The 240,165-nt window shown below is 40.5% G+C and overlaps 5 protein-coding genes, 2 long non-coding RNA genes and 1 pseudogene across 17 annotated transcripts; 5 read left to right on the forward strand and 3 right to left on the reverse strand.

The window, feature by feature from the left end:
* Window positions 1-28,410: 28,410 nt before the first annotated feature.
* On the reverse strand, window positions 28,411-68,934 carry LOC134633485 (kinesin-like protein KIF19; annotated as a pseudogene).
* Window positions 68,935-84,981: 16,047 nt separating this feature from the next.
* Window positions 84,982-87,223, forward strand: LOC134633751 (uncharacterized). Of its 2 annotated transcripts, none has more exons than XR_010573776.1 (6): window positions 84,982-85,232; window positions 85,544-85,646; window positions 85,777-85,911; window positions 86,025-86,057; window positions 86,362-86,545; window positions 87,017-87,223. It is a non-coding gene; the product is annotated as an uncharacterized LOC134633751 (long non-coding RNA). The 2 variants fall into 2 exon arrangements; XR_010094784.2 differs by having other exon boundaries at window positions 84,989-85,232; window positions 85,760-85,911.
* Window positions 87,224-92,534: 5,311 nt separating this feature from the next.
* On the forward strand, window positions 92,535-97,969 carry LOC134633750 (NACHT, LRR and PYD domains-containing protein 3-like). The gene is made up of 9 exons (XM_063482768.1): window positions 92,535-92,580; window positions 92,687-92,821; window positions 92,896-92,955; window positions 93,035-94,817; window positions 95,545-95,706; window positions 95,788-95,961; window positions 96,076-96,243; window positions 96,432-96,478; window positions 96,569-97,969. The coding sequence occupies exons 1-9, from the start codon at window positions 92,535-92,537 to the stop codon at window positions 97,087-97,089; spliced, it is 3,096 nt and encodes a 1,031-aa protein (XP_063338838.1). The 3' UTR covers window positions 97,090-97,969.
* Window positions 97,970-101,134: 3,165 nt separating this feature from the next.
* On the reverse strand, window positions 101,135-123,562 carry sec24c (SEC24 homolog C, COPII coat complex component). 4 transcript variants are annotated; one of them, XM_063482769.1, is made up of 25 exons: window positions 123,417-123,562; window positions 121,338-121,516; window positions 120,991-121,071; window positions 119,097-119,223; window positions 117,644-117,810; window positions 116,807-117,547; window positions 116,592-116,722; window positions 115,182-115,250; window positions 113,082-113,190; window positions 112,792-112,919; window positions 111,950-112,088; window positions 111,729-111,844; window positions 110,373-110,497; window positions 110,059-110,250; window positions 109,862-109,955; window positions 107,901-108,017; window positions 107,642-107,812; window positions 107,394-107,490; window positions 107,166-107,311; window positions 106,420-106,558; window positions 105,937-106,055; window positions 105,390-105,569; window positions 104,606-104,791; window positions 104,345-104,434; window positions 101,135-103,038 (listed from the first exon to the last, which is right to left on the reverse strand). In XM_063482769.1, the coding sequence occupies exons 2-25, from the start codon at window positions 121,495-121,497 to the stop codon at window positions 102,898-102,900; spliced, it is 3,765 nt and encodes a 1,254-aa protein (XP_063338839.1). In that variant the 5' UTR covers window positions 121,498-121,516; window positions 123,417-123,562; the 3' UTR covers window positions 101,135-102,897. The 4 variants fall into 4 exon arrangements, with proteins under 4 accessions (XP_063338839.1, XP_063338841.1, XP_063338840.1 ...); XM_063482771.1 differs by lacking the exon at window positions 120,991-121,071; XM_063482770.1 differs by lacking the exon at window positions 115,182-115,250.
* Window positions 123,563-125,784: 2,222 nt separating this feature from the next.
* LOC134633325 (synaptopodin 2-like protein) lies at window positions 125,785-138,006 on the forward strand. The gene is made up of 5 exons (XM_063482201.1): window positions 125,785-125,944; window positions 129,504-129,655; window positions 129,750-130,043; window positions 130,376-130,764; window positions 135,246-138,006. Exons 1-5 carry the CDS (start codon window positions 125,843-125,845, stop codon window positions 137,903-137,905), a joined length of 3,597 nt encoding a protein of 1,198 aa, XP_063338271.1. The 5' UTR covers window positions 125,785-125,842; the 3' UTR covers window positions 137,906-138,006.
* Window positions 138,007-141,896: 3,890 nt separating this feature from the next.
* On the forward strand, window positions 141,897-154,191 carry myoz1b (myozenin 1b). Of its 3 annotated transcripts, none has more exons than XM_063482169.1 (6): window positions 141,897-142,007; window positions 144,680-144,766; window positions 151,241-151,407; window positions 151,503-151,572; window positions 151,686-151,872; window positions 153,722-154,191. In XM_063482169.1, exons 2-6 carry the CDS (start codon window positions 144,682-144,684, stop codon window positions 153,951-153,953), a joined length of 741 nt encoding a protein of 246 aa, XP_063338239.1. In that variant the 5' UTR covers window positions 141,897-142,007; window positions 144,680-144,681; the 3' UTR covers window positions 153,954-154,191. The 3 variants fall into 3 exon arrangements, with proteins under 3 accessions (XP_063338239.1, XP_063338240.1, XP_063338241.1); XM_063482170.1 differs by having other exon boundaries at window positions 151,689-151,872; XM_063482171.1 differs by having other exon boundaries at window positions 151,506-151,572.
* Window positions 154,192-157,102: 2,911 nt separating this feature from the next.
* On the forward strand, window positions 157,103-215,785 carry usp54b (ubiquitin specific peptidase 54b). 5 transcript variants are annotated; one of them, XR_010094785.2, is made up of 21 exons: window positions 157,103-157,239; window positions 167,920-168,517; window positions 178,414-178,506; window positions 187,036-187,170; window positions 188,433-188,546; window positions 188,683-188,765; window positions 190,469-190,574; window positions 193,990-194,136; window positions 196,367-196,516; window positions 197,076-197,268; window positions 197,494-197,676; window positions 197,997-198,216; window positions 200,165-200,545; window positions 200,628-200,755; window positions 200,848-201,006; window positions 205,487-205,634; window positions 207,847-208,679; window positions 210,857-210,984; window positions 211,077-211,202; window positions 211,425-211,564; window positions 213,502-215,785. XR_010094785.2 is itself a non-coding variant. In XM_063482773.1 (20 exons), exons 2-20 carry the CDS (start codon window positions 168,362-168,364, stop codon window positions 213,586-213,588), a joined length of 3,570 nt encoding a protein of 1,189 aa, XP_063338843.1. In that variant the 5' UTR covers window positions 157,104-157,239; window positions 167,920-168,361; the 3' UTR covers window positions 213,589-215,785. The 5 variants fall into 5 exon arrangements, 4 of the variants coding, with proteins under 4 accessions (XP_063338843.1, XP_063338845.1, XP_063338844.1 ...); XM_063482773.1 differs by lacking the exon at window positions 211,425-211,564 and having other exon boundaries at window positions 157,104-157,239; XM_063482775.1 differs by lacking the exons at window positions 157,103-157,239; window positions 211,425-211,564 and adding an exon at window positions 157,244-157,328.
* On the reverse strand, window positions 163,047-165,834 carry LOC134632944 (uncharacterized). Its single transcript, XR_010094640.1, has 4 exons — window positions 165,597-165,834; window positions 165,129-165,262; window positions 164,547-164,642; window positions 163,047-163,230 (listed from the first exon to the last, which is right to left on the reverse strand). It is a non-coding gene; the product is annotated as an uncharacterized LOC134632944 (long non-coding RNA).
* Window positions 215,786-240,165: the final 24,380 nt, after the last annotated feature.

Here is a 240,165-nt window from a genome sequence, read left to right on the forward strand (position 1 = left end):
AACAGTGTGACTGCTGTATCAGGTTTCCACTGACGAGCATCCACAGTGTGAGGGCTGTTGGCTTGGCGGCGCTAAAAGACGGTGTCACAAAGATCCAGAGTGCCTCTCTAAATGTTTAATGTGGCATGAGTGGGAGGCCATCAGAGGACAGGCAAGGTGGGGCTGGAGAGTTACAGTTAGAGGGCCTCTGCATGTGAGCAGTTCAGCTCGGAGAAGGGACAGCAAACAGCACACAGACACAGTCCTAAGAAAAAGAGAGCGAAATGGTGATTTCACTTGAAAGTCTTTATGCGTGGTTGTCAGCGTGGGAACGCAAAAGCTGAAAACGCTGAAAAGTTCAAATATTACGAGTGGAGCCAGCTGAATCGGCGATGGAGAGCATGAAAAGGAGGCCGGCATTTATGTGCGAGCGTGTGCATGTTTGTGTGTTATGTGGAAGACAAACGAGCACTGCATTGTAGGCTACTGGCCCTATGCTGCCCTCCTTTTCCTACGTGCTAACCCCGTTGCCTCTCCTCCTCTTCCTCCACCTCCTCAGCCTCCACAAAAGTTATATAATGGTGAACTCCTCAGCCTTTGTTATCTCACACCAACCACACACTACGCCTTGCCCGCTTCATGAGAGACAGAGGAGTGAGGAGAGAGAGAGCGAGGAGAAAGTGGGATGATTTCTCATGAAGAAAAGAAACATAATCTGTGATTTTTCATATTTTATTTTCAGATTGTAACAGTCACGCATATGCACACACTGTGCACTTTATGTGCGTGTGTTACCTACAGTGACGCTGACACCGGCTGACTGTGACTTCTCTCTTGGTTTTGCAATGAAAATGGTGCATGAAGGTGGCAGCTATTTATGCTGACATCTCTTATTACTCCCATGCCGCCCTGCAGGGAAAAACAAAGCACTCAATGTCTATGAAATTGCACTCAATCTCAAAGGAAATGCTGAATTATCATCATATTATAACATGTTTCACTATACACATTAAAGGCACTTCAAAGGTTTCCCTTAGTTAATGTATAGCTGCAGAAATGTATTTAGTAGTTCTTTGTTAAAAGCCCCAGTTGAGGTTCTGCGGTAGTCAGAGCCAAAATATCATATTTCTGTTTGTAGCAGACTCTCATTGCTAACTGAAGCTGTGTTTATACCCAGAAAAGACTAACTGTGTAATCAAAGCTTGAGTAGCTGCGATACATTTAGGAATGAATTTTCCTCTGTTGTGACTAATGAGGGTGAATATGCCATCTGTTACATCATCACAACTGAGAGGGTGGATGTGGCCAGAAGCTGAGTCATGACACTCCCATTCTCCACTGCTTTTGGAGAAATAATCCGACTGGGGGAAGTGAATGAGTAACACTCTTCCTTCCTTCAGCAGATACTGTCGTGATGCCCGCGAGCAATAAGCTACCGACCCCCAACCGCTCAGCAAATCTGTCGTTGATGGTCGTGGCTGGGCTGTGCAGCGCCTGGGTGTCAGTGTGAGAAGCTGCATGGGCGAAAAGCAGGGTGTTGCTGATGAAACGCCAGTGTGCTCTGTCAGCTCGGACAGGATAAATAAATAATGGTAAGTTTGTGAAGATCACAGCAAAAATCAGGGGCGACATGTACTCGGCTCCTGTTCTTGATGATTACAGAGTTTAGTCATTCTGTGTTTCCTCCATTTCAGGGAGCGCTGCTAGAAATTCAAGCTCTGCTGACTCAGCCTGGGATTACTTCATGTGGACTATTTCACTACCTATTGAAAAGTTGAGCCATGAGCTGCAGTATCGGTCGGATGTTTACACACACTCATCACAGGCATGAATGTCATGGTAATTTGGGGCTTTTAATGGTTTCTTGGAACTGCTCTTTTTACAGAGTGGAATGATTGTACAACATACATCTGTAGTGCAAAAGGTTGAATTTATTTTGCATTTTCTCCACACAGTACCAAAAGTATACATACAGGTTCAGATTTATACATACACTCACATAAGCCTAAGTGGTGCTGACAGTTTTACAGTGTCTTCTAACTTAACAAGGCCAAGGCCTCTTAATTCCTACCACAACTGGTAGTTTCTCTTTGCCAGTATAAAAAGTATTTGTTTGACAGCTCTCTTTGGATTGACCAATACTCAGAATGATGGGGAAGTCCAAGGAACTCAGAATAACTATAGATTTACACAAGCTGGGAAGGTCTGTTCTAAACAACTGCGGATTCCAACATCAGTTCAGTTATGTACAATTGCAGCTGTACATACAATTGGGGTGGCTGTAGCTCAGGAGGTACAGAAGGTCATCTACTGATCTGCATTTTGGTGGTTGGATCTTGCTGCTCCAGTCTGCATGCCAAATATCCTTGGGCAAGACACTAACCTCAAACTGCTCTCAGATGCATTCATTGGAGTATGAGTGTGTGCAAATGTTAGATAGAACGCACTTACGTAGAAAAAAAGCATAGAAAAACCATAGCTTGTACAAATGGGTGAATAAGGCAAGCTGACCTTTTCAGCTTGGAGTGCTCAGGTAGAGTAGAAAAGCGCTATACAAGAAATTTACAGTTATGTAAGTAGAAGTGATTTGGATGTACCACCACTTTGCCAGAGATCTGGAAGAAGACTCAAACTGTTACCCTCAGATAAAAGGAAATTGGCTAGGATGTTCAGGAACCGCCAAGGCTTAAGCCTGCCATGAACTGAAAACTGCTTGAAGAACAGCATCACTGTCCACAGTGAAACAAGTCTCATCACCGGGGACTGAGAGGTGCCGACCAAGAAAGAAGCCCCTGGTCCAGAATTGACATCTTCAAGCTGGTCTGATAAGACAAAGATTGAGCTATTTGGCCGCAATGACAAGACATATGTTTGGAGGAGTAACGGGGAAGCCTTTAAACCTAAGAACACTGCACAAACTGTCAAGCATGGCATGCTCTGGGGCTGTTTTGCTGCTAGTGCTACTGGTATGTTGCACAAAATGGATGGAATAATAAAGAAGGAGGACTACCTCTAAATTCTTTAACTTCACCTCAAATCAACAGCTAGACAGTTGAAACAAGGGAACAGTTTTGTGTTCCAACAGGACAATGATCCCAAACACACATGAGACCTGGCTTTTGAATGGATAAAGGAGGCTAACAATGAGCTTCTGAAGTGGACTTCCCAAAACCCTATTGAAAATTTGTGGACTACACTTAAAATTGGTTTTCATTCCAGGAAACCAATACATTTAAAGAACTACACCAATTCTGCTGAGACGAGTGGTTGAATTCTAATTAGAATTATTCCACAAGCTTGTTTATGGCTACCTCTGCTCTGGTTGAGGTGCAACTTGCTAAGGGACATTAACCCAAATATTAGAGTAATGATAGAAAATCCAAAATAGCCATATTATACAGTATTTATACTCCATTTTTTTAAATAATTTTATTTTCTGCATGGTCAGTATTTTCATTGTTACCTCCCTCACACTTTTATTTAAACATAAATCTGGATTGGTTACAAAAGTTATTCATTTGTAAATGTCGACAAAGTTGATAAGATTAAAGGTGATAAAACAGAAGAAGATACTGGATGTAACCCCATTGTGCAGCCCAAAGATAAATAGACATTGTGACATCACCTGCTGGTTTTGGACTTTGTATTTTGAAGCCTCGATTTTGTGGAGCCAGAAGTGATGAAATCTGGATGAGAGGCAGGAATGCTAAGTTATTGGGTAATGCCTGCAAGCTTTTACATATGTACATATCTGCTAATTAGTCCCAAGTAACATGCAAGTATACTCACCAGCTTTGTAGATGTTAAGCACCCCACAGCATTCTGTATTACTTGCCAGATAACTCCATTAAAAATGCTCCAAAAATACGCAAATACCACAAACACTGTGGAACGGTCCAGTTCACTGACTCTAATTAACTAAGCTTTTCAAGTGTAACTCAAGGATAAGTTATACAAACATTACCCGCTGTGCAGTTATTATGAAAAGGGAACACTAACCATACAGGCTCAAACCATTTTTTTATTCCACTCTGTTAACAGGCTTTTTAAATGCAGTGTATCTGGACATCTTAACATGGGAATCTATGGGAATTAACTCACATTTAGAGCCCTCAAGTGGCCATCGGTGGAAGTGCTGTTTGTGTGTTCGGCATAGCTCCTTAACAGCTCCTTAACAGACCATTAGGTTGTTTTCCACTTCAGGGAAAAGGATCTAATGGTCATTTTGTGTGGCCTGCAACTTCATGTGTGTTCCCACGATGGTACACTGTCCTTTAGGACTGTGTGTGTGTGTACGTGTGTACAGATCATCATAGAGTAGTACCTTTAATATTGAGAGAGAAGAGAAAATGGAGACAGCTGAGATAAGCCTGGAGTCTATGTTTTTAGACTAGATTCCCATGTTAAGATGTCCAGGGGAGCACAAAAGAGAAATGTTTTTAAATCTCTCCTGTGTGTTAAAGCAGCTGCCGCTACATTAGCAGGCTAATTTGAATAACCTTTGCGTGTCTTCATCGTAGCGGAAACACAGACAAACAATGATCTGAAGGGATATTTAAGTGCTGCGAAAAGGGTTCCTGAGGGAAAAGGTTCCAGGTACTTTAGATGGAAAAATAACTACTGGTTGTCCTAGAAAGTTTATTCTCGTCTTCTGGATGTTGAATTTTTTAGTGCAATGTTTTCAGATGATAGAGAATGCATAAAGACTGTAGGTTGTGAGAGGTGGGCACATTTTATTTTATGGTAGCCAAGCCCATTATTTGGTTCTGCTCCTGTACATTTAAGCAGAGAGCCAAAAATTTTCAAGTCAACTGCTTTGAGATACAGGGCACTGAAACAGTGTCCTTCTCACACTGTACTTCCAGTGTAAATTATAGGGGAAGGAAAAGAATAATGCAAAAACACATTGAAAACTTTGATTTTTAATTCCTGCTTTAGGTGGTCTTCCTCAAGCTCTGCTTAGAAACACTGTGGACAAACAAAGAGGGACAGTATTTGAAGATTGAGATATCAACTCAGATAAACATTGCACATGTATTTTATATATATATATATATACACACAGCAGCTCCTGACAGCAAAATACTTGCGAGTAGATGAGTAGCCTACAGTTTTTGCATTTTAAGATCATCAAAAAAAATGTAAACTTAGACAAAGTTAGCATGAGTAAACACAAAATGCATTTTTTTAAAAATATGATGTCATTTGTGATCAGAAACAAGCAATCCAAACCATCCTGGCTGAACAAAGGAGAGACGGTTGCTGACCAAAAAAGAAAACCAAAATAATACTAGCTTAAAACTCCTAATCAGTAATTGTGATTTCAAGTGTTTCTGGGCAGTTGGCTGTCCTATTAGATAAGCTGAAAGTAAAAAAAAAAGAAAGAAAAAAAAAGACATGGTCAAAAAGTCAGTTTTGCTTAGGATAGTTGTTAATGGAGTGACCTGGAAGTATCTGTCAAGTGGCCATAACAAGAGTTGTTTAAACTCTCTAAATACTGAGGAAAGGTACTCCAGTACTTTATTTATCACCTACTTTAGCAGGGCATAGTCTGCACACAAAGAGGAAGAAAACAGTTACAATGGATCCTCTTCTAGCAAAAAGAAGACAGAAAATAAGATTAGTTTCATTATATAGGCTATATATATTCCTTGTTCTTTAAAAAACAGCTTTTGATAATGATAATGATAAGGAGAAAATTATAATTTTTCTCTGGGGGTTCTTGTTTCTTTGGCCTGCATGAAACAACACGGTAAGAACACTTTAGAGTGAGGCAAGATGCACATTTTGTAGTCTACCTTCAGAACATTGTATGTAAACGCAGCAAACACCTACCATCACATTGTTAAAGTGTCAAATGTAAGTGTAAATATGTCTTTATCAGTTCTCCTTCACACCTTTCTTTGACCACATGACGTCTTCCATCGAGGGCTGGGAAATGTGGTTATGAAAAGAATGTAGGAGGTACATTTTTGACAAGTCAACTGCACCCCGGATTTTTTGTAAATTAGCAGAAGTTGGCCCCAAAAGAGGTTCTGTAGGGTCTTGACCTCACTATATATAAAATGATCTAAGATGAAAACTGAATCAGTTTAAGCTTGTGTTCTACATGCTTTTAAACCAACAGTACACAACTTGGCCTTTACTTCCATCTTGTGTTTAACAGAGAAAACTGCAGCATGAAGGAGGGGAATAAAAAGATCTGAGAAATGCAGCTTTTCACAGCACTGGTGACTTACTGTACACCACACTAGTTAAACACACACGCACAAGCATGCCTGAGAGAAAGACAATCCAAAATAAATTCAAGCTTGTGTCCCCAGCTCTTGTTTTTTTCTTTTTACTTTTTTTAAGTCATTAAAGATGAATGCTGGACAATCAGTTCAGGCATCAATGACGAGTGTTTGTAAACGTGACCACAACTTTATATTGTTCTAAACTTTCAAGAACTGCCTTGAAAATAAGCAAACAACAAAACAGTACATTTGCAGCCATAGATCTTATACAGTCGATGTCATTTATCTACTTATTTTCTGCACTGTCAGTGCATTCTTTGTTCATATGTAAATGTCAACAAAGCTGATAAGATTAAAGTTGAAAAAAACAGAAGAAGATACTGGATGTAAACCCATTGCAACCCCTCTGTGACATCACCTGCTGGTTTTGGACTTTGTATTTTAAAGCCTCAGAAGTGACGGGATTTAGACTACAGGGTGATATGATATTAGCTACTGCCTTTTTGTTTGTTTAGTTGCAACTAGTTGTAACTAATTGTCTCGCCAAGCGACACTAGTTACAAATAAACTGTATCATTCAAAACACTTATGCCATTTAGTTCATTTTCAGCAAAACTAGACCAACCTCAGTTTCAACAAAGACATAAATGAAGAGTCACACATCAACACTCATGAAGAGTCGTGTGATGAAGACACAGAGTGGTAAAAACATCAACTTGCTTATGTATTTTTACTGCACATGTGATGCTGCAGTGTGGCCATAGCATCTGTAAAGACAGTGCACGGGGTAAAGTGTAGAGAATGCCCGCCTCTGGGATGTCAATCAGTCCCAAGCCTCTGATTAATTTTGTTCCGAACGTCTTGAATAAATGCTACAGAAAGAGGTGCTCCATCCATCAGAGTCATAATAGGTCAAGAAACTTTATTTGCTTAATGCCAAATGCTGAATGTTAAACTATGTTACATTTACTCTAGCAGATAAAAATACTTGGAGTTTGTTTTTCATACTGTTGCTTATAAAGCTAAAAAGGATCCTCTGAGTTTTCATTTAGATCCGTGAAGGTTTTAGGTTCATTGACTTTAATGCAAACCATTGCGCTCGTTTGCGGGTTCATATATTTTTTAAAAGAAAGAAAACAGAAAAAAAACACCCCCCAAAAATCTTTTACTGGGTTTTAGTGCAGACTTTAGTTCATCCCCCGTTTGGAACAAGCTATTTTAGCATCTCTTTTCAGTCAGTTTCCTTTTTATATTTCTGTGTTCACACCCAGACCTGTGTGTTTGTGGTGACTGTATTAGGGATATCTGGTCTTAGTGAAGTCACTGAATAGAAAAGATGTAGGGAACAGAGCTTTTAGAGCAGTATTAAGCATGAACCTTTGCTGCATGCACGCATACACACATACACACATACACACTGTCAACGTTCCCTCCAATTGCGCACTGCTGGCACTGTCTCTGCGCACAGAAAATTTGTGTTGCGCACAAAAAAAAAATCTAACCTGAATTGAAATGAAAATAAATACGTTAACAATTCTGTTTTGCAGTGTTAGTCAGTAAGTGACTGGCTGCTCCCGTATGGGATTAGAAGATGACACCTTATCCCATAGTCCAGCCAATGATGGATTCACATTCATATATACGCAGCTAATCAACGTCGTTAACAGGCTATGACAGCGTCCTTATGTGCCGACACCGGTGTTTTGGCTAGCAAAGAGGCGTGGCTGATGTGGAGTGAAGCCACGTTAATGACAACGTGTACAACCTTTGGAGATGTGAGCAGGACAGACGGAACAATTGACGAGCCTTTCCTATTGGTGGAAAAATGTACCATGTCGACCAATCAAAAAATGATATGGCAACATGGGATTTAGTTGTTTAGGAAGGGGGAAGTTTTAGGAGTGACGGTGGTGTTTTGAGATGTAAGAGATTTGCGACGTTTAGCGCAAATCTTGTGTAGTTAGTGTGTAGTGTAGTCAATAGTTTTGTTGTGTGTGTCAGAACAATGAGGCGACTGCTGAATGTTACAGGTGTTACAGGAGTGATACATCTCCTGTTGTCAGGCCTGCAGGTATCAGGCTGTTGTTCTCCTTTATCTCATAGTGGACAGAAATTATGTTTTGGAGTGGCACAAATAATTTGTGTGGCATCAAATTTGATGCAGAACAGCTGATTGTTCTGTAAATAGTTTGAAATGTTAATTTAAAAAAACGCTTTGGCTGCATTTTTAGGTAAACAGCTGCAAAAACCTTTGTTTGCAAAACTCAGTTACTTTTTTGAAGAAGTAACTATATAATTAAATTGCCCAACATTATATACTGTATTTTGCAGACAGAGAGTTACAGGACTTTCTCCCAGACCACAGACTCATACTCATAATACAAGTCAGAGCTTTATAAAAAAAGAAGAAGAAGAAGAAGAAGAAGAAGAAGAAAGTCGTGTTTTCAAAACTGGAGTTTAAGTTATTTTTACTTCCAATAGTGTTAACATACTACACAGGTCATGAACAAGATTTTTTTTTAAATTTTCATTGTAAGTGGGTTAAAGCAGTTAATTAAAAGTAATCTAACATAAATGTAAATGCTGTAATTTTATTATTTTAATAAACCATGTAACTTGGATGGATTCGATGCTGGCGTGACCACAGTGCACACGTCTAATGTTGCTCACAGTGGTCCAAGGGACCGCTCAGGGAGTTTGTGTGTTCGCTCAGACACATGAAAAATTAGAGGGAACATTGGACATTGTGTGTGTGAGTTTGTGTGTTCATCTGGATCACCTTCCTTCTCTTTACCACACTTAGAAATAACATCCAGATGTCTTCACTGTAGATCTGGTGAGGTTTAGATGAACTGAGGGAACACAGAAGGGAACTAACAAACCTAAAGTAAACTAAAACTAAAGTAAAAACAAAAGGCACAAATAAAAGGACAAGAAGCAATAGAAATCATCTTAGGATAACTCATACACACAAGAAAATACAAAGTAACACTGCTAACAGAAAACTATAAATAATACAGAACTCCAACATGAATTGCTTCTCAACACCAGAAAGAATCACAATGTGCAGAAAAATTCAAACCCAAGGGTCAAAGACGCAAACACACACAGTACACTGTGCAGTCCAGAAGCCCCACTTTCTGTTTCCACCCAGGGAGGAAATAAACGTATAAAAAAATACCATCTTGCAGACAGCTGCTGGCATTTGTGGCTCAGTAGGCAGACAGTAGGCAAGTATTGCTTCTGTGGGTGTGTACGTGTGTGTGTAAATAGGTCATTACAAAGACCTGCAGCTCTGATACTTAAAGAATGTGAACAAGACAGAGACAGTGAAAATGTAACCTGTTCGCTATGTATTGTCAAACAGAGAGCACAAAAGAGATATTTTTATAAAGACCTGTGTGAAAACATCTGTCTGAATAATCTTTGAAGGTTTGCACTGCAGTGGAAACACAGACAAACACAGATGTGCAGAAAACTTGAAGAAACACGGAAGTATTTGTTCAGGAGGGTGGACGATCAGATCTGCAGAGCAAAAAACTAGAAGCTACTTGGAACAAGGACAGAGAACAAAGGTGAGCGGAAAATTATGAATGATTATAACAGTGTTTTATGTTTTTACATGGATTCAACTTAGTCTGTTCTTTTCACTGTAAGTCATCTGTTGGGGTGCGTTTTGTTCAGCAGGAGTAGACGAGATCTAAATGATGCCAAATACAGCTGTGGCCAAGAAATGTCGCTCCCTAATGATTAAAAACTATAAACCAGTGCAAAAATTACAATTATAGATAATAAATAACTAAATATAATCCCAAATCACACATTACAAATACTTAGCGTTGGTTTGTGAATTTTTGTCGCTCCCTAAATTGGCGCACAAATCATCAAAGCTCTCTGAACGTGGTCTTTAGTCTAAAGTTACTGAAAACCATCAAGTTTTCACATTTCAGGCCACTTTGTGAAACTCTGTGGGAGAACAAGTTTATTTCCTTCTATCAAAATATTTATCAGATAGCGTGAAGGTGATATAACCTTTTTTATTTTGATCCGAAAGGGAATATTGCACACTTTTTTTCACGATTTCAAAGACCAGTCTTATTATTAAGACCGGGGTTATTATTCTAATGGTCACTTAGCCTTTAAACAGTATAAATTTGCCATAGGTAGTAGAAATAAAAGTAAAGAGGATGAATAAAATGTTTGTGCTCCGAACTAGCGTGTTAGCAAATGAGGAAGTGTTCCAGTTGTTGGGAAGTTTTTCAGTTTTAAAAAAACTGAGACTTGTTCTGTTTGATTTTTTTTTTTTTTTGCTTGAGGTTAAATTTTACTGCAGGCATGTTCAGGCAGCTCCTCCACACACAAAGACAGGGAAGCACGAGAGGCAAAGATGAGGTATAACTCAAAGCAAATGGATGTTTTACCTGCAGAGAGAGAAAATGGGTCCCAATGGATTTTGTTTTCAGTGCTTCACAGCTCTGCTGTCCACAGGTTGCTGACAGAACCAACTAAAGTTGGAATCACATCTAACTGACAATTTAATTTTTGTTTAGCTTTAGAGTGGCCTCTGTTTTTATTAGGGTGAGGGTGTTTTTTCTTTTTTCTTTTTTTTTTTGCTTGTTTACTTTGTTCTATTCATTTCTGACATAAGAATAAGCTCCAGAAGTTAATAATTTCAAAGTTGCACCAAATTGATAATATTTAACACAAACATGTCCATAACGTTTAAAGTAATCCTTCTTACAAATGACCTAAACTAATCGCAGAATTCTAACTTAAATCTCAGAATTCTGAGAAAAAATAATTCTGAGAAAAAATAATTCTGAGAAAAACGTCAGAATTCTGAATTTAATCTCAAAATTCTGAGAAAAAAAGTCAAAATTCTGGAAAACAAGAAGAAAAAAGAAGAAGAAGAAAAAAGAAGAAGAAAAAAAGTGGCCCTGATCCTCTTCCGTAGGAAATAGCTTCCATGTCTGAAAAATAAAGCAGGCACTGAAATGCATTAAATCTGCTTGGCCAGCAGAGGGTGACTCCTCTGGCTGCAAGACCTTCCAGTTGTATATTTGGCTCCATTCCTTGGCAAACTAGCTCAGCAAAAACTTTGATGACAACTTCATGGGCTGTCAGTATCAGACAAAACAGTTTTTTATCTGTTACATGGTTTTAATGTTTAGATTTGTTATTTTGTTCCACAAATTACTTCTAACATCTTCTTTCTCATCTTTCATCATCAATCCACAGGCCTGAAGACCCTTATCAGCTGATTGTGAAGTTCCACATAAGTCTTGCTGACAGTTAACAATGACTACTCTAGCACAAGTTAAAAAACTGCTGAAGGATTACCTGGATGAGCTAAATGAAACCGAGCTAAAATCCTTTCAGTGGTACTTGGCTTTGAATGAGACAAAGGGATGCCATACTATCAAGACATCTCATCTGGAGAATGCTACCAGAGAGAAAACTGTGGACAAGCTGGTCCAGGTTTATGGGGAAGATGATGCTGTGAAGGTGGCAATTGACAATTTCAGTAGCATTAAGCGCAACGACCTGGCAAAAAAGTTAACTAAAGGTAAAATGCCATGGTGGTGTTGTCACATCATGCAAACATTGAATATCTGTTCATTTGTATCTTCTTGTCTTGTTCATTATCTCTCCCAACGCGTAACATACCCTCGATTTGTCACATCAATAGGCATCTCATAGTAACACAAAAGGTAACTTTCCACGTTCTTATGAAATGCTCAGTCAATCGAATAGAACGCTGCAAAGCGGCTTTCTATTCCAGCCCTAACCCTAATCTTAACCCTACCCTTAACCATAACCTTAATCATAATTTTAACCATGCCTAACCCTATCCCTAATCTTGACCCTATCCCTCCTAACCATAATGTTGTTAGGTTGATTTTCATGTCACACGTAAAAGATTTTTTAAAGATTCATTCCAACCCACTCTCATGTGTCCGAAGGCGTAACTGTGATGGGTTACGCCGTCACAGACCACTGACAACCAACATGAGTGCAGGCACGCACAACCACAATTAGATTCCACACTCTTCACGCTGTGTTATTGTGGCTACGTGTCATTAAGCCAACAGGTCAGATAAACTGGAAGGGGTAACATCTAATTCAGATATCCTGAACACAAAGGAACCACAGAGACTATGTTGACCTCACAGTCATTTTATTATTTACAGACCTGGGGCATGCACAACAAACACTCAAACAGCTCTCCACATCTTTTGCCCTCTGGTGGACAAATCCCTGCCCACCCCCCGTTACATCATAACATTCCTCCCCCCTTAAACCAGTCTGTGGTGGCAGCTGATGTAGCTGATGCCATTGGGTACACATCTAACCATTTGGAGTGGGCATCCACTATTACTAGGAAGATTTTACCCAAAAATGGGCCAGCATAATCTATATGTATTCTTCTTCATGGCTTCTCTGGCCACTCCCAGAGGTGTAGCAGTGCCTCTTGAGGCCTGTGTCTATGTTCTTGACATGTACTGCAGGACCTCACCTTGTCTTCAATGTCAGTCTCCATATGCGGCCACCACATGTAGCTTCTGGCCAGGCCCTTCATGCAGCTCATTACCGGGTGTGACTGATGTAGCTGTTCCAACAGGGGGCGTCGACCTCATTCTGATATCACCACCCTAGCCCCCCACAGCACACACCCATCCTGCACACTTAGCTCCTGTTGTCTCTTTCTGTAGGGCATAAAATCAGGATGCTGCGTAGTGGGCCATCCACCTAGAACATACTCACACACTCGGGAGAGTACGGGATCTTTGGTTGTCCACCTTTGTAGCTGCTCAGATGTCATAACGCCCTGGTCCTGATCCACCATTAACACCTGTTCCTCTGCTGCCAGGGCTTTAGGGGGGTTTGTCTGGAAGAGGAAGACGACTCAGTCCAGCATCATTACTGTTGTTCTTGTCCTCTCTGTATTTAATGACATACTTAACATACGCTTAACAATACTGCCTATCGCATGATCCTCCGTGACGCCATCAGAGGGACGCCCTTCATCTCATGAAAAAAACTTATCAATGGCTTGTGATCCATGATAATCATATACATCCTGCCACACAAGTACTTATGAAAATACTGTACACCTGTCACGGTTAACGTTGGCCAACTGTGCGGATGTGGGGAAACGAGGACCCAAATGCTGGACTCTTTGATTTGTCTCCGCTCCTCAGTGTTTGAGCACCCCGTGCTCGCTGCCCTCTCATCTCCACACTCTCTTAGGGAATAACAAAGAGGCAGCCATCAGACACACCACAATGCAGCAGACTAAACGTGCTAACTGGCCAAGAGACTAACGTGAAGTCACGCAACGATCCAGTGGATCATTGCGTGACTTCACAGAAGCTTGTGCAGTGGGGCCAACAGCATGGACAAGTTTGGCAAGAACTTATCATAGAACTTCAACTACCCCAAATAAGCTTTGAGCTCTGTCGCTGATTTTAGGGGTGGCACCTCCTGCACTGCTTTCACTTTTGCCGGCACTAGACATAATGTGGTCTTATCCACCCAATGTCCTAAAAATGTCACTTCCTTCTCCATGAACTGACATTTGCTCCTTTTTAAATGCAGACCCGCCTCCTCTAAGTGCTGCAGTACTCCATCCAGTGTCTGAAGATGTTTTTGGTCATTTTTTCCCATCAGAATGACGTCATCCAGATACACTGCGACATTAGTCAGACCTTGGAACACACTCTCCATGGTGCACTGAAAAATGGCAGGACTTGAACTCAAGTTAACCTGTTGTATGTAAATAATCTCTTGTGTGTGTTCACCTTGAAATTCTAGATTCCTCATCAAATACAACCTGTTGATGGGCATGACTCATATCTAACTTGGTGTATTTTTCCCCTCCTGCTAGCCCTGCTATCATGTCCTCCATTCTTGGAATGGGGTATTGTTTTACAAGTGACACCTTGTTAACAGTCAGTTTGTAGTCACCACAAATCCTGTCACTGGAGTCTGGCTTTAGTATTGGTACAATGGGTGCTGCCCAATCAGAGAATTTCACTGGCTGGATAAATTTCTCCTCCAACAGTGTCTCCACTTCTTGCTACACTTTCTTTTTCATAGCAAACGGAACTGATTGTGGCTTATATAAGCAAGGTTTAGAATCACTGGCTACATGTATCTTTGCTGCGAACCCCTTTAGCGTTCCTAGCTCATCCTTAAACACTGTTGCATGTCTGGCCAGTATCTGCTGCAGCATCTTCTCTGCCTTCTATCTTATGTACAGGATGCCACTCTAGTTGGAGGACCTTAATCCATCCACGACCCATCAAAGTAGTTCTAGCCCCTTTAACCACCACCATCCAGTGTTTTTTCTTACTGTCTCTGAATTCCACCTTCACTTTGGCTGCTCGTGGCCTTTGGCTACCTTGTGGCCTCCACACGTTCTCAGTTTGATTCCACACTTGCTTACTTTGGGTGCATTACTGCCTTTAAAAGGTTTTTTAAATGTCTCCTTTGACATGATAGTGAAGCCACAGCCCGTGTCTGCTTCAAAAATCACATTCTGTCCATTTACTTTTAGTTCCTTTCTGATGGGTTCCTCCCTCGGAATACTAATCTCCTCATGCATATTGTACATAGTCACACTACTTGCCTTTATGTGCATTTCAGCTTCTTTCTCCTAACTCTCCCCATTCTCCTCTTCTAAGATATATGCTTGTTGCGACAGAGAAGTAATCCAAAATCTCACAATATTCTTCCCAGGATTGCAACTCGCTGTCAAACAGCACCACCAGGCCCACGGTGGTAGCCATCATTCCTCACCCAGAGTTATACTTTTGTTGGGGGTTTTCTGTTATTACAAGACACTGTAGGTTTCCGGAAAGTAGTCATAAATACATTTGTGATTATCATAGAAAATATGGCTGGAAATGAGCAGAGAAAAGTATTGTTTTGTGAAGAAAATTGCCTTGATTGATAATTATTATGCCAACTGGGATGGGCAGTGGAGTATAAAGGAAGGCTATCAGGGCCTACTGGAGAGTGTTAGATGGTTACGGTGAGGGTAACATATAGGGTGGTTCAGCCACTTGAGCTTTGCAAATAGACTACTTTTTTTGTTTTTCATTGAGTTACTTTTATTTATTTTTTAAATTCTTTCTGTAATTAGTTCTTTGTGCACTAGGGATAATAAAGTACACACTCCGAACCCTTCCTGACTATGCCTATATTTGTTCGGGACAAGTTTCTGAGAGGACCCCTGCGACAGTAACATGCTGACGATTTGTCACAGTCGTCGGTATGTTACGCGTTGGGATGAGAACCTGTTCATAGACATCATCAAAGATGGATGTAGCTTCTGGGGCAGAAAAATTAAGCCAATGGTTAAATGCCTTAATCCTGCATTTCATGTAAAGGCCACCAGATGGCGGCAAAAAACCTCCAGATCTGCACAAGTCTCTCTGTAAACCCTTTGCTCCTGAGTTCAAGGTCTCTGTCACTTATATTCGGTCATACTGAATAAAAATGGTCTGTTTTGTAAATTTTGGTTATTTTGTGCTATTAAAAATGTGAAATTTCTTTGGTATTCTCACTCGTTGGCTAAGAACTCATCAATACTGCATCCATCTTTTATAGTGTCTACAGCTTTGGTTTAAATAGCAGTAACAGAGATGCCACACCCTTTTCACTGAATTAAATAAACAATAACATTTGTATATATTTCATTTTAAGCAACTTCCAGAAAGGACAAGCCAAATGATGAAGAGGCAAGTGGTGAATATTCAATTGATGAGGAATCACAAGATGAAGAGTGGAATGATGAAGAGGAAGAGGATGAAGAGTGGAATGAAGAAGAAGACGAGGATGAAGAGCGGAATGAAGAAGAGGACGAGGATGAAGAGTGGAATGATGAAGAGACAAGAGATGAAGAGGGGAATGAAGAAGAGGACGAAGATGAAGAATGGAATGATGAAGAGGACGAGGATAAGGAATTGAATGATGAAGAGTCAAGAGATGAAGAGTGGAGTGATGAAGAGCCAGTGGTCAAAAAGAAAAGAAGAGTCGATTGATTGAAACCTGAATGATGCGCTAGAGGTGGGAAAAAATCTAGGAAATGTCGAGTCATTAGCAAGTCGTCTACAACCCTGAACCTCCAATTATTTTTGAAACTGTCTTTTCATAGTGGATCAACTGACCACCCGAAAATACAGTTTTCTTATTTCTGTCTGTTTGTAATTTTTTTGTAATTTGCAGATGTTACTTGGTTTAACATGCTTGAGTCACTTGTAAGAATTGCCACTGCCACAATTGTAACAAATTCAGATTTCTTTGTTTTAAAATGTTACACGGTACAAAAACTCAAAAAGTGTGAAGTCTGCCAAAGAGTAATTTAATTATAGAAAAAATAAAGTAAAATATGTTGTAGACGTTTCTGTTAAGCTTACTTTTAACACACACATAATGATCGCACAAGTAGAGGACAAGAAATCCCACTTCCTGTTTTCACACAGGAAGGATAGACGCTGCTGATGTATGGTAAGACTATTCTGCTTATGCACAAAGATCACAGTTTATTGAATCAAATACCATCAAGATCATGGTTGCAAATATTAGTGTTATGAATAGTTTGTTTAACAGATTTTAACTTTTGTTTTTAGCCTGTCTTGTTTGGCAGCTTTAGCTTTTAAGCTAAACATATTATCTTTTCCAAGACAAGCTCTATAAACTCTCCACGGACTCTTCTTTTTCATGTTTTTCTTTCTTTCTTTTTTTTTTTTTTTTTTAAATGTATTTATTTATTCATTTCACACTACATAAGGTAAGAATAAGACGAAAGTGCACTGCTTCACTGGGTGAATGGGTTAAATGCAGAGGAGTAATTTCCCTACGAGGACTAACGCATACACATTACATTACATTACATTACACTAGTAGAAAAACACAATGGGTTGCCACCTGTTCCACCTGTAGCAAAAAACGCACAACCACGCCTGCTACAAACACTTTTGTAGTCTCTCCTCGGGACATTGAGTCTAATTCAAGTGCAACTGGACGTTCTGCACTGTGTGTCTCTTTTGTGAGGTCCTTCTTAATTGTTCTTCATACCTTTCCTTGACCTTGATGGAAAATGTGGAAAATATGGTCAAGGAAAGGTGGTTTAAAAAAGAAGACAGGAGGTTACCTTTAGGCAACTCAACTGCACCCTGGTAATATAGATTCTGATGTCCAGATTCTGATGTCTAACTTGTTCATCAAGGTCTAACTTGTAGTTCTTGTTAAAAGGAACTCCGCCTCGCATTCATGTGCGTGCTACGCCTTGGCAAGAGTGTAAGCCAATGAGAAACCCGAGGCACAAAACATTAGACCACAAAACACACAATCTTGACTTTGTTCACAGACCATAACTGTGTTTACGTTCAGCATAGAAATTATGCTGTGTGTGATGTATGTGGAAAGACAGTTAAAAACTGTGGCAAAACAACAAACCTCGTTAAAAAAGTGGGGAGCCGGCTCTCACTCGATGGGAGTTTGCTCTTCTGATTTACTACAAAGCATGACACATTACTAGAAGACAGTGTCAACAGTTTGTTAAAAAATAGTAACACGTCTGCACCGCATTTAGTAACTGTAACTGCGTTGTAACGATAGAAATAGTAATTAGTTAGATTACTAGTTACTGAAAAAGTAACGGTGTTACTAGTAACAGCTAGCACACCTTGGCTGGTTCTGTGGAGAACAGCTGGTTTGTTCTTCTGCCTTCAATCTCTCTGGTGTACCTTTTCAAACAGCTGGCCAAGGCTGTGAGTCTTACTTGGTAGTTTCCGAGGCCTCAGGTATGGACAGCTTACTATACTTCTTAGACACCTTTCTGCAGCTCCGATGGCAATATGAATAAAAATTATGACGTGACATGTAACCTTTAAATTTGCAGTTTATCAAATGCCTCTGCTTTACGTTTACTGTTGATTATTTTAGCTATTATATTAATATACAAGATATCAATTATTAGAAATGTGAGTAAGAAGCTCAGGTCAATAAAGGACCACTTTCTGTCTGCACCTTATACCCACAAAAATAGCCAACTTCCAGTGAATGGAGAGAATAGTTTCTGCTTATATAGTAACTGGTGTGTCTAGTTTACTGGCCTTAAATGGTGGTGACAGATGTTCAACAGGCAGAATTTGCATACAAAGCCATGACATCAAGGTCTAACTCATTTATATAAATTGTTCAAATTTAAAAGACAATGATCTAAAAGGACTGCAATGTTGTAAACCACAGTTATTCATGTTTCCTTTATGATTTTAAGGGAATATCTAAGTTAGTAAATTTTAGTAGCAACTATCACACCTTGTGCTACCTGATGCAAATGTAGCACATTTAACGGCCATCTCATGGTTAGAATAACAGTTTTTCCAATTATAGTGACACAGAATAACATTTCTGATTATTCAAGAAGCGACACATTGTCTGAATTATTATCCTCTCTGGGCTCTCTGGGTTCCAAATACTCTTGAAAGTCCTCTAATATTAATCAGAATTATTTCTCCACAAAAATGAACTAACATCACAGGAGGTTGCAGACAAGAAGAAATAAACAGCATCAGTGTCTGAAGATACCCTCATGATTTGTCTCAGCTCAGGTTGGTCATATTAACGTCAGTTCAATATTTTTTCCACAGACTGTCCTCATCTGTTTCCCTGTCCTGTGTGTGTGGGAGGTGTTTCCTGAGAATCACCAACAGTGATGTTCCAGATAAGAAGCAGCAAGACCAGAAAAGAAGCAAAACGAGCCTCTTTTTGTTTTTACTGTGCAGGCATGAGAGGAGCGTGTTTGCACAGATCTGTTTACTGTTTATGGAAAGAGTCCGTTTCTGGCAGAAATCCCATTCAGGAGAAATTGCACCACAGTGGAACACTTCTGCCCCCCTTGCTGACTTAAGGAACAAGGAAACATTTATTTGAGAGCGCAGCAGAACAGCTCTACACAAGAAAACAGGAAAATTATGTTAATAAGCAATTGGAAATTTTTAAGATGTATTTTAAGTGAAATTTACATTTTTTTCTTGTGTTTGCTTTGAATTCTGGTCACTTGATGTGTTTTCACCCCATTCAGTGTGTGAATGTGTGTGTGAATGTGTGGATGACTGAATGTAGTGTAAAGCGCTTTGGGGTCCTTAGGGACTAAGTAAAGCGCTATACAAATACAGGCCATTTACCATTTACCATTCAATTTTTTTAGTCAAGTAAAAGTGAAAAAGTAGAGGCTCTGAAAAGTACTAATTTGTACCACTGATTTTTAAGCTAACTGAACCTAGCTATATTAATTTAATAATAAAATAATTATTGTTAGGTGGGTTAGGTTAATTGGGGATTCTTAATGCCCATACGTGTGAATATGAGCGTGAATGGTTGTGTGTCTCTATGTTTAGCCCTGTGAAAGGGTGTACCCTGCCTCTCGCCCTATGACAGCTGGAATAGGCTCCAGCCCCCTTTCCCCCCAACCCTGATAAGGATAATTGGAAGAGAATGGATGGATGGATAAAATATTATTAGTAGATGGAAACACAAACTTTATTTTGGTCTGAATTGTAATTCTAATTAATTAATATGGTCAGGTAATAAATCAGGTAAGTGGAACACGAGCAGAGAAAAAGAAAGAACTTAAAATAACTCTGTTTTCTGTTGCCTCATTGCAGTGGGTGACTTTGTGTTTAAACAGGAAAATGTGTACAGTCAGGGGTTCAAGTGGGTTTCAGCAGGTGGGGGAACCCTAAAATTGACTGTAAAGCTCAGTGTGAGGAAAAGAATCACAACCCACAAAAATTTCTATTGAGAGCTCCAGTAGATTTTCTTAATGTACAGGCTGTGATCAGCTGATCTAAATCCATCACAGTACAGCAAACTAACCGGTTTAGCCTGCACTAACCTGCAGAGTATTTGCATGTAGCAGTTCTTCTCTGAGGAATTTGAGAGGGATAGTCTGCCTGGACTGGTGATGGCACCGGAAGGTACAAAACTTTAAGGCTGACTCTGCAAGAGAAAAAATCAGGGCCATAAATTCTGGTGTTAGGGAATGCTCTCTTTCCCCCTTCTCTCTCTCTCTGCATTCCGGACACCAACCTAGGATGGTTGCCGTGGTGATGTGAGAAGCAACATCTCCCTACAGGGAGATGTCCGAAAGGTCCAGAAGATAAAACATGAGTGGACATGGGGTCTAAAGGCTTTCCTCCAACTTTGACCAATCATGTTAACATTCTGTTTTTACCAAGTGTTCACTGCCTGGGGATGGCAGCCTTTGTCTCTTGGAGCGGTGCGGAGAGACGGATGTCCATGGCACCATGTAAAACTAATTTGAAATTCTAACCGTTCGATAAAAATTTTTGAAAACTTATAACTGACCATGTTTGCCTTTGTAACACCTGTAGCACCTGTGATACTGTTTAGGCTCAATCTGGATTAAAGGTCCACAGTGACGTGAAATAATAACTCCCCTGAAATGAGTCAAACCAAAACTAACGAGCCTGTTTTGAAAATGTAAGGAGTAGAAAGTACAGGTAATTGTTTAAAAATGAAGGGAGTAAAAGTAAAAAAGTTGCCAGAAAAATACATACTCAAGTAAAGCACAGATAATGAAGTACAATAGCAAAGATTTGTACTTTGTTACTTCCCACCCTATTTAAGTTGTATTACACTTCATTACTGTTCAAAGGGTTTTTATGTTAGAGGTTTAGTTGTGGATTCTTATTAGTTATCATATTAATACAAAAATGTCCCATGATTAGAACTGTCAGTGAGAAGCTTATGTCAGTCCGCACTTCATACACAGAAAAACACTCCACTTCTAGTGAACAGACAGTTATTTTCTGATTTGCATAGAAACTGGTATGCCTTGTTCACTGGAATGCACGGGCCTTTACGGTGATGACAGATGTTGAACAGGAAGAATCTTTACACTGAAAGTTGTGCTCTTATATCATATATACATATGTTCTTCAGCTCTGCAAAATAAATACTTTCTTGTTGCCCAGAACTTGCTGACAGTCCTTTGTTTCACGCAGGTATACATGTGAAAAGTTAAAGTATATTTCCCTGACTCCACAGACATAGTGATGTTATTACATGGCATGAAATATATAGCCACTAACTGTCCAAATACCCTCATATGTACTGTTATAGAAATCATTTTGTGTGGCTGCAAGAGGTATCACAACAGATATCTGACGCAAACCCGAAGTAAGAAAAAAATGGCAAAATCTGGAAATAATAATAAATTTGACATTATTAGTTTCTTAAATTCACAGATGACTCTGTGCCATGAGATTTGCTTTGCTGAATATTAATACTCATAGTTTTCATATTAATATAAATTATGTCACATAATTAGAATCATGAATGAACAAGCGTATAGTCAATATAACATCACCTTCAATCTGCCCCCTGCAAAAACAGGGGCAAGTCGAGAGGTTAGTTTGTCCGCCTACTTTGACCAATCACATTAAAGAGACACCACATTAACAAACAGGAGCCCTGCCCCCTTCTGTTCCTAATAACTTGAGCAAGGTGTGCAAGTTGTTGGTTATTTGAAGAGTGAAAGAGCAGCTCTACACAGGAAAATACCAGGAAGTACTTGGAGTTAGCCTGAAAGACAAAGGTGAGGATCAAATTAATAAGTTTGTTCCATTTTAAAATGTATTTTAAGTTAAAATTTGACTTCTGGTCACTTTCTGCAGCGTGCTGGGGTATGCTCTCACAGATGCAGACAGATGATGAGCTATAAATTCCTCATTATGCAAAGTACACACACCTCAGTAATGTTTAGACAACTATAAATCCTATGTTGGCTCCTTTATTGGCACTTAGAGCTGAAACTTTAAGAACCTTTTCAAAGAGTAAAACAAACCAGGCATAAATTTTCTGCTTCCTGGCTTTTTTCTTTTTCTTGCTTTCAATAGAAAATGTATTTGCTGAATTAAGTGACTTTATCCTTACTGTAACCTGTCACTGTAATTATATGCAGCCAGAAACTGCTGGTAAAAAAAAACAATTTCTAAGCCTAAGTAAAAATTAAATTCTTCTATATATTAATTCTAATGTCTTGTTTCTGGACTTTCACCATCAGCCCACAGCTCTACATTTCATTGGTGCTTTGCACTGCATACGAGAGAGAGAATCCAACAATGTGCGACCTGGAGAACACTTTCAGAGAGAAAACTGTGGACAAGCCGGTACAGATTAATGAGGAAGATGCTGTGGATGTTACAATGGAAAAACTGAGGAGCATTAAACACCACAACCTCACAGTAAACTTCACTGAAGGTAAAATGTTGTTGTACCGCGGGTTTGTCTGACTGTGTGAGAGGCACAATCTGTAGCTGTACATCATGCAAACATAAATCTTCATTGATCTGCAACGATTTGTTTGTTACTAAGCAGTTAATGTGATTAAATGAACCATACCATTTCTATTTCTTTATCCTTTATTAACGTACTTTTTAAATTTGCACCAGATTGGCCTCGAGTGCTGAGTCACAAAGATCCAAAAGTTCTAGATTTTAAAGTTCGAGAACGTGAAGATTCAGGCTTTGAAGATCAAGTCGATGAAGAGCCTTTTGAAGTCACAAAGAGAGATGAAGAGTCCAACAGTGGTTTAAGCTGGAGTGATGAAGCGTTCATTGAGGATTGCTGTCCACTTTGTTCACATGTTTGCACTGAGCCTGCGGTGCTGCAATGTGGCCACAGCTTCTGTAACGGCTGTGTGCAAGAATGTGAGAAGTGGAAAAAGTCTTTTAAATGTTCCCTCTGTAACAAAGTCAGCAACAACCCAGAGCCTCCAGTTAATGTTTCCATGATGAGTTTGAGTGAAAGCGACAGAGTTGATCCATCAGGAGGACAAAGAAATGAGCAGGTGAGTGTGCTTCATTCTTTATACACTTTATACACCCATATAAAACCATATAGCTTCATCTTAATAAGGTTATTAGACACTTTGACTCAATCATGGATGATCTGCGATAACTAGTCAACATCATCTTTATTCAGCTACTTATACATCTGCACAGAGTGCTCAGAAAGTTAGCAGTTGATTCTATGGAGCTCATTTTCAGCTCTAAAGTTTTACTCTGGGATCCCAGTGAAAAGCTTGTTTTCCACCATTCACTGACTTTCCTTGCGCTTCTGAGTGTTTGGTTTCTTTAAAGTTATCCATTATCCATTAGGGACATGATGGATGATTATAGTAACCATGAACTTTTTCCACACAGTAACTGTGTTAAGAATAAAAAGTGAGAACCCCAGAACACAAGGATAAATGTGTAACACCTCCAGTCCAGGATTAGAGAAAATGATTAGCAACATAAAACACAATAATCTTTAATCCAGAGAAGATTTCCTGTTTCTTACTCACCATCAGTGTTTTTCTGTTCTGCTTTTTAATCTGCAGCCCCTGAAGTTGTCGACTGCTTCATCTCCAGAGCTTCCACTGTCTGAAGATCTGACTGAGGAGACTTCAGTGTTTGGCAAACATTACAAACCCCATGTGCTGATCATTAAATATATTGACACGGAAGATGTCACAACTGTTATTACAGTTGAGGAAGCTGATGAAGACTAAAACCTTTTCAGTTAACTACAACATAATAACCTTGATGAGATATGAGGGTTAAATGAGAGTGTGCTCCTTCATGACCCTCTCAAACATTCCTCCTTATTTTTTTGTATTTGTAACTCCTCATATGGTTTCTCTTCATGTAGTGCATTAACAGGCTGGTGTTAACTCATCACGAGCTGGTCTTTTTATGAAATGGTTTATTCTGTTGCCTGTAACAGTATATTTTGAGTTTTTCTTTATCCCTCTTTCTTTCAGATGAAAAGTAGCACAGTTTATGTTAAATATTCTCTTGTGTCTTTCCTGTTAGTCTTATTTATTTGTAGATCTTACATCATTTAAAGTTCTTTTGGCAGTATCGTGTGTATTGTATGCCGTAAAAGTGACAGAGGACAACTTGGACTTTGCTTCCATCTTGTTTTCAACAAGCACAGCTACAGTGTGCAGGTCTGAGAGTGTGAAACCAAACTGTGAATAAATCGGTTTTTTAACGTCTTTTCAGTGACTTATCCCACACTAAAGCTTTTATATGTAATATTCAATTTTGGTAGAATCAATTTCTGTCTTCTATCGAGAAGGTTCATTTGATTATTTTTTATGTTTTTGTCTGAAGTTGCATTAAATAAAATGTAAAAGCAAAAATTAAGACTGGATATTTTTAAGAAAGCAGAACCATTCTGATCTAAACCCAGACGTTCACTCAGAAGTTTTACTCTTATTTCACTTTTTTGAGATAAATGATGCTGATGATGACTAATAATATTATGGTGATGATATAGACTAGGAAAATGATGTTAGTCAGGTCTAATACAAATCTATAAATCACAGGTTTCAGTAAAAGTGATATAATTTGATGCTAGTGTGATAACAGAATATCACACTAACTGTTCATGCTGTTGGTAAACTGATGTACGTAATCACACTAAAAAAATGTTTTCAAATCTAAATAAATAGATGGATATAGAAATGCTGGTAAACCCACAGCTGTAACAGAATCTGTTTCTTATCACAGTTTCAAGAACAGATTTATACAGGCTCTCTACATGACATCATGATATTAATTTATCAAAGTGCATTTGAGATCACAATAGCTCAGTTTCCATTATCTACTATATATTATATATATTCCATTTCCTTGAACAATTGAAAAATCCAAACATGAAATCATACTTTTTCTTTCAGGGTTCCAGTATGTGTCCTGCATGAAACACCATGATAAGAACACATCTACAGTCTATCTTCTGGACATTGTCACACTGTTAAAGAGTCTAATTTAATTGCATTTTTACACTCTGCATTGTGCATCTCTTTTCTGAAGTCCTTATTCATTTTTCTTCCTTCCTTTCCTTGACCATATGACATTTCCATCAAGGAGATGTGTTGCAAAAAGAAGACAGGAGGTAACTTTTTGGATAACTCAGCGGCAACCTGGAAATTTTCTAAATGACCAGAAAGGTCTAAAAAACAGATGCTATTAAATCTCCATCTCACTGTATATAAAATGATCTAACATAAAAAGTGTTTATTTTTCATATATATATAGTACAGAACTGAATCTGTTTGATCAAAGCTGATCTTGTACACATTTTAAGACCAGTAGTACACAACTTGGACTTTGCCTCCATCTTGTGCTCAACAGAGAAAGCTGCAGCGTGAAGGAGGAGTGTAAAAACTACTGTGATGAAATGCAGCTAGTTACTTCACAGCATCAGTGATTATACCACACTAATGAAACACACAAAATTTTAGAGTTATTTGGGCAGTCCGAGGTGCTGCCAATATGATTTTCACACTTTGAAATCTTAGGCCATGTCTGAACATGAATATCTCAGCAACTATTAAAGATGAAACATTCATGTTCCTTTCTTACGATAAAAATTGAATTTGAATCTCTAATTTGAAAAGACACAAGAAAAAAAATCTCCACGACTTGTCTATTTAAAAGTATGAAAAGAAATTCAGGCAGTATTGTAAAGTCACATATTTGAGCATATACTAATAGAAATCTTGACATTGGAAAAGACTAGTGAGAATTTCTGAACCTCACATAGCAAAATAACAACAACAACAAAAAAAAAAAAACCTTTCATAAAACTTTCATAGTAGTTTGATCAAATATGATAAGTTGTACTACAAACACAAACATATCAATAGATAGTCTTCATAATTCAGTGCATGAATCTAAGCATCATCAGCCATGATGACCTTTAGCTACTAACACACGCTGAGACAAATGGCACTCAGATAGATTGTGTGTTTGCTGATGTTTGTTGAGCTGATAGAAATATTGCATTTCACAGTTCAACACTTTTTGGCACAACACTGAAAGTATGGATACCTGAAAATTCTTCATAAAGACTTTACTTCCCATGTCTGGCTATCATCTATTAACTAATATGTTATTTGGTTATGTAGTTTTGTAAATTATTCAGTGTTGGGGAGTGTTGAGCTCGAAGAGTTTTCTTCTTCTTCGGCCATGTTCTCTTAATAATGCACACACTTGGTTGATTGATTACTTTTCCCGTTTCTTTTATTGTCCGCAACACAGGACGGGAAAACATACATTCAGTTTAGCAGTTCGCGCTTCACAACAACAAGGAACAGGAAGTGAAGTCATCTATGATCACCAAAATAAAATCATTTCCAAAATAAAATGACAATCAGAAAACATCTTTTACAACACAAGATAAACTAATATATTTACTCATGAGAACACAAATCTAACAGGGAGTAACGGAATACATGTACCGGTGTTATGTATTTAAAATACAAAATATGAGTAACTGTATTCGGTTACAGTTACCGTTTAAAAAGGTGGTATTCAGAATACAGTTACTTTGTTGAAATGAATGGATTACACGGCGGCCTTTTCCTGTTTCATATGTTCGGCTATGCCTTCTCTATTTTTGGTAATTCCACGCCAGAGGAAACCCAAACAAAACACGCATTAAGAGGCTCTAATGTCTGTGTCTCAGTCTCGCGGCCCATGTCACTCTTGAGTGTGACTCTTGAGGGTAGCAGAGGGGATAGTGATAGCAAACAGACCACAACTGATTCTAGTGAAACAACAGCAATATCAGACAAATTGATCATACTGTGAGTTGGTTTTGGGACAATGTGTTAAAATAGTATTATAAACTCTTTATTAAGTGTCATTCCAGAAACCTAGAGACATATTATGCCCCAGTTTTTAAGCGTCTATAACTAGGCTTCTGGTAAAAAGCCATATGTCCCATATCCCTCTCCACTGACCTGCTGGTAGTTCTCATCTTCAGGCTGGAAGGTCTTATCAATGGGCTGAAACCTCAGATTGATATGAGGAAAATTGTGTAGCCAGTAAGTCCACCACGGCGCAATGTAATCCACACGATCCGAAGACATCACTGCCCGGAGAAAAAGTTAGGCTTCAGCCTAAATTAGCCTCTCAGTAGTAAAGCAGGCAGTTTCTTCCGCTGCCGGATATTTTAATCAAGTCGCACATTAAACAAAGGCAACGATAAAAGCATGCTCGGTTGTGGAAACACACTCGACCACACATGAGAGGTGGGGAAAGTCCTGCAAAGGTAAAAGTGTGATTGCAAAGTGAGATCCGGTTAGGATTTTTCCCGAGAAAGACCAATAATCACTCTGCGTCCATGTTTCCGTTCCTGTGGACCCACAGATACTATCCGACCGACAGCTGCTCCACACAAACAGCAGACAACACAGTCAGCAGCGTGAACGCGCACTTATAGTAGGCGCAGGACACCAGGGGGTGAGGGGGCGCGCACATTCGCTTTCGTAAATGGTTTCGGAACATTAGTCTGGTAGCACATAAGTACAACTAATTAATTAAATACACAATGTCAGTGTATTGTAACATCAGCTACATCGATTTTTCTTTTTTTTAATTAACGGCCCCTTTATTCTCTGGTAAATAAGCAACAGCGGTGCCACCTAGTGTTCAATTAAGCCAATTACACAACATGCAGCCCGTGAGAGCAGCTGGTGGGTTATTTTTAAAGTGGCTTATATTAACATTTTGTATATTTGTATTTTCTGGCGTACTTCAGCTACAGATGCAGCAAATTTAGATGCTAAAATAATATTTGCTGTATTCATGAGCAGGTTACTTATATTTACTTATAAAACTTTGCTGTAATTAAACTAAGTGAAACTGAGCCAGATTCAGCCCAGCTGTCAAATAGCTGACTGTGCTGGTTATATGACTTTATCACTTTAAATGTTTCCAAAATTAATTTTATAGCCATTAAAATTTAGAAGTTTACATTTTCTGGGAAAACACTTATTAGTTCCCACCCCCTCAAATTTTACCTCTCATTGATTTAATTTTCTTTTAGCCTTAAATTAAACAAAAATAAAATAAAATAAATTTAAAAAGTGTGGCTATATGTTGATGCAGACATTGTAACCAAGCAGTCAGTGAAAACCTCTACAAAGATGAAGCTGAAGAAAACAATCAACATCTACAAAGGATGCATTTTATTATTTCCCCCCAAATTGTGCTATAAAGTCATTGCTCCTCATTTCAGATCAAATGCTCCAATGTCCATGTCACACTTGTGGATTATGGTATAACAACACAACAAAACACAGAAGTCAAAGTGATTTTTCCCCCCAGTTTTTTATTACAATTATCTGTACATCACGGATTTACTTCAGCTCCTTCACAGCCAGACCTGTAGAGAACGAAAGACAAAAGATTAGAAATATTCAGATACACACTTGTTAAACAATCTTTAAAAACACAAAGTGGGAAAATACATTTGAGGCATCACACAAAGTAGTAAGGAGTATTTATATTTTCATCAAAATTCCTCCACTTACACCAGGTGTCACACGTGACCTTTACAGGGTAAGTTATTAACAATTATCATACCAGCAGTATTAAGAAGACTGCAGACTGCCACCAACACGAGTGAGAGCAAACTGCAAAGAACCAGTTAATGTGGATCTGCTCTTTGAAGAGCATGAAAGTTTCTGTGGCGATTAGAATGTAATTCAGGTTTGGTTTTTTTGTTTTTTTAAGAGCTTGCGTTTCAATACCAGTTTGTCCTAACAGCTAAAGCATGACGTGTTACAGAAAAGCAGAGCAGAGGATAAAATGCTAGCTTAATCAAAGTATTACAGTTTTTAAAGAAATAATTCTTCAAAAAAACTAACCTAAACCCTGATATGCAGCAGAAAATAGATGATATTATTAATTTTAAAATGAATTCATTTGTCTAAAAATGGCTCCTCTGCCATTATTAGGCAAACGTCTTAGCTACAGGTTTTATGGTGCAATTCCACCATACACAGACTATTAGGCACTAACTGCAATGTCTAGACAGGCTGCAATCAAATATGAAAACATCTGAACACCAACCAGACAGAGCAAAGGAACACAACATAAGTTGGGAAAGCTCTGCTGTAGCAATCAATTTCTTTCGTTCTCTTTGTTATCAGACTATTTCTTTGCAGTATTGCACTATTAACCCTGCTCACAATTTGGGGCACTTAAGTATCAGAACCTTCTGTTCTACACATTGTAAACAGAGAATCTGCAGCTGTGCTTTACACACTGAAAAGTTCAGGTCATTTTCCACGATAACCAGATATCATTAATACATGTGCACACAGATATTTTAAATGCTAAAGATTCCAGACATTTGTTAATGCAATTAACTACATTTTATACGGTTGCTTCCAAATATGATGAAGCAGACAATTACTGTGGGCCAATAAAAGCACTAAAGTCCCAGAATATCAAAAAGCTTAACTGTATTTTTATGAATGTTCTTAAAAAATGGTTTATTCTTTAACACTGCATACTTTTAAAAGGGCACACTGTGACTGCAGCCAAAAGAAACAAACCATTAACAATAACTGAACCATAATGTCTCAATAAGTAAGTTAACTTAAAGGGATCCAGCAGCATTAAAAATCTTCAACCCAAAGGTTGTCCAAAACTGTACAGAGTAGTATATGTGCACATATCTTTAAATCAGTGCAATAAAAGATTTAGTCTGTTTGAGTCATTTTAATTCAAAGCCCTTAAATCTACTTGATAAAAATCCAGAGTACATTTGCCAGACAGCTGTGTTCACTTTACATGCCACCTCTCTTATTACTCACCTGGGGGCAGGGACTGTTTGAGCTTCTCAGCCTACTCCTTGTCTGTGATGACCAGGGTGTACAGGTACCTGCTGCAGCGCACCTTGAACTTAACATTGTCCTTGTTCTTCTTGATCTTTACGGCTAAAGGAGTGAGACCTGTGTGAAATTATCCAGCTCAATGTTGTTACAAATTTTGCGTAGTGACAGTCACTGAAGGATTAATTCTTTTTTTTTTATTTACTCTCAGATCTCTGATAACAAGATGGCTCCGCTTCCAGGCTCAGCTGGGTTTGGTGTTAATGCTGGTGTTGGGAGTCGCGGCCAGTGTAAGCTCAGTGTCTGCGTATACGCTGGGCGCCCGCGCCTGTGTTTGTTATGTAGAGGAGGGGCTGGGGCTGCCGTAGTTGGGATGCTCGCTTCAGGTTATTCATATTGGTTGTAGAGGACTCAGCATTTGAGCCTATGGAAAGAGAGGGAATAACAGAATGAATGCTCAGTACAGTGATGACGAAAGGTGAAAGAGGAATGATACTTGAAGATTGGAGACACATGAACATGAGTTATTTAAAGGCTATCTGTATGTATAATGTCATGTATATACCTGAGGGGTGTAATCATGTGAAGCTGAGCAGTAGAAAATACACTTTACATGTTTTGCATATTATAAAATGTACATAAGGAGGTTTCTCAGATCGTGCTCGGCAGTGTTACAACTTTAAGGAAGACGATCTCCTCACAGGCAGTGAAATTGGTCTACCTGTTTGCCGGCTGCTGTGGGGAGGCCTGACTTTGGCGAGAGGAGGGACCCCTCGGTACTGGGGGCGTAGCATAGGGGCCTGGGGTTGACCATTAATGTGGAGATGAGGGTCTGATGTGCTGTCCAGAGGGCGAAACCTCTGAGCTGTGCTCGTCTTGGTTTGAGGTACCTGGAAGTTAGATGAAGAACACTAATTAACTCATCTTCCAAGACACATGGCATACGCCCATACCAGTGACATATATGTAGTGACATAGTACACAAAGGGAATAACTCTAATATACAACCTGCTGGCTTAAATCCTTATAAGAAAAATGATTACCACAAAAGAAGCCACCCCAGACCAGTCATATTAGTCCAGGGCTCGCAAAATCGCTAGCCCGACATCCCGGGGCTAGCGATTTTTCCAGTCGGGCTACCAAAATCCATCTCAGCCCTGCCCGTCGGGCTATCATAGGAATGAAAGATATGTCAATGCTTTTGCATTCTTTCACAAATGTAGCTGAGTAATTATGTCATCGGCATCGATGAGCCACTGTCAATATGTGACACATTGAAATCGCGTTTGAATTTGCGCTTGTTTTTTGCTTTCACTTTGCGATTGCGCGAACTGTGTGTAGAGAGCGGCAGCACTAATTGGTAAGTCACAGATTAATTGCGCACCAATTCCTCTGACATAGTCTTATCAATCGTTAGCTTACTATCAAACATGACAAGTGAAATCTCCTGCAGCAAGCTTAAACATGTGATAAAGGTTGATCGCGCAGAGAATTGCTGATCGTTATGTAAGTATGTGTGTAAGAGCAGATGGCTTTAGGCAGGTATTTTAGTTCTGCAGAGCCAAACAAGAGAGGTCAGGCTGAAGAGGCAGTCAAAGAAAAGCCGACCACAAAACGGAAAAGTTATGACAAATCAGACAATGAGGGAAAAAGAAAGCGCAGCTTTTTTGGTTTCATGGACAAAAGAATTTCTGTGGCTGGAATATGACAAGCTAAATAACAATGTTCTGCCGGGTGTGTTGTGAGTTTCCCTCGATTTCTGAGTCGACAAGCGCCTTTGTTACTGGGACCAGTCATTTTAAGAAAGACCCCATCAGAACCCATGAGAAATGCAAGAAATACATTATTGCTCAGTCTGCAGTATCTTTCCCAGAACAAACACCAATTGCAAAAAACATACTAAAAGTAAACCAAGCATAACAAGAAGTCCTGAAAAATCTGTTTAGAATAGCCTACTATGTTGCAAAGAGTGAACTACCACTGGCAAAATTTAGCAGTCTTTGCAAACTTCAAAAAGCAAATGTCCTAGATCTTGGTTCCACTTGCCTCTTACCCGTGATTTCAGTGGAATTTTCAAATTCAGGATCTGACACAGACTGATTCATGTTGTACACAGTTCTTGCAAGTTCATAGAAATTTCTGTTCAATTAGAACCAAATATTTGAGTTGATGTTTGAAATTGTTGTTGTAATTTGTGTTTTAAATATTTTTAGATTGATGTTTTGTTTCCTTTACAAGTATAATATTGTAAAGGAAACAAACGCTGCCTCCACATGAAAAACTCCTGCTGTCAGACCTGCAGGGTTTAGGCCTTTGGTGTTCTCCTCTGTCTTATACTGAACACAAACTACATTTTTTGGACTAACACAAATAATTTGTGTGCCTTCTTATTTGATGCAGAACACCTGATTGTTCTGTAAATAGATTTAAATAGTTATATAAAAAAAACGCTTGAGGCCTTGGCTGCATTTTTAGGTAAATAGTACCATATAATTTTGTTGTTTACAAAACTTGTGCATAATTCTTAGAAATGTACAATTTCTATTTGCATTTCAAGTTATGAAAATGATTGTTAAACATGTTTGTGGGTTTTACAGTAAAAAGCATAACTCTTTATACTCGGATTTTGAATTTTTTGTCTGAATTTAGATCAACTGTGCTAATACAGTATACCAAAATGAAAAAAATAACTCAAATTTCAGATATTTGAGGTTGTGCTGAAAATAATGGTACCAAATAAGGCAAGAAAAACATACTTTAACCTCCTAAGACCCGAACTCTTCCACGACATGCATTTTTAATTTCTCTTTGATATTTGGGCATATTGGGGCCCGATGAATGTAAAAACAAAGAATTTCCAGATTTTTTTTTTTTACCTTATTTTTGTTTTTAAGAAAAATGAGAGCCACAAATGAGGATATTCATTTAAAATTTTGATAGAACAGTAGCAGCATAATGTCCTCGTAAGTGGTTATCAGGCCCATGTAGAGCAAAATTGTGTATTTTGGTCAAAATGACCAAAAATGTGATGTCCCACATATGTGGACGGCAGGTCCTAGGAGGTTAAAGGTGAAATATAGAGGTAAAATCAAAAATAGTCAAGAACGGCCAATTATACCCTGGACCACAGAGGGTTAAATTTGAAAACAGTTAAAAAAAAACATCCCCATTCTAAAATGTCATGTGACAATCTGATTCATAAAGAGTGATGATGTCACAAGGACATCATGCCTTTGATCCTTTGAAGTTTTTTCCTTAAATAGGGGTCAGGAGCAGCAAGTTTTAGTCAGTTTGTTCGCAGCCTTCAAACGTTCGACCAGAGATATATTTGAAAGTATTTGTAAACCTCTTCAGAGTCACTGTGCACAGCATTCAAAATGCCTTCACGAAAACGCCAACAAAAAATGAACAATCTTGCTGCCTCTCCTTCAAGGTCTGGCCGGCCACTCACTTCAAGAGTGATGACTGATATGACACGATCCATTAGTGCCTCATCAGTCCAAAGGACATTACAGGAAAACTCTGACCTACATGCAAAAATTAAACAAATTGAAGAAGAGAAGCTTCAACTGGAGGAGAAGTGCAGACAATTGGAAGCACGAAATCAAGAGCTGGAAAAACAACAGCAATGCCAGCCTTGCACAGAAATTATTAGTGAGTTCTGGGAAGGAAAGTTTGATAAAGCACGACAGAAGATGTTGTTCCTGATGAAGGAAAACAAGACAAAGAGTGCTGAATTAAAAGAAACGTCTGCCCAGCTTCAACGCACGAACGCTACTATTGGGAAGATGCAAGGGGATCGCCAATACATGGAGCAAAAGAATCAGATGCTCAAAGGAAAGCTTGATAAAGCTTTGGAACAAACTGCACAAATCCTCTGTCTGAAAAAGGAAGAGGACACAGAAATGCAGGACCAACTCAAACGCATAAAGGAAAAATACAAAGTGTTGAAAGTCAGGCTGGATGAAACAGAGTGCAAAAATAAAGAGCTTCTTCAAGAGAAAGAGCAACAGGAAGAAGAAAAACGTATTCTCCAGGACTTGGAGAGAAGAAATCTACAACTGAACGAATTTTGTAATACAATGAAGGACAGAACACCTGAACTGGAAGGAGAAGTATTGGAAATACTACAGCGTAGGATCAATGGAAAGGCGAAAAAACTCTCAGAGGTCATTAATGAGATGTTGTTGAACTCAGACAACTTGAAGCGCGAAAACGCTGAAATGCTTGCGCAAAAGCAGCAACAAGAGAAAATAAATGAAGACCTGCAGCGTAAGCTTCAAGAAATCACAAGAAGAAATGAGCAGTTAGAAAAGATCCAGAAGGAAAAAGCTTTGGAACAAACTGCACAAATCTTCTGTCTGAAAAAGGAAAAGGACACAGAAATGCAGGACCAACTCAAAGGCATAAAGAAAAAATACAAAGTGCTGAAAGTCAGGCTGGATGAAACAGAGTGCAAAAATAAAGAGCTTCTTCAAGAGAAAGAGCAACAGGAAGAAGAAAAACGTATTCTCCAGGACTTGGAGAGAAGAAATCTACAACTGAACGAATTTTGTAATACAATGAAGGACAGAACACCTGAACTGGAAGGAGAAGTATTGGAAATACTACAGCGTAGGATCAATGAAATGGCGAAAAAACTCTCAGAGGTCATTAATGAGATGTTGTTGAACTCAGACAACTTGAAGCGCGAAAACGCTGAAATGCTTGTGCAAAAGCAGCAACAAGAGAAAATAAATGAAGACCTGCAGCGTAAGCTTCAAGAAATCACAAGAAGAAATGAGCAGTTAGAAAAGATCCACAAGGAAAAACAACAGCAAAATACAGACAAGCGCAATCTATTAAAAGAAATGGAGCAAAGATGCCAGAAACTTGAGAAGGAAGTTGAAGAAACAACCGATCAGTTGAGAACCCTCATCCTAGAGAAAAAAGTTCTCGTGGAAAAGCTCATGGAAAAGAAGAAAAAACGTTTCCGCTTCTTCTGGAGGAGGGACACTCCTGCTTTTTCTACTTTTTCTATTTTTTCTACTGCTGATGTCACCTCGTCTCTCTCCACCTCTGTTCCATTTTAATTTTCACCTCTCCTCTCACCTTCTCCCTTTCTCTCCTAACACTTGTTCCCTCTCTCCTTCATCTTTTTTCTTTTTTCACCCTAACCCCCAACCAGTCCCGGCAGTTGACTGCCCCTCGTGAGCCTGGTTCTGCCGGAAGTTTCTGTCCGTTTAAAGGCAGTTTTTCTTCCCCACTGTCGCCAAAGTGCTTGCTCATAGGGGGTCATATGATTGTTGGGTTTTTCTCTGTATCTAATATTGTGCGATCTACTGTACAATATAAAGCGCCTTGAGGCGACTTTTGTTGTGATTTGGCACTATATAAATAAAATTGAATTGAATTGATTGTCATTTATGCTTAGAAATATCTACTCATATATGCTTAGAGTTTTATAATTCGTTGTAGATTAATAGAGGTTTGATCCTTAGTAGTCTGCAGACACACGTTGTGTGCATTCCAGAGCACTCTGGCTTTCACACCCACATCTTGGGAGCATGGGAGAGGCCGTACCTTGTCTTATTGTTTTATGGTAGGATAAACGTATCTATATCTGTTTTAGTCTAAGTGCCTTTTGTTTAGATGAACTGCTGGACTTCCAGGCCAGCAGGTTTAGGGGAGTCTTCATGGGGTCACATCTTGACCCCACACACACACACACACACGGTATTCTTTGTTCACATGTATACCTATGTAAGATGTCATATGTTAATGAACCTATGCATATTCATGTAACCACAATAAAAGAGCAGTGTTACGGTGGAGCGGACGAGAGCAACTGGGGTCAAGCGACGGAACGGCGTTTGTCCGGTTCTCTCCCGTGCACGAGAAACATGAAGAACTTTGCCTACTCGTGTCTTGCTTGCTGTGTAATTAAATTGTCTTCAACGTTCCAGCGAATAGGTTCAAGCTACGAACCTATCAGGGATTGTTGGGGTTTTCTCTTCTTTTTTTTCCCCTCTCTTATTACCGTTTTCCTTTATTTACCGATTTGTTTTATTTACTTTTCTTTTACGTTGTTTCTTTATTTACTTGTTTAACTTTTTTTCAACTTATGTAATAAACTAATAAACCAATTGAATTTATCCTCTGAGTATTTTACATCTAATCTTTAAAGAATATTTCCAAAACATTTTTAAACATCACGATCTGTCTTTTGTTTGCTTGTTAAAACCCCGTAAATGGTGAAGTAAAAACCCTGTGATATGGTTTAAAACATCAAAATAGACTAAACAACTAGTCTAAAACTAAGAGACACAGGATAAAGTTGGTGTGAAGGTTTCAGTCTGTGAATGAATCTAAGCATCATCACCTTAGCTTTAAATTCATCTCTGTTACCCTTTTTGTAACTGAACTCTGACTGTGAGCACCACAGCCACTGCGCACCAGTCACACGCACTTTAAATCCATCACAGTAAACCAGTTAGTTTACCTCAGTTTGTTTTGCAGCACATTTCACAACATGCAAAAGCATAATGTGCCATGTACAGACTCAAAATCTGATTTAAAAACATGAGGACTGACCTGTAAGCTTTACATTTACAGTTTATCACATACCACTGAGCAGTTCTTACCTGTAATTCTAACCCCTCTTCTTCCTTTTCTGGTTCCTTTTCTGGTTTAAAACATCAAATTAGACTAAACAACTAGTCTAAAACCAAGAGACACTTAAATATTAAGTTAAAAATCTGGGGTCGCCGGACGCGCCGGCGCGTCACAATCACATGACCAATTTAAGACGACACAGCTACAAGATGCAGCGATTCAGAGGCTGTATCCACCTGAGTGAAGTTGGCCCCCCCACCTTCTTCAAATCCAACAAAAGTGGTATCAAACGTTTGTGCTACGTTTGTGCTGGTTTGTGCTGCAAAAATTTTTGTTTGTGCTGCTATCATTTCAAAAATATTAATAAAATAATGTCCTGATGCGTGCTCAATCATCTAGGGAAGTAAATTCCAAAAGGTTGATTTTGTTCATCCGGACATTTTCAGTGGAAGAAACGTTTTGTTACTCATCCAGGTGACTTCTTCAGTCTCAGCTGACTGCAGGTTTCCCCAACCTTATAAACAGTACATTTGCACAGTGAAGGAAACTAGCACCACTGAATGAACAATGGGCTGGGGGGTTAATTCCATGATGTTTGTTATGCAAATTCTTATGACCATTGATCAATGACTACTAATCAAAGACACAGATTCTCGAATGGCCATGAGTACCATTCACAGAGAGTTAGGGAATGGCTGCAATCACAGCATTGTAAGATGGCGAAAGATGTACCCTTGGGCCCCCCTTCTCGATTCAGAGATGGTCAGCATCCTGACAGCCTGATGGACGAAGCTGTTTCTCAGTCTGCGGGTTCTGGCCCGGAGGCTCAGCAAACTGAAGAAGCTGTTGAAGGGATGAGTGGAGTCACCTGTAATGGAGAGGACCTTCCGGATGAGGCAGGCGCAGTAGATCTCCTGGGGAGGGAGGCAAGAGAGGTCCCCACAATCCTCTCCGCTGCTCTCACTACCCGTTGTCATTTTTTTCCTGCAGGACCCAGTGCAGGAGTCATACCACACAGTGATGCAGTTGGTGAGGATACTCTCAATGGTGCCTCTGTAGAAGGTGCTAATAATGGGGGTTGAATCTCTTGTCATGGATCAGCAGAGTGAAGAGAATTATTATGTGCGTAATTATTCAGCCCCCTTTGGTCTGAGTGCAGTCAGTTGCCCATAGACATTGCCTGATGAGTGCTAATGACTAAATAGAGTGCACCTGTGTGTAATCTAATGTCAGTACTAATACAGCTGCTCTGTGAGGGCCTCAGAGGTTGTCTAAGAGAATACTGGGAGCAACAACACCATGATGTCCAAAGAACACACCAGAAAGGTCAGGGATAAAGTTACTGAGAAATTTAAAGCAGGCTTAGTCTACAAAAAGATTTCCCAAGCCTTGAAAATCCCACGGAGCACTGTTTAGCCATCTTTCAGAAATGGAAGGAGTATGGCACAACTGTAAACCTACCAAGACAAGGCTGTCCACCTAAACTCACAGGCCGAACAAGGAGAGCGCTGATCAGAAATGCAGCCAAGAGGCCCATGGTGACTCTGGACGAGCTGCAGAGATCTACAGCTCAGGTGGGGGAATCTGTCCATAGGACAACTATTAGTCGTGCACTGCACAAAGTTGGCCTTTATGGAAGAGTGGCAAGAAGAAAGCCATTGTTAACAGAAAACCATAAGAAGTCCCATTTGCAGTTTGCCACAAGCCATGTGGGGGACACAGCAAACATGTGGAAGAAGGTGCTCTGGTCAGATGAGACCAAAATGGAACTTTTTGGCCAAAATGCAAAACGCTATGTGTGGCGGAAAACTAACACTGCACATCACTCTGAACACACCATCCCCACTGTCAAATATGGTGGTGGCAGCATCATGCTCTGGGGGTGCTTCTCTTCAGCAGGGACAGGGAAGCTGGTCAGAGTTGATGGGAAGATGGATGGAGCCAAATACAGGGCAATCTTGGAAGAAAACCTCTTGGAGTCTGCAAAAGACTTGAGACTGGGGTGGAGGTTCACCTTCCAGCAGGACAACGACCCTAAACATAAATCCAGGGCAACAATGGAATGGTTTAAAACAAAACATATCCATGTGTTAGAATGGCCCAGTCAAAGTCCAGATCTAAATCCAATCGAGAATATGTGGCAAGATCTGAAAACTGCTGTTCACAAACGCCGTCCATCTAATCTGACTGAGCTGGAGCTGTTTTGCAAAGAAGAATGGGCAAGAATTTCAGTCTGTAGATGTGCAAAGCTGGTAGAGACATACCCTAAAAGACCGGTAGCTGTAATTGCAGCAAAAGGTGGTTCTACAAAGTATTGACTCAGGGGGCTGAATAATTACGCACACCCCACTTTTCAGTTATTTATTTGTAAAAAATGTTTGGAATCATGTATGATTTTCGTTCCACTTCTCACGTGTACACCACTTTGTATTGGTCTTTCACGTGGAATTCCAATAAAATTGATTCATATTTGTGGCTGTAATGTGACAAAATGTGGAAAAGTTCAAGGGGGCCAAATAGCCACTGTAACTGGCTGCTAGATTTCTTGACATGAAGACAGCAGACAGTACGGGTCGGCAGCAACACCTCGAGCCCAATAACACGGGGGCTCCTCAAGGATGTGTGTTGATTGATACCAGTTTTGTTTGATTCCATTAATGTGGGGGGGCTGGTTGACCTCTGATGACCTCTAGAAATTTTCTTGAATATCTTTAAAATGATAGCAGCACAAACGAAAATTTTTGCAGCACAAACCAGCACAAACGTAGCACAAACGTTTGATACCACTTTTGTTGGATTTGAAGAATGTGGGGGGGCTGGTTGACCTTTTGACCTTTACATTTTCATTAATATCTTTAAAACAGAAGCAGCACAAACGACAATTTTAGCAGCACAAACCAGCACAAACGTAGCACAGTTGATTGACACCAGTTTTGTTTGATTCCATTAATGTGGGGGGGCTGGTTGACCTCTGATGACCTCTAGAAATTTTTATTAATATCTTTAAAATGATAGCAGCACAAACGAAAATTTTTGCAGCACAAACCAGCACAAACGTTTGATACCACTTTTGTTGGATTTGAAGAAGGTGGGGGGGGCCAACTTCACTCAGGTGCTGTACCTAAATTCAGGGTCTGCAGCCTTAAAGGCCGCATTTTAAGGCCGATTACGTCACAGCGACGCGACGAAGGCCTAAAAATAAATTTTTGTTTCAGTTCTATGAAGCTTTGAGTATTTTGGATTAGTAGGACTGCTGTGTTTGTTGTATCATATTGGTGTAATTGTTTATATGCTTTATATATTCTGAGGTAAGTTGATCTATAGTGTTACATCATATTCTATAAGGATGATGAGTCCAGGTGGCTGCTGACACTGTGGCTGAGATGGCTGTAACTCAGAAAGCTCTCAGGAGCCAGAGGCTGCAGCTGCAGACGTGAGATGCAGAGTGCCACATTACAATATGACATTCACTGTGGTACTTTGCTTTCAGTCGGTCTGTCTGAGTGTCAGTGAGGATTAATCAATTCTATGGCTCTCCAAAATGAAATTTTAATTCTGAATGGGGCTCTGGTGGACTCTGGTGAACATAACTTTGTCTTGCCAATGACTCACATCTCTCAGATGCATTTACACAGGAAAAAATAATGAGCTGGAGGTGATGAAACAAAGATGTAATTCTGATAGTTTGGGAATTTCATCATGGAAAGCTTAGCAAAAAAAGCCTGAACATAGGAGTCAAAAGTGAACATTTTATTATGGACAGGCGAATGTTGAAAAACAAAGGGATTAATAGAGTGAAGTGTCTCTGAGAGTCAAATTCAAATACGAAGCCATGTGAAGAGAAGCTCTTCTGCGTTTTCTCACAGCTGATAAAGTAAAATGAACAAAACCAGATGGTATTATAGTTGTGCTTACCTCTCTGTTGCCCTTCCCATTAATGTGGATGGGAGGTGGAGTCATTACTGCTGAATTTTTCATTTGCCTGGCATGAGGGCTGCTCTTGAAAACTCTGTTATTGTCCCTAAAGCGGGGAATAAGAAAACAAAACTGAGAACCTACAGTATGTATGCAGACAGTGTATCGAGTTAAAAAGCTTTAAGGCACATATGAAAAAGATGTCCTCTTACAGATCAGGTTCAGGCAGAATGGGAGGCAGGGTATGTCTGCGTATTTTGGCTTGACCTCGCCTGTTATCTGAGCACATGTTACGTATGCTCTCCTGGTCTGAATCTATGTCCTGCATGTTGTCACGACCGTGAGAAGGCAAGGCGATTTTAGGTAGCGAGACCTCCTGGAAGTAAGCACATAGGAGTTAGTTGTACCTTGTGTTCTTCTATGCTTAAAACTACTATAGTATCACTTAGTTTAGACTTTACGTGTCAGCTGTGGTTACCTTGATGGTCTGCCTGATTGTCACCTTTTCTAGGGCAATTGCTTTCTCCAGTTTCCTATCATCTAGTTCCCTCATGTACATATCATACAGCTCCTGAAGGTGTGGCGGTACGGGCAGACTGTGGTCTGTAACACGGAGGATAATTAGTGTCTTTAAAGCAGGAAATAATTTAATAAAAAAACCAAATCAAAAACAACTGATGAGCTCCTTCATGATTATTCAACTGTCTAATTGTCTGGTGCAAAGTAACTTCATTTCATTTATATTCAACTGTAAAGGGCCTAATAACCCAGTTAGCAGTGCTATATGTATTTAGATGATGTTTGTTTTTAACAAACTTTGGAGTCATAATGCTCACATACTCACCATCAATGAACTGCCTCTGCTGCTGAATAATTTCGTCACACAGGTGTCTGTGCTGTTCAAAACGCTGCACCACAAAGTTTTTCTGTCGGATCACGTTGTCTTTAAGCAGAGCGTGGGACTGCATCTCTGCGTTCTCAATCTCCAGCTCATGGACCTTACAGAGAAGTCCTAGGACCTCGCGTTGCTCCTCTGAGCTAACCCGCCGCGGCAGCAGCTCCTCCAAGCGCCGGGCCTGATCCCGAAGCTCCAGAAACCTACGCTCAAGCAACACCTTTAAACAAAAGGTATAAAGGCACATTTTAAAAAGCAGACTGTATTTCAGACACTAAAAATATTATGTATGCACTACAGTCAAAGGTTTTATAAGAAAGATTCTGGTTTTTTCTAGTTTTAGACAGACATGCCCACCTTGTGAATCTTATTCTGTTCAGCCATGAGTGCAACCAGATTTTCTCGAGCTATTGCCACCTCCTGAGTCTCCGTGGTGTCTGGAGGAGACTGAGTAGGGCTGGGTATCGTCACTGATTTCTAGAATCGATTCGTTTCCGATTCACAAGGTCCCGAATCGATTCAATCCACAGTTCGATTCGATTTGATTCAATTCGATTTGATTCGATTCAATTCGATTTGAATCTGGGAAATTTTGATAGTCAGAAATATTATAATTCAGATCAGTACATTTACATATTTTTGTATCTATAAAAAAGAAGCTGACACACGCAAGACTTTATCAAAGGTGTAAGCGTCACAGCAGATGCCTTTGTGTCAAAGTAGCTGTTGGGTCTGTTCCCACAAACCCCGCTAGTTCTAGAGACTTATTTATCATGAAAGAAAAACAAGGCAACAGCGTTCGATCGATTACTTGCGCAAGGGAGGCCTTTGGTCAAGAACCAGCTCTTGGAGCTCACGCTCCTAACCTGTCTCCAGCCCAAAGTCCTTCAAAGAGCAGCTTCCCTCGCAGCTATTTATTGAGAGACAGTTCACACAATAGTTTACAACACGTACCTCCCCTCTTAACCCCCCTTGGTTACAAAGACGAGGCACTGTGTGTGTGTGTGTGTGTGTGTGTGTGTGTGTGTGTGTGTGTGTGTGTGTGTGTGTGTGTGAGACCTCCTGCTGGGCAGGAAGCTTACATCAAACAGACCTTCCAGATAGGATGTGTCTTTAAGCAAACCTACAGCCCCCTACCCAGAACCCCGAGAATCTGGGGGGAAGGACAGTGGAATCCCTTTCATCAAAGTTGGCAAGCATAAAAATGACAAACATTTAACAATCCACTCTAACATTCCCTCCTGTTTTGTGATTTTTATGCTCCAAATTATTCCTATGTAGTATATTCTTATCCATGCACCTCTTGCTTGACAATTTCAGCGCAGGTGTCATTTATACACAGGCTTCTGTCATGACATTCATTTCAGTCAATTCATATTGTTGTAAAAGTACATAATTAACAAATGTATTAGGAATCATCTTAGTTCGCATTGATCTTATACACGGTAAAATTCATCCTATACATAAGCAAATCAAATGTCAACAGTCCAAAAACAGGAATTAATATTTTCAAAAGAAGATGTCACCAAGGACCAGACATTAACCAAGCTCTCCAGCCTCGTGGTGCATCTACTCCTGTCGTGCGATTCATTATGTATTTCTGCAAGTAAACAACTGAATGTAACAGTCAAACAAGAATAATCAACATTCTCAAAAAATCATATGTCACTACAATCCAACTGTATACAGACATAGACATTCAAACACATCAGTTGACTTTATCGTTTGTCCATGTGGCTCTCAGCTAACTTCAAAGCTGTAGCCTGGTCAACACCCTTCTTTATGACTCCTATCAACCCCCCAAATCTTCTCACTGTAGGCATCCTGTGGGGGTTAGAGTCAACTAGTAAATTATCCGCATTTACAACTCTTCTCCTGTCCTGTTGTCACCACAGGAAAAGCTTTGTAAAGGAAATTGGATCAAGGTGTTTTGATCTTCTTGGCTCAAAGCCTTAACCAGCTTAGCGAAGTGTTCATGATGTAAATGTAGACAAAAGGCTTCTCTGTTTGCATCCTTCTTGCAGAGGACACAAAGAATAGGTGATGTTGTACAAATTCCATGATAAATCTCCAACTTGGACTAATCCATTGCCCTTCATTCACATAGGCAACTGGCCTATTTCCAGTTCGTTTAGCTGTTCAATGTCCTGCAGCAAGTCAGATTCTTGGAGTCAGACTAGCAGGTCTGTCTTACCAGAGCAGTTCACCCTCCCAGCTACTGGTGAATCAACCGTCCATTCAGGTTCAGAAGTTGAAAAGTTGGCAGTGTCCCAAGTATGTTTACTCCTGGATGTGTTGCCAAGGCAACCAAACAAACTGTCTCACTCTTAGTGATGCTATATGGCCACAGTCCAGAAGAATGTGTAGCCAGTGGCATCACAAGCATAACCATTGGTCTCGTTCTTTATGTGAGTGGTTGTGTTCACAAACTGCCACCAGTAGTTGTTGAAGACCCAATGCGGGTACTGGGTGTAGTTTGCTCTGTCCCAGTGCGCTCCTGTCATCCCACTCAGGGTCCACAGGCACAAGAAGGCGAACAGCACATTCCCAGCCATTCTAAGTTGGGTTCAGGATCCGTTGGTTTCTTCACCAGGATTGAGATGAGAGGTCCTAGAGATATACTCCCCCCTTTGTACCGCTGGCCTTTTCACCATCACCCAGAGTCGGCCAGGAAGTGTGTTACCTTCTTGCAGTGCGCTTGATGTATCCAAGTATTCCTTTCAGCAATCTTCACTGCTGTGGTCGTCGTCAGCAGCATCCGATAAGAACCTTTCCACCGTGAACTGGACCAGCACTTCCTCTCCATGGCCTTGTCAACATCCAATCTCCAGACTTCAGATTCTGCTCCTGCGGAGAAACAGAATCATCTGGCAGATCATTTGTTCTCAAGACTTCTTTATTTTAAAACATTTTAAGCATCTAATCTGCTAATATGCTCTCTCTTCTGCTCTTCTTAAAAACAGAAAGTACATTACAGCTGTTTCAGGCTGAGAAACACCAAACACTCTCCGTGCTATCATTCACCACACAACTATTTTATTTCTTTGTCCACTGGGCAGGTGACCTGCAGAATCACGTCTGCCCCAGCTGGATACCGTTTCACACACACCGTGACGTCAGACACACTCACACTCACTTCTGCTTAGCGCACAGTTTCACTTCATTCTTCAACGATCCACACACCACGTTCTGCCCAATAAAAACTTTGCACTGTATTTCATCCTCTTTCAAGGCAGACTTCTTTTAAGTTTGCAACTGGCAACGCGACTTACACCAAAACCCAGGCTACGTGTACACAACAGGTCACCGAATTCCATTAACACCGCTTAGGTTAACTTCTGTGCTGCTGCGTTCACTTACTGGCACTCACACACATATACGCTCATTCACACTCTTTTTAGGCCCATAATCCCCCTTACCGCGGCGAGCTCTTTCCTCCTTACCATTGGTGGAGAAACCATACACTCAACGCCCTTAACTGCGGAGAACCTTTTTTTATCTTTATAGAGCTCTATCCTCCTTTCGGTGGAGAAACCGTCCTTACCCTCCTTCTATTCGGTGGAGAAACCTCTTTAAACCTCCTTAAATAAATCAAAAAGATAAAACAAAAACAAAAACACTGGCGGAGAAGCCAGGTAGCTTGCGTCTACACGCACAGCTTGCGCACTCACGTACCTGCTTTAACGCACGGGCACGTAGCCGCTCTCTAAGGCCTTCGGTACTCACTGTTCGTTTTGTTTCCGTTCATGGGAAGAGTCTCTGGTTCCCGTCAATCGCCATCCATCCCGTGGGGAGTTCAGGCGCAAACTGTCCGGCCTGGAACAAAGCAAAGTACCAGGGCTTTCGTCAATCGTCCCAGACGATGGCTGCTAGCAGACTGCGGTGGCGTCCTCTCCCTCCCCTCGCGGTGGAGGCGATGTGTTGGGATCCGGCTCGGAGGACCAAATAAATGTTGGGTCTGTTCCCACAAACCCCGCTAGTTCTAGAGACTTATTTATCATGAAAGAAAAACAAGGCAACAGCGTTCGATCGATTACTTGCGCAAGGGAGGCCTTTGGTCAAGAACCAGCTCTTGGAGCTCACGCTCCTAACCTGTCTCCAGCCCAAAGTCCTTCAAAGAGCAGCTTCCCTCGCAGCTATTTATTGAGAGACAGTTCACACAATAGTTTACAACACGTACCTCCCCTCTTAACCCCCCTTGGTTACAAAGACGAGGCACTGTGTGTGTGTGTGTGTGTGTGTGTGTGTGTGTGTGAGACCTCCTGCTGGGCAGGAAGCTTACATCAAACAGACCTTCCAGATAGGATGTGTCTTTAAGCAAACCTACAGCCCCCTACCCAGAACCCCGAGAATCTGGGGGGAAGGACAGTGGAATCCCTTTCATCAAAGTTGGCAAGCATAAAAATGACAAACATTTAACAATCCACTCTAACAGTAGCTGAAGATAAAACACAGAAAAACATGAAGGTGGTTTTCCTGGCCTGGGATTTTATAAAAATATTCTGCAGTACATCAAAAACAAAAGAAAACCATTAATCAACATATGAACATTACCTCTGAAGTTGCAGTGGTTTTATTAGAGACACGGCTAAGCGTTTTGCATTTTGCATAATTTTAAAAAGTTTAAATTTGTTCAGTATTGAACGGCAGAAATTAGGTTCTCTTTTCGGAAGTATAACGAAAAAAAAAAAAAAAAACAGCGGCCGACAGCGCTTTAAACAACGGTAGACTTGAGAGAGAGAGAGAGAGAGAGAGAGAGAGAGAGAGAGAGAGAGAGAGAGAGAGAGAGAGAGAGAGAGAGAGAGAGAGAGAGAGAGAGAGAGAGAGAGAGAGAGAGAGAGAGAGAGAGAGAGAGAGAGAGAGAGAGAGAGAGCTGTGCATGAAGTGTGATTTTTATCGTGGGAGAAGCATAATAGTAAAAGTCAGAGTGAATTCATGACGATGTTGATGTGAAGCGTAGTTTGGATCTTCTTTTGCTGCTGGTTCGGTCAATATTGTTTGGAGAGAGATAAAACTAACAGCTTTAGAATCAGCGCAAAAAGGGCGTAAACACAAAGCGCAGACCCGCCGAAACATCAGAATCAGCGAGCTGTCGCCTTTCAGCGTGTCCGTGCCGTCAGGTGAGAAAGGCGACATCTCACTGATTCTGATCCGCGGGTCCGCGCTGTGTATTTACGTCTTTGTGCAGAATGCGTGTACCTGCTCTCATTTACTGTCTTAGCTGTTTGGTGGTTGTTGAAATTTTGTGAGGTTTCACCTGAGATTCTGGCATTTCGGGCAAAATAAATTTATATTAAAAAATCGATTCAGGATTTTAATGAATCGATTTCAAGTTATCCAAGCCAGAATCGATTTTAATCGATAAATCGATTATAAAAACCCACCTCTAACTCTGAGGAATCAGAGTCTTTCTCGCTTTCATCCTTATTGACACTTTCCTTCCTCCTCTCCACACACCACTTTCTCCTGCTGCGCTCCTGTTCCCAGCTAAGAGAAGAAAATTACACATTGTAACTGACAGAGACAAAAATATCTGGTTAATTAAGGCATATTTGAAAGTACATAGTTGAAAAAAAAAGAAAAGAAAAAAAAATGTGGCCAATAAAATTCATTATTACGTTTGATTTATGTTGTTTTTTTGATCAGACTTACAATAATTTATATTTATATAATCCACAAACACTGACACTTTCAGGGAACTTTAAGCACGACAAGCACATGCTGTGAGTTTTCAACATATTATCAAATGGCTGGATTAAATAATGTTACAAAGAAAAATACTGGATAAATACTGTTGGATAAAGAAGGGAGAAACATGACAAAAATGCTTGACACTGACTCTGTAATAGTTAAAAGATTATTAGAGGTGGCAATCTGGAGCTCCATGTTGTCGTTTTCCAGCTCCATCAGGCTCTTCCTGATCTCCATCTGTTGGCGGAAAGCATCCAGAAGCTGCTCCCTCAACAGATCCATCTCCTCTCGACTCTGCTGGCTGGAGGGAAGGGAAGGGATGGAGATTAGACTCAAAGAGCTCAAAAAGCAGGTATTTTTCAAATATTAAAGTCAGCGGTGAGTGCGAGACCTTACCCTGAACATTGCAGATGTCAGCTCGGTCAGAATTAAGCTGGCGACTCGCCTGTTCGGCAATCTTCTTTTTCTTTTTCAGCCGCTCGATCTCGCAGCGCAGGTCTGAGATGATATTGGTGTACTGAGCAATGTGGTATGACACATTTATCATGTTCTTCTTCACCTAAAGCACAAAGATGAAAAAGAATACTTGAACTATACTTTGGATCTATGAATTATACAATAGAAGTTGGATTTCTAACTGCAGAAAGTTGAGTTGAAGCTACAATCATTTATTTTTTACTGCTAAATGAACTTCTGCTAGAGTGAAGCAATACTGAGACATATAAAATATTACTCAGCTCACCCGTGTTCGAATACTTTTGGCACGGCCTGCATATGTCAGTGTGTTACGAGACTCCTCAAAAGCTACAGAGGCAGGGCTAATATGGGCTATCATGAGCGTTCGGCTGTTTCCACCCAAGGAGTCCTTTTGTTTAAAAAAAAGATTGATAGGCTATCAATCTTTTTTTTTTTTTTAGCCTGCTGGAGTCACCCATAACATTGATAGAGGTGGATAAAGCGATATCTGCACTCCAGTCAGGGAAATGTCCTGGGGCAGATGGCTTTCCAGTAGAATTTTTTAAGGTAATGAAAGTGAAGTTAAATAGTTTATTACTAAGGGTTTTTAATAAAGCATTTGAAGAATCGAAACTCCCAGAATCTATGTACCAGGCTAATATAACATTGATAGCTAAAAAAGATAAAAATCCGGAATCATGCTCATCTTACAGGCCTATTAGCCTTCTTGGTGTTGATAATAAGATACTTTCAAAGATACTGGCTCTTAGGCTAGAAAAAGTAATGTGCTCTATTGTGCATGCTGACCAGACAGGCTTTATTAAGGGGAGGAATTCTTACAATAACACCCGACGTCTATTTAATATTATTCACTTTTTAAATTTTCATCAGATCTCTGGGGTTGTCGTTTCTATGGATGCCGAAAAGGCATTTGATAGAATTGAATGGGAATATATGTTTGAAATATTGAGAAGATTTGGGTTTGGAAAAAACTTTCTGGGGTGGATCAAAATTATGTACAAATCACCAATAGCATCAGTGTTAACTAACGGCCTGTTATCCTCCCCAATTACATTGAGCAGAGGTACAGCACAAGGTAGTCCACTGTCACCATTACTATTTGCTTTGGCCATTGAGCCTTTGGCCATTAGACAAAATTCGAGTGTTCCTGGAGTTAAAATTGGGGAAAGACAACATAAAATTCTGCTTTATGCAGACGATATTCTTCTGACACTGACTGACCCTGCTAACTCTCTACCTGTTCTTACTAGGTGTATCAAGGACTTTGGTCTTATATCTGGATACATGGTAAATTTTGATAAATCTGTTATAATGACTTTGTGTAGTGGAAGGGACACTGAACCTTCATATGTTAAACCCTTTCACTGGGCACCATCAGGTTTTGTATATTTGGGAGTTAAAGTTACACCAAATGTTGGTCACTTATATAGAGAAAATATTAATGGAATGGTTCAAGATCTTCGAGAGATGCTGACAAGATGGAGGGCACTTCCAATATCATTTTTGGGAAGAATAAATCTCATTAAGATGGTAATCCTACCGAAAATACTATATCCCACAGGCATGTTGTTTGCAATTTTGAAATCAGAAGATATTAAAGCAATTAACAAGGCTATGGTGAATTTCATTTGGGCAGGAAGAAAACCCAAAATTAAATTGGAGACATTACAGTTACCGAAAGATCTGGGCGGGTGGGGAGTGCCAAACATAGAAAATTACGTTCTCTCAATACAAGCGAGGATTCTTTCTTCCTGGATACATGAACATTCTGACCTGCCATGGTTAAATATTGAGGAAGTATTATGTAAACCATCCTCACCTGTTAATTTTTTAGGGAAACGTCTAAATGACTTACCTCACGTAATAAAGTATAACCCAGTAATATATAATGCTTTGTGGACGTGGGGAAAACTGAGAAAACTTTTTAACAGTAGTCTTCCGTTTAATATTTTGTCAACATTTAGAAATAATCCAGACCTTCTGCCGCAAAACATAGGGTCGAGCTTTGTGGGATGGCATAAAGTAGGTGTAAAGAGGTTTTATGACCTCTTTAAACATGGTGAGTTTAAATCATTTGAATCCTTAAAGTCCCAGTATTCTATGTCAAAGACTGAGTTTTATAAGTATTTGCAATTGAGAAATTATGTGTTAAAAAATGCCAAATCATTACAAATCTCAACAGCCTCTTTTCGGTTGGAGAAATTCTTTCTGGATAATAGGGAGCATAAACATTTTGTATCAAAGTTTTATTCAGAGATTTATGCCCTAATTGTGGATAAACTGGCATGGTTGAGAAAATCTTGGGGGACGTTGCTTAAATGTGAAATAGATATACAGGCATGGGACAAAATCCTGCTCCTTCCATCTAAAATCTCTGTGTGTAACCGATTTAAAGAACTGCAGTACAAAATTTTGCACAATGTATATATTTCTCCGTATATTTATAGTAAGTATAATATGGGAACATCTCCAAATTGTCTCAAGTGTAAGGTCAGAGTGGGCACTAGATTCCATTGTTTGTGGGATTGTGCTATTATTCAATCATTTTGGAAGGAGGTCTGCGCCAATATTAGTACAGCCATTGGTCATCAGGTGACAGAAAACCCATTAATGTGCTTATTGGGATATATCCCTGTCCCACTGGTACAACATGAGCATGTAATTCAGTCACTGTTGGCCAAGAAAAGTATTATGTTGAGATGGGTGGGAGCTGAGCCTCCCTCCATTTTTCTCTGGAAGTCGCTCATCATTGATGTTATGACTTTGATCAGGTTGGGACATTATATTGATGGGAGCTCCCGAATTTTTGTGGACAAATGGAAGAAACCACTGGAAGCACTGGGAGTAACTTGTAAACTGGACCCTAATGGACAATAATTTATGGACATAATGTTGTAATATTTTAGGGCTGTGCAGTGTTATTATTTTGGATGTGGACCAGTCCTGTATTTGTTGGAGAAAAAATGTTAAATAAAAGTTAAAAAAAAAAAAAAAAAAAAAAAAAGACTGATAAATATAAATACACACAAAAAAAACATCTAAATCATCAACACAGTTGGTCCCATATAAACCTTTAGAGGACTGTACCTTCAGGAGACGAGTCAACCTGCTGTCTCGATAGTTGACATACTTGTTACCATTTTTGTCACTCAGGGCGTTAATGCAGTTGCCCAAAGCCAGGAGGGAACGGTTGATGTGGGCCCCTTCTTTCAAACGCTGACCTCTATTTTGAGTCTGATAAAATAAAATAAAAATGGATGAGTAATGAGAAAACTTTAAATATGCTTTTAAAAAAAGGAAAATATTCCCCCTTTTCTTTTATTGCTCTGAAGGTGATTTAAGTAATATAATAATAATAATGATAATAATAATAATAATATAACAGTAATATTATGATTAGAGATGGACCGATCCGATATTACGTATCGGTCCGATACTGACTTAAATTACTGGATCGGACATCGGAGAGAAATAAAAAAAATGTAATCCGATCCATTAAATATCAAAAAAGCACCTCACAAAACTTGTGACATGGCGTAACTCGGCTCATAACTGTGGCACGTCGCTCCAGTATGCGTCACGTGATAGAGCGGCTGTGTGTATTTGTAGCTTCGCTACCACCCGGCATTTCATCTCCGAGGAAGTGATCCCAGAGAGAAGTAAAGCAAGTGTGTAAGTTCATCTCTGAATGTTTGTAAAGCATTCCCGCGTTAAGCTTAACAACCGATATATGGAGCGACTGCCTCTTCTCTCTCCCTTCCTCTCCTGTTGCTACTTCAGTCATGAAACGGATTAATGATCCGCTGATCGGCTTTTCTGTCGCGAGTCCGTCTCTCTTGTTTGTTTATTGCCCACTTCGCGCCAGAAAGAGGAAACCAGCGGCTGAACAACAGCAGCACGTTTAAGCTTGATAAGTTGTTGTTAGAATTTATTTACGTTCTACACCAGGATCCTTTTCTACGTAGCTGACGGCTGGTAACTGTGCAGGGGCGGATCTAGCAAAGTTTAGCCAGGGGGACCAATAGGGCATTAACAGGGAAAAGGGGGCACAAATACATACTTTTCTTTCTTATTCTCATTTAAAATGTCTAGTTTTTAATAAATAATTATCTGAATCTTACACCCAAAGTTTTAATCTGACGTAAAATGTATATTAGTCCATTACTGTATATAGTAACTCTTAAGTCTAATATACCCTGGTAAGCTAGTACTTTTTCCTTTGGGAAGGTACCATCTGTGCAGTCTGCAATTCTGTTGAAGAAAGATGTTGAATCTATTTAATTATTCTTGAAAAATAATTGATTTCTGTGCATTTTTTTCACACTGCATCAAATTAAAGTTGATTATGTCAATTAAGCATCATGAGGTGGAGGGTGGTTCCCTAATTTATTTATTTTTTTGCTGGGAGTTTTAGAACCCTATTAGTTAGGTTGCTTACTCTTTAAAATACCAGAATAGGGAGGACATTCATTTTGATCGGCCGTTAGTTTTTCTGCAGGAGCTCATGTAAAAAAAGACTCCCTTTCGACACCCTAGAGCCAAAAATCGACCACGCCATAAAAAGTGCTATAAAAAGATTATATATTAATATTTTTTTCCACTTTAAATTAGCCAATCTTTTAAAACTACTTCTCCTTGAAATATTCATATAAAGTTTTCATTATATTTCGCGGATTTTAACCCTTTATATCCCAGTTTCGTCACATGAGCGCACTGCTTTTTTAGCGGAAAAAAACAAAAAACTTGAATATTTTCCATAAAATACATTTGAAGTAATATTTGATTGTAATTATAATTAGGCCTTTGGATGGTCCAAAGATTACCACTGACATTCATTTTGATACGTTACTATTTTTTCGCAGAAGCACACTAAATGTCATATAGTGCCATATCAGGTTTATCATGTTTTGCTTACACTAAATGCTTATTACCTTGTTTTGTTCTAAAATAAAAATAAAAAAAATGTCTAAATAACAATACAAGATCACTTTGAACCAGTGATCTTGACTAGGAGTTTTTTTTAATAATCTACTTTCTTTTAATCTGGACGATTAAATGCAAACCAGGTCCCTCCCCGGTGCTGCTGGACAGGTTATCGTCTGAAGTGTCTCAGCTCGGGGCTGGGCTGCCTGACGTGCCTCATTGGCAAACCTCTAGAGGGAGCTTTGCTTAAAGAAAGGTTGCTCTTCTGCTTCTTGGGGTCCAGGGGAGATGGTGCAGGAGGTAACTGCAAGACATCCACCTCGAGCGCTTTGGAGCGCCGACGTGCTGCTTTTACTGCAATGTTCTGGACCCCCTTTAAAATCTGCTGCCGCTCTGTGGAGACACAGCTAATTTCTTTTCACTGTTATTTTTAATCTCCATTCACACAACAGAAAGAAAGCTAGTTAACAGAGAAACACTACTTTTCCCCATTAGCACTGATTTAATTGTTCCTCGTGAAAAAAGGGACCATTTTGGGTAACTTTGGATTTTTGATTCTCAATATATCAGTCATTTTAAAGACTAGTTGCATGAAACTTGGCCAGGATGTGTGTTTTAGGATTATTTTTAAAATTCAATGATCCCCTCTACTGTGTGGTGTATAGTAAAGGAGATTCACATATGTGTTACCTCCTATATCCCTCGTACCATTTTGGGCCCCACTGACTCCCATTATAATCACATATTTTCAACATACTGTAATCCTGACATGTGATAATGCTTTTCTTGTGAATACCTAATGGATCTAAGCGTCTGCCTTCAAAATAAAGGAAAAATAGGTTTTGGATCAAATGAGCACAATATTAGGCACAGCACCCCCATAGACATTTTCAGTGGTTTTGAATGCAGGACATGGTTATCTTACTATGCAAAATGCATGACAATAAAACAGCTAACCACCATAAAATTGTCTTTTGTGTGTGTGTGTGTGTGTGTGTGTGTGTGAGTGTGAGTGTGTGAGAGAGAGAGGGAGGGAGGGAGAGAGATCAAAGGCCAAAGATGGTGTGTTTATGTTTTTTTTTTTTGAGCCTCCTCTCTCTTATTGGATGCATGGTATAGCATGTTGATTCAGGTGCCCCTTTGAATTTTATGAGAATACTTTGCAGCCTGGTCTTAGTGGTCATTTCTGCACAGACACAATGAAGCGTGTACTCAGTTTAGAGGAGGCTGTTGCTGCAGTTTTGGACTCTTCTGGAAGTGAAAAAGATACCACAAGCAGTGGAGATACTTCTGAGAGCGAAGAAGAATTTTTGCCAGGCACCGAGGAGCTTTGCAGCTAGTCTGAGGAGGAGGAGGAGGAGGAGGAGGAGGAGGAGGAAGAAGAGCAGGAGGAAGAGACAAGACAGGAGGATGACCAGTGGAGATCTAAATGAACTTCTGCTAGAGTGAAGCAATACTGAGACATATAAAATATTACTCAGCTCACCCGTGTTCGAATACTTTTGGCACGGCCTGCATATGTCAGTGTGTTACGAGACTCCTCAAAAGCTACAGAGGCAGGGCTAATATGGGCTATCATGACCGTTCGGCTGTTTCCGCCCAAGGAGTCCTTTTGTTTAAAACAAAGATTGATAAATATAAATACACACACAAAAAACATCTAAATCATCAACACAGTTGGTCCCTGTGGTGTGAATGAGACACGGCGGGTCCATGGGTCAGTGTTTTGAGCCATTTTATTGATTTCACATCACACCACGACCCACCAACCCCTGATTCCCCGTGTTTTTAACTCGGCGGGCGTGATTAAGGATGCCGTGCAGGTGCGTCCGCCCTCCCTGCACGGCACCGCAGACCACGCCCCACCACATACCCCCATCGCCCGATTGAGGCCGGGGAGCCATCCGGCCGAACCTACCTACTCCCCACCGTGAGTGGGAGAGGGAATCAGCCCGGACCGTCTGCGCCCCCGGGCCCCGGCCAAGCGACGGGGAGGTGCGAGTTCAGGTGGCCGCCCGCGAATCCAGCGGTGCCGGCGGAGCTGGTTCGGAGGTCGGCCGCGTGGCAGGTGGACGCGGTGCGGCCGGTACCTGCACAGTCGTGAGCCCAAGCTCACAGGCGGCTGGGCAGATGTCCGGCGTGCACCGGCCTCTGGTGACGGTGAGGCCGGTCTGGCGAGCACACCGACCTCAAGCATGGCGCACGCCTCGCTGGCCGGCTCCAACCGAGTAACTTCCCCTGGCACGGGGACCTCTGTCTCCTCCGTCACCGCGGCCCCGGGCTGGAGCAGCCCATCGCACGGCTCCTCCGTCACCACCGCCGCCGCTCCCGGCTGGAGCAGCCCCTCGCACGGCTCCTCCGTCACCACCGCCACTCCCGGCTCAAGCAGCCACTCGCGCGGCACCTCTTCCTCCGGCCGGCGCAGACCCTCGCCCGCCTCGTCTTCCGCCTCCGGTTGGAGCGGCTCCTCCACCGCCCTTCACCCGGCTGTTCCTCCTCCTCCGGCAGGCTCGGACCCCCGCGTGCCTCGTCCACCACCTCCGGCTGCCGAGGTGCCCCACACAGCTCCTCCACCGCTTTCCCACCGTCAGGATACCCCGGTGGGGGTGGCGGCGTCGAGGTCGCCCAGGCCTGGAGCAGCGCTGCCAGCTCCGCCATCCTCCCCAGGTGGCGTTCGCTCTCCTTCCGCAGCTCTTCCTGTTGGCGGCGCACCTCCGCCGCCTGCTCCTGCTGGGTGGCCGCTATTTCGGCCACCATCTGGGCCAGCTCCTCCCTTCCCTGGCTCCGATAAGGACCCGCCGTGCCATCTCCTGGGTTTCGGCACCAGTGTGGTGTGAATGAGACACGGCGGGTCCATGGGTCAGAGCCATTTTATTGATTTCACATCACACCACGACCCACCAACCCCTGATTCCCCGTGTTTTTAACTCGGCGGGCGTGATTAAGGATGCCGTGCAGGTGCGTCCGCCCTCCCTGCACGGCACCGCAGACCACGCCCCACCACAGTCCCATATAAACCTTTAGAGGACTGTACCTTCAGGAGACGAGTCAACTTGCTGTCTCGATAGTTGACATACTTGTTCCCATTTTTGTCACTCAGGGCGTTAATGCAGTTGCCCAAAGCCAGGAGGGAACGGTTGATGTGGGCCCCTTCTTTCAAACGCTGACCTCTATTTTGAGTCTGATAAAATAAAATAAAAATGGATGAGTAATGAGAAAACTTTAAATATGCTTTTAAAAAAAAGGAAAATATTCCCCCTTTTCTTTTACTGCTCTGAAGGTGATTTAAGTAATATAATAATAATGATAATAATAATAATAATAATAATAATAATAATAATAATAATAATAATATAACAGTAATATTATTATTAGAGATGGACCGATCCGATATTACGTATCGGTCCGATACTGACTTAAATTACTGGATCGGACATCGGAGAGAAATAAAAAAATGTAATCCGATCCATTAAATATCAAAAAAGCACCTCACAAAACTTGTGACATGGCGTAACTCGGCTCATAACTGTGGCACGTCGCTCCAGTATGCGTCACGTGATAGAGCGGCTGTGTGTATTTGTAGCTTCGCTTCCACCCGGCATTTCATCTCCGAGGAAGTGATCCCAGAGAGAAGTAAAGCAAGTGTGTAAGTTCATCTCTGAATGTTTGTAAAGCATTCCCGCGTTAAGCTTAACAACCGATATATGGAGCGACTGCCTCTTCTCTCTCCCTCCCTCTCCTGTTGCTACTTCAGTCATGAAACGGATTAATGATCCGCTGATCGGCTTTTCTGTCGCGAGTCCGTCTCTCTTGTTTGTTTATTGCCCACTTCGCGCCAGAAAGAGGAAACCAGCGGCTGAACAACAGCAGCACGTTTAAGCTTGATAAGTTGTTGTTAGAATTTATTTACGTTCTACACCAGGATCCTTTTCTACGTAGCTGACGGCTGGTAACTGTGCAGGGGCGGATCTAGCAAAGTTTAGCCAGGGGGGCCAATAGGGCATTAACAGGGAAAAGGGGGCACAAATACACACTTTTCTTTCTTATTCTCATTTAAAATGTCTAGTTTTTAATAAATAATTATCTGAATCTTACACCCAAAGTTTTAATCTGATGTAAAATGTATATTAGTCCATTACTGTATATAGTAACTATTAAGTCTAATATACCCTGGTAAGCTAGTACTTTTTCCTTTGGGAAGGTACCATCTGTGCAGTCTGCAATTCTGTTGAAGAAAGATGTTGAATCTATTTAATTATTCTTGAAAAATAATTGATTTCTGTGCATTTTTTTCACACTGCATCAAATTAAAGTTGATGTCAATTAAGCATCATGAGGTGGAGGGTGGTTCCCTAATTTATTTATTTTTTTGCTGGGAGTTTTAGAACCCTATTAGTTAGGTTGCTTACTCTTTAAAATACCAGAATAGGGAGGATGGAGTAGGTTTATGTTTATTAGATTGATCAGTATTGCTGAACTATGAAATATTTTGGGTGCAGAGGATTTTTTGCATACAGGTATAACAGAATAGCTTTAGTGTTTTGTTTTTTTTTAACTTTAGTATGAACTTATACAAAAAACAGCAAGATATTAAAAAAACTGTTCAGTATCGGCAGATATCCAAATTTATGGTATCAGTATTATGTATTATGATAACACTTTTGGGTGGCACTGACAAAAAAACTGAATAAGTATCAACAGATTAACACAGTTTAAACATTTTAAATTAATAAGTTATACTAAATAGAGGATTCATTAATGATGGTGATATTTAAACTATGTTTTCACAGGCTTTACAACCCCAGACACCGGGGGAGTGTCAACATTAGTAAGCTATTGTTGGCCGTTTCTTTCGGTGTGTAGTTGACATGTTTCCACTCCTGTCCAATAGATGGCATTAGGTCCTTGGTCCACCTAGTACTAAAATAACACAACCTCACCTTTTGCTAACTACATGGATGCCTCTTGTTTACAGGGAGAAAAAATGTTCTTTGCAGCTTCATGTGACTAACACCTGTGAGGTATGCTCAACCTTGTAATGCACAACTCATCAATATTATGCCTTTCAATCATTCAAATAGTCTCCATGGCAAATAAGTGCTCTCACAGCCTGACCGCATGATTATCTCATGGTGAAGAAGAACAAGCCTGTGGTAAAATGAGCATCAGTGACAAGCTATTCAAATGAAGGAATAAAGCAGTCTCAACCTGAACAGCTGCCAAAAAGAAAAAAAACAACAACTGAACAAGTACTTGAGTTTTTCTCACTTAACCGCTTGCAAAGAGAAGGTCAAGGCGATAATACATCCCAGAAAATGAATTGGCTCGCAGATTCTCTTCATCGCTGTATTGACAAATACCAGTGTGACAATACAAAAAAAAATTCCATGGACTGTTCTTCGCTTTTATATCTGTCATTCTTATTTTCTTTATAAAGAATGTGCTTTAATATGTTATCTTCCAATTCTTTATTTTGTGTTAGTTTGCTGTAGAAATATCTAGAACATTTTTCATAAATTCCTGGAAAACAAAACAGTGTTGTCTAAAAAAAGAAAAAAAGTGCAGACATCAGATTTCATTTATGAAAAGAAATGAGTTGTGATACCATTAACACAGTTACGGGATTCATGTTTCTGACCACCTGTCAAATTTAAGTCCACTATGAACTGTTTTTGACTCTACTTAGGTAGAGGTTGTAGGTATGTCGCTGCAACTGAATCAAAACATGTATCAAAAAGTTGACTGCTGTTGTAGCTGTTTAAGTCAGAGATAAACTTTAATGTATTTCACCATTCACTACGGGGTAGTTGCCTATAACAGTGTGCTGTGATAAAATCTGTATTAAGTTTCTCTCTTTGTTCCTCTGTTTGATTATTAGCAGGGACGATCAAAATGTTTAAGATTAATGTGTGTGCCAACACTAGAGCTGTGCCTTTGAACAATGTTGAAACAGTTTACTTTTAGAATCAAATTGGAATTATTTAAGGATTCTTAGCTATCATAAGACAGAGCAAAATGGGGGAACTTGTGTCACAAATATATGTTAAAATGAAAAAACAAAAACTGGTGGCCACTGGTGGACATATCCTACTGGATCAAGGGACTCAGATTATATTATATTTTTTATAAGTCTCCTAAGATTTATGGTAACCTCCATCCTCTGAAGAAATCATTCATTGTTCCCCATGGAGACACGACTCATGGAGCAAACCCTTGTACTGTATACAGACACATCACATTAGCCACAGCCTTGAAACTTGACTTCGGAAGCACTTGATGAAAGTAGCTTCACTCACACTGATACATACGATTAGACAATTAGATTAGACAACAACACACACACACACACACACACACACACACCTGTGCTGCTCGTTCGGAGCCGGCGAGGTCAATCATGAAGAGGCGTGCAAAGCGGACCTCCTGCAGAACGTCACGACAGCGGCTCTGCTGTTTGACAGCTACTTGCAGCACAGCGTGGGAGCGAGATGACCTCTGATTGGCGGCTGTTGGCTCCTGGGTGCGCTGTTTGTTGCCCTTCATGAGGAGCTCAATGATCTAGAAAAACACAGGTGTGAGATATTTCTGCTCTTTGTAATTTCTGAGTGTTTTGATTGAAATAAATGGGTCATGTAGTGCTTGGAAAGGTAAACTGACTCACCTCTTGAGCATTGATGGTGGACACCTCTGTGATTCCAGCAACCTGAATAACTCCCTTAGAATCTTCTCTTAGGTCTAAGAAGCCTGAGGATGGATTCAGCAGGTCACGGATCATCTCATTGCAGATCTAATAACAAACAGAATATATATCAATGGATCTGCAATAAAGATCAAAAAGCTAGGTTACAGACACAAATTAACTGTGAACATCCATGGAAAAGGCTTCATTCAGCCTTTCAGGCCTCCTGCATAGACTGAAACCAAAACAGATGTGTGCACTTCGCTCAGTAAGGCTATAAAATGGCATTTAAACTCTTTGTGGTGAGGCAGCAGCGGTAACAGATTGCTCCCTGGAAACAGCAAACACACATGTCACGCACACACTTGTTTCAGGATTCATCCCGATGAGTTCAATACAGGTCAGAGAGCATCCAGACTCAGCGACTAGGCTTCCTAATAGGAACATTTTAACTTCCACCCACCGAGAGCGCTACTAAAAGCTAGGCTTCAATAACATTGTCAGCCACTGAACATAATGATAGAGTCTGGCACTGAAAACACAAAATGTCATTTTGATGTCAGATGCAAAGCCCACTCTGAGAGGTTAAATTTGTATCCAACAAGTACGTCTATTGTGCCATTTTCATTTTGTGCTCTTTTCATATTTCATATTCATTTTTCATCTCTCTGTTTGTATTCCTCATTTTGTTTTCTTTTGCCTGGAGCTTTTCCTTTTTGTTTTCTTCTCAAAATTTCTTTTCTTTCCTGACAGCCTGAACATTTCTGAATAAATCTGACACATTTATTTGTATTTTTGTGCTGCCATCTTTTGCAGATCTTGTTGCAAAACTATAACAGATAAATTGTTCACTTAAAATCATAGAAATAACCTCAATGACAAAGTTACTTTCAAAGATTCTTTTCATGTTTACTTAAAACAGAAAAAACCCAAACCAACAAAAACATTCAAATATCTTGCTAAATGACGTGGTGAAAATTGTAATTAGATCTCTTGAATGCTTACTGTAAGGCTAAGCATTCAAGAGAGTTTTTGTATTTTCAAAGTGAGGAAAAGCCTAAATGACCTCTTGAAGCCTGTAGCTGTACTAATTCACACCAGCCAGGATAAGTTTCTTCTGTCAGAGTCAAGTGAACCAGCTCTATTGTACCCAGGGCTATTAAGGCTTTTGTTGCTGAACACACAGAGTGAGCTGTACCTGCTTGTCAATAATGAGGTGTGGAACCACAGCCAACAGTGAAACCGCCATCCTCAGCCTGTGGTTTTATCTGTGGTTCATCATCCACTGACAAAGGCAAAGGTAACAAACACCTAAAAGTACTGAACCTTTCTATATAAAGGCACATGTAAATCCAGTACCCAAGAATAGTTTCCAGTTACTGTTGTCAATTTATAGCAATGTGCTGAAGTAATGATGACAAGAGACAAGAATGACATGGACTGAGCAATGGTCTCTACAATCGACCCCCGCCTATTCACGTTCAGTATTCGCAGATTTTTTCGTAGGGCATATCTAAAATATTTCCTAATCATTTTAATTTTATTTTCATGACTAAATAAATTTTTATGGTAGAAATTTTTTTTCAAATATTCATATTAATGTAAACACAGCAAAATATCTATAAAATGTCGAAATTCCAAACACAAAGCTCCCGGGAAAGAAAATGCAGCTTGGGAAGCTGAAATATATCAACATTTTAAGAGAGGGTCTCAAGTATTTGAGGATTTCAGCTATTCACGCGAGCTTGTGGTCCTTACCCCCTGTAAATACCGGGGGTCGACTGTACTATTATTCCCTTGTAATGTATTCAAATCACAATATAATTGCTCAGTAACTTTCATCTACTGAGAAGCAAACGCATATTTGTTTTTAATAACATTTAATTGATAATCTGAATTTTAATAGAATATCTACATAGGCATACCCAAGCCCATTTTCAGGAAACCATCAAACCTGTGCTCTAGTGCAAAACTGTTCAAAACTAATGCGAGTTTATTAGGTTAAAAAATATTTTTTTATGAATCAAATAAGTTAGCACAGCTGGAAACTAAACAACCTCTAAACATTGTACTAGTTGAGCGACTCAGGCTTCAGCATTTGTATGTTATTACAGTCTAAAATTGTCCCCCAAAAAACAGTAAAACTCAAACTTTTAAGAAATAGAGACAAATTTATGTGGAAAAACTGCCACAAAAACTAAATGCAATGGTGTGTATTACTCCAGTGAGATAACAACACAGACTAAATCTAACCAACACAGAAAGAGAGCTGGGAGTTTCCAGTACTCGACTGAGAAAGACATGTATGTACATAAAAGTTTCTAGTTTGACAAACAGGCGCCTCGCAGGTCCTCAATCAGCAGATTCATTAAAAGATGCCCGCAAAACATGCCAACAGTGAAGAGGCGACTCCTGGAAGAAATATCTGAGTCTTAAAAATGATGCTGCGTATCTGAGACTAGGCAATATGAAAATAAAATAAAATGAAAAATAAAACCTAGACACTGAGCATAAGAAGATTAAAAAACCCTGCAGAGACAGGCTGATCAAAATGAGATCTCTTTGGGTGAAAAAACAAACAAACCCCAAAACAATTTGTGAACAGAAGAATAAATAAAAAGACCCAAACTACAACTTCCTCTGCAAAAACTATTTAGAAAAGAAACAGTTTGCTTTTATTTTCTCCGCACGTTCGGTGAACAGAACAGCTACCACATCCCTTTTTAAGTGCCCATCAACCAATTCAGTTCATGGGAGCTGTTTCAGGAAGGAATGAAATGTGTCCAGATGACCTAAACTGCATTTGATGTTGTTACAAAAAGCCACATTTCCAACAATAAGAATCATTCAAAGATACAAAACATACAGGCCAGTAACATACACTTATTAATGCTTCAACATATACTAGTCAACATATACTAGTCAAAACTAGGGTTGCAAAATTCCCGGAATTTTCAAAGATGGAAACTTTCCATGGGAATAAACGGGAATTAACGGGAATTTATGGGAATAAACTGGGAATTTTCAAAATTGAAGGTTGGCTCTTCTTCTCTTCTCTGAGTACAAGATCCATAGAGGCTGGGGTCTATCACACCAGGCAAGACCCCAGGTGCAGGCTGTGTAAAGATGCCCCTGAGACAATCCAGCACATACCAGCAGGGTGCAAGATGCTAGCAGGCAGGGCATACATGGAACGCCATAACCAAGTGGCCGGCATAGTATACAGAAACATCTGTGCCGAATATGGCCTGGAAGTTCCGAGGTCAAAATGGGAGACGCCCCCAAGGGTGGTGGAGAATGACCGAGCTAAGATCCTGTGGGACTTCCAGATACAGACGGACAAAATGGTGGTGGCTAACCAACCGGACATAGTGGTGGTAGACAAACAGAAGAAGACGGCTGTAGTGATCGATGTAGCGGTCCCGAATGACAGCAATATCAGGAAGAAGGAACACGAGAAGCTGGAGAAATACCAAGGGCTCAGAGAAGAGCTCGAGAGGATGTGGAGGGTGAAGGTAACGGTGGTCCCCGTGGTAATCGGAGCACTAGGTGCGGTGACTCCCAAGCTAGGCGAGTGGCTCCAGCAGATCCCGGGAACAACATCGGAGATCTCTGTCCAGAAGAGCGCAGTCCTGGGAACAGCTAAGATACTGCGCAGGACCCTCAAGGTCCCAGGCCTCTGGTAGAGGACCCGAGCTTGAAGGATAAACCGCCCGCAGGGGCAAGCTGGGTGTTTTGTTTTCTTTTATATATATATATATTTATTTCTCTACTGGGCTGCAGATAAGGATGCTCAGCTCACTTCAAATGTGACATGGATGCCAGAAAAAAATAAAGTGATAGCTGTATCTGCCTACTACGGGCATTAATTAACAACATCAAATGTTACAAGAACAGTGTGAAGGTGGAAACCCCCCCCCCCAAAACAAAAAGGAGACAAAACCAAAAAACAAAATCCCATTTGAACAGTAGACAGAACCAGCGATGGATATCTAATGTTCATACCTCAAGAAATTAGTGGTAATTACTGAGTGAGCAATCAGAGTAATGGATCTAACATTTTGGGTCTCACTGCAGAGCAATTAGATGTGTCATTACTTGAGAGTTCGTGATAAGAATACAGGTCTAGAGACAAATTCTTTTAAAAATGAAAAGCCTTACTTCCAGATAGGACATAGACACACTGTACAGCATGTCATCACTGGTCTCCTCAATGGCACGGAACAGGTCATTCGGAGTTCGAACATAGATGCCTGGCTCCTTGTCAGTCCCTAACATGGTGTACGTCTTTCAACAACCTGAAAACAAAATATAATACCTCTCATAGACTCAGTCTTAACCACGGAGTGAGCATCCAGTGATGGACAAAATTAGCTAGGTGAATTCGTGAAAAAACATTTTAAAGTATAAATAAATGCCAATCATTTGCTCCTAACGTGTTAACTTTGTAGTTTCAAGGAAGAAACAACATGCATACACATGAGTGGCTACAACCTCTGTGCTTACTTTCCATAAGAGGAGGCCAAGAGTAGAGCTTGTGTGGGAGAAATGGCCAGGCAGAAGGCAAAAAATGAAAGCAAGAGAAAGGTGGGAAACTTGATGGAGCAATGGCTCTGTACTAGTCTTTGACAGGCTGTGACTACCCACTGGAAATGTGGGATGCAGAGCATGACTCATTTTCTAATCAGGCCTTTGCTAAAATCAAAAGTGAAACAGGTGTTAATAAGATGTCTACCTTTTCCCAAAAGCTTGCTGAATAACTCTCTGGCTCAGGCTGACAACAGGTCAGGAGGGTTGCACATGTAATTAGTATATGATACACCTATGAGCACTGAGACTGAGTACTAAGAAATATACTTGGTTCTTGTTCAATGCACATACACTCGCACAAAACAAACCTGTGGGTCCATAGGCAAACACAGTGGCATTGTAGCCTGATATAAGGCCCTCAATTAGGCCTTTTGTTGTTGCCCGGTACACTTCCTCCTGTATAGGGAGGAGAAAATAAAGGGTTCAGGCCATACATAAACAGCTACACATCGATATGAATACAGTGCAAGATTTGCTTAAATTTAGTTTTTTGTTTTTTTTCTTTAACTCCTGACAAACCTGACTAGCGGAGAAGTCAAATGCTACATCAAACATGTAAGTCTTCTCCCTCGAGCGATTGGCACGCAAGATGTCGTCTGGGTCTTCCATGGGGTCCATCAGAACCACCATCTAATGATGAAGAAAATGGTTAAGATACAGGAAAAGAAGACAGGCTTTTGCAGGAAAGGGGCTAAACAGTATTGACATCAGCGAGGCCATTGAACTTAGTAATGTGTTTGTTGTGTAGACAGTATGGTTTACTTTTAATAACAGTGGAAAGATGTGCTAATGAGCAAATGGGCTCTCTATTCAGTGACATTAGGTCCAGCTTGAAAGTGTGGCAAAGATAAATGACCAGAAGGTCAGCTGAAAGGCTACTGAAGCATAATTCTGCTGGGATTAGATGGATGACTGTTCACTAATCATTACAGTATCTCATAAGTGCAGGAAAAAAATATAAACGACCGCTCAGTTTCCAGGACTAGCTAACACAAAATAAAGATATGTCTCTTTGTGACAGATCACTGCAGATGCAAGTTTCTGTTGAGCCCCTTACTGTGCTGTACATCTGGAAAAACGAGATAACCATTTGCTCGATGTCTCCCTTCAGGCCAATGAGATGAGCTCCAGTACCTACTTAATGATCATAAAACACCATGCTCCAAGTGTGTCCATTTGGATTTATTTTACTACATTTATGTCTTCTTTTAAAGTAGGTTTTAGCATTCAATTACCTTTTGTGACTATTTTAAAGGGTCTAGTTCACCTTCTCTCCAACCTTTATAGTTTCCACATTTGCTAAAACACCACTGTTGGTGTTAAATGACTAAACTGACTGTTTGTGACAGTGAAGAGGGATGTTCTGTGTAGTAGTATCAACTTACACCAATTTGTAACAGCATTTCTGTATTTTCTTGAATTAAAGGTGCATGTAATTAGCACTAAATTATATGCGCATAGACATATACACACACTAATTACTTGAGACTCTCCATAATCTGTTAATGTGGTCACAGGGGCAAACATACTACGGTTTTACCACAGATGGTATTTTAATATATTCAGATCCAAATTAAAGAGGCATGTACAAAAAAAAAAAAAAAAAAAAAAAAAAAAAAACCACACAAGAAAATACGTCTAACAGGGAAAAGCAGTGTCACATGAAGGCAAAGAAAGGAAGGGAAAAGCAATTGTGCTACTTCACTTTTGTGCACCTTTGAGCCTAAATGTTAAAAGTAAAAACTTTAGTTAGTATAACTTCTTCCACCTATATATTATTAAAGTTAATGGTAAGAAATTGCATCTGAAAGATGAAAATGCCGGCGGAAGCTATTTCCTCCAGGAAATGAAAGCCACTTCTTGTGACAAATACAGTCCCCTCTACACTCATTTCACAGCTTGTATATATATATGAAGCACATAGTCTAAGACCTTTAAGGAGCTTTTTATTACTCGAGTCTGAGTCTTGCAGCATTCATATACATATGCATTATGATGCATGCTTTATAAATTAGGTTGTTTTGGGTTTTTTTTTTTTAAAGAGATGCTGACGTTGCAAAGGTCCCTGTAGGCACCTTATTTGTGCAGTCTTATGACAAGCAGGAAGGAAGACAGTATCCCTCTTTCACACAAAGCCACCCCATCACTCACTCACATGCAGAATGAAAAATTAAAAGACCAATGTCTCACCTGGTCGTCCACTCTGTGGGCCACGATTGTAGCCCCCTCCTCCTGCTCAGCATCACTGAAGGGTCGGATTCTCAAGGCAACCTGCAGCAAACAGAGCAAACTCTGAATGTAATCAGCTTGGAGATGTTCGGTTTCATGACATCATATCTAAGAAAATGACACTGACCACACACAAGACGACATGTCTAAGGTTTTATTGACGTGGTTTTATCTGTAGTTTAAACTGAATTTTTGCAAATGCTTTAATGTCACTTGTTAGAGTGCTTCAACTCTGCTTCAACAGAAAAGCATTTTATAAGAAAAAAAAACTGGCTCATATATCAGATGCAGTGCACGCTGTGCTGATTTTGAACATTACAATGGTTTTGGGAATGAAGAAAGCAGGTGAGTAATATTCAATACGGCTCAGGATTGGCTTTGTGCAGGATAAAAAAAGAATCCCTGAAGATGAAATGTGATTTAGAATAATAAAGATGTGCGAATATAAGTAGGAAGGGGAACTATGATACACTGCTATATTGCATTAAGGGAGTTGTAAAAGATGTCTCCTAGTAATAACCCAAATTCATGGAAATGAAACACATAAATTGCATGAGTAATCTTTCAAATGTCAAAAACATTTTTTTTTTCACCATTTAACTTAATAATAAGGTATAATCACACTTAGCGGAAAAATGCAGGATCTTCTTACTTTTAAAAGTCTTTTCTCTCTCACAACCCCAATTCAACCAGGGTAGGTAAACTGGAAACTCAAAATATCACTTTAAATGCAGAACTGTAGTTTTAGAGTCTAAATTATGAATACTGGATGGCACTTGGCAGACACATAACAACTTAATGAGTGGAGCATTGTAATACGACAGCATTATGCGCATTCAGACTCCTGCTGTTAGTCTAAATCTGTCTGCATGATTTAGAGGTCAACAGAAAAGCTCTGACTGAATTAAAACAGGATGAAAACAGAGTGTAGCAATACCAGCAGTGTGTTAGACCCATAGGGGTGGCACATGAGCTGCATTCATATGCATTCAAACAAATGTGCTATGACGTTCGTGTATATAAGGGCTTTTATAGTGATGTGGATCCACCTTAGATTCACCTAGGCAACAAACAGAAATAATAAGGTCCTCTCTCTATCAGCACCATGTAGAAGGTGTATTACATGGGGGACAAGAGAGGCCAGGCAACTGAAACAGCCACTTCAATAATTCAGGTAAGGGCTGCAATGCAGGTGGTATAAAAGAAAATTGAACATTCACTATAAACGCCAGCAGCTTAAATGGTTAGGAATTCAAGAAGAAACCACTAGAAAGAAGAACAAGAACCTAAAAATAAACTATGCTTAGCAGGGCTCGCAAAATTTCAAAATCCCTGGTAGCCCTTCGGGCAGGGACTCTTCAGTTTTTGGTAGCCCAAAATAAATTTAAGTAGCCCGAATAAAAAAGGGAGCAATTTTTTTTATGTTTTGTTTCCTGTTTTGTTTCCGTTACAAGTATAATATTGTAACGGAAACAAAACATTAATCAAAAAATTGTTGAAACACAAATTACAATATTGTATAAAAATTACAATCATCAACTCAAATACTTGGTTGTAATTGAACAGAAATTTCTATGAACTTGTAAGAACTGTACAACAGGAATCAGTCTGTGTCAGATCCTGAATTTGAAATTTCCACTGAAATCACAGGTAAGAGGCAAGTGGAACCAAGATCTAGGCCATTTGCTTTTTGAAGTTTGCAAAGACTGCTAAATTTTGCCAGTGGTAGTTCACTCTTTGCAACATAGTAGGCTGTTCTAAACAGATTTTTCAGGTTGATTTTTAGTATGTTATTTGCAGACTGAGCAATAATCCATTTCTTGCATTTCTCATGGGTTCTAATGGGGGCCTTTCTTAAAATTACTGGTCCCAGTAACAAAGGCACTTGTCGACTCAGAAATCGAGGGAAACCAACAACACACCCGGCAGAACATTGTTATTTACAGGGGTGCACATAAGTGGTCCGCATGTGCGCATTCGCTGTCAAAATAAAAGACGCGCACCAGATAAGAAGTTGCAACGCGCGTTTGCGTCCATATAAAAGGCACTGTTTTTGTCCGCTAGAGTGGGATTTTCATGGCACATTCTGCACCAAATCTCTGTGCATTCATCATTTGTTTAAAGCCAGCTCACCTCCTGCAACCACTTTTCCTAGAATACGCGCTTCTTTTGTGGTTCGGACTCCATCTGACATTTCTTTGGAGGTGGAGGAACACCAAAGCAATTGCTTAAAGGAGCTTCTTCGACATCTTTAAGAGTTCTAAACAAATGTCTGTCCTCCTCCAGAAAATCTTATGGACGCAAACACGCGTTGCAACGGTCGGTAGCCCCGGGACGTCGGGCTAGCGATTTTGCGAGCCCTGCTTAGGCTAACTCCATGATGCCTCTAATGTATTTTAGTTTAATTAAATTATATGTTTAATGCCGAGGTCACTTAGGCGTGAGTAGGATGGGTTTTTTTGTTTGTTTGCTTATTGTTGTTTTTTTAAATAAAGGGTGGTATTTGGCATCCAGTGCCACCTTTTTGTGCATGTCATTCAACAAAAAATACAGGCAATTTTTAGGCAAACTTCACAGGACTGCAGCCTACAGGTGTACTCTAATGAAGTGATCACCGAGTGTTCAGTTAACTGGCAGCAAATTTATGAGCTTGTTTGTATTAAATGGTGATGGTTTTCTACTACTCAACAACAGAGCGAACTCATTTGACAAAGTTAATGAAGGTGTTAGAGCTCAATAAAAAAAATACCATTAAAAAAAAAGCATAGGTTGAAACTCACAGTTAGCTGGTGGTCCTTTGACTCTCCGGTGTCCTTCATGTTCACTTTCGGTCAGCCTGAAGGATAGCGAGCATCAACAGAAAACGGGGCACTGGACCATCCCGCTCCCCGTGTTCCAGATCAACTGGCGTTGGTCGAACGTGATGTCACGGGAGCTGGGCCATGACAGTAGGCCAAGGAAAGCACACGGAAGCGTCAGCTATGGTTCGTACGTGCTGTGTTGCAACGTTAGATCACACGATAAGGAAGGCAAGAAGCTGGAAAATTGGTTGCATAAAAAGAGGATGACAGAATGACGGAGGAATTGTTGTATTAATGAAAAGAGTGAGGGTGCAGATGAGAAAAAGAACAAAATAGAGACAAAGAGAGGTGGTGCAGGCAAAGGCTGCCTGACAAAGTGTGTGTTTCCATGTGCGTGAATTCATAACAGGGGAGACAGCCGACAGAGATACCTCATCCTCACGGCTACCTCAAACACACTCTGTTACTCACTGCTCGGCCCAGTTTCTCTCCCATTACAATCCCATTGTAGATGGCCTTGCCTTGAGGCAGGAATGTTGCATAATAATGTGATTTTCCCAAAATCCAGTACAAGATATCATTGTTGAATGCCAAAAAAAGAATCTGCCCCAAAGAACGACGACTATACAAACTGCAGGGTAATACACTTAACACACAGTTAATATGGGCAGATTATTTTTAATTGAACTTTTGAACTATTTGTTACTCAGATATTCCGATGTGGCCCCTGTATGAACTTTAAACTGCCTGTAGCATATCCAATGCAAATTAGACGGCAAGTAAAGCCTATTAGATCTGTCTTTGAACATCTATATACTGAATTTGTAAGCAGTAATTCATTTGTTAATCAGACTCTAAAAAAAATGTGGAGTTCATCATTATTCTTTTATAAAAACCCACTAAAAAAAAAAACTAGAACATGGCCGAACAGCATATTGAGAACAACTTTAGAAAGAATGGTTTGCAATTTAACCGCACTACAATTACAATCAACAAAATGGCCCATAACAGAGAATAAATAATAAACAAAGGCTTAGACACACGTTCTTGTTCAAATGGAGGACAAAGGGAGAAGTATAATGAAGCAGTAATAACCCGGGGGTAGAAATGACCCAAAGGGCACTGGCTGAGTCATTTATTCTCCCCCGAGCACCATCAAAGGTATGATGAAAGCCAGCACAGATGGGACAGTGAGATAAACGGACAGTGATGCTCTAATGACCTATCACAAAGCCATGTGAGAAATATAACAAACAGACTTAAAGACAGCTGGCCAAGACAGAATGGTGTTATTGCTTTCTAACGTCAGATAATATGAAATACTGAAAATAACCCTCTGAATGCACTTACGACTCGAAGGATGCATAAATCAATACTGAGTGGATTCTATGCCGCTCCGGAGCATGTTCACGGTGCTTCGGTCTCAATCCAAGAGAGGGACTGTGGGAGGTTTAATGCAGGGATGTGGAAGTCTGCATTTACAGCTTCACAGTCAGCTCAACTTAATTTCACTGGAAGGACTCTGATTTACTAGAGAACATCTTTCTAAATATTCAGTGTCCTTGATGAGCACTCTCTGCCTGTGATGGACCGAGCAGTGAAGGAAACTTAGGCACAGGTTAAAGTCCAAAAAAAGGATTTTTTATTTAACCCAAAAAACATAATTGGTTAAATCATGCAAAAAGAATCAAAATCTTGGGCCCATAAAAGAGGTCAAAATAACAGAACTCTACTCAAAGTTGACAACAGTACTGATAACTCAAACAAACTGACCTGACTTAACGAGACAAAGGGGAAACTTAAATAGTGGCTGATCAGCCCACAAAAATACAAAGGGGTAAAACACACAAAGCCTAACTAAACCTAACGTAATGAACTCCAATTCCCCCCCATGGTCCCGAGTTATGGCATGAACCAATTTGCAGTTTTCCTTTAAAGCTTGTTCCGCCCCTTTTCCACCTCTTGGCTCCTTAATCAAGGGACTGGAACAGCTGCAACTAAGGTAACTCAGAAAACAAAAGATTAATCATACATAACAGTGTAAACTAAAATGTGCGCACTTATTTTAGAATGCAGTGTTATGGATATGTGAATTAGTTCTAAACCAAAACCAGTTATTTATTGTCCTGTAAATTAATTCCTATATTTAAAGAAAGACAAATGTGAATGCAATGTTACTTATAAGCCTCTACACTAACATGGTGGATATTACCACTGTGTGGCTGTAAGTGCAGCCATCACACTGCCGCTTTGCTGGAGCATAACAAAGACAGACAAGAAACAGAGCACATAGAGGTCGTGCTATGTCAACACAGATGTAAACTCACAACTCCCTAAGTGTTATATGTGCCTTTTACTGAGCTCCCATTAAAAATCAATTTTTAATACACATAATTAATACATAGAAATGGAAAGCACCTCCATCTGTTAAAGTGCATCTGCTAAGCAGCCCTAAGTCATTTAACAGAGGAATTCCACAAACTTAGAGGAGCTCTAAATGCAACGCTAAGCGATGTGAAGTGTCTTCTGCAAGCACTGGAGCTCCACAGCAGGTGGCAGACAGCTGTGCGTAGGTTGGGAAGGCCTCCAGGCGCTGTGCACATCGCTTTGCAATACACTGAATTCGACAGTGGCCTGAATGGGCAGTGACATTACTTCAGCGTGATAGGGGTTAAATAGGTGTCAGGTCAGTTAGTGAAAAAAGAAGACATTTAAAAAGAAAAAGCTTCACTTTGAAATTCAAAGCTTGGTGGGCAACAGTAGCTGCTGTTGAATGTCACCAGAAAAGAGCTTTCTCTTTCACTTATTCTTTTAATGTTTCACTACCTTTCCCTTCTACACCCCAAAACTCCACAAGGGCTGGATCCTTCTCTCCTACAAAACAACACAACAGCAACTTTGTAAAAAGCTTAAATCCCACATCTTTAGATTCATGTCATCAAGTTTTTTTTTATTGAACTTAAACTTAACAAACGTACTTTTAGTACTCCTCACAATTAGTAAAATTTACCTTTTATAATGACAGCCCTATGGCAAATTTTTCCCCATCATTTCTTTCTTTACTGCATTTACCATTCTGCATGACATAGCACCTCACTTTTTCTATGACTCAAGACCACCATACCAGATTGAACTGAGGCAGCCAAGTGCCTTAAGAAATGCAAGCTGATATGGCAAAGAAGCAAAGTCCCCCACCCAAAGATCAATGAATGGTCCAACTCACTGTCTTCATCCTTGCTTCTGCCTGTTCCACTCCGATACGTACTTGGATGCCCCGGGGACAAGGGCCCTTTCCAGCTCAGTGCATTCAGCTGAGCCTGCCCATGTTCACAGCCGGGATGCTATTAAGTCCCAGCAAGGTGACCCATGGGATAAGTATGAGAAGGGGGGGGGGGGGTTCTGTTGTTAAACCATTGTTTCAAATCTATTACACTATGTTAGGGAAGTATTGACACTAGTATGGCTAACACAAACAATTAAAACCAAAGACCCACTGCAGTTCTACATTCAACCAGTTTTCTAATGCCTGCAGTGAGAGGAAGCAACTTTGAAGCAAATACTGGAGAAGCAAGAAAAAATGACAGAGGTTTTTATCCACTCCACGGCTCTTGATAACTTGATTATTAGCTGTCGCTACTTAGGTGGTATTTTGCACCATTGTTATGGTGAAACTAATATCAATGGTAGGTCTACTATATTGCAATAAAGTACCCCACAGAAACGTATTATTATAAAAAAAAAAAGCTGTATTGATGTATATCTATATTGTGCTGTCTTACTACCATAAACTGATGGTGTCTAAAGTTTTTTCCAATCCGTTTAATTTCACCCTTTCTGTTTTCTCTTTAAAAAGAAACCGTTGTGAATATTTTTCTATTAAATGCTTCTTTAATAAACACTGCCATCCTGACCGGGACATCTTTGGAGTGAAGCAAAGCGTGTTATGTTTATTTCCTCTCTGAACCCAAAGCCAAACTGTTTCCTCGGGGAAGTCAGGGGTCATAATTGATTGATTGATTGAACACCGCCTTCAGTCTTCCCCAGAAAAAACTGCACATTACCTGCAGGTCGACAGGTTATTTTCTCAGTCTACTTTAACCAATCACATTCAAGAGAAAATGCATTACCATACTGGAGCCCCGCCCCCATTCCCTTGCTGTTTTGATACTAACCCAACCCTTTAAATAACAAACAACAGGTGAAGTTGTTGGTTATTTGAAGAGTGAAAGAGCAGCTCTACACAGGAAAATACCAGGAGCTACTTGGAGTTACTTGGAGTTAGCCTGAAAGACAAAGGTGAGCATCAAATTAATAAGTTTGTTCAATTAACATTAAATCTATTTTTAAATTAAAATGTAAATTTGTTACTGTGTTTATTAATGTTCTTTCATAAATTAATTCTAAAGTCTTGTTTCTGGACTTTCACCATCAGCCCACAGCTCTACGTTTTCATTGGCACTTTGCACTGTATACGAGAGAGAATCCAACAATGAACACTTTGGATAGGCCGGTACAGATTAATGAGAAAGATGCTGTGGAAGCTACAGAACAAGATTGGGCTCAAGTCCTGAGTCACAAAGATCCAAATGATGAAGTTCCAGATTGTGAAGATTCAGACTTTGAAGATCAAGCCGATGAAGAGTCCAACAGTGGTTTAAGCTGGAGTGATGAAGCGTTCATTGAGGATTGCTGTCCACTTTGTTCACATGTTTGCACTGAGCCTGCGGTGCTGCAATGTGGCCACAGCTTCTGTAACGGCTGTGTGCAAGAATGTGAGAAGTGGAAAAAGTCTTTTAAATGTTCCCTCTGTAACAAAGTCAGCAACAACCCAGAGCCTCCAGTTAATGTTTCCATGATGAGTTCGAGTGAAAGCGACAGAGTTGATCCATTAGGAGGACAAAGAAATGAGCAGGTGAGCGTGCTTCATTCTTTATACGCTTTATACACCCATATAAAACCATATAGCTTCATCTTAATAGGGTTATTAACCACTTTGACTCAATCATGAATGATCTGTGATAAATAGTCAACATCATCTTTATTCAGCCACTTATACATCTGCACAGAGTGCTCAGAAAGTTAGCAGTTAGTCTTAAGTTAGCACAGCACATTTAAGTGCCTGAATGATCAGGACCCATCAGTCCTAAGAGAGGAGATGAAGGACAAACAGCCCAGCAGGTTTGATTACAGGAAATAACCCAACTTTCCAAAACTCACCCCAACAAACTGACCTAACCCAAACAACTCACTAGTCAGACTGACGTAACTAAACCTCCAGTGAAGGAAATGATTCTATGGAGCTCATTTTCAGCTCTCAAGTTTCACTCTGGGATTCCAGAGAACAGCTTTTTTATCATTCACTGACTTTCCTTGCGCTTCTGAGTGTTTGCTTTCTTGAAGTTATCCATTATCCATTACGGACATGATGGATGATTATAGTAACTATGAACTTTTTCCACACAGTAACTGTGTTAAGAATAGAAACTGAGAACCCCAGAACACAAGGATAAATGTGTAACACCTCCAGTCCAGGATTAGAGAAAATGATTAGCAACATAAAGCACAATAATCTTTAATCCAGAGAAGATTTCCTGTTTCTTACTCACCATCAGTGTTTTTCTGTTCTGCTTTTTTAATCTGCAGCCCCTGAAGTTGTCGACTCCTTCATCTCCAGAGCTTCCACTGTCTGAAGATCTGACTGAGGAGACTTCAGTGTTTGGCGAACATAAAGAAAATGTTCCCCGTGTGCTCATTATTAAATGTGTTGAAACGTTAGTTGTAACGACTGTTGTCACATTTGGTGAAGCTGATGAAGACTAAAACCTTTTCAAGTTCAGTTAACTACAATATAATAACCTTGATGAGATATGAGGGTTAAATGAGCCTGTGCTCCTTCATGACCCTCTCAAACATTTATTCATTCGCTATCTTCATGTAGTGCATACTCAGCCATCAGAGAGGAACACTTTTCAGTGCTTTGGTAGGTCTTTTCTTTTCTGTCTATTTTTGTTTGGACAGATTTTGCTAAGCCAAAAGTGCCACAGGTTAACTCATCAAAATACGGTTATTAGTTTTTTCTTTTGTTTTTTCTAAAATGTGTTCTTTGGTATATCCTGTTATACAAAGGAGTTTGCAAAGAAAAGCGTTTTTACTTCTTAAAGTTGCTTGAAGACGTTTCACCTCTCATCCGAGAAGCTTCTTCAGTTCTAAGGTCAAATGGCCGAGAGTCCCAGATTTAAACCCAGTGGGAGTATCCCCCCAAAGAGAGACAAAGGACCCCCTGGTGATCCTCTAATCACATGAGCCAAGGTGTGAAAGCGGGTGTGGGACCTAATCAGCCAGGGTTTCGGGTGAGCTCATTGTGAAACCTGGCCCCACCTTGTCGTGTGAATTCCTGAGGTCAGATGGCCCAGGATGTGAGTGGGCATTAAGGCGTCTGGGGAGGGAACTCAAAACTGGATTATAGATGGCAGACAGTTGGTGTCGTAAACCACCGCCTCTGTTCAAAGATGGCCACTCACAGTGGACATAGATGGCCTCTTTCACTCCTCTTTCAAACCATCTGTCCTCTCTGTCCAAAATGTGAACATTGGCATCCTCGAAAGAGTGACCTTTATCCTTAAGATGCAGATGGACTGCTGAGTCTTGTCCTGTGGAGGTGGCTCTTCTATGTTGTGCCATGCGCTTGTGAAGTGGCTGTTTGGTCTCTCCAATGTAGAGGTCTGGGCATCCCTCGCTGCACTGTACAGCATACACCACGTTGTTGAGTCTGTGTTTTGGAGTTTTGTCTTTCGGGTGAACCAGTTTCTGTCTGAGTGTGTTGCTGGGTCTGAAGTACACTGGGATGTCGTGCTTGGAGAAAACTCTCCTGAGTTTCTCTGATACACCGGCTACATAGGGGATGACAACGTTGTTCCGATCAGATCTGCACACTGTTAGACCTCTGCCTCACCACTACATACTTCAAATACAACGAAGGCTTCTACAGACAAAAACATGGCTGTGCCATGGGCTCCCCCGTGTCACCTATTGTAGCCAACCTTTACATGGAGGAAGTGGAAAGGAAGGCTCTTGGCTCTTTCAAAGGAAGAGTACCCAGCCACTGGTACAGATATGTAGACGACACCTGGGTCAAAATCAAGACACAAGAAGTGAAATCCTTCACTGCGCACATTAACACCGTGGATAAAAACATCAAGTTCACCAGTGAAGACACAAAGGATAACTGTTTGCCTTTCCTGGACTGCGCTGTGCACATTGAAGAGAATGGCAACCTCAACATCGAAGTTTACCGGAAGCCCACTCACACGGTCCAGTACCTCCTCTTTGACTCCCATCACCCTCTGGAACACAAACTTGGAGTAATCAGGACCCTACACCACCGGGCAGAACATGTTCCCTCTAAGCCTGAGGGAAAAAAGAAGGAACACACACACGTAAAGGAAGCATTCAAAACATGCGGTTATCCCAACTGGGCGTTCATAAAGTCAGCAAAGAGGCACAGAAAAGAAGATCAGACACCAGCGAGGGAGGATAAGAAAGACATACGCAACAACGTTGAAGTATGTAGTGGTGAGGCAGAGGTCTAACAGTGTGCAGATCTGATCGGAACAACGTTGTCATCCCCTATGTAGCCGGTGTATCAGAGAAACTCAGGAGAGTTTTCTCCAAGCACGACATCCCAGTGTACTTCAGACCCAGCAACACACTCAGACAGAAACTGGTTCACCCGAAAGACAAAACTCCAAAACACAGACTTAACAACGTGGTGTATGCTGTACAGTGCAGCGAGGAATGCCCAGACCTCTACATTGGAGAGACCAAACAGCCACTTCACAAGCGCATGGCACAACATAGAAGAGCCACCTCCACAGGACAAGACTCAGCAGTCCATCTGCATCTTAAGGATAAAGGTCACTCTTTCGAGGATGCCAATGTTCACATTTTGGACAGAGAGGACAGATGGTTTGAAAGAGGAGTGAAAGAGGCCATCTATGTCCACTGTGAGCGACCATCTTTGAACAGAGGCGGTGGTTTACGACACCAACTGTCTGCCATCTATAATCCAGTTTTGAGTTCCCTCCCCAGACGCCTTAATGCCCACTCACATCCTGGGCCATCTGACCTCAGGAATTCACACGACAAGGTGGGGCCAGGTTTCACAATGAGCTCACCCGAAACCCTGGCTGATTAGGTCCCACACCCGCTTTCACACCTTGGCTCATGTGATTAGAGGATCACCAGGGGGTCCTTTGTCCCTCTTTGGGGGGATACTCCCACTGGGTTTAAATCTGGGACTCTCGGCCGTTTGACCTTAGAACTGAAGAAGCTTCTCGGATGAGAGGTGAAACGTCTTCAAGCAACTTTAAGAAGTCCAGACGCTTTTCTTTGCAAACTCCTTTGACTACGATGACCTGAATGACTGAGAACCTTCACAGACATATATCCTGTTATGTGTAACTGTTTGACTGTTGACTTAACGATGAGTTGTATTAACTTTTTTTTCATCCATCATTAGTCCTTAAGAAAAAAAAGGAACACTGTGTCTGTTAAATATTCTCTCATGTTAGAAATGAGGTGATTAATTTATGATTTTTTATGGCCTGTTTTTCAATATGGCATTCCGTGATTCATGGCACAGTTCCTGCCTGTCTGAAAGCCTCAACCATCATTCCCATCCACAAAAAGACTGGAATTGACAACCTCAGTGACTACAGACCTACAGCCCTCAGGCCTGTAGTCATGAAGTGTTTTGAGCAGAAAGTGTCTCAGAACATCAGAGACTGTCTATCCCCCTCACTCGACCCCCACCTGTTTGCTACAGATCAAATTGGTCCACGGAGGACACTATCACCATGACCCTTCACAAAGCGCTGAGCCATCTGGAGAACAGAAAGAGCTACGTGAGGATGCTCTTCATGGACTACAGCTCAGCGTTCAACACGATAATCCCAAACATCCTCACCACCAAACTGGACCGTCTCCACATTCCCCCACCACCTGTATCTGGATCAAAGAATTCCTCACAAACTGGCTGAGGAAGAATAACCTCCTGCGGAAATTCTATTGCTCCTCAGTGGAGAGCGTGCTCTCCTAGTGCCTCATTGTTTGGTACACAGGGGCCACTACAGAGAACTGGAAGGCTGGGCAGAGGGTAATTAACACCAACCAAAAAAAAAAAAAAAAATTATTGGCTGGCATTGCCAGATCCTCCTGTCTCAGAAAAAACAACGCCTTCACAGGTGACCCCGCCCACCACCTGTTTGACCCGCTGCCCTCTGGTCAGCGCCTCAGGTCAATCAGGTCCAATCTGAGCCATGGTCTAAGTAACCTCCATCACTCAGGCCACTCACATAACGACTCTTTTCGGACCAAGTCCATTGCACTACTTCCAAACACTTTGTTCTCCAGTGTGTGCCTTTCTCTTATTTTTGCATATATTTCTCTCTTGTACATATTTCTCCTGTTTGTTTTAATTATTCCTGTTGTCTACTATTTATATTTTATTCTGACGTAGTTGGTGTGGAGCACCCACAATTAATTATATATGTATGATGACAATAAAGGGCTATTCTATTCTATTCTATTCTATTCTATGTATTAATAGATTTTATTAAATTTAAAATTATTTTGACAATGTAGTAGTTTTTGTTACATGCAATACAGTTGACAAAGCACAACTTGGACTTTGCTTCCATCTTGTGTTCAACAAGCACAGCTGCAGTTTGCAAGTCTGAGAGTGTGAAACCAAACTGTGAACAAATATGTTTTTGTAAACGTCTAATGCCACACTAATGCTTTTATATGTAATATTTTATGTTGGTTGATTTAATTTCTGTCTTTCTATTGGGAAGAATGAGTTGATTGTTTTTATGTTTTTGTCTGAAGTTACATTAAATAAAATGTAAAAGCAAAAATTAAGACTGGATATTTGTAGGAAATTAGAGCAATTCTGATCTAACAATGATACAAGTGATGATTGTTTGAAAGCAGCAGATGTGCCTGTATGATCGAAATCCTAAAAAAAATGCTTTTTTAAATCCAACAAATTTGCACCTTAGCCTCCCCCAACATGGCTGCACCTGGTGAACAACAGTGGAGACAATACTTACAAAAGCAGGCAGAGGTTCACTTCTGTCCTGCTGTTGATCACACGCGTTGTCTCCTACTGTCGCCATTCCCACTGTCAGAACTGGGTCAGCTGTCCCGTCCTTTGCACATGCTGGCTCGCAAACTGATCATGTGGAGCAGCATCAATCTCTTGTCACTGACAACTTACTCATATTCCAGGAGCTCTGAACTTGGGAGCAGACTTACTGTCCAGGGGGAACCAGCAGTACGGGGACTGGCCTGCACCCACAGGTGGTGAGAGAGAGAGAGAGGGCTAACAATGATATTGATTGCCCCAAGGTGGACAAGGTCCCATTGGTTAACGGAGATTATGCCCCTTTTGTGGAGCGAATCTTGGCCTCTCTCTCTCTGACGAGACCTAGCCTCACAAGCCAGGGGGGAGATTTAACACCCTCACTCCGCACGCCTCGCACTGTGGCCTTGGCCTGTGAGCGGTTGGATCTGAGTATGGCGGTACTCCCCCAGGGGGTTATAGCGTGGGTGCATGTGTTGCCAGAGTAAATGACAAAAGGTAACACTTCCTCGTAAACATTAACTCTACACAATAACAACATCACCTTATTAATAGAAGTACAGCCAGTGAAGCAATGCTATGAGTTGCTTTACTGTAACAATGTAGCTACTCTCGCACTGGCAGTAGTAACAAAGTATCAGCATGCAGGCAACAAGTTTCATGAACGCACACAAAGCAGCATCAGTCCAATTCTGCCTGAAAGTCCAACAAACTTGTGTGCAGCTGCGCCCCTGTCCGACTACGCTCTCAATCGCCACGGAAAGAGGGCGGGTGAGCTCCTCCCATACAGCTAAGGCATGGGCTGAGAGGAGGGCTCTTTAACAACACCTAAACAGAAAAATTTCTACAAACAGGGGTTAAAGTGGGATTTGTCAAGTGGGGGAACCTGAAGATCATTTGTAGGGGAAAAGAATCACAACTCACAATAATTTCTTCAGAGTCAGTAGGTTTTCTTTGTGTCCTGCCTGACCTGCACAACTGAAGTGGGTGTGACCTGCTACTGAATTCAACAAGACATCAACATATGTTTCACAGCTATCTTGACTGATTTCCATTTCCAACACCAACAGTACACTGTGTAGACTATATATACTTTAGTTTACTAGACCTATACTGTTGTTATAAAGGTGAAATTCAGTGACTCAATTTAAGCATCATCAGCTTGAATGCAAAATAATCTCTGCTGTAACCGAACACTGAGCACCACAGCTACTGTACACCAGTCCAACACAGACCTTTACTCTAAATCCATCACAGTACAGCAAACTACCTGTTTGTGCTGCACAAAATTATGGAGTATTTTCATGCACCATTTGAACAACATAAAATTAGTATAGTTTGCTTTGCAGGATATTTTCACATAAAATACATAATTCATCATATACAGATACAAGATGTGATTAAAATGATGGATGTGTAAGCTTAATGTTGCCATGAGCAGTTCTTCCCTTTAAATATATCTTCCTTTCCTGTCCTGTTTTTCTTAAATCTTTCTCGAGCTTTGAGTGAAGTTTGCTCTCATACTATCTCTCTCCCTGGAAAGTACAGCAGCTGGACCTTTAGCTAGCAACACACTGTGTGACAAACTGCACACAAACAGTTTGCATGTTTGCTGATGTCTGTTGACCTGATATAAACGTTGCATTTGAAATGACCTGCCACATATAAAAATGTTACTCCCTGTATGATTGCTTCTCTTCAGAAGCACTAGCTAGATGCTCTAGTATCAGGACACCTGCACTCGTTCTATCAAGCTATCAAGCATGAACTAACATGCTGTAGTTTTGTAAATTTACAACTATTAGTGTTAAAAATCATTTATATCACACAGATTTTTGTGTTTTATGTGTGCTTTGTTATCATATAAATGTAAAAGATTTCAAGGATTAGAACTGTGAGTAAGAAGCTCAGGTGAATTAAGAAACACTTTCTGTCTGCATCTTATACCCAGAGAAATAGTCCACTTCCACTGAACAGAGAGACTAGTTCCTGCTTATAGTAACTGGTGTGTGTAGTTCATTAGACTGTACCGGCCTTAGATGGTGACAACAAATGTCATGACAAAGTTGGAATTTTTTGTATTGTTCATGTTTCATTTATGATTTTAAGGAAATATCTAAGACAGTCTATTGCACCTTGTTCTACGTAATGCAAGTCTAGAACATTTACAGACTATTTAATACTTAAATTACCTGTTTTCTAATTACAGCGCCACAAATTAACATTTCTAATTGATTGATTGATAGATTGATTGATATACCTTTATTAGTCCCACAAGGGGAAATTTCATGTTGATTAATCAAGAAGAAACACATCATTATCCTCTCTGGTTTCCAAATACTCTAATATGAATCTGATTATTCTTTCTGCACAAAAACGAAATCAAATCACAGGAAACTGTGGAAAAGAAAAAATAACCAGCATCAGTGTCCGAAGATACCCTCATAATTTTGTCTCAGCTCAGACTGGTCATATGAACTTCAGATAAATATTCTGAATGGTCAATATTTATGGTCAATATTTTGTCCTCAACTGGTTCCCTGTCCTGTGTGTGTGGGAGGTGTTTCCTGAGAATCACCCACAGTGATGCTCCAGATAAGAAGCAGCGAGACCACAAATGAAGCAAAACGAGCCTATTTTTGTTTTAAAACTTTGAAACAGCAGACGTGGGTCTTCTGCTGGTCACAAGTTATTTTGGGGAATATCTGCTCTCTTTTATTTGTCCTCCATCAGTATTTAATGCAGGACACATCCCCTTCAGCTGTTAACACATAGTTTGGCCATTAAGCATTAACTAACATGACCATGTAGTTTTGTGAATTTGTTTGACAGCTTATTGCGTGCCATGATGTGCGCTTTGCTGAAGATAGCCAGTTGTGGATTATTATTAGTTATCGGATTAATATAAAAAACTGTCAGTATGAAGCTCAGGTCAATAATGGTCGCTTTTAGTCAGCAACATATACCCAGAAAAATATCCCATTTCAACTGAATAGACATGTAAGTTTGTGCTTCATATAGTAACTGGTATGATCGGTTCATTGGAATAGACTGTGACAATGATAACTGCAACAGGAAATTTTTTACAAAGAAAACATTTCATTTGAAGGTTTGAAACAGTGGTGTGTGTGATATGTGATGTTGCAAAATTTGGATCCAATCCCAAGTAAATACACGGCCATTGTTGCTGATAGCAAGTACTGATAAAGATGCTTTTAACTTACAAAGGCAGCTTATGTAGGATTAGCAGGGAATGTCTGAATATAGTCTACAGGTAATCAATTATGATGACAATTAACAATATTTTCACCACTATGTGAGCTAGCTGGATATTTCTTGCCTCTGTGGAAGGACTCTGTGGGGTCTGGGTCTATCTGAAGGTTTTCTTTCCTCCTCCGTCAATATCTTTTAGCAAAAAACTTTTCTTTTTCACAGCTTTTCAAGTTATTATACAAGTTGCTTTTGTTGCCAAAGTATCAAATTTCCTTCCTACATGCCTACATCTTAACAAGGTTATTACTTGCAGCCATGAAATACCTCCCCTCCGGCTTTTTCTCATTCACTATATGCAGCCACAGCTGAGTCATGTGACAACACCAAAAACCACAGGAGAGCAGGGAGGAGGAAGAGGAGCAAAGAGTGCACTGATCTGTTTACTGTTTGCGGAAACAGTCCATTACTGGCACTGCAGACTTTGACAATCACATTCAAGAGATATTTGATCGCAGTGCAACACTTCTGTCCCTTTGCTGACCCACTTATCGTAATGTGAGCAAGTTTTAAGGAACAAGGAACAAGGTTTGCTTGGTAGGGCTTTGATACGCACAATCATAGTTATGTTTCTAATCTGACCATATTAGCGATGTTCACTGTTGCTGTTAACATTCAGCCGAATCCACACAAGCAAAGCATTTAACAGAATGAAGCCTACAGTTCTGCTTTTTGTATTTTAGGCTTTTACCATGTGTAATATAGGTTTCCACTTTTGTAACAGTACATATATGTGGTACTGTGCAAAACTTTTGAATCATCCCTCATTTATTTATATTTTGCTTCCAAGGAGCCAGAGTTTCTTGTTATTTTTCTCCTGTACCTCTCCTGAAGGGCTTTCAAAGATTTTTGAATCTGACCCTTTTCTGGGGAATCTTTGGTTTGTTTGCTTGTTGTACCATGTAACACTGACCTATAAATGATTTAATCATAAAAAGGCACCTAACTAGTGATTAGCCAATGTTGTGTCAACACATAACAGATAACTTAGCAAAGAATCAATTTATATTTAGCAGCCTGTTGCAAAAATGACTAATTTGTTCCAATTTTTCAGCCAAATGGATGAAACATGGCAAAAACAACAGTTTGAGAGACATAAAATGGTTTTTATTAATCCAGTGTCTACATCAATCTGTAAAACATCTGGAGACTGACATGATTTGGGGCTGAATTTCAGGAGGTGGTGTCATGATGGAATTATGAACAGAGAAAAGATTTTGATGTGAAAATCCTCTATATGTAAATAGAGTCAAGGACATAAAAGTTGGGGGTGGGGGCAAGGCTCTACACCAGGATGGCAGTTGTCCCCCCTTGCCCACCTGTAGACCCGCCCCTGGCTTTGACTTCTTGTCACTTTATGTCCATTGCTGGGGTGGTCTTCTCTTCTTTTAGCTGCAGACAAATGACGAGCTATAAATTTCCCATTATTTCAAACAAAGCTGCTGTGAATAAATGCACCTCAGTGATGGTTCAAAAATGAAAGGCATAATCTGAATGCTCGATCCCCCCACTGTGGGGCCATGTTTTATGGCATTCACAGGATTTCTCATTTGAACACCCATGGGAAGTTTTGAGCCCAACTCTGCTTTTTTTTTTGAGAGTTTGTTGTGGATTATTATTAGCTGTTATATTAATTAAAAGAAAATATATCACATGTTCAGAGCTGTCAGTAAGAAGCTTACCCAGATAGCAAGACGACATTGAATCTATGTTGATTTTTCATCCGAACCGTCGTATATGGTCGGGGTTGAAATGCCAATGTTGTAACAACATTGAAATACTGTGGTAAACCGACGGTCTTACTATAGAGACGTTGTAACAATGTTGATTCACCGTTGTTTTTTTGTCATTGATATTTGATCTATTTATAGTCGACCAGGTGACAACAACAACGTCGAGAAAGCGTCTATTTATAGTTGACGATCATTCGGCTCCGGTCACCATCAAAAACCATCGATTTGTAGTTGAGCATTAAATTGCTTTGCAACTGATCGGGTATAAAGTACCAGAGAAAGTAGATTTATTGTTCATTTGTTATCAATGACTTGGTCTAGTTCACCAGCTTTAAAAAATCGTGTCTACGTGCAATTTATGTATAGTTGACCGGGAAATTAAAGCAGCGATCACTTGGACTATTCCGCAGCACCCCTCTCACATTGGTACATCCCCCCAGGTATTCATTGTCTTCTACAGTAGAGCGGGACATTTGATTTACTCTCAGCGGAATTGACCGGAGAAGGCATCAGTTCATGCACTGCACTGGCCTGCACCACGATTAGTATAAGGTAAGAATGAATGATTTTTTTTCCCCTACTCATTATTTCCATGTTTGCATTTGAATAACAGTAAAAAACTCGTTAATGTTGTACATTAACGAGTTTTTTACTGTTATTTACGTTGCTCCCACAAAATGTGGGAGCCCGAAATTGTGTCTACTTCTTACAATCCGGCAACAAATAAATTGCACTGCGAACAAAGTATATCAACAAAGAAAACATTTTCGTTTCATAATTTCTTTGTTATATTCCCTTACAAAGCTAGCTTTAACGCTTCGAGGTTTCCTTTCTTCTTGCCGTCGCTTCGGCGCTTGACCCAGACTTTCGCTCTGTAGTTGCTTAGTACTACAAAAAATTCTAAATCTGTGATATATGATTGATAAACGTAAAGTTAACTGTATAAACGTGTTCAATGACTTTGTTACTTTTGATGACTGGAGAGCACTCGCTTCAATTCGCACACGAAAACTTTAGACTCAGTTTGAAAGCTCACGCAGCATGCCCATGTGACTGTACGTTGTACGCGCACCTAACTTTACGTTGCACGCGTACATGACTTTCCGTTTGTGCCTTAAATAATGAATAAGGCTACGTCCACACGTACCAGCGTATTTTTGAAACCGCTGATTTTTCTATGCGTTTGCACCTTTTGTCCACACGTAATGTATGTCTGGCCGTACATTGTGTTTGTATTTCCAGGCGCATTTCACGAAGCAGAACGCAGTCTTCAGAGATATCCACGTGAACGCTGTGATATGTCTGACCTTCAGTCCGAAGCTGGAACTCAGACCAGTCTTAAAAGAAAGCACAAGTAAAACTTTTTTATTCACAAACATATCTTTGATTGTTAAGAATTTATGATCTTGTCTTTTATACATATCTGTGGTGCTTGCATACTGCAATATCGCCACATAATATAGTCCAAAAAGTGGAAGTTTGTAAACTTTTTAAAAATGCAAAGCCGTGTACACTTGTGCACTTGAAAAATTCATTGTATACTGCACCTTCTTGCACATCTCTGTTTCCTGTGTGTGTTGTTAGAAATCAAACTAACTTTAGGAAACAATATGCCAAAAGCATATTTACAATTACTTAAGACCGTTTTTAATTTCTCTTCTTTAGACCAAATCCCCTGTACACATATACGGACTCAGAGGATGAGTTTTTTTGTGGGGAAAGCCTACAAAAAAACGGTTTCCCCAGGCCCCTCGAGTGAAAATACCAGGTAATAAAATACTGTCTAGTGTCTGTGTACATATCTGTGTCTGACACGAGGAAACTTTTTTGACAAGTTGTCTGTATTCTTAAATACTTAAAAAATTATCTTTTTCTAAACAGCCCTCACCACTCCGCAGTCTGCCCCCCAGCCCACTGATAGCAACCATCATAATGCCCCACCCAGCTCCCGGCACCTTTCGCCACTCCGGCACAAACCGACACAGCTTTGCGATCTCGCCAGCATGCAGAGTCTGATGTCTTCCCTATAGATGGTATGCTTTTTAAAAAGCTTTAAAGCTGCATCACAATGTCATTGTACTCTTATCTTCAAAACACCAGTTTATACTCCTGAATGTCATCTTGTTGTGATTTTTTTTTTCTGTAGATTCCAGAGACTCTGTGAGGCCACTATTACAAGGCAAGTTTGAAAATCTTGGAATTTCACAGTTTACATGGTATAACAAATATATGTAACAGGCAAAAACTAGTAAACACTTTTAGCAGTTACAAGAACTAACAAATGAATATCCAACAAAAGGGAATAGAAATACATTGCACTGCCAATACTTTGGTTTATTCTTTGTATGACTTGAAAATCAGGCTTTAGGGAAAACTAAATGACATGTTTCTATCATCAATTACATGAAGTAAACACACAGGCACTTGCATACACATTTAAGACATGAGACACGCTAATTCCATCTCATAAAATGTGTCTATAGGTGAGACGCTTTGCGTTGATTGGTGCTGCTGAACCACACTGGAGGTGCGAGTCCGCCGTGTAATGGTTTATGCCATTACAAAGGAGCTGGCCTCTGTACTCAACTGGGCAGGGGAAAAAAACAAAGGACCAGACAAAGCAAAAAAGGGCATTTAAAGAGACAGCGCTGTGCAGATGCATATTTGGTAAGTTTTAACATTTATTGTAGTTTTATGAGCCTAAAGTGAACAATAAAGGGATCAATTGATGTGCTGGGTGCGTTTCACATTTCCTATGTCTGTTTTTTGCTATATTACTTTGTCTTTCTTAATAACAAGACTTTCATGTCCGGTTAATCTGGAGATGGAGTCTTTGGTCTTCGGCTTGTTTTGTCCTCGGGTTGTACACTTTGTACAGCCTGAGGGCCCATGTTTTCTTTTTTTTTTTTAAAGGATACACGGCACGCCATGCTAAGACATATCACATTTTCAGCTTATAGCTCTTTGGGAATCAAATGCGGCAGTTTGCTGATTTCCGCCTGGTGACTTTCATGTTTATCAGCCTAGGAGTTTACATACTTTCTCCCTGCTGAAGACAATTAACAAGAGCTTATTCATGTGCTCTAATTCCCTTTTTTTGTCTTTGTTTTTTTGTGTGTGTGTCTATTTTTGTCCTAGATGGCCTGGCGCAGCAGGTAGGGGCGAACTCTATGTCTGAGTTGGTCTTTGCTCAAGCAGTCCAGAAATGGCTCAGATATGATCCAGATCGTACGGGTGGCACGCAGGACGCACATCATCCATCCCCATCCCGGAGTAAATAATAAAAAGTGACGTGAAACATAGAAATGTAAATAGGAAACTTTGTCTTTTAATAAAGTATTTTGCAAATGATACATGTCTATTGACCTTTTTTGGTTTTTTGTTTTTTTCAATAAAAAGCAACTGTGCGAAAGAGGTGGAAAAGCAATACCATATCTCAACAGTGTTTCAATATCAGAATCTGACATTGTTTCAATGTCAACAGTGTTAGAAAATATAACGTTGAATCAATGTCAGGTTTCAACATTGATTCAACATCAAAACCTGACGTTGTTTCAACGTTAAAAATGGGTGCAAGAGTGACGTTGGGTCAATGTCACACTTCAACGTTGATTCAATGACGTCGCCTGATATTGACTCAACATTGTTTCAATGTTTCCTTGCTATCTGGGTAGGTCAGTCCGCACCGGATACACAGAAAAACAGTCCACTTCTAGTGAACAGACAGTTATTTTCTGTCTTGTATAGGAACTGGTATGTCTTGTTCACGGGAATCCCCGAGCCTAGATGGTGATGACAAATGTTGACCAGGAAGAACTTTTACACAGAAACATGTGTTCTTAAATCATTTGTACAGATGTTTTTCAGCCATGGAAAATAAATACTTCCTTGTTCCCCAGAACTTGCTGACATTTCTTTGTTTTCACGCAGGTGTACTTGTGAGGATTGAAATGATATTTCTCTGACTCCACAGACATAGTGATGTCAGTACATGGCATGAATTGTATAACCAATACTTGACCAAATACCCTTGACTGGACTGTAAATCTGGAAATAATATTATATTTGCCTCTGTTATTTTCAGAAATAGCTTGTTTGACAGATTGCTGCGTGCCACGATGTTTGCTTTGTTGAAGACAGTTAGATGTTTATTATTATTAGTTGTCATATTAATATAAATGATGTCAAATAATTCATATTCAATACAACACCGCCTTCAGTCTTCCCCAGAAAAAAAACTGCACATTTCCTGCAAGTCGACAGGTTATTTTCTCAGTCTACTTTTTTTGACCTATCACATTCAAGAGAAAATGCATTACCATACTGGAGCCCCGCCCCCATTCCCTTGCTGTTTTGATACTAACCCAACCCTTTAAATATCAAACAACAGGTGAAGTTGTTGATTATTGGAAGAGTGAAAGAGCAGCTCTACACAGGAAAATACCAGGAGCTACTTGGAGTTAACCTGAAAAACAAAGGTGAGCATCAAATTAATGAGTTTGTTCAATTTTTAAATCTATTTTAAATTAAAATGTAAATTTGTTACTGTGTTTATTAATGTTCTTTCATGAATTAATTCTAAAGTCTTGTTTCTGGTCTTTCACCATCAGCCCACAGCTCTACGTTTTCATTGGCATACGAGAGAGAATCCAACAATGTGCGACCAGGAGAATACTTTCAGAGACAAAACTATGGATAAGCCGGTACAGATTAATGAGAAAGATGCTGTGGAAGCTACAGAACAAGATTGGGCTCAAGTCCTGAGTCACAAAGATCCAAATGATGAATTGGAAGATTCAGACTTTGAAGATCAAGCCGATGAAGAGTCCAACAGTGGTTTAAGCTGGAGTGATGAAGCGTTCATTGAGGATTGCTGTCCACTTTGTTCACATGTTCGCACTGAGCCTGCGGTGCTGCAGTGTGGCCACAGCTTCTGTAACGGCTGTGTGCAAGAATGTGAGAAGTGGACAAAGTCTTTTAAATGTTCCCTCTGTAACAAAGTCAGCAACAACCCAGAGCCTCCAGTTAATGTTTCCATGATGAGTTTGAGTGAAAGCGACAGAGTTGATCCATTAGGAGGACAAAGAAATGAGCAGGTGAGCGTGCTTCATTCTTTATACGCTTTATACACCCATATAAAACCATATAGCTTCATCTTAATAGGGTTATTAACCACTTTGACTCAATCATGAATGATCTGTGATAAATAGTCAACATCATCTTTATTCAGCCACTTATACAACCACACAGAGTGCTCAGAAAATTAGCAGTTAGTCTTAAGTTAGCACAGCACATTTAAGTGCCTGAATGATCAGGACCCATCAGTCCTAAGAGAGGAGATGAAGGACAAACAGCCCAGCAGGTTTGATTACAGGAAATAACCCAACTTTCCAAAACTCACCCCAACAAACTGACCTAACCCAAACAACTCACTAGTCAGACTGACGTAACTAAACCTCCAGTGAAGGAAATGATTCTATGGAGCTCATTTTCAGCTTTCATTTCATTTCAAGTTTTACTCTGGGATTCCAGAGAACAGCTTTTTAATCATTCACTGACTTTCCTTTTGCTTCTGAGTGTTTGCTTTCTTTAAAGTTATCCATTATCCATTAGGGAAATGATGAATGATTATAGTAACCATGAACTTTTTCCACACAGTAACTGTGTTAAGAATAGAAATTGAGAACCCCAGAACACAAGGATAAATGTGTAACACCTCCAGTCCAGGATTAGAGAAAATGATTAGCAACATAAAACACAATAATCTTTAATCCAGAGAAGATTTCCTGTTTCTTACTCACCATCAGTGTTTTTCTGTTCTGCTTTTTAATCTGCAGCCCCTGAAGTTGTCGACTGCTTCATCTCCAGAGCTTCCACTGTCTGAAGATCTGACTGAGGAGACTTCAGTGTTTGGCAAACATAAAGAAAATGTTCCCCATGTGCTCATTATTAAATGTGTTGAAACGTTAGTTGTAACAACTGTTGTCACATTAGGTGAAGCTGATGAAGACTAAAACCTTTTCAAGTTCAGTTAACTACAACATAATAACCTTGATGAGATATGAGGGTTAAATGAGTCTGTGCTCCTTCATGACCCTCTCAAACATTCCTCCTCCTTATTTTTTTGTATTTGTAACTCCTCATATGGTTATGGTTTCACTGTTCACTTAAAGATGACTTGTATTAATTGTATATTATGGGTTTTTTTTATTCCTCCTTCTTTCAGATGAAAAGTAGCACAGTTTATGTTAAATATTCTCTTGTGTCTTTCCTGTTAGTCTTATTTATTTGTAGATCTTACATCATTTCAAGTTCTTTTGGCAGTATCGTGTGTATTGTATGCCGTAAAAGTGACAAAGCACAACTTGGACTTTGCTTCCTTCTTGTGTTCAACAAGCACAGCTACAGTGTGTAGGTCTGAGAGTGTGAAACCAAACTGTGAACAAATAGGTTTTTTTAACGTCTTTTCAGTGACTGAAAACATATAACAAAAAACATATATTACATATAAAAGCTAATGCTTTTATATGTAATATTTTATTTTGGTAGAACCAATTTCTGTGTTTTTATAGGGAAGGATGACTTCATTATTTTTATGTTTTTGTCTGTAGTTACATAAAATAAAATGTAAAAGCAAAAATTAAGACTGGATATTTTTAAGAAAGCAGAACCATTCTGATCTAAACCCAGACGTTCACTCAGAAGCTTTACTCTTATTTCACTTTTTTGAGATAAATGATGCTGATGATGACTAATGATATTATGATGATCCTGTAGACTAGGAAAATGATGTTAGTCAGGTCTAATACAAATCTATGAATCACAGGTTTCAGTAAAAGTAAATCACACTAAAAAAAACGTTTTCTAATCTAAATAAATAGATAAATATTGAGGACAAGTTGTGTTCGTATACAGAAAAAAGTATTTACATCAATGCATGATTAAAAAACAACGTCAGCTATTTCATGTCTAAGAAATGAGGCTACTACTACACACATCTTCCAGACACTATCCACCTGCATAAAGTGTATAAGTTTCATTATGGTTGCATATTTACGTGTATTATGATGATTTTGTAGGCTGGGGTAATTCACATGGCAAAAATGAGTGTATTCCCTATTCTCTAAATGAGGTGTTGTTATTGCAAAATGAAAGCAATGCAATACTTTTATAAGGTACTGTAGGTGTACAAACCCCACAAATGGGTAATGGGTTTGTAGGTGGTTGCTAGACAACGTGATGACATCATATCTACTCTAGATAAGAACCTCCAGTGGAGTAAGATGTAACGTGTATGAGGAATTTGAGGGCAAATAAAGAGACTATCCCTGTTTATGGCTGAGGTGTTACCTTTTGGTGTTTTGTTTTTATATTTCTGTTTTTAGTCAACTTTGGTTTCTTAGTTTCCAGAGTGGGTTTGCTGTCTTCACCGTTTTAGTGCTTAGAAATGGTTGGTTTCACTTTAATCTCCTAGGACCTGGCATCCACATATGCGGACATCACATTTTGGGTTGTCTAGACAAAAATGCCAAATTTTGCTCTACAAGGGCCTGATTTCCACTTACGAGGACATTATACTGCCACTCTTCTATCAAAATTTAAAACGAATGTCATCATATGTGGATCTCATTTTTCTCAGAAACAAAAATCAGGTATAAAAAAACAAAATCAGGTAATTTTTATGAATTTTAAGACAATTATAAAACAATAAATGGCCTGTATTTGTAGAATAAAACAAGCTTGACTCATAGCGTTCCCAGTTTCAATAAAGATAAACCAAAGGCTCCTCATCCTGGTCGTGTTAAGAATTTGGTCAAACTGACCAAAAAATACAAGTAAAACCTTTCCAATATATTGGGATATAGAAGATGATTTTGTTTGACTTCATTGCATTTATAAAGTACACTTTTTATTTGTTTAGTTTCAGATGGAATACCCTACCCTACCCTTTTTTGTTTAACAGCTCAAAAAGTTCCATTGTGTTGTTGAAATATTCTGTCATATTTAAATGAGGTAAATTAATTCATTTGATTTATTTTCTCTTTGATTTGGGACTTTCCTGGCCTTTCGTGGAAATTGTGTTTGGGTATACTGATTTTGCATAATTTACATGTCTTCTGCCACTGTATTTACTATGCCTTTGTGTGAATCTGTGTCTGATGTTTTGGTTGTTACATTTACCCTAAAAAACTGTTTTTTTTTTGTTGGATACCAAGTCAGTTTGTCCAAAATCAATCAATCAATAAAACAAAGCAAAATATCTTGCAGCTGTTTGACATTTACATTTTTTAGTAAACGAAACTTTTGTGGTTTGTTTAAGAAGGCAGACTGTCTGTGCAGGCAAGAAACCATACTTCCTGAGAAAAACAGGAAGTAACTAACCTTCTCCTTTAATACCATCTGCCAGTGTGTTATTTAAGTGGCAGTTTCACTTTAGTAAGCAGCCATGCGTTCGTCTTTTGGTCTGTGAGATTTAATGGAGATTTAGCAGATTTGTAACAGTAAAAAATAGGGTTTGTTTAATGTATTTATTGACCATGTAGTTGACTGTTTGGAAGCAAATATCTTCAGTGAACAGTCAGAGATGATAAAGACTGAGGATAAGGAGTATTCCCTGACAGAAACTACATAAGGATTAAAGTACTGTAAAAAGAAAATGGACCAATCAATCGTTAGTGATAAAACAGATGATTTCTCTGAAGGTAAGTGTAATTTTTTTGAATATAAGGCAACAAAAAGATAATCTGAAAAGCACCAGCAACCATTTTTCTTCAGTGATCTCTTATTCTTGCTTTCTCTCCGAGCCAGTTCCCTTTATTCAGGCTGCGGTACATCACTTCCAGCCAAACTACACTGCTCAGAGTGGTGGCAATGTGGTTGCTCCTTCCATAATTGGTTCAAATGTTGGCAACATAAACATCAATATCTTCTCAGCAACGCAAGGTAGATACATGTAGATACACGCAGTTAAGTGAATGCGGCGTTTGGTCTCTTCTGATCTTTGTGTTGTTTTGCAGAGTGTAAAGAGGACCTCAACAATGACCATACAGACAGCTGTGGTGCTCTGCCGCCTGAAAGTGAGTGCTTCTCAATTATTTAATTAAAAAATTTTACATTAAAAAAGTAAACGATTTAAATAAATGTTTTCTCCTTCAGTTGACAAGGTTGCAGAATGTCAACAAAACCTGAAAGCCACTCTGAGGAGGAAGTTCAGCCACATTCTCGAGGGGCTGGCGACAGAAACAAACAAAATCTCTCTCAATAACATCTACACAGAGCTCTACGTCACCGAGGGAGGAAGCGGCGAAGTCAACAAGGAGCATGAGGTGAGACAAATCGAGACGACACCCAGGATCCATGTGGGCCAGGAAAAATCAATCCACTACGATCACCTGTTCGCTCCTCTGCCTGAACGTGGCTGTGACATAAGGACTGTGGTCACACGGGGAGTTGCTGGCATTGGAAAAACTGTTTTGACCAATAAATTCACTCTGGACTGGGCAGAGGAGAGAGCAAATAAAAACCTAGAATTTGTATTTCCACTTTCGTTCCGAGAGCTGAACTTGATGAAGAAGAAAAACTTCAGTCTAGTGGAGCTTCTTGTTGTGCTTTTCCCTGAAATTAAAGACGTAGAAATTTTCACTAATGTGAAAAAAAACATGCTGTTCATCCTCGATGGCCTGGATGAGAGTCGCCTCTCTCTGGACTTCAACAAATGTGAAATACTGTCAGATGTGACTCAAACCACCTCAATTGCCGTGTTAATGACCAACCTCATTAGGGGCAGATTGCTCCCTATGGCTCTCGTGTGGATCACGTCACGTCCCGTAGCTTCCAGTCAGATCCCAGCGAACTGCGTTGATCTAGTGACTGAAGTTCGAGGTTTCAACAACCTGCAAAAAGATGAATACTTCAGGAGGAAAATTAGTGATGTGAACTTAGCAAACCGGGTGATAGCACATGTGAAAACCTGCAGGAGCCTTCACATCATGTGCCACATACCAATTTTCTGCTGGATGGCAGCGACTGTTTTCGAGAAAAATATGGCTACAAAAGAGAGCAAAGACACACCAAAGACTCTCACTCAAATGTACATACACTTCTTGTCCTTGTGTGAGGAGGCAATGAAGAAAAGGCTGACAGGAAGAAGAGAGTCAAATGCTGACTGTGTGAGAGCTAATCTCCTGGCTTTAGGAAAGCTGGCTTTCCAAGAACTCGAGAAAGGCCACCTGATCTTCAATGAAAGTGACCTCAAGCTGAATGGTATCGATACTGAGCAGGCATCCATGTTCTCAGGAGTCTACACACAGATCTTCCATGAGGAGATGACAGTGTGCAAGGAGAAGATGTTTTGCTTCGTGCATCTGAGTGTTCAGGAATTCTTTGCAGCGTTGTACGTCTTCCTCACGTTCCACAACGACAACGTTAACATCCTGGTGAAGTTGTCCGCGTCACGACGCTTTCTATTCAGAGCATCTGAGCTCATCCTCTACAAAGAAGCAGTGGAAAAGGCTTTGCGGAGTGACAAAGGAGATTTTGACATGTTTCTACGCTTCCTTTTGGGGCTGTCCCTGGATTCCAATCAGACGCTGCTGAAACATCTAATGATCAACAACCGAACACAACAAAAGACAAGAACCGAAATCGTTAAACACATAAAGGAGAAGATCAGGTCCAGTCCATCACCAGACAGGTGCCTCAATCTCTTCCACTGTCTGAACGAGCTGAATGACCACTCCCTCGTGGAGGAAATTCAGAGCTACCTCAGCTCAGGTAGCCTTAACAGAGCCAATCTTTCACCCGCCCAGTGGGCCACACTAGTCTTTGTATTACTGACGTCAGAAGAAGAGCAAAGTGTGTTTGAACTGGGCAAATACACCAGGTCAGAGGAGGGTCTTCTCAGGTTGCTACCTGTCGTGAAAACAGCCCAAGTAGCAAAGTAAGTAGTTTACAGTTATGAATTTCTACTTGAAAAACAAAAATCCAAAAGACTAAAAAGAGTAACTCCTCAATTGATATCGGAATCCAGTGCTTTTAAGTAACATCTCCTAATCTCTTCCTACCTGAAATGACCAAATCAGGGCATCTGTGCATAGCTAATATCAACCTGGCACAAGAATAGAAAACAACACATTTAAAGCCGAGCTTTTAGAGGAAGCTGCAGCCTGACCTATTGGCTCAAATCTCTGTTACATATGCCCAACACATTATTTAAAGCTTTGGCCGTGTTTGATGTGAAAACCACACAAGGTTTTCTCTGTAAAGCTCGAGAGGGAAAATCCCAACTAGATCAGCAGTCTCTCAAATACTTAGACCCATCTGGCACAACAACCATTTCAAATTCAGAGTCACTTAAAACACTTTTCTTCCCCATTCTGATGCTCAGTTTCAAATTCAGCAGAATGTCCTGACCATGCCCGAATACATTGATTTGCTGATTAGATTTTTGTATTAATGAGCTCTTGATCAGATGACAAAAGTACCTAACAAAGAGTTAGTGAGTATATATTAAATATACATGATGTTACATTTTGACAGTTTTTTGTTTTTTTTTGCATAAAATTTCAAACAGTGCTGGATAACAGACGTATTTCTAATCTGCATATATAAGGGGGTTTTGCTTCCTGGGATTACTTACCATTTTCTTGCTGTTTTTCCTGTTGCAGTCTGAATGCATGCAACCTTACTTTGACCTGCTGTGAGAACCTGGCGAATGCCATCAGTTCATCCCAACTTAGAGAACTGGACTTGAGTAACAACAATCTGACAGATGTAGGACTAATGAAGCTCTCCAGTGGGTTGAGGAATAGCAAAGTGGAGACGCTCAGGTTAATATTCAACATGTTTCTTTCATTTTTATTTCTCAGTCAAAATGTAAGCACATGATTACAGCATTTTTCTTTGTGCAGACTGAAGAGCTGTAACCTAACAGAGCGCAGCTCCAATGACCTGGCATCATTTATCAGCTCTGCTTCTTGCCTGCTAAAACTACTGGACCTGAGTGACAATGACTTTCATGATTTAGGAGTTAAAAGGTTTTCTGATGGACTGAGGAGCTCTGACTGTAAACTGGAAACCCTCAAGTGAGTGTCCTGAGTGTGAAGCTATGTACTGGTATAAAGACAGATTCAACTGAAGTTGTGCTTGTCACTGTCATGGAGACAGTGAGATGAAATAACTTTCTGTATTTCTTGAAGGTTGTCCCTGTGCAGAGTGGGAGAAGAGGGCTGCATTTTCTTGGCATCTGCTTTAAACTCATGCCACCTGAGAGAGCTGGACATGAGCTACAACCACCCAGGGAACTCAGGGTTGAATCTTCTAACGGCTCTGAAAGAGGACCCACAATGCAGCCTGGTGAAACTCAGGTAGTGATGGTATCCACAACATCTGAAAAGTAACAGATTATTTCAGTGGAGAAATGGTGAAGAACTGGGTGAGGTAACCATGAGCCATAGTTTCTCCACCAGATAATGTCAGTATCACCATGCTACACGACTAACCTTAACTGTGATGCAAGTGTCTGAACGTATTTGTTCCTCTGTTATGATTTTAGCATTGACCAGTGTGGTGAGTTCCGGATTCAGCCAGGTCCAAAGAAATGTGAGTAACCACAACCTCCTTCCTTTCTCTTCAACTCAGAAAACTGTGTGATGTAAAATACGAACTGAAATTTTAAATCTGATTCATCAGATAACATCAAACTCACCCTTGACCCAAACACAGCACATAAAGATCTTTCTCTATCCGAGGAAAACAGGAAAGCAACACGCTGGATCAAGCAGCCATATCCAGACCATCCAGAAAGGTTTGATTTCTGGACTCAGGTGTTGTGTAAAGAAGGGCTCACAGGACGCTACTACTGGGAGATGGAGTGGACTGGGAAAGTCTTCATAGGAGTAGCCTACAGACAAATATCCAGGAAGGGAGACACTGATGACTGCTGGTTAGGTCGAAATAACTCCTCCTGGGGCTTGAACTGCAACAAAGATGGATACAAAGCCTTGCACAAAGGCACGGGCACTCCTATAACCACCAAACCCAACTCCAACAAAGTAGGAGTATTCCTGGACTGGTCAGCAGGGACGCTCTCCTTTTACATGCTCTCCTGTGGTTCCCTTAATCTCCTCCACACCTTCCACACCATCTTCGATGAGCCTGTTTACCCCGGGTTTCACCTTGGCTGGGTGGACTCAAAGGTTTATTTGTGCTAAGTATCGCCGATCTGCTTTTCTGATCTGGAGACACCTGAGAATTCTGTTTCATCTAAATGCTGGACTTCTGAGCCTGATGCCCATAATGTGATAAAAGAGCTGCAGCTAATTTCAAATTACATCAGGATTCTTTTTGGTTGCTATTACCCATATTGGCTCTGTATGGAATGGTAATTCTGGACAGTTCAGAACTTTGGATTCAAGCTGAAACATTGTATTGTATATATTTCCATGAAATTTTGTCTAAGTATTTCTGATGTCAATGACGAGTGACAATGATACTAGTGATGTGAGCTTTTCAGATAACACCACACTGTGTGGTCTTAAAGGAACGAAACAAGGCTGACTGTGATCATTTCTGGCTAAGTACCTAGCCTGCTGTGAAGGTGCTTGTTATTCACTGTGATGTTTATTTAGATGACAAACAGGTTTAAAATGTACTTACCAGAAAAACTGAACTTCAATCTCTTTAGAGCAGGGTCTCAAACTTAAATGAGCTGTGGGCCACTGCTGGCACTGTCATCTGATGTGAGGGCCACTTTAGCACAAAAAAAAAAAAAAAACCCACCAAACAAACAAGAAAACACGCAAATATTTCCAAAAATGTTTTGTTTAGATTTTTTTTATTTCAAATATTGTATAACAAGACAAAACTGCAAACATGATTGCATTTTTTTTCTCACTCTTTATTGACTGAACCTTTGATTGAACTACCGAATAAACAAACTGGTCCTCTCTTTCTGGCCAGACACGTGGCAGCACTTCTGCTATAATTCTGTTCTTATTTGACAAAATACATGCAGACATTAGTTTTTGACTGCTTGTGGAAATTGTTTTCTTTACAAATAACTTTCTTACTGAACTAACACAGCCAATCCCTCAACTTGTTTGTACTCTCGGCTCATATTGACTTCATATTAAATAAAGCTTATTTAAATTGCACTGAACAACAAACAAATCCTCCCTAGCAAAAAAGTAACTTCAAGAGCCAAATTGCATTATATTTCGTCATGTCAATATAAAAGTAGGGATGACATGGGTCGTGAGTTTGAGACGCCTGTTTTAGAGTATCTTTTAATGTTGAACAAGCAAGTAGTAGATCTTCCAACATCTGAAAACGTATGAGACAGCCAAACTCTGAAGCACACTTTATCATTTGTTTCTTTGCAAATGGGACCATTAATAACAAAATAATCATCTTGTGTTGAAAAGGACAAGAGCATTGAGTCCAGAAAGTTATTAGGAAACTATTTAGTGAGGTCACCAGAGGACTGTCCCCCTGCTGGCTACTGAAAAAAAATGCAGGCTTCATACACTGTTTGCTGGCTTCACTTTCTATAACCAGTAGCTACAGTCATAAATCTTTGAAGGAGTACTAGGGACATATTAAGAAAAAAAAATTGATCATTTTGAGAACAAATTTGAAATTTCTAGATTAAAATCAAAAATCTATTTCAAGAAAAAGTCAAAATGTGCAAAATCTGAACATTAAAGTTGTTTCAAGACAGACTAACAAAATCTGCTACAGCCTCTGCAAAACGCCTTGTGTAAGTGAGTCAGTGAAAAAAATTGATCAGCCATCCTGTAGTATGTTGTGATACAACATACACGGTCTTTATTGTGTCTTTTTTAACCATCAGTATCATTGCATCTGTCCATTTCCAGTCATTTCATTTTGTACAAATCTAACTGTGTGATCTTTTCAACATCCTTATACTTATTACCACACTGTGTTTATGACCTAAAAGCATTCAGGCTGTAGCTGCAACCTCACTAGCAATCCAGGCCTCAGCCAGTGTTGTACTCTTCCACCGACTTAAACTACTGGTACTGCATGCAGTTCATGTGCTTCTACAAAACAAAATAGCAATCCTCTCACCATCAGGTCATTTACAGCGTATGGCCACAATATTATCTCAACCTAATATAACTATCACTAGATGTACAACCCTTAACCCAGCCACCTTACTTATTTGTTAGACACCGCATTAGAAGATGTGTCATGCAAAAAAAAAAAAAAAAAAAAATCCAGATGGCACAAATGCTAGTGGTTTTGCAGTAGTAACTCTAACCGATCTCGTGATAGCCCACACATTCCCAAAGCATTATTCTGCCCAAGCTGCAGAATTAGTGATGTTAACTGAAGCCTGTAAATGGGTAAAAGGTAAAGCAATAACAACATAAACAGACAGTCAATATGCCTTTTCAGCAGTACATGTGTTTGCACAACAATGGGAAAATAGGAGGATGGCATACTTAAGCTTAATATGCCTGCTAAATTAGGAATTTGAGTATGTGTGCACACTACAGGAATTGATAGTTTCACAAGAAAACCACAAAGTTGATACAGCTGCAAAAACAGCTGCACAGGAAGGCATACCTTTGACCTTCACTATGTTACGTGATTCTTTTGAAACCACATTAGATCAGGATGTCTTACAAGATATGGAAAACAATGCACCTAAACCCAAGAAAGACTAAAAACAGAGCAAGAGAAAATGCAGAGGGAATTCTAACACGACCAAATACAAAACCAATCCTAGCTAACACTTTACATAGATACAACACTCCAATATTGCCTCAACAGGAGGGATGGTATTTATAACAGCGTTTACGACATATGGATTTAGTAACTACTCAGAAAAAATTGAGCAAGGTGTGAAATATGCATACAAATACTCCTCATGGATTCAACACACTCACATGGATTATATAGAAATAAACCTGTGTAAAGAAATGAAATATTGCCTAGTAATGATTGACCCTTATTCTAAATGGGTGGAGGCTTTTCCCTGTGCTAAACTGGACTCATACACACCCCAATAAAAGAAATAATTCCCAGATTTGGAATCCCAGAAACACTATATGGAGATAAGGGCAAGGATTTTGTTAATGAAGTAATAAATAGACGAGCTCAAAATTGAAGAATAAACTTAAAAATCACTGCACATAATTACATTTTCAATTTTTATTCTGACACATATCTAAGACAAAACACATCACCGATTTTTTAAATTCTTATACACAAAGGATGTGTTCAGTCAACAATATATCTATCTATCTAAATATATATATAACATTTCTTGACTCCAAACTGGTCTCAAACTGTGAAGCTGGGTGCAAAAAAGGGCATCAACATCTGTCATGTGCTTGTTTCCACATTGATAAAACCACCATGATTACATTTTAGCGTGCATTTATTAGGTCTGTTTTATCCATTTCCCTAGTGCTATGGTTTAGATATTTACCTATATAAAAAAAAAATAGAAACTCCCTGAAACTAATTGTTAAATAGTCTAACACACTGATTGGTGAGCATCAGTTACAGTAGGTGACCTGGTTGGTTTTCACCTGACGACTCTGGATGAAGGCTTGTGGGGCCACCTGTCCAACAGCTAAAGCTGGGGTCATGCAATAAGACGATGAATGCAAGCACAGCAGTAACTCTACAACAGATTGGTTGAAAAGGAAAATAAATGTGCTGTAATGGCCGAATCAAAACGCAGACCCGAACCTGATTGAAGTACAGTGGCTGAAACTTCAGTGAACTCAAGTAATGCAGTAAAGAAGGCCCAGATTCCTTCACAACGATGTGGGAGACTGATAAAGTGGCAAGAAAACTTCAAGCAAATGATATCGCAGGCAGCCTCAGATACACTAGCTACCTGCAGACTTAATTGTTTGGGATCATGATAAATATCTGCTCAGATATTAGTGCTATCAGATAAAGCAGACATCATTAAAAATAACCATTTCATGAGGTTTTCAGTTAGTACAGCAGTCCCGATAAAATGCTGAGTTAGGCAATATACAGGAAAGCGTAATTTTTCAATGCTAAACTTACACTTCCTTAGACTTTGAGAATTTTTGTGGATCCAGAAACTGAGAAGTGAAAGCATGCGGAAAAATACGGACCCGTCATAAATGTATTATATTGTTAATAAGAGGAAGTGACAATGTTTTGTAATTTTGCTTTTTTTCCCACAAAGTGATGGAGAAGTAAGACTCTCTTCAGCGATAACACAAGAATGAAAAAACAACAACGTTTCACTTTAAACAATCATTTTATTAGCAGTCCCAAGAGGCAATGAAAAAAAAGAAAGAATAAAGGAACAGAAATTAAGATTACAGTCAAGACGGCGGGTCAATCGAAGTCAGTGAACATAAAGACGGAACAGAGGGCTGCACACACACACAGAGCACAAAGTCACGTCGTTATAAAAGGAACAAAGTGATAAATGAAGACCGAGTTTAACCTCACGGGTGGTATGTGTGTGTGTTGGCTGATCCCTCTGTTCCTCAGGAGAAATTCACCAGGACCGACCCCACATTCACACAATCGCACACCTCACATTCACGCAGACATATTGAGAAAAGAAAAAAAAAAGAAAGAGAAAAGCCACGTCTTCCTTTCCTCAGTAAAAGCCATGATTTTATATTTAGGCTATTTGTGACACAAACCAACCATCAACAAACCACAGCCGTTCAGGCAGGCCTTTAAAATCATTATTTTTCTATTAATTCTGTACAGATTATATATTTTATTTACACACTGAACAGCTTGTCAACTTCTCAGTGCGGAGGCAACCCAAAACTTTGCAAACATTCACTGGTGTTCACACGTCTGCTGCCGCTCTGTGCTCTGCCTGCTTTCATACAAACCCGGACATCAACGCCTTCGGTTAATATAAAGTCTGCAGCACTACTCGCCTTCAACAATCGCCCACCAAACAAACCGATCGGGAGCACGTTTCCCTTCACTGTGACGCTTAAAATAATGGATTCACACGCCTCATTCATTCCCCTTCAGTTTGTCTCTGGCTTTTCTCAGTGCTGCATAGACCTGGAAATAATGAGAGTTTCCTCTCATGACAGTCTCGAGAGACAGATGCTCGCCCCGGTGAGCGAAACTCAACTGACGCTGATTGAAACCAATCTGAATTTCCGATTACTGTAACGATTCAGCAGTCACAGAAATTACATGCACCTTTATTTTCAGTGCTTCCTGTTGGTAAGATCACATCAGACTCCAGTTTGAGTTGTTAATCTGGGGCTTAAAGTCAGATGCTCGCACCTGGAGACACAGTAGGAGATTTAAAAAACAAAACAAAACTGGGCAATGGGTCACTAATCCTCTCACATCTGGAAACACACACACACACACACACATTACGGATAATTGGAGCAGCATGGGAATGGAAGGGGAGGAAGGGGGTACTAAGGCCATGATTATAGTGGATGAGAGACAGAAAGAACGGCATTTATTCAATTCCCTATGTCCTTCACTGTAATGGGATTTAGTCATATAAAAAGTTTTTGCTATCCAAGTGTCATTCATGCACCCAAAACAGCCTTTCAGTGCTTTTAATACAGACATTACACCAACTACAGCCGGCATCCGCCTTCTCCGTCAGTCTGTTGCATACGTAATTGTTCATTTTTGTATGTACATTACTCTCCCTCATAAGTTATTTCGCTCCTGCTGCTGTGTAGCAGCAGATTTGAGGCAGAGTAAAGCTTTATTAACATCAGCTCCCCCCCCCCGTCTCTCTTTCTCTCACTCACACACAGATACACACTCGCACTGTCACGCACACATGTGATCTACCAGCTGGTCTCTGGTGCTCAGCTGACAGACAGCAAGGGGAGCTTTAGTTTATTAGGTTTAAAAAAAAAAAACAAAACAGGAAAGGGAAAAAAAGATCAAGCGCTTTCTTTCACATGGAAAGGTGACTGGGGTGGATCTGTGTGGTGGTGGTAGTGGTGGGGGCTCATACAGGTGAAGGTGGGAATTTGCGGCGGGGGGGCCTAGCTGAGGAGCTGGCGGATCTCCTTGTGCATGTGACACAGGAAGTCTACGTATGACGCTCCCCCGCTAGCGCTCTTGTCTTCGACCAGGAAGTGTCTGAATATCAGCTCGGCCCTGTCTTCCTGCTTCACCACCATCAGCTGCAAAATGACAGAGAAAGGTGTGTGAGAAAGAGGAGGCAGACTTGATACAAAATGTGCCCAGAAAAAATAAAATTAAATCAAGTATTGAGCATCCAGCTCACAATTATTGCAACAAGACAAACATAAAAGTGTATTTAAAAAAAAATCAAAGCATCTCCTAAAACTTACATCTTGAAATTAAAAACAAAATTAAGTCTGAGATTTTCCGTTTTAATATTCACTTAAACGTTTCATCAATTATCAAAAATAGTTGCCTTTTAATTCTTTGTTAATCTCCTAACTTTCCAATTAGGACCAAACACTAGGTTAGATACACGTATCGGGAAGTCTGCGTTACAGAAGAAGTTAGAAAAAGACATTTATCCACCTAAATAACTGGACTGACCCACCCAAAGCAGCAGACAGTGCACAAAAGAACTGAAGAAGAGAGTGCGCGCAGGGTGGAGTGAGTGGAGACAAGGGTTGGGAGTGATTTGTGACCAAAGGATAGCACAAAGAGCAAAAAGAAAGGTTTACGAGATGGTCTCCAGACAGTTCAGGTTGAGCATTTTGGAGACAAAGTTTGAGGCAAGGCTGTGATGGTTTTAACATGTGCAGAGGAAAGATGGTGAATATATTGGTGCTGCTGGGCAAGAAGAAAAGTGGAAGACCACAGAGGACATTAATGGATGCAGTAGAGGAGCTGCAGAGTGGTAGTGTGACAGAGGAGGATAACAGGGATAGGGTGAGATGGAGGCAGATGATCTGCTGTTGTGACCCATAAAGGGGGCAACTTGAAGAAGAAGATGAAAAATCTATTTCTCAACAGAGGTAGCATGCAAATTGTTTAAAGTGCACCTGTTGCACATTTTCTTATTTTCTGTCATATAGACATTGTTACAGTGGTGGATTCTCATTAACATGGCCAAAGTTTCCAATAATAAGGTCAGCAGATGTAAAAATAACTCCTGTTGACCAAAAGCTCAGGTTTCAAGCTGCCTTAAATTCTCAATTTAGACAGTTTGTTTTATGTTCTTGGACCTGAATGATGCCACAGAGATGATATCCTTAAACAGTCTTCTCAGTCACGCAGCACAGAAACTCCACTCAGCTGCTTTTCAAACCTTCTGTTTAGGAGCAGCAGCCAATCAGGGAAAAGCAGGCTTAAAAGGAGAGGAGTTAAAAATGGCCTGTGGGGTAGCACTAAGGGCCAGTATAAGCCAGTTAATGATTATTTTGAACTATGAATCATGCAAAGCTGCCCAAACCATAACAGGCTCCTTTTCAAAAACATTATGGGGTAAAAAAGGAAGAGAAAACTTGCCTTCATGTATCGTGATCGCTGTGCTCTGAAAGAATAAATGAGCTCTCTGAGAGCCTGAGAGATGGGGTTGTCAAGAACAGGCAGACTTGTCTGAAACAAAAAGCAGAAACATTTAGAAAATATATTATACTTTAAACCATTACAATACAGGAAACATCTGTAATATCACTATTATAAAACTGTTTATGTTGTGGTAAAATTCACATAAAACATTCAGGATGACTGATTTTGTTAGCCTTTCATTAGAACTCTCTTCAATACCATGTTTGAGTCGATCTGGCTGAAGCTCGGCGTGCCAAAGATGTTAAGCAGTAGCTCCTGCTGAACGCTGGCTCCTACCCACAGGAAAAGGTGGAGCCCAGTCTCCAGCAGGTAAACTCCTCCTTTCGACAACCTCTCCTCCGAGTCCCTCACTGCCACCGGCAACGAACCGGTTTCCAATTTCATCTGGAAGATGAACAAAAAAAATTAGATGCTACTGTCTGCTGGCACCTGCTGATCAGGTGGTAGATGTAGTTCAAGCTAGCTTACATTTTTCCAACAAACAGAAATAATTTGATTTGAATTGTATTTCTGGGGCTTTTTAACATATCACACACCACCAAGGATGCAGTGTTCAGCATCTTGCCAAGAAAACCTCGAAACTTTACATCCTGAGCCACAGCTACCTCAGAGTGGTCACATGTTACAGAATCTGGGTTTTTCTGATGATCTGAATCCTGTATTCATACAATATTTAGCCACAGACCTCACTAAAATTCTAATATTTAAACTAATGCTACCAGACAGATATCAAAGCCAATATAGTCAAAAATACAAAGCAAATTCACTGTGTGCTCTTTGAGAGCATCACTGTATTAATTTGTTTGCATCTGGCTTCATAACACAGGCTGTTGCACTGACCAAGTGAGCAGCATCAGAGTGGCCATATCATATATGAACTTATTTCTAGTGTTACCCCCAGTTTTAGACTTTCGTGGCCAAAAGCATCCAGCCGAGAACGTGAACAGATTAGATCTTTGGGGGCTTTTGTCTGCGGTCTCACCACTGGCAGCAGGCGGGGGTAGAAGAAGACGTGAGTCTCTGCAACATCCATGCAGCTGATCAGCTGTCTAAGGTAAGCTCGGTCATCCAATGAAACGTCGGCTCCAGGTAGCAGCACATCACTCTTCAGCACACAGTTCAGATATACTGGGAGCAACTTCATACACTCTGGGAGAATCAACTGGGGAACGAAGAAAACAAAACAAAAACCCACTGTCATCAATTCAAACGCCTAATGACGAGTAAATATGCTGAATCGGTTTATGAGAAAGGCAGATTTTTGTGGGTTTGATATGAAACGGATATAGATTATAGCGAGGATAGGGATCCATTTGATTCATTTGTATTTTAGCTTACATTATTCATTTGTTGTTTTATCCATAAAAAGCGTCATGAAAGCAGTGATTACAATCATCATCTTGTGTTTCGTTTGAGTGCATTGTAGTTTTTAAACATTCCATTCTGAGTCTCTCTGTGAACCGTGTGTGGCCTTGGTGGATGTGAAAGCTGACCTCCTGAGAGTATGCATGTGGATGCTTTCACAGTACCTGACCAGCAGATGAGGGACTAGCACAGTTCTTCCTGTAGCACGCCAGAATCTGAGCACACTGGTTCACAAGAGTTTCTCTCACTGCCTTAGTGGGGTTGCTGAGAACGCCACGGAAAGCTGGAAGAAACCAAAAACACACATGCTCATGTATCACCTGCTATGGTGCATTACACTGACATCTAAATGAAATCAACTGCAACCACTTTTCTCTCGGATATCTAACATTTACCGTCTTTGCTTTCGTTCAGTCAGTGAACTTAGAAAGTTGCACAGATGTTGATAACAGCAAGCTCTCAAGAGGAGCTACAGCTTACTACTGTTAGGCAATTTGCAGCTCCGCAGAAGCAGATCAGCACTGTTTGGTATTATTTTTAGAAAATGTTATTCATTCAATTCTCCACTCACACCTCGTTAGAGAACACTGGAGAGAGAGAGAGCATTTAAGCAGTTCACACTCCTCCACAGCACAACAAAAACTCACCGTATTTGGAGAAGTAGTTGATGATTGTGTCTGTCTCACAGTTGCGGTACAGGTCAGCCAGCTGAGAGCAGCAGTTCACGGCCATGTTGTGGATGCGGAGACGCCTCTGGCCGCTGCAGCTGGTGTACAGCACGGCACACTGCGAGGAAACAGATTTTATTAGAATGAACAGAGACACAAAACCTTTCATACTTCAGCAAAGCTGTGCGACTTACGTTGCCTCTTCTTGAAACCACTTAAACGTAACCACAATCACCAGTCCTCCACATGAAACAAGTATATTTGGCAACTTTCTATATTACCTTTATCTGAACATTCATTTCTAAACAGCTAGCCTCAGTCTTTCCTATCCTTGATCTAGAGGACAAGCCCTTGTTCTATTCTGCAGATCCACTTTGAGTTTGAGGGTGACGTTAACCAGTGCCACCTGTAGCAGGTGGAGAACTGGTTCAATGAGAGATCACCAAGGCAGCAGAACAGAACAAAGACTGCTGCCGACAGCTGCAGTGCATGACATTTATCCTGGAGTTCACTGAGATAACTCACAGGAGAGCAAGCGAACTGTACTCGCCCCTTTTTAAATAAAATATCTGCAGAGGAGAACTCTATCCATCTGAAATAAACACAATGTGATGCCAGATGCTTTACTAAATCATCGTTGCTGCCATTTGTAAGAACTTTAAACCCTTTGAAAAGCCTGGTTTGTTTACACTCTCCTTTGAGGATTTCGTTACAAGCATGCACACCTGCATGAGCGCCCCCGTCTCCTCGCTGAGCTTGTCATCGTGTTTGAACTCAACAGTGATGGCCTTGTCACAGTCGAGACCTGCCAGCTCCACATCTGTGGTGTTACTCATATAAAAGGAGCCGAAGAAGTCTGTTGCTCGAATGCCTGAGGGGAGGGAAATTAAAGTCAGCTGTTACATGCTACATCTATAGATTTTTTTGTTCGTTTTGAAGTGCCCAAGTCTCACCTGTGCTGGTTCGCACCCTCATAACAGCATCAAACCCAACTAGTTTCTGAACGTCTCGTCTGAGGTCGTTTAAGAATCGCTCCTGATCCGACTGAGCCTGCAATAAAGAAAGCACATAGTTATACAATCCAGCTGGTGGTGACTCAAAATGTTTTCTTCAAAGTGGCTGGATGCAGAACATTGAAACAAAACTCTCATGCTATCTATTGGAGTGAAACTGAAGGAGGAGCAGAATGACTTTTGCTCACCTGGAAGTAGGTGTATTTATAGACTGAACCTCCAGTGGAGACGGGAACCACAGCTAATGTGGCAACATCCACATACTGGTTGGGGAAGAGGAAAAGATCCACACAACAGCCCTGGGCTACACACTCCTTAGCCAGAGAGCTGTAGAAACCCACCTGAGGCTGAAATAGCGACTGTGGACGACAAGAAAGGAAAGCGAGTGAGTGCGAAATAACACAAGAAGTTGACCTGTTAGAATATAAAGTCATGTCTCATGCTTACCTTCTCCTTGTCTGTTCCAATCAGTTTCTTGTCTTCTCTGTTTTTTAGTTTTCCTGGGGCCTCCGCGATGGGCAAAGAGGTGTGAAACACAAACAGCTTCCCAGCACAGTCAGCAGCCTGTGGGAGAGGAGACACAGGTCATCAGACTGTGACTCAGATAAATGGCACTGGAGCTCCACCTGCTGCTTTTCTGTGTCAGAAGCTGTCATTAGGAAAACGTTTCAAAAAGTGCATAAGCTAAAGGGCTCCACAAAGCTGCAGTATAAGATAAACAGGGTTTATTTTGAACAGTGAACACAAAGGTACTCTAGAAGAGTCCAAAAATAAAAATATGGAACTGGAAATAAGTGTAACAGGCCCCTCTTTTAAGATCGATTTAGTCATTAAAAATTAAATATACACAAATGTTTTGTTTCAGAGCTGCCCATCGTTGTAGCTTTAACCCTCTGGGATCAACGTACGCGACGGTGCGTCCAAATCACATGACCAATTTAAGAAGACACAGCAACAAGATACAGTCTCCATTTCAACTTGTGTTGAAAGTACCGACTTCAAATTATATAGCAGTTTTTAAATTGTGTTGATAGACCACATAAAACCAGAATTATGATAAAAAATATACACAATGTTTTTTCCTGAATACTATCGTCGTGTTCACAGGTGGAAATTTTTTTTTTTAAAAAACTGCATTTCAGCGCTAGCAAGCACTCTCCAAAAAAAAAAAAAAAAAAAAAAAAAAAAAAAAAAAGAGGACAGACAAAAAACACCCTCTTGCTATTGGTGGAAAAAATGTACCATATCGACTTTTCAAAAAACTATATGGCCACATGTGGCATTTTTAGAAGTTTTAGCAATGACACAGCGAGCGAAAGAAACACGTCCTGCTTTCAGGCCTGTGGTGTTCTCCTGTCTTGTAGTGCAGCGGTCCCCAACCCCCGGGCCTCGGACCGGTACCGGTCAGTGAGTCGTTTGGTACCGAGCCGCGAGAGTTGAGGCTCAGGTGTGAAATGTATGGTTTTCAGGGTTTTTATCGGTTTTCAGCGTTATTTTGTTATCGTTTTTATCGTTAACTCGGTTTTCCTGGGTCTTTCACGTGTGTTATGAATAAATCTTCTTTTTTTCGGTACCGGTACTAGTTTTATTTTGTTGTATTTATCCGCGACACCTTAAAGGCCGGTCCGTGAAAATATTGTCGGGCATAAACCGGTCCGTGGCACAAAAAAGGTTGGGGACCGCTGTTGTAGTGGACAGAAAATAGCTTTTTTGGAGCGGCACAAATAAATTGTGTGCCTTGTTATTTGAAGCAGAATGTCTGTTTGTTCTGTAAAAATTATAAGAGGTTATATAAAACACGCCTGAGGCCTTGGCTGCATTTTTATGTAAATAGTTGCATATAATTTTGTTGTTTGCCAAAGTCGTGCATAGGTTTTTAAAATGTACAATTTATATTTGCATTTAAAGTTATTAAAATGATTAGATGAGATAACCTTTATTAGTCCCACAGAAGGGAAATTAGCTAAATATGTTTGTGGTTTTTACAGTAAAAAAATATAACTTTTTTCTACTTTTTGATCAATTGTGTTAATACAGTAAGTGAAAATGAAAATATAACTGTAAATTCAGACATGTGAGGTTGTGCTGAAAAGAATGATACCAAACAAGGCAAGGTAAACTGTTTTTAAAGGTGAAAGATAGAGGTCAAATCAAAAGCAGTCAAAAACAGCCAATTATACCCGGGACCCCAGAGGGTTAATATTTGGCAGCAAAAGCAAATTTCATTAAGGTTATTTATTATTTACATTAATAACATAAGCAGTTTGGTACCAAGTACTAAGTGAGAAAAAAATGGACATTTTAAAGGTTTTCAAAGTTTGAAAGTTAACTTTTATGTTCATCTTCAAGAAGTCTCTAAGATTTCTGGACCTGGACACAAAACACTACAAAACACAAAAGGCGTGTACCTTTAGTGCCTCCAGTCCCGCTTGGATGACGGGTCCAAACACAGTCTCCGTCTCCCTGGTGTCTGCAAACATCTCTGGGATCTGGTCCAGCAAACTGGAAAAACAAGCAGCAATTAATTAAATGAGATTAATGTGTCTGACCATCTGTCCATTCATGTATTTGTCCAAGTGTCAATGTCCACTTTATGGCTGCCCACCTCTCGATAACTTGTCTGCTTTCATTTACATTCACCAGGAACCCGTCAAGCAGGGGTACAAACATGTCTGACACGTCTGACACCACCATCATCTGGGGCTGGGCCAAGCTTGACTTGACGTTGTAGAAGTGCAAAACCTTGTTGTAGGTGACAAAACCCACTCGCACTGCAGATTCCACTTCGGGATTCTCCCTGAATCAAAAAATAAATAAATAAATGAATAAATACATAAATCAATCAATCAATACCACGTTCCCTGAGATGAGCTACAAATGTACCAGTACTTTTCTTCGTTCAGGTGTGTGCTTGAGTACCTGGGGAGGCAGTCTAGTAGGGTCTTGAGTTCCTGGCAGACAATGTTGACCATGCCGCTCTTCACAGCATTGTAGGACACATCAATAAGGAAGATGAAGGCTGGAGGCTGAGGGAGCTTGTTATTCTGTAAACAGACAAGCCATAAATAGATACACAGGTACGCTCAGGAAGTATTCGTTGTTTAATTGGATGTGGTCTCGGACTTTAGTACCAAGACTTAAAAAAACGAACAAACACAAAAATAAAGATAGAAAACCCAACATACAACATATATATTTTTTCAGATTCTTTCCACTTTACATGTCCTCAGTCCTAGCCTGATCAAGCATGTCACATCTGGAATCCCTGACTTGGGTTAAAGAAAACTAGAGCTGCCTTCTGATGGTGATCGTTATGCTTCACTCACATTTTTTGCTCAAAAATACTCTGATGTTTGCTTGGCTAATAAATCTAGTGCAGACTTTTTCTTTAGCCACTGCACATTTGGTGCAGCCAAGATAACAAAAAGAGAACCTCATACTTTATCAACAACATCTAACCAAATGAAGAAAATTTTCTAATGTATTTATCCAAATAATTACTAAATAATAACTAAAAAAACTAAATAGCAAAGCAAGTGTTAAAAGCTTCTATTAAGTCAATATGTTTCTAATCTTGTTAAATAAGTGGAATTATGATATTTACTAAGACAAGACTCATAATAGCTCCAGTTTCTTTGTTAATACCACCATATTAAAAAGGTAAATAACTGAAAATTCAAAATACGATACGCGCTATGATGGTATCAGTAAGTATCAGCCACTGTCACTGGTGATATATATTTTTTAAAGATCCCATCCCATTAATATCGTATCCACCAAGGCCCATTAATAATTTAATCATACTGAGATATAAAGACGTTTTAGTGAGAATTAATCACTTATTATTAAACCATAAAATTAATTTTAAAAAGTGATGATGGATACATGGTAAATAGTCAGCTGCAGACTTTTATGAGGTACTTTAACCTCCTAAGACCCGAACTCTTCCATGGCATGCATTTTTAATTTCTCTTTGATATTTGGGCATATGTAGAAACAAAGAATTACCAGATTTTTTTTTACCTGATTTTTGTTTCTGACAAAAATGAGATGCACATATGAGGATATCTGTTTAAAATTTCAATAGAACAGTGGCAGTATAATGTCCTCGTAAGTGGATATAAGGCCCTTGTAGAGCAAAATTTAGTATTTTGGTGTAGACAACCCAAAATGTGATGTCCACATATGTGGACGCCAGGTCCTAGGAGGTTAAAGCACGAAAACCCCACAGTAAGACTATTTTCCCCTCATGGAGCTTTCAATCGTGGGTCTTACCTTACAGTAGTCAACAGTCGCAAGGAATTCATAACTGCCCAGTGAAAGCTCTGGCCTGTCGTAGCAGTCCACCCTCTTACCGGTGTGGTCCAGATGCTGGAAGTAATGTGGAGGCACTGTGGGGGAAAAAGCAGAAATGATATCAGCGCACATCAGGGTACCATTTATAGTCTCTCAAACGCTGCATCTTTTCACATATCACTATGGACACATGTGCTCACCCTCTGTGACACAGCTGCAGAAACCACACTGGAAGCGGCGACCTCCCTCTATGAACTGCATGTACGGACACATGTAGGCCTTGCAACGGTTGCAGCGGATCGGACCGCTCTCGCCGTGGTCCACCACGAGTGGAGGGGGCTGAGGAGATATTCGCGAAAAGAGTAAGATGAAACTAAACTTCACCAGGATGAGAAAAAGGATTCAAACACCCTAATGTGGACAAAATTACTCAACGGAGACGCAATATGTACCAAACTGTTATCAGTTCAAAATAAATAAGTCATGCCTGCTTTTCCCTACAGTTGTTTTTCATACCCAGATGACGCAACATGAACGTCCAATCCACTGGATATAGATTACGCGTGATGACAGCATGAAACAGGGTCATGCAGCCACTCCCACCTTTGATTTGAAGAGATTATCCCACTGACATTACGTGTATCCATCTACTATCTACGTATTAGGCTTTTTCCTGAAAAATAATCTTTTATCAAATCTGGCTCCGAGTAATAACTGTTCCACTGTTGCAGCAGAAGACGCAGCTGCAGATACAGATGAGATGAAGACGATGAAATGCAAAAGAAGCTTGTTAATGGGACAAATAAACAATAGAATATAAATTTTCAAAGGCATTCAGCATTTTCAAAGATATATTTTTGCATTCAGAGCTCGTTTGCCTTTTAAAAAAATGAAAAATGTTCTTAGTTTAATCTCTAGGCAGAAGATTTTCTTCCTAATACTACATTTCCAAATGAGAAAAAAAACCCTGTCTAATCGTAACTTACAGAATTCACAACACAAAGGAGATATGAGAGAGTGCCAGAGCAAAGGAATCACTCACCTCATCAGGTGGCAGCGTGGCGAGGGGCTTGACGACAGCAGCCAATGGCACCTGAGACTGCTTTGCCATATCAGCTGTGCAAGGCATGTTGTAGGCTGTACAACGAATAAACCTGGGACTGGCATTCCCTAAACACAAGCACAGTTGCTCCATTATTATCAATGCTAAATGTAAAAATTATTTTCAAGAGTGAGTTTAGCGTTATCTTGTTAACTAGTTGGACAAATGAAGTGAACTCCAGGATAATTGTGGCTGAGAAAACCAGAGAGGACAAGAGAAGGAGAACCAACCTTGGTCTTGAACCTGGAAGTTGGTGGTGACCAGTGGTGGGGCTTGACCCCTGACCCCTGTGGTGAATGGCTCGGTAGTTTTAGCCTTGTCATCCTCTATTACCTGGATCTAATAAAGAGGGGGAGACAAAAAGTGGCCCATGTTCATACATGATCACAGCATCAATATAAGAAATTTATAGGACACACTATCCCCGAATCTCACAAAAATTAAAAGAGGCACATGAAAACCACTCATGCAGGAGAAGACTTGTATACAACTCCCCCACACAGAGATTTGCGGCACTAACACACAACTATACCATGTGATGATCAGTGGACACACAAAAAAAAAAAGTCAATTCATGCTGAAGCCATTCTGTCAGAATTTAAAAACAAAAAATTAAATCCCCAAAAGAACCAGGAAGGATTTATCAAGGCATGCCTTAAATGCAAGAGACTTGATGGTAAATCCAATCCAGGCTAGCATGCAGAGCATGGAAAAGGATTATAGGCGTTGTGTGGGTGTCTAAAGTTTACTTTGAAAGACAGAAGTTCTCTTAAGAACCAGCTGCCTCGAAATCTTGACCAAAAACACAAACAGTGAGGTGGGCAATGGTTATAAGACCTTGTGTACAGGCTGTTAATGTGTAATGTGATATTCTGAGTTTCACAAAAAGTTGCACTACATCTTAGTCATTTTTCCTGACAGTCTCTTGGACACAACTCAGATTTTAAGAGGAACAGCTTGAGACTTTAGAAAATGCATTTTGTTTCTTTATTGTTGCAAACTGGATGAAAAGATCCCACAAAAATCAGTCAGACAGGAAACCAGTACAGCTTCAAGGGTCATGGCTAAGAAAACTGTAAGGCACAGATGTGCCTCATCTTCACCATTCAGTTTTTGAATGAATTATACAAAGAATAACATGTTACTAAAGGAGCTCTAAAGGTCATGGTATGGAGCTAATACACTCACACTCAGCACAAATACATGAAATAATGATATGTTAAAGGATTAGCAGGATAAATGCACTGCTTTCACACCTAGTGTCCAGACACGAGAACGCTAACAATTAGGGCTGTGTGATATGACCAAAATCTCATATCCCGATATAAGACATCTATCGTCCCGATAACGATACAAATCACAAAGATTTAACATTTTCTGTAAATTCTGTGAATCTCGGGCAGCTCGACTTGCGTGAAGTGTTTCCAGCTGGGCGTCGTGTACCTGGAGTCGAGTGTTGTAACCGCTGCATGAAGCTATACATTTTTAGACATAAGTCGTAACGGCCGCCGTTTTCTTTGTGAGTATTTATTACACGGCGTGCTGCGGGGAAAAGCCTGTTCCAACGTTTGAGTCTAAGGTTTATTTTTTAGCACCTGACGGCTCTTTTTTGCTTCTCATCCGTAAACACTCTGCATACTCTTTCACGTGATTCAGTTTATTTTGAAAAGTCTCAACAGGATCTTGAGCTTTATTGTGAAAGGTTTATGTGGAAAATAAACAAGCGGACACGCGATGGTTTTATCGTCGTTGTTGCTAAAGACAAGGCATAAAAACAGGCGGTTGTCCGTCCGTAGTGTGGTTATATAAAATATAAGAGAAAGAGAGAACTTTAAGAAATTAATATAGCTGCTACAGTGACTATCAAAACGATGAGAAAATATTGCGTAAACAGTTTATTTTGCGACACCACGAAACAAACGATAGCTTAAATTGAAACGATAGACGTTTTTATATCATCATACGATATATATCGTTATATCGAACAGCCCTAGTAACAATCTTCTCATCCAGTTCTTAACAAGAAAGCACAAAGAAACATTTTCTACAATGTTAAACTTTCCCCTGAAATATTACGTCTGTGTTGTGTTTTGTTTGGGCTGTGACAATTTCATCTGGGCATTTCTGCTAAAAACATATCAGATATCGGCGTATCAAAATGTATCTGTGACACACAACAACTGGATCATAACATAAATTTTTAAAAAAACTGTCACGATCGCTAACTTTGAGGGAGTAGAGGAAAAAGACAGGAGGAGGAGGCTGTGGGTTACTGCAGTCAGGTACAAAGAAGATGATGAAGCAGAGGAAAAGGCACACAGGAAACTTACTGGGCTTGGGATAGCGTCTGGATCTATTCTATGTCTCGGTTTCTGCACAGCCGGCATGTCAGACGCTTGCTTTACATTCAAATGTTTGTCCAGCAAATTGTGCAAAACAAGTAAATACAAAGAGTAAAAGATAAAAAGGAGTGTGAGAGGAGAAAATTCAGCAAGACTGAGCTCAGCAGCAGGTAGCATTGCTTTTATGTAGACAGAAACACATCAGTATTATTGATTAGTTATTAGCAATATTGTAAGCTCAAGTGGAAATAAGTTTAAACTAACTAGTGGTAGCAAACATGCTTAGAATCTGAGGTTACATAGTTAAAAAAGGTTAGATTTCTTCCATTCTAGAGCTTTGCAGTATGAAAATAATAAATTTACAATGAAATCCAAATTTATGACCATGTTGAGTAAATACACATGCATTTATCACATTATTTACTAACTTGCCATCTTTTTTCTAGACCGAGAGAGATGCTGCCAGTGTAAAAATGGTCCCACTTCAAAAAAATTACTCTAGGGATAAACTGCTGAGAGATCTTTTAATTCTTATTACTGAACTAAACTCTGAATCTTTTATAATAAATTAAATTAGTCTAAATAACAGTTTAATTGTAAGGAGAACACATAATAACAGAATTATCACACAGCTCTAGGTGAAGCATGCAAAAATCATTCACACTCAGTGTCCACTTAGGCCTATAAAATCAAGTGCAATACCATCAGATTTTGCATAAATTCCACTTTTAAGGGAAATCTTTTATAGATTATATGAACATCATAGTTAAAAGTGATGTTATACTTAACTACGCTGTATTAATGTGTTAATATGCAACAATTCTGACACTGAGAAACTTGTTCCACCTTCCTTGCTAATGCTACTTTGGTAAAAGCGGCAATGTTTAAAGATAGTTTGGCAAAGAATTGAACTAAATTGCATCATAATATTCATTATTTTTGTTTACGATTCATCATGTGAAGAGATTTTTCCACACAACTTTTTAATTCAACCAGATGAAAGATAAAAGATAAGATCTAATAAGGAACAAAGACTAAAAATATGAAACTTAATTTCATAGGACTGTTGCTTGTGAAGTGTGGATCGGATATGTGTTGCTGGGCAGAACACAGAACCAAGAGTGAATTTTTTAGAAAAAAATAATCTAAAGCCATATGTGGGTCGAAATTTGCAAAGGCCCGGATGTAGCCTGGGCCATGAATTTGAGATGGCCTAGTTGTTACATTTATTTATTTCCCCTGAGGATTGAACATTAAGAAAGCCTCGCAATATAATGCAGCTCAGTACATCATTACAACCAAATACAGATTCTAAAAGTTGGAGATTTAAGAACTGGTGTTGTGTGGCAAACCAAAACAATTGAGAATTAAACAGTATATGTATTTGTGTCAGCTCACCGGGCTAGGAATGGCATCTGGGTCAAGTCTTTTCTGTGCAGGTGGAGCAGGAGCTGGTGCTCCATAGTTAGGTTGCCCAGGGTAAGGGCCTGAATACCCAGGCTGAGGGCCTCTCACCTGCCCAAAAGCACCTGCAGAAAACAGTAAAACAGCTGAGATACAAAGAAAACGAATGATAAGCCTCTTTGATTTTACTTTAACAGCCATCTCCTAACCATTCTGCTGAGGAGGGTATCCTGTCTGCATCCCAGGTTGAGATGGAGGCTGCTGTAGTGGCCCAGGAGGGCCTGCCGGGCCCTGGGGTCCTGGAGGCAGGTGATTGCTCTGAGCCATGGAAGTGGGAGGCATTTGAGGTCTAGGAGGATGGTGCCCTGAGTGATAGGGAGATGGCTGAGATGGAGGGGGTTGCTGTTGGGGTGGCATGGGACCTGGGTACTGGCAAGAGGGGGCTGAGATTAGAGGGGGGCCAGGAGGAGGAAAAGAACCAGGCTGAGAGCTAGGAGGGGGGCCTTGAGGTGGAAAGGAGCCTGGGGCAGAAGGCGGGGGGCCAGTGGCAAAGGAAGATTGACTGACAGGTGGAGGTGCTGAAGAGAAAGGGGGCTGGGGTGTAGGGAAGGACTGCTGTGCCTGGGACACTGGGGGAACAGGAGGTTGACTTTGTGGAGGCACCGGACCCGAGTAAGAGGATGGAGGTAAGGTTTGCTGAGGAGGAGGATGTGGAGGTACAGAAGAGGTGAACTGCTGCTGCTGCTGAGAGGTAGGGGGAAGAGAGGAATTGAATGGCTGTTGAGAAGAAGGCGGTGGGCCACTATAATATTGCTGAGGAGCTGCGGGGCCGCTGGGAGGTGGCGGCTGGGTGGGAGCAGAGGACACAGGGGGCGGGGCTTGGGTGTAGGAGGCCTGGGGTGCGGCCGAGTACCCAGTACTGACAGGAGGCTGTGAGCTGTGAGGTGGAGCTGAATAGAGAGTGAGAGACAATACAATCTTTAAATATCATACAGAGAATAAAAGACTGCATGCATTAAACTGAAAAACAAATCTATTCAAATTACCATATCCTGGCCCAGCAGCGGTTGGTGGTCCAGAGGTGATCTGCATCCCCGTCATCTGGTTGGTAACCTGCTGCATTGTGGATGGGGGTCCATAGTGTTGGAGATAAGAAGGGTGCGGCCCCGATAGATTCATAGCACCCTGGTTGTACGGCTGAGAGACAGCAGGTCTGAAAACACAAAGCTCTTTCAGTAGTTGATTGCACTATGAGACACTGATGTTAGCTTGCATTCTCCACTCTAATTCATCCCAAAGGTGTTCTATAAAGTAGAAGTGAGGAGTCTGTGGAGGCCAGTCAACAGGAAGGGGCCATTCCCAAACTGTTCCCACAGAGTTGGGAGCATGAAGTTGTTCAAAATGGCTTGATATGCCGAAGCATATTCTTTCACTGGAACTAAGGGGCCGAGCGACTCTGAAAAAAAACTGAAAAATAACTGCACACTATAATCCCCCCTTCACCAAACTTTACACTTGGTACAATGCACTCAGACAGGTACAGTTGTCCTGGCAACCGCCAAACCCAGACTCATCCACTGGATTACCAGAGAGACAGGTGTAATTCGTCAGTCCAGAAAACATGTCTCCTAGCATTTTTTACACTACTGCATCCGATGCTTTGTATCATGCTTTGTGATGTAATGCTAAGATACAACTGCTTGGACATGGAAACCCATTCAATGAAGCCCTCTATTCACTGTTCTTGAGCTAATCTGAAGGCCACATAAAGATTGGAGTCTGGAGTGACAGACTCTGCAGAAAGTTAACAACCTCTGCACACTATGTACCTCACCTTCTCTACCGTTTAACCTTTGAATATTTACAAATGTCATACCCATGTGAGTTGTGAAGATATGCTGTGCAGTGTCCTCTCCCTGAGCTGTGACTCTGCGTGCACACAGAGAAGGTCAGGGCTGACTGACACAGCTTCTTCTATCAATTAAACAGTTTAAGATGGCCATGTTTTAAATAAAATATAAACTTTCAGTCTGTATACTCAAATTTACTGTAACCGAACTAACACACTGATTAGGACAACCTGATTACAAAATTGTCCATGTTTTTACAAGGAATGCAACTTTTTAGCTTAGCATTAGCGTATCTTGGAACAAATCCAATCAGGATAACAATATCCTAGCATGACAAGCTCACCAGGTTCCTCAACAGCACCTGTCCTAATCCAGCCTTTTAAACAGCAGATAAACACAAAAAGAAATGCAGAGTATTGGCAACCAAGGGACCTCCTGCTTTCTTAAATTTCAGTTTCTGTGCAGTTTGTCGAGTGCCTTAACACATCACTGTTTCTAAAAATGTGCTTTGGTTGGTTTGTAGTCTACATGTCACTCCTGTTAGGAAAGCACCAGATTTTGACAGTCTCAGTACTAGTGTCTGGGGTGTTATAATGGATTCTGTCAACTGCTTCAATGAACTTGTACAGCAAAGGCGAAAACAAATTACCTGGGTGGTGCCTGTGTAGGAGGTGGGGGTCCATTCTGCATGCTCCCTTGACTCTGACTGTACTGATTGTACTGCTGAGGTGCTGAGACAGGCGGAGGTCCAGAGGTAGGAGGACCCCTGACAGGACCTGAAACGCAAGAGCCAAATAATTACTACATATAGTGACAAAAAGCAACTTCTCTACCAAATAATCGTGACTCCACTCTGGTATGAACCTCACTATGTTGAGATAACTGAGGTAACACTATTATAAGCCAAACATATTTTCCCTCGTAGGTTTGCACAGATAGAAAACCAAGATAACAAATGCTGTGTTTGAGGAGTATCAACCAGATTTTTAAGACAAGTTCATACAGGAACTTTGTTTTCACCATTCAGACTGTAAATCTTACCCTAATAGTTTGTTTAAAGGGAACCTATTATGCCAAATATCTATTGTTGCAAAGGTGGATGCTCATAACAAACATGACCAAATATCAAGTCAACATATGTACGACTAAGTCCAACAATTAGTTTTAGACATTTTTTCTACTCTTACGTACAATGTCAACAAGAGAGGGGATATTTCTAATATGGTCATCTGAGATGCAGAGCTCTAGTTTTGAGTGCAGAAACCCCCTCCCCACCTGCTGTTAAAACCTTCTGTGTGCAAAAGGCAGCGAATCAAAAGCAAAAGAAGTAATGACCAGTGGATTCAAAGACTAAATTTATGTCTCTCACATAACAGAGATATAATTTATATTTCTGGCCTAGGGCTGGGCCATATCATACCGTTCACAGTAATACCGTTATAATGTTGGGCAACGATAAGAAAATGAAATATCGCAATAGAATATGGGTAGAACGCGCATGCGCAGTGCCTTTGTTTTCATACGCACATGGTGGAAAAAGCATGGCGGCGACGGAGAATGAGAAGGGTGAAAGCGGATCGTTGAATGAAACGGATGAACCACAATTGGTTTGTAAAAATGCTACAACTTCAGTGGTGTGGAACTGGTTTAGCTTTTCGTCCGTCAGATACACAACAAAGCACTATTTTTGGTAGAGCATGCTAGCGGGTCGTCGTTATTACCGTGTTTTTTTGAAAATACGGCACACTTAAAATCAATCCTTTGATTTTTCTGAAAATCGACAGTGCCCCTTATAATCCCGTGCGCCTTATGTATGAATTCTGGTTGTGTTTACTGACCTCGAAACGATTTTATGTGGTACACGGCGCTCGAAAATCTGTCAAACGTTTTAGTACGACTTTGCTAAGCTACGAACCCGCACCGCTTGATGGATTGTCTGAGCATTACGGCTATCGTAGGCAGGAGCCTCGCGGAGTGATACGTACTGTGCTTCAACATAATATTACCGTATTGTGTGTGTATAACCTCTTTTAAAGTGTTGTGGATATTATATATGGTTATGCTGAGGATATGTCGGACAATTTCCACTGGAAATGTCTTTTGGTTAAACTGTCAGCAAGGAATTTGCATTTTCACTGTTAAATTTTTATATAGCTTTAATGCACATAAAAAACAGCTGCTTGTTTAAGTGAAAATACATTGATGGGGTTTTTTTTTGCGCTAATAAAGTTGTGGAGTTGTAAAGTATTTTGTCTAGTGTCAATTATATCGTCAGTTATATCGTTATCGCAAATTTTCAAATGTATATTGTGATAAATATTTTTGGTCATATCGCCCTGCTCTATTCCGGCCTACACAAAGGTTAGTGTGTAGTCGGCTGCTGTACTTGAACATCACTGGCATTAGTCTCAGAAAGATGTTCAATTATATGCTGAGAAAAATGACACAGCAGGAAGAATAATACCTGCAGGTACAGAGAGGACTTGATGATTGCAGGGCATATGAAGTGTGAAATGAGTGAGAAACAGAGGTGAGCTGGTTACCTAGGTCAAGAGGAGAGGGGAGGTCAGAGACTGGGTTGGCTGCCAAAGCCTTAGAGGGAAAGCTTGTGAAAGGAGAGTAACCTGAAATAGAAGAAAAGAGGGGAAGGAGGCAAATACAAGAAGATGAAGAGAAGTGCATGAAGCAAAATGAAGGAAGGAGAGGGCAGCTGAGAATCAGATTAGTATGCACAGGTGCTGTGCTTTGCTCACACATACATGATCACTCACATGGCAGGAGGCATGTAGGACACTCCAAGGTTATATCCCTCTGAATGCTTAAAGTACAGCCTACCTGAAATGCTGGATGTCTCACTCATGCACACATTTTTTAACAAACTGCACTTTACCTTGCGGTGGAGCCCCAGGCTGATAGGCTGACGCAGGGCCATTGTAGGGTGCGTAGGGTGCTGGATAGCTCCCATCCAGGGGAGCGTAGCCAGGCTGGCCATAACCAGGCTGGGGCTGGCCATATGGAGAGGCCATTGGCGTGTGCTGGTTTACATTCATCCTCAGTTCATCCCTAAATCTGGATGAAATTGTGAAATAACAATACAGTTAGTTACTTAGATGTCATAATTAAGGATTAAACTTGTTTAGCCTGTTTTCTGTGTGTGAACAATAATACAACCAGGGCACCTGTAGTGTGAAAGCCCCTGAAATAAGGACAGTACTGATAAAGGCTGCTGTGAAGGTATTGTGTTTCTCTGAAACAAAGACACAGACTCTTTCAAGGAGCAGAGGGAATCTGTCCACAGCAGTGCTTGCACATACTGTTATAACATTTACTTACAACTGTCCTGTTTAAGAAAAAGTTTTTTCCAAAGCAGTTTAACCAGTAAGTCTAACTAAAATAACAAGCAAGATCTTAACACCTACATAAAACATAATGGATCCCAAATGAAGTTTTTGGCACCAAGCACCTGAACTAAAAAACAGGCAAACTGACACAGAAAAGCTTTGCCCCACAGGACTCTAAACTCTGTAACGGTCTACAGTCTGACATAAATCGCACTGACTTATGACATTAACATTTCCTGGTTCAGTGACAACACCTTTATTGGCTTTTTATGTTTGACTTGGCCACACCCTCAGCCTTTTGAGTTTTTACACAATGTGCTACAAAAATTAAATAACATTAAATAAAAAGATTAAAACCAAAAGAAAGTAAACAAACATTAATATCAAACACTTATTGCTAAAAAGACACAAAATGCAAAATTATTATGCAACTCTTTGGCAGCTGTGAAAGTGGTATTAAAGATAGTATCAGATAATACCTGAGTATAGGTTTTACAAGTTATTATAGAGAAAGTGTATTGTAGACAACTAAAAGGATAAAAAAACTAGTTATGACTACTTATATCTTAAGTTTCTTGTGAAAGTAGCTTAAGAGCTAAAGACTGTATAGTTAGAAAACTAAAATAACCATCTAAGAAATGGGTTTTAGACGTTGTCAAGCTGGTTAAATAAGCTAATTAAATGCATACAAGCAACTTTTCATGCTGTCTGCATGACAGAAAGTCAGTGTTGTCTTGCCATGACTTTTCTAAACAACTTATAAAATCTAATACTTAAAGTGATGAAAACCACACTAAAAACCAAATGCTGAATTAGGAAAACCAACTTTATGAGCATAACACATGTCAACTTCAACCCTGCTAACAGATGTGGGTGAGTGGTGTTTTTATTCACTTTGTTTCTGGACACAGGCCTAAAATATAAAACATGAGTGATCAGTATCGTCTGACAGACAAACACGAGCTAAACGAGCGGGGCCATTGAATAATTCAGCAGTGCAGGTGCCACAGCGAGAAACACAATCGCTGGAACCGTAACTGTTCTTTTACTACGTCGGGCCTACCGAGTGACCCACATCTGTTCTAAGGTGCACTGCTAAAGGTTTGGGCTAATAATTTTATCCAAACATCGGAGAACTTTTTAAAACTCACACAGAAACAGGGTGTTTGAGAATAAAAAACAAGTGCCAGGTAGGGAAAAGACTGTTTTGTAGGAGCAAAGTGTGAAATCTGGCGAGTAGTAATGCCGCCGCATTACAATTAGCTCGCTAGCAATGCTAACATTAGCCGGACAACATGTCAACCAAGAGCCAAAAACAACTTGCCTCTCTTATTATACAAGTAACTGTTCTGACTCTAAGTAGGGGTCAAAGCAGGACACGTTCCTTATTTAACCAGACTCCAGCTACCCCAGCATGCTAACGTTAGCAACCACACAGCCTGAATCATGACAGCACATCAGCTGTGACCAAATGCTAAGTTAGCTCGTAATCTCCTAGCTTTTCCTCAGAGCGGTGCTAGCAGTGCCTTAGCATTAGCCAAGCATTAGCAAACGTAGCGAAATCCAAGATCCCCAGCGAAGCCGGGCGGGAATGGCAAAAAAGAAACCGTATCAAAACCTAAACCTACCTCCAAAGTGATGTAAATAGTAAGGCTGTCCTAGATTTGATGCAAACTCTGAAGCCCGGTGGTCGACAAACTGAGACGCCGATGTCGTACCGGGGTGTTCACTAATCCCTTCTCTGTATCAGAAGCGGACATTCAGCGGAACTGCTGCAGCGCTGTGCCACGTCCACATCCGGACTCCGCAAAGTGACTTCCTCCGAGAGAGCGCAGCAGTGGTTGCTGGAAGCTGTTCAGGTTGCTCTGTGAGAGTTTTGGTTTCATTGTAAGAATTGGGGTTTGTTTTTTCACCTTCTCTTCGGGAATTTGACAAGGCAGCGGTGTAATTGATATACGGTATCGGCAGCCAACTATTTAACATGTAAAATGGGAGTCTTTTTAATCAAAGCATTGATAGTTATTAATAAAAGTTATTAAACAGAGTCACTTTTGAGCAGTTTTGTTCAGATAAAGTCAGATCAGAGGGAACTTGAGATGTCACAGCAGTATACATACAACATACAATAAATCCAATACAGAAATAGAGATATAACAGAGAAAAAGAAATAAAGATATCAATATAAATATAGAAAGACATAAGTACTAATATACATGATTTCCAGAATTCTGTCACTGACCATCTCCTCCAAGATGGTGAGTTTCATGCCGGCAACTGACTTAACCTTCCTGAGGAGTTTATTCAGTCTCAATTTTACAATAAAAAATTGTATGTAATGGCAAAACATTTTAAAATAGAAATGTATATTTAGGTTTAAATTTAGTCCCTTTTCATTTTCATTTACATGTTTCCACCTGAAAATGAAATTTGTCCTCAGGACCCGCAACATACATGATAATATCTTATCATTAAGAATAACTGAATTTTCATTACAATAATACCAATAAATAAATAAAATAAAATAAAATGAAGTTTTACCCCATGGGGTAACAGGTTTGTGGCATCTGGCATATGGAAAATCTTTAAACTAGTGTCGAAAACCCTTTCGATATAGACGCTGTATTATGGAACTATAGCACCTATATTATGTGCTAACATAGGTGCTGCAAAAGAGTTGCAATGCAAAATGTTGCACTGAAAACGAGTTTCGGAATCTATTTATATTTTTCCTCTTTGGTGGAATAACTATTTTACCTACTTAGAAAGTAAAAGTAGCTATAAATGTACATAGTAATGGTATTGTTGTATCCTTAGGAGCTCTGCCTTCTGTCTTTTTTCAGTGCTAACAAGTCCAAACCATATAATGTAGCAGGTTTCACTACCATCTTGTAAACCTTCCATTTCCTTCTTGCCAAGAGCCACTGTACTCCTTGTACAAGTCTGAAGCTTGGATACATCAGGAATGCCATTTGGTGTAAATCATCATTGCTGTGGTACAGCCAGTAAATAAAATAAAATAAATAAATAGATAAAGAAAATGTAATACGACAAACCCCCAATCCATCAGTTTTTAAATTCCTGTCCTCTGTAGCATTTTGAGCATTCCTGCTAACAACAGACCATACAGAACATACACCAAAAAGTTCTCCTGATAGCCCATGCTACCCTTTTCAGGGGTGCTGGTTTTATCTTGCTCGGTTAGGAGTGTTGGCTATTCATCAAATAATCACAATGTGATATGAGGTAGCCATCTGAATATGTGTGAGCACATGTGGCCGACTTCCAGCGCCTCTAAATGTAAACCAGAAGAAGCCAATACACTGTAGAACTGCCAAATCTGTCCGCATTTTGAGCTTGCAAAATGCAGGACATTTTCTCTTTTGAATCATCTCAAATGGGTTTGCAATTTGGATCAGGTAGCCAAGTACAAATTCTTTAATCGTGTGCCTTCCTTTAGCAACTTCTGATGTGATGAAGCTTTAATACATCAGCCAAGCTCCTCATTTATTGAAATAATGCATTTTGTTCTGTAACAGTTTTCACAAAGTCAGCTACAGCACCAAACCTCTACTTCCTCAGAGCCAGAAGTCCCTTTAGCACCCACTCTGAAACTGTCAGATTGGATAGTCACCCATTGAGAAGACTGATCCATGTACCGCGGGTGCTAGTCAGGCTTGCTGAGCTGGGGGGTTGAAGAGGGAGTGGTGCTGATGGTTATTTCTGGAGGATATATCAGTAAGTGCCCCTTGCAGGACAGGGTGCTGGAGAGTGACATGGCAAGTGTTGAATCCAAGTGAGGACGAATGCACACGCACATACACACAAGCACGCTACACACTTCAGCCCCTTCTCACCCTGCTGAGCTCCCACCCTCTGACACAGCATTCCAGCGTGAGCAGATGAAAGCCAGCCACCCTCTGTCTCCTCATGGGTGGAGTGACGGAAAGCAGTGAGATACCTATTGATACTCACACAGTGTGAGGAACTGAAGAAGGGGAGAGCAGCATATACACCACCACACAGGCACACAGCAGGCTGTGAGCTGAGAGCAGGAATGGTAGCAGAGGAGATTGTGGTGTCTCTCTCAGGAGGAGCCCCGTGGGGTTTCAGACTCCAGGGAGGAGCTGAGCAGCAAAAACCTCTACAGGTGGCCAAGGTACAGTAGATCTGATATATGTGTATGCATGCAGTATGTTGCAGTCAAGTTTGCTGCCAAGGTAGTAATGTGAGTAGACGATTTGATGGAGATTGCAGCTGTTAACTGTAGGCTCAGCCCTCAGCGAGTCTTGTGGTTTGTAATCTGACCTGAAATACGAATAAATGAATCAGCTGCAGTAGAGTCACTAGAGATTTTACTTTCTGGTTCTTGTAGGTGTTTTTAGGATTTTGAATAACTAAATTACATCTTGCTTGAAACTGTTTCACTGTGCTGTCCTTATGTTATTCCAATTAAATAAAACTGAACTAAAACTAGCAGCAAAAATACATTTCAGTTAACTGGAATTAACACAAAATCTAAACAAAACAAACTAAAACTATTCCATGTACTTACAAAACTAACATCTTACATTTCAGCCTTCATCAATTTAGTGAAGTTTTTCAATACAACTTGCATGAATTGATTGTGATTGTGAGTCAATGTTTGTATTTTTTTGAAAATATGAAACTTTGCCTCTAACAAATAGCATTACTGTGACATAATAAAAAAACTGCAGTATAAAAGTGCCATCTAACAAAATATTTAAATAAATAAAGAGATAAACTGAAGTGAGTAAATTCACCTATCCAGAAACTAAACTAATATACTTGCTATTTTACATTTACTTGTTCTTGCCTAGAAAGGCAAGAATGACTTCCTTGATGGGCAAATTCATTTAAAAATGATTTTAATCAGAGTGTAATCTTATATAAACTTCTGAGCAAAAGTAATGTCCCTTCAAGTTCACACATTTTTGACAGTTCAGGATTTTTCCTGGCTCCAAACTGGTTTTTGGGGAAGGAGGGTTACCTGTCCGTATGAATGACTATAAAAAAAACTTTATTGAAATATATAAAAGCATTTTCCTTTTGCTTCTAGTCATTTTACAAACTGCTTTGCTTGAGTTAAAACAACACAAAGAAACAAAACTAGTTTTAAAAAATGTAATAATTGCATTACAATACTTGACAGAGGGAAAGGGAATTCTGGCCACTGTTCCTGACACTCGTTTGGCTGTGGCCCAGTTCACTTTGTGCTTCACCTGTTTTGAGTGAATTAGTGGGTCAGTGAACAGCGTGAACACATGTTTGGGGTTTGACTCAAGTCCCATCCTTGGATTCCTTTGAAACAGGTTCATATGTCATCCATGTATATGAGTACACGTCCGGCTATTGTGAAAACACCTACAACAGGTAATGAACTTGTTTCATATTTTTCACTGTCACATATTTGTGTGACACATTAATCCATCTTTAAGCCTAAGAGATTTTTTTTTCTGGCTGGGTTTCTCTAAAGGCTTTTTGCATCTCTGTTTATATTTGATGACAGTCCAGAATGTGCTCTCTAATGGGAAAAGCTATTCTGGAAAGCAGGAATGTGGACTCGCTCACACTGAATGTCCATCATTCACCCACGAGCAGCCAAAATGTCTGATTCAGAAACGTGCTTCTGTTCATTAAAGACTTTCAAGTGGAAAAGGGAGTTTGATGGGAGGTTGATCAGTGATGAGTGTGTGCTTTAGTCTGTTGGTGTGTGTTTATGTGTGGTTGGGCATACCTCAGATAAGCCCAGTTGGCAATGGAGAGGACCAGAGGATCAGAATAGCTCATCTAAGAGGAGCTGGAAGCTGAGCATGGAAAAAGGACGACCTCTTGGTCACATAAAAAAATACAGGCACACACACAAACACACACATTTTCTTTCCTTTTTAATTAATTTTACTTTTGCATGTCTGTGCGTGTGTGTGTGTGGTTTATCCATAATAGTAGCATCTGTCTTTCCCCCATTTGTGTAAGAATGTGGGTGATTTTCCTGCAAGGTTTTATTTCGGGTATGTGGGCGACATATGGTGAATGACAGGCATGCCCCATGGTCCAGACTGGTGAAGCAGCTGTTCAAACCCTCTCTTTCATGATGCTCACTTGAGCTGTGTGTGTACATGTGTGTGTACATTGGCTGGAGATAAATAGCTTGTCCTTGCTTTGCTTGTATGACGACAGAGTTGGATTATTGGGTCAGGACATACTGATAAAGGCAAAGGAGGCACTTGAACACAATTAACATTTTTACCTTCAGCAGCGATAAAGTATGTGTATCAGTGTGTTTATGTGAGGCTACAGATTGGATAGCTTTATCTTTTTCTCTTAGAGGTAATTATAATCTATCAGACAAGAATAGTCGCCTTTCCATCTATACGATCTATCACTCCCCCAGTAGTGTCTACCCCCCAGTAGACATATTTCCTGAAGGATCCTATGACATCATCTCTTAATGACCTTCAGCAACAGCTGCATGACTTCACAAGTTAATTCCGATGCAGGGACGATAATGACTGCCACTAAAGGAAAGCTGCATGTTGCAGAATGTTTTTGGTCACTTTTATATAATCAGTCATAAAAAAAGAAGCTAACAAATACTTGACAGTGTTTCGGTGCCTGTGCAGGAGCAATCAAAGATTTTTATTAGGAAAAAACAATATAGTGACATACTAAGGCACGACTGTGCAGGGACCTGTCGCCATGTTTTGTTGGAACCAGACTGATACATCGTTTGGTATTAATGGCTGATATTAGCCTATCAGAGATATCACTATCCATGTAAATGCTGTTTAGTATGTACTGATATAAAATCCTATTTAAAAAACACAAACAAACAGAAGAAACTGTGCGAGATCGTTTCACTTTAAAGTTCTAGTATAAAATACATCACGCATACTAGTCCCCCCCCGAAAACCGAAATAGTTACACTTAAACTTAGACGACTTGGTTTAAACCAGTAAAAAAGGACAGCAAAAACCCAAATACAGCCATGTATCATGAAAAAAAAACAAAAGGAAAAAAAAATAATGTGCCTCTTTTCAGCCAAATTCAGTGCCCTCCAGTGCAGAAAATGTTGAGGTGGAGGAGGTGGATTACACTTCTAACGAAACTTTAAGCTCTAAAGAAACTTCAAACTCTAAGTTTTTATGAAAGAAATCTGGATTATAGCTCTAAATTCTGTGAAACACAGCTTCAGATTAATCTCTATTTTAAAAGCATGAGAGAAGACAATATAAAGGCAGGAATCTGTGCAACAATAACATTAAGACAATATACTGCCCACTATAGATCTCCCTCAAGTAATGGAAAAGAAAGCATAAAAATATTATTTTAGACAAACTTTATTAGAAAACTGTTTTTTTGTGGGCAACATTGTGGGATGTCTTACTTACATCTTACTCTGGGATACTCGGTTGAGTATTGTAAATATCCATGCTAGTGGCAGTATATTCAAGGCTTAGCCAGTGGAAGGAATCAGGGTTCAGTGACCTGCTCTGTGTCATATATACTGTAATAGGTAACAACAGGTTGATGATATAGATAATTTTATAGCGGTTTCACACCTTAAAGGTCAAATAACTAATAAAGTGAAAAAGATGATGCAAAGCAGAGCCTGAAATGATCAAAAAATGCGTCTGCTCTACCTTTACACGGGCACAAATATAAATGATTCACTCACCTTTTTTTCTTTTCTACAGGTACGCAGGCGTAGCAAAGCATGCCGAGCCGGACTGAAGGAACACGATGAGCTGGTGGCCATTGGTGATCAAGCCTGTGCAGAGCTCAGTCATGCTGAGGCCATGAGCCTCATAGATAAACAGAGCAACGCACTAATGCTCAGAGTCAAAAGGTCAGAGCAGGGACACTTACATACAGTATACAACAGTCTTGCTGTCATATCATACCAACTGTATTTTCACACCTTGACATCCCTGTGATTTTAGGGCACCTTCTGGCTTGCAGTGCTCATCTTACTCTGGTTGCTCTGCATCCCCCCGCTCCTCCATGAGGGTCCTGTCTCCTCCTGCAGACTCCAACAGCATCTCCATCCTCTCCTCTGTCGAGATACCCCAGGTTATTACCTCCCCTCCAGACAGTGAGGCTTATTATGGAGAAACAGACAGTGATGCAGACACAAACTCGCGCACACAGCGCCGGTATCGTCGCACACCTCCTCATGCACGCTCACCTTCACGCTACGACAGGCAAGAAGAGGAGGAGACCTCAGAGATGAGTGGGTAAGAGATGGAGAGCAGAAGTTCCACCCCTTTAATCATTCTTCCCAGAAATTTAACATATTTAACAGAAGATTGACTAAAAAGTAATGTTTTAAATTTTTTATTAGTGTTTAGAATTGGAGCTCCAGCAGCAAATTGCTAAAAACCTTTGAAAACTCGGCATCCTGTCGTATTTTAATAACATTTTTAGGGCGACACATTATATATTATTGGATTATATGGATTAAAGTCTAAGATGTATACAGTTAGCTAACCCACAATGAAAGTCTTTCACTCTCTAATCGCCATAATAAATTTGATTAGCTTTGTTCCATCCTGTTTTTTTTTACAAGCTATGAGAGTGCTACAGATGCAGGCATTACCTCGCAGGCGATGTGGGATGGTCAGTGCGCTGCTGGTGTTCCTCGTAGAGAGCTCATCTATCAGCCTTGCCAGACAGAGTGGACCACTCCTACACACACACCCCACTCGCTGACTCCTCACACGATCACCCCGACTCCCGATCAGGGGTTGGTGGAAGCAGAAGAAGAAGGGGACAGTGGCTTCCAGGAGGCAGGGGGCTGCAATGGGCTTGCCTGCCCGCCCCTAGTGTCTCCAGAAAGGGCGAAAGAGGCTCTAATGTTAGTTTCTGGGAAACATCTGGTGCCTATGGTGGGACCACAGCAGATGCCTGTAAATGATGAACTCTCCACCACCTACATGGACAAAGCACGGCAAGCCAGTGAGTATATATTTTTATTTAAATCTATATCATTTCAAGTACTTTTTAAATCAGTTCCAGTTAAAGAATTGGAAAAAATGAGTAAACTTAAGGTTTGATTATGTGTACAAAAAGTGGGATTTTTGGCATTTGTTGTTATGACGTAAACAAAGAATCCCATTGATGCTGAAAATTATCCATAATTGACATCAGAGTGCTAATACCTAACAGCATGCTGTGTATGTGAATGCCACTTCTTCTCATTAAAATTCTAACCAGCAGCTTTTGGTCTCCGTTGTAATATCATGTAGCTGTTGCTAAACTTCTTCTTTTAAGTTTCACGACAATCCACCGGTGTCACCAGTGTCCTGGTAAAGCAGCTATTTCAGTCGCTGCCACTGTGTTTTTGCATTTTAACTACAACTCATAAGATTCTGTCTGGTGTGTCTAAAAAGGCTCCAACTGCAGTTAGCTTGTAGTCTTAAATCACCCTCTGGTGGACATTTCTTGGAACTGAAGTGTATATTGACAGGGTGGTGGTGATGGGGTGAGATAAACCAGATACTCATGAGGTATTCCACCTCCCCTCTTCCCCTCTTCTGTCCCCTGAAACAGCAGCATATCTCCACTATAAGTATGCTGAGCATTTGACCCGATGGGTATATTTATAGCTATTCAAACCTCTGATTGACAGACTAGATGTGTGATTATGTGTGTATATATGAAAGTCACACAGATTTGTTTTTACATGTATCAGTAAATTCAGTAAACTCTCTGCGATTCTGTTCATCAAATAATAATTGGTGGTTCAGTCGTGAATTGCACTTTTAAAAACATATTTTATAATCTGAAATTCTGTGGTCCACCCAAACCTTTCCACCCTGATCTTCTCACAGCCCACAATGAAATATTTTCTTTTTAGAGTTTTGACTCATTCATGCTCCATTAATAGCGCTGCTTTCTACCTGAATGACACTACTCCATTTTAGTTTTCTATGACCACCCATCTAAAAACAAAAAAGTAGGTAAAAAAAATAAAATAAAAATTACATCTTGTTATTATTTCCCATTGCCATTTAATGGAAATATGAAAGGCAATTTCAAGCTAAATTTCAATGAAAATTAAAATTTTAGGTATTTTATTTACTTTTTAATGGCTTTCTGGGGTTTAGTTGGAGTCCACACTTATCATTAGTTAAATTACAAGAAAATAAAAAATAAAAATGTGTCATTTTATCGCATTACTAGGCATCAGCTTCTGTGAGCATAAATGAGTTGTGGAATTAAGGTGAGGATGCTGTGGGTGCACAAAAGCTAAAACAGGCACATTTTATCCTATTGCTTGGTGGTTCCTAGGCAACATGATGATGTCATGGATATCTGATGAAGATAAAAACTTTCCCCTGTGCCAATCTGATGTTACTGTCAGCTGACTGGCACAGTTTTTTGGATAGTGAGCAGCTGCCAGGCAATCTTTAACCTGACTTTCGCTCTGTTTTTCTATGCAGCACTCACCTCAGGTCTTGTGGTACTCTCGTAGCAACAATCTGATCATGGAAGCTCTTTGCTTCATCCTTGATCCCGCTTGTAGTTTCTTTTTTTGTAGAGCCGTCACACAATGCGCTCTGTGTTAGAAAATCCAAACTCTCCAAGTTACTTGAGAGTGTCCTCAATCTACTGAGCAGCTTGTTAGTCATTTTGAATGTTCATCCTCTACTTACCAATATTTCCACAATACGCTGGATTTGACCTCCGACTTTAAGTTAATCAATTCCATGTTCTCATGACTTGTGTGTCTCCTTCCAGCAACTTTCTGAAGCGACATATGAAGCATTAAGAGGGCAGTGGCACTGAAACTGCACTACTCAGCTGCAGATATATAGTACATCCCAAATACACATAGGTATAGATTACATTTATTGGGGACTCTAAATTGCATCTATTGCTCTGCTGGGATGTTAAGATGAGAACATGCTTAACTGTTCCTTACAGCATTCTTTAGTCGGTCTAGCTAACCTATCATTTCAACAAGGCAATAACGATGATAGCTGATTAAACCTAATAGCTATGTAGTGACTGAGTTCAGATTTAACATGAGCAAACATTGCAGAAATGAAAGATCTGTCATCCAGTTCAAGAGGCCCGAGACCTGAATGACTTTGGTGTATGGTGAGGCCTTTGCTATAGGACAAATCATGACTGTGGCGTCCAGAGATCTGCCCTTTCTCATGTTACACACACACGCACACACGCACACACACAGCCATTGGTTTTAGATATGGGATTATTAGCTCTAAAGAGTTATGCATCTGTGTGTGCAGTGTTAGTCAGGTGTGAGGTGTCAGCAGAAGAGAACAGCACATCAGCAAAGAGTTATGACCACGCTTTTCTTTGTAACCTATATTTAGCTTTATGAACTCATATACACGTACACACACACATCGACACTGGTGTCTAAATATCCTCTGGTGATGGGGTCTTCCCGTCCTTGTGTGTGTGTTTGTGTGTGTGCGTCTGTGACAGAGACCAGACAGGTGTTTGATGCCTGTCACACCGACAGGAATAGAGGGCTGACATCATGTGTTGGTTTGGTGCTAGAGAGAGACAAAGGTCTTTACATGGGCTGTGCCCTGAGAGAAGGGCTGGTAGACACAGACTAAACGGCTCCCCACTCACAGCAGACTTGGACACCGTTAGGGTGTGTGTGGGAGGGTCTGAGGGTGGTTAAGGACAAGCGTGCATTCACACTCATGAGATGAGGGACCTCACATCTTCTGCAGGTTCAGATGTAGGTGGACAGACAGTCCCACGGACTGTGTATGCAGGTAAGATCAATGACGCCCTTTGAAGTAAACATAAGCTACTATAGAAGCATTGGAAGACATATCACTTTGGAGTGAAATGTTTGTTTTTTTATTTTCAGATCAAGAAGAATTACCAAATTTCTGAGTCATGTAAGCAGACTTGACTGATTATTCTGAAACGACTGAAAATTTAAACTCTGTGCCATTCTGCGCTGTAAAGACAATTTAAACCAGCTCATGCAGTTGTGCTTTATCTGAACAGTGTATATTCCTTATTGTGGGACTTGATGCAAATAATAAACGGTACAAAAATTACAAATTATTAATAGATATTTTTATTGCTGCATACTGTTGGCATGGCTTTATGAATGGCAAAGGATACCAGCACTGTGGACCAGACTGAAACAAACAGCTACCTAATGGTTTTTTTTTTACATTCATGGTCCCCTGATGCTGAACCCTAATAGCTTTGGTGACCCCCTGACTTTTCTTCTTGCAGTGCCAGCAGATTGTCTTTTGTTAGGATGGAATGCCATAAAATGTGATACAGACTGTGCAGTAGCACCTTGTGGTGTAATTTCCTCACATTTTTTCAAGATTTAAAGTGTAATTCACAGTATCTGAAATGACATATGGAGTAACAGGAGAACAGACACATAACATGAGGATAGGACAACAGTGTTTCCCTTTCTCATGTTGTAATGACATATTATTAGTATTTGGGGTGTGGGCTTTTGGCACCCAGCTTATGATGCGCTTCAGTTATTGCGTTTAAGGGTAGCAAATAAGAGGACGAATGAAGAGCCTTTGCATGTGTAACCACTACTTACTTTTAGATTGTTCTTTGTTTCGTCTCGTCTTTAAAATCTAAAATTTTCAGGCTTTTGTTCTGTTGTTTACTGTTGTAGTATTGCTAAGTATGTTATAGTTATTGTTAAATGTTAGGAAATTAAACAATAGGTTGCTGACTATACTTTAAAGTGCTGGAATAGTGCATTTTCATTATTACTTTTAACATATTACACAATGTTGTGTGTGCTAGGGTCAGTCATCAGTCATCAGTCTACAGTTATGTCAGTAGCATATTTACGTGAGGTGAGCCAAGACACTAAAAAGATCCAAATAGCATAGCACTAAGCAGGGATACACAAATGTGCACATGCAGCTTCTCCACACAGTTTCCATCACTTCCATCACTTCAACTATTTTGCTTTGGATTGCATTAATTTGCCGGAGACTGAACCTAAAACTATCATTTACTATTACTTTAATTTTAACCTTAAAACTAGCCTTCTACCTAAAATGCTGTAATTACAGGGCCAAGCTTTTGCCATGAAAACGTGACCGGGTAAATGCCCCTCACAAAAATCCATGACGCACACAGGCACAGTCAAGGATTTGTTCAGGAGAGACACTGTGATTTAACCTTCCTGGACTATGTGACTCAGCTCTGGAGAGCAGCAGGAATTCTTTGTTCCAAATCCACAACACACACTCCTGTCTGTCACTGTTCATCGCAGCTCCTCACTGTGATAATGCTGTATTAATCAGCCACTACTCACGCTATCACATTGTTACGTTTCCTGTACTTGTCGCCTGCGTCTTTTTTTGTATTCGTCAAAAATCTCATTACTGCTTCTCCCCTCTGTTTCCGCTCTCTTTCAGTTGATTTATTTCTGTACTCTTCTTGTCTTGCAGAGTTACAGCGCGGGGAGAGTTTGGTGGAAAAACAGGTGAAGGAAGCTCGTACTAAATGCCGCTCTATTGCATCTCTGCTCACTGATGCTCCCAACCCCAACTCGAAAGGGGTGCTTATGTTCAAGAAACGCCGACAGAGAGCCAAAAAGTACACACTCACCTGCTTTGGCAAAGCTGAGGGAGACAGAGGAGGGGACACAGAAGGGGAGACAGAAGGAGAGACTGAGGAAGAAGGAGGAAGTTCCATTCTAAGTGGCTCAGAATTTGAGGAAGAGGGGTTCTCGGGATCATTTGACCCTACGTGGGACACTGGTTATCTGGACCTGCTGGACAGAAGGAGCTCTGCCTGCCCATCAACCACACCGACTTCTCCAACAACCAATCAGGGTGCAGAACTGGACATCTCTGCATATCAGACCCCAGGACGTGTGACTTCTGCGAATCTAAGGCCAGGTTTGGAAGGATCACGACTGGAGAGCTCAGTCTATCAAGAATCAAGCCTGGAGAGCAGCCTCACAAAGAAACCTAACATCAACTACCCCCCTTCACACATGTCTCCACCATCTGTGGTTCTGACCAATGGGGGGTCAGCAGTTGTCAGTCGGGCTAGTGTTGTGCTGAGCATGCCCTCACAGACACCCCTCCAAAGTCAAAATGGCAACCCTGATCCTTCTCCTAATCATAGTCCCAACCCAATCATAGACTCACACAATAACTCCAGCTTCACTCCTAACCCTGCAGTTCTAAACCGCACGGCGAGGCCTTTCAACTCTGGCTCCACCCCTTCTCGTGCGTCTGTGACCTCTGTGATGTTTCGGCCTCCCCAGCCCAAACCCACGCCCATAACGATGGTATCCAAACCTGTGGCCGCTGTCTCCACAATGAATATCCCAACTTTTCACCCTCCGTCAGATGCAAGGAGAGCAGTCTCTAGCACATCTTTGTATATCCCGCCAAGAAATAGCACCAGTAACACTTCACCCTCTGTTACCTCTCCCCCGCCAGCCCTCTCACCTCCCTCCTCCCTGTCTTCTGCATCTTTCGCTCAGCCTCCTGCACACACATTTTCTCCACAGCCTACAGTGCATGCTTCCCCTTCCACCCCATTTTCTCCCTCTGCAGGTTCTCTGCCATGTGCCTCACCGGCTCAAACCTTCTCCCCTCCGGCTCCACCGTCATACCTCTCTCCCCCTGCTTCTGCTAATCAACCCCCCTCCAACTGCTTTTCAGCTCCTCCCATCTCCCCACCTCACCCCCACGATTTTAATCAGACCTCTTTCCATACCCAATACACCCCACCACCTCCTCCTCCTACTGCACCCCAGCCTCCTCCTTCTCCATCTTTCCATACCTACAATAACTTGACAGATGCTACATCACCTGCCCAGGCTCCTGCCAATGATTCCCTGGTGATACGTGAGCAACGCATCTCAGTCCCAGCGGCTCGCACTGGCATCCTGCAAGATGCCCGTCGTCGTAGCAGCAAGAAGCCAATGTTCAGCTCAGTCCAGAACAGAGATGTCTCCCCAAATCCGGACTTGCTGTCGATGGTCCAAAATATGGATGACCGCTTTGAGAGAACCCCGGCTGGTGAATCTGGAGTTACACCTAGTGGGGAGGCTGGGCATGAATCAGGCCCTGAAGAGGACTGGCTGAGGCTGGGGGCAGAGGCCTGCAACTTTATGCAGGCACAGCGTGGATCCAGAGCACCCCCTGTAGCCCCCAAACCACAGACCCCTCAAGTCCCACAGCTGGCAGGGAAAGGAGGCCAGCTATTTGCTCGGAGACAGAACAGGATGGATCGGTACATTGTAGAGCGATCTCCATCTGTTGCTGCTGCCCCTTACTCTCCTGCCCAGACAAGGGAGCCCTCACCCACACCTTCCCTCCCTGCCACATGGAAGTACTCATCCAATATCCGTGCTCCACCTCCCATCAACTACAACCCTCTCCTATCTCCTTCCTGTCCTCCTAAGGCACAGAAGAAACCCGAGATCACGAAGTCTAGGGCAGCTGGACCTAAGGGGCAGAAAGCAGGCCTCAAGCCTGTGGACATCATGAGCCACCAGCCCTACCAGCTCAACTCTTCTTTGTTCAGCTATGGAAGTGGGGCTCTCCAAGACACCTCCACCCATCAGCAGCATAGAGGACTAACAGGTGGTCCTCAGAAAACAGCACGAGTCTGTGAGATCAAACGCTTCTCCACACCTCCACCGACAGCCACAGGGCCCACCCTCAAAGTTATTGCACCTCGATCAGCTACGACACTTGGGGAACCCCTCCGACGCTCTGATATCATGTCTCCTCCACCCAGTGAAGGTACCAAACCCTTCCAGTGCTATTCACCTCCGTGCCAGCCTCAGTGGGCCACCTCCCCGCTGTCTCCCCCACCGCCTCCTGCACCGACCGCACCACTCCCTCAGCTACCTACCTTCTCCTCTGCTCTTGCTTCACCTCCTACATTTTCCCAATCCTCCAGTGCTGCACAGGCTAACAGGCAGTTTAAGAGTGCTCCAAATCTAAGTCCCCTACAACCTGCTCACCCCCCTCAGCTGGCCTCCAGCAGCACTCAACCCAGCAGGGTCCCCAGGCCTAGGTTCAGCACTTCCAACCTGGGTCTGCAGCCTTGCGTCTGGCGTCCCAGTTCCACCACGCACTGAAAAGATGCTGCACTGGACAAAATGAATAAGGGCTCTATAGGAACACAGAGCAGTATTTTTTTAAACATGCATTTTTAGTGTTGTAATATTGTTTTTTAAAGCTGCAGTTAAGGGCTGGTGATAAAAATCACAACATCTGCTTGGATTGGCCATGCTTGTAGAAAATTTGATCATTTAATCACTTTCATTTATTCGTCTCAAGTAATTGGTTATATAGTAATTAAAAGAAACTATGTTCTGAACGATAAAAGTAGAGTTGGAATGTGTGGAAGGTTTAAGAAATGGAAATCAACTAAAGGCTAAAAAGGCTGAAAGAAAGAAGCTGGAGAAAACTGCAATAAGTTCTGTAAATTAAAACATAAAAAACTGAAGAATAGAGGATGTGTAAAGATAAAACTGTTGTGACAGAAATGTCAGATGGGAAAGGATGAAAAGGAAACACAGGAAGCGTAGAATGAAGTGACACGATGAAAAGATGTCTGACGTGTGTAAAAAGTGCAGTTTTGACACTCTGTAAACAAACCTGTTGCTATCCTATTAGATATCCTGCTTTACAGACAGGAAGTAGCTCCTGTTACTCTCGCTCTGATAAATATATTCTAAGAATTTGTGTTCAGTGAGTGTGTTTTTGTAGTTTCACTCTGCAGCAGTGTGCATGTGTGTGTGTGCTTTGTTTGCTGTAGTTGTCCAGGGAAATGCTTTTTACAGTAGATTTGATTTCTCATCAGTTGATATGAAACAAGAGAGCGATAACACGTCTGTTTAGCTTTGATTCTTTCCCACAGAGACATGCGGCTGAATAAAAATAGACGTGACTCACCTCAGCTGTCATTCGGTTTCTCCCTGTGTCACTCGCGTCACCACCCACTCCCACACTGGTGCCCCTTATCTCCTCCACCCATTACTTTTTCCAATTTTTTCCTCTTCTGTGAGCATTTATTGATCCTTCCGGCAGCACAGCTGTTCTCTAAGGATTCACGCAGCGTTGACGCCAGATATTAAAACATTAGTATTGGCTTTGAGAAAGTGGTTTCCGTAGTAGTTTAAACTTCCACCACAGGGGGGCACAGTAAGATTTGTCATGCAAACATGTTTCGCCACAACAGTTTATGTCTCTTCCTAGATTTTACAGTTCATTGCTATTAAAACTTAACAGTAATTCGGCTTGACTCCCTTATTCTTCAATATCCTGAAAGTATGCAGAATATTTAATAAATCAACTGACTAAGATGAAGACAAATCAATTCAAATACACACATTCCTTTTCCCCACCTGCTAGATCTGCTCCAATGATTGATTGCTGTATTTGATAGTGTCCTTGTAGTTTTGATAGCATACATTTCAAAGTGCTTTACTGACAGTCACCTGATGGCCTTGGAGCTGTGAAACCCGGCCATGGCACCAGAAAGGGATCTAACCTTTAACCCTTAACTGGGATCAGTTGACAGACAGTGCTAACTTTAGCTGTAAACTTTAGTCCTCTTCAGGTCTGAAGGTAAGTTTAGATGCTGCGTGGAAGGGAAACACACACTTATACATAAAATGCTTCCAGTGTGCAGCCTATTATTTGTTTCTACTTACCAGGTAAGTGGATAATTTCATGCAATTTTTAAATTTGGATTTAAACCGCATAAAAGCTACAACTGCACCTATATAAGGACTTAAATGTCCTTTTACCAAATGAGTTCTATAATTCTCTCTCTTTTGGTTGCCATCCTCTTCCCCATTAATTCCTTTCTTGCTCAGTGGCACACACACACACACATACAGAGCCCATTTCACCTATTTTTGGAGCCGTTAATCTCCAGCTATTTGGCCCAGTGTTCGACTCTTAATTCTGATGGCTTTTTTTACAATGTGATTGAGAGAGGAGGGGAAGTGCTACCTCATACATCCAGCCTCTTCTTGTTGCTCTGCCAAAGAGGCCATTCCCTTGCACCATCTTTCTGGGTCAGCAGAGTCAAGGATTTAGGGTCAAGGGTCCAGGTTTAAGGGACATTGTTGACTTTTTAAAATTGGGATCACTCATTTTTAGGTTATTTAAAAATAAACACTGTTCCTTTAATGTTTTCTTTTTTGTTATCTGCCTGGTTAAAGTATTGATAGAGGTAAATTAGTCACAAAAAAACAAGGTTAGTAGATGCTCAAAGTGGGAGTTTGAATTCCTGATGGATTTGAAGGCTAGTTACACACATACTTTTGTGTTGAGGTCACTTGACTCATTCAGTTTTAGAATCACTACAGAGGTGTGTCTCTTGGGATATGTCACCTCTGTGATCCAGTCAGACTGTATTCAAAGGTTACTGGATGAATTTTGCAGATTTTCCCTCCAGCATCGCTGTGAGATTTTAGGTTTTGCATAAGTGAACATGTTGACAGCTATTCAATGGATAGTCATGAAGTTTAGTTAACAACATATTCTTCACTTTTTTGTACTTTTTTTATTACTGAAAAGCAAATAACACCACGCTAGGACAATGTTTAAACACATGCTTAAACATTTAAATTTGAGCTTTGTTAAGAGAAATCTTACGACTCTTAAATATTTTAATAAGCTTCTTATATATTTAACTCTTTTAGATCTGTGTTCGGTCTCTGCTAGCTCCAGGGAAATATGTGGAGACACCTGAAAACAGTGCTAGGAAAAATACATACATTCAAATATAACTGTTCTGTAAAGCTGATGGAAAAATGAAAACATTTCTGTATATTCATTAGCACAAGAGACCTTGATTGTATACTGTTACAAATATGGATTATAGCTGCTTTGAAAATTTTGTTTCATTTTCAGAAAATTTTGGCTATTCCAGCTGATCAGTCGATCCCAGAGGGCTTTTCAACCATCATTTCTTACCTGCACAAAACTCAGTGACAGAACACTAAAATACAGAGCTTTTATAGTCTTGTCCCAGAGATGTACCTCCCTGGATAAAATAACGACTTACTGGTTGATTCCAAAAAACTGAGGAGGATGCAGGTGTAACTTCTGCTAACATCTTCTAACGCTTGAAGCTGCTGATCACTCCCAAAGGTTTGCGGGGTGAAGGGCAAATGCCTGTCAGAGGGGGAGTAAAAGATATAAATAAGAGGATAAATGGCCTCAGGCAAATAAACTTCAACAAACCTGTTCTATTCTTTTGTGTTTGTTATTAAAAGCCGACATCCACCTGCAGTCTAAAGAGGCTGGAGGAATTCACTGAATTACTCATCTCTGCAATGTTTGTATCATTGCCCTGGCAATGTTGTTGCCAGGGAAATAGATTGAGATTTTAAGATTTAGGATAGTGCCGAGACACAATCAGAAATTCCTCTGGGAATCACGGACTGGATCCGAATTGTTGTTTCAAATCAAACCACCTGTCTCCAAGCTTGTTAACTCCTTTTGTTGACGCTGGTATGGTTTTTTCTGATAATTTTAAAGTCAAGACTTTAGTAGACTCCCTGATGCATTTTTCCATCTCTGTTTTGACACTGCGTTCAGAAAATAAATCAATGTTAATCCCAAAAACCTATGTAGGCTTGCTTCTTTCCGCGGAGAAAAGTGTTAAAGAATCAACAAGGGAATCAATAAAGACTCAGACTTATAAGCAGGACTGATAATGGCATTGGCATCAATACCAGCTTGACCTTTTAAAACTGGAACAACAGTCTTGATGACACTAACCCTTACACATAAACAGAAGCCTTGCTGTTAGTCAGCATTTCAGTGCTGAACATTACCAGCAAAATGCTATGATTTAAGCTGCTTTTCTTGGAAGTTGCTGGAATGGTTGCTGGAAAATGAGAAACAGATGGGAACAATTATGGTAGAGCGAATAGTTAGATAGATACCTAATACTAAAAAATACATTATTTGTGCTTCATATTACCAACACCACACCCACTTCCCTCTAGACCCTCTACTCAATTCACCCCACCCCACACCACCTCACCCTGGTCTCCCACCCCTCCTGCAGCCTTCCAGACAGAGTCTCACTCTCTGCAGGGCGAACAGCAGGGCAGGCAGTGCAATATTAGCACTGGGATACAAATCTACTCGGGAATTTAGATTCCTCATCCTCCGGGACCTTTTGTCTTCGTGCGGACACCCTGGGTCTTGTAGGTAAGACACTGGAGAAGTGAAAATGTGCGATAGCGTTGGCAAAAACCCATTAAAACCTTTCTCACACATGCCTTGAATGTTTGCGGATTATCTGGTACTGATGGCCACTGAGTTGTCAGATAGTTTGCGATCCTCTAAGTACAAGCAGACAGTTCCAGTTAAATTTGCTGACGTCCTGTGGTCAGCAGATTTTGGCTGCAGGAGGGACTCCCATCTGAGGCCTTATGAGCCCTCTGTGGCTGGATGAATTAATGAGTATCAGCAGCAGATGCTCAGCAGTATACTGCAGACTGGACTGTTTGCTATGGTAAAAGACAGCAACTGTTTAAGACAGCCTTTAAATGAATACTGTTGGGTGCATGAATTTACAGTTGTGTTATTGTTTACACCCTTTTCACTTTAAGTCTTGAAAAATCAGTTAAACCATGTCAGATCATGACAGCCAGCTGGTGGACAGCTTATTCCATTTCCTTTCCTAAACTTCTTACCTAACACTGTAGTCCCTGAGGAATCTGGCCTTCTCCGGTGGAGTTTTTAGTTCACGAGGATGTATGTGTGTATTTGGGAATGTGCTGACTGATAGCCTTCCTCCCCAGCTGTCCCTTCGAGATTTATCTGGAGCTAAAACAGGCTGCTCGTTGGGGACAGGAGCGTGTCTTCACTTAGAGAGGCAGTAACAGGACCCAGGGCTTCACTCTCAGCTCCTGTAGTTGCATCAACGCAGCAGTTTGCCTCCATCTTGCATTTCCCAGAGAACATCCAAAAACACCTGTAATCTCCAGTTTTTAATCCACCAGCCACTGACTCACATTAATCACAAGAGTAGAGCTATTTGAGTGCAAATCTGTGTGTGAGTGTGCTTTTGTTGATGTGTCTGAGTGTGTGTGTGTGCTGAATTTATATGTATGTTTTATGTCGATGACAGTCCCACTCACCAGAGTGCTATAGAACATGGGCTCATAAAAATAGCTCACACAGGACTGAATCCCCGGCTAGGAAACGAGCTTCAATTACAGCAGATGAAAAGCAATTACATTAACTGTCTCCCTGTAGACAGGCCCTCCTGCTTTTTCTTTTAGTAGGACTCACCTCCAGCTTCGCTTAATTGCTTTCGACCTGAGCAATTGACAACGATATACTGCCAGGCTCGATCTGAGTGGTTAGTCAAGACAGGCATGAGCTTCCACCTTTGCTTAGTGTCCATAAGGGAATGCAGGAGATACACTTTATGTTTAAAGAGCACCTTATTTAATTAGGGAGCCCAGTAAGATTCTGTTGGGGTTGATATACAACTTAAGTTTGCATCTTCTTCTTAAACATTTTACACTTTTGCTGTTTTACATTTCGTTGCCAGCCACTATCTCGTTGCTAATCCTATCATGATGTAAGCCAAACTTTGGGCAGCAATTCTTAATATTCATTTAAACCTCTCTTAAAGTATAAAACGAGTCATGACAATTCCTAGGATACAAAGTCTAACACAGAACATAAAAGCAATTATGCCAATGTCAATAATAATGGTAGTTATTAATTCGCCTTTTTGGTGTTTTTTTTCTGGTGGTCAAAGTCAAAGTCAAATTTATTTATATAGCACATTTAAAACAAAAACTGTCGACCAAGGTGCTGTACATTTAGGATAATCAAAAGAGATAAAAACATAGAAAGACATGCTAAAATTAAAGAAAAAGAAGCATAAAATTAGAATATTAGAGAAAGAAATAAGACAAATAAAAGTAATAAAAATTCATTCTGATTTAAAAGCAAAGGAATAAAAGTATAAAATGAGTGAAGTCATAGAACCAGTGGTGTTGGTGTGTATTTATTGGTCCTTAGTATATAGTGGTTTATTATAGAAATATTATAAGTATTTTGACTTCCCGGGGTGGTTTAACAGGCTGTAAACTGTGTATAAACTGTCTTTGCCTTTAAAAACAAGAATGGATTAAGTGACTGAATTAAGTTAAAATATCAAAAGGATGAGTCTGATTTCAAGCTGACCCTTGTATCCACCCCAAATGTTTACCTTGGACAGGCAATTATCTTCCACCTCTGCTACATACAAAAGCAGTACTTGTATGGATTGATGTTGAGCTCTCCTTTTAGCTCTATTTTTGGTCTCCACCAGCCCCTGAGTGAAATGTGGAAATATGTTAGACAAGGAGCATACAATAGGTTCATTACAAAGTTTTAGGAGAAAGCAACGAGTTGCCTTGGCCAGACTGATTAAAGGAGTAATGAGACTCAACAAAATTGTAAAATTGCTGTGAGTGAAAAGATTCTCGAATGTGGAACCAGAAGTTGGTGATAATTTGACCACTTTTCTAATACATGTGAGAACCTGCATGTTACACATATGCCATATAATTGAATTTAAAATCTGCATTAGTATAGTAAACATAAAAAAATTAAAGAAATATATCATAACTTTAATATATTGTTGTTTCTGTTCATTTTTAAGGACCTGACTTTGCAAGAAGTGGTTTGATAGGAAGTTCTTAATGATCGACTGTTTTTAAACAGTTGATGATGACTATTAGATCAAGGAGAAATATTTACCATCAGTATCTCTTTTAGACTGTGTCATGTACTTTTCTCTGTGTGTGTAAAAAAGTGGTGGAAGGGTAGACCTGTGATTAATGTTTCAAACATATTTTGTCTGTTATGTATTTTAGCCATGTCCCTTACAACTCCTGCTCCTTCTAACAAGGGAAACAAGGCCAACAAAATCATCACTGACCTGTCCAACATCAGCCAAAATGGTAAACACACACACACACACACAAACACACACACACATGCATGCACGCACACATACAGCACAATGGCAAAATATTCAGATGCGGCGTATAAACATGAAACACTCTGCTAGTCATTCCAGCTCCTTAAACACTACTTTATTTCCCAAATGATGTGATTATCCCATCTAGTAAATGTCAAATCTTTAGTGCCTGTCTGCTATCTGCCCACTCTACTCATATAAACTGAACTCTGTGGGTGTAAATCATTGCATTCGGTTGTATGATACCACAATTAAATAAGGACCCGCGCTCATGCACACTTGTTCCAAGCAGTAACACAATATCTAACATGCACGCAGCAATTCCTGGAGGGATGTGGGTCATTATCAGATGGCAGAGCAGCCACAAATCTGTCACCATTATGGGCAACACAAAATATCAGAGGGCGACTCTGCTCTCAATATGTTTGTCTGAGGATGTGTGTAAGCTCCAACAGCTAAAAACTTAATAATGTGTGTGCATTTCTTTGTTTAGTTACATTGGCTGCTTAAGTAGTGAGATTTTACTTTCTGTAGGACAGACACCTTAAAAATAGAAGGTTTAATATGTTCATTATGCCAGATCCACCAGCCCATCTGTTCAAAGTTATGCTGTGCATGTTAAAATTATTCAAAGTCAATAAACATTATTTATAATTTAATTGGTGATTCCAAAGTTTCCAAAAACACCAGAAGTATCAAAATAAAGACAGGAAATGTCTTATTATATTCACAGGAAGAGTATAGTTGCAATATTTACTTAGTTTAGTTCACCTTCTCGGCAGATAGGATGTTTTTCATAATCTGCTTGATAGAGTAGTATACTATTGATCACGTGATCTTCATTTCAAAGCTACACTTTAACTCGCTGTGATGTTAAAATGCTGCACCTCTGCTCCAGATTCACAATCCAAAGACATCCAGGATAACTGGTGACTCTACACTGCTTTTACTCTAAATGATTGTCTGTATCTGGGTGTCAGCGTCGTGATTGACTGGCAGCTTGTCCATTGTGTACCTCGCCTCTAACCTAATGTCAGTTTGGATCGATTCCAATCTCGTACAAACCTCCAAAGGATAAGCAGGCATAGTTTGTTCTCACAGGGGGACAGCTGGCTAGCTCTGTGGTAACAAAGATAGTTACAGCTCATGGAGAGCTTGTTGACTAACTGTGTATCAAGAAGTTGAGTCCTTGTGAATCTGGAGATTCTCTCACTCCTCTAACACTTCTTGGATGTTGGTATTACCCACTGGTTTATTTGTCTACCATTTTAACAAATCATCTTTCCTTGAGAACTGTCTGCCGTATTGTATGTGATACAAGTTCACCCACTGGTGATCGGTCCCTTGAGGTTGCTGGCTGTCACTAGGTGAAATCAGTCACAAAGAAGATGCTGCAACAAAAACTCTCCTTGCTGTGGTTGCTAGCAGATTTTCACGTGTAGTTTGCATGGAAAGCACTCACTAACTACTAGGTGAACGATAGTGAAACCTGAAAAACTGTGATGCATGGTTGCAGCAAACAAGTTTCAAGAGGTGACAAATGATCTCCTCTCGCCGTTTTCACAACTGCTCAGAGAGTAGCCAATATGTTTTTCTAGGCAAATTGGCAACTTTTGTGCACACTAAAATCTGCCAGTGATCAAAGCAATCACGAGGAGGTTTACCAACTTGTTGGGAAATTCTTCCTTGGCAACTAGTGATCGCCTGGGGGTCACTGACCAGTCCCTAGGCCTGTATAAATGGGTATTTAGCAACTGGTTTCCCAGGGACTACCATCAAACTCCAGCAACGACACTGGCTAAGGAATGCAAATTTTACACTCTCCAAAAATGATGGACAATTATTAAATTGGGCCAAATTAGCTCCAGAGAGAAAACAAAATGTTAGCATGGCAATTTATGGCAATTTAAACAGTATAAAAGATGGATGTAGCCACTATGCCCACATGTTAGCATTTTGGCCACGGTTGCGTTCTTTTTTGAAGCCACACACTTCAAAAAATTAGCTAAATTATTAGCTAATGCTAGTTAGCTTAGTTGGGAATCAAACAGATATTTGCTAATTAATGCTAAGCAGTGGAAGATTAAACTGCTAGAATTTCACCCACCAAAAACTGAAGCAGAAACATATTAAAGTATACAGGAGGTTAGAATATTATATATATAAAGAGAAGAAAAAATATTTCTCCTTTGGCACATCTTCATTGTCTGTTCCTATTCCAGCTCGGACTGTTATTTTAGAAAGTTTTTTTTACCCGTTTCTTTATATGAGCTGGTAAAATTATTTGACTCATTGGAACCATCCTCCAAATCTCTTAATCTCTATTTTAGCTGCATCTTTGTTTTTTTTAAGGATGCTGTCATCCACCCATTTAAAAAACAGAAGAAAACAAACAAACAAAAAAACAGCCAAGCTTGATCCTTCTCTTCTTAGGAGTTATTCTCAAATCTCTAAATTACACTAAGCATCTGACAGTGGTTTTAGACAAATATAGCATTCTTGAAAGTTTTCAGTCTGGCTTTTGTAAAGACTTTCCTTAGACTCCAATGAAAACTGATTGAAGTCATGCAGGAGAATGTTATTTTTCACTGATGTTTGATGTGATCTGTGCCTTTGATGCTGCTGACCATCACATTACACTCAATAGTGTAATTCTGTGGCTGCTTCTAAGTACAAGTCCTCTTTGACCTTTTTAACCGATGGTGTGTCACAGATTTCTGTTTTGGGGCCTTTATAATTTATGTTATACCTGCACTGTCTTCAGTTCATTTTCAGCACGTTTAAGGACATTTCTTATTATTGCTACTTAGATGGCATCAAGCTGTTTGCCTCTTTTTAGCCCCACCATGTTTCTTGGCTACCAATCTTACATAGATGCTGAATTAAAAGTTGGATGGTCAGTAATTTTCTCCAGCTTAATGAAGAGAGGAACCATGGGGTAACTTTTGACTTGAGCTGAGTTCTACTATGTTGCTCTGAATTGGAAATTGTTATTCATGCTTTTATTTTGTTACATCTGGAACATTGTAATTCACCATTCACCTCCCTGGAATGCCTGCAGATTTCTCACCCAGTCTTCTTAGTTACTCTCATGTCACACATCGCTAATGCTAATTCAGTTACACTGGATCCCCAATGAACTTCAGAGTTCACTTTCAGATTCTGGTTTTGACTTTTAGAGCTCTGCATGGATCACATCCTCAGCAGGGGCCTGAGGACAAGTGATCAGGGCCTGCTGGCTGTGCATCATACAAGGCTGAAAACTAAAGGTGACAGAGCTTTTGCAACTGTGACTCTGAACTCTCTCCCCCTGAGTCCGAGATGTGTGGACTTGGTGGTCTCTTAAAAAGCAGCTAAAAACTGATCTTTTTAGAATTGCTTGTGGGTAACCTTTCCTATTACTATTTTAACATTTTTGTTGTGAAGCACTCTGTGATACCTATCTTTAAAGCTGCTACATGAATAAAAATTTTACTTGCTTACTTTAAGCCACTTTCATGTTGACTTCATCTTTCGGAGTTGGAGGTTGGTGTAAACCAAATACCTGCAAACTAACAGCATTCCCAAAAGCCTCTCTGCAGGGTATCTGTGTTTAAAGCTATTTCAAAAATGTTAAAATTACACGTATCTGTTGCGTAATACAGTATTACTTTAAAAAAAGACACAGCCACAAAATATTATTTGCTAAACTCTGGATATGAAATCTGCAGTCTGCTCTGTCTGGGCACATGCTTGTATGTGTCATTTAACAATCTGTTGACTTCTTTCCCCATTTGTGTCCCTTGCTGTTTTCTCTATCAGTCCTTCTGCTGTCACATCTGCAGCCACATCTGTATCTTTCCACCAGTTTGTTTTCAGTCGGTCGCTTATTCATTCAAGGGCTTATCCTGCTTATCCCTTATTTTGCTCTGGTTAATTCCACTGGATCTATCCATCATCCCTGCTGCTGTGTCATTCCGACTGTTTGTGTCATATCTCTGTCAGTCTCTATGTTGTCCATCTGTCCACCCCCTGCCTCGATCAGTCTGTCCAATTTTCTTCCAGTCAGCAACAGCCAGCTCCAGTTTCACATTCTTCTGAATTAACACTCTAATCAATATCCCCATGGGAGAGTTCGCTCTGCTCAGCAGCCTCAATTATTCTCTCTCTCCCTCGTGCACGCACGCATGCACACACACACACACACACACACACACACACACACACACACACACACACGCACACACACACGCACACACACACACACACACACACACACACACACACACACACACACGCACACACACACACACACAATCTACACACCTACTTGCCCAAGTCTGATTTACGAGGTACTGCTAACAGCTCTCTGCAGCATTGCAATGCCAACTCCCTGGTTTATAGATGTGCTTGTGTTTGTGTGTGTGTGTATGTGAGTGAGAATGTGCATTGGTTTATGGCTCAACTCCAGGTGTTATGAGTGATATCAGAGTGTATGTAGTGGATGAGAAGAGTGTTTAATGAGGAGCTCTGTGGAGCAGTAAAATCTATCAGATCTCTCCATCACCAAGAGAGGAGAAGCAAGAGGGAGGCAGTGTGTTATAAGGATTTCCCTCCATAAACAGTTCTACCACAAAAGCTGCAGTAAAATTCCCCAGTGCACTTTTCTTCCATATTGCTACGGCCTCTTAGCCCCTAGAACTCCCACAGTTTCACATGAACACATCCTTTAACACCACACAGCAGGTTTCTACTCCAATTTATCACTATAACAATGATCTGGAAGCCTGACAATAAAAACCTACACTTTTGAGACTTGTGCTGTACATCCTTCATTCAATATCAGGCACTTAAATGGACTTTTTAATTTCCCAAATGGGTTTAAGTGAGAATAACTGTACTGCTGACATGGGCGTACAAACCTCTGAATCCACAATTTTAATGACTAAAAATTGTGTAAGGTGAAAAATCATAGCTCGGTTTATTTTATTCAAATGGGAAAATGAAGAAAATGTTAATAAAACTGAATAAAATAAAAAAAATCTCTGGAAATATGCTTATTCACTGCCAAGTATTTGACCAAATGACCACTTTTTAAATATGAGGGCGTCAGGAGTGGTTAGCTTAGCTTAGGATAGACTTTGTGGACATTCTTACACTCATTCTGGCAGAAGCAGACTCTTCCCTCCCATTTGCAGCATTTCTGCAAAGTTGAGCAAGCGATCTCTTCACTGTTGGTACGCAGACATGTTCATTTAATCCGGCCATTCCCAAACTTGGCTCATTTTGAACAATTTTATCTTTCCCACACGATAGCTACCACTTTTGACAAGATATAGGATACTTTTCAGAATAAAAAATAATATGAATTAAGAATAATGTGGATAAAAATGTAAATGTTTATTTATAAGTTTCCTGCAACAAAAGAATAAATGTATGTATGAACATAACCACCAAGATGTCACACATCACTTTTTGAAGCCTTGTGTTGTTTTGACTGTGAAATTAACTCTTGGAGCTTGATTTGAGCATTTTGCCCACCCTGAGTTCAATCTTTGAAAAACACAAAAGCATATTATTGGTAAGGGATGGATGTGACAGAGAAACCGCCTACAAACATGTACCGACATGTCAATCTTAAAGTAGCAAAGTCTTGAGCTACGCTTTGTTGTATTTCACTCCCAATGAGCCAGATGTTGAAATTACTAAAAAATCAGTGACAACAGGTCCATTGGATGGTGAAACATTGTCAGTTTGTATGGAGGAGTTCAGGAGAGAAATGCTACATCTGTCTGTGAAACACGGTGAAGGCTTCGTTATAGTTGGTGCTGGATTCAGGCCAGTGAAGAGTTTATCAAAATAGATGAAGTCATAAAGGTAGAAAAGTAAAGTTAAATTTGGATCCACATTGCAAAGCCATCTGGAAAATGACTGCGATCCCAAACACACTGCCAATAGAGCAAAACCATACCAGGACAGAAAAACACACAGTGGAAGATTATCAGTCATGGACTGGCCTCTCCAGAGCCTGCACCGCAACATTATTTACTCACCCAACCATTGCAACACTATTAAATCCATTTGAGCTGAAATATTGACATTTCGATGAGTCTTTGCTTTCAGCATTGCCATAATTTCATTGATTATCACTGGTTGCTTTACACTTACAACATTGTATTATGCTGAAAGACACAGTAGCTTGATTTAATGGCATTTCTGGTATTGCAGTGTAATCCAAAAATAATATTACATTACTACACGTAATTTTCTCATGTAATGTATTATAAATTTCTTTGTAGTTAATTTATTGCACATATTTAACAAATAAATAAGAAACTATAACCACTTTTTCATAACAAATACAATTAATTTGAATGACTTGTCCCTGACATTCACCTTGAAGCACTGCAGCACTGTATTTTTATAGTATATGTGTGAGTTAGGGTAACGATATCTTCTCTCTGCACACTGTCAGACGATGAGACAGACCCTGAGGCCTCTGAGTTCGATCTGGGTACCAAGATCAAGGCACCCAAAGATGTGATGCTCGAAGAGCTCTCCCTGCTCAAGAACAAGGGGTCCAAGATGTTCAAGATGAGGCAGCAGAGAGTCGAGAAGTTCATCGTGACCAACGAGAACATGGTGACTGTGTATATGAGGAGCTAAGTGTTTGTGTTGTCTATATATGTTTGTGATCTGATAAGATTATATCCTCTGTATTTTTAAATATATTTCAGCAGAACCTTCAGAACCTGATCATGTCCCCTCCCCCTGTTCCACCAAAGCCTGAGATGCCAAAGGAAGAAAGTATGATCACAGAAATTCTCTTTTCACTATTTGTGATGCCTTCCTTCTGTTAAAAGTATGCATGTCATATCTGTGGTGCTCACCTCTTTCCTCCCCATTCCTGTATGTCTCAGTAGTAAAGGAGACTGTGGATGAGGAGGTGGAGAAGCAGCAGAAGAGGAAGGACTATGTACGCACCTACATATCCCCATGGGAACGGGCCATGAAGGACAATGAGGAGCTGAAAGCCACGATGAAGCCCTGCATGCCTGGACCCATCCAGAGACACCCAGACCTACCTCAGTACAAGAGCTTCAACAGGTACTGTATTATTGAATGACTATTCAAGTATATAATGACAACAGTGTTTTTTCCCCTTAATCATGAAGCAGTGAATAGTTTCTTCCTTCCCATCTGTTTCCATGGCTTTACTCACCACAGACACAGCCTTTACTTGCTGTATAACATTCCTGATATTTCAAAATGTACTTTAACACTTACCACTGAGCAACATTTGGTCCCCGATGTCATTATCTTAATCTTATTTGAACCGTGGATCTCAGTACATTGTAATACAGTTAATAATTCTTGCACAGCTGTGTCCTCTGTGATTAGTAATGGACCTGATTATGCAATCAATCTCGGATGTATAATAAGAAAACAGGCACCTGGAAACAAATATGTAAAAGTCCCTCATACATGGGAGAACTGATGAGAATGGAGCCTATGTCTTTGTGTCTTGTGAAACTTTTAAATCTCCGTTTGGTACTCTGTTTGGTCATTGAGAGGCTTCTTGAAGTTAGTTTAAAACTCTATGAGGTTGTTTTGAGACTCTTTGTGGTAAGTTTGAGAATCTTTGAGGTTGAATTGGAACTGAGTTTTAAAAAAAAAAGACTTTCTGAGGTTGTTTTGAGACTCTTTGAGGTTGTTTGGAGACTCTCTGATGTTGTATTGAGAGTCTCTGGTGTTGTTTTGTCACTATTTGATGTTAGTTTGAGACTCTTTGAGGTTGTTTTCAAACTAAGGTTGTTCTGAGACTCTTTGAAGTTACTTTGAGACTCTTTGAGGTTGTTTTGAGACTCTTCAAGGTTAGTTTGAGACTCTTTGAGGTTGTTTTCAAACTAAGGTTGTTCTGAGACTCTTTGAAGTTACTTTGAGACTCTTTGAGGTTGTTTTGAGACTCTTCAAGGTTAGTTTGAGACTCTTTGAGGTTGTTCTCCAACTCCTTGAGGTTAGTTTTGGACTTTGGCTGTTTTGGATCTTGTTACATGCCAGCAGGCTTGGCTTGTTTGTCTCATTTTACTTGAGTGTGAATGACTTCTCCCTTTTACTATTTAGTATCTCTATGTATATTTGTCCTTTATCTATGCCTGTATGTTGGTGAAGACATAGATAGGGATAGTTGTCCTTTTGCCAATCGGCCCACATTTCAACAGGTTTGAGCCAAACGTTGCAGAGTTGAAGTTACAGTGAACTTTAGCTTAGCTGTCATCGATTCTCCCATGCAGGAGGCCTTTTTACATATTTGTGTCCAGGAGCCTGTTGTGTTGTAATACAATCAAGGTTTATTGCTTATTCAGACCCATTAGTAATGGCAAAGGATACAGCTGCTCTTATGGTGCTTCGAAAGAATTATAAACAGTATTGCAATGGACTGAGATCCAGGGTTCAAATAAGATTAGGATAATGACATCTGGGGCAAAATGTTTGCTACAGTTAAGTAGAAAAGTACATTTCTAAATGTTAAAGATGCTGTTTAGTAGGTAAAATCTACATCTCTGCTGAGTTTGATAAAACCAGTAAATTTCAATGAGGCGCTAACACGGCTCTGCATTGAAGTAAGAGAGGTTTTATTAGCAGTTGTGCTGATGTCTTTGTCATAGTTTAGTTGACTGTGTGGCAGAGGTACACTCTGACATGAGGATCCTCTCCTTACCACTCTCTAAGCTGGTAATTCTTTCATTCAGTCAGCAAAATATGTTGTATGGAATGAGTATGTCAACCTTAATGTTTGTAGAAAATTGACAATTTTAATGTATTTTGTGTGGGTTTTTTTTTTTTTGTTTGTTTGTTTTTTGCGTTTTGTGTTTTTTTAGCAAGTTATTAATTTGGAAGTTATTTTGCTGTACTGCTTAACACCAAAAATGCTTGTCATCCTTTTTCTCCTTAGGATGGCACTGCCATACGGCGGTTATGACAAGGCATCCAAGTTGCTGACCTTTGAGCTTCCAGAGCTCAATGTTGCCACCGAGGAGCCTGAACCTCTGCCCACACTGCAGCCTGACATTCGCTCGCGCCCCTCGTTCAACCGCACGCCCATCGGCTGGGTCTGCAGTGAAGACAATTCACACATCCACACAGATCTTGAGATCCCCTTTGACGGAGAGACAGATGACCTGTGATGAGCTTTTAAATTTGCAGCACCTAATAACTCATAAGTCCAGTGAGAACTCCCAACATGTACTTTAATTGTAAAAAAACCCCTAAACAAACATAAATTATTTAAAATTGATATGATGGAACAGGACAAATTATCTCCCCTGCTCTACTGTGTGCTGTCTTAGCCTTTACATCCTCACCTATGAATGAGTCTGTGACTTTGCATATTATGAGATACTGTGAGACCTGAAACAGACAAACACTCTGCACTCTTAGAACAATTTATGCAATAAACTTCCCCTTTAGAGAATGTCTGCTGGCTTCTCATTCCATATGTGAAAGTAACAAATTAATAGAAAAGGAAGAAAACAACTCAAGGTTGAAAAATTTTACACTAACTCTTAATGACCTAACATGATATTGTCATGAACTGAAAGTTCACCTAAGGAGTGGACCCAAATGCAGACACCAAGAAGCAGAGGAAACTATTTACAAGAGTGTTTATTTGATAGCTGAGATTGTGAGACAGATTAGAAATGGCTACGAGGAAGTGGCAGTTGGAACTGAGAAGGGCGGCCCTAGGAAACTGGATCACAGAGGAGGTTATGTCAAGAGACAGAGAGGCAAAAGGGATCCTTTCGCCTCGTCCTAACAGACGGAGAGGGAGTTATTGTATGGATAAGGAGATGTCAACTGAGAGTCTTTGCAGGTACGGGCTTTGAAGACTGGGGGGGGGGGGGGGGGGGGGGGGGTATAGTGGAAGGCCGGAGGGCAGGAGGGCAAAAACCATACAGATATCCAGGAGAGTCCAAAACGTGGAGACAATTTTCCAGGTGAGATACAGGAAGCTCCACTCCAAAGGGATGGACAGGAGACCAACAGCCACGGGTGGAAAAACCCCAGACACTTCCACAGACCATGACATATATAAACATTTTTTTCAAACTAACCCATCTAATAGTGATTAAATATTAGTAATAGTGATTAATAGTGATTAATAGTGATTAAAGTTTGTGGTATAGAAAACTACTACATGAGAGAGAATATTCATGCTCAAAACAAACCAGTTATAAATATTAAGGTCCCCTGTTAAAACTATTTGAGACTATTCTTTATCCACAATGATCCATCAAAAAGTGAGGTGAGTATATTTACAGTTAACACAAAGTGTCTTCTCAAAACAAAAAATACCAATTTTAAATTATGTATTACTTTAATTGGCAAAAAATGTTCCTGAATAAATATGCAAGTAAACCACTGTGCAGTTCATTTTTGAGAAGGGGTAAGTGGAGTATAGAAGGAATATAATGTCAGCCATTCCAGTAATTACAAAGTAAACATTGCAAAATTTAGATTTAGACTTTATGACAAGGACATTGTCCTTGGATAGACCAATCAGGCAGTGAATAATACTTTTAGCTTTTGGATCATTTTATACAGGGAGGCCTTTCTGTACAGAGTTGGCATGTTATTTCCGTGCCTGCATGGGTTCTGTCTCGGTGCTCCGGCTTCCTCCCACAGTCCAGAAACATGTTAAGTTAATTGTTGATTCCAAACTTCCTGTAGATGAGAATTTGACCATTAATGGTTGTCTTTCTCTGTTGGCCCTGCATAAAATGGTGACCTGTTGAATGTGTACCCCTACTGTCCCAGGGCAGCTGGTGTAGGCTCCATCAGCCTGCAACCCTAAACTGTTTAAGTGGTTATAGATGATTTTGCATAATTGACCAATAGCTATGGGCGTGCTACAACAGTAAAAATGTAAAGTAGCATGATTCAGTAATTTCAGTAATGAGAAGCTTTGATGCATGTAGCTTAAAAGAAACACCCAGCCTGCAAAATATGCAAACTGAAATCACTGTACACAAGATTAGGATCATATTATTTTAGGTATATTAAAAGCACATCTAGGGACAGGCATTGCAAATTTGATTAGGTTATAAATGATGCCATGTTGTGCAGCAAGGTTCAGGATACTTAACTGTGTAACTGTGCAACACTTATAAGAACTATAACAGGAATAATTTCATTGGTAGAAAATGTGTAAAATTGTAAAAACAACATATGGCTACTGGGAAAAGGAGCATGGGAGTCTGCAAGATGGGGGGGCTTAAAGCTTTGATGACTGGGTGCTACATCACACACACACACACACACACACACACACACACACACACACACAAACAACTTCAGTCATTTCAGTGTCTGGAGAGAAACGCTTCTTTGCACTTGTTTTGCTTTGCTTTACATGTGACATGAACTGTGGCTACTTCATCTTCCTGACCGCTGGCACAAATGGTGTTAGTGAGGGACAACACTGGCGGGAGGCTATCGCTATACTGGGAACCTTGGACCAACTCTGGGCAAACTGTTTCCCTGTTCCCAGAATTTGTGTTGGGCTAAGTTAATTGACTGACAGTTCTAGTTTCATATTTAAAATGTAGAAAGCAAAGCAAAATTTATATCTAACTCAACAAAAGGCAAATCCCCAGAAATATTTAACTCCACCTTTCTCTGACATGTAGCCTAATATTTCAATACCTTTTTCAATAGTATTAAAACACACTACAGCTACTTAACATTTTCATTTGGAGTGACCTCAGTGGTCAGGATTAGAAATTAGTACATCACACCGACAGGTCAGGGTTGAGTGGTTTGGATACAAAGTCAGAGAGGCAAGACTGAGATGGTCTGGATATGCGCAGAGGATGGATAGCTATTGGCGGGCAAATTCGATTGACCCTCAAGATAAAGATGCCAAACACGAGTAAAACACATCTCTAATCATACATGTTCTTGAAAGACTTCAAACCGTTTTATTTTCTCACGCGCACCTCCCAGTGTCAAACTAAACGGTGTCCGCATGACCTCTCACCTGCTCCACCAGCAGTCCCTGTTAGTGACTCTAAACTGGTGCTGGCACGTCTCCAGCTACAAAAACTAAACAGATGTCCTCTGCGTGTTGCTGCCAGCGGGTCAGATAGGAGAGAAAAACAGGGAGATCAAAAACAGGTAAGGGCAGAAGGTGAGCCGTGGGATGACATCATCACCATCCTCGCGCTCCACGCGCCTCGTGCCCAGAAGGCGGCGGCATCGGGCTGAGCAAACAGCGTGATAAAAGCGCTACGTCACATTTTGGAGCGGAGAGAGCTGGAGGAGATGGCACGGTATCGCGAGAGCGGTGTGCCGCGACCGCAGCGCTGGATGGCGCTGATGGGGGCTGGATGCGCCCACGGCTCGCCCTCTCTCCCGTTAAATCACACGGTAGGACACGCGATCGGACGGAGACTGGCGGCGACAGCAGCCGGGGTGAGTAAAAACCTGCACACTGCGCACCGCACGGGCTGCATCACCGCTACAAAGACCGGGTCGAAACGCATGTGACCGCACCGGACAGAGTAGGTGTGCGTGCGTCTCTCTTTTGATATTTTGAGAGGAGGCAGTCAGCGTGTCGGCCAGATGTGATCACCCCCCCCCCCCCACCAGATGCGCTCTCGTGACAGTCTCAGAGGATGGCTGTCTTTTTCTTCCCCATCACCATAATCTCCATGATTATCATCACTACTTTCATCATCATCATTATCATCATCAGGAGCAGCAGCAGGGGCGGGATCGGAGCTCGCTCTGTTGCTCTGTCTCGTGTCAGTTTTATTATTTTATCAGGTGGTCTCGGGTCAGTAATTCTCTCTGCGCAGCTGCTCTCCCTCGTGCTGCACGGCACTCACAGCTTTAATTAGCCTTCCCCATCAAACCAGCCCCGGGTTCGTTTCTCCAGAGTTACAGGTGTTATTGCTCAGGTCGTCCCACTAAGTCCACTCAGGTAAGCTACATGCCACTACTGAGCGCGTGGCTCCTGTGCGCCAGAGCATGTTTTGGCTTTGGCAGTGTTTTACGTGTACTTGTTGATAGATGGATGACCGAGAGACCGCGGCTTTTTACCGGGACGGATTCACGCTCTGCTGTCATCGCTTGGGGTGGGGGTCTGTAGTGATTTAATGTTGCGGCTTCGATCTGCGTGATTGATGACTTTGGCCCGCATCAGCGCCGGCCCACAGCACCGTCACATTATAGAGACGGTGACACAGCCTTCTGCCGCGTGCCTCGCGCACGCACACACGTGAATACCTTAGAAAAAAAAGGGGGAAATAGGGTATAGGCTGCTGGCAGTTCTCCTTGTTTTCCTATAGGCTTGTCATCACGCAGGAGCACACAGACTTGTTTTTTTTGTGGCTGTTTTGCATTCTGGTGACTCCTGAAGTCCCAACTTTTATTCTTTGACCCGAAACCTGCTAACCTTGCAGAGATGAGCATTGGTTGAACAGGATGAAGCCTCCACATGAGGAGTTCAGATCCCACTCGCTCTCTTTTTGTCTCTCTCTCTCTTGCGCTCAGAAGCCCACCATCACCCTCCAAACTGAGCTGAAATGTCGCCTTGACATTTAAGTTGGTCTTTCTCATCAGTTTTTGTTTTCTGGAGGTGAAAAGCTCTGCAAGGCTCCAAATTTAGTTGAAGTTAAGGTTAATATAAACATAAGGGTGTATGTATTAATGTCGTCCCTGCTTATTTGCTGTCTACTCATGGCCACTCTCACTATTTCAGTTTAAAAACACCATCTCAAAGCCGTATCCTTATATGCACTGATTTTTCTGTATTTTTATGACCCGATTGCTTTGATGTTGTATGCTGTGACACACTCCAAGCGGCAGGGATGCAGCGAAAGAGAACTCTGACTGTTTTGTCTTTATTGCCCCCGATCACAAAGCCAGAGAGACATGCTGGCTTCCCCTCTGAGAGAATTTACTTTGCTTTGGCATTATTTAAGTACTCAAACTAATCAGGGTGATTTATGTGACTGAGCAGCTTGACATGTGATATGAACATCCTCAGAGCTAAGGCTAAAGGTTTTCTTTCATGCTTGTATTTAACTTTGAGTTTTGGGTCTGTTTTTAGGTTGCCTTTATTAACACTAGGCTCTCTGGGCTTTACAGAGCATAGGCCTGTGTGCTGTTGGCATTTCAGTTAAAGTGTTTCTGCCTCTGTGGTTGGAGTTGGGTCAACATGTATGCGATTATAAGAGGATTGAGGTATAAGGAAGAGGAGATTAAAGAGAAGATGAAGGAGGAGAGTAAAGACACGACACGCTTATATTGCATGTCTCCCATGACCTTTACCATCCACTGGAGTGTTCTTTCTCTTATTTTCCCCGTAACCAGTCCTCTTTGACCCATAGTTGTTTGTTCAGCGTAATGTCCCACTTATTCCTCTCCTCTCTTTCTTTTCCCTTCTTTTGCCACTTTTTCTCCAAGTCTGCAGTGCTCTTTTCTATTTTTCTTTTTCTCTTCTTCAATCTCTGCCTTCTTTCTTTTATGATCTCATCTTTCCTTTCCTTTCCTTTCCTTTCCTTTCCTTTCCTTTTTTCCTTTCCTTCTTTTGGTTTCCTTTTCTATCATTGTTTTTCATTTGCTTCCTTTGTTTTCTTTTCTTTTTTGACTTCCTATTCATTTCTTTTCTTTTCTATTTGCTTCATTTCATTCCTCTCCTTCTTTTTCATTAATTTCCTTTGCTTTCTTTTCTTTAACTTCTTCATTTTTCTCCTTTCCTTTCCTTTTTTGATTTTCTTACCTTTCCTCCACTTTCTTTTCTTTTTCTAATTTTCATCTGTATCTCCTTTCTTTTCTTTGATTTTCTTATCTTTCCTCTCCTTTCTTTTCATTTAGTTACATTGCTTCTTTTTCTTTTTTGTCTTCTTCCTTTCCTTTCCATTCCTGTCCTCCATCAACCCTGAATGCCGTTCCTCTTTCTCTTTTCTCTCTCTCACCAAAACCGCAAAAATCGCACACGATTCCCAGAATGCATTGTAAATATTGATGGTTATGTAATAGCCTAAATATTAAGCAAATATTCACCACTCTTCTTATTTTCTACTAATAGGATCGGGTGAGCTCATGTGCACAGCTATAATGGGTCGTGTGTGTGTTTTTGTGCGGGTGCATGCAATTACATGTATTATTTCACATGTAAACTTTAATGTTGCAGAGTGTGATCAGGAAAATAACCTTGAAGCTTTTAAAAAAAAAGACCCACGTCTCGGTAATATGCTCACACATGCAGCGACACGTGCTCATACAGTATGTTCATACACACATACACACACACATGAAACACACAAATATAAGTTTAGAGCGGGAAAGAGGGGTGAGAAGGAGAAGCACGGAGGGGAGGATGAACTCTGGGCTCTCCCTATTGTCAGCCGGGGCTATTTGAAGTTACACATAACCCAATTACAGGGAAACCACTGTGTGTCTGTGTGTCTGTGTGTATGTGTGTGTGTGTGTGTGTGTGTGTGTGCACGTGTATGTGAGAACATGCATGTGGGGTTTTTTCGGAAACTGAAAGGAAAGAGACAGAGATGAATGGTGGGAGAGAAGTGGAGAGAGTGAATGAAAATGGAAAATAGAGGTCAGTGGAAGAAAGTGAGAAGCAGAGAACAGGAATGAAGTGAATGGAAAGGAGTGAAGAAAGTGCAGCCAAAGGACAAACAAAGGGAGCGTGCAGTTTCTGAAAGATCGAGTCTTTCTTTCTTTTACAGCAATATTTAAATATACTTCTCGCCTGTAGGTTTGCTTCAGAGGGAAGAAGACAGCGTGAGAGGCAGGCTATTGTCCTCGGGGACAGTATCAGCCCTTTGTTCAGCTTGCTTGACACCAGTGTCACTGTCACCAAGCCATACTAACCCACAGCAGAGAGGGAGAGAGAGAGACAGCAAATAGTGTCAAGTAATACCATCCCAGTCAGTTTTTAAGATGGGAAATACAACTTAAAGGGAAAAAACATGATAAAATGAGACAGTTTCTGGTTGCCTAGGTAATCATCTAACAATATTTACCATCCTGCAATATCAGTCGGTGGTTTGCTTATGCAAACCGGCAACTGTACGATAAATTTGCAGTTATGGGGTGAACATTGTTGACTGTTGGCAGTGCAGACCATGGGGGAGGTATGAACAGCCTGTTTGTGGGCTACTCTTGGTTGTGTTGTTGCTGGTCTGTCAGCCAGCTGCAGAAGAGCAAAGTTCTAACAGTAAACTAGCTAAAGTGGGACTGAGTGATAAAAACAGTGAAAAGTGTCCTGGCACTCCCTGAACCTCTTTGGCCCACTTGCCAACCAACCAGCATTCGACCTACGCATAGCCGAGCTACATGCTGTTGGGTTTTTGGAGGACTTCACAGGAGCATGTTTGAGTAGGTTGAAAAGCCCTCTTCATAGGCTCTCATCAAAATGACACAATCGTGGTACTGTAAAACAAGCATATCTTAGGATCCAACCGTTGTTTCATGACGCCAGATACCGCTGACTTTCTGTGATCTCTGGTTGTCATGAATCGCTTCCTCTGCGTTCAACATAAATAAATACCAATATTCACCATCAGTTCCACTTGGGACTTGTCATTCATGTGAATGTAACCATATACTGTATTTAAAAGACAAAGACACTGTGTTGGTTAGTGAAGTTTCGTTGTGAAGGCCCAAACCGAACACTTTTGTCATTGCCATCTTGGTATTTTAAAACTGGGATAGGATGTTTCTGTGAAACTGAGAGTCACTGCAGGCTCATTTAGTAGAGACTTGTCAAACACAAATTTAGTCTTGCCAACAAGCTTCCCCTGCTTCATTATATTTTTGTAATCAGAGGAGTCAGCCATGGTAGACAGTTTTAGACCTAAAAATATTCGATTTTTAGGTCTAAAACTGTTTTAGAGGTGCGTGGGTTCTCTCTGTTAGATTATTTGTTGAGTCTACATTGACTGTAGAGAGGAATACAAGCTGTCTTTCTGTATTAGCCCTGGGACAGACTGGTGACCTGTCCAGGGTGTACCTTGCCTCTTGCTCTATGACATTTGTGAAAGGCCCCAGCCCCCATGGCCCCAAACTGGATAAGTGGAAGAAAATGGATGGATGTTGTTGTTCTGCATCTTTTAAACGTATCATTCAGTCTTACTCTGCAGATGGAGCTCTTTCAGTTCTGACAAAATTGCAAATGTTCTGATTTCCAAGCATTTTAAACACATTTTAAGGACTCGAAATCTTGCTGACTTAAAGCTTGGCCACTCCATCTGTGTAAAATGCGATCACAAGCTTCAGAAGAGCTACTGATGTATAATTTGCTCAGATTGTAGTGCGCTTATTGCTTCCAAGTTTTTGGCAACAGTTTGGGAAAGACACCGCCTGGTTTGAACACGACAATAGCCCTGTTCACAAAGTGAGCTCTATTAATAGTTTTCCTACTTGGGTGTGGAAGAGCCAAACTGGCTCTGTGCACAATCCCAACACCTCTGAGAGAGCTGTGAGCCAGACGTCATCACCCAACAGATACAGACGTCACTGAAGTGGCTGAAAATCTGAAGAGTGGCGGTAATAGCAGTGTAGTAATACCCAGGGTTTTTGAATGTGATGCAGAACAATATCACGACTTTTAATGTTAAATATTAATATATTTAATATTTTGGCGATATTATAACATTTTCTGTTGTTATCTGATTTCTCTGGAGGTTGTTGGTATAATCAAAAGGGAGCACACTGCCTTTCTGCTTCATAAACTGCTTGTTTTTTAATGTAATTTTACTTGGTTTGGTTGTTTTTTCTTGCATGAATTCTATAAAGATTAAACATACAAAAAAAAAATCACTCTAAGGACGATTCTCACCTCATCACATGTGAGGGTAAAAAGGCTTGGGGTCCACAGTTTGACTAAAATTACCATCCTGACCTACTCAATAATAAAATAATTTTTATTCCTAATTGGAAAACTAATGAAGCCCAAGTGAGCGTAAAAAAAACCTTAGCTGAATAGGAAGGAGGGACATAGAAGTGTTGATATGTCCATTCAGTTTTTCCTGGTCGATACATCATGCCTCACATACTTTGAATGAAACCCAACGGCTGTAATACAGACCACAGTGAAGCTGTGGAACAAAATGATCACAATGACTTTTTTTCCCAAAGCAAAGAAAGATGGAAAGAAGTCTTAGAACAGGACTGAGATTAGGAGAGAAAATTCAATAAAAGCTTGCTGTATTTGCCATACAGTGTCAAATGTTGACGTGATAGAGCGACAGAATAGCAGATGAACGTAGAGGAATGTTTTTCACCGAATGTTAACATTTATCGCCGCAATATGGATCAAAGGCGAGGCTCCACAGTGCACCGGGGACCAAACAGGCATCCATCCATCCGTCAGATTCTGTCTTTGGATAAACTTCTGCAAACCTCCTGCGTATCACTTGATGAGCTCAAGTAAAGCTGAAAAACAGGAAGAAGAGTAAAAGATAGATAAAGGCCAGAAGAAGACGAGACAGTTCAAGAGAAAGGGACTTAAAAAATATTATTACTGAAAGCAATGTATTATTAACAGCACTAGTGGCAGTAGTGGTAATAGTTTATTAGTTCTAGTGCTAGTATAATGGAGGCTGGCATTGATGGAGCCACTACAGAGGTCTACATGGGACAGTGGACAGCTGTGTGCTTTCAGGTGTCATTCATCAACAGCTTTGATACTAGTTGAACAGAACAGAAGATTTAAATAGAGTTAAACTGCTTTTAAATCCATTTTTTCATTCATCAAAAGTGCTTTTTATTCACCTTGATTGTTTTGGTGTGAGTTACCCAGTTTTTGAGATAGAAATGAATGCCTTCTCGTGTGTATGATGGGAGTAGATGGCCCTCTCCTTGCAGTGCTCAAAAATAGGAGTGAACTGTCCCTTTAATTGAATGGATGATGAATATCATTCAAGTAGCTACGCAGAGAAAATATATAGTACAATAATTGCAAGAGTAATTGCTCTCTTACATCATTGTGTGCTTTGAAGGCATTTGTTTAAGCTCAGCGCTCTTAAGTTTATTTTAATCACATTTGCCATTGCAACACCTTGATACTTTCCTTTTTAGCCACTCTGAATCTTTGGCATGCAGAGAAATTCATGGTCGACTTGATGATAGTGAGGCATCCAGGTTCAGTGGCTACAAAGCAAGTGCGACTCATCGCCCCTCTACCTCCGTGCATGACAGGTGCTATGACATTTTCGCACTGATATGCTGTGTTTGGTGTTCACCAAACACGGTGCTGTGCATTATGGCCAAAGATCTTAACTCTGGTTTTGTCTTTCCAGAGGACATTGTTCTAGAAGTTTTGCGGCTTGTTCAGATACATCTTTGCAAACCAAAGCTGTTCTGCCATATTCTTTTTAGAGAAAAAATGCTTTCTCCTGGAAACCTGTTATTTTGCAGTTTCTCTGAGAATTGCACAGTCAGACTTTGGGGTCCACTCCTGCCAACTGTCTTGAATGGCTTCCAGTTGTGGATAAACTTTAAGGAGAATGGTGGACTTTAAATTGTTTTCTAATGGCCTTATGACGCTTCCCACATTGATAGGTAGCAGCACTTAGTTCTTTAAGCTCATTACTGATGTCTTTGCCCCATACCTTTGTGTTAACACACACCAGACCTGCAAACTGCCAAAACTTCAGCTTTTATAGAGGTTGTCACAGTTGCTAAAGATCAGCACCGCTATTATCAACACCAGCATCTACTTTCTATGGAAGCAGTAAGGGTGTACTTACTTTTTCTCTCTGCAATCCTGTGGAAATGACTGTGGTGAGAAACTGGCTTTTGCAGATTGTTGTTAGACATCAGAATGATTGTGGCGAGTAATCATCCTGTAAGACACAGGCAGCTGGCTTAGGTCATGCCAACTGCTAATGTTGTAATGATGTTCCTGCCTACAACAGGTCAGTGAACAACAATATCAGCTAAATGTCAGGCACATGCACTAGAAAATGTTGAAGCAACCCATACATCCGAATCCTCCTTTAGGGAGAGATTTACTAAACAAGGCAAAATAGTGTGTGAGTGTGATTCCCAAATAGCACTCATAGGTGGGGTTACTTTTATGGGTAATTTATAAAAGCTACTGTTTTCTAAACCCAGCTGCAGACAACTCATCTCCATATCAAGCACAAAAAATAAGATATGCCATTTTTTGGCATTAAATATCGGTGCAATTAGCAGAATTGTGTGTCGCAAATGTTAATAAATCAGTTTGCACGCTTCATTTAAATGTTGTCCTCCCTAAATTTTGTGCCTTGAGAAAAGAACTCCCAGAAATACATATGCAACAGGGTCAGTTACAAAAATCTTCCCACCTCTTACATGCAGTCTTGCCACTTTTCACAGCAGAACCCAACTTGCGGTGCTGCAGCGCGTTAGGAAATCTGGCCCTTAGTTTTCTCTCAGACTGCAGCAGAACCCACTGCTGATCCTCAGCTTCTGAAATGCTCTGTAAATGTAAAATGGATGCTAATGCACTACTTAAGAAAAAGCTTCGCTGAAAAGTTATTAAATTTCAAAATCTGCAACCTTACCACAACACCACTGAGAAATGTAGTTAAATTATTAGTAGAGCACTACAGCCCACGCTGCTTATTTGTATCAGAAGCTGGCAGAGATGGATATCTGAAAATGAATACTGACTGCTGAGAAAAGGTGACTGCTCTCTCTGTGACAACTGCCTCATGCTCGAAGCCAGGTTGCGCTGACTTCCACCAAGTTGATAAGGCGGACATGAGGTCACAGGTTAGTGTCTTGATGCACGGCACAAAGACTGTCCTCACCTCAACATCACACGTGGAAAATCTCCTCCATCTGTAGTCGCTGTCTGTGCTGTATCCACAGGTCCTGGTTTCCTTATGCCTGCCAGTGCGGGGTCAGGGAATTTGAATGACTTGTGCCTTGACTCACTCTGGCTTCCAGGAAGTCTCTAGCATCAATACACATCATCATCATCACTTGCCAGCCCCATGTGTGAGTGTGTGTTAGTGTGTGTGTGTGAGTGTGTGTGCGCTATCTCAACCAGTGCAGCACAGTGTGTCTCTCTGTAAAATCACATGGTTCGGCTTTTCCCCCGCGTGCCTGCTGCTTGGCCTATTTCCATGGTAACTAGCCGAAGATGTGGGGACACACAAACGCATGAGCACACACACACACGCACACACACACATGCACACACGCATAAACAGCACTTGTGCGAAGGCTTGCCAGAGCGATCTCGGCTGTGTGGGGCTGTAGGGTGCAGTCAGAGAGAGGATGTGTGATCACACACTCCACACAGGCTCAGCGGGACACACACACACACACACACACACACACACACACACACACACACACACACACACACACACACACACACACACACACACACACACACACACACACACACATATGCACACTGTATGCTGAGAAAGAAGCTCAGAATGCTGTGCTGTAGAGAAAAAAATGGCACACCAAATCCCTTTTTAAATCCTCAGGCAATTTGGATTTGTTTGTTAACGGATAAACGTATATAAGAGATAGATAGATAGATAGATAGATAGATAGATAGATAGATAGATAGATAGATAGATAGAGTTTGCAGTAGAACTCTGTGACTGTGACAAGTGGATGACCTGACAATGTTGCTGCCTAACAGTTGCATAATGTTTCCTTCTGTATTCGCTCTGATGCATTTCACTTGCCATCCTTGTCACGATGTCCCCTCCCCAAGCTCTATCCCACCCCCCATCACCCCACCCCACTGTTACCCATCCCATGTGGCCATCGCCATAGCAACTGCCCACGCTGCTCACCTGCTCGCCGCAGCATCCCTGCGCCCTCTGGCCTCTCGCCAAGGGGGTGCTGTGGCAGTAACGCAACCCAGCAATCAGGCGAGGGAGCGTTGCCAAAAGTGGGGAAGCTATAGGGGAAGGAAGGAAGGAAGGAAGGGAGGGTGGAGGGGGCACTGCGGATATGTTAGCTACTGCCCTGTGGTGTTATGCAACTTCATGTACACACACCCACGCACACATATTGTAGAGTAACAAACACACAGATTGCCTTTTTTTTATCATCTCACACACGCATGTTTAGAAGCCATGCATATTGATGCTTGAACCAGCATAAGCTCCAGATAATGTCCCTAAGTACTGATTATGAAATGACATAACAGATTTCTTCCTGTGTCCTATCACTGATGCACTGCTACCCTCCCTCATATTATTGTGTTCGTATGATGTTTACATGATGGCAAAGCAACAGCCTTTACCGCCTTTTTAAAATTTGCTTGTTTAAATGCATTTCATTATTTTATTTTGCCTTTTTTATGTGTTGATGCCATAAAAGAGGCCAAGACAGATTTCAGAAGTATACAGTGATCAGCCATTACATTGATACCACTGACATGTGAAGGGAATGACATTAATCATCTTGTTACCACGCAGAGTTCTGCTAGGAAACCTAGTCCTGGCAACCATGTGTATGATACTTTGACACAAACCACTCACTTAATCATAATTATAGACCAAGTTCACCCTCCAACATCATATGGCCTTGCAAAAATTGGTTGTAAATGTCTTGCAGAGTTCCCAACCTGCAACACATGTGACCCAAAGGATCTACTTAACATGTGCAAGACAATTGGTGTGTTCGACCTGATATCGCGGCAAAACGTGGGACTATTCCCAAAGTATCCTGATTAGGACCAAATGTTGCTGCTATCTAGGTTAAAGTTGCATTAAGTTGCAGTTTTGCTTTGAGCAATCGAATGTGGTGATTACTTGTTCATGTTGTTTCCATGCTAGCGTGTTGTAATAACTATAAAGGCAGTAGAGGGAATAGTTATCAGTGATATTCTTGTATCTGCCAAACAAACTCTCAGGAGGGGTAGACCAGTCTCACTTTCATTTATCTGGTTAACACCCTGGAACAGAGTTTATTGTTTAAGTCTTTACAAGTCCTCGTCATTTTTTTTCAGCTGCATTGGTACTAAAGGAACATCACTCTGTCTATGGAGTCAACAGGATTTCGGACCACAGTTGTACTTGTTGGTAAACCTGCTAAAGGTTCTTGTTGCTCGTTGTTGTGTGTGCAGAGTCCTAACAGGTTGGTCTTTGTGTCTTGCAGGCAAAGTAAAAGAGGAGAAGAAAGCATCGACGGAGTCCCCACATGGGAGCAGCAACGCTGTCTAATCCATGTGACAGAATCTGCCAAAGGACGCTTTGGAAACGTTCTCATGTCTTTAAACACAAACTGCTAAATCCGAGGAGCTAAAAACAGAAAAACAAAAAGCCAACCGCTGGCTCATGCAAGTGGACAGATTTTAAAGTAAAAACACGGCTGGAGAGGGGCAGGGTTGTATGGGTGCCAAATCCCCGTCTAAGACACACCGCGTCTCTTCAATCTACGGCCGCCACCTCCCTCCTCTTCCTCCGTCCATTTTGTCCTCCTCTGCTTTTCTCTCATTCTCCCTCGTTCTCTCTCATGGGAGTGACATAGAGGCCGTTGTTTGGTCTGCTGCCCCGCCCCTTCTCCGCCTTGTCGTGGAAACGGGGGCGTCCAGGTAGTGATGTCGTGGAAGAGGAACTACTTTGCGTCGGGTGGTGGAGCAGTAGGTGGGGTGCAGGGGCTGGTGACCCCGAGAACCATGACCTCTATCGCACCCAGCAAAGGCTTGAGCAACGAGCCGGGACAGAACAGCTGCTTCCTCAACAGCGCCCTGCAGGTCAGTCAGATAAACACACGCACAAGCATTTTCTGGGCAGAAAGTTTTAGAGGATAAAATGTTTTTCATGGAGATTCTTACGACTAAAGCAGTATTCAATGGCGCCTGATCTTAATCCACCTGCATGAGTAATTGTCACACTAGTTCAAGTGCTCTAAATTCGTAGGAGGTTTTCTTAGAAGTTAAAAAAATCTGACTTTATTTGATTATCTGTCACTTTAACTTGTCTACTGTTCCATTTACCTTCCTCTAAAATATGTAGACTCTATCAAAAAAGCTGCATTTTTATCTATAGTGATAAAGAATAATAAATTACACAGCTCCAAATACTTTCTGGCTGCTTAACAACTCACTCTTCTATGTAAGAAAAGCACATAATACAGGTGATTATTTCTCCAGTGATTAATTATGACAAAATCTGTGTTTCTCTGAAAGCCTTTACAGTGAAAATTTTTCAGTTTAAGTTTGTGTATTATTGGCAAAAAATAGCAACTACTTTCTTATATAAAAACTCATTTTTCAACATCTGTGTCTATATTTTCACATTTAGGACATAATGCACAATGCTAACACACACTACCCTCGCACTGCAGTAAATTACTCTTAAAGCGCGACGGGGATGAGATTAGCGCCATATTAATGAGGGTTTGCGTGTTTCGGTTGGTTTTGGCACGGCTGACCGTCTGGCTTCAGTGTGGACATCCAGTCTGAGTGTGTGGATGCTTACGCTGTGCTGCTGCATCTCCTCACACACACACACACATACACACACACACACACATACACACACACACACACACACACACACACACACACACACACACATACACACACACACACACACACACACACATACACACACACATACACACACACACACACACACACACACACACACACACACACACACACACACACACACACACACACACATACACACACATACATATACACATACACACGCGTAAAGATTGCTTCCCTCCTCCCAAGACTTCCAGCTGGCACAAACATACCTGCACTCACATGAACACACACACATACGCACACACACACACACACAGTAAATACCTCTTGAGTACTGGCTTGAAAGAGAGCGACGGAGAGAGAGAGTAAGAAAAGAGAGAAGTTAGCTGAAGAGGGAGGGGGGTGGCGGGGCAGTAGCTTAGGGAGAGTCGGAGAGAGCAGAGGGATAGATGTGAAGAGGAAAAGTTGCTGAAGGAGGAGTAGAGAAGAAAGGGATGAGGAGTATGCAGTATGAAAAAACCAAGGAGAAGACCGAAGGGGATGCCGCTCAGAGGTATAAAGGAATTAAAGAGTCCAATAAGGTAAGAAGAAAGAACAGAATGTTTGTGAAGAGCAAAGAAGGGAGGGGGGGGGGAAGGGAGAGAGATGAAAAGACAAAGTGAAGGACATATAGTTTGGTTTTTTTTGCGAAATAAAGAAAATGCCTCAACAGAGGCATGCAGTGCAGCTTCAGCAGCAAAGGAAGTGGGCCACTTCAAGGACACACACACATGTGCACACACATGCACACACAGAATGGGGAGAGGATGTTTTTAGCAGGACACAGATGAGTGAGGATAAACTGAGGCAGTGTTAAAGAACTGAGCTGCTGTTGGCACTACTTTACTGTGTGTGTCTGTGTGTGTGTGTGTGTGTGTGTGGGGGGGGGGGTGCTCATGTGGGCGTTTTTGCTTGTATTAACTATCTGTTGGCAGGTGAGATTAACAATTAGACGTCAGATTTCAGCTTTAGAACTTGCTTCATCAGCAGTTATCCTGCAACCAAACATTATTTTTGCAGAGATTATTTTAGTTTGTTTTTATGTAAAAATGTACAAATGCCACATCTCTAATAGGGAAACATTTCATTTTTACAGAGCCCTACTTTTTCTGCCTGAAATCCAAAAATATTCTTTTTTTTACACTGAAACAAACCATTATCACATATTATTTATTCATTTATGTTCATTTATTTCATGAATATTTATGAATCACATTTTTAAGATCTTGTTAACATTAAAAAAAATACTGTCAACCAGTCCATTCAGCAGCTAGCTGTAAAAAAAGCTTTGCTCTTTGTTCTGTATAGTGTCGTACTGCTATTGTGCATCGATACTAAGTGAGATACTCTCTCTCCTGCTCCTCAAGGCCCCTTGGGCAAAGAAGTTAACCTCCTGCTGCTGCTGCAGTGGAGCTGCTGTGTGACAGCAGCTGCATCAGTGGGTTTTTTTTTTCTGTATGAATTTATGTAGTTTAATGAGCGAGGTGCTCCGAGGTAAAGCGCATGTTCAGCAACTTTTCATTGTGTAAACACAGGTAAAAAAAAATCATAGCTAAAGGATGTATGGATAATGCTGGCTTTGATAAAAAAGAAACATGGGTTCACTCATCAGGCATCAGCGTGCACGTGTGCGTGTGCTTGTGTGTGTGTGATGCAGTGGTAGGGAAGAGCAAAATTAAGATTGTAGATGTGCAGCGTTTTCTACATGACTCTTATCAAAAACAAATTTTAATTTCATTTTAGGATTCATATCTGTATGGATTGCAAAGTTTAATTTTTTATCATACGCTTGCATTGGTTTTCCTGCAGTTATACAGCTGAAGTGAAAGTAAAGTAAGGTTTGTCACACTGCACATTGCTGCAGGACCTGTACTGATGTCAGAGTTCAGCACTACCTGCTTGAATCAGAATCTGACCCTGAACAAGTAGAGACTGCTGTAGCACGCCACACTACTTAATAGTAAAGAAAAATATTTAGTGTGTGCAAACAGACGCAGTATGCTAAATATGCCATGGTGCAGGTCAGCATGCTTTACTGGTCACTCTGATCCTGTCGAGGTAGACGCTCAAGCTTCAGTGAAGACGTGTTTCTGCTGCCTTTAGTCTGTCTGTCAGCAAGATTATTCTGAAAATTCCCAGCCTAATTCCTTGAAACTAGGTGGAAGTGATCCTTCTAATTTTTCACGTATTCACCATCGGGGAACGCTAAGAATAAAGCCAGCCGAGTTCAGGTTGTGGCTTAGCAGAAATGATTCACACAGTTTTTGTTTGCTGACTCCTAAGATTTTTGCAGTTTATGATTGCACTCAACTCTAACATTTTGACATTCTCTAGCTTCTGTTCAGTGGGCATACAGTCAAAGCTAACGGTAATGTTCAGTTTTTGGACATTTTATTGCAGAGAAACTTCCATAAAAAAGTCAAAGTAATGCACTGATTCTTCAGTTCCTTGGATGCTGTGAGTGCACGAAGACTCTTATGTTCACTCTGACTGCCAACAGCAGAACATTTGTAGCTGAGACGTTTTACAGTTAGGGACTCTGGCAAGCAAATAAAGAGGCCGGAGTGCAAGGTAGCTGCTTATTCTTTGTTTGAGGCTGTGCCAAACTAGCCGCTAGGTGAGCGTTATGGAAATGTGTTACATAGTGACACTGATAAGTCATAGAAGAAAAGCCTGGACTGCAAACAAGGGATTGGAGGTATTTTGGCAGCAGTGTTTTCTTTGGGAGACAATGTCTCCTCTTTGTGTTGACTTTGTAACTTTGAAGGAATTCGCTTTTTTTAAATATTCAAATAACAGGAGAAATTTAGCATGGTTGTTATTATTATGCCAGTAGCCCTATAAGGCAACATACAAAAAAAACTCAAAAAGAAAACATTACTCAATTTCAAGGTCTAGCAGTGGGGAAAAGTTTGAGGTTTGCACTTGTTTGAATATGATCCTAGGAACCAGACAACAAAACAGGCTTTTGAAGCATTTCCGATATTTGTGATTTGATGCAAAAGGCAAACTCATCACTGATGCAGGGGGAATTAAAACGAAGGACGTTTATTGAAAGTCATCATTTAATGAAAGGATGCAGAGCAGGTTTGAGTGTTGGAGCAGAGCTCAGTTGATGATTAAACTTGAGAAATAAAATCAGCATTGGGAAGGTAGAGCAAAAAATTGTAGTGTGGCTACAATTGTATGTAGCTTAAGAACTATTCAAAAGTTGTGAGCCATCCCTCAATTTGATATATTTCGAGCCTTTCCAGATGGTATTGCATGGTGGATGAAAATCTGACTGTACTTTTTCGTGTTCATAGTTCCATCAATTCTGACAAGATCCCCAACACCACTGGCCGAAATGCAGCCAAAACCATGACAGAGCCTCCACCGTGTTTTACAGATTATTGTAGCAGCTCACTTTTGTACCTGTCTCCTGACCTCCTTTTGGGACCTCTTTTAGTAGTTTTACTGGGCTTTTTTTCCTATTGCTCAAAGACATGACTTTCAGATACTGTTCACCTAAGGTAGACAGGTTTTTCAGGCCTGCTACTTCTTTTGTCTTCCAATTGTCCAACTTCCTTAATTTTCTTTGAGGACACACAGCATGCCATGCCATGATATGCCAAGTTTTCAGCTGTTGGCTCTTTGGAAATCATTTTGTTTGCAAAGATACATTTTTACTTTATTTTGGTGTGTTTCATAGACTCATCTAAAGAAATGGGAACAAATTATGTGTTTGTTCCCATTTCTGGGTAGTAAAAGGTTCCTAAAAACACATTTCAAAATTTGTTTCCTGCTATGTTTTCTGTTATGTGTTGACTTTAAATGGTCTCATCCTTTAAGTATGTTTTTTTAATGCTTGAATTATTTAAAGGTCAGAGTTAAGTGGTTAAACAAACCAAAAAAATGAAAATGGTCAGGTACAAGGACTGAACTGAAAACGAGGGAAGTAGCAGCCGACGTCTAGAAGATAAACTTGGAAAAACCTCTGGAGAGCCCGGAGAACTACTCAAGACCTCTTTAAAATAGTAAGAAATTCTTGCTCCTTGGATTTAAAATATAAAGAAAAGAGGGGTGGCTTATGACTTTTCCACATTATTGTATCACACCTTAGAAAAAAATTATATAATTTTAATTTCATGGCAGTATCACCTAATTCAAATCCACAAAACTTTAATTGTGCGTGATATATTATGATAGCATCATGCTGCAAATCAACCACCTTAGAGACTAAAATCACTTAGATACTATAGCATGGACTAGAAATACTAAAAGGGAGCCTGTTTTGCTCATTTTTAACTTCAAGAATAAAAATATGAAGATCGAATTGAGCATAATCTTTCTCAAAAACCTACTAAATGACAGATACACAAGTCAAAAGTACAGGATATTATGAACTCGCTTTTGCGATGACAACAGTATCATGTGTTAAACAAAAAGCACAGGAAATGAGATGGCATTACCAGATGTGGTAATAGGAGACTGGAACAGGAGGAGCTGGGGACATGGAGGGCAGAATTCAGCCAACAGAGTCCTAAGAGCACTTTGAGCCAGGTGGTGCTCTGGTTATCCGATTATGAAGGCCTCCTTATTGTCTTTATTGAATACTACTGGGGGATGTTTGAATGTGATTGGTATTTAAGAGAGTCAGCTGATGCTGATCAGCTGACGTGCAGGAAATGCCTCAGTGTGACAGTGTTTCCAATTATTAATGACAGCAGCTGTGTGTATGTACATTTTGGAAGCCTTTAAAGTTACAGGAATTTATAATAAGACTGTTTATCAAGGCTTCTAAGTCACAACCCAATGCTATTTATATGTGATGGTAACCTATTTATTTAGCTCTTGGTCTACACTTACTTTATAAACAAATCAATTGACATTTGTAGGCTTCATTAAAGTGGTCACAGAGCTCCACCCACCTGCTGTTTGAACCTTTTGTTTATAAGGGTCAGCCAATTAGAAGCAAGTTAAAGCAAGTGTTCAGACTGATGATTAATAGCACCAAGGCTCAGTGAATTAGAGTCATTTTGAACAGTGAATCATGCAAAGCTACTCTAGGTGAGTCCAAGAATGAAAATAAGGCATTGGGTCTTACTATAGTCAGTTCATTTTATGTTATTCAGGCCATAATGACTCAAAGAAAATACCAACAAATGTAATCGATTTGGAGTTTCAACTCACTTTGACTTCTTAAAAAAGGTGAATCTGCATGTTTTTTAAGTAATATGGGAGTTTTGCCAGAGACAGACCACACCCCCCAAAAATTGCAAATCCCATAAAGATGCACACAACAAGATGAGGCAATGAGCCATGAGCTCACACACTGATTTTAACATGAGCATTTACAGTGTATTATTCCTGTGAATCATGAATAAGTAGAATGATAAAGATTACATGAGTGTGTGGTACTGTATTTGCCAAAGTAACACAGATATAGTGGAATGACACATTAAAGGAAAAAAAGCCTGATTCCTTGACCTCTCCTGTCAGGGGTCCTGATGGCCCTGCGTACCTCTGCGGGCCATTCTGCTGGCATGTTTTGGGCCAAATCAATACGACATTGCTGATAGTGATCGCCTTTGTCTCTGATATATGGCAAGGCTCCCCAATCCATAGGGCACAAGGGTTCACCGAATGAGTTGATGAGTATAAAATTGATTGATGCTATGGCCCTTGTTCTAAAGCCAATCACCACCTCTGTGATGTTAGACAGCGGTCTTCACCACCATCATCAAAGCAGCAAAATCTTATAGATGAATAAAGTTTCCTTCCTGCAGTAGACATTCCTTTGATTTGCCACCTGTCTGTATCTACATTTAGCCGCAGCCAATATTGTTGCAGTCTTTCATGTAATCTGTGTAATCTTGCGTTTCTTGACTTTAGCCGAGGCAGCACAAGTAGCCTTACTAAAACTGCACCAGGTCTGAGCAGAAGTGCTGTCTCAGGGAACCATAAATCTCACAAATATGCAGTGAACACATGAGCGTACTTTGTGCAAACTTTTTCCAAGGCATCATAAATCTGGCACTCGTGCATCAGGTATCATCCTGTCACTTATCACACCAAGTGAAGCATTAGCTGATGAGGTCATCGTTTTTGTCATGCATAGAACTGGTGTTTTTTCCCCCCTAAGATGTTCCTGCAGTCTCACCATTGTTTGCGAGAGAAAGACAAAGAAACGAAAAAGGGTAAAAAACGAAGAGGAAGGAAAAACAAATGATACAAATGATAGCAGGGGTGAGAAAGACAGGGGGAGGAACAAAGCGAGGGATGTGCTTAGAGAAGGAGAAAAATGAGATGGATAGATACATGCTGATGAAGAGAGATGGGCATGGAGAGATTGTGCCCTCCTTGTGGCTGCTGCAGTGCTGTGCAGGGAGCCGATTCATCACGACCAAATAAACTACAGAAAGAGGAGGAGAAACAGTGAGGAGGGGAAGATAGAAGGGATACACTGGCGTCAGCATGCAGTCTGTTATCAGCTGTCTTTTCTTTCTTCCACTTATCACTCTCTTTATAAGACACACATTCCAGTGTAATGCTCAGGTTTCTTTTGCATGCATACTGTAAGTGCGTGCAGTCTTGTCCATTTGTTCTGCAGATCTCTGTAGAGGCCTAAGGGACACTGCTATGTTAATATTATCTTTTAACATCATGCTGAGTTAATGCACTCAAAGCTCTTTCTTCCAATTATGCAATGGAGAGAGGAAGAACGGCAACAGCTGGTTTACCTTCCCTTTCTGCAAGTTTTTTTTGTTTGTTTTCTCTTTAGTTGCTTCGAGTTTTTTTGCTGGTAGTTTTCCATCGCTCTGTCCGCTGACTGTCTTTTATTGCTGAAAATATAAAAAGCAGAAAGCACACTCAGTGGAAGCTGATGGAAAAAAACAATTAGCTGAAAATGGCTGAAAGCCATCACGCGCTGCAGAGTTGGGTGTTGATTCTCTGCAATCATTTCACATTACTGAAAGTCATTTGATTCAGTTATTTTCAAAGCTACAGTGTGAGTAACCTCTATAAACAGATTTTGCAAATCCGTACGCAGAACTGTTTGGAAAGGACAAGGGAAGAGGTTTACTACCAGAGGTTTCTTGAGGATGGCAGGCTTTGGTTGGATGCAGGTAAACAGATCAGGTTGATGGCAAAAGAGGAAGTCCACTTGCTGAGTGCAATCTGATGTCTGCTTAGCTTTTTAATATGTCATCAGTCTCATTTTCTCTTAAATCAAAGTCAAAATATCACACTAAGCCATGAATTACTGCACTTAACTATAGTTCAGACACACGGGGTTGAAGCATCCTTTCTCACATATATAAATTAAGTCAGTCGAGACTGAGAGAGTGATGTATGTACTGATTGTAAACCAGGTTTCCATGTTAATACCTGAAAAACACATTGAAAGAAGTAAAAGAGGATTCCCTGCTGCATCTTTAACTGTCTGTTTGAGCCCATGCATCAAAAACATTAGTGAGCAGCCTCATCTCTTCAAACACAGAACAAAGCGCTTGTTTTGCCACACTGCTGGGTGCAGATTAAATTCACGGATCTCATTTGTTTTAGATTTTAGTCAAACTTTTTAACTCCAGAAAAACAGAGCACCTGGCCTGTTCTTTTCTTTTCAGTGGTGCTGTCAGTCGCTATTTTTGGCTGCTGTGTACCTGCAAAACCAACATACCAGAAAACATGCTGTGTTACTATGCCAACCTGCAGCCACGAGCTGTCACGCCACCAAACTTAGCCTTACTGCATATTCAAAAATGGTAATTCCACTGATTATGGCGACTGACGCAATTGCAGTTTCTAAGCAGCGAAACCATCAGAAATAAAGAGAACAAATCTTTTGACAACAGGTCACTCCAAATCGAGATTTAATTCATATTAATCACGCAATAATCTGGCTGTCCTGGTTTTTAATTTAGTATTTGTTCAAGTTTGGCCTTGTTTTGGTTTAACTGATATTCTTTCTTGTGTTTTTATGGAGTTCATGTTTTCCCAGTGTGTTCTTTCTTTTCTTGTCCCCACTTCCTGTTTTACTCTGGTAATGACTGTGTGTGTTTTTAGCTCCTTTACTTCCTGTTTGCCCTCCTTTGTGATTGCATACCCCACCCTCATTACTTTCACCTGTGTCAGTTGTTTTTAACTTTCTTTATCTTTAATCGACTGCGTGTGTATATAGACTTGTGTTTTCCTCACTGTCTGTTCATCTTTTTCCTCTTTTGTTCCATTTTTTAATTCCCTGTTTTTATTTTCTAGTCTTTTGAACTTCCTGTATCTCCTTTTTTCATAACAGCCATTAAGGGCTTGCTTTTTGTTATTCAACCTGCCTCTGTGTCCTGCGTTTGCGTCCTTTCTCCCAGAAGTCCTGACAGAGGGTTTTAAATCAGTACAAAGTGCGCACACAAGCAGGCATTTTGCTTTTAGGTGCAGGTAGTATATGATGGCACAAAAGAGAAAAAGTCTCTATCGGATCTTTTTCAAGGACATAGATCAAAGTGTTGCTTTTCCAAGCATGCTTTAAGAACTAAATAATGAAAATTCAGCTTTTAAGAATTTTTCCAACATACTGAAGCTTTTAAATCAGTAACCAAAAGAAGGGTGTATTCAAACTTTTACTTATTGCTCAATCAACATCTGATTTATGGGTTTTACTTGCGTAACATGGATCTTTGGGCTGTGTGGGTAGTGGAGCAGAATGATTTAATTTTAGATGACATGAATCAAATGCAGTTTCCTGCTATTTCTGATCACTCGATAATCAAAAGTGCATTTTATTCTTAAGTAAATGAAGAACTAATTAACTAAATGTTTTGCTTTGGCTCTTTGGGAGACTCCAAAATTGCCTTTTTTCAAGAACAACCCTTTGATTAAAAGTCATGTGAAACACATGAGTTGCAAACAAATAAGAAAACAGATATGTTAAAAATCTAGCTCTCGGTGATGCAGAGCAGGATCAAACCCGCAGAAATAAACAAAAGCGAGAAATTTAAACATGCTGAAACTCAAAGAAAGAACAAGAGGGAAGTGAAATCTAAGGAATAAACAATAAAATTAAGACAAAAAGGGACAAAGGACTTGGTTCCAGTTTGAACACTGGATAAATAATAAATTCATTAACTGTCTTTCAGGTTCTTTGGCATCTTGACATCTTCCGCAGAAGCTTTCGACAGCTGACCACTCATAAGTGCATGGAGGACTCGTGCATCTTCTGTGCTTTGAAGGTAAAACATCCTCCCCTTTTGTCCTCTAATGGCTTGTAGTGGTTTTACTGTAAACCTAAAGCAGTGCCCATTACTCTGCTGTATTTCATTGTGGCAGTTTTCCTGGTTGACAGTTTCTGTTGGTCCATTATGGTCCACAATTCACTTATACTTCAGTTTAATGGTTTAACATGCAAACAGTTTATTATTCCATTACATTTATCTGCCAACCAGTGTAGGGTGACAAAACTATGTTATTGTGTTTTCTTTTCATTGGGTCCTTCCTTTTATTTGTTATCACGAGAAGACTTCTTACAGTAAATGACAGATAAACAGAGGGAGATATGATGCAAATGAAATAAGACAAACTAATAAACAGCAAACAGAAGATTATTAGAAACAATTAGAGCTGCACACACAGGAATGTTTATTTTTACATGTCCTTATATTCATTTATTCGTGCTATATAACAACCAAAACCAATTTGGGGTTTTTTAAGCTAATGAAAGACTAAATTCTTTTATGGATTTACGCAGTGGTGGGGGAAACCTATCTCTTTCAACTCAGCAGGGGGGATTCTTGCAACTGGTTATGTAACACTCTAATACTTTTGATTATTTGCTTGAAAAGAGGGAAAAAAGCACACCAGATGAACAAAAGTTCCTACTTTTTACACTTTTATCATTAAAGAAATTGGAAAAAATGTATTGTTTTCAATGATAACTGTTTAGGTGTCAGATAGAAATGTGAGATTCATGCCACACTTTTATATTGTTAGAAATATAATATATCATCGTCACAATATGCGAGAAATATATGGGAAAGGCAACACTTCCATGACACACAAACATATAAAATAAAATAATATTATCATTTCGATGGAACTGGATGAGATAATGGTAAAACACTTATTTTGTTCCTACGTGTTCGTCATTGATCCAAAGTGTTTTTGGAATTGATGCAGTGGCAATATTGAGACCAGCTCACTTCCACTTTTAAACACAACAATTTGGTCTTGGACTTGGTCTTGGACATTAGCCTCATTGTTACTAAAGCTTGTACCTCAAGGTATGCCATTACAACCAACATGGTGCTGTCACCCAGACTTGATGTTCACATTTCTACCAAGAAGCTGAATCCACTGCTGAAGAGAATTCAGCAACGGTTTGCAGATGCAGTTGCAGATTCTTTTAGCCATGATTTTCTTGCCATGAAAATTAGTCCAATTTCTTTGCTACCCTGTTCTCAAAAAGGCTCCAGGACTTGTGCAAAAGAGGTATCTGAAGCAGCAGGAGTAAGAAGCAGCTCAGGTGTTCATATATAAAATGAGTATCCCAGATTTGTATTTTCATATCAGATCAATTTAACCCCTTAATGCCTAGTGTATAATATTTGACACATGCAGTTTTTGAGACTTCTACAACAAACAAAATAAATTGCACAGTACATTTTAAGCAATTTAAAAAAAGGCAGATGTAGGAAATACAATACAAATTAAAAGTCATATATGGAATTATACATATAATTTGTTTTTTAAACAAATTAGTCGGATACTTTAATAAACTGTCCATTATAATAAAGCATTTGATTTTTTTGGCAATTTCATGGTTTAATGGTTTACGCTTTAAAGGGTTCAACACTTGTACTCTAGTCTATCTCAAGCCAAAGACACGATGCAATGTATAAGCGGTGCTGCTACACTATATATATATTTTTTTCTTGCCTGTATTTGTATGATTTCTTTCCACTTTGTGACCTTTATTCTTTTTTTTTTTCAAAAACTATTAAAAAAATTACAGCTTGTGAAGATGAGGTTTTAACTTGATAACAAACCTACTAATCTACACAATTTACCTGTTTTGTTATTGGTTGCATTTAAAATAGGCTTTTGCTCATATGCAGTATTTTGTCTTTCTGCACATAGTGTAAAATACAACATGTGGTTCTGTGAAGAGCAGATTTTATTAAGTGTTTAGAAGCAACACATTTATAGACTTGTGTACTGGTTAAATTAATTTATCATATTTATATGTATGAATATTTATTATATTTCATAATTTCAGCAGTGGCAAAGTAACCAAGCAGAAACAGGAGATCGGTGAAATCGTGAGACCCTCGTAATGAACGAGTCTTATGCAGCTCTGTTTCCGCCATTTGTTGCATCAGTGATGACAAATATGTGTCTGAGTGAAGAGAAGTGCTGTGTGTAATGTGGTGTGGTGTAATCCAGTGTGTGTGTGTGTGTGTAGCGGTGTCGATGTGTGTGTTCCACACGCTGCTCTGTCTCCAGTGCTTCTCTGTAATTAATTGGCTGACTGAAAGCGCTGAGCTAGCAGAGCCCACGCTGGGATACTACACACACACGCAGGTCCTACTTGTATGCCGAACACGCTAGGATGCTACACACGTACATCTTAAGATGCTCACAAATCTTTCTAACACACACACCTACACACACCCTCAAGCTTTTTGGTGTGCGGTGCAACAGCTGTAGGTGTAGAAATCAAAGGTATTGTCACCATGCTAAGCGTTTACATTTTCCTGTCAGTTTCCATTAACCGTCCCACCAAAGAACAGATGTAACATTGTTCTTACACTGTGATTGTGGCTGTAGTCCCTACAGCAGTGGAGATAAAAGTCTCTGAACAACTAGCCAAAACACACGCCAGATGAACTTTAATGGTTGCTTAGATTTTCACGCATTACGTTTAAAGAGCGAAAGACATAAATGCGGATTGTGGATCCTTTTATTTTGGAGGGGGATATGTGCAGCAGATAAAGGCGCCTGCCTTCGTAGTAAACATAAGTTCAGAGGCTTCCTGTGGCTATCCCCTTAGAAATCACTGCAACACTTTATCTCTCTCAACAACAACACAAACACATGCGCACACTTGGACGCAGAAATACCCGAACACAACACACACACACACACACACACACACACACACACACACACACACACACACACACACACACATACATGCTGCAATGAGCAAGAAGACAGAGGAAGAAAAAAGAAGGTGAAGAGGAGAAAAACGAGCAAAAAGGAAGCAGAAAGATGAATGAATGTGGGAGTTTGTGTCGATTGCTCCTGCCCTCACACTCGGACTGAGTTCACACACACACACACAAACATACATACACGCGCACACACACCTTCCTTTCTTACTCACTCTGCCTCATCCCTCCCCCTTCTCCTCCCCCTCCCTCCTTCTCTCCTCCCTCCCTCTCTCTGTAGGGTATATTCCCCCTCCATTCTCCTTGGCGCATTGCTGCAGTCAGCACACACACGCACACCCTATTGCTCTCACTTTTCCGTTTTCCTCTTCTCTCTTTCTCTATTTCCCTTTCTTATTCTTGCTCACTCTCTCTCTCCCTCTCCCTCACTGCATTACCTTTCCCACTGCCAACCCTCGGCTCGCACACACACAGACCGAAGCCTATTGTTGCCTATTATTTTATAACATGCCCGGCCCACCTGATCACAGCCATCTTGCTAGATCGTGCGTCCACAATTTCAAAAATAACACCAGAAATGAAGAAATCATTAACTTAATAGCGCTGGAGTAAATCACACTTCACAGCTTCATTAAATGCTTATTTGGCTTAATTAGATCCTAATTTAGGCTAGACCTAAGATTAGTGCTGCAATCAGGCTTGAAAATCCAGTTTAAACTCACATTAATTTTGTTGTGAACTTAATGTTTGAAGTCGGTTGCTCCGTGATTAGGCGTAGGAAGATTAGGTTTGGTGGAAGTGAACTCTCAGCTGTCTGTCAAACAGACTTATTTGCTTTGGCAAATACATTTTGAAGGAACCCGGAGGGTTATTGCAGGGTTCAATGAATCTGACTTTTAATTTGATACAACATTAATAATAATAATTGAAAGCCAGTTTGAGAAATCAAGTCTGTATTATTTATCATATAGGATTTTTACCACTTCCCACATTTCATAAAAATAACCTCTAAAGATATAATTAATTTAGGTAAATGGCGTGATGCAAATGAATATATTAATTACTAAAAAAAAAAGTTGCCTGATAAGTTAACTTGTGTTTTCAGCAGCAACTTTTCCCTTTTCTACTGTTTGCTGTTCTTGCTGACTGAAGCTTCAGAAAATTATTGAACAGCCTCCAGCAAACGTAATTTAATCAAATGAGTGTACATTTTCTGTCACAGTCTGTAGTGAAATGCAAAATTTTTCTATCTTCGATAGGTTTACACTTCATGGATAAAATTTCCCTCCCTTCTTTCTGCTGGATCGCCCTTTTGTAATTCAGTCAGGCCCACTATAGTGATTTGTGGTTATAGTTTGGTTTTTGTAGAACAGCACTCAGCACAGAATAGAGCAGGCATCAAAGGGTGGCATGAAAGGCAGATTTGAGGTGGAGGTGGGTTGCAAAGTAGCTTGAAGAGAGCAGCAACTGTGGGAAGGCCAGTGCAGCTTAAGAATAGCCCTACAGTATTGTGCAAAAGGCTCAAGCCACCCCTAATTTTTTTCTTTATATAGGAAATAAGTTCAACATGTGCAAACATGGCAATACAGCATATAAGGCAAAAACAATTTTTACAGTTCTAATGAGCTTAAAGGTGAATATTGGGTTTGAGTGCCTTTATTCTGCAACTCAGCTTTAGCTCTCTCAGGCAAACTTTCTTTGAGTAGTCTTCAGGAAGTGTTTTCCAGGTTCCTTTGAAGGACATTCAAAGCTCTTCTTTGGACGTTCTTTGGATGTTGGCTGCCTTTTGTTCTGTTCTCTATAACGCTTCCATAATGTTGAGGTCTGTGCTCTGACTGATAGTGTTTCATTGCGTGTTTTTCTATCCAGGTATGCTTTCAAACACATTTTCACTCGGTGTGTTTGAGATGACTGTCATGCTGGAAAATGTTGCCAATCAATCAGAGGCTGGGTCCAAATCTGATGATGATTTTCCTGGATTTCATGCATTTTTACAAGATCCCCAAAACCACTGGTTAAAATGGAGACAGAGTCTCCACAGAAACATGTAGACACTCACTATTGTACTTCTTTCCTTATCTACTCTGTACATATTGAAGCAAAAATTTCAAAATTGGATTCATCACTCCGTAAGACTTGTTGCCACAGATTTTCAGTCCATTTCTTGAGTAATTTAGCATAACTCGCTCTTTTATCCCCGTTTCCCTAACTGATGAATGGCTTGAGGATCAACTGAAGGGCTTGATGCATCTCTCCAGGTTTTTCTGGAGCTTTTTCTTAAGGACTGCAGCAGACAGTTTTTTAGGTCTGCCACTTCTTTATTTGTCCCCTAATTGTCCAGTTTCCTCAGTTTTTTTTTAAAAGACACAGTCAAGACTTTTGCCCAGTGCTATATGTGGGATTTGCCAAGTTGAAGTGCAGAATGGCATTGCAACACACTGTGCAATACTCCGTGCAATACAGTGTTACCATATAATTCATATTACCACAAGTACTCTATTGCTTCCCCTCAAGGATCAATCAGAAAGTCTTACCACTTTTTAAAATATAGTTTTAATGCCTGTTTTAATATTAAAAAATTATCTTTTATCATGTTTTGCCTGTAAAACGTCAGAAAAGTCACAATTTCCTGAAGGTGTCTTTACAAGTTCAACAGAATGTTCATCTACAATATGAGTATCAAACACTTAAAGAACTGTTAGGCTGAAATGGATGCAAGAGTTTTGAAACACAACAGCTTCTGTTTTCTGTTTTGCATGTAGGTAAAAGTAAAGTTCAATCTAAAACTAACCTGAGGAGGTTCGCTGGCGTCCATGTGGATTTTAAGAAGCTAAGGAATTAACTGATGAACTTTTTTAGCTTGCCTAGCTCTAATCTATTTAAAGTTATACCCACTCAGAATATTTTAAGTGTCAAATGTGTTTTAGCCCTGCAACAGACTGGCGACCTGTTCAAGCTGGAGCCTGCCTGTCAGCTTGGTTAGGCTCCAGCACACCCTGGACCCTGAACTAGATAAGCATTTGTTGAATGCGAATAAAAAACCTTTACCATAGTGCAATTTATCACATGTAACAATTCGAGTATTTATCTGCACTGATTCAGTAATCTGAGGATAGATGGAAAAACATTCACAAAATAGGAATACTTGCTGGTGTTTAAGATAAATTAACTGTGATCTTATATTTCTGTATACCAAACAAAAATGGAACCAATGTGGACATAATCATGGCACATGGATGCTGATGAACTGTGACTTTGTTAGAATATTTTTCATTTTATTTTTTGTTTCTAAGTCCTCCAGACACAGAGCACCCGCTGCGTTTCAGCGCAGCCATCTAATCAGTGACTGAAATACCACTGGGACGGAAACCAGCAGAGCACCAACCACTGCTCCGACACGTCAGAGCGACTTATGTTTATTTCTGTTTTGGGCTGTTTTAGTGTTGGTCAAAAATAGTTGCTCGGTTTTGCTTTTTTTTTTTTTTCTTTCCCCCTACTGAGATTTTTTACCATCAAAAAATTAGGTCATTTTTATCCGTTGGCAGTCTGGAGGAAGTCCATCCATGCTTTTATCTCTCCCTCTTTGGACACTGCAGCTCTCCTTCGTCCAGCTTCAGTCAAAAGTTGCTCTCGGTGCCTCTGCTTGAACTCAATACTGGGTGAAGTGCTTGTGTTAAGACCTACATCACTACGCTTAAGCTTCAGACTGCGTTTTCTTGTGCCACTACTTTTTCTGCAGCTACTGCCACTATTTACAACTGTCTCAGGCCCCTCCCTGGGCCTGGTTGTGCTGGAGGTTTCTTCCTGTTAAAAGGGACTTTTTCCTTCCCGCTTTCGCCAAAGTGCTTGCTCACAGTGGGTCATATGACTGTTAAGTTTTTCTCTGTTTTGTTTGTGTTAATGTGGGGTCTTTACCTTACAACATAAAGCACCTTGAGGCATCTGTTGTGATTTAGTGCTATATCAATTAAATTGAATGGAAATTGAATTGACAATTGTTCATCTAATCCCTTAATTTAATCTAATTCAACCTTAGCAGGTGTATTGCTTGGGACCCAAGTAAGTGCAGCGCTATTATTTTTACACTAATATTTACAAAATTACTCAAATATATATATATATATCTATATATATATCTATTTATGTATATATATATAGATATATATATATATATATATATGTGTATATATATATGTATATATGTATATATGTGTATATATATATGTATATATGTATATATGTATATATATATATATATATATATATATATATATATATATATATATATATATATATATATATATATATATGTATATATATATTATCACATATTATATTACCAAAATATTAAAACAAATATTCTGTATGTGGAATTATTTCTGGATATATAGAGCTTTCAATTTTATCGGAGCGAACCTGTCAACCACTAAAACTTGGCTGAAATTTCACAATCCCATCTAGGATTTAAGGTATTTAAGTCAAACAGGCAATTTTACAAAAATGAGCTGACCAAATAAGGTAATAAGGTTTGTGCCATTAATCTAATTTTATTTTCAGATACAAGTTAGGCTTCCGAAAATTCCAAAATGACAAGATGATCAATGTTACTGCTTTGTGCAGTTATTCTCTCGCCTTACTCTGTGTTATAAACACAGCACACCTCTCTCCTTCACAGCGGTGGCTAATGACTTCCTAAAAGCCAAAATACAGCCCCCGCCAGGCTCGGCATCTTCAGTTCAGTTTACAGCCGATTCTTTGGTTTTCAGATGAATTTTATTGAATTTAATGCACAAATTTGATGCCAAAAACATCAATTATTAATTGTATTAAATAATCCTGTTAAAATTAATCTGATCAAAAAATACAGAATTATGATATTGTGGCAGGAATTATTTACCTGGAATATTTATAAAGAAATTAGAAACACTTTATCAGTTTTTCCCAGCAGTTAATTTTCCAAATGTATTTAAAAAGGGAGCTGCACAGTTAGAAGAAGAATAGTATAATGCCTAAATCAGGGGATCAGGACTCTCCAGTGGCTCACCATCTAAAGTCTGAGATGTTGCATGATGATAAAGAGAGACACAATTTTAACACTTAACACCTGCTACACCTGCACGAACGTAAACATTGCCATCTTCTTCCTCTTCAAAATGACTGATCCTCCCTTCCACTCTGATCGCTGCCCTCAAAACACACTTCAGTGGCCTAGCTTTTTCTCCGAGCCTCCTGCAACAGTTTGATTTGGTTTCTGTTTTACGGCTCCAAAGCACTCTCAGAGCTGTTTTTGTCAGAGAAAAGTGCACTACAAATGCCATTTATTATTGATACTCTCTGATATCGAGGCCAGCTGTGCCGTTTGTTTTAGTCCACTCGGACTTTGTTGTGCAGCACTTTTGTCCCTGACAAGATGACAACTAGCTTTGTTTGTGTGTTTCTTTGTTTTATGGGTCATTTGACAGAACATGGTTCCTCTTTACAGGGCAGCTGTGTTTAGAGGTTTTTGATCTGCTCTGTAAAAAAGTAAAGTAATGGATCTTTGAGGAAAAGAAAAAAAAATTAACAGATTCGTGGATGTCTTTCTGTTTGCAGAGTATCTTTGCTCAGTTCCAGTTCAGCAGTGAGCGCGTCTTGCCATCAGATGCACTGCGGAGCGCTCTGGCCAAGACTTTCCAGGACGAACAGCGCTTTCAGCTGGGCATCATGGACGACGCTGCTGAGTGCTTTGTGAGTCTGCGACAACATTTATCCGTACACACACACCTGCACACATAAATAAGAGAGGTGAGGGGATGCCTAAAGGCTGATCTGAGCGAGTGTTTGAGGAACTCCCACATCTTTACTGCAGTCAGAAGCCTTCAGGGGAGAGGAGATATCGAGCACAGCAGCCTCAAAGAAATATGTCTTTTGACAAGCGTGGAGTGTTCACTTTTTGTTTAGACTCTCTGTGTTTGTGACTCCACCGCCGGTGCCTGTTGGGTTGTTACACTGTTATGCTGTGAGGGATTCCTTGTCATCTCATCCGATGTATCTTCAAGCTTACGAAAAACATTGAACTTAATGGGAAAACACACCATCTCCCCTGAGTGCCCTTTCAGGAGCTCTGCAACTAAACTTAAACAGCTATCTTATTCTGTTGGCCAACAATCTGACCAAAATATAAAATCATTACTCCTTTCTGATAGCTGAAGAAAACATAATAATTTAAAACATCCCCTGGCAACTTTCAGTCGCTAGGGAAAAACGTGCATTCCCCACAGTAACCACAGTTGGTCTACTGTGGCAGTGTAACTTGAAGATGTGCAACTGGAAACTGAGAATGTTCATCTTCAGTGTGAATGTTGTCCCTCAGTGCTGCAGCCAACACGATTCTAGAGGCACAAATTTAATTTAATGTTCTCCCTTTCTGTTTTTTTCTGGTTTCACAGTTGGTAAGTAGTTCGCAGGTGTTTGCAGTCTTCAAACTGTGTGCTAGCAAACAAAACAATTACAAGGAGGTCTTGGTTCAGAATAGTACACCTAGGGACGGCCAGCAACCTCCAGCAATCACTCTCGATCGGGTTCATGAAATGGTACAGTACATGATTGATCTTTCCAAAATATTTGAAGTCTACGTGGAGCGGATGCTAAAATATTGTGGTGACACTCCAGTCACAGGTTCTGTTACTTCACTTCCTCGGCGCGTTCTTCTTTTCAAACCCTCTTGTTGCTTTCTTTTCGCCACTTTTGTGCCTCTCTCTTTCTTCGTGTGCGTTTTATGTGTGTGCCTGAGAGGCGGTGTCTGATCGATTGGTAGTAAATGTGTTCAGTCAGGGAATCCGTCGGCTTCTTATGAAATATAGATGCAGCTCCCACGGTCAGATTAACAAGAGCACCAACAGAGAGGAGCGATCAAACACGTGCTCGTGCACGCACGCACACTATAACCGACCATATTCCCGTACATACCACACACACATTAACTGATGTCTTTCCCACGTGTTTCTCAGGAGAACCTCCTGATGCGAATCCACTTCCACATCAGCGCAGAGAGTAGAGAGGACATCTGCACAGCAAAACACTGTATTCCACACCAGAAGTTTGCCATGACTCTGTTCGAACAGGTAAGGGGATGTTTGTCCCTTCTGCCCCCTCAAAGAGCTGCTACATCTTTCAATTTTTTGAATGCATTAATTAAACCGTCCAAACAACATGAGCGCGACGTCTTGGTATGAACCTCAGAATGCTTTTCGTTTCCAGTGTGTGTGTAACAGCTGTGGAGCCACATCAGACCCCCTGCCCTTCATTCAGATGGTTCATTATATCTCCACTACATCCCTGTGGTAAGACAAGACGCACACCTACACACCTAAACACACACAGACACACCTACACACACTGCAGTAAATCTGGCAGCAAGCTGTGGCGAGGTGGCAGTAAAGGAAGGTACAACGTGTTCCCTACTTCCCTGCACGGGTCCCTTACTGAACCGTGAGTGGCAATCACACATTACGTCAACACACGTGTATCTTCGTGCAGGGGCAGGTGAGGATGTGCAAAACGATTCCCCCATGTACAGGTAGATGATGTTGTGTTGGCAAATACACATGCAGGATGTGTGCGTACTCCAAAAGAAGCCGCACATCTGCCGAGTCAATGAAATAAGGAGCAGGGAAAGTAATCAATCAGGTGTTTGATTTAGCGGACCCAGGGGCTGACATAAATCTATAAGTGGAAGTGAGGGCCCCGGAAAGGCCAAACAAGACGGAAATAAGAGGACAGATCCTCCTATATCCCGTTTGGAAATGAAACACAGCCGAGGAAATAGAGGAATGAATGGCCGGGAGGGGGCAAAAGTACAAATAAACACTCTATGTCAAAGTAGTTGTGGGGCACAGAGGTACCACTGCTCTCTGTTTGTGCCTGTGAACACTGCCAAGCTATTTTTACCCTTAGTGAAGCCTGTTGTTTACAGTCTAGATAACCAAATATGCAAAAGTCAGCATGAGTAAGATAATCAGAGGGCACCAAAAAGAGAAAACAAATGCGTGGTTCAAGCACACGGTGCAAGAGTGTACCCGGCCGGTGTGTTGTTGTCGTTGTATTTTCTGCTTTCTTAGATTCTTCATCTGACTGTATCTGAAGAGGAGAGGTTGAGCAAGGGGTTGAAATCGAGTGAGAGAGTGTACAGAGAAGAGGTTGAGTTCATTTCAGGCTAATGGAAGAGGTGAGAGGAGGCGAGGAGAAGGGCTGGGAGGAGGACAGGTTTTTAAAATTGTTATTCTTAAAGGAAAGGAAAGGAAAGGAATATGTCGCTAGAAAAAGCAACAACCAAACAAACAAAAACAAAAGCACAATGCTGAATAAATGCACGCATTATCCCATACATGGTACCAAGCCTGAGACAGATTTGTAAAGTTTGTTTTGTATTCACAGAGAATTATAACGTATATTTGAGCTTGTCCTTCAGAGGACAATTGTACTTAAAAGGGATAAACAGAGCTTAGTATTAGTAAGTGTCATTGCTTTATGCTTTAGTGAAGGAGATTGTCAGAGAAAAAATACATTTATGGTCCACAAGTAAAGCTTTCTGAGTGGATAATTGTAGAAGAACTTCTTCAACAGTAATGCTGATATATGGTTAATGCTCAATTACTACAGCGGGGTCAAAGATCAGCATCAGTCAGACAGGGTTTAGAAATTTTCTCAGACTTAAAAGGTTTTTTTCACAGCTGACATGCCTGTCTATATAATCTACATCTTTTTCTTATTTATTATTTTTTCATTTAAAGAATATAACGTTTGTGAAGTGAGAGAAATACTGCAGTAAATTTCATTTGGCTTCGTAGTATAGTGTGTTGCACATTTGCCTAATGAGTGCTAAGTTACCCACTGTAGAGGGATTTTTCATTACCAGCATCGGTATCTAAATGCAGAGAAAGAAACAAACAAACTTATCAAGTTTTCCTTCTTTTTGGTCTAACTCTGGGATGCATTCACTCACCGGGTGTCTGATTTTATTTTGTGTGTGTATCCAATGCTGCAGTAACCAGGCAGTGAGGATGCTGGAGTGCAGAGAGAAACCCACGCCGGACATGTTTGGAGAACTGCTCCGCAACGCCAGCAACATGGGAGACCTACGCAACTGCCCCGTGAGAGCGTGCACACACAGGACACTTTTGCATGACGCATGTGCACTCCTTTCAACGTGCACAGACAACGTGCATTTCGTTTTGTGCCCTTCCACGCTCAAGTTCTTTGCTTCCCTTTTATCAAGAGAAGAATGTAATCAGGAAACTAAAGCAGGGTGAAAATCACATTCTGAAAATATAATTTGCACTTGTTTCATCATTTCTTTGTTATTTTTCCTCCTCTCTACGGCGGGTCTGTGTTACATAATCAGCGGCTCATTTGCATTTTTTTCCCGTTTTTCTCCTCACTTTCTATTACGGGAAGCATTTTCCAAGTTGTCCTCGTCGACCTCCCGTACGGTAAATGATGGCAATCATCAGCTTCTTCTTGCGGGAGAAAACTGTGTTTGGTTGTTCAGAGGAAGATCGGTTTGAAATTATACATGAAGACGGAGTGTTTTTGGAGTAAGAGCCGTGCACGAAATGCAAACTGTAAAAGCAATAACGGGAAGAGAAAGAATGGCGTACGTGAACAGAGGAATTTTCAATGATTCCTTTGTTCTGCAGGTTTGTGTGTTGCGATGCCACATGGGGAAGTGCTGCTGCTGAATAGATCCAGTTTGGCCACAAACACCCACCTCTGTCTGCCCAAGTATCTGTACAAAGAGCCTCCTCTCTGGGCACGGGCGAGCAGCTGCCCCTCTCGTCACACAGCACAATCACCACTTCCACTGCTGCAGCCACACTAACACACACCCAGCGTTTCTTTAACCACGGTAAACGTTGGCATTGTGTGCGCAGTCCCACGGGAGACACACAACCTGTCTGTGTTTATCTTCCATCACTTGCAGCGCTGATCTTTTGTTAATACCACCTTGGGCTTTGCTCAAACAAAGTGATGGTATTTGGATGGAAGCGAGGCTGCTGGATGATACTGTAGGTGTGAGATTGAAGATAGGACAGTGCGAAGACTGGATAATGTGATTGATGGCAAAGTTTTGCACAGGCGATTTGAAATTTGGCGAGGTATGAACTAATATCAGTGCAATGAAGTGAATATGTAGATCAGCTGATCAGCGTTTTAGCTCTTCAGATGTTCATCAAAATGTAAACATTATACTGGATCACTGTGACATGTGACAAAAAATAAAAATGTTCATGTTTTATATGTAGTCTTTTAATGTGACACGCTATTTACTCATAGGATTTACTCAGTGCTCCCGTTCATGTTTTTTGAGTAGGGAATGGTGTGTATATATCTATATGAAACATTTAGGTCTTATAAGACTTACAGAGTGTATACTGTGATTTAATTCAGAGCACATATAACATAAATGCACTATTTAAGCTGCAGAAATTCTTATCTTCCCCTCCGATGTACTAGTGCTGTTGCTTGGCATCCCTGCCTGCTATTTTCAACCCTTCCACCACCTCAGCATCCACCCACGGGAGGGCTGTTTACTTATTATGCCCCAATTTTATCCATCCATTTTCTTCCACTTATCCAGTTCAGGGTCACAGGGGGGCTGGAGCCTATCCCAGTTGTTACAGGGCGTGAGGCACGGTCCATCCAGGACAGGTCGCCAATTTGTCACATTCACACCGGCAGCCAAATTGCAGTCACCACTTAGCGTAATCCCGTGCATGTCTTTGACTTGTGGGAGAACGATGGAGTATCTATGTGGTGTGGTGTTGCGTGCTAACCACCCCACCTCCATGCCACCCGCTCCCCAATGTTTATGTAACATATTTGCATGACACCCATCCTGGATGCCAGCCTGGGTGCCAAATTCAAACTATATTTTTGTGTTGTAATAAACCTATGATGCGTCACTAAAAGATATTACATTTAAACTTTTACTAGTAACCAAGTTTCTTCAGAACCAGCCAGAATTAGACTGCAGTTTTTTTTATATTGCAGCTGATTTAAACAACTTTACACACCGTGGGCAGTGCATCGCTATGTTACCCCATCAAAGTAATCTATTACTATAGTTACTGTAATTGTTCATTTGGTGGAAAAAATAAGACACGTCACTATCCAATGTAATGAAAGAAAAAAATGTGAATTATTATTTAACGTACTTGGCTGCTGCTGGCTGTGCAGGATTCAAATGCATGCATATAAGTGATCATAGATTTATGGCTTCATATATCCATTATCTATAATGATACATTTATTATATGCAGTCAGTGACCATGGTGGTGACAAATGACTTGTGAAATGGGCCTGCGTGTTTGATTTTTGTAGTTTTGGCTGTGATCCTTATTGATATAATAAAGCGGTTTACATAATCTAGCTAAACTGTTGGCTTGTTTACAGCCTCTCTCATCAGCTGTGGTGGTTTAGGCGTTTATCAATCCTCCATGAACAATCTCTTCAGTGACTCCATTATTAAAGATGAGATAGCATTTTCATTCCGCTGCTCTTAGATTTGTCAGGAAGCAACAACAACAAGCGTTGTGTCATTTTAATCTGAAGAATGCCACAATCAGCATACTGCGATCCTACAGTATCATTTGACCAGCAGCCCTGTTATATAACTCTCCGTGTCTTGGAAAGGTCTGCATGGCCACAGTGATTAAAAAAAGAAAAAGAATGGTGGGGAAAAAAAATCTTTGCAAATAAACTTCAACGATGAGGCTGCACCGATCAATGCTGTATTATGAAGCAGAGCGAATCTGTTTGCACAACCGTTTGATGAATGATGTTGTCAGCGGCTGTTCCCCTCAGCGCTGAGGGCTAACTGAAGCTGTGTGTCCCATCCATGTGTCCTAAGCATACAGATAGCCTCGTGTCTCATCGCTGTGCTGGTTGGCTGCTGCTCCCTGGCTTGTGTTTGTGTCCCTTTCTGAGAATTGAGAAGCAGACCCTGGCAAAATACCTTCCTGCCATTTCTGGTGCCAGTGCAAGACGGCCCGCCGCCCACAAAGGGAGAGTTCTGTGTGCGATTGTGCTTATGTGTGCGAGTGCTGTGTTTGGCAAAGTGTCTGGTTGCCAGGGTGTTCTCAGGCTGTTTCCGAGCCCGCGCTGCCAGCACTGCGTGCATGCTTGCGTGTGTACATGTGTGTACGTTTGTGTGTGTATCTGTGTGCACCAGCTCTGTGGTGGGTCATGACTCAAAGGAAGGATTCAGAACACACGGTTCTGAACTCAACAGAAGGCCCAAGGGACAAATACAACTCAGCACAGCACTTCTTCCTCTGTCGTTCTCTCTTACAGTCCTTTCATCAGCTCTCTGCCTTTTGTCTCTGTCCCTCACGCTCCTACTGTTCAGGTTTTCCATGTGTGTGCGTCTTCATTACTGCCAAATAAAAGGGATGGCTTTAGTGATGTGCACACTCTGTAGCCTCATCACACATGATGAATAAAGCTGTTTAATCACGCACTCTTTTTTTTGTTTGTTAACCTCCTCTCGTCCTTTCTCTCTCACAGAGTAACTGTGGGGAGGTATTGCGTATCCGCCGGGTGCTGATGAACTCACCGGAGATTGTGTCCATCGGGCTGGTGTGGGATTCAGACCACTCTGACCTAGCAGAGGATGTCATACACAGCCTGGGAACCTGCTTGCGTCTGGGAGATGTAAGCGACCGCACATTATACACTCATTTGAACAAAATTAGCGTATATCAGGCGTTTCTATGCAAGCAGCTGAGCCCAAACTGACATAAATACAAAGACATTCCCCTAATATTCATTGGCTAAAATAGCTTTGTGTGCAGTGTGTACATGTGAATCAGAAGGGCTGTTAACTCCCAGCAAGCACCAGACGCCCCTGGGCCTTTTCAAGACTAATTTTAAAACCAGTCAGGGTCTGTAAAAATACTCATAAATACTTGAATTTTATTGAAGTGAAGGTGAAAATTTGTTGGGGTTTTTGCAGAACAATGGAAACGTCTAAGATTAAATTTGTTGAAATTTTCAAGGACCAGTAAATTCAACCTTTTTTTTTGCTGGGTTGTCTCGAACTGATTCCAATTAAAAACAAACAAACAAAACTCACTTTTACTGTAGTGCCACCAACATGCAAAATTTGCATGTTTTTAAACGCTTAGAGCCAAATAATTGTAATCTCTTGCTAACAGTGGATGCATACTGGCATACCAAGTGTTTTTGCATGCTAATGTTTTGCAGGAGTGCTGGAGTTTTTTGGTTTTCTGTCCTTTCAAGTAAGGGTTCATGGTAGATTAGTGGCAATGCTCCAGAGCGCAAGCCTGACAATCATACACTGAAATTTGTTTCTCTCTTTTGTTTAAGAGAAAATGCATCACAGTCTACTAGTCCTAGTTTTTTCTATAAACAAAACATTTATGCATATCTCATACCTTTTGGAGAGTTGTTATAAAAGTGAATAGGGTCCAGGGTGTGAAAAATCAGAATACAGTAGATTCCTAGATTTCCGGACCAAGAGTAGTAATTTGTAATTTGATCTACAGCAAACTGCTTTCTGCTAGATGTAAGCACATGCATAAATTATTTTTCAGCACATGCAAACTGTCCGACACAAGCACATGCATGGATGTATATGTATTTTCAGTGTGTGTGTGTAAACAAATACACAATAACTTGCAATAATGTGCAAGTTCAGCATGACAAAACAACAAATTCTGTGCAGATACAACATAATCTTCCAGACTTTCAATTTTCTTATAAAGAGCTCAGAACGCTACTTCTCCATTTACAGCTGCAGCTTTTACACCTCTCTCACACACACACACGCACACACACACACACACACACACACACACACACACACACACACACACACGTGTTCGACCTCTGATAGTCGGCGTCATGACTGAGTAATGTTGATGCATTTTAATGCCCCTGTTACATCTCCAGCCGCATTCCGAAGTGATATCCATGAATAATGGATTAGTGAATATGAATATGTGTTACAGTGACTCAAGTTTTTCCCTCTATCTTCTGTCTCCGCCTGCTGCTCTGTCTCTTGTTTTCATCCTGCAGCTGTGAGGAAAAAAAAACAAGCTGTTGAATAAGAAAATCTGAGGTGTTACCTATTGAATTTTCCAAATTGTGTTTAGCTATTAAAAGTGTGTGCATTTGCCTCCACAGTTACTTTCACTTGCTGTTTTTCTGTATCTTACCCATCCCCCTTTTTTACACTTTTATGTCCTGTTTCTCCTCAGATTAGATAACTGTAGTGCTGCTGCTGCAGTAAACCAAACTTTATATTCAGTTAACTGTAAATCAGCTGGTAAATTTAAAAGGAATTAATACAGATCTTCGTTGTTTATCTGCAGATTTATGGGCTGTTGGCTGGACAAAAGAGTTGTGGTTGTGCAAACTTGTTAAGATGTATTTTCTGATTCTTTAAAGATTTCAAAATAATAAATAATGAAAGCATTTGCTGGTTGCAGGACTAGATTTATTCTAGCTTATTATGTTGAATCATGGAGATATATGGTTCATCAAAGCACAATGGCTAGAATTATACATATGGCTATCAATACATTGCCTTTGTCTGTGCATGTTACTAGCAGTATCATCTGGAGCAAGTGACCTTACTAAAAGATGAGTGTGAGAGCCGTGCATCATTTCCGCTTGAAAAACTGCGGCGTGTATGCAGCACTGTAGGTTTGTGTGCGGTTCGCAAGCAGAGGAAAGTGAGGAGAGTGAAGAATTACTGCATACAGCATATACTAGGTGAGCAAAAATGTGCTTGTATTCACATTAACGAACTCTTCTGTCTCTCTCTCTCCCTCTCTCTCCTATACCGCACACCTCTCCCCTGCATGCCCCCCTCCCTTCTTGTCTCCTCCCCCTCCCTCCTATCTCTCTCTCTCTGTAGTTGTTCTACCGTGTGACAGAGGAGAGGGCTCGCCAGGCGGAGCTCTACTTGGTGGGCATGGTGTGCTACTATGGCAAGCACTACTCCACCTTCTTCTTCCAGACCAAGATACGCAAGTGGATGTACTTCGACGACGCCCACGTCAAAGAGGTGAGACGTAGTTTGAGTCCCGAGTCTGCATGCTGCAACACGAGGAGCATCTGCTGCATCTTCTCTTGTGCCTGTGAGAGCAGGAATGACAGGAGCTGTGCTGTATGTTAGTTTAAGTGCTGCACAGTCAGGTCTTTTGCAGTAGTGGCAGCTTTAGATTGATTATGTGTTAAAGGTTTAATCCCTGTCTTTGTTTAAATCTATGCGCTTAAATCTCAGTGCAAGAACTGTGTTCATATTATTTATGTAATTTAAGTGTGAGTCCTTTTCTTAAAGGCTAAAAAAATCCTCATGAATACTCAGCAGAAATAACAGAAGGAACTTGTGTGCATGTACGTGTCCTAGACTATCAGTCATAGTTCACAATGAGGGTTATTGACTGAGATAATATGATATCAATGAAGACAGCAGCACAAAGTGTATTTGACCTTCTACTTTTAGAGGAATATGAGTAGCGTTATATCCTAAAACAGATAGTTATACTTCCTTTTTATGTGTGTGTGCTTATATAAATATATTTATTTGTGTGGGGTTTTGTGTGTGTGCTCTGCATCTCCAGATCGGCCCTAAGTGGAAGGACGTAGTGTCTCGCTGTATCAAAGGCCACTATCAGCCCCTGCTGCTGCTCTACGCTGACCCCCGTGGGACGCCGGTGTTACTGCAGGAGAGCCCAAACCCCTGTACCAGCTCCAACCCGCAGCTGGAGCTCCAGCACTGCAGCAGCAAGGCTGGTTACGACAGTGAAGACTCTGGTACAGCAAAGATGATACACTCTGCTAAATATCAGATCGGGTTGATCTGTCTTTATCATTTGAGAACATGCGGGGTTATAGCTTTAAAGCTCTGACCTTCAACCCTATAATCTGCCTCTGCATACTGCAGAGCCTGTGCTATAGTATTATCATGCCTTTAACTGGAAACATATGCGCATACAGGATTACCTAAAAGGTCACCTCTCTTTCTCTTTTCTCCTACAGGTCGGGAGCCATCCATATCCAGCGATACTCGTACGGACTCTTCGACAGACAGCTCGAGTCACCGAGGTTCTCGCAGCCGATCCCTCCACCAGTCTACAGGCAGCCACCTCTCCAGTGAATCCCAGACCACAGTGGTCTGTAATTACGACACTGGCACACCGCCGCTTGGTGCTGACGCTGGAGGTAATGCTGCTGGTCCAAATGTTCTTCCGCTTAAAAAAAATGCAGTTGCACCTTCAGTCAGTGGTTTAAAAAATAACAGCAAATACTCAAGTGTTTTCAGGGAGATGCAGAAAGTATCATTGTTGATATAGTTAAGAGCAAACAGTTATGCGTTTTCAAGTTTCGGTGAAGTGAAATGGGTTCTGCAGAGTCTTCAGGTTATGCGCCTCGTTAGTGGTTACTCTCACATTTATTTGCACTGCTGCCTGCATAATTGCCCCCTGTGGGATAAATAAAAATGTTATTGGATTTATTTTCTCTTCCTTTTCTCCCGTGTTCAGAGTCAGCAGTGGAGGGTCCTCCCCGCCCTCCCTCTCCTCCGCTGCAGGAGTACAAGGAGACGGCTGTCTTCCTCCTCTCCTCCCGCAGGCCTCTGACCTCCTCTTCCTCTTCCTCCCGTCCTCTGTCCTCCTCCTCTTCTTCCGGAGTTGGGGGCTGTGAGGGGGGGATTGGGGGTCCCCACTGGGAGGATGAGAGCACTAGCAGTGAGAGCAAGTCCAGGTACTGCAGCACTCGTACACATCGGCTGTAGAATTAGGTGAAAGCAAGATGAAAATATTTCACGGTAATGCCTTCTTCAAATCACACGTAAATACTCACATCTCTTCAGGGGAAAAAGTAGAAGTGCTTATTAGATATGGAGCTTATTTTCATGTTGTTAGGCTACTCATTCAATACAACTATAATGTGTGTGTATATATATATATATATATATATATATACACACACACACATATATATATATATATATATATATATATATATATATATATATTTCAACACTGTAACCCAGATTGAATTGAAAAGTTAATACGCTGCCCTTCAGCCTGTTAGAAAAAAATCCAGATGAGGAAAAATCTCAGATTCCTCGCTTTGAGTTCATAACAGCTCTGCACACTGTGAGACACACAGCAGTCTGTTCCTTCTGATCTTTAAGTGAAAGTTTGAGATAATAACACAACACAGCTTAAAGAAAAAAAAAAGCACAATATCACAAGAATCGTGGCTGTTAAGTGAACTGTAGTTAGCATCCTATTGTGGGGCACATGCTCAAAGGTTGTGAATGCCCACTTTTTTAAGAGTTCTGGTTCTGAAAGTGAATTTTCAATTTATTTCTGAAATGGCATTTGTGAAATGTCAGTGGAGATTTCCTCATATAACGAGTTTTCAGTCCTGAGCCAAGCCAAACAGTTGTGAGGTGAGTCGTGACCATAAAAAGATTTGATTTGGATAAAACGACAAAAAAAAAACCAAAAAATAAAAAAACAAAAAAAGGCTAAAAGTGCAAGACTGTTTACATAATTACATTTAAACTTCTCATCCAGCAATCCTATGTAAATCTAGTTTCCACAACAAAGGAATTTCAACCTTCTTGAATTTAATAGGTTTCATTATCATACTGGTGTATAATAAAAGGTTGGAATATATTTTGTATTTTGTGATGTGTATGTAACAAAGTATAGCCTCATTAGCAACATGTTACAGTCCTTCACTCCTGACTGAAATCAGATTTTCTTGGTAACAGCCACCTCCACCAATCAGAAATGTTGCTGTTTCTATTTAATTTTTCCAGTAGTGACAATATGAATAAAATGTGCTTTTGTTAAGATAAGGTTGATATCATACAGACTTGTGCTTGGTTTGATTGCTTTGGCTTCTCAATCAAAGTCCGTAACCTCACTATTGAGATATATCACCAGACTGTTTAGCTGAGTTACAGCTAGCTGACTAACTGCCCCTGCCTTGCATCACTCTGGGCTAGTTCTTTGAAGAAACATTTTCAGTTATACACCTTTGCAAGATTTATTGTTGGATGAAATCAAAACATTATAGACAAGTTAGTATCACGGCTCACATTAGCAGGTAATTTGTCAAGCTAGCCAAGTAGCATTTTCACTGAGATTTGAATTTGCCTGCAGTAATGTAAGCTAGCAAGAAAGCTACAGTAAGTAAGTTAGTTGTAGCTTAGCTTGAATCTAGCAGTGCGTATTTTGTAAAATTTGGTGATAAAGTAATGCAAGGTGGTCATTTTAGTATGTTAGTGTACTCTATATTATGAAAAGATGTCACTTTGGATCTTCTCTAAAACATGCCCTAAATTATGGGCACATAAATAAAGGTATTACTGTTCTGCAGACACACGGCCACTAACGACATGAGGAACTGTGACAATCATAGAGGCCTAAAGACCAATCAGTGGCCTGACAACCACCGTTCACTCTCATCTCTTGTGCAATGTGAAATTGGGATTTAACACAAGAAAAATTATATGTGTTGTACTTTTAAGTAAAAGAATCATAAACAAAAGTAGGCATTCTGCAGAAAATTTTACTTTCTTTTGCAGTTTTTAAATAATTTTTACCAGAAGACTAATTTGTATAGGATTTCACCATATTTTTTCCAGTCAGTAGACATGTTCAGCATTGAATCCTTCTTCTTTGCTCTCTAGTTCTTCTGGAGGCCGCTACAGGCCAACTTGGAGGCCCAGGAGAGAAGCGCTGAACATTGACAGCATCTTCACCCGACAGAGAGGCTCCTCTGTGGGCTATAACACTGTGCCTGGCCCACCTCTCCCTCCAGGGCCTCAGGACTCACTCCCTTTAGAGGGACCTGCTCCACTGCTGGGATTGCAAGAAGTAGAAGCCAGAGAAGTTGGGGAGTTGGAGGCGGGGTTTGGGCTGGTTGGGCAGCCCAGGTCTCTGGGCAGCGGGCGGACGATGGGTCCCCCTGCCCCTCCACCTCTGAGAGGGGTGGAGCACCAGCCACGTCTGATTCAGAGGATGGAGAGTGGCTACGAGAGCAGCGAGAGGAACAGCAGCAGCCCCGACAGGTAGGAAACTTACAGATATAGATTTGTGTGTTTGCATTATCAACATTTATGCCTTTCGTTTACCCTTTTCCTTTGTTTACAGGGAGGTGGGGCAACAAAAACGGGTGCTGATGTCAGGTCCTTCATGGCGTTCAGTGCCTAAGTCCAAGAGCAGCAGTGCCATCCTGCAGGAGCTGCCCCCACCTACTTGGAGTGGTGGCACTAATGCAGGTGTGTGTTTTTGCTTAATTTCTTCAACATGCATTTAAATTGATTAATATTTTCATTCCCCATATTTCTTGTGTGTGTGTGTGTGTTTTCAGGCCCAGGGCGGAGTGAGCTAGACGAGCTTCAGGAGGAGGTAGTGAGGAGAGCCCGCCTGCAGGAGCAGCAGAAGCGAAGGGAGGCGGAGCGGGAGGCAGCCATGGGATTTAATCCCAAACCCAGCAAGTTCATGGACCTGGACCAGCTCCAACACCAGGGTATGGATGAAATATGGAAAAATAGAAAAACAGCAGCTGGAAGTTGGTAGTGGATATGTACGGGAGTTATATGCTTATGAAATACTTCCAGTGAAATGCAATTTGGGCTTCATTTGCCTATGTTTAATGGATCTTTCCTGATATTTCACTGCCCGCATCAACACTGATTTACTTATAAAACAGCTGATAAGTGAGAAACCATTTATGTAAATTTAATGTGTTTAAACCTTTACCCCTCAAAATCGCATTTAAAGCTGCGCCAAGCGGAAACCCGCGTAGCAAAGGCCCATCTAGACAGTTCCATGTCTCAATTTGTGCTTCAAAAATAAAAGGTGGATATATCTTTGGTATTAAAATGTTATGCTTTATGCTGATAACATGTATATTTATGCTAAAATCTTGCCTGGTGCAGTTTCGAGGTCACCTGTGTCTAGATTAACAGTCACAGTGACTTGTACGTCCATGTGTCTGTCTGACCTCGTCTTTGTCCTCGTTCCCATCTGTTGGTCTGTCTCTCCATCTGTCTCTCTCTGATGTTTTTTTTTTTTTTCATCCGTCAATTAGTTCAGTGTGTTTTATTTCAGAGGACGTGTGTGTTTGTGTGTGTGGATCTAGCTGTTCCAGCTGTGTTCAGTGTAGCTGAACAGAGCAGAGCACAAATTCCTGTCAGATTAGTTTTTACAAAAATGGAAACTCCTGTGGGGCGTTCACTGACCGGCACAGAGCGGGAAACTCTTTCTGGGTGATTCCTATTTAGAATCACAAGCACAATCCAAGTTCAGTGCTCTGATATCCTGGCTATCCTCCAGAGTTTACAGTGTGTGTATTCCTCTGCTTCCAAAAATGTGTTTCTCTACCTTTTTCGTTCTTGTGTGGTCTATAATGATGTGGGTATCTGTGTGTTGTGGTGTGAGCTTTAGATTGTGTCTTTCTTTCACTCGAGTCACACTTTAAGGGTCATTCCATTAATTTTACAGTGAGTTTATGAGTATTGCTATGTGGCCTGTGACAAAACGTTCTGTGATTTCTTCTCCGTCTCTGGAGAATCGGTATCGGCTCTGGGATAATTACTCAACTGATGCCCTCTGAGACTTTAAATGTCTATAAAAAACTGTGCATATGGACTTCAAAATTTGGGTATGTACCAGGACGTGAGGCTCTAATATTAGACTCTCAGAGTTGCTTCATGGGGAGAGCAGAAGACTGTGGTGCCTGACTCATATGAAGTGGGATCACAAAGTTTTATAATTCCACCTGGTTTAGTGATTATTCCCTCACAGCAAGATAGTTCTGGATTCTAACTTTGGCGTGCACATTCTCCGTGTGTATGCCTGGTTTTCTTTGAAAGCTTCAATTTCTTCTGCCAAAAAAAAAAAAAAAAAATCATGCCAAATTAAATTCTAAATCTTATGAGTTTCATTTCGTGGGTAAAAATACAGCTAACTTTCACTTTAAGGTTGCTTCCTTGTGCATTTCTGGGCTTTTGCTTGCACCTCTTCGGTTTTAAGATTGCTTTCTGGAAATCCACTTTATTGATAAAGCTTATAGTTAGGGCTGGATCAGGTGATGCAGCCTAGGCATTCTTCACCCTTTTCCCCCCTCCCCTTACCCCAAAGCAGTCGCATCATATGGCTTTTCTTCTCTGCTCCTGGTTCTGCCGGAGGTTTCTTCCTGTTAAACGGGAGGTCTTCCGTCCTACTTTCGCCAAGTGTTTGATCATAGGGGGTTATCTGATTGTTGGGGTTTTCTCTATATTATTACAGGGTCTTTATCTTACAATATAAAGTTCATTCAGGCAATTGTTGTTGTGATCTGGGGCTATAGAAATGAGATTGAATTAAACTGAACTGAGATCCAGCACACACTGCAGATGTGCAGCTTGTCAGAATGGGACTTCCATACTAGTAGCACCCAGTGCTGGTGCAGTGCTTCACAGGGAGACAGCATTAAACTGGAAATTAGCCAGACATGCATTTTTACCTGTTATACACAGAATCACAAAAACTTTCAGTTGTTCCTTTAATCAGGTCTGAGCATTATATTTTGCACATGCTTTTTAGCCACAACAGCAATGCAGCTCTGTGGATAGCAATGTCAATTAGGCATTTTGGTGTTAATGGAAATAGTATAACTTCTGCTGAAAGCAGATGACATCAGTTACTTTTTTCCTTTAGCATGCTCCTTGAGTCAAATGTTTTGTTTTCTCATACTTTCAGCCTCTTTATTTAGCAAATGTTAACACGCTCACACACAAAATCAACATCTTAAATGTTGTTTATGCAATTAAAAACAAATAAGCTCGTGTCAGGCACCACTTACAAAGTCATTCATGCTGTTTAAGTAGTTATACCTGAAACAACCTCAGCTGCAAATCAGCTACCAGCTTTATAAATAGCATTGAAAGAATTATGTTCACATCTTGTCTCGACTCAGCATTCAAATTAAAGACTTGGACACGGCCTGTGTGACTTCAGGCTTGACTTTAGATCGACTTTGGGAACACATGGTGTTCCCACATGGTGTTCCCAAAGTATGTGTCCATATTCCTGTGTGTGTGACTTTTTCATGAATATTTGATCAGTTCATCCACAAAAGATATTTTTCTGTCATGTTTTATTGTGAAAACGTGTTTAGGTGTGTGTAAGTGAGAGTTTTATATAAACTGCAGGTGTTCAGGTTTTCCCCTCCTACTCAGCACTAACTAAATCTACATCAGGGATTATTATGTTGCTTCACTGTGTTTAGCCTCATGTACCTGACACTCACCTGTGTGTACATTCAGCCTTGATGAAGTGAAAGGACGAGTTGTGAACGAACAGATGGCATCACTATCAGTGCTATTGTGTAACAGAATTTGTGTTCCCACATCCGTATCGATGGATTCGGGCGTACTTCAAACAATCCGCCTCAGTGTTTCAGAGGTTACAGCCAACAGCAACAACAGAGCTGCCATCCACCTTCCTTTCTTCTGCCTCTATCAATCTGAAGTCTATAAACTCAAGCCAAAACGGATGATGGCTGCTCTTTTGTTGTCCACTTGTGCATTCTTTGTAACCAACTAACACCACTGAGAGTGCACACTAAAAAAAACCTTGGTCTTAGAAATATCTTTTTCGTTTATTCCCTTGTCTGGTGTGTGTGGCTTCATGAACGCAGCCCCAGTTTCAACTCATTTATCTAATGTTCAATTTATGAGTCACCAACAGTACAAGTTAGTATATTAATGCGATTACATTAGAGTTGCTAAGTGGGAAAAGATGCTGGGTCCCTGCTATGAAATCTTCCTATTGTTTCCTCTTATGATATTGCCAGTGTCTGTCAGCTTGAAAACAAGAGGGTGTCCTCGGAGAAAAAATAACTGCCAGTTTTGTGCAAGTTGAAATCACAGGATCAGGGTAAACAATGTAGCCCAGGCACAGAAGAGGCACAAACTTTGACTTGACAGTGAGCCTGCATAAACTGGTTGTCATACCAAACAAAGGAAGACTTAAGAAGCAAAACATCTGAGTGCATTAAACGGAGCGGGGGTCTGTTTTCTTTCATGCGTCTAACTTTTCATTCGCTTTTTTATCTCTTTCATGGTTTCACAATCTCAGTTTTAAAGAATTAACAGGTTTATGTGGTGCAATTTGTTAATCTCCCCTAAAGGGTTGTCTCCTTGTGCACCTTCTGTCTGGGTTTCATTTTGGGGAAGGGGCTGCAAGGATTTAAATCAGGCGAGCATAGTAGTGAGGGTAGGTAGTGTAAGGAACATTATGGGCACATGCAAGTGGTCAGAATGAGACCTCCACAGAGTGATTTAAGTAATGACCAGCATTTGAGGCAGCTAAGAGTCTGACAAGTAGACTGCCTTGAAAGAGGGAGCAGTCAAATTTAAGTCAGGTGAGATTTTTGCTTTATTTAGAGCATTTTCTGTCAGTTTGGCTTTGGAATAGGCACTAAATGCCAAAATGCTATGACATCTGTGAGCCTCAGTACTAGCAGCAGTAGCTGTGGCACTGAAGAAATTTGCAGTAAATTTGGAGGAAACACAGCACTACAGTTTCTACATTTATCTAAAAGCCACTGATTGCAGCTGGATCCAGTTTCTTCTGAACACAATAGTAAAAACTTGTTGTTATTGCTGCAAAAACCTGAATTGTAAGCTTCTAAGTGATTGGATATTTCTCACCAAAATGATTGGGGATTGAAGTTAGGTTAGGTTTTGAGGACATTCCACTTTGCAACTTTTTACATATGTAAAATACTCACACATTGATTTACAGCAGCAGAGTGTAATGCATGCTGGCCCCCTCACAAACACTCCTTCTGCTCTGCTTCTCTTTTCTCTCTCCTTTTGTATTATAATCGTTTACTCTCATCCCTCCTCGTGTCTCCTTTCTTGTTCCGTTCCTCAAACTTTCTCTCGCTGCCACTCTGTCGTTATATCTTTCTGTCTTATTCTCCTTTTTATCTCCTGCTCTGTTGTTAACATCCTCAGCTGTGCTCAGACCCCTGCATGAGGCTAACGCTCATAGCGGATTGGCTGTAGCTGCGTGCATGAGGAGCACTGGGGCCCCAATCAAACGCAGGCAGGAACAGGAAATGGAACGGGAGACAGGAAGCGCCCGCCCACAGGGCCCACGCAGGTACCACCACTGTCAACCCTTATGTGTCCACAGCGGTGCCTGTCTCGAAATCACCTCAAAACCCCTCACTTCCCTCCCCTTCCTCCCTCACTTCGTGTTTGTCCAAGCTCAAGCTGTCCTCAAACCCACCTCAGGACTGTGTGTCCTCTGGGTGCTGGCTGTCTAGAAACGCCTCAACACCCTCATGTGTGTGTCTTCAGCTCTGGCTGGCCAAAATCCCAGAAAGCTTGATTTTGTAACCCACTCCCCCAGCACTGCACTCTCACATCCAGCTCTGTGTGTGTGTCTGAATGTGTACGTTTTCTCAAACACACACCTTGACTATATACAGCAACTTATTATCTGCTTTGTGTTTGTGTGTTTGTTGCAATGCAGTAAAAAGCTGCTTTGCTGTTCTCTGTGTTGCCATCAAGAAGAAAAAGAGAGAGAGGGAGAGAGAGTTTCTCTCTGCTTTTCTGTGCTTCACTGCTTCCCTTCATTGTTGTTGTGCTGCTCTTTGTAGCTTTGTGCTGCCAAGGCTTCCCTCTGCTCTTTGTGTGCTGCTGATCTGTCCTTCTGTGCACTGCAAAGCTGCAGTCCATCACTGTGTTTCTGTCCTGTGTGCTGCCGTGCGACTGCAGTCACAGATCCTGTGCCGCGCTTTGTTTTCGTGCTCTCTGCTTCTGTGTTTGTCTGTTACAGAAATTCAGTCTGCTTTCCTACTCATGTGTTAGTTTTGTTGCGTAAGGAGGGGAAAGTGAGTTTTAACATCAGTTTCATCAGTTTTAATATTCAGAAAGATCAAAGTATAAAGAAACTGAGATGCACTGATGACTTTTGATATCCAAACACACATAGTTTTAAAAATTCCCAATTGGATGCAACACATGCAATTAGAGACACGAGGCTTAATGATGAAAACGTTAAAAAAAATTGAGCTGAAAGTTAGTTGAAAAGGTCAGTTTGGTTATTGACCTTCAGATTTTTTGCCAATTAATCATCCCAACTGTTTCCCAAGGAAAACTCACTGCATTTGTTTGTTAATTTTTTGATAGTAACCTGAATGTCTTTAGATTTTAAAAATATGCAAGTGCAAAAAAATGTACAGAATGTCCTAGAAGCAAAAAAAAAAAAAAAAAAAGGTGAATATAGTGAGCTTTATTGTGAAGTTCTGGTCTTTTCTCAGGATCTTAGATTCTTACTGAGTCAGGAAATTAGATGTATAATCAGGAACTAATCTCAACTGTGCCTTAAAGGGCGGTCATTAAACTCCTAAAACCTCAAATATTCTTTTGTTAGATCTTGTAATTAGTTTTGCTGCTCCACTCTGAAGAACCAGCACAGACCAGAGACTGATTGAATGTGCAAACTAAGCCATGTTAATATTGATTTTAGTTTCATTAAAACTCAACTTAAACTGGAGTAAAACTTTTTTTTTCTAAAATAATAAATTGTTAATCCAAACTGTTAACAGCGAGACTGAGGGGAAAGAGGAGGTGGAGGCAAAGCTCTCAGTGTTCTGCCTCTTTTATTACCTTCCTCCTCTCCTCTATTGATCAACATAAGCCTCTGATTTATAGCTCGGTGCTGCAAAGCCTGCTGGGTAATTACTAACGCTGAAAAGAGACAGGAAAGTTAAAGTGGGGGATGGGGGTGGGCGCTCACATAGACACACGTGTGTCTGTGCATACTACACAGAAATAGACGCGCAAATTTACAGACTTTCTATTCACACATACAAGCACACACACACACACACAAACATTAATAGTGTCTCATGTCTCTGAGAGAATCCACTAATGTTCAACATATATCATATCCCTCATTTATCAATGTATGCAAATCAATAAAAGGATATGAGACTGAATTAGTCTATGTCATAGATTGTTTTCAGTGCTGATATACTGCACCAGTGCAGAGTAGTGGAAATCTGATTACATTCTGTGTAAGATGGAAATGCTCAAATCAGACACTTAAGTTTGTCATCAGTCAGTCAGTGCAGCTGAGCTTGTGCCTGATTCATAAACAGCATGGCTGTGAAATCTCATACACGAAGCGATGCTTGCACAAGGCTGTTTGTTCGGTATGTAAGTGAGCTTGTGTGTGTGTTTGTTTACCTGATGTGCTGTCGTGACCTTCCCTCTATGCAGTAACTCACCTGACGTCAGAGCAGCTTTGTTTTTTCTGTCCTGCTGCTGGCTGACTGACACACTCCCTCTTTTGTGTCCTCCAGTGAACAGCCTGGCCCGGTCCAAGTACTGCTGACGCCCAATCAGGAGGAGGAAGAGGACCAGGCAACGCCCAACAGGGATGCTGCTCTGGGCCAAGGCCAGAACCCGCCCCCTCCGCCCTATCGCCCCCCTCCCCCTCGACCCCCGCTCACCCTCAGCATCGCTCACCCTTGCGCACCTTCCAGCCAAGGGGAGGAGGAGGATGGATGCGCGGGCAGGAGAGGGGAGGAGGGGGAGGATGGGAGGGAGGGGACAGGGGTGAGGCTGTGTGAGTTGCTGCAGGCAGGGGGGGTGAGTGTCAGACCACTGGGGAAGCACTTAGCCATCTCTCTGCCCTCGCTTCCTCTGCGTCTCTGGGATACACAAGTCACACACACCTCACACTCCGCACACCTTGAACCCACTAACGCACAGCCTCCCCCACCTCCTCCCCCTCCGACCTCTAATCCACCCCTGTCTTCCCCTCTGGAAGCCTCCGGGCAAAGGAAACCTCTCACGCCGCTCTGGCAACCACCGCGGCCCCATTCCCCCGCGGGCGCTGCTCAGCATTGGCCGAGGGAAGAAGCTGCTTCAGAGACACGTCATTGGTCCTCCTGGAGTTTGGACCGCCCCGACGCAGTTGTGACGCCGTATGAGACGCCCCCAGACCGCTGCATTCCCATCAGGCCGCAGGCATCCAGTCAAAACTACAGCTACAGTTGCCAGTCCTCTCCAGGTCACTACAGCTCCCAGCATGCCCCAGGGCGACACAGTAATCCCTGCTGTAACCGCGAAGAGGCTGAGCTTTCTGAGCTCGATTCCCTTTACCAGGCCAGTCTGCTGGCTGGAAAGACAGGTACACACACACAGACACACACATAATTCCTGAGCCACCATAACACAATCTGTAACTATTGGAACATTTAAACCCACCATTCAGTGAAATTAATTGTGCTCAGAATATGACATGCCGTTGTGGCGTAATGACTAAATTATTAATTTTCACTATCAACTTAAATTATATTCACGATGCAAATCTCCTGTTTCACCACATCCCAAAGGCCTCTGTTGGATTGAGATCTGGTGACCGTGGAGGCCATTTGAGTACAGTGGACTCATTCTCGTGTTTAATAAACCAGTTCGAGATGATCTGAGCTCTGTGCCTGCTGGAAGTAGCCATCAGAAGATGGTTGTGTGGGAAAATTCCCAGTAGATCAGCAGTTTCTGAAATACTCAGACCAGCCTGTCTGGCACCAGAAACATCTCATATTTAAAGAGATTTGTTTTTTGTCCATTCTGATATTCGATTTGAACTTTAGTTCACATTTTTGACCACTTTTTATTGCTTTCATATTGTATGGCTGATTCAATACATGTAGTGAGTGTGTTTAGGCCTTTTGATGTACGATAAAGAAAGGAATTAAGGATATCATACATAGACTCTTAACATCTTAGAAATTTGTGATAGATTTTTCACAATCTCTGCAAGTTTTATGGATTAAGAAAATTGGCAAAGTGGGGAAAAACACTAAATAGAAAGACAGAAAGGAGGGAAATGTAGAACCACAGCGAGGCACATGAGAAAACAATAATAACACAGGAAACAACTAAATGGTGGAGACTACAAGGAATGTGACAGTATGTCTTTTATTTACAACATAGAAAACTCTTTTTGCTTGTAGGCTCACTTTTTGAAGCAAGCTAAAATGCTCCATAGATTTTTTTTTTCAGCTGTAGTCCAACTATAAGCATTTTTTAAATTTATGTCCTCAAGTATAAAACCGGTACAAAATTATATGTACAATCATCAGAACTTTGTGAACTGAAAATGAGGATTTTACAGTGGTTTATACATGGGGACAATTTAACAATTTCATTATTTTTTTGGTCTGTTTACTGTAATTAGCAGTGGTAGCTGTTAATTTCCAACATGCACAACAGTATATTGTTGAGATTACCTCATGTTATATACTGTGCATATCAGTATGTAGTATAGAACTGAGACACAGTAAAGAGTACTGCAGTAAACAGGCTACTGCTTTCCACTTTTTATATTGATTTTTCTATAGGGTCACTTCTCTCTGTGTTAAATGTACAATTTTAGAGGCAAAAAAAGCCCAACAAATTCTGAAAATAAAGAATGCTTTAAAAAAAACTTTGGAGTTTCAGTGAAGGCCTCGGTCTCGGTCTGTTTACTGCTTCACAGGTAAACACCGCGCTGGCTCATTAAATATACACCAACGATGTGAAACTTATTTTACATTGTGGGCACCATACTGTATCTCCCACTTTGATCCTACATAGGACAAACCAGTGAAACTCCCCTTTTAGCCAGTGTAAAAAGTTTAATTACCCATTTAATCTCTTAAATATCTCAATTAAAAAAAAAAAAAAAAGACGAGCAATTTCAACGGTCTCAGCTTTCCACATGATAAAAAAAATGCTGCCGTAGCAAATGAAAGAAATCTGTCTGCATAACTTTTTGGGCATAAATTGTAAGAAATAAATGTTTAAAATGAATAAAATGTTCTGGTAGCTGATTGCCCAGACTGTGCTGTAATTATAAGATGGAAAGTTTTTGTTAATTCACAGAACATTTCTTTTTATTCGGTTTTATCGTGGATCCATTGTAAAAAACAGAAATTTCTATGATTGTAAAAAACATCTGTAATCCTTTAACTGATTATCTATTACTTATTTACATTGGTGTAGTATAAATGGCCATGTGGGAGGTCTTCTTTAGTGGGAAAAGTTGCAAAATTTCTGAAAATATAGTCCAAAATGTATTACCCCCTTCTCAAAGCCATCCACTGGGTCAGATTTGAGTCTTTTCCGGGATGATTCTGGCCCTTGTGGCCTTCTGTTTGACACCCCTGATATATACTGTATGTAAACATTTGTCAAATCATAAGCAAAGTTTGTTTAAGTTACTTATTAATGAATTCATGAACGACACAGGAAATGTAAGCTGTCAGTTTGACATAATTTGCAGACCACGCTCTGTTCATATTTTCACCATCTGTGTGTTCCCAGGCTGCAGCCCATCGGAGAGGCTCATATCCAGGGTGGGAGGGCAGGCGCGCTCCAAGACCCCCAACGCAGACATGGAGAGGAGTGCGTACGGGGCGGACTGCACCAGCACCCCCACCTACCTCAACAAGGCAACACCTACATAGTCCTTTGCAGAAACTGTTCATGGGTCATCAGTTGGATCCATTTTCCAGCGTCTGACAGACATTTTCTCCCTCTGCAGCCAATGATGTTGCGGGATTTTGGGGTGGAGCCTGATGATGGGGAAAACCTGAGGAGAATTGGACGCAGCCTGAGCGGCACAGTAGTGACCTCGCGCCGCAGCCGCCTGACTGCAACCCGCAGCTTTGTGAGTGTGACTCCTGGGGCTCTGCTGCCTCCTTGCGGCTATGCTGTTAAACTGCACCTGCCTGATGTCTTGCGGTCACATTGCTTTTCCCTGTGCTCTTCTTCCTCCCTCCCTCCCCCCCGCTGTTTGTCTTGTTTCTTCCTTTTGTCCTGCTATTCTACTTGCAATCTGTCCTCTCGCTCTCTTCTTCTCTTCCTCTTCTGTCCTCTGTCTCTCTCAAAGGTGAAGCAGGCTGATGTCAGTGCCTCTCCTTGCTTACTTCCTCTCTTCTGAGTCCCTGTTGCTATTCCACCACTATCATCTCCTTCATCCTCCTCATCACCAACACCTTCTCATCACCACCTCCCTCCACTGCTTCACAGGTAAACACCGCGCTGGCTCATATGATGTTGCACTATGTGTTTCGCCTGCATCAAGAGTGGATTTTTGGCTGGCTACTATGTGCCAGATAAGTCTGTTTTAGAGCAAAGTAAAAGTCTTCTCCTCATTTTTTATTATTTTTCTCGTAAATATTCGCCTCCTGGCAAATCGGGCTCATCTGGCACAAAAGTAGGCTGCATATCCATATATCTAAAACCAGGGAATCCTCACTGATTTGCAAAAAATGTGAAGACCCAAAGGTGATTTTAAAAGAAAATTGGCCTGCAAATCTGTCATGTGTCCAGTTCATCTAAAATTCACAGAAGGAAATTTGAAATTCTGAAAAGTAAACACTGATACCTTGATTTAGAGGTTAAAAAAGACACTTTCCCACTCTCTATAAGGAAAAAAGCTGAAAACAAGAGGTATGTCTTAAAAAGGCCCCCGAAGCAAAGACATTTCAGCCTGTTAGGTTTTCTGTTATGTCAGTATTACACACGACATATCTGCAGATGTGTCAGCTCTGTTTGCATCATATTAGGTCTTTCTTTTTAAACTCAAATTGTGGCGAATAGTTTGACAGGCAGAAGTGTCGTTTCAGGTTTTTACACTTCAGCTTCACTGTGCAAAAATAACACCTCGCTGTGGGAGCTGAAGCTAATGCGCATCGATCCAAAGTATTTTTACAAGCTGCTGTATGTCTATCTTAGCAGAGAAAAACATAAGAACTAATGATCATTTCTAGTAATAATTTAGCAGTGCATTCAAAATTCTCACTAAATCATGGCTTAAAACAATTGGTTTAAAAAAGTCAGCAATTGAGTAATCAGGTTTTCTTCAACTTCCTAATCTAAAAATATACATGCATTAAATATTGGAATATATTTGTTTTTATATAGTTTTTAACATACAATTTCCTCATGTCTTATGGTTGTATGTTATAGGAAAAGTTATCTAAGCTGTTATCAGCTTATAATAAGCAAGCAAGGAAAAAAAAGAATCAACAAGCATGCACGTTGGTCCTTTTGATCTTTTCTGTTTTAAATGCGAGGTGAAATTATGCATAACCTGCCTCCCGGCACTATGCTTTTACTTGCCAAATGCTCTTGGCTGTCTTGCATTGCGCTTCATTCACATGTGCAGGTCTTTCGAGTGCCTCGGTTTTATGCATAAAAATCGCTATATGCTGTTTTCAGAAACCAGGATATGCTAGATACAAAAGATGCTAAATAAACCGTGCACTGTTTAGAATATGCATGTATACACAGTGAAGAATGACCAGTTTTTAAATGTTCCATTTAAAAAGAATCAAATGTGGGATTTAACAGATTTAACCATTTAGATTATATGAAGCTGAGGGTGATGCACTGATTGGGAAATTCTGCATCCATACTCATGTTTAACATAACAGTTTATAATTTAATCTTCCCATTTGGGCCAAAGAAGCAAATAAATGCTGATTATAAAGAAGTAGTATGGCTGTTCTGAAATTTTAGCCTCTATCACCACTGTTTTTTTTTTTTTTTAAATTTATCAACACCAAATATCTGTTAATGACATCTTAAAAAGAAGTCTAGATCTCACTGCATCCAGCATTGTTTGATATAGATGTTCTGCTTTTGTATCGATGTACAAAAAGAAAAGATAGCGTAGTGTTTTTAAGGTGTCCCACAGGGATTTCCCCTGGGATGCTGTACAGCTATAGTTTATCAGATTGTATGGGACAAATTTAAGTAGAGCTTGGGGAAATAATTCTTGAGGTCTTTGAAAACTGTGTTTAAAGCATTAGTGTGTGACATTTTGTGTCTTTTACACTCTGTAAATCCCATGATTGAAGATACATGTGTAAAATCTAAGCATGTGTGCATATTCCTGTGAATGACCACATCTGTTTGACGTGCACCGTCTTACTAATCTGATCTTTTATCTTCATGTCCAGGAGCTGTCGGACAGTTCAGGGAGTTTCTGGCTGTGTCTGACGGGGGTCAAGCTTTCCTCAGACCATGGTCCTTCAGTGCTTCACTAATATCTTACCGCAACCCGTCCACATGGGTCCACAACCGCTTCACCTTGACGGACCTGGAATCGGCTCAGGAGGATCGACTCAGCTCCTATCCTGTTCCTCCTCCTTCTCCTTCAAACGACATGCACACGCAAACACATGCACGCACACATGCACATCTGCACTGACGTAGAGCCTCCCTCAGCGCCTGCAGCACCCTGCTTTAGCCCCTTCTTGCCTTCCTCCCTTCCTCCTCCCCCTACTATTCTGTCTATGCAGTCACTCTGACCCCCAACTACAACCTCAACCTTTCCCCCTACTTTCCGGGACTGTTTCTCGTCTCCCCCTGGGGTTTTCAGAGGGTTTCCAGGTGAGCTTGCTGCTTTTAGCAGTCGCTCACCAGCCGCATCCAACCAGGACTAGAGCTCTCAGTAGACTCGCCCTCCAACCCACAGGACCTTTAGCTCAGGGGGGGACTCTAACCAAGTAGCCACGCCTCTTCCTCTCTCTTCACGGGCATTTCTTGTTGGACGCACACGTAGCTGAACTAGGTCTGTTTCAGATGGACAGCCATATTTTTTTCTCTTTTTGTTTTTGGGTTTGTTTTTCTTCCTGTGTGTGCGCACAGTTAATCTGCCGAGACTGAACTCTCTAATAACTAAGTCGTGTACAGAAAACTCACATATGAAACCTGTATGTTAATTAATAAGACCTTATGGAATGTTGATAATGATAATTAACAAATATTGATAAACTTAAAGTGATACTTCCTCATGTCTGCATTTCAAATAGGAGTGGAGTGCACTTCACAAGTGTCTAGCTGGAGTTTCTGCCCCCAAACCGCTCGCCGACCTAATGACAGCTCTCCCGTTTCTACCGGGAGCTTGAACAAGAAAAGCGCTTCCTTTTTTCTCTGCTTCTTTCCCTCTTCTTTTTTTTCTGCTCTTCTTTTCTTGCTCTCTTATATTCTCGCTTGCTTTCTTTGTTCCAAACAGGAAACAGTAGCACCAGAAATAGGCCAGCAGCGGAGGAAAGTCTAGAAGGAATGAGAGAATGTAGGTTAGGAAACCCTTCTCTTAGGCTTTTAACAATGAAAACAGATGACTCAAGTGCACTTTGCAAGGTGACTCGGCAGAAGTGCACTTTCTGAAGGCTATTTGAACGTGGAGCAGCTGGAGAGAAGTCGATGCCGTTTGTTTTCACTCCAAGGCCTCAGGTGAACTTCAGTGACACTCATGAATTCACACTTTATTATTCCCCTCCCTCCTCCCACTGAAACTGGTTTTGAGACCTCAGATGTGTTCAGAAAAATGCTCATCTTCAACCTGAGACAGTGACATGTCTAATATGAACATGCTTTATACGATAGATATGTATTAGAGGTATATTTTCAGCCAGTGAGCTATCAGAGATGTCAACCATTCCTCAGTTGTATGAACAGTTATAATGACTTAATTCACTCTTCCCTTTATTGGGTAGCATTCTGACGTGTGTAGAGTACTTTTATTATATGCTTTATTCTGTTAAATATCATATAAATTAACAAAGTCCTTATTAAACAAAAGGCCAATGTAATGTTCTTTAATAATTCACTGATGTTGATTGAACGTTGTAACTAAACCAAAGGATGGCACCTAACTCAGAGAGTTTAAGTAAGAATTTATTTTTCCATTTAGGTTCAGATTTTGTGGTTGTATTTTTGGTTTTTTTCTTCGTTTTTTTGTTTTTGGATTTTTTTGTTGTTGTTTTTTTGGATGTGGGAGAATGTAGCCAATTGTAGCGCATGAGTCCGCTATGCAAATCAACCTTCCCTCACAGTCCTTTACTGGAGACAGTCAGGAGGCAGACACGCCCACCCCTCACGGGTGCTCTCATGGACTCTGGCAGAGACACGGAGAGGAGGAAGAGAAGATCTCATGTTTATTGCTGCTGGTGAAATTTGTTGTTCTGCATCTACTGCTATGTTTCAACCAATGGAATGCAAAAAGAGAGCAACGAGGACGCAGAGAGCAAGAGGGAGAAAGAGCGAATGAATGTAAACTACAGGATGAAAGTGTGTGTTTGCGTTAGAGGAGGGTGGGAAGCTAACTGACAAAGATGGTTATTTGTGGGTGTGTGTAGACTTTATGTGTCAGTTCTGGGGTGGTGTTGCTCGGGGAAAGAGGGAACCTGTATTTTTGCAATAAAGTTATTAACAATGCACTCCCAAAGGGGGCGTAACCACCGTAACGTGTGTTTCATTATTTGTTTGTGGGGAGGAGAGCCAAAAGAACTTAACTTTCAAGAAAAAAGAAACCAACACCAGTCTGGTCTTAATCCAAAATAACAGGAAAACTAAATAAGCTCTTAAGCAGTGTTTTTCATATATTTATATATAATACACTAATCTACAGCTAAAATATTCCTCAAATATAGAAAATTTAAGAATTTTTGGTCAGTGAAACTAATAGTAATGCTTAAAATTAGTGTTTCAGCTCATCAAACAAATTTAAATATTACACAAAGAAAACACAAAATGCAGTTTCTAATGAAGGTGTTTATTATTAAGGGGGGAAAAAATCCAAACTTAAATGACTCTGTGTGAAAAACTGATTGCCCTCTAAAACCTCAAATTAAGTTGGTTAGGTTGTTCAGGAACAGCCCAGCAACCGCCAAGGCTCAAGTCTGTCATGAACTGGAAACTGCTGGAAATCCAGCGTCACTGTCCACAGTGAAGCAGGTTTTTCTGTACATCACCATGGACCGAGAGCATGCCAACCAAGAAAGAAGCCCCAGTTACAAATTCCATACCTGCAAGCTTGATTTTCAGCTGCCCACATGGACAAACCAAATAAAAACCAAGACATATCTATAAAGGATTTAAGGTTAGACATTAGACACTGTAGAAACTGGCAAGCATGGTCGTAGCATGCTCTGGGACTTTTTTTTGCTATCAGTAATCTTGATACATTCCACAAAGTGGATGGAATAATGAAGAAGGAGGACGCTCTCCAAATTCTTCAGCTTTACTGCAAATTAACAGCTAGATGCTTCAAACTTAGACATAATTAGTTGTTCCAACAGGACAGTGATCCAAAACTGGATTTCAAATCCATCAAGCAGGATGACGATTACACTTCTGGAATGGCCTTACCATAGTGCTGATTCTCAACCCTACTTAAAATTTATGGTCTATGCTTAAAAGCGGGGTCTTTGCCAAGAAACCAACCAGTTTGAATGAACTCTACCAGTTCTACCAAGAAGAGTGGTCAAATATTCAGCTGTAATTATGCCAGAAGTTTATTGATGGCTACCAAAAGTCTCTGGTTGAGGTGCAACTTGCTAAGGGACATTTAACCGAATATTAGTGGGAGTTTATGTATACATTGGACCTTCTGACTATAACTGTAAATATGAAAGATTTGAGGGGGTGTGGGGGGTTGCAATACGTATAGCAGAATTAAAGATTTAATCACTTAAATATTCAAAAACAAAATAAAAAATATTTTGTCTAATGCAAAAAAAATTAATTTATTCAGGGATCGTTTAGCTTGAGGAAAGAAATTGCTCTGTTCATTTTTGCAGATCAGTAACTGACCAGCCTTAGTTCCTGCAGTACTTGGAAAAAAAAAAACTGCTACAAAAACATTTTTTGCATCATATTTCTCTTAATCAGTGTTTAAATGTTTAGGTCAGTCTGCAGTTAGCCTGCCTACCACTAGATGTAAGCAGTGATACGCTGGCCTGCCGCTTGCATTTACCCGCTACAATCAGTCACTCCTACTCATGCACAGTAGTGTTGATATAATTCATAAGCACCCTCACAAAAGCACACACATTGCACTTACCCAGGCAGCCTTTTATTATTAAAGTCTTTCTTTAAGTTAAGACTACTGAACGTATGAAACTGTGTGTTGAGGAAATAAATGTATTACATCTTTAGCAGATGCAAAAGATTCAAACTGAGATGAAGAGATGACGGAAGCCATGAACAGTGCAATAATCAAGAAGATGCACACTGATGATGAAGTGAATATGGTATAAGTGATGATGATTTATCAAGAACACAACTGAGCTTCCATAATGAACACATGAAAAAATAAAAATATAAAAAAACACCCAGCACGCCCCTGCGGGCGGTCTATCCTTCAAGCTCGGGTCCTCTACCAGAGGCCTGGGAGCTTGAGGGTCCTGCGCAGTATCTTAGCTGTTCCCAGGACTGCGCTCTTCTGGACAGAGATCTCCGATGTTGTTCCCGGGATCTGCTGGAGCCACTCGCCTAGCTTGGGAGTCACCGCACCTAGTGCTCCGATTACCACGGGGACCACCGTTACCTTCAGCCTCCACATCCTCTCGAGCTCTTCTCGTGTTCCTTCTTTCTGATGTTGCTGTCATTCGGAACCGCTACATCGATCACTACGGCCGTCTTCTCCTGTTTGTCTACCACCACTATGTCCGGTTGGTTAGCCACCACCATTTTGTCCGTCTGTATCTGGAAGTCCCACAGGATCTTAGCTCGGTCATTCTCCATCACCCTTGGGGGCATCTCCCATTTTGACCTCGGGACTTCCAGGTTATACTCGGCACAGATGTTCCTGTACACTATGCCGGCCACTTGGTTATGGCGTTCCATGTATGCCTTGCCTGCTAGCATCTTGCACCCTGCTGTTATGTGCTGGATTGTTTCTGGGGCATCTTTACACAGCCTGCACCTGGGGTCTTGCCTGGTGTGATAGACCCCAGCCTCTATGGATCTTGTACTCAGAGCTTGTTCTTGTGCTGCCATGATTAGTGCCTCTGTGCTGTCTTTCAGTCCAGCTTTGTCCAGCCACTGGTAGGATTTCTGGATATCAGCCACCTCCTCTATCTGCAGGTGGTACATACCGTGCAGGGGCCTGTCCTTCCATGATTGTTCCTCGCCTTCCTCCTCTTTCTTGGGTTTCTGCTGCCTGAGGTATTCACTGAGCACACTGTCAGTTGGGGCCATCTTCGTGATGTATTCGTGGATGTTTCTTGTCTCATCCTGGACTGTGGTGCTGACACTCACCAGTCCCCGGCCCCCTTCCTTCCGCTTAGCGTACAGCCTCAGGGTGCTGGACTTGGGGTGAAACCCTCCATGCATGGTCAGGAGCTTTCTTGTCTTTATGTCAGTGGCTTCTATCTCCTCCTTTGGCCAGCCTATTACCCCAGCAGGGTACCTGATCACGGGCAGGGCGTAGGTGTTGAAAGCCCTGATCTTGTTCTTACCGTTCAACTGACTCCTCAGGACTTGCCTGACCCTCTGCAGGTACTTGGTGGTTGCAGCTTTCCTAGCGGCCTCTTCATGGTTCCCATTTGCCTGCGGGATCCCCAGGTACTTGTAACTGTCCTCTATGTCTGCAATGTTGCCTTCTGGTAGTTCAATCCCCTCAGTTCTGACTACCTTCCCTCTCTTTGTTACCATCCGACTACACTTCTCCAGCCCGAACGACATCCCAATGTCATTGCTGTATAGCCTGGTAGTGTGTGTCAGTGAATCGATGTCTCGTTCGCTCTTGGCATACAGCTTGATGTCATCCATGTACAGGAGGTGGCTGACAACCGCTCCGTTTTGTAGTCAGGGCAACTTTCAGCGTTCAATTGGAGTCAGAATAGAAAGTGGGATCCTTTCAAATTTAATTAATGAGATGTTGCTAAGAGAAGTGTGTATCTTCCTTGCAAATGTCATCAGCATTAGTCAAGCAGTCTGACCACCACAGCACTGCAGAAAAATATGCATGTAAAGACTAATCTTTATCAGTTTGTCAGGTAAACTCTGAGTTTTAATTTTGGGTTACACCTTGTTGGACTGCCTGTATCCTCTCTGCAGCACTTTATCTCTGCATTCGTATAAAACTAAACAATAGAACTGAAGTGAGAACCGCAGTTAGAAGTAATTTCAACCTGAGAACAGTAGTGAATGGAAAAGTAAAGACAATAAGGCTGCACTAAAGGAAGTGGGTCAGAATAAACAGAATAAATGGAGATGGTGCCTTCAACAAAGATACCAGCATAAATGATTCAAGTGTCTTTCAAGGCTTCGGTTTTCTGGAAAAAAAAAACACTGAAGGAAATTGCAGTGCCACATTTTCACCTTTTAAACAAAAGTGCCGTCGATGGATGGAAAGAAGGGGAAAAACAGAATTGTTAAGAAGACTGATGAGCCCCTGGATGAGAAAACGCAAACACTGTAAAGGCAAAGCTAACTGCAAGTCAAAGAATTTGTTGTGAGCCATGAAATCTACATCAGGAATAAAATGAGACTGCTGCCAGCTTCCAACTGTGGATGACAATACATTTAATTTGGGCAAGATAATTGTCTGTAATGATAAAAGCTCTCACTTGCTCACACTCATAGCCCCACTTAGTGTTGATTCTTAACACCGCATACTGGTGTGAGGTTTTATGAAGTTACATGAATCCCATTTTGCAGAAGGCCAGAGCGAACAATTCAAAGAAGAAAAGAAAAAAAAGAGAAAATAAAATTACTTGAGGATGGGCTGAAACTAATCCAGACAACCTGAAGGTAATTAGGAATATCTTAACTCCTGAATGCTGATCCGAGGTCAGCGCACAGCACTGAGACAAGTGGTGTGATGAGGCACTTCGAAAATGAGTGTGAACTGTTGCACCTGTATTAAAAAACGCAACAATGACGTCAACATATCTGTAAAACTATTAGGTCATCCGAGCTCAGCAGGAAGGAAATTTATTTTGCTGTGCAGGGTAAAGATCCCAATCTTGGCATTTTCTTCACTGAGGAAGTGGAGAAACAATTTCACACAGCTGGGGAGACAGAGGTGGCATGAATCACAAGGCTTTTTTTTTTATTTTGGGTTTTCTTGTTCAGTTGTTGTTTGGTTGGGTTTAAGTACCAAAATAAATATTTTGGTACCAAAACTACTTGGTGAAGTCTAAGAAAAAAAACACAGTTTAGCCATTGTCCTTTAGCATCTCAGTAATTTAGGAACGTCTACACACTGGAAAATGATGCTTAGGACTTAGGTCAGTTTATTTTCCAGAATTTTCCTTTCTCACAAACTCCATAGCAGGAAAAAATCCACTTCAGATGAGTTTCCACTACCGGACATATGGTACGTGTTTAAGGTTTAGTATCGGTAAGAGCTTCCAGATGACATCACACAATGTCCACTTTGCTAGCGGTTAAATGATCTGGACTATTAGCTGCACTGATTGGACTATAGTACAAAAAGAGATCACAGACAGCTCACAGGTTAAAAACTGGCTTGTGTGTGAACCTACTGTGCTAGACATTTGAGATCTCACATTCACTTCTGTCGGGTATGTGTAACAACAGTCAGTGATAATATGTAAAAGCTGTTCTGAGCTCTTATAATGCTGCAGGCCTAAGCAAGGAAACAGCTTCAACCTACACAGGCTCTTAAGCCGTGCTAACTGTAAATACACAGGCTTGTGCCAACCTATGTTGGTAGTAGACAAGTCAAAGGGTCGTCAGTCAACAGCACTTACCCTCTGATGACCAGAAAATTTATAGGAATTTCTCCAATAACTTTACCAGGTCACACATAGTGCAAACTCCAGATGGGCAAGTGCACAAAATAGAAAATCCGTTTTGAAAATGAATGGGCTACAGGAATTCCAGGATAAATCCGAGAACCCAAATCAAAACACCGTGATAAGAAAGAACAAAATCCAACCCACATCATGCAGAGACATGTGTGGTCCCCTTGCTTCGGGAGAACCTCAAACCCTTAAGTGAGCAAACAGGGCTGCACTTTATTGTAAGCAAACCTCAATCCATGGTTTGAGAGTAAGCCAGCTTTGCAACTTGATGCCCCCCAAACTGTTAACTTCATAAAAGAGCTTCTTTAAACTTAAGATCCTTCTTTCTGATCAGAGTGCTGATTTTTGATTGTTTTTGTTGTTTTTCCAGATGCGGCAATGTTTTTTTGGCATTTGTTGCCCAAAGCACCAACAGCTGTGGCATTAATGGCCCCTGAGAAATAATTTGCAGATTTATTATTTATTCATCTGCATTTTCCACTGATAATTGATCATGCGTTTGACTTAGCATTACCCAGTGTGTTCCAATCAAAATATAAGGGTTTTTCGTTACAAAATCCTATTAAGCAGGTGTTGTCAATAACTGGCACTGTGGAGGCATAACCCAAGTGCGCTTGAGCATCAGTGAATGAACTGGTGGCCGCATATTCTGCTTCAGGAATTTCTTGTAGAGATCAGTTACAGCAAAGCAACCCGAGACCATCACACTACCACCACCATGTTTGACTGCTGGTATGATGCTCTTTTTATGAAATCACTCAGACCTCAGATCAGTCAACAGAATATTTTCCCAAGTTTTGGGGATCAATAAGATGTTTATTGGCAAATATGAGACGTGTGTGCTCCTTTTTGTCAGCAGTGGTTTTCTCCTTGGAACTCTCCTGTGGATTTTATTTTTGCCCAGTCTCTTCCTTATTGTTAATTCATAAACAGTGACCTTAACTGAGACAAGTGGGTTATCTGTTATCTATCTTTCTTTCTTTTGTAAACCATGAATGACTTATTCATGTCTACACAAGGAGGCTGTTTTTATATTCGACAGCATTACATGGTATATTAGCCTCATACAACAGGTAGTCAGGCTCCAGCAATGTAGGTACATTCACAAATAGCTGCTAAAACACGGCTGAAAATGCCGGCTATATTTTTAGTTGTTTGCTTTCTTTGGTGAGAAGTAATCTTTCCTCCTCTTCCTCCTCCTCCTCCTCCTCACTGTCTTTCTTTTCTCCCCCTTCTCGTCTTCTGTGGTGCTGGCACCGGTGAGAGTCGTGTCTGACGCCAAAGCTGCCTGTCATAGGGAGCGGTGCACGTGCGGAGGGCTCACGTGCGGTTATCGGTGCGGTGGCAGACAGACGCTCGTGTCATCGTGAGCTAAAAATAGCGCAGAGCGGAGGAGGGAGAGGAGCCTACATGAGAAAGAAATAGAAACTTTGGGGGTATTTTTATCTCACGCGTCCCTGTGCTGCACCCAGGCGTGACTTCTTCTCCTTCTTCTCTGTAAACCCCTGTGCCATAAGTATTTATTTATGTTGCTGGTCTATTTTTTTTTGTCTTTTCTCTGTCCTCCCTTTTCCCTGTCAATTAAATTCTTTTAAAAGTTGAACTAGTATTTTTCTTTTCGTGAATGAAGCGGTGACTCATTCTTATAATCTAACGGCTAGGCTGCAGTTTCAGGGTTTCGGAAAAACACTGTACTTTACCGTAATGTGTGTGCGTGTAGTTCTGAATGAATGAACGTTAGCAAGGGGGTAAAATACGCAGTTACAGTATGCATGCAGCTGACAGCACTGTTACCATAGCAACCACGACTTAAACCCATTAACTCACTGCACGTGCACAGACTCAGCCATTCATTTCCAATTCCTCACTCCTCAATTATCCATTCATTAATAAATTTAATATTTAATGCACTGATGTATTACACTGTTCATTTTTTTTGTTTTTAGATTTTCGTTTACTTCTCTCTTAAAGGTTTTGTATTGGTTTGAGGACACTGGGCAAGAATAGATGACAATCTAATAAATAATTCAAACGGTAGCTTTGTGAAGAAGTGTCAGGAGGCTGTTCATTCATCCTCATGCCTGTTGATCTGTTTGGGGGACTGTAGCATGCTGTTGTTCAGGTGTATTGGCTGTAAATTTGCAAAAGTTAGAAGTGTATTTGTTTTATCGACAGTTGCAGGAACTTGTTTGAAACAAAAGTGGAACTATATTAAACATGCAGCGATGTTGTAACTGTTGAAAAATACTGTAGGTTTATACTTCCTGTCCAGTTTTGTGGTGCTATAGTGTCAAAAGAAATGGGATGAGTTAAAGGGACATCCCACTCCAAAATCAAATATACATGTTTTTAGTTATTTAGGTGTGAGTCAGGGTTACTCTTGCAGATGTTATATGTAAAGATGTCTTTCCCTTTCTGAAATATAGTGGAAATAAATCGAATGGTCCTCAAAGCACCAAAAGAAAACTCATGACCATCTTACACACATACAACAGCTCAACAAACCTATGGAACAGTTTCATGTAGGACCCATTTTTTTCTAATGAAATTTTTTTTCTAATGAAATCAACAAAATCAAGCATATTTCCACATGTGAGTAGAGGCTTATACTCATAATGGCGTCACAGAATGTAAAAATTAATTGTGTTCCACTTGTCTAAGTTATAATATTAGCAAGCTGCCTGCTTTGGTTGGCAGGCTTAGTTAGATTTAGAGTATGGGTAATCCAAACAATGGTTGAGAAGATTTCACCACCAAAATTTGGTTCGTTCTGCTGGTGAAAAGTTTGCAAGGGCATGGTTTAGCTGGGCACATACAGTCTTATCACCATCAATACAACACCTAAACCACATAAGAATCTACTGGGAACTACACCTCAGTTGTATAACTTCAGACTGTGACACTGAACACCAGGTTTTTCTGTTTGACATCACGTCCCCAGCAACTTCTGTACTCTTATTTAGCTAAGTGTTAGCAAACATCTTCTCTGGAAAAAATGAAGCCCTGACAAAAGTGTATTTTGTGTTGTAGAACAAAATGTGAAAAGCTTTTGTTAATCACAGACTCATTTTAGCCATCTAATCAAAAAACCCATGCAAAAAATCCTGCTGACTTCGAGATGAGGGAGAGCGGATTAGGAGTCATCCCTGCAGAATCCTATTAGAGGCACATTTTGATATGATAAATCATGATGTGGGAAATAACTTGGGAACACTTGTCATCAGACCATTCAAGGCATATTCACTGACAGCTGAGTTATATTTCAGCATATCTCTATATCTTTTAAATTTGGTCCAGACTTCAGCAGACAGCGTTTAAACTAAAGGTGCCATTCTAGAGCATTTTATCAGAGCAGAGTTTTATACTTGTTTGATTGCTTGATAACAGAGATAGGAAAAAAAAAAGATGTAAATGAGAACAGCTAAATGGTTAGGTTGGCTGTATTACAACACATTATGGGTGATCACAGAGAACAGGACAAGGGCTGAAGGTTAATAGAGTTGCACTCATCAGAGTGCATCAGTATCCTGCCCACAGTTGAATGCAAAATTAAGAAGATGACCTAACTGTGATCACAGATTTTAATTGGTGATATAGCCAGTCACACAGTAGCTGTGATTAACCTGTATTTATGTTGATTTTATTTTAAGATTAATAAATAAAAAAATATTTGATTAGTTCCATTTGATGTTGGTAAGGTGCTACCCTTGGTAAGGGTAGCACCTTACCAAGTGTTGGCTCTGATCAGTACAGTAGTATTTTTCTCTTTGGGAAGAGATCTCCATGGAAAAGAACTGGAAAGTCTTTTTTTTTTTTTTTTTACATGAAACCAGCATTTTTCATTTGCCTGCAAAGAAGTGTTAAATCAAGCCAACCTGATGACAGTTGAGCCAGCTCCATTTGCTGAATAAAGGTTAGTAAGGTTCAGTTGAAAGCTTAGAGAATTAGCAACAGGGAATTTGACTAAGATTATTTTTAACCTTTTTTCCCCCAGGGGTTAGACTTTCATTCTCAAACGGCAAGTTGAGCCTTTGTGTTCTCTGCAGAAACTGAATATTTCATACAAGGTAGTGTTTACTGCAGGATTCTTGCTGTGGACTTGCTGCAGTCCCATTGCACAAGGTACAAGTCAAACCGGTAAATTTTCTATGCTGAATACACTGTAAACTACACACTTACAACTTCACTTAATTAATACTTTGTTACTGTTCTTAGGTCCAATTTTCCGGTATCTTTACTTCAGTATTTACTTTTTGAACTACTTTTTACTTTTACTCCCTACATTTTTAAACAAATATCTGTACTTTCTACTCCTCACATTTTCAAAATAGGCTCGTTAAAGTTGGTGGGAAGGAGTGCATGTGTCCATAAGTTTTGTTTGCAGTACTTCAGCATTTAGCTAAAGCTCTACAGAAAAGGAGGAAACATGAAGGGAGGATGCCAATGTTCACATTTTGGACAGAGAGGACAGATGGTTTGAAAGAGGAGTGAAAGAAGCCATTTATGTCCACTGTGAGCGACCATCTTTAAACAGAGGCAGTGGTTTACGACACCAACTGTCTGCCATCTATAATCCAGTTTTGAGTTCCCTTCCCAGACGCCTTAATGCCCACTCACACCCTGGGCCATCTGACCTCAGGAAATCACATGATAGGGTGGGTCCAGGTTTCACAATGAGCTCACCCAAAACCCTGGCTGATTGTGACCCACACCCGTTTTCACACCTTGGCTCGTGTGATTAGGTAGAGGATCATCAGGGGGTCCTTTGTCCCTCTTTAGGGGGATACTTCCACTGGGTTTAAATCTGGGACTCTCCACCATTTGACCCTAGAACTGAAGAAGCTTCTCGGATGAGAGGTGAAACGTCTTCAAGCAACCTAAAGAAGTCCAGACACTTTTCTTTCCAAGCTCCTTAGAAAACATGAAGGGAGTGAGATTTTGACAAGTGGCAGGCAATTTGAAATGTAACCTTTCTGTCAGCTCAACAAACATCAGCAAACACATCAGCTAAAGGTACAGTTATTTCCAGGTAGAGAAAAGAAAGCGCGCTAACTTCACTCATAGATGGAGAAAGATAAGAAAGACAGGACAGGACAGGAACAAGAGTGGTTAGATTTAAAGGTAAGGACCCTTCAGTGACACTTGATAAACTGCAAATTTAAACCTTGCATGTAATGTCATACTTTTAATTACATATTGGTTATGTATATGATGTGTTTTCATAAATTCTGCAATTTCGTATTGTGAAACATAACGTTAAACAAACTAAGCTATACAAACTTGTGTTATTCAAATGTTGCATGTAAATACAGGGTAGTTTAGTGCAGGATAAAAAGGTTAGTTTGCAGCACTGGGGTGAATTCACAATAAAGCACTGTGGTGGACTGGAGCACAGTGGCTGTCGACCTCATGGTCAGATTTGGGTTACATCAGGTGCAGCAGAGATGAATTTGCATTTAAGCTAATGATACTTAGATTAATTAACTGAATTACAACTTTATACCAACTGTATACTGTCTAGTATAAAGACAGTTTAAAAACACTGGAGTGTCAGTGTAGGGGATGGACATCAGCCACGATAGTTTCTCAGTCTGCTGACATCTTGTTGAATTGTTGTGTAAATCCACAAAGAGCAAAAGGTCAGCTGATCACAGCATGTACACAAAGAAAACCTACTGAAGCTCACATGAGAAATTGTTGTGAGCTCTGATTGTTTTCCGTGTGCTGAGCCACTGCACTGATCTCAGGGTTCCCGTACCAGCTAAACCTTGAATGAACTTTTAAAATAAAATCCCTTTTACTGCATGGCAGATACAAGTTTTTTTCAGTGTTCCTGTTCTTACTCAATCAGCTTCAATGTTTGACATGTTGCATGTTCAAAGATGCTCTTATATCTTGTGTTTCATATATTGTAGAGAAAATAATCCAAAAATGACAAAATATCCAGAAAATGTCAGTTTTTCTTGGCAGAAATGCTTTGTTGATGCCAGAGGTTGGAGGAAAATGGCCAGGCTGCATCAAGCAAATAGGAAGGGAGCAGTAACCCAATTAACTCCAACAAGCACACCATGTTCAACATCACCTTTCATCCTCATTCTGATGCTTGGTTTAAACTTCAGTAGGTAATCTTGATCGCATCTACATACCTAAATGCACTGAGTTGATGCCATGTGAATGCTTGATTAGATGCTTGTAGTAACAAGCAGTAGAAGAGGTGTACCTAATAAAATAGCTTTGAGTGTATATCAGCTTCATCTTCTTAGATAATCTGCCAGCATGTGTTCACAACAACAAGTTGCTGCTAGTTCTCACAACATAAGCAAATAATGTTGCACATACATTTCTATATCGCTCTTAATTTACAAAGAGTTCCTCACTAAAACCCTAATCTAAGCCTAATTATGAAGTACCTCAATCCTTAAACAAAAACCTAAACCTCAAACATCCTTTGAAGGCATGTTAGAAAGCAAGGATTTGCATCAATGTCTGCAACCCTAAGCTCTAAACCCCAAACCAGTCCTCACAATGATAGCAAACACACTGACACATACACTGGACATTTATTTATTTATTTTACAAAATAAAAGTCAAATCTGCCTTTCAGGGGTTTTGATGACATTTTCTGCAGTCCATCTGTGATTCCAGTGCACTGTTTTTTTTTTCTTTTCAGCTATCCCTATTGAGAGAGCGAGAGATATTGAGAGGATTTAATGGAGGCTACGCAGTTGGCTTGGGGGGAAAAACATGGGAATAAAGCCTGGGAGATATGTGAACAAGTAGTAATCACTGCGATTATTATCATCACAACTGCTGCTTTTGACTTCAGCCCTCTGTCACAGCAACACAGTCAGTCCTCTCTCTGCATGTGTGCATGATGTATTGCACTCTTCTATTGAGAGCCGCTAGCTGGATGTTAAACCCTTAATGTATCAGAACCATTCACTCCTGTACTGTTTTCTATTTTTGACTGATCTCTGTTGTTCTATCAATCCTGCTCTTATCTGTTTTCCACCACATCACCAAATCCAGAAATTTTATTGACATTTATTTTAATGGAAAACACTGACATTAAAGAGGACAGCTAATCAATATCTTACCTCTGTATGGCTTATTGTCATTCGTGACTCCAGCAATCTGTTTCACTTGCTCTTCACACACTCCTTGCCCCCTAAGTCATTCTAAATCTTTTATAAATCTCTCTGATTCTTAACACTTTTTTCATGTAACAACAATCCTTCCCATTTCTCACCATCTTCAAACTCACATCCTGTCCATTATCAGGCATTCTCCAACATCTTACATGTCTCCACTTCATCCCCGCAGAACAAGTGGGTTTGCTGTTTCCTGTCATTCACATTGCCCCAACAGCCAGAGGAGATGTTACTATTAATATTATGAAGCCATCAACTGAAATTTGGCATGCAAAGAAATCTTATTTTATCGTTAAAAGTGGCAAACTGAGGAAACAGGTCAGGGGAGATCAAATTGAGTCTACTTTACGCTGCCAATATTTTTAACTACAGTAATTATTTCTAGAAAAAACACAGATGAGCAGCTGGGGAGCCAGAAAAATGGATAAACAATGTATGATTTCTCCATAACTGAATACTGTTGATTGCTAGAATTTAAATTAGTTTCTCCTGTCAAACAAAATATATTTGCAAAGAATTTTTCTAATGTCTTCTAACAAAGAGGATGGGGGTCAGAAAAAATTAGGCAATGGGTCACTAAGTTGCAGCTTCCATTATGAAAATGATGCCTGTGAGGAAGCGCCAAAAACTGCAGTTCCTGCCATAGACACTTGACGCTCATTATAGAATCAAGTTAATTCTCATTGAATTAAAATGGTCAAGAAAATTAACATTTTACATTGAAAATACTGCACTTCACATTTACACATGTATTGTACAGAAATAGATGATGAATATCAAGTGTGATAATTTATTACTCCAATATTCTTCTTCTCTTCTGGTCCACAGTTCAATGAATTGAACTCTGCTCTTCATGCAGCCTGCTTTTAATTTTTGTCATACTCTTTAACATCTCTTCTTCTCAAAGGAAATAAATAGGAAGTGGCTGTCTCTTGTAGCTCTGCTCCCTATCTTACAATTGTACATTTATTCTGTGATTATGAACACAATAGATATTGTGCTCGCTCTGTGAGTCTGCAGATGTAAAATTATGTCTGGCAGAACGGCGGACATGAGTGACATTTCTAAAGGCACCAGGCTTCAGTAGTTTTTATTACCTTTGGTCCCGTTTGTGTACTCTTAACTTCTTCTATCATGTGGATTGCTGCCTGTCTGTCAGAGATGCTTCGATTTGTACGGCTGGAGGGGCCTGCTGTCTGAAGGAGTGGTTAGTAATCCTGCAGCACCACAGGGGGCAGTCCTGATTTGCACTATAACAGTGAATGACCCACACACCTCTCTGATAACACTGCAAAAGAGATGATGGTTGACTTCTGGAAGAAAAAAATGTGACTAAACATCATAAGTTAGATGTTACAAACATTAGACAGCTACAGGTAACTGGAGGTTCAACTGCATTACAGATTGGACTAAAGGACCAACAGAGATGCTGTGTACAAAAAAGTGATTAGCAGACTCTACTTTCTGAGGAAGCTCAGATCCTTCGGTGTGTGCAGCAAGATGTTGGAAGGTACAAGTCTGTTGCATCGAGCATCAGTGAAAGAGATGCCAGCAGAATCTACAAATTAATCCACAAGGCTGGAACCATCACTGGCCAGAATCTGGAGGCATTTGAGTCAGTGAGGGACAGGAGGTCACTGAGCAAACTGCTACACATCAAGAACAACCCATAGCACTCCACACGACAGAGGCGATAGAGCTCATCCATCCATCCAGTACAAATGTTAACATTAGCTGATCACTGTGACCCCCTTCGTTTTAGCCATAACCATGTGACAAGAACAGAAGGTTAAATTATTATCATATGTCATATTTGTTTAGATATTGAAGCTACAGTGCTGATATTTGACATTTACGATGTAAACTGCATCTTAATTGCTTGATGGATCCACACAAATGCCAAGTGCTAATTCTACTTTTGGACTGTTTTAAAACTGTACTGGCACCTCCAAAGGGTGACAGCATCACTTTAAGGCACTGGAGGCAGTTTGGTGCTCTTAAAAAGTTCTAGCTATTTCTTAATGACTGACTATGTTGGATCTTTCAGTCCAGAACATGCTGGCCAGTTCTTATTCCTCAAGTGACTCAAGTGACATGATGTAAATATGTAAAAATTGTGCTTCTGTTCTGTGTCCTGTTCTGTTTGTATATGTGTGTTTTTGCTGCTGATACAACCAAATTTCCCCTTGTGGGACAATTAAAGGATTATTCTATTCTATTCTATTCTATTCTATTCTATTCTATTTATCTCCCCTTCTTACTACTTCCATCTTCCACTCATCTATGCTGACCAGCTTGTTTGCCCTTATCCCTATCCCCCATGGCACAATCATAATTGGATGAGCAGCAGGACACCATCGAGACTAGACTGTGCATGTAATATCACATATAACGGGCAATTTTTATTTGGATTAAGATGCCTAAAAGATTTTTGACGACAAGGATTCCAGCGTGGCTGCTTGTAAACCCCATTCAATACCCTCAGTGTGATATGTTTACATTAGAGCCCTAGATAATGTTGATATTATGCCAAAAACCACATTTTACCCTTGGCATTTTTAGTTGACTCATCTGTTTATGCAAATAAAGTCAGCAGTCCGATTACCCCACAAGGAAATGCTGTCTGATCCTATAAGAACACAAAAGGCATTGCATGCCACATGCTTGTCAGTATTGGAAAGCGAGCTTTTAAATAAGTGATTAAAGAAATAATAGACCAAGTTGGAAAACACACCTATTTTCTTGCTGAGAGTTAGATGAGAAGATCAGTCCTTCTTTTATCTGTCCAGTACATAAGAAGCTAGATCCAGTGGCCTTTTAGTTCAGCTTTAAATTTGAATTAATTAAAATGCTCATATTGTTTGTTATATGTCCTTTAAAGTCCCCTGAAAGTTATTTGGCCAATAAATAGCCCAAATTATCCTAGCTATAGAACTCATTTACTTTTGTGGTCGAATGTTTACAGACACATGTCATGTAAATGAATGTAATAGTAATTTTGGGCTTGTGATGAAGGTTCTACAGTGTCTCACAGTATTTTACAGGTCAGGTTTTTGTTGGAGGCGACCGTGGCTCAGGGGATTAGGAAGCTCATCTGTAACCGGAAGGTTGCCGGTTCGATCCCCCTGCTCTCTCTGTCCTGGTCGTTGTGTCCTTGGGCAAGACACTTTATCCTACCGCCTACTGCTGTTGGCCAGAAGGGCCGATTTCTAAACAACTGCAGATGACGAGGTCAAAAACACACGTTATACAGATGTGTCACCATATCACCATGGTGTGATTGATTGACCTAAACTGTCACCCTCCAATGAGAGGAAACTGGTTAAGATGATCAGGAACCACTAAAATTCAAGCCTGCCATAAACTGGAAACTGCTGGGACACCACTGTCATTGTCCACAGTGAAGGAAGTTTTACATCGTTTTGGACTGAGAGGGTATCAACCAAAAAAGAAGGTCCTTCAAAAGTGATATCTTCAAACTCAAACTGAAATTTGCGGCTGCCTACAAGACAAATGGCTTCTGGAGAAAAGTTTCATGGTCAGACGAGACAAAGACTGAGCTATTTGACCACAATGACAAGACATATTGTTAGAGGAGTAAAGATGAGGCTTGCACATCTAAGAAGATTGCACCAACTGTCAAGCATGGCGTTGTAGCTGTGTGGATGGAATAATGGAGAAGAAGAACTACCTCCAAATTCTTCAATTTTATCTTAAATCAACAATTAGATAGCTAAAACTTCACACAGAACTGGGTGTTCCAGCAGGACAATGATCATAAACACACATCAAAACTGGTTTTGGGATGGATAAAGGAGGCTAACATCAAACTTCTGGAGTGGCATCCTCAAAGCATGGATCTCAGCTCTATTGAATATTTGTGGACTGCGCTTTAAAGCCAGGTCCATGACAGGCATCCAATCAAATAGCAGCCAGAATTATGCCAGAAGCTTATTAATGGCTACCACAAGAGTCTGGAGAAAATGCATATTGCTAAGGGACATTTAACCAAATATTAGTGGGGGTGTATGTATATATTTGAGCCTGTATGCATAATTTTGATCCCTGTGTGGTTTAGAGAAATCCTAAATAAATTCAAAATCTAATTCTTGGTTTTTAAATTCATTAAAGATGTATGTTGTACAATTCCACCCTGGAAAAACAACAGTTCAAGAAATCATTAAAAGCCAATTTTACCGTCACACTTATGCTCTTGATAAGTGTACTTTACTAAAACTTCTGACCAAAACTGTATATCCTCTTTTATTTATTGTCAAAAGTTTTAGTAAAGAGTCCCTGAAGTTGTCACAACTGATAGTCAAAGGTTGACTCAAATGGGGGACTGTAGAGTAAACGCTCACAGGTTTACTTACAACAAAAGAGTTCAAAGATTCAATGGAGAAGCCTTCATGCAGTGAGGTTCAAGGCCGGGCGAAGCAGGTAAGTTCACTGTTTCCTTTTCTCCACAGGATTCTCTGCAGATGATCTCTTTTTTTTTCCACACCAGAGAGATGGGTGAGCAAAGAGCACAGGAAGCAAACACAAGGGCTAAACTGCCGAACACGAGGAGTCAGCCTTTCACCAACACTGACTGTTTGGCTACCACGGGGTTAGTTCAACAACTGGAACTGAAACAATTTCTCCATCTTAAACAGCACATAGCGACGGGTGATTACAAACAGGTGAGATGATTCCCTCTTGTTGCATAGAACCAGAAGGTGGGAACCAAGGTACTGAACCTGCCCCCTGAAATGCAAGGTTAATGAACAGACACGCACAGACACACACACCCCGACAGGAAAGAGCTATATAATGTTGTGAGCCAGCACAGCAGGACAGGACTATGACAAAGTGTGAATTTATTATAAACATATTCTATTATGTCGACAATGTTTTGTGCTCCAGAATGCTTTACTTCAGGGGTCACTTAGGACAGAAAGGCTTATCGGGCAAGCCTCTTTTGGCAAAATCTGCGTACCCTTTAACATATTATCAGTTTTTGCCTTTAACCTCACTGAAAATCAGTTTTTACTTTCCTGTTCATCTGTGTTCGTACATTTAGTCGCCCACTCTTTTCTAAAACCTGGAGATTATTTTTTTTCCTCTAGCTCATTCAGTCCCTCTCACCTAATCTCTTCTTTTCATGCACACATACATGCAGAGAAAGAGTCCAACGCACTGCTTGTTAGTTTCCCTTTTCATCTCAACAGCCAGCTGCATGAAATCTCTTCACCCACTGTTCCATTTTAATCTGTAGTACACCATTTTAAACTAATCTTCCTTTTATTTGCCCTGTTTGTGAGGAGTACAGAGGGTAGGCAGATGCTTTTTTTCTGGTAACACCATTAGATGAAGACACACAGCCATCATGTAGTGATTAAGCAGTGTCAGCTGTTTCATTCACTGCCATCCTTCAAGTCAGTACCTCATTAGTGTTTCAACAAAAGTTGGTAATATAAGTACACAAACAGCTGAAAGCTGTGTAATAGTCTACCCACCTACACATCTCTGACAGAGGGGAAAATTACTTTATAAACGGTCAACCATCAATACTGCAATTTTCTTAAAATCATTACCACGCACAATCTATACTCTTTAACCAACTAAACCCTCAATTTCCTAACTTATTCTCAGGCATCGCTCCTGCTCTGCCTATCCTGATGTGTTTTTTATTTTTGTCTCAGCAGAATTCAAAGACAAAAAGCTTTTGTCCACTTGTTCTGCTTCAGTCATTTGATTGCAAGATAACGTAACCATCTTTCTGAAATAATTCCACTACTTGCAAACCACAGACGCCGAGCAAACTATAATTTTCTCAGCACCAATAATTTCACTGAAGTTGTGCAAAAACATGGCATTGTTCAGCTGTATTGTGTGTCCAGTCATAAGAATAATTATTGCTTCTTGTACCTTTGTGGCAAAAACATGTGTTTTAATCCGCAAACAACTTAGGAGCAGCATGATCCTGAGATGGGAAATGCTATAAAATGACATTTCCGTCACTGCCTCTGCTTCATTTTACTGTTATCAAATGGCTGATAAGTGTCTGAAATATACTGACCACTTAGGAACTATTAAAAGTACGTTTTGGGGCTTGAGTTCTGCATCAACCTAATCCCTGAAACTCAAACTAATCTGAATCGCTGTAGGGTGGCAACAATTTTGTGGAATTCCATAAAAGCCATCTAGCAACACTCATTTTTTACTGTCTTGTTTTGAAAAATATTTTAGTGAGGTTAGATGTCTGGGACCTCACAGGTAGTTATGCGGATGTGAAAAAGGGGTGGGATACCATAGAAAGATCTTTAATCTGCTGTTATTCTGTTGTTAAAAGACTGAGAGGAGGTTAAGGTAGATGGACAGGCATTTTACTCCTCTATTCACATCCTGTCGTTCTGTCAGCTGCTGCCGCAGTTGCAAAGATATTTACAAGGTCTCCTTTTGTCATATTTAATTAAAACAGGTAGACTCAAATGCAGACATGGAACAACTGATAGTGTGATAGTTTGGATCTAGAAACTCAGTTTGTCTGAGAAGGCCAAGGAAAACTGTCCAACACATTGAAAGGAACCCAAGAGAGGCAATGGAGACTCCAAGTTGAGGACATAAGGTAAACAAGAACCAAAAAGCAAGATGAGCCTAGTTTACTGAAGCTGTACAATCTCGCACAGATTAGAGGGGAGAACAAGTCCTTCAATACACTGCAGCTGATGAGGGAACAGAGAACAGGTGAAACACTGTTAGCAGCTGATTGAAAGCCACACCCCCAGGCAGACCACACAAAAGCGGGGAAACTTGCCATTCTTGGTGCATTGTATTTGAATCAAAAGTCAGACTTTCCGAATTCCCAGTCAGAATTGTCACTTGATATGGTTGATCTTAACATACTGCTTAATAGGTTAGAGCAATGGGTGGGACTCTCAGGAAGTGTGCTTATTTGGTTTAAATCTTATTTGACAAATCGAGATTATTTTGTATCACTCTGCAACGACAGTATAATTCTGACCAAAGAAAGGTTTCGTGTGGGGTCCTCTAGGGTTCTGTTCTGGACCACCTCTGTTTAATATTTATATGCTTCCTTTAGCTCAGATTATGGAGCATTATAATATCTTGTATCGTAGTTATGCTGATGATACTCAGCAGTATATCTCAGTGTCACCTTATAACTCTGGTCCTTTAGACTTACTAGGTTAATGTATTTAACAAATTAGAGTATGGATGAACCAGAATTTTCATCAGCTCAATGCTGAGAAAACAGCAGTAAAAGTTTTAGTAATAGTTTTGGCCACAAAAATGCAAGGCTTGAAGTTATTTCCCAAATTTAGTTAATGAATCTCAAAACTACAGATCAAGTTAAAAATATGGTTAGCCATATAAAGACCATTACCAAATCAGCCTATTACCATCTTAAAAGTATTGCAAGAACTAAGGATCATGTGGTAAAGAAAGATACTGAAAATCTTACACATGTGTTTTTTCAGTAGGTTAGATTATTGTAATAGTTTAGAGTTTTTACTGATCTTAAGGAAAAAAAAAGATTAATCAGTTGCAGCTTATTCAAAATGCTGCTGCTAGGGTCCTGGCCAACTCCAGAAAATATTATTTTTCACCAATTTTGAAATTGTTGCTTTGGCTTCCTGTGTGTAAAAGGATTGATTAAAAACTTTGCTTATGTTTTTATAAAGGATTGAATGATCTTGGGCTTATGCTGACCTGCTTGGGAGCTATGAGGCTTCTAGACCTCCTAGATCCTCAGGAACAGGTGTACTTAATATTCCTAGGACTAGAACCAAACAAGGTGAGGCAGCGTTTAGTGTTTATGTGTCTCACTTGTGGAATAATCTCCCCTCACACCTCTGGTGTGCAGAATCTAGTAGTTATTGTAAATCAGTATTAAAAACTTTTTTATTTTCCGTAGCTTTTCCATGAAATATGAATTTTATTGTAATTATTGTATTTTTGTTTTGTTCTAAAGCACATCAAACTGCTTTTACAGGGAGCAATTTAAGGGTGTTGGAGGCAGTACACGTAAACAGCAGTGAAACTTTAAAATTTGTAATTTGCGCTGTCACTGGCTAAATGCCCCACACACAGCACACTGACCAGGGTCTACCCGTGAGCATGCAGCAGTGTTCTTAAGTGCAGAAAAACAGGTACCACATTGCGAGTGATGCATGAATGGCTCTATCTTGTTAAGGAACAAAGTTTTCCTTGCTTTTCCGACTTTACTAGTGGAACGTCCCCAGTTTGGGAGCGTTATCAGTTTGAGTTCCAACACCCAACCGTCGAGGTAAATAAAACGCAGTATCTCCCACATGCATATAGCAAGGAAAAGAGGGAATGAGAGAGGGAGCAGGGGACGATAAAGGGGGTGGGGGTCAAAGGGAGAATGGCAGTAATGGATGCAGATTAATGGCACTGATGTAAAGAGCAGCATATCTATAAAAGGAGGTAGCAGCAGTTATGGTGGCATAACTCAAGGATTTATTTGTCAGGAGAATATCATTCATGTCCTTTTTTGGGAACTTCATGTTTGTTTCACTCTGTTTTCTGTCCTGTGAGTTCAGCTTTTGGATGAAAATGGAAGCTGCTGGGCTTGTCTTTGCAACCTTTGTTGTGGCTAACTCTCATTTCTCCCACATTATGATTTATGGCATGTGGGACTATTCATTTTGTTGCAAAGACAGATGAAATGCCAACTAGCCAAGTGTTTAGCAAAAATTTCCCCCAGGAGTTTAGATGTCTAAAGGTATCACTGCTTCAAAAGCATCCAAGAAAATCTATTAATACAATATTAAATGTAACCAAAGCATAGCATCAGCAAAACAGAGGTTTTACTAAGCGTGCAATGAAACTAAGGCTACGGCATGAGCACTTGTGGATACTGACCCTTGATTAAATGCGATTGTTCTCCTAGTTTACAGTAGGTAAGAATTCCAGCCTTTATAAGAGCATCTCTGGGAATTGTAAACTGGGAGGAGACACTAATCCTACGCTCCCATTTTAATAGGTTTCATTTGTGGGTTTTTTGTTTTCTTTACACATGACTATAGCTGTTGCATAGATTTATGTTGTGTGCACCACATTTAATTATATCAGTTTCACATGATGAATGGTTATGAGCATTATGACACCCAACAGGCAGAACTGACCCACAGCTGACTCCAAGACTTAATAGATCCTTTTCAACACTAATACAATACTACTACTAATAATTATAATAATAGTCCATGAGCACCAATAGATTGCGTTCTTTAGTTGATAAAACTAAAAAAAGAATAAATCCAGTGACATCATTTTACAGGTGCAGAAGAAACAGATGTTTTACACATAAATGTTATTATCACCTCTCGTTTTCATCTTTGCCTTTTAAAATATCCCCACACCTCTTTTCTTCTTCTCTTAACCTGAAAGCACACCTGTTGTTTGCTTGTTGCTATAAGTGAGAAAAAGGATTGCTTTCTAAATCACAAATGCACAACATTCACCATAGGCAATATCAGACTGTGTGGTATCTGTCAATACATCAAATGTGTGAGTGTGTAGGTGTTTTTATAGGGAATATTGATGTCTGCGTCTTTGTCATACAGAGATGTGGACGGTTTTAGCTCAGGATTAATGGCGATTCTGATAAAATGCACAGATCCCATCTTGCCATTCTGCTGGTAATCCCTGGTCTTCCTAATCCCCTGTGACGACCCTGCTGGTGAGCTCAGAAACCTTAGTAACATTCAAGTGCACTCCCAACTCTTTATCAGTCTTCTTTGAGTGCTCGTCCCAATATATATATATATATATATTTTCATACATTTCCACACATACCTACAACTCAAATACATGCAGAATTACAAATCATGGCAAAAACAAGCATCTATATTAAAGATATAAAATTGAACTTCAATAATGTAACAGCTAAAAAAAAAAGAAACACAAATATGGGCCATGTAACAGACAGGTTGGAGACTTGTCTGACTTGCCTGTTTCTTGTCTCTTTTACATTATTCACTTCTCTCTCTCTCTTTTTTTTAAAGAATCTAATGTAACATGAGAGAGTATAGTATCCTATATTTCCTCTTACAATGCCCATGACAATCAAATGCACTATAACTCAAGTCATTACTACATTATTTTATAGGTTCTCAGTAGTCATGACTCAGACCACATCCCTCTTCGACCTTTATTTTGATCTTAACTGCACACCTGTCAAAGCCCGTGTGGGTATCTTGGATGGTTCTGACATTAAATCTTTCCACAGGCAGACATATAAGTATCTGTCAGAGGACTCAAAACCACCTTTGTGATAATTCTCAGGAACACATTTGGCATCACCGACATACAACACTCTGCAAAGGTCTTGAGCAATGACTCATTTCTTTATATTTTGCTTCCAAGGAGCTTGACTTTCTTGGAATTTTGACTGTCGTCTTGAGCAACAGTTCTCCAGGCTTTCTGAAGGTCGTTTGAAGTTTTTCTTTGGGCAGTGTTTTTTGATTCATTTAGTCTAATAAATGCATTTTGGTGCCTTTCAACACAAAACAATAAGAACACAATTAGAAATAGAAATAATAAACATATAAAACAGGATAACTATAGATGATAATTTTTTGATAATTTTGAAAGGGTTATGCTATCAAAAAACCTTTATCTTTAAATAGGCTTATTTTAAATGAATATAAAGGTTTGTAAAAGTCCCAGAAAGTGTTCTGCATTCTTTCAGGATCATATACCGTATTCCCACTTAAGTCTTTAACAGAACATGTAGTTGTTTCTTCTTTATTTATTTTTAACTGGTTAGTTAGAAATCAACCTGATTTGTTACTGTGTTCAAGATTTTGCAAGCGAAGTCTTTGTACTAAGAATTTTTTTTAAATCAATAATTCAATTAATTCTAATTTTGCTTTATATATTTTGCTCAGCATTCCAGCAAGGAGCCATAGGCTAAGAATTTAATGGTTTCCTCTAATTCCTGAATATGTTTGGTTTTTCTTTTTTTCTTATGTGATGAGACTGAAATTATTGGTGGAATTACCTTCTTATTTCACAGCTTTCACTGGCTCTCAGAGAGCAGATGCTGATGTTCCAGGCAGGTCATTATAGTCTAAATATAAAGTCCATGCTTATAAAAAAAATATTTAATAAAGTCTCTAGTTTTTACTTGGCGAAATGACATTCTTATTTCCTAGAGCTAAAGACACAAGACCATAATCTTTAACAGCTATAGGGTCCATCTCAGTGTCTGAAATGTCACTCAACAATGAGCTGCTGACTAGGAAATAATCCAGATGTACTGTTTAACTATATTTGTGGAGTGACAATTGCAGTGATTTCCTGCTGTACTGAGCCTGTCCATTTCTTCATGTAGTCTAAAGCTGAGGTCGCCCTTAAGAACAAGTGAGCAATTTAGGTGTTCAGTGAGTGTAATAAAAAAATCGTGGTAGAATGAGTTGTCATCAACATTTGGGTTATATACATGACATAACTAAATATATATTTTTTTTAGAAAGCTACCCCCTGGGTGTATAACTGTGTTGAGTACTGTGAAATTAACACTTTTATGTATTAATATTAGTTAGGAAACACGGGTGTTTAAAGTTCAGCTGTAGCTGTGGCAGGTCTATGAGTCTCTTGTAGTAAGACAACATCTGCCTGTAGTTTTTTAAGCTGGTTAAATATCTCTTAACCTCTTCTTGGAACAGGCAGGGTGGTGGTGCCAGCAACAATGGCAACAGCAGCAAGAACAGAGAGAGCACGAAGGAGAGAGCAAAAGATAGAAAGGTGGTGAGCTGGCACAGGTGGATTGAGGGGCAGTGATATTTAGCCTCCTTAGTTTCTGAAGTGTGACTAATACTGACCGAGCTATTGTCATGTCACAACACTAGGAATTAATATGTGTTGACCTTTCTGCTGT

Source organism: Pelmatolapia mariae, linkage group LG8 (assembly GCF_036321145.2).
Source record: "Pelmatolapia mariae isolate MD_Pm_ZW linkage group LG8, Pm_UMD_F_2, whole genome shotgun sequence".
NCBI classification, from domain to species: Eukaryota; Metazoa; Chordata; class Actinopteri; order Cichliformes; family Cichlidae; genus Pelmatolapia; species Pelmatolapia mariae.

Bases quoted from the DNA above. Each gene is read 5' to 3' on its own strand.
- LOC134633750 (XM_063482768.1), top strand. From the start codon at position 92,535: ATGGACCAATCAATCGTTAGTGATAAAACAGATGATTTCTCTGAAG. The intron at 92,822-92,895 runs GTAGATACATGT...GTTGTTTTGCAG, and splicing joins TATCTTCTCAGCAACGCAAG to AGTGTAAAGAGGACCTCAAC. The intron at 95,707-95,787 runs GTTAATATTCAA...TTCTTTGTGCAG, and splicing joins AGCAAAGTGGAGACGCTCAG to ACTGAAGAGCTGTAACCTAA.
- sec24c (XM_063482769.1), bottom strand. From the start codon at position 121,497: ATGAATGTAAACCAGCACACGCCAATGGCCTCTCCATATGGCCAGCCC. The intron at 110,498-111,728 runs GTAAGACCCACG...GTCTGTTTACAG, and splicing joins CGACTGTTGACTACTGTAAG to AATAACAAGCTCCCTCAGCC. The intron at 106,559-107,165 runs GTGTGCATGCTT...GTTTCCTCGCAG, and splicing joins AGACGGGGGCGCTCATGCAG to TGTGCCGTGCTGTACACCAG.
- LOC134633325 (XM_063482201.1), top strand. From the start codon at position 125,843: ATGGTAGCAGAGGAGATTGTGGTGTCTCTCTCAGGAGGAGCCCCGTGG. The intron at 129,656-129,749 runs GTCAGAGCAGGG...CTGTGATTTTAG, and splicing joins CTAATGCTCAGAGTCAAAAG to GGCACCTTCTGGCTTGCAGT. The intron at 130,044-130,375 runs GTAAGAGATGGA...TTTTTTTACAAG, and splicing joins GAGACCTCAGAGATGAGTGG to CTATGAGAGTGCTACAGATG.
- myoz1b (XM_063482169.1), top strand. From the start codon at position 144,682: ATGTCCCTTACAACTCCTGCTCCTTCTAACAAGGGAAACAAGGCCAAC. The intron at 151,408-151,502 runs GTGACTGTGTAT...AATATATTTCAG, and splicing joins TCGTGACCAACGAGAACATG to CAGAACCTTCAGAACCTGAT. The intron at 151,573-151,685 runs GTATGATCACAG...TGTATGTCTCAG, and splicing joins TGAGATGCCAAAGGAAGAAA to TAGTAAAGGAGACTGTGGAT.
- usp54b (XM_063482773.1), top strand. From the start codon at position 168,362: ATGTCGTGGAAGAGGAACTACTTTGCGTCGGGTGGTGGAGCAGTAGGT. The intron at 168,518-178,413 runs GTCAGTCAGATA...ACTGTCTTTCAG, and splicing joins TCCTCAACAGCGCCCTGCAG to GTTCTTTGGCATCTTGACAT. The intron at 198,217-200,164 runs GTACTGCAGCAC...TTTGCTCTCTAG, and splicing joins AGCAGTGAGAGCAAGTCCAG to TTCTTCTGGAGGCCGCTACA.